The 232291-nt window shown below is 48.6% G+C and overlaps 2 protein-coding genes and 1 pseudogene across 18 annotated transcripts; 2 read left to right on the top strand and 1 right to left on the bottom strand.

The window, feature by feature from the left end:
• The first annotated feature begins 22053 nt into the window (after positions 1 to 22053).
• LOC111173263 (retinal rod rhodopsin-sensitive cGMP 3',5'-cyclic phosphodiesterase subunit delta pseudogene) lies at positions 22054 to 22808 on the top strand (annotated as a pseudogene).
• An 8194-nt stretch (positions 22809 to 31002) lies between these two features.
• On the top strand, positions 31003 to 152597 carry SPTB (spectrin beta, erythrocytic). The gene is made up of 36 exons (XM_089907839.1): positions 31003 to 31218; positions 86599 to 86797; positions 104455 to 104606; positions 105880 to 106053; positions 107043 to 107134; positions 107533 to 107613; positions 107911 to 108026; positions 108399 to 108511; positions 109336 to 109523; positions 111316 to 111433; positions 112525 to 112683; positions 113608 to 113910; positions 114852 to 115002; positions 115613 to 116480; positions 117541 to 117678; positions 122307 to 123063; positions 123521 to 123723; positions 123814 to 123904; positions 125386 to 125532; positions 126902 to 127165; positions 127546 to 127752; positions 128194 to 128283; positions 131840 to 132118; positions 132684 to 132814; positions 133763 to 133967; positions 134248 to 134622; positions 136004 to 136248; positions 137353 to 137491; positions 137957 to 138041; positions 138834 to 139030; positions 139342 to 139391; positions 139898 to 139976; positions 149399 to 149694; positions 151729 to 151902; positions 152119 to 152161; positions 152309 to 152597. The coding sequence occupies exons 2-36, from the start codon at positions 86650 to 86652 to the stop codon at positions 152474 to 152476; spliced, it is 7026 nt and encodes a 2341-aa protein (XP_089763965.1). The 5' UTR covers positions 31003 to 31218; positions 86599 to 86649; the 3' UTR covers positions 152477 to 152597.
• A 2283-nt stretch (positions 152598 to 154880) lies between these two features.
• Positions 154881 to 199633, bottom strand: PLEKHG3 (pleckstrin homology and RhoGEF domain containing G3). Of its 17 annotated transcripts, none has more exons than XM_089907832.1 (19): positions 199375 to 199633; positions 172752 to 173132; positions 171495 to 171592; positions 170238 to 170307; positions 169919 to 169965; positions 169660 to 169810; positions 169438 to 169569; positions 169032 to 169214; positions 168728 to 168892; positions 168381 to 168467; positions 168126 to 168159; positions 167686 to 167778; positions 165101 to 165190; positions 164606 to 164644; positions 164146 to 164165; positions 163467 to 163691; positions 162586 to 162699; positions 159047 to 160439; positions 154881 to 158630 (listed from the first exon to the last, which is right to left on the bottom strand). In XM_089907832.1, exons 2-19 carry the CDS (start codon positions 173091 to 173093, stop codon positions 157861 to 157863), a joined length of 4053 nt encoding a protein of 1350 aa, XP_089763958.1. In that variant the 5' UTR covers positions 173094 to 173132; positions 199375 to 199633; the 3' UTR covers positions 154881 to 157860. The 17 variants fall into 17 exon arrangements, with proteins under 17 accessions (XP_089763958.1, XP_089763960.1, XP_089763959.1 ...); XM_089907834.1 differs by lacking the exon at positions 199375 to 199633 and adding an exon at positions 198676 to 198736; XM_089907833.1 differs by lacking the exon at positions 199375 to 199633 and adding an exon at positions 195010 to 195117.
• Between the last annotated feature and the right edge of the window lie 32658 nt (positions 199634 to 232291).

The following is a 232291-nucleotide window of genomic DNA, read 5'->3' as shown; positions in this document are numbered from 1 at the left end:
GAACTCTGGCCATAAGCACTAGGTTGTAGAAGAGAGGATATTAAATTAGGAAGAGGGGATTGGTAATGACTAATAGCCTGCCCAATGTGTGAATCTGTGTCTAGCTGAATTGGGTAATATGAGACTGTGTACTTTGACTAATTTGTACAAGGTGGTTTGTGTGCACTTGAAAAGACTGAGGGAACATGTTGGAGAGGACACCGTGGGGGAAGAATTGTGCTAGGGAGGGAAACCACAGGAGATGGGGAGAGAGCAAAAAGCCTCCTCCAGGAAGTTAGAAAGAGCTAGATAGGCTCCTCCAGTCTTAGAAAGTTACCTAAAGGCACAAAGAGGCAGGAGCCTTCTCTGTAAGTGCTACTTTGGGTTCATACCTAATCAACAATTCTCAACCCTATTGCTGGTTCCTTGTACTTTTTTCTCTTGACAAAATCATCTTTGAGAATTAATGAGAAAGTATATACCAAAGTCTGAGAGAACTGAGGCATATATTTTTTAAAATTTTATTTATTTTTGGCTGCACTGGGTCTTCACTGCTGCGCGCAGGCTTTTTCTAGTTGCAGGGAGTGGAGGCTACTCTTCACTGCGGTGCGCGTGCTTCTCATGTGGTGGCTTTTCTTGTTGCAGAGCACTGGCTCTGGCACGCGGGCTCAGTAGTTGTGGCACACGGGCTTAGTTGCTCTGCGGCATGAGGGATCTTCCCAGACCAGGGCTCGAGCCTGTGTCCCCTGAATTGGCAGGCGGATTCTTCACCACTGCACCACGAGGCAAGTCCTGTGAGGCATATTATTAAACAACTATGTAAGACAGTGCCAAGAATGTAATAGAATCAATCTCATGTCACTTTAAAATCTCTGAGATTCCCTATTGCCTTCAGGATAAAGACCAAGTTCCTTACTACAACATTCAAAACCTTTTAAAATTTGGTCCCAGTCTACTTCTCTCACTTCATGTCCTGCTACTTCCCACATCTCCTTTTGCTGTCCATTCTTTGTCATCACACATTTCCTATTTGTAGCCTCCCCCAACTTTGTTTTTTTTTTTTGCCACACCTGTGGGATCCTAACCAGGGATCTAACCCGGGCCCCCACCATTGGAAGCTCAGAGTCCTAACCACTGGACCACCAAGGAATTATCTCCCCAAACTTCTCATGGCCCTACCGTACCAAATTCTTCCAAGTCTCCTTTCGAGCTTTTTGTGTGCTGCTCCCTCTGCCCAGAATGGCCCTTTCTCTGCCTGTTGAAGTTATATTCAGTCTCTCAGACATGGTTCAAACATCACCTCTTCCAAGACTGGCTATTAGTTTCCTATAATCACACTTAATTCATTCTTCTATTATAGAAGGCACAGTCACCACTTGACTCTGAGCTTCTTGAGAATGATGCCTGTTTCCCAGCTCCTAGCATTATGCCTGACAGATAGTGGGTACTCAGTAATGTTTTTTGATTGGTTGCAAAAGCTGAACACACAGTTTCACCCATCCTACCACCTTACTCCCAATTTCATGGCCCAAAGCAGCCACCATTTCACCTGTCTCATTTAGACTTCACTGTGTTCACTCCGGGTCATTTGCTTTCAAAGATTTTAAAAACAAATTTTTTTTTTAGGAGAAGGAGTTTTGGTTCAAAAAGAAAATTTAATCCAATATCCTCTTCTTCAATTACTCACCAAGAATTTATTGCTAAGTCATATATACATGCTGTGCCCACCAAAAGGAAGATTCTGCCTAAGGAACAGATGCCTCAACAAAGAGAACAAACTACCCTAATATCATTCAATTTAACACCTCATTGCTCTCTAGGAAATGATCTGTAAATTTAGAGTTCAGTTTGTCACCTCATTCCTAGAGATTTAACAATGTCTTTTCTGACTTCAATTGATTCTATACACTACTTTTTCTTTTGTGGGTGATTTGATCCATAATGGTTTGTTGATTTGGGTTGGAGGGAGTAGGTGACTCTCCTACCAATGTGGTTTCTTTGTCCTTTCTCACCAATTCAGTTAATACTTGAGATGCTTACATCAAAGAATCTTCCATCACAAAATTTTACATGGTGCTCAAAATGTAAATACACCTGGAAGAAGTAATATTATAACATTAAAGCTCAGGGATTCAATTTGATTCAATTCATGTAATGTTTGGCGTGCCCGTTCCCTACCTGCCTTCAAGCAGCTTACAATCTGGGGGGAAAGAAATCCCAATTCTAACAATATAGTGTAATAATTGCTCTTAGGGTTGCTATTGGGACCCAGAGAAAGGGCAAGCATTTCAACATGGGAGAAGCTGGAGTGAGAAGGGACACAGTGTCAGCAAAGATTTTCCAGAAGAGTTGATATTTCATCAGACTTAAGCACTGGTGGACATTAGTGGCTGTTGGGCAGGGTGTTCTCTAGATGGGGGAACAACATGTGCAAAGATACAGAGGAATGGGAAAACAAGTTTGGAAGGCTGGTGTATAAAGTAGGTAACATTCAAGTGAAGGATAAAGTTTTAACCCTTAAGTCAGGGGCGGCTGACTTTATAATTATGCATAACACAGCCTTGGTGGAAGTTAACATGTAATAAAAAAATTCTTTTTCTTATTTCTTGGCCGTGTTCCGTGGCATGCGGGATCTTAGTTCCCTGACCACGGATCAAACCCTCGCCCCCTGCAGTGGAAGTGTGGAGTCTTAACCACTGGCCCGCCAGGGAAGTCCCTGTATTGAATTTTTAAATTGCTTACCATTTTTCCTAATATATATCAGCATCACGTTTTCCACCAAAGTGGTTGTGTGAAGACATACATATGTGGATTCACATCCTAGCTCTGCCTCTTATTAGCCCTGTCACATTGAGCAAGGTACTTAACTTCTCTGTGCCTTTTTCCTCATTTGCAAACTGGGAATACATCTACCTCATCTAGTTGCTGAGTGAATTAAAGGAGATAATCTACTTAGCACAGGGTCTGATATATGTACTAAGTATTCAATACATGTTAGCTATATTGATGAAAATGAGTCCAGAGAATCTAATAAAGATATAAGAGCAAGTGGGTAGTAATCAAGGTATCATAATTAACTGAAGCCCCAGAGAACCCCAAAGGTAGAAGGACTCTCAAGAAGTTATCTAATATAGAACTCTGCATCTAAGAAGATCAATGCTTAAATCAACAGTATTGGGCCCTGCCTGGTATCAAAGGCCCTAAATATATCTGAGGAAAGATGGTGTGGGAGAATAGAATAAATAAAATCTCAAGCAGAAAGAGGGGAATGAGAGAGAAAGGGAAAAGGAAGCCAAATGATTGGACAAAGGGGATGAGAAATACATTTCAGTAGCACATCTGCCATTAGCTGCCTATTTCTGGCTTAAATTTTCCAAAACAGATGGTGACTCTATTTGAGATAATGAAATGAAAGGTTTGGGAACTCTAAGAGGTAATATATTCAATACTCCCAGAGAGGTCTAGGTATAAAAATATCCTAAGTAGAAGGAAGAAGGGCATCTCTGGGAATATTTGGGAGTCATCTTTTCCAAAGAGCTCTTCCTCGAACTCTGGAGAACATTTAGAGACTCCTGAGATAGATTACTATGTTTATTAAGACCAATGATGTCAGGAGGGGCTGAGAGATTGCTACCTGATAGAAGGGGAAATGCTAGGACAAAGGCGTACAGATGAAATCTCTCTGAGAACCAAATTTTAGAAAAGTAATCCAGGGCAAACTTCCTTGCATTATTCCGTGTAAAAACAGATAAATGCTGCCTGACGCTGGTCACCTACTTGGCAGGAGGCATTTTAGTAAGCCCCAAACCATCAGTAGTTTGAATGAAATGGCTTTCCTTCCAGGAACTTTTCAATGTGCCCCCATACCCCCATGTGATTTTTTTTTTTTTTTTTTTTTTTGCGGTATGCGGGCCTCTCACTGTTGTGGCCTCTCCCGTTGCGGAGCACAGGCTCCGGACGCGCAGGCTCAGCGGCCATGGCTCACGGGCACAGCCACTCCGCGGCATGTGGGATCTTCCCGGACCGGGGCACGAACCCGCGTCCCCTGCATCGGCAGGCGGACTCTCAACCACTGCGCCACCATGGAAGCCCTCCTCCATGTGATTTGGACTTGATGCTCTTTGGTAATATGACTCTCCATTACATATTTACTCCTGAGAGATGATTCTGTCCTAATTATTTCTTTCCCACATGTCTTTCATTTTTCAGTTTGTGTTTTAGTTTACTTTTGGAGCCTAAGCTATCATGACTGCCTGCTGCCTTTTTCTGTTCTTAGGCCTTCTTCCTTTTCCTCCTTTGGTTATTGGTAGTTTAGCAGGGATGATGCTAAACGGGAGGCAGATGTTAATTAAGCAAAGCAAGTCAAGCAAATCAAAACTTCCAAATATTTGGTTTCAGGTTAGTTAGTCACAGCAGCATCTTCTTAGATGTGGTTTTACTTTGATGTGAGTTATATAAAGCCTTTGGTTGGAGCTGTCAGCTTTCTTCTGTGTGGCGTCATGACAGAGCAATGGAAAGAGGATGCTGTCAAGATAGAGGGCAAGGACATTCCTAAGTAACAGGCAACAAGGCAGAATCGTATGACAGAGGCCACGACCTAACCCTCACCAAAATCTTGAGGAAATTTTCCGATGTAAATATATCTTTCTAGGGTCACAGAGAATTTTGTCTTCCTGCCAGAATCATAATTGGATGAATTTATAGCTTTTGTCAGTTCACTCCTAGCCCAAGTTTCACTGCTAAATAACAGTGAAGACATCATCATGATGAACAAACAATTTTTAGAGTATATTATATGTGAGACACTGGCCAGGCACCAGGTGAACACAGAGGGAGAATACGTGATTTTTACTCAGAGGATTTACTGTCTTGAGGAGATAAGGCATGTACACTTAAATACATACATTCACTTTAACAAACAAAGAAACAAAACCTTCCAGACGACACATACTGAGTGCCGAATGAGTAATATATAAGTAGCTGATCATATGCCTCAGCTTGTCCCAGTTTATGCCTGTTGTTCCAGAGTAATTATGTCCCCTGTAACTCTCAAACATCACAGTTTAGATGGTAAATTAAATTGTGTATAGACCAGTGGTCTAAGAACTAAGGGGAGGGAGTCATTATCTATGGCTAAGGAACTTGGTGGGGAGTTCATGGAACTGGCAGAACCTGAGCTGGGCCTTGAAGGAAGAGTTAGGGCAGAGGCAAGAAGAGAGCGTTCTACAGGAGAATACCAAGAACAAAGGTACCACCATGGATGTGGGAATAAAGACAGCCATGGCCTAGATTCCGGGAATACCATTCACATTATGTTTCTGTGAATGGTGCTCTCTGGGTTGTGCAAGTGTTGGCTCTAAGGATATGTCTTATTTGGGAAGCAATTGGAAGATTGCTGTAGTTGGAGAAGGGAATTTGTGTAGAGGATTTGTGTGAGGTAAGAATAGAAGCAAACAAAACACAGAGTGTGGAGAATATTAAATGCTAGATCAAGAAATTTAAGTTTTATCCTGTGGTGGGTTGGAACTTAACTGAAGAGTTTTGAGCAGGAAATAATACCTACAACAAAATGGTTTTGGAAGATTAATATTCCCAAGTAACGTGTTCAGTGTACTGAAAGGAGAAGAAAGAAGAAGAACTTGTTTCAGAAGTGTTGGAAACACCCAAGAGAGACATGATAAGAGTATATAGTGGCGGCAGTAGAAAGGAATATGAGGAGACGGATTTGAGAGAGTTTGCAAAGACAGGATTGATAGTGTGTTGGTAACTGGGTAATGATGCAAGGAGAGGGAACAATCAAGAGTGACTCAAGATTTAGAACCTGAGTACTGAGAAAATGATAGGATCATTGATGAATGTGGCAGAGTTGAGAGAAGTTAGCTTTTTGGGGAGATAGAGGAGCTCTCCTCCAGACATGATGAGTTTGAGATATCCATTTGGAAATGTCCAACAGGAAGTATTAGATTGGAACTGAGATAGATAGTGACGGCTAGAGATATGGATTTAGGAACCCTGTGGAGTGTTGAATAATTGAATGAAAAAGTTTTCTCCTTCAAGATCAGAAATAGCAGACAGCCCAAATTATCACTTGGGTTGCAATTATACTTTGTAGAGTAGGAAGGAATACAACTTGTCAAGATTGCAGAATAGAGATCCCAGAGGTGGAAGGAAACAGAACAGTGTGTAGTCAAGAGGACCAAAGGAAAAGAAAGTTTCAAGCTTGAGAGGTTGATTTACAGAACCAAATGTTGGTCAAGGAGGAGGTCAAGGAGGACTAAGACTGAGAAAATTCATAGTTTTTGATGGTGAGGATGGTTCTTTGGAGTTTATGATTTGATAGTAATTGTGGAAATGGGCTCCATGTTATAAGGGTTAAGGCATGAGAGATGATGATTCAAGGGACATAATAAATGAAGGCTGATCTTGTGAGAAATTTGGCAGTAAAGGGAGGAAATAAATATGACAAAAATTCAAGGATAAGCCCGGATTAAGGAAGGATTTTTTAAAAGAATACGATAAGGAATTTATGTTCTGTGTTAGACTGTAGATAGCACTTTATTTGCTTAGAATAAATTCTGATTTTTAAAAACTGCTCATAGTACCTTTCTTCCTCTGAATTCCAAGAAAGAAGCTTACTAGAGCAAGGGAGGAAGAAAATATAGATAGGAAGAGAACTGGTAAGAATTCAACAGTTAGTCATCAACAGGTGATGAAAATGGACCTAATCTCTTCCACATAGATGGGGCGCCTTTCTTTTCAGGCAGAAACTATATGTATCTGTAGCTGGGGCAGACATTTAAGTTAGGAGAGGATAGCTCTAAAACACCAAGGAGATTTGTTTTGTTTTGTTTTTTGGGAGGTTCTCTAAATCCCCCAATCAACCCCCAGTTAAAAACCTTCAGTGGCCTACAAATTTCACAGCCTGACATCCATCCTGCTTTCTACTTCCTCGGCCACCATCCTAGGTCCACAATACTTCTCACCTTGACTGCTATAATAACCTGTCTCTGTCTCTCCACTCCAGCTTTCCTAAGCACCGCTGCCAGATTAATTTCCTAAAGCACAGTTCTGATCCTATCTGTGCCTTGCTTAAAAGCCTTCAACAAATTCCCATTGTCAACTGAATTAGGTACAGGCTCCTCACCCTGGCTTTTAAAGCCAGCCACAGTATGGCATTGCCTTACCCTTTCTGTCTTAATATTCACAATTTCCTTATATTCGAATTGATTTACAGCCATGAAAAAGAGGGACTCACTTTGTCTTTCTATCTGGAGTGGCCACGTAAATTTCTCTGTGAAAACAACAGGGGCTTCCCACAGAGAGGAAGGTACAAGAAGGTGTGGGGTCATTTTCCATGTCCTGTTCAATGTGATCTTGCTATCTGAACCCTTCCCCCAAAATATTGTGTTTGTAATTTGTATAGGGCATTTACCAGAGTCTGCATTACATTAGAGTCATTTGTGTGCTTTTCCTATCTCCACCCTACGGGAGTGAATGCAGTCCGAGGACAAAAGTCATATGTCCTCATCTTTGATCCTCTCCAGGGTCTAGTACTATGCCTTGCACTTGGGGCATTCAATACATTAAAAAAAAAATTCCCTGACTGTACTGAAAAGAGGTCATGGACCCTTAAATAACTCTGCCTTTGCCCACCACCTCTCAGCATGTCCTTACCTGATGCCATGAAGATGCAAATGTTTTTATTTTTCATGTAGCAGCTGCATGTCCTTTACATGGCTATCATGACATTATATGTTGAATTATAAATAAATTATAAAGATTATAATTATTAATTATAAACAGAGGAACTTCCTATTGTTTAACCTAGTGTGTACGTCACGTTCAACTTAAGGATTTATGTACATAGCTCTTGATAAATGTTTTAAAATAATAATTTTAATGATAAATCCATTTGCAGAGGGTTGTTTTATAAATCATGTTCTTGTTTAAAATTGAGGTATAATTGACATATAACATTCTATCAGTTTCAGGTGTATAACAATGTTTTGATATTTGCATATCACATAAACATATTTACAAATATCATATATATTGATATATATTTGTATAACAATATTTGTATATATTGTGAAATGATCACCACTATAAGTCTAGTTAAAATCTGTCACCATAAATAGTTACCAAATTGTTTATTTTTTTATTTATGTATTTAACATCTTTACTGGAGTATAATTGCTTTACAATGGTGTGTTAGTTATATCAGCTATACATATCCCCATATCTCCTCCCTCTTGCATCTCCCTCCCATCCTCCCTATCCCACCCCTCTAGGTGTTCACAATGCACCGAGCTTATCTCCCTGTGCTATGCGGCTTCTTCCCACTAGCTATCTATTTTACATTTGGTAGTGTATATATGTCCTTGCCACTCTCTCACTTTGTCCCAGCTTACCCTTCCCCCTCCCCATGTCCTCAAGTCCATTCTCTACGTCTGCATCTTTACTCCTGTCCTGCCCTTAGGTTCTTCAGAACTGTTTTTTTTTTTTAATTCCATATATATGTGTTAGCATATGGTATTTGTTTTTCTCTTTCTGACTTACTTCACTCTGTATGACAGACTCTAGGTCCATCCACCTCACTACAAATAACTCAATTTTGTTTCTTTTTATGGCTGAGTAATATTCCATTGTACATATGTGCCACATCTTCTTTATCCATTCATCTGTTGATGGACACTTAGGTTGCTTCCATGTCCTGGCTATTATAAATAGAGCTGCAATGAACATTGTGGTACATGACTCTTTTTGAATTATGGTTTTCTCAGGGTATATGCCCAGTAGTGGGATTGCTGGGTCGTATGGTAGTTCTATTTTTAGTTTTTTAAGGAACCTCCATACTGTTCTCCATAGTGGCTGTATCAATTTACATTCCTACCAACAGTGCAAGAGGGTTCCCTCTTCTCCACACCCTCTCCAGCATTTATTGTTTGTAGATTTTTTGACGATGGCCATTCTGACTGGTGTGAGGTGATACCTCATTGTAGTTTTGATTTGCATTTCTCTAATGATTAGTGATGTTGAGCATTCTTTCATGTGTTTGTTGCCAGTCTGTATATCTTCTTTGGAGAAATGTCTATTTAGGTCTTCTGCCCAGTTTTGGATTGGGTTGTTTGTTTTTCTGATATTGAGCTGCATGAGCTGCTTGTAAATTTTGGAGATTAATCCTTTGTCAGTTGTTTCATTTGCAAATATTTTCTCGCATTCTGAGGGTTGTCTTTTGGTTTTGTTTATGGTTTCCTTTGCTGTGCAAAAGCTTTGAAGTTTCATTAGGTCCCATTTGTTTATTTTTGCTTTTATTTCCATTTCTCTAGGAGGTGACTCAAAAAGGATCTTGTGATTTATGTCATAGAGTGTTCTGCCTATGTTTTCCTCTAAGAGTTTGATAGTGTCTGGCCTTACATTTAGGTCTTTCATCCGTTTTGAGTTTATTTTTGTGTATGGTGTTAAGGAGTGTTCTAATTTCATTCTTTTACATGTAGCTGTCCAGTTTTCCCAGCACCACTTATTGAAGAGGCGGTATTTTCTCCATTGTATATCCTTGCTTCCTTTGTCATAGATTAGTTGACCATGGGTGCGTGGGTTTATCTCTGGGCTTTCTATCCTGTTCCATTGATCTATCTTTCTGGTTTTGTGCCAGTACCATACTGTCTTGATTACTGTAGTTTTGTAGTATAGTCTGAAGTCAGGGAGCCTGATTCCTCCAGCTCCATTTTTCTTTCTCAAGATTGCTTTGGCTATTCAGGGTCTTTTGTGTTTCCATACAAATTGTGAAATATTATGTTCTAGTTCTGTGAAAAATGCCATTGGTAGTTTGATGTGGATTGCATTGAATCTATAGATTGCTTTGGGTAGTATAGTCATTTTCACAATGTTGATTCTCCCAATCCAAGAACATGGTATATCTCTCCATCAGTTTGTATCATCTTTAATTACTTTCATCAATGTCTTACAGTTTTCTGCATACAGGTCCTTTGTCTCCTTAGGTAGGTTTATTCCTAGGTATTTTATTCTTTTGTTACAATGGTAGATGGGAGTGTTTCCTTAATTTCTCTTTCAGATTTTTCATCATTAGTGTATAGGAATGCAAGAGATTTCTGTGCATTAATTTTGTATCCTGCTACTTTACCAAATTCATTGATTAGCTCTAGTAGTTTTCTGGTAGCATCTTTAGGATTCTCTATGTATAGTATCATGTCATCTGCAAACAGTGATAGCTTTACTTCTTCTTTTCTGATTTGGATTCCTTTTATTTCTTTTTCTTCTCTGATTGCTGTGGCTAAAACTTCCAAAACTATGTTGAGTAATAGCGGTGAAAGTGGACAACCTTGTCTTGTTCCTGATCTTAGAGGCAGTGCTTTCCGTTTTTCACAACTGAGAATGATGTTGGCTGTGGGTTTGTCATATATGGCCTTTATTATGTTGAGGTAATTTCCCTCTACGCTTACCTTCTGGAGGGTTTTTATCATAAATGGGTGTTGAATTTTGTCGAAAGCTTTTTCTGCGTCTATTGAGACAATCATATGGTTTTTCTCCTTCAGTTTTTTAACATGGTGTATTACAATGATTGATTTGTGTATATTGAAGAATCCTTGCATTCCTGGGGTAAACCTCACTTGATCATGGTGTATGATCCTTTTAATGTGCTGCTGGATTCTGTTTGCTAGTATTTTGTTGAGAATTTTTGCATCTATGTTCATCAGTGATATTGGCCTGTAGTTTTCTTTCTTTGTGACATCTTTGTCTGGTTTTGGTATCAGGGTGATGGTGGCCTCATAGAATGAGTTTGGGAGTGTTCCTCCCTCTGCTATATTTTGGAAGAGTTTGAGAAGGATAGGTGTTAGCTCTTCTCTAAATGTTTGATAGAATTCGTCTGTGAATCCATCTGGTCCTAGGCTTTTGTTTGTTGGAAGATTTTTTTTTTTTTGTGCAGTACACGGGCCTCTCACTGCTGTGGCCTCTTCCATTGTGGAGCACAGGCTCCGGACGTGCAGGCTCAGCAGCCATGGCTTACAGGCCCAGCCGCTCTGTGGCACGTGGGATCTTCCCAGGTTGGGGCACGAACCTGTGTCTCCTGCATCGGCAGGCGGACTCTCAACCACTGCGCCACCAGGGAAGGCCCCTGTTGGAAGATTTTTAATTACAGTTTCAATTTCAGTGCTTGTGATTGGTCTGTTTATATTTTCCATTTCTTCCTGGTTCAATCTTGGAAGGTTGTGCTTTTCTAAGGATTTGTCCATTTCTTCCAGGTTGTCCATTTTATTGGCATATAGTTGCTTGTAGTAATCTCTCATGATCTTCTGTATTTCTGCTGTGTCAATTGTTACTTCTCCCTTTACATTTCTTATTCTATTGATTTGAGTCTTCTCCCTTTTTTTCTTGATGAGTCTGGCTAATGGTTTATCAATTTTGCTTATCTTCTCAAAGAACCAGATTTAGTTTTATTGATCTTTGCTATTGTTTCCTTCATTTCTTTTTCATTTATTTCTGATCTGATCTTTATGATTTCTTTCCTTCTGCTAACTTTGGGTTTTTTTTTGTTTTTGTTTCTCTTATTGCTTTAGGTGTAAGGTTAGGTGGTTTACTTGAGATGTTTCTTGTTTCTCGAGGTAGGATTGTATTGCTATAAACTTCCCTTTTAGAAGTGCTTTTGCTGCATCCTATAGGTTTTGGGTCGTCATGTTTTCATTGTCATTTGTTTCTAGGTATTTTTTGATTTCCTCTTTGACTTCTTCAGTGATCTCTTGGTTATTTAGTAGTGTATTGTTTAGCCTCCATGTGTTTGTATTTTTTACAGATTTTTTTCCTGTAATTGATATCTAGTCTCATAGCGTTGTGGTTAGAAAAGACACTTGATATGATTTCAATTTTCTTAAATTTACCAAGGCTTGATTTGTGACCCAAGATATGATCTATCCTGGAGAATGTTCCATGAGCACTTGAGAAGAAAGTGTATTCTGTTGTTTTTGGATGGAATGTCCTATAAATATCAATTAAGTCCATCTTGTTTAATGTATCATTTAAAGCTTGTGTTTCCTTATTTATTAATTTTTGGATGATCTGTCCATTTGTGAAAGTGGGGGGGTTAAAGTCCCCTACTATGATTGTGTTACTGTCGATTTCCCCTTTTATGGCTGTTAGCATTTGCTTTATGTATTGTGCATATTGCCTATGTTCTGTGCATATATATTTATAATTGTTACATCTTCTTCTTGATTGATTCCTTGATCATTATATAGTGTCCTTCTTTGTCTCTGGTAATAGTCTTTATTTTAAAGTCTATTTTGTCTGATATGAGAATTGCTACTCCAGCTTTCTTTTGATTTCCATTTGCATGGAATATCTTTTTTCATCCCCTCACTTTCAGTCTGTATGTGCCCCTAGGTCTGAAGTGGGTTCTCTTATAGACAGCATACATACGGGTCTTCTTCTTGTATCCATTCAGCCAGTCTATGTCTTTTGGTTGGAGCATTTAATACATTTACATTTAAGATAGTTATCAATATGTATGTTCCTATTACCATTTTCTTAATTGTTTTGGGTTTGTTTTTGTAGGTCTTTTCCTTCTCTTGTGTTTCCTGCCTAGAGAAGTTCCCTTAGCATTTGTTGTAAAGCTGGTTTGGGGGTGCTGAATTCTCTTAGCTTTTGCTTATCTGTAAAGCTTTTGATTTCTCTGTTGAATCTGAATGAGATCCTTGCTGGGTAGAGTATTCTTGGTTGTAGGTTTTTCCATTTCATCACTGTAAATATGTCCTATCCCTCCCTTCTGGCTTGCAGAGTTTCTGCTGATGGATCAGCTGTTAATGTTATGGGGATTCCCATGTTATTTGTTGCTTTTCCCTTGCTTCTTTTAATATGTTTTCTTTGTATTTAATTTTTGATAGTTTGATTAATGTGTGTCTTGGCATGTTTCTCCTTGAATTTATCCTGTATGGGACTCTCTGCACTTCCTGGACTTGATTATCTATTTCCTTTCTCATATTAGGGAAGTTTTCAACTACAACCTCTTCAAATATTTTCTCAGACCCTTTCCTTTTCTCTTCTTCTGGGACCCCTATAATTCGAATGTTGGTGCGTTTAATGTTGTCCCAGAGGTCTCTGAGGCTGTCCTCAATTCTTTTCATTCTTTTATTATTCTGCTCTGTGGTAGTTATTTCCACTATTTTATCTTCCAAGTCACTTATCCGTTCTTCTGCCTCAGTTATTCTGCTATTGATTCCTTCTAGAGAATTTAAAATTTCATTTATTGTGTTGCTCATCATTGTTTGTTTGCTCTTTAGTTCTTCTAGGTCCTTGTTAAACGTTTCTTGTATTTTCTCCATTCTGTTTCCAAGATTTTGGATCATCTTTACTATCATTACTCTGAATTATTTTTCAGGTAGACTGCCTATTTCCTCTTCATTTGTTTGGTCTGGTGGGTTTTTACCTTGCTTCTTCATCTGCTGTATGTTTCTTTGTCTTCTCATTTTGCTTAACTTACTGTGTTTGGGTCTCCTTTTCGCAGGCTGCAGGTTCGTAGTTCCCGTTGTTTTTGGTGTCTGCCCTCAGTGGGTAAGGTTGGTTTAGTGTGTTGTGTAGGCTTCCTGGTGGAGGGGACTGGTGCCTGTGTTCTGGTGGATGAGGCTGGATCTTGTCTTTCTGTTGGGCAGGATCATGTCCGTTGGTGTGTTTTGGGGTGTCTGTGACCTTATTATGATTTTAGGCAGCCTCTCTGCTAATGGGTGGGGTTGTGTTCCTGTCTCGCTAGTTGTTTGGCTTAGGGTGTCCAGCACTGTAGCTTGCTGGTCATTGAGTGCAGCTGGGTCTTAGCGTTGAGATGGAAATCTCTGGGAGAACTTTCACTGTTTGATATTATGGAGAGCCAGGAGGTCTCTGGTGGACCAATGTCCTGAACTTGGCTCTCCCACCTCAGAGGCACAGGCCTGACACCTGGCCGGAGCACCAAGACACTGTCAGCCACATGGCCAGATACTTGGGGAGTTTCTTGCCTTTTGGGAAGTCTGAGGTCTTCTGCCAGTGTTCAGTAGGTGTTCTGTAGGAGTTGTTCCACATGTAGATGTATTTCTGATATATTTGTGGGGAGGAAGGTGATCTCCACGTCCTACTCCTCCACCATCTTGAAGGTCTCCCCCAAATGTTTTTCTTGTGATGAGAACTTTTATGATCTACTCTCAGGCCTTCCCTGGTGGCACACTGATTAAGAATCCGCCTGCCAATGCAGGGGACACGGGTTTGAGCCCTGGTCCGGGGTGATCCCACATGACGAGGAGCAACTAAGCCTGTGTGCCACAACTACTGAGCCCATGTGCCACAACTACTGAAGCCTGCGCGCCTAGAGCCAATGCTCTGCAACAAGAGAAGCCACCGCAATGAGAAGCCTACACACCTCAACGAAGAGTAGCCCCCACTTGCCACAACTAGAGAAAGCCCACACACAACAATGAAGACCCAATGCAGCCAAAAGTAAAATAAAAATTAAAAAAGATCTACTCTCTTAGCAACTTTCAAATATGCAAAACAGTATTATTAACTATAGTCACCATGCTGTACATTATATTCCCAGGACTTATTTACTTTATAACTGAAAGTTTGTACTTTTTTTTTTTTTTTGGTTTTTTTTTTTTGTTTTTGCGGTACGCAGGCTTCTTGCTGTTGTGGCCTCTCCCGTTGCAGAGCACAGGCTCCGGACGTGCAGGCTCAGCGGCCATGGCTCACGGGCCTAGCCGCTCCGCGGCATGTGGGATCTTCCCGGACCGGGGCACAAACCCGTGTCCCCTGCATCAGCAGGCAGACTCTCAACCACTGCGCCACCAGGGAAGCCCAAGTTTGTACCTTTTGATCACGTTCACCCACTTGTCCCACCCCCTACCTCCGCCTCTGGCAGCCAATTTGTTCTCTGTATCTATGATCTTGTTTTTTCTGTTTCTCTGTTTTAAGATTCCACATATGAGATCATACAGTAGTTATCTTCTTTGTCTCACTTATTTCACTTAGCATAATGTCGTCAAGGTCCATCCATATCGTCACAAATGGATTTCATTCTTTTTATGTCTGAAAAATATTCCACATTTCTTTTTTTTTTTTTTTTTTGCGATACGCAGGCCTCTCACTGTTGTGGTCTCTCCCGTTGCAGAGCACAGGCTCCGGACGTGCAGGCTCAGCGGCCATGGCTCACGGGCCTAGCCACTCCACGGCATGTGGGGTCTTCCCGGACCGGGGCATGAACCCGTGTCCCCTGCATCGGCAGGCGGACTCTCAACCACTGTGCCACCAGGGAAGCCCTCCACATTTCTTTATCCATTCATCCATTGATGGACACTGTTATGTTGTTTCCACATCTTGGCTATTGTGCATGGGAGTGCAAATATCTTTTTGAGTTAGTGTTTTCATTTTCTTTGGATAAATATCCAGTGGTACTAAAAAGCAAAATTGCTGGATCATATGGTAGTTCTATTTTTAACTTTTTGAAGAATCTTCATACTGTTTTTCATATGGCTACACCAATTTACATTCCCACCAACAGAGCACAAGTGTTCTCTTTTCTCTACATCCTCACCAACACTTGTTATTTCTTGTCTTTTTGCTAATAACCATTGTAACAGATGTGAGTGATATCTCATTGTGGCTTTGAATTGCATTTTTCTGATAATTGGTGATGTTGAGCATCTTTTCATGTTCGTGTTGGCCATCGGTATGTCTAGGGTTTTTAGACTAGGATGGAACTGTATGTAAAATTATGTATAAAAATGTTCATTTTTCTCTGGGGAGAGGGTCCATAGCTTCCATCAGATACTCACAGGTGTCTATTACAGAGAAAAGAGTAAGAACCATTTTTATGAATTAATATATCTATGGAAATGTTTTTACTTTGTCCCTATTCATTTCTTACAAAAGAATTTTTTTAAGTATCAGTAGTTGTTCTACAGACAATAGAACCAACACAGATAGAATCACTTAGAATAATTCCTAATGCTTCTTCCAAACCTCTACTGTCCTCACTTATGCTAAGTGTCTTGCTTTGGCTGGATTGAAGTACTGAATAATGCAGTCCCAGACATGGTGTACAAGGACCTCACCATCTGTCACAGACATCTTCCTCTCCTCTCCTTTTAGTATTAGGAGGCTTCTGCTGTTTTCACAAGGAATTTTTACTCTGGCACACACTATCAAAGTTCCCAAATGATCCCTTTTTTCTCATGCCAACACTTCTGGCTCATCCCGCAGTTTTGGTTAAGAGTTTAAGGGGAATAAAACCTCTTCTAACAGGGCCAATCTCAACACGAGATCATTAGCTTTTTCTGATGAACTTTAGAAAAAGGAAGTGGAAAGTAAACATTGAGCTTATTATTAAAAACCTGCTTCTTTAATTTTTTGCAAAAGCTATCTCTCTCTTGCTGATTATTAATGACTTTTTTTCTGTATCTTTCTCCTTTCTCTCTTATTTACTTTGGGATTCAATTCCCCCCAGTGACTTAATTTAGTCATGTTCTCATTAGTGCAACTTCTACTCCAGCAGATTTCCTGGGCTTTCACATCAGTGCATTTCCATATGATAAACTCCATTAACAACTCTGAACGTTCAGGAATAAGGAAGCAGTCATTCAGTACCATGGGCTCTACCTCATTTGCCCCTATCTTCTGATCCAACTTTCTTGGCTATCTTGGAGCTTCTTCATCAGATAATTCCATCAGCAGAAAATTAGGGCTGAGCTGTGGCAACAAAACTGTTGGCTGAACAGACTCATTTCCTAGCAAGTACTGTCCATATATGTCATTGTTATCAGTAAAAAAAATATTTTTAGACCCAAGGAAGACATAATCCCTTAGAATGTTTTTTAAGCCATTTTTCAAATCGTGGTATAGATTTGTCCTGATATGCTCATCTTTTTCTTCCAATCTCCAAGGCTTCTCCAGACATGATTAGGAGTATAGCATCATCTGGGTTATGGAATCAAAAAACTAAATGAGCCACAATAGACTATTTAATCTGACATTCTAAGTAATGTTTATCAACCTATACTGTATGTTGGTAGCAACTGGGGAGTCTTAAAAAAATTGACACTTGGGTCTCATCACCGAAGGTTCTGATTTAATTGGTTGGGGGTGGGGTTTAGGCAGTGCAGATCTTTAAAAGCTAATATAGTGACAGGCAAAGTTGAGGACCAGCCGTCTAAAGTAATCAACAGGACCAACACAATCAGCTTCAATCAATGAAGCCAAAATAGTGCTATCTGCATGATGTCATAATTCTATTTTAAGACAGTAGAGGGCAGAGTTGACAAATTTATATAGAGATAAACTGTCTTAGGAAATAGCAATTAGTAATGTAATATTTAGGTAATCCAAAGTAAACATTGTGGTCATCTTTTGTCACAAAGCTTTCACTTACTGCTAAAGACAGATTACTTTTTGTATGTTGGAATTTACTGGGAAGCCCCTTACAGATGCGTGATCAATAGTGTTATTACATAATTTGTGCATTTTTGAGAGTGCAAAGTAACACTATTAATGATTCTGCCAGGACAAGTGTAAACCACGATTGACTTAAGTAAGGTGGGACATATGGTCACCCTATGGTCACCACGTCTTCTGTGGGATCCAGGAGAAGAGCTAGAATCTGAACATGGCTTTACGAATTAAAGTAACCAGTAGCAATTATGTACTTAAGCTGATTATTACAGTCTTCAGTATTATTTGTATGTATGTTCATCTATCACTGTTTAGGCACCTTGGGCAATTGAAAAGAAACTAAAGACGTGCTTTTAGGTATCAGGAATTATACAGTCTGCTTGGGAAGAGAAGATTAATACCTCAAGCTGCTTTGGTAAATAAAATGCAAGAACGTCCTCAAAAATTCTTTCAGTATCAAGGTGATGGTGGCCTCATAGAATGAGTTTGGGAGTGTTCCTCCCTCTGCTATATTTTGGAAGAGTTTGAGAAGGATAGCTGGTTAGCTCTTCTCTAAATGTTTGATAGAATTCGCCTGTGAAGCCATCTGGTCCTGGGCTTTTGTTTGTTGGAAGATTTTTAATCACAGTTTCAATTTCAGTGCTTGTGATTGGTCTGTTCATATTTTCTATTTCTTCCTGATTCAGTCTTGGCAGGTTGTGCATTTCTGAGAATTTGTCCATTTCTTCCAGGTTGTCCATTTTATTGGCATAGAGTTGCTTGTAGTAATCGCTCATGATCTTTTGTATTTCTGCAGTGTCAGTTGTTACTTCTCCTTTTTCATTTCTAATTCTATTGATTTGAGTCTGCTCCCTTTTTTTCTTGATGAGTCTGGCTAATGGTTTATCAATTTTGTTTATCTTCTCAAAGAACCAGGTGGAGAGATATACCATGTTCTTGGATTGGAAGAATCAACATTGTGAAAATGACTCTACTACCCAAAGCAATCTACAGATTCAGTGCAATCCATATCAAACTACCAATGGCATTTTTCACAGAACTAGAACAAAAAATTTCACAATTTGTATGGAAACACAAGAGACCCCGAATAGCCAAAGCAATCTTGAGAACAAAAAACGGAGCTGGAGGAATCAGGCTCCCTGACTTCAGACTATACTACAAATCTACAGTAATCAAGACAGTATGGTACTGGAACAAAACCAGAAAGATAGATCAATGGAACAGGATAGAAAACCCAGAGATAAACCCACGCACATATGGTCACCTTATCTTTGATAAAGGAGGCAGAAATGTACAGTGGAGAAAGGACAGCCTCTTCAATAAGTGGTGCTGGGAAAACTGGACAGCTACATGTAAAAGTATGAGATTAGATCACTCCCTAACACCATACACAAAAATAAGCTCAAAATGGATTAAAGACCTAAATGTAAAGCCAGAAACTACCAAACTCTTATAGGAAGACATAGGCAGAACACTATGACATAAATCACAACAAGATCCTTTTTGACCCACCTCCTAGAGAAATGGAAATAAAAACAAAAATAAACAAATGGGACCTAATGAAACTTCAAAGCTTTTGCACAGCAAAGGAAACCATAAACAAGACCAAAAGACAACCCTCAGAATGGGAGAAAATATTTGCAAATGAAACAACTGACAAAGGATTAATCTCCAAAATTTATAAGCAGCTCATGCAGCTCAATATCAGAAAAACAAACAACCCAATCCAAAACTGGGCAGAAGACCTAAATAGACATTTCTCCAAAGAAGGTATACAGACTGCCAACAAACACATGAAAGAATGCTCAACATCATTAATCATTAGAGAAATGCAAATCAAAACTACAATGAGATATCATCTCACACCAGTCAGAATGGCCACCATCCAAAAATCTAGAAACAATAAATGCTGGAGAGGGTGTGGAGAAAAGGGAACACTCTTGCACTGCTGGTGGGAATGTGAATTGGTACAGCCACTATGGAGAACAGTATGGAGATTCCTTAAAAAACTACAAATAGAACTACCATATGACCCAGCAATCCCACTACTGGGCATATACCCTGATAAAACCATAATTCAAAAAGAGTCATGTACCAAAATGTTCATTGCAGCTCTATTTACAATAGCCCGGAGATGGAAGCAACCTAAGTGTCCATCATCGGATGAATGGATAAAGAAGATGTGGCACATATATACAATGGAATATTACTCAGCCATAGAAAGAAACAAAATTGAGCTATTTGTAATGAGGTGGATAGACCTAGAGTCTGTCATACAGAGTGAAGTAAGTCAGAAAGAGGAAGACAAATACTGTATGCTAACACATATATATGGAATTTAAGAAAAAAAAATGTCATGAAGAACCTAGGGGCAAGACAGGAATAAAGACACAGACCTACTAGAGAATGGACTTGAGGATATGGGGAGGGGGAAGGGTAAGCTGTGACAAAGCAAGAGAGAGGCATGGACATATATACACTACCAAACGTAAGGTAGATAGCTAGTGGGAAGCAGCCGCATAGCACAGGGAGATCAGCTCCGTGCTTTGTGACCGCCTGGAGGGGTGGGATAGGGAGGGTGGGAGGGAGGGAGATGCAAGAGGGAAAAGATATGGGAACATATGTATATGTATAATTGATTCACTTTGTTATAAAGCAGAAACTAACACACCATTGCAAAGCAATTATACTCCAATAAAGATGTAAAAAAAAAAAAAATTCTTTCAGGGTGACTTCCCGGCAGTCCAGTTGTTAAGACTTAGCGCTTCCACTGCAGGGGGCATGGATTTGATCCCTGGTGTAGGAACTAAGATCCCACATGTGCAGCAAAAAGAAAAAAAAATCTAATCTGATTAGGACTTAAAAAAAATTCTTTCAAGAAGCAGAATATGATAAATAAAAGAAATAATAAATACATTCATAAAAAATACTATCCTTAATTCTATATAGGCTGTCTTTGACTTAAGGTGATTCCACTTACAGTTTCCCACCATGGTCCCTACATACCTCTAGAACTTACAGCAGGCAAAGACCAGTTGACTTCCTGAGCTGCTTGTGGTCTGAACCTTAGAAACTGTCTTCCTTGTGAGCGTAGCTCCTCTCAGGTGCCCCCTCTAGCTTCTGGATAGTTAAGCTATACAGCCATTGACCCCAAATTGAATCAAGGAATTTAATTTTAGCACAGAAGACACGATGCAATTGGTGGCAAGCAAATAACATGGAACTAATAAATTCAAGTTGGCAAGAGAAGGATCCCTCAAGTAGGGTGCATTAGAAGTGTAGCTCTTGGTGAGAGCCTCCTACTGGGTGTGGCAGCCACACCTCACACTTTTTGAATGACAACTTCAGTGTTGACCTGTATTTAATTTATGGTCTCCCACAAGATTTTGTTTTCCTACCTGTTTTCTACTTGGGTCAAAACTGTTAGTTACCATTTTCTATTTAGGAAGCTTATTCTTCCTCCTTTGCTGACTCAGTATGTATGAATCCCTCTTTGATTTAATCTTTCTAATAATTCTGCATTTTTTCAAAGTTGAGCGAAAATTGATAAATATCAAGATTGATTAGGCAACCTTAAGAAACTCAAATAAAGCACGAGTAGTAAAGAACACAAAGTTATGGGATTAATCTTGTCATAAGACGGTTAGCCTTGGATTGGGCCAGTCTGATGGCTTGATAAATCTTCCCCTTGTGCGTGGGATGGACTGGTAAGGGAGGGAGCATGGGTCAGGCAAATCCGCCTCCAACACGTGATGACTGAGATGATGGAGAAAAACAGATCAGCTGTGCCCAATTTGTGTAACAAGGGCTGTTTTTTACCTTCATGGCACACATTTATTTCATTATCTGAGTTGTTGATGAAAATATTCAGGCGTTGTTTTTTTTTGGTTGGTTTGTTTGTTTTTGCGGTACATGGGCCTCCCACTGCTGTGGCCTCTCCCGTTGCGGAGCACAGGCTCCGGACGGACGCGCAGGCTCAGCGGCCATGGCTCACGGGCCCAGCCGCTCCGCGGCACGTGGGATCCTCCCAGACCGGGGCACGATCCTGTGTCCCCTGCATCGGCAGGCGGACTCTCAACCACTGCGCCACCAGGGAAGCCCTCAGGTACTGTTTTCCTTTAGTTCACTGCTGTTTTGTCCTTGCCCTGGCCCTCTTCTCTACCAAAACTTGCTCGTAGGAAAGGAATTAATATTTGCTGCTTATATTTAACTATATTTCCCCCAAAATGAAATAACTTTGTTGCTTATTATGAAAATGTTCTATATGTATAAATACCCAAACATCATAGAAAAATAGAGAAGGAAGTAAGAATTACTCTTAATCCCACCATCTAGAAATAACTTGAGATTTTTAGGAGTATCCTTCCTTATATAAAATGCTTTATTCCTTAGTCAAATGGAAATTATTTGATGGCTACTTTTAAAAAAAACAACAGTATGTCATGACGTCTTTATCAATAAATATAAAACCATATCATCACTTAACTGGCTACATAGAATTTATACGTGTGTGTATACCCACTATACTTGATTTCATCAGTTCCATTGTGATGAACGTTGAACTAATTTCCAATTTTTCCTTTTAAAGAACATTATTGTAACGAACGTCTAGTATGTTCTTGCTGTTAAGTGTAAAATAATAGAAAGCTAGGAAGGAGAAGGGATCAGGAGCCGGAACTGAGGGGAAAGAGGCCGGTCCGAGTCTGGACCCTGCCGCTGCTCGCCCGAGGTCTGCAGGCCGGGATGCGGCTCAGTCCTTAGCTCCTGGGCACAGTCTACGAGGCTCCACCGGGCCAGCGTGGGAGAGCCGCAGGCGGCGGCCGCCGCATCATGTCAACCAAGGGCGAGCGGGCCAGGGAGATCCTGAGGGGCTTCAAACTAAATTGGATGAACCTTCAGGATGCTGAGACAGGGAAGATACTCTGGCAAGGAACAGAAGACCTGTCAGGCCCTGGAGTGGAGCATGAAGCCCGTGTTCCCAAGAAAATCCTCGAGTGCAAGGCAGTGTCTCGAGAATTGAACTTCTCTTCAGCGGAGCAAATGGAAAAATTCCGCCTGGAACAAAAAGTTTACTTCAAAGGGCAATGCCTAGAAGAATGGTTCTTTGAGTTTGGCTCTGTGATCCCTAACTCCACAAACACCTGGCAATCCCTGATAGAGGCAGTGCCCAAGTCCCAGATGATGCCAGCCAGCGTGCTAACTGGAAATGTTATCATAGAGACAAAGTTTTTTGACGACAATCTTCTTGTAAGCACATCCAGAGTGAGACTTTTCTACGTTTGAGAGAAGAATATGTGTGCATTTCAAGAATTCATTTTTTTAGGGGGAAGGAGGAAACTGTTTACTTTTTTCCTCTATACATTTGATTTTTGACACTTCCACCCCTAATTCCCTCTATGGCAAAACCCACCTGCGGCCACCAGGGGACCAGCTCTGTGTAGGTACCAGATGGCTTTTTTCTCTCAAGCCACCATCTTCAATTGACCAGATTAAACTCCCAATCCCAGGCCAGGGCAGAGGGCATGCCTCAACTCCTTCTTGGAGTAGACACGGGGACAAACACATGCCACAAGCTGTTCCCATCACCCTCCCTGCCTCCTTCTTGGGCCCTGAAGGCAACACATCTTCCTTTGGCCCCTGGTTTTGGGAAAATTCAAGTTCCTGACCCACGTTTAGTTTTTTCCTACCATTTCTATTTCATACATTCTCATACATTTAACTTGTAAAATAGACTGTGATATTATTGTTACATAGTGAATTAAAACATATGAATTAAAATAATAAAAAAAATAATAGAAAGCTAGAGCTGAAAGAGTCCTTAGAGACTAGCTAGTTCAATGCCATCATTTTGTGGAAGAAAAACAAAGGCATAGAGAGGATAAAGGGGAGTAGGAGCCAGGTCTTTTGACTTTACATCTATTAATCTTTTCAGTCTACCCCACTACCATCTTCCTAAAAAATTGCTTGGCTATTAAAATGCCACTAAGTGGCACTGACTTTTTTTTACTCCAGTAGCCAAAAGCCTGTGCCTTAAAACTTAACTCTTCCCAGGGTTATTTGCATTTTAATATTGGTTGTTAGTTATGCAATTAGTTAAAAGATTTATATATATATATAATATATAAAATCTTTAGAATGAGGTCAGGGAATACCTCAAGTACTTGAAATCGTATGTGGCAAGCTCCTACTTCAATTTCTGGCATATTTGGTAGACGTGAGGAGTGGGAGTTGAGAAATAGGTTTAGGCAGTAGTTGGGGTCTGTAACAGAATACTGATGCTCACTCACAGCTTTGAAACACTTCCAAAAGAAGGGTCTAAAGCTTTGGCTTATTTCAGTTTCTGCTATGGAAGGTCCAGAGCTAGATGCTTAATTAAGTGTATTTTGATGATAAAGATGATGATGGAGTAGAACTAGCAGCACTGAGTTGTTACTTGTACACACTCAGCATAATTGGGGGCTAAATTCTTGATCTAATTATTGACTTAAAAAATTAGTCTATAATGTAGATCATCTACATTAAATATCATGGGGTCTGTTAATTTAAAAACCCATGAGAGGGACTTCCCTGGTGGCACAGTGGTTAAGAATCCGCCTGCCAATGCAGAGGACACGGGTTCGAGCCCTGGTCTGGGAAGATCCCACATGCCACATAGCAACTAAACCCTCCTGCCACAACTACTGAGCCCGCACACCACAACTACTGAAGCCCACGCCCCTAGAGCCCATGTACCACAACAAAGACAAGCCACTGCAATGAGAAGCCCGTGCACCACAATGAAGAGTAGCCCCCGTTGTTGCAACTAGAGGAAGTCCGCACGCAGCAACGAAGACCCAACGCAGCCAAAAATAATTAATTTATATAAAAAAATAAAACCCCACAAGATACTGCTTCCTAGATAAATAACTCTTTCATAAGGAAGGGATTTGGAGTTCTATGTGATTTTTGGACAATTACTTGAACTCTGAGTTTCTTGGTTTCTTTATCTGGCAATAAGGATAATGATAGCAATTTACTTCATGAAATTGAATAAAAATGATTATATGGCATTTGGCAAAAAGAAAATGATAAATCTTTTAAAAATAAAATTTGCCATACACAGAGGAAAATGAAGAATGGTGTTTTTGATAAGAACCAGTTACTCTACAGAATAAATCATGTTTGAATCTCTTGTAGTCTTTAAAGCATTCAAGAAATATTCAACAGAAGTTGAGCAGCTGCAGAAATATCCCACAGAATAGAAAATGAGATGAATTTGCAGAGGTAATGGAATCTTTCATTGCAGTATCTTTCCAAACTTTATTGAAAATTTCCCAAAGGTTTTGGTTAATACTATGAAAAAAAATTGTAAGTTTGGAAACTGCTAACAAATTAAAGCAATTAACGAGATCATTTATGCTGGCAATAATTATCACATAAACACAAAATTGCTTAATTGGTTGAATTGTTAGCACTCTAGCTGTCATTCCTTGTTAACAAACTCGAGTTTTAAATTATATTTTCTCTCCTTGATTTGAGTTCCTGGCTTGATAAATATTTATAAAAGAAGAGAACAAAGGTTTCAGGTTTAGGCACTTTTGATTATTCACATATAGACAATCCACTCTGTGGAGTACTCAAGACAGAGTGTTAATGGCAACACCAACTCACTGCTTGTAATGCTTTTTGATCCACCTTCCTACGTTCTTAATCCTACGTGCTCAAGGCTTTGGCATACTGGAGCGTGGGGTTTGGAGTCGGGCCACTGCCCCAGGATGAAGTCTGAAAACGGCACTGAGAGGGTGGAGCAAACAGAGACAAAGTCCACAGAGCTGAACCATCACTATTGTATTTGCTGTACCTCATTATGAATGAAACATTGGAAGACGGCAGGTGAACTTGATAGTGGGTGTGAACATAAAACCTACTTAATTGACTTCATTTCTCATCCACAGACAGTAAGTTATGTATGAATGTGCCAAGGTGGCCGAGGAGCTGGTGAAATTCAGACACGAATATTGCCAATTATGTCTCCGGGAATGTGAATTTATTTAAATAAATTTACTCAAACATAAATAGGAAAGTGATTCTCCTGAAAAAAATCACAAATATATATTTTTAAGCCAACTAGAAATGACTTTCAATTACCTACTTCTTTGGTTGGCCTCCAGAACTGCAACTCCCTTTTAGTTTGCATGATTTATTTGTTCATTAATTCACTTATTAACTCACTTACTCGTCAGGCCTTTATTAAGTACATCTTGTGTGTCAGGGGCTGCGCTAAGTGCTGGGAAACTTAAAACTGTATCCCGAAAGCAACAGGGAGCCATTGGATGATTTAAAGTAGTGGAGTGACATGATCAGATTTCTTTTTTAGAAAGTGTACTTTGGCTACTATGTGGAGGAAGAATTGAAGGAGAGTGAAACTGGAGAATGGGACAGCAGTTAGGAGATTTATAAGAAGCAATTCATGTGAGAAAAGATGAGGCCTGGGTTATGGACTGAATTGTGGCCTGCCCTCCAAATTCATATGTTAAAATGCTAGCCCCAAGTACCTCGGAAAGTGACCAGATTTGGAGAGAGAGCCTTTAAAGAGGTAATTAAGGTAAAATGAAATCATGTGGCTGGCCCTAATCCAATATGACTAGTGTCTTCACAAGCGGAGATTAGGACACAGACACACAAAGGAAAGACCATGTGAAGACAGAGGGAAAATATGGCCACCTATAAGCCAAAGAGAGGGGCCTCAGAAGAAACAACCCTGCCGGTAACTTGATCTCGGGACTTCTAGCCTCCAGAATTGTGAGAAAACTAATTTTGTTGTTTAAGTCACCCAGTCTGTGGTATTTGTCATGGAAGCCCACGCAAACTAATACAGCCTGAACAAGGCAACTGCAGCAGAACATAAGCGCCTCCAGACACCAGTTTATCATCACACCCCAGTATAAGCCTGCTATTACATCTGCACGAGCTCACATCTCTTAGGTAATGGAAAATCTAATCCTGGAAAGCTCAGGCACAGCTATAGAAGGAAAGATGCCCATTTATTCCAAAGCCTGGTTAGTGCTTCCATGCACTGGTGGATGACAGGATGTAAGTCTTGCTCTTCTGCTCCTTTCCATTATCGGTGGATGGAAATTTGAAATTGATGTCACTTGCTCCCTTATAGGGAGGTCAGTTTGGTATTTACACACTCACTGCCAGTTTTCAGATTCCTTGCAAGGACCATTCTGTTTGAGGCATCTGAAGGTGAAGTTTATTCCTTTGTCCTCAATGCCTCTATATTGTAAATGGTGGGCTTTTCAAATGGGTCCTCCTGCTGCTTTGTCTTTGGAAGTTGTGGAGACTGTGGTTCCCCTAGATGTTCCCAGAAATGGAACTGAAATTTCAGTTTAGTTTTATGAAATGCATCTCTTGGTGACAAGGTAAAGATGAAGGGAACTAATGTTTTTTGAGCTCTAGGCACTATTTCAAAGTTTTCTGTTCATAACCATGAGTTCTCGATTTTTCCATTGTTAGCAGACATTTGAATGAGGGGAGCATTGGGTAGGGCTGGGTTTATTTGGTTTGGTATCTCTGTTTTTAAGTAGCTTTCTGATACATGTTCATTTCTACATCACAGTAGTCTTAGAATTTCAAACAAATAACTGGTTCTGTGATTCAGTAAAAATAGTTTGTAGGATTAATTTAATTCAAGGCACAGGAAGCTAGTCTAGTCTCTATTTTTGGTTTATGATTTAATTTTTTCAAGTTCTTGGGTCTTAGAATCAAATCATAAGCTTTAAACTGTACATAAAACTGTAAACTGTATTTTAAAATCTTTATCCTGCTTTAAACTGCTTCTATTGAATCTGAAAATGCATATTTTTCTTCAACTCTGAGAAATTTTATTCTACTTTCTCCTTATTATCATCTCATCTGCTCTCTCTTTTCTCTCCTTTGGTAACTTCTATTGGAACAGATATTGGAACTTGAGGATCTCACCTCCATGACTTTCAACCATTCTCACAAACTTTCCATCTCCTTGTTTTTTGCCCTGTGTTTGGGGAGAATTTCTGTTTCCACTAATCTGCTCTTAACTTGATCAGTTCTGCTCATCAGCTAATGAATATTAAACTTCAGAAACTACTTTTTAAATCTCTACGTTTTCTCACTGATTATTTTTCTTGGATACAATATCCTTTCAAATCTTGCTGAATAAAATTTAAATTTATTTAAATTTTATCTTCTGTTTTCTTTATTAACTTAGTTTCCTCTGATATTACTTCTTTGTTAGTTGTGTTTGGTGCTTTTCTTTCATGGTATTGGTTCCCCTCTGCTGACAAAATCTTTGGCGATTTTGATTGTCCAATCATCTTTTATTTGAGGATCGGCTTGCCTGTCTGTTCTGTTAATCATAGCCTGTCTTCAGGAACTGTGAAGGAAGGACACAACATGCTATCCAGAGAGAGTGAAAGTTCCCTATTACTTCTAGCGGTCAGTGTATACTTGGGCTCTGCCCCTCTGGTCCCGGGATCCCCACTAACTTTATCCCACAGGCAAACATTTGGTACTTAAGGCCAGCAGGGGTGGGGACTCCTCAATGAATTATTCTATCCTAGGTTCCCCACCCCCCACCTCCTCTTGTATCCTTTGACTCTTGCTTGGAATTTCCCTAAACTATTCCTTCTCCTGAACCTGTTTTGATTTCCTCTAACTTTGTTTTTCTCTAGATCAGGTCCTGCCTCTCTCTTCTATATTTCAGGATTTCCTAAAAATTCCTGGAAAATTGATCACATTTTTTTCTTATTTCCCTGTGCTGTTAGATTTTATTCTCTTTAAGACATATCTTTTTATGAGATTTAGGATGGAAGAGAAGGTAAATGCATGGGCTCAACCCACCATCTTGACCCAATCTCTACTTATTATTTTCTTTACTAGCTCTAATTAATTATCAGATAATACAAGCTCAATGTGAAAAATTCAGAGAATATAGAAATAGAAAATGAAAGTTCCTTCTTGTGTCAGATTCCTCTAATGTCCTGACTTATATCCACTTCTCACCTATTGATTTTAGCTGGAGCTGGGTTGACAGTTCTGTGAGGGCTTCCTCTCACTTCCTGGTTAAGTAGAAGCCCCAGTTCCTGGCTGACAGCATCTAGTTTCAAATGCACACCTTCTCTCTGGCCCTAGAACTGCAGATTGCCAGTTAGGAGCTTGCTTGGTAACTTGGAAGTGTGGGCTGTCAACATGGAATAGGAGGTTAGGGGGGCAGTCCCTTGACCACCCAGGATGAGGACCAATCTCCCACCTTTCTGATAGACAATTCAGGGAGGCTTTATGAACTCTTCTCAGGAAGTCCCTGCAGAATTAATCCCTGCTGCCCACAGCAATGACTTCAAATATGAACCCTTATATGAGCTTTTCCTTCTTACCTATTTCACTCTCCCCAGTTTCTCATTCCCACTCCCTGGGATCTGCCATTTTCCTCCCTCCTTATTTGACAATACCCTTTTCCTCTGTACTTCTAAACTTCCTCTCTCCCTCAGTCCTAATTTATCATTTCACTGTAACTCAATTAGCTGTAAAGCATGTGGGGATGCTGTCAGGATAACAGGCTCCGTAGCAAATGAGGTTGTATTGAATTATTTAGATTTCAGCTAAAGTGGAAATAACTAAAGCAGCTGAACAGGTTTGTAAAAATCCTGGGGTAAGCTGTCCACTGATTTGGTGCTTTTACCGTATTAATTTTTTCTCGTCGTTGAAAATTATAAATTTTAAGGCTACAAAGAAATATATGTGTACAACTCTTCAATTCAGAGCCCTAAAGCTAAGGAATTGTCTGTTTCATGTAGTATATAATTATGTAGCTGCAGAGCTGCAATTCTAGGGAATCATGAATTTATTTAATAAGTTTATCCACACAAGCCTTTTTAAAAACACAAATACATAATTTCTCTCCATTTTTTTATTTCAAAAATAGAACAAAGATTTCTACTTGAGATATATGATAGTCTCAGCCTTTGAAGTTGGCCTGTTTTTCTTGAGTTTTCCTTGCCAGAATTTGGTTCTTAATTTTTAAATGAAAAAGACCTTGTTATTTCTAACTCAGTAAAAAAACAAATGGATTCTTAAATGCTATCAGAAAGGGGGAAGGGTGGCTCACTGCTAATCTAATGGGTTGACCACAAATATTCTTCTATTATCTTCCCTCTATTACTAGTGTGTCTTGGGAAATGGAGCTTAATAAGGGCCCAGACAACAAGGTGGTGGTGTGGAGAGTTCTGTGGCTTTGTAACATCTGTGGAGTTTGCGCCACTTAGCACATCTCAATGTCTAAATGCCCACTCTCAAAAGAGGTGTGACTGCAGCAGGAAGTGAAGTATCTTTGCATATGTTCAATATATAAACTAAGCACGCACATCTGGCACTTAAACACCCTTTTCCTGGCGAATCCTGGAAAGCAGCATAATTATACTCCCAAGCAAATAACTCAGGTGTAAGACTGTTTCGTTGTTAAGAACACCAGGCATGACCAAAGTTAAAACTCTTTTCTCATCTTTGCGCTTTAAATCTCCACTGTCATCTCCAAAACACCTGAGATTACCTGGGCTGATGTCTGGTGAGAAATTGTCTCAGCACGGCTGATGGAGGAAGAGATGAAAGCTGCAGCAAGGTGTACCACCAAGCCTTACTGAACAATGACCTTGTATAGTAAGAAAGTCAAGAAAGTGGACAGCCTTGCAAGCTGCCACTTCTGTGTCTCTCTCCCGAGGTGACTCGGAGATGCTTTGTTTTTCCTCTCTGGCACCATCGGTTCTAGTGTTTTCTCTGGCCTACAGCATCCCACCCCACCCAGCGTGCGGAAGCGTCCGCTCGCCTGGAAACCGGGTCTGGCCAGGAGGTGTCGGTGGGCTGGGGTGGCAGCTTGCCTGTTGATTACAGTCCCTGTAACGTGCGAGCCATGGGACTGCGGGCTGCGCCCCGCCAGCATTGCCCGGTCCGCCTGGACCACACCAGGTTTGCAAACAGAAACGGAGACACCGAGCCCTCAGGCTGGGGGCGCGGGTCTCGGGCCCAGTGGCCACCCGAGCCCTCCCAGCGTCTGTTCTTACTACCATCCAGGAGAAGCCCCGGAGGACGCTTTCTAACACAGCAGCCCCCGGGAACAATCTGTCCCTCCCAAATCCGCCGCAGCGGGGGCGCACTGCCGGGGCGCCAGCTTTGCCTACCCTACGGCCTAAGCGTGTCTTTTAATATATTTTAAAAACCTGACTGTATACAGTGGGGACACAGGGCGGGAAAGACTGGAGGGCTCATGTTCGTGGCCAGACTCGCCGCTCTGGGCGAACGAATTAGGCCGGAGCTGCAAAGCCAAATCCTTTCCCCGCGGCAGGGGGCTCGGGGTAGCGCGCGGTGAGGGGCGGTGAGCAGCTATGGGGGCGCTGCGGCCGGCTCTGGCCTCTGGCGGCTCGGGCTCATGCAGTCCGGAGGGGGGCGGAGGCCGGCCCGGGGAGCCGGGCGGAGGCCGGGCAGGTGGCCCCGGGCTTGGAGGCTGATTGGCAGGTGCGGGAGTGGGTGGGGAAGGCGGGGGCTGGGCCTGGCTCTGCGGGAGGCTGCGGCCCCGCCTCCCCGCCCCCGCCGCGGGACTATCTGGTCCCGGCAGCAGCGATGTCCCCCGGCAGGAATGTCCCTCCTCAGATAATGTTATTTATATCTCTGGGCGGGTCCGCGGCTCGGCAGCACCAGGCGCCCGGCGGCCGCTGTGCCAGGAGCCCTGCGCTGCCCTCCTCCCCCTGCGCCGCCGCCGCTGCCACCCCCGGGCTCGGGGTGGCCGCCGCTACAGCCCCAGCGCAGGTGAGTCCCGGGAGGGCCCGGCGGCCAGAGGGAGCTGGGTGCGGATGCGCGAGGCAGGGGCGCGCGGCGCGAGCGCAGCGGAGGCGCTGGGCCCCGGGGGCGCGTGACGCACGGGGCCCAGGGGACCGGGTGGGGACCCAGCCCTGGGTGCCGGGCGTAGAGCCCGTGGGAGGCCCTGGCGGCTGCGGCAGCTATCGCCCCGGGGCGCGGGAATCCTCGTGGGTTTCGGCGGCGCTTGGCAAGCTGGGCGCTTGCTTTGGAGAGCCGGATCCTGGAGCGTCGCCCGGGGGCTCTGGGAGGGCGGTGAGGGGGGTGCGTGTTCTGGTCCCGGGCTGCCTCCTCCAGGACCCCGGCGTGGGGACGAAGGGGGTTCTGCCTCAAGCCTGTCGGACCTCCGCGCTGCCCTCTCTGCCGGGTTCCTCAGCCCTGGGGCCGCTCAGATTCTCTTCTGGGGAACTTGTCTGCGCGCTCCCCGGCAGCCCAGCGCCCAGGCAGGGAGGGCAGGGCGGCGGAGGGGCCGGGTCCCCGAGCGTTGGGAACGACGCGGAGAGTGGCCGGGTGCAGCCCCAAGAAGGAGAGATCAGCGTGCCCCAAGCCACCCTCCAAGGACCCCCACACTTCCTCTCCCAAAGAGTTCCGCTTCTCCAAGCTGCTACGGTCCACTCTACTCTCCCTTGCCTCACGGGCTCCTCTTTCTACGACAACTTGGCCCTGAGAAATAGCAGAAAGTGGGAGAAATAACAGGAGCTTTAAAACAATCCCCAACTCCCACCAATTCGCCCAGACGTCCAAAGGTGGGGAAGTAGCGGCAGGCTTGAGTACCGTTTCCGTGACAACGAGCCCCAGGTAGGGTCTTGATTTACAGCCTATTAATATCCAAACCACTATTTTCAGTGAGGAATTAGAGGCACCAGGAGTTAATAGTAACACGCTTAAATCACTGAAGGAAAATGAAAAGAAACTACAGTTTTGTATGCATCAGATGGTGGAGGGGGGTTGGTGGGTGGTGGATATATAGTGACAGTGTTTTTGCACCCAGAACTCCTGTGAGGAGAGGCTAGGCTGTCACTTCCAGGTAGCAGGCAGCCTTGCAAAGTCCACAGCCTTGAGTTAGTCACGATCTATACTTGAATTCCTAAGGAAAGTGATTCAGGCGGCTCTTGAATGAGAGGAGTGTGCAAATCAAAAATTTAGGCACCTCTGTACTATCCACTAACCGATTCTTAATTTCAAAGATGGTACCAAATTTTACTCTAGAATTCCTTCTTTGACCACCCTCTGATCCTATGACCTAGGACAGGTCATTTCCTATTCCAGTATCAGACTTTAACTCTTTTGCTAGGAGCCGTGGGTTCCAGAGTGTCTTGGGAAACTCTTTTTTGGAAGTGCAAAATGTTTAAGTGTACTGAATGCTCAATACCCAACACAGCTAGACTTGTACTTGCCCAGAGGCTGTGGGCTAGTTAGAAAAAGGAATATTAGGCTCACACTGAAGAAGAGCCCACCAGCGTTGAAGCTAACTGACTCCTCAGAAGTGGGTCATTTATACAGAACTTTATCAAATCCTAGCCTAAAGTACAGCTGAAAGACATAAGCCCTACATTACAAACACGTGGCCTTTAGACCCCCTTAGCTGTTGCCCTTCTCTTTATCGGTGGTCCAGTCACAATGATTGGGGATGAGCCAGTCCTGTTAATCCCAAATTCTCAGAAGACAGTCTGCTCATGGAATTGAAAGCACCCCAAACCTCCCAGGCATCCAGGGATGGGCCTTGTAGCACAGGCGTATCAAGTTTTCCTGAGTGGCTTGCCCAGCTGAGAGCTGGGATACCACTTTTTGCTCTGGTCATTGCTTCTCCCAAGTGTTCTGAAGGTGTCTTTTAGCAAAATACCTGCTAGATGGTTAGCTTCGGAGTAGGTAAAGGTGTGGCAGGAGGCAGACTCTCCTATATGACAAACTAAAAATGACTATTTTAGGCAAACTAGCTGTGAATGAAAGTTTTGAACTAGAGTCAGAATCTGATGGTTCTGCCACAGTTCTGGAAACAGGCTTGTTTTTGGTAAATAAAAATAACAGTAGCTTTCTTTCTTTTTTTTTTTTTTTTTCTGTCTTTTACATACCAGTGCCTAGCCCGGTGCCTGGCTGGTGGTGCATACTCAGTTAATCTTTGTTGAATGAATGAGGGAACGAGTAAATGAATGCTCAGTGTTTTCTTTATATTGTCCTATTCAGTTGTCACAATAACTCTTCAAGGTAGCTCATATAATCAACATTTTACAAGTGAGGAAACAGGTTCAAGGAGATTAAGTAATTTCCCTCACATCACTCAGTTGATGAGAGGTGAGGCTGGGATTCAAAGTCACCTGTTCAGTTCCACCCTCTTTTAAGGTTCAGAAGTCAGCAGGGGATATAGAAGTATAAATTGGAAAGTTTGGTTATAGGATTGTCTCTTAGCTTCACAATCTTTCACTCTCAAGGCCTCAGGTAATAATTCTGCCTATATCAAAGAAGCTTTAAAAATATTGCTAAAGGTATTGGACACTTCCTTGCTCAGAGGTATTTACCCATGCCCATTATGTGCAGGTCATTGTTTCAAGGACAGAACTGTAATTTTGGCAGTAGTCAAAGCATGGATTTTTTGAAAACAGATTTTCTTTTCAGTCGTGGAATTGGCCAGGAGGGCTTGATGATGCATGGGGACAGCGTGATAGGACGGAGGATGACTATAAAAAATTCATGAGGCAAACGTTATTGAACTGGGAAGGGACCTTGGAAGTCATTGAGTCTAGACTTCTATTTGCGTAGCTACTTGCTTAAAGGTGAGACCTAGCTGTAATTTACCTGGTCAATTATGTGCAGTGGTGGTGCGTGCCTTCCATGCTTCTCACCATTCTAGACCATTTCTTTCCTGTCTCTCTCTCAAGGCCAGTATTGGGTTTATTTCCTGAAGTTCTGCCTAATATTAAACCACTGACATTTTCTTTCCTTTGAGGGAGATTGTGAGAGGATATATTTTAATATCCAATACTTTCATCCTAGTGAAATCTTAAAAAGGTATTGGAGAGAGGAGAGAAGACATCAGGAGTATTCAACTCTAAACTCTTCCATAACCTCCCCATTGCCTGTTAGGTGTACAGATGTATGCATTTTTACACAACAGGTATCTTGAGACAATACAGATTTTAAGACAAATAATTATGTAGCATTTCTGGAGCAATGGAGAAGGAAAAGACTTTAGGGAATTATTGGGACTGTCAAATACCTGTTTTAATCTAAGCCCAGTCACTAAATTGCTCTTGAAGTATATTATTCCAAGTTTCAAATTCAAAAGCAAAATTATACTCTCCTTTCAAGACCTGAAATGGTAGGAAACATAACCAGTGGGAAGTTTAAAGTGATATAAAGTACATTTTTTCATAATTTTTTTAAATAAAAAAATAATTAAAAAAATTAATAACCTTGACCTGCAGATTAACAATTATCAATTGACTTGGGAAGATCAAGAATGAAAATAACTGCTGTGTGGGCTGATGAGAAATCTGACTTTGGAATGAGGACTGGCAGGGAGGTTCAGGGATACTGGGTTCTGAAATCACGTGGCTATATCCCTAGTTGAAAATTACTGTGGAAAGAAGTATTTTACCTCAAACGTAGTTTATATTGACTCAGTGTTTTACAGACCGCTGTTTGGTTGCTCCTCTACTTTAGATAAGAAATCTGGGGAGGAAGAGTAAATGCGGTGGTCTGTGTGCTAAGATCATCACGGAGCATTTGCCGGGTTATCACAGAGAGACGGTTTTTCCTCTGACAACCCCAGAGGTGAGGATCACCTGTTTTTAGAGATGGAGATGGTGATCGAGGGAAGGTGTCGGAGGCAGTCAGGAGAGCTCACTGTCAGGTCTGGCTCCACTCACTGAATTGTCAACTCCCCTTGGTAAATATTTAGAAAATCTCATAGCATATTTCCCTTTGTTGCTGTGCTTATTTCTTAACTCACAGTCAAGCAATCCACGTTCTTCCATTTTCATCTAGCCTTAGCTGACTATCAAACCACCAGGGGATTCGCAGCCTTCCAGCTCACACAGTCTTCGAGGTAGTCGTAGACAGAAAATGCTTCTTCAGTGGATTGCTAGCTAGCTTATGACATTCCCAGGCCTCCTTTTCATCTTTCTCTTTCCTTCTCCTGATGGCTGGAGATATTACAAAGCCGTTGTGTCTTCGTACCTCAGCGAGGCCTTTTCAGGCCGTGCCATAATGTTTAATTTCTACATTATACCCATGGAGACCTGGCCAAGAGTATAATTACAAGGGCAATTAAAATCCAGACATATATCATGTTAGCAGTGGGGGCAAAAGTGGGGCTTCCTTTCTTCCTTTCATTTTAATGCTGTAAATTTAGCAACTGAAAAGGTACAGGGCTAGGAAAAAAAAAATAGAGTTTGCATTGAACTGGGATCATCAGATCATCCAGGATATTTATGAAAAGAATAACAGGGCACCTTGACAGCTAAAGAACAATGATTGCTTTGAATTATAGTCAATTCAAGAGTTTCCTCCAGGGGCTTCTCTGGTAGCACAGTGGTTAAGAATCCACCTTAACCAATGCAGGGGACACGGGTTCGAGCCCTGGTCCGGGAAGATCCCACATGCCGTGGAGCAACTAAGCCAGTGTGCCACAGCTACTGAGCCTGCTCTCTAGAGCCCGCGAGCCACAACTACTGAGCCCGCCTGCCACAACTACTGAAGCCCACGCACCTAGAGCCCGTGCTCTGCAACAAGGGAAGCTGCCGCAATGAGAAGCCAGCACACCACAGCGAAGAGTAGCCCCCGCTCGCAGCAACTAGAGAAAGCCCACGTGCAGCAACAAAGACCCAACTCAGCCATAAATAAATAAATAAAAGAGTTTCCTCCAGCATGAAAGGGAGAAACTTGGATAATCCTGAAAATGAATAAGTTGAAAACCATTTCCATTTATACCAGACTTAAATATGGGTGTGTCTCACTAGAGAATTCAAAGCACCTCAAATAAAATTAAGCACACCTTAAACACATAACTTATGAGGACTGGAAAGAGGCCATTAGCTTCATTCTGTCCCTCTGCTCAGTTCTTGCCTCTTTCTAGAAGCCTCCTAGGAGTCTTCAATCAGCTTCATCTTCCAGAATATTTCCTCAGGGGTAAAAGAGTAAGAAAAGGCCTTTCATAACACTTACTCCAAGCCATAAGTCATAGGGAGCTAGAGCTGGAGAGGCCTGAGAGAGCCATATTCAGAAAGAACAGACACTGGCCACCTACTGTATGCATTACCCTGTTATATGTTGAGGACACACAACATCCGATGGAGACCCACTGGTCCGGTGGGAGAAAGGACTTGCAAACAAGCAGTGATTCAGGGCACCCTGATTTTTCTCAGGGCGCCTGAGAAAAAGCCCACCGGGGGAAGCATCTGATTCAGGCTGGAGAGTGTCTAGGATTTTCCTGATGGAAGAAGGGAGGATGGGTGAAGGTGGGGCCCTAGACACATAGCCTGGCATAGACGTGCAATAGATCATGATTAGATTAGGGAATGAGGAGTAGTTCTCTGTGGTTGGAGTACAGGCCACAGCACAGGAATGGGCTGAAGGTGTGACCCTAAAAATGGTTTGGGTTCAGTTTGTGAAGAAGTTTGAACCATTGAAGGTTCAAGATGAAATCAGTGAATGTTTTGAGCAGGGGAGGGACCTGATCAGATCCTTGTTTAGACAAAGCTCACCAGCAAAAGAGAAGGGAATGTGAACTAGAGATCAGCCAGTACAAGTTGATGACCACACATGATGTATGGTCCACTTAGTTTTCAGGAGGCCTTTGTAAGTGCATCATCTCATTTTATTCTACAATGACCATGTGAAGAAACAGGGAACATGTCATCATTCCTGCTTTATAGTCAAAGAAACAGGATCAGAAACATACAATGATTTGCCCAAGGTCCCTGAATTTGTAGTAGAACTTGACTTTGACCCAGTTTCCTAGTTCCAAGGCTGGGGCTTTGTCTAGACCTTCTCCATGGAATAATTGAATATTCTGGGCCTTCTGGGTGAGACAGTGATTGCTTGCTTTCTTCAGCAGAATTTTCAGTCTAAGTTCATTGGTCCTGGAAAAAGAGAGGAGGAAAGTTGTTACCGTATTTACTCTTTAGCCACAAAACCTTAAGGATGGCCCTCCAGCCTGTACATAGATGGTGTTGCAAAGTATGACTTAATGTCAAGCATACATGTGGATTCCCAGCATGCTGTAGACAAGCAATGGACTTATATGGCTGTCAGTTGATGTTTTGGGTTTTTCATTCTCTTACCCCAAATTTACTGGGCATTGTTATGCATATGCCTCATTTGGGGCTTCAAAAACCTCTTTTTGTCCAGTGATCTTGGGTGCCTTGATTTGTGCTTACTTCAGTCTTCAACAAATATTTATTGAGCTCTCATTTATTTGCCAGGCATATTCTAGGCCTAGGGGATATAGCAGTGAAGATGGTAAAAAAAAAAAGTCTGACATCATGGAGCACATTCTAGTTGGGTGAGGCGGGTACTAAACAACGACAAATGACAGATGAGTATCTATCATACTTTCAGGTGATATAAAGAAAAAATAGTGCAAAGGGAAAGAGAGGGAGGTGGTTCTAGAAGCTGATGTAGGATGGCTGGGAAAGGCCTCTCTGATGAGTTTTCATTTGACTAGAGACACAAATGAAGTGAGGTGGGGGAACAGGGACGTTTGGGGGAAGAGATTCAGGTTGAGTGAATCTCTCAACCTGAATTGGTTGAGATGAAGGCCCAAAGATGGGGTCGCTGCTGTGTCCAAGGAGTGGGCAGGAAGCCAGTGTGACTGGCGTGTTGGGAGCCAGCGGGGAGCACAGGATGTGATGTTGGGGAGGAAACTGGGTCTGGATCATGCAGGCTTTGAGGCCAGGTGACAACTTTGGGTCTTAGCCATATGACAGGAAGTCACAGGAAGTTGTGGGCAGGGGAGTGACTTCTTCAGATTGGCATTTTAGGAGGATCTTTCTGGCTGTCCTGTGGAAGATTGATTGTATGGGACAAGAGTAGAAGCAGGGAGTGGAATGAAAGCTACTGTAAGTGGTCCAGGTAGAGATGGTGGACCAGGGTGAGGGTGGTAGGTTTGGTGACATGCAGCTGGCTTCTGGATAAATCTTTAAGGTAGAGTTGATGGAACTTGGATATAGAAGATGGGAGAAAAAGAATAAGTCAAGGATGATTCAACTGGTTTTGCTCTGAGCTACTAGAAGGATGAAAAAGCCACTTACTGAGATGGGGAAATGTCTTATCAAATACACTGTGGGCTACTATTTTTGATTTTTGTTTTCATTGGGGAGTTCATTTGGAATAGACTCAGGCAGATACACCAAAAAGGTGTTTTATTATGAGTGGCTCATCTGTTTGTTTTGAGGTAAAGCCTCAGATGTGGAGTTAGTTCTCTGTGCTTTGTACCATTACTTTTAGGTCATTCTCACAACATCTCACTATATGTGATAGAGATTAAGATATGGTACAGGGCTTCCCTAGTGGTGCAGTGGTTGAGAGTCCGCCTGCCAATGCAGGGGACGCGGGTTTGTCCCCGGTCCGGGAAGATCCCACATGCCGTGGAGCGGCTGTGCCCGTGAGCCATGGCCGCTGAGCCTGCGCGTCCGTCCGGAGCCTGTGCTCCGCAACGGGAGAGGCCACAACAGTGAGAGGCCTGCGTACCGCAAAAAAAAAAAAGATATGGTACAAACAAGATTGAGATACATGTCAATTTTTGTAATTAGAAATGTCTTGAATTTGCTGATTAGAGCCCACTTTTTAACACTATCTGGTTGTCATTTTTAAAAGAACTTTTAAAATTATAAAATGAATTCATGCACATGGTTGAGAAGTGTATCCACATTGTACAAGGTACACAATGAAAAGTCAAAGTCTTCCTTCCCCTACCTCCAGTCCTACTCCTAAAAAGTTACCGATGTCAGCAGTTTCCTGTGTATCCTTCAAGAAAAATTCAGTGCATCTATAAGCATATGGCCTGACACATTTTAAAGTCCTAACTTTAACCTAACAAAAGCATGTGTTTGGTTTCATTTTTTGCGACTCAGTGGCCCTCAGGTATATACTTCAATGGGCTGGAATCCAACTTTCTACCAATTAAGGGTCTCCCTCTCCAAAGCCACCGCACATGGGAACATCGTGTTCATCACGCCCCTTCTCATGCCCCTTCTCAGAAACCTACAGTGGTTCCTCTGTGGGTAGAGGCGGAAATCCAAACTCAGAAAATGACTTTTTAAAAGCTATTGTAATCTGGCTCCCATCTCTTTCTACCCTTCTCTCTTACCACTTCCCATCACAAACCCACTACTTGAACCAGGGTCATCTGCTTCTACTTACTGAGTCCTGAACATTTCTCCCAGAGTCTTTTGCATCAGTCTTACTGGAACACTCCAGCCCCCAGTCATCTCTCCCTTCTCCAAGTTTGTTAAAGGGCTAGTTACAAATACTACTTAATTGAACATAATCATAGACTTCTTTTATTGTCATTTAACTTTTCTTGTGTCTGTTATTTGTTCAACTAGACAGCTCTTAAGAGCAAGAACTGATTTAAGAATTGCAGTCACAGGTCTTACATAAAGCTCGGCCTAATGCTTTTGCACATAGAAGTTCAACTAGTAATTTTTGGAATGTGCACTTTGACAGTCATTCCCTAGCGGGGTGATGCTGTTACGCGGGGATTATTTTAATTAAAACTTGTCAGATGATGGCTGCCAAAAAGGCCACCTTCTTAGTGGTTTACAAAGATGTCCATTCCCAGGGAATGGTAACTGGACGCTGCTCCTTTGGATAAAGAACTTTCTGATACGCCTGGCCTCAGTCTCTTGTCCCTTCCTCAGATGGCATTGCATCTAAATGTCAGAAACGGGGTGTTTTTATTTGCCTCTAAGTGATGAAGAACAGGCATTTAATGAGCATGGCAACCATTCGAGTTTTAAAAATTGTTTTAAATTATGATAAGTATATGTAACATAAAAGTTTCCTTTTTAACTATTTGAAGTGCTCAGTTCAGTGGCATAAGTATGTGCTCATTGTTGTGTAGCCACATCATCACTGCCATGTCCAGAACATTTTTTTCTTTTTTTTTTTGCAGTACGCGGGCCTCTCACTGTTGTGGCCTCTCCCGTTGCGGAGCACAGGCTCCGGACGCGCAGGCTCAGCGGCCATGGCTCACGGGCGCAGCCGCTCCGCGGCATGTGGGATCTTCCCAGACCGGGGCACGAACCCGTGTCCCCTGCATCGGCAGGCGGACTCTCAACCACTGCACCACCAGGGAAGCCCCAGAACATTTTTCATCTTCCAAAACTCAAACTCTGTGCCCACTGGGCACTAACTCCCACTAACACTCCACAACACCTGGCAACCCCCACTCTACTTTCTGTCTCTATGTATCTGACCACTCTAGGTACCTCAGATAAGCAGAATCATATCATATTTGTCTTTAGTGACTGGCTTATTTCACTTAGCATAATGTTTTCAAGGTTCGTCCACGTTGTAGCATGTGTCAGAATTTCCTTCCTTGTTAAGGCTGGATAATATTCCATTGTATGTATTTTTCACATTTTGTTTATCCGTTCATCCACTGATGGGCACCTGGGCTGCTTCCACTCTTGGCTGTTGTGAATAATGATGCTATGAACGTGGATATACAAACATCTCTTCAACATCCTGCTTTCACTTCCTTTGGGTATATACTCAGAAGGATACTCCATTATATGGCTGGATCTGTCTATTTTTGACTTTTTGAGAAACCAAACCATGCAATTTAAAAATTTCTCCCTGATATTTTTTGTTTTCAAAGGGAAGGGCAAAATCTATTAACATCCTCACCTTGGGGACCAAACTGAACTTGAAAATTGTTCCTTTGAGAACACTATCTTGAGGGGGTAGTTTGTCATCAAAGTTCTTGAATTTGTCCCTGTGTTAGTAACCTATTTTTAAACGGTAGACTTTTAGAGGACAGGCAGGAGATGTTTAATTTGCTTGTAGAACATGTAGCCCAAACTCAGGTGGGAAGAGTGTAAATATTACATGATGATTATTTCAGCCAAAATAACTCCTTGAGCTGGATGACAAGAGTTTGGGTTGCTTCCAGTTCCTTTTCTCTTGCTGTTTGCCCTTGGGCAAAGAACCTTCTTTTTCTGACTTTTTCAGGTGTGTGTGTGTGTGTGTGTGTGTGTGTGTGTGTGTGAGAGAGAGAGAGAGATGGCACCTTAATATTTATTATTATCCTTAAAATTTCTTCACAGATTTCCTTGTAATGACTGTTACTTCATCTTTGTAGCCTGGCCTGACAGCCCTTCTCCTTCTCCAGGTCCTGGGGTAGCACCGAGTGCTTCCTCCTGAATATTTTTGAGCACTTTCTCATTCCTTTGTTACAACAAGGATCATCTTGTTTTGCAATTGTCCACTTGCCTTCTAAACCTTTAGGCTATGCTTCTTGTGATGGGGAACTGGGTCTTACTCTTTTTTTTTTTTTTAATTAATATTCCCAGCACCTAGAGTCACGCTTGGTACGTAGAGGGGAGTGGCTCAAAAATAGTTATTGATTAAAAAAGTAAAGACTAAATGAAACATTATTATAATAATTGCACAATTAGAATAATGAGTTATTATAATAAGTCAACATTTATTTTGTGATGGCTCTATGCTGAGAGCTTTTATATGTATTTGTTATTTCTATTATCCTAATTAGAGAGATAAAAAAATCAGGCTTAGAGAAGTTTAATTACCCCAAATTACATACCTAGAAGATCAAAGCTGGACTTGAACCCTGGTGTATATTCTAGAGTACTTGCTTGGACTCACCACGCCTACCATATTTGGCTGGACATCAATATTCCACAGCTCTCAATTCTAAGAGTTTCTTTTGTTCTTTTATCCTGCATCTTTACTGATCTGAAATTAGAGAGGTAATTATTTGTATACCTTTATATGTTGCTTTATATTTTCAATGATTTAACCTAATAGGCTTGAATCCCCTGATTAGCTGTTAATAAATAATTGATGTTCTGAATCCTATTTCCGAAACAGTTCTCTGACATCTAAGGATGAAGGTGCTAATGAGTACTGTACAATATACCCACTGTCATAAGGCAGCTCCCCATATCGCTGTACTAAAACTGCTTTCAAAGGGGTCTGATACCGTCAAATGTGATGGCCTCCATCTAGACCCAAGTCGCAGGTTCCCTGCAATATTTGACTATTAACCACTCTTGCTTTGAAACTATGCCCTCCCTTGGCTTCCTTTTTCTCCTCCCAGCTTGCTTATTCTTGCTTCTTTCTGCTTTTTTTGTTCCTTCCTCGCTACCAGTTTTTAATTGTTGAGGTTGCCAATGCATCTAAATCCTTATCTCTAGCCCCAGTCTCCCGTCTCAGTTCCAGGCTGCTTTAGAGCTGTGTACTAGCTGTCTTCATTTGGTTGTAACAAGAGGTCTCAGACTCACCATGTAGCAATAGGACCTCTTGGCCCCCTTCTTCACCCCCAAACCTGCTCTTCTGCCCTTTCTTACAGCTAGGTTCATGTTGTCACCACCCTCCCAATCAAGAATCTCAGCAACTTTTGTGGTTATTCTTCTTTTCACACTTCCACATCCTGTTGGCTGCCGGCTCCTATACATTTTTTCTCTAAGAATGTCAAGTTAGTTCCTTTCTTTCAATTTCCACTGTCCCTATTCGTATCCTATGTTTGAATAACTGGCCTTCGGTCTCTATCTTTCTAACCCATCTTACTCCCGATCTCAGAATTATTTTTAAAAACATGAGTCTGACTGAGTCATTCAACTGCTTTAAAACCCTTTAATCATTCCCCGTTGCCCCCAAATAAACTTTAAACAGGTAGGAAGGGACCTTCACAACCTGTTCCAACCTCCTTTCCAGGCTTCATTCTCTCTCTGTTTACCCCACATTGGATGCTTATGACTGTTTAAACTTGGGGTGCGTTCTCATGCCTCCATGACTTTGCTTCTGTTGTTTTCTAGGGCTGGAATATCTTTTTACCTTTCCTCAGCCGTGAACTCTTACACAAATGTCCCTAAAGGCCCTGATCAAACATAACTGCTTTGATGCTTTCCCTCTTCCCTAACCCAGGAAGACACTACACTCTCCTCTGAGCTCTTACGCTGTCACTTTTCACGTGGTACCCTGGCTGGCCGTATACAGGCGTGACTCTCCTTCAGATTATGAGTTCCTCGAAGAAGGGACATTTGTCTCGTGCCCACGGGGGAGCTGGTGCCTAACTCAGGGTCTGGCTCATGGGCGGTGCTCAAGAAGTGTTGGTTGAATTGGGTGATAGGGGAAGTTTCAAGAATATTCAACACTGAAAATAATCCCCCACATTCTGACCTATAGACAATTATGAAGAAGGGTTAATGGGAGACACACGCTGTTGACGGGTTTGGGGTAGGGAGTGGAGAGGCATGCTTTAGACCTGAGGAGGCTATCTTCCCACCTCTGTATTCCCCAATTGCTTTCCGTTTAGCAGAGGGGAAAGTAACTGCCGACTTTTAACGTACATCATCAGAATATGTCTAGTGCTAGAAAAATTTAGTTATTCATCGAGAATACGGTCACTCCCACCTCATTTTTCAGTGAACGTTTGAGGCTGACCCTCAGAATGCAGCTATGAAAGGCTCTTTGAGTGCGTGTTGTCAGAGCAATATACACGAGATTTGCTTTATAATAGTGAAGAGTTAGAAAAACATTTCAGAAAAAAAGACCCTCAAATTCCTGTAGAGAGGTTTTATGTTTTTCTAGGTGCATTTAACCTTTTTTGTTTGTTTGTTTGTGCTCAAGGCATGTCAAAATAGAGACTACCTTGTCAACTATTACAGCGCTTGTTTCTCGGTGTGCTCTGCCCTGCTTTTTGCCTTACCCGGACAAGATGCGAGTCTCACCAGCGGCTGGGCTCCCCAGCATACTGCTGGCTCAGGCCTTTGAGAGTGTTTTGTTTCTTTCAACAAAACCCTCTGTCATGGACACACTCCCACTGCAATCCAACCGCTCTCTTCTTTTGCTGTGTTCTGTGCCCAGTGGTTGATAGGAGCTGGGTTTTAGCTTCCAAAGGCAGTGAGCAGGGCTGCTAGGCCTTTATAAACATGTGCAGGGGTTCTGAGATGAACTGATAAACGGAAGGCCCTCAAAAGGCTGTGGACGGATGTGCCCGGTAAAAAGAGGGGCAGAGGACAAAGTTAGGTCTCCCGCGGGGGACCTGAGGGGAAAGAAACAAAGGAGGGGACTCAGGCAAGATAACTGAAGGCCCCAGAGGGTCCTGAGGGGCATAAGGAGGCCAGTGATGAGCACGCAGCAGTCAGCAAACTTGATCCAGAGGTGACATTGAGCGTGGGGTCAACTAATAGCAGCTTCTAGAAGGTCTAGATAGAATGCCATGGATGCCAGTGGTCACTATCCCATCTCAAGGATTCCTAGTTGCCATTGTAAAGATTACCAGCAGGCTGACTACTGGTTAAGTGGCCTGGCTGCATGCTTTTTGAGTGAACAAGCCTTTTTATTTTATTTTCAGGAGTGTTTTACTTTGTATTATGTTAGCTGTGGTCTGGTCTCTGTTTTCCCATTTAAAATCTAGGCTATTGCTGGTGGGGTCAGTGTCTCAGGCTCTTCCTTTCTCTGCAAGGTGGATGTTACATTCTGTACGTGCTTTCTGCAACTGTTGGGAATCTCGATGCCCAGACATTTAAAATCTGAAGCAGGAGAGTCCCTCACGGTGGAAAGTTATCAGAAGAATGGATGTGTTTACAGGCACAGAGAGTGAGACCCTGTGTTAGAACCAAAGCACACTGCTCTGGGGTAGGAAGTAGGTACCCTCTGCAAGGCAGGGACCCAACACCCGTGAGGACAAACGAGGTCACTTGCATTCAAAGCTGTGTGAAACCACTTTGCCAGGAGACTGGAAAAATACTCGACCAGCAGCAGGTCGTTGGGTGAGCTGGTGGGTGCGGAGTAGAGCAGGTAAGTCAGTACCGTGCCCTCAGTGTAGCAACTCCATCGGCAGCCCCGGTTTAGCTGCTCTCACTGCTTCTGACCCAGAAAACGCTCAGAAAATGACTGCAGTGAAACACATCTTCAAGGTGAAGCTTTCAGTCCTGGTGGGGGAGGGATGCGGAGTTGATCCCAAGGGTTCAATACTTACCTCGTAAATGTGCTGGGAGTGAGCTTTGTTTATGCTCTGACCCAGCGGAAGTCACTTTACATCTCGCCCTGTTTCCACCAGCAACGAGTGCCTTCTGCTTGTTTTGCATAAGCCTTGCACCTCCTCTGCGGAAGAGGCAGGGAATGAAGTGGGAGCTATAAAACTCCTGGCGTCATAAATCTTTGCAAAAACAGCAGTCTAGTGAGCAGCGTATTTGGCTGGCAAGTAATCATCACAGTCTATACTTGGTTTCTCTGCCTGTGAAATGGTGGGAATGCTTTCTCGTTGAAATGTAAAGGAGGTCAAAATGAAATAGCGTATGCATTTTCCTTTTTAAAAACCTGATGCTTAAAGCATCAAAACAACTCAAAGAGAGATGTCCTATGGGTAAAAGGTACTCTCTGAGCACCTTGCAGACATCATCTTATAACCTAGAAATTTTCTCTGAAGAGTATCTGGTTCAACTCGCCTTTTTATTTTGAACCAATAAGGGAGATCCGCAGAGGGGAGCTGATTTGCCTAACGTTGCAAAGTTAGTTAGTTGCAGGGCCCCAGGTAGAACCTGGGGCTCTTGATCTATGGCCCAGTCCTACCTCTCTCTCTGCCTCTCCCCCTCACATGTATATATATATATATATGTTGTGGTTGCTTTTTGTACTATACTACAACTTGCCCTTTTCATTTAATGATGAGACACTTGGGATGTCTATCTATATCAGATTATTAGATTGCCCTCTTTCATTCTTTTTTTTTTTTTTTTTTTGTCTGCGTTGGGTCTTCGTTGCTGCACGCGGGCTTTCTCTAGTTGCAGGACCGGGGGCTACTCTTCGCTGTGGTGCGCGGGCTTCTCATTGCGGTGGCTTCTCTTGTTGCAGAGCACAGGCTTTAGGTGCGCAGGCTTCAGTAGTTGTGGCACGCGGGTTCAGTAGTTGTGGCTCGAGAGCTCTAGAGCTCAGGCTCAGTAGTTGTGGTGCACGGGCTTAGTTGCTCCGCGGCATGTGGGATCTTCCCGGACCAGGGATCAAACCCGTGTCCCCTGCATTGGCGGGCGGATTCTTAACCACTGTGCCACCAGGGAAGCCCCCTATTTCATTCTTAACAGGTGTATAGTATCTTATGCTCCTTCTGTTTCTCCGTGTTGACTTTAATATGTACAAGCAGCACCATGGAGTTTGAATCTTTTTTTTATAATTAATTTTTATTAGAGTACAGTTGCTTTACAATGCTGTTAGTTTCTACTGCAGAGCAAAGTGAATCAGCTATATGTATGCATATATCCCCTCTTTTTTGGACTTCCTTCCCATTTAGGTCACCAAAGAGCACTAAGCAGAGTTCCCTGAGCTATACAGTAGGTCTCATTAGTTTGGAGTTTGAATTCCTGTTACTGATGTAAGAATATTTTATATTAGCATCCGGGGAGGGGAGAACAACTTCTGTCAAGGTCAGATGGTTTGAGAAATCTGAGACCTTGCTTCTGTTTCCTGCTGCTACTTACTTGTGGGCCCCTGTCATATGCCAGGTGCCACGCTTGGGACTTTAAATGCTTTAACTCATTTAATTCTCACAACAGTCCATTGAGTTAGATATAATTCCTATTTTACTGATGAGCGGGTTGAGGCTAGTCAAGCCAGATTTGCTTAAGGTCACACAGTCAATCAAGTGCCAGGCTCCAGATTTGAGCCCAGATTTGCTTGACTCCAAAACCTTTCTCTTTGTCTGAAATCTAGGACACTAGGAAGAACGGTTATGATGGGTTTAAAGCTCAGCATTTTTCATATCTTCCAAGTTTTGTTGGTATAGACCCAGCTAAGGGTCCACTACACACACCAGCAATGATATGGAGGACCAAGTAGCAGTGGAGCAGAGAGAGAGTGATGTGAGGAGGAGGGACAAGAGGTGGCTGCACTTCAGGGCACATTATTGTCTGTTATGTGCTAGGCTGTGCGGGAAACACAGAGGGATTGACTGAGACACAGCTCTCCACTCTTGGGAAGCTTCTGGTTTGGCAATGGGAAAGACTCCTGTGGGACTGACTGTATCACAAACTGCCCCAGGGACTCCAGGAAGCTAAGGTTGGTTTGGGCCAGGGGTCCTGGGAATGCAGACTTCACTGAGCAGCAGCCATCTGAACTGATCCTGGAGACAAGTGCAAGGTTCCCACTGGCCGAGTAGGGGAGAGGGCATTCCATAGAGCAAATGGGGGCACGTGCGACACAGGAGCCTGGTGTGGCTACAGCAGAGGATGAGTGGGAGGATGTAGTGACCGAGGGGCCCAACAGTTAGGATGGGGCTAGATTGTAGCAGCCTTGAATGCCATGTAAAGAGCTTGCAGTTTATATTTTAGGTCCTGGGGGCACGGTCCAAATATTTGAACAGGGGCGTGATGTGCTGTCAGCTTGTGTTTTAGGACATCCTGCAGAAATGTAACGAAGGGCTCAAGAGGGTCGAAACCAGGGCAGTGGGAATGGAAGGGAAGAGGTGAATCCAAGAGATGCTGTGAAGTCCAAGTATCTGGACTTTATGTGTGAGGTCAGACCCATTGTCGATTTTTGTGGGCCCTGCCACATAAAGGACCAAACGTATTAAAATTTACCAGTATCCAGATGCAACTAGAGATTATCATACTAAGCGAAGTAAGTCAGAAAGAGAAAGACAAATACCATGTGATATCACTTATATGTGGAATCTAAAATATGGCACAAATGAACTTATCTACAAGACAGAAACAGACTCATAGACATAGAGAACAGACTTGTGGTTGTCAAGGAGGAGTGGGGAGGGAGAGGGATGGACTGGGAGTTTGGGGTTGGTAGATGCAAACTATTATATTTAGAACGGATAAACAACAAGGTCCTAATGTATAGCACGGGGAACTATATTCAATATCCTGTGATAAACTGTAATGGAAAAGAATATGAAAAAAATGTCTATATGTGTATAACTGAGTCACTTTGCTGTACAGCAGAGCTTGGCACAATGTCGTAAATCAACTATACTTCAATTAAAAAATAAAATAAAATAAAAAATTACCAGTATCGTATTTTAAATATAATGTTTTGCTGTCAAAAATATTTGAAGGGATTTTGGGGGGGTTATATTAGGTTTTTTTTTTAAAATTGGAGTATAGTTGATGTATAATGTTGTGTTAGCTTCAGATAAAAAGCACAGAGACTCAGTTATACATATATATGTGTGTGTATATATATATATTCTTTTTCAGATTCTTTTCACTTACAGGTTATTATACAATATTGCATATAGTTCCCTGTGCTATACAGTAGGTCCTTATTGGTTATCTATTTTATATATAGTAGTGTGTATATTCATCCCTCCCCCTCTTGGAGTTATTCTTAATTTTGATTTTACAGTGTTAATTTTATACTTTGGCACCAGTCAGTTTTTTTCAAGTCTTAGAGTATATTCGCCAGTCCTTAAAATTCAGTGGCACTAAGGTGGGGGGGAAGGGGAGCTGTTGAATACGACTTAGCATTTTCTAGCTCAGGTGTCTGGGATGTTTGTGTTACTAATTTACTGAGATTTAAGTCTTAAAAGAAGGAGGAGCTCTGAGGGTGGGGAGGAGGTACAAAGCAAGAGTTCAGTTGACCACATAGAGTGGGAAGTGTTGGCGGCATGTTTCGGTGGAGCTGCTGCAGTGAATCTGGAGACCAGGAGGCGCTGGGGTTGGGAGTGTTGATGTGACAGCCCTCAGTCAGCACAGGAAGGGAGAGGATCACATGAGGGAAGAGAATAGACTTTAACTTTGGGTAATGCCCACATTTAAGGGATGCGCAGAGGAAGAGGACCTAGAGAATGTGATTGCCGTGTAACAACATACTGAGGACGAAGAACCAAGGGAATCCAAAGCCATCCAAATCCAGCTTCAAGAATAGGATGGTTAATAGTGTCTGATGCTGGAGAGGGATTACAGGAAAGGCTAGGAGGACGCCGTTAGCCTGTAAGAGGCTCAAGTGACCTTCAAGAAAGTAGTTTTAGTGGAGGGTCCCATTCAATCATCCGGAGTTAGAGTGAAGCCATGGTGAGGAGGAGAAGGCAGTGAATGCAGACTGCTTTTCTGAGAACGTGATAGAAAATGGGTGGGTTGAGAAAGGTCAAAGGAAGTTTGGCGGGACATGATTTTTGGGCTGAGAGGGTAAGGAGCCCTTGGAAAGGAAGCTGGACTGAGAAAGGATTGGTGGATGGTGGAAGTCTCTGGGAGGCTGGAAAGCACCGAGTAGTAGGGTAGCCGACCAGCCCAGTCACACCTGTGCCCTGACATTGATGCAATTCTGCATACGAGGCACCATGATGGGTATTCCAGGGGCATCCCACCCTTCAGTGAGGCTGTGAGGTGACTCTAGGCTCCTCAAGAACAGGGACGTTATGTTGACTGCCTGCTCTCTCTACCTTGATAGTGCCTGGCACAGCACGACGCATCAGTGCGTATTTGTCAGCGCTCTGGTGGACTTAGCGTTCCTGTCCCACAGCATCCTGAAGCAGGTCCGTCCCTTCTCTTTTCTCATGTTCTACCGTGGGACGTATGATGTAGGTACGGCTCATGTAAGTTTGGAAGCTTGGTTATAAAGCAAACATTCTCACATTCACACTTTACACCTACCTGCGTGCCTCTCCCCTTTTCTCAGTTCCCTGCCATCTCAGGTCCTGTCTCGAAAATGCGGACAAGTAAGTTTGTACTGGGACTCCTTCTGTGCCTCTCAGTGCTGAATTCTGGGGCACCGGGACTTTCTGTAGAAGCCGGGAAAGAATATATGATGATCCTTTAGGGGAAACAAAGGGGCTCATTCAATGAGTTGGTGAAAGATGAGTCTCCTTTGTTGATGGAGATAAGAGAGGATCTGGTTTCCTGAAAGCTCTCTGGGTGTGAATGCGCTTTCTTTGCTTGGTTCATGTCACTGGGGGATTTCCCTGATGGCCAATGAACAAGAGAGATCTTTGCTAGGAAGCGCTCCTGCCACCCCAAACTCTATTTTGCGGAAAGGCAGAAACCCAAGGATCAGGCCACATTTGCTGTAATTCTCTCAGATTCTAAGAGTATGAAGAGTTTTATTCAATGGGAAGAGCCTGACTTATGTTTTGGCAATTTTACACTTCCTGGTTGAGATGAGCTGGGAGACTTAACTTCTTTTCAGGATCACTTAATTTTTTTTCCTTTCTGTTTACAATTATAATACAGAGTTTTACTAATGTAAAGTATTGCAGAAATACAGACCATAGCAAATGAAAGCTCCTCACCATCCACTTTCCTTATCCCCTAGATAATCATTCACTACAATTTGATGCATATTCTGCCAACATTTTTTATACCTATGCTAATAAGGTATATGGTTGCACTTTATTTTTACAGAAAAGGATTCCTATTATGGATACTATACTATTTGACCGTTTACACTGTTTTACTCACCAGTACACAAGGTCGTCTTTCCACACATGTACACCTGTAGGTTTTCCCCATTCAAAATGGTTCCATTGTATGGAGAAACCGTACTTATTTAACCAATTTTTAAGTGATGCCAAATTAGGTTGTCTTAATTTTTGTGTGTTTTCCTTTTGTTTTGGCTCTAACCAATAATATGGAGCTAGTTTTAAACTGCTGGGAATGGATGGCCTGTTTAAACTAGAGGGGCTAGAAAAATGAGGCCAAGTTTAGTGGGGATGTATAAGGCTGTCTCCTTGATTCCCTCCATTCTCAAAGTAGGGCAAGACCTCTCCTGCAGCCCAGGGGAGTCTCCTGTCCCTTCTCCCAGGCAGGACCCAGGCACAGACTTTTTGTTATGAAACGTACTTAGACCAAATCACACTGCCATTTTGTTTTGCTTCTCCCCTTTCCTTCCTTCCTCTCTCCCTCACGCCTTCCTTCCTCTTTTTAACTCGGTGTCCAGTTGCAGCGTCCCCCCTAGTTCTCCTCTATTCCAGTCACCCATGAATGTCCGGGCTCTGCATGCCTTCCTCTCCCACAGCGGGCCTCCCACCATTCCTGACTTTGATCTTGTTTTATGCCCTGCTAGTGTTTCCAGTTTCTCTAGACGGTGCCCTTGTTAGTGTCTGCTGGCTTCCCCTGTAGCCTCATATGCAAAATATTTTAAATCTACTGTTCCCCAAGTCACTTGGCCTACCCTTTAAAGGATTTAAATACAGATCAAGCTTAACACAACTGCCCCTTTGCCCCATGTGCCTGGTACTCATCCTCACCCTCTGTTCGCTGTACTGTGAATAGTAAATTTCCATTCCTCGTGAGGTGACTTCATTTCTAGTGGAAACTCCTGCCCTGGGTTGTGGCAGAGCGAGTACATTCTTTGGCTATGGTCTGACCTGGCTTCGAATCCAGGTTTTAACACTTACCTCAGCAGGTAATTTAATCTTTTTGATCTTCATTTTCCTCTTCAGTAAAATGGGGAATAATGATACCCACCTTGCAGAGCAGATAGGGTTGCACTATGGACTGGATAAAAATGTGTGTCAGATGTCTGGCACGTGGTAGGTGAGCAAAAATGATAGCTACTATTGTTATTATAGCTTGGTTTCTCTTTAGCGAATTTAATTTTTAGTGAATCTCATTGTGTGTTATAACGGGTCAAAGAACCAATGCATCCAAGGTCTTACTAGAAACAGATCCTATAGTGATGTAAAATTTTGAACATAAATATTTTTGCCAGTATTCTTGGCAATAGTAAATAAAATAATTAACAAAATAAAAATTTAGGACAAGAATTTAGATATCTCTTTGAAGTTCCTTGTGCTAGAAATCATTTGTCTTTCCCAGAGAATGGCTGTCTCCATTTATCCCAAATGGTTCCCAGAATCTGGAATTTTTTTTTTTTTCCCCTCTGAGGTCCAGCAACTTGAGTTAAGGGATGCTCTTTGTGGTTTAATCATTGCCACAAAAGTGCATAAAGAGTTTCTTAGCAAAGACTTTGCCAGTTCATTTGGGGGTTTGTCATAGATTAAGAATGGCAGTGGTTTTCTGGTACCCTCAGAAATTGGCTTACTCTAGTTGCTTGCAGAAGGCAAGCTGCATTTTTGGGTTTCATACTCAGCATTCTAGAGTCACTTGGTCTGGAGTCTATTCTTCATCTACTGGTTTCTGGTGCTAATCCCCCAAGGTGAAGCACTGGACCACAAGGACAAATGGTAAGGAAATTAAAACACAGACTCAAATTTTCTTCGAGTTCCCAAGGAAAACCAAGCACTTTGTTCCCTGCACACAGAGGTAGTGAACTGGTCCAAGGTTCCATAGCAGATCAGTAGGAATTACAAGCTTGCTTTTTATCTCTTGTGCCAGCAAGGCTTCTGGCCTCTGCCACACTTGGGGTGAGTTGTCCCTCCCCTCATGCCCACTAAGGAACAAATTTTGAGGACTCCTGTTCTTTAGGCAGAGCCCATCTCTTCTGAGGTGTTTGGAACTCCTGTATGGACAGGCATTCCACAAAGCCTGGGAACCTTGCATTGCCCTGAATGGAGGGATTAGAAAACGCAAACTATTCTCTCTGTAAAGTTTGTTCCTGCCAGTCCTTTTGGGGCAGGTTGGCTAGTACAGTCTCTTTCTTTTCAAATGGAAGAAGGCTCTGTGAGTAAGAGAAATGACTTGCCCAGAGCATCCAACAGTTGCCGTCAGCAGGACTGAATTTCCCCATCAAAACCTGGCACTTCTTGCTCCCTCACTGAACCTGGCTGAGACTTGAGGGGCGTCCTGCTGAGCTCGCTGAGCAGTGGGCTCAGAGGCAGGTCTGCGGAGCTGACACGGTTGGTCTGATGCAGAGGGAAAGAACTTGGCGGTGGGGTCCTCCGTCCCTCCCTCCCTCCCACCGGATCTTTCCTCTTAGGTGGCAGTTGCGGAGAGTCCTGGGGAGGAGGCCCAGGGAGGGCTCCTGGCCTGACCTTGTAACCTGAGCTTCATGAAGCTCCTGTCTCTGGAGGTGAGCTGCCTTGTAAAACAACAGCAGGCCTGTCTGCTTCTGAAGCAAGGTGCCTGGAGAGACAGCCTCCTGGGCTTTCCTGCCTTTTGCCTGCTAAAGCCAGTGGAAGCTATGGACCTGGCATTAGCATATTGCCTTTTCTTCCCTCCCCTGAACCAGGCAAGGAGGCTCTGAAGCCAGCTGGGCTGTGTGTGTCCTTGCCATCTGCCAGGCCTCACTCCTCGGGCCAGAGCCTGGGCTTCGGCCAGGGCTTCCACAGCTCTGCCCAGCATCCAGCCCTGCGAGCCTCTTGGTGGCACTGCACAGGTGTCACGCTGGGGTCCCGCTCCAGCCCTGTGGGGCAGGGTGGCTGGGAGAAGATGGGAAGAGGTGAGGCAGGGGTGGGGAAGGAGGGGTTCCTGAGTTTTCTCCTCTGCTGGGTTCACTCACCACAGTCCCTTGGTTGCTTGCTCTGTTGTGTGTGTGTGTGTGTGTGTGTGTGTTTTGGGTTTCGTGGTCCCAGTGACTACAAGATGAATTGTGTGCAAGATCCAAGTTTGGAGGCCGCTTACTAAGAAGGGCTTACATTTTCTCTTCAGCCAGTTTCGTTGTGTCGGAGCATAAGGGGCGATGATGTCTTGTGATACCGGTCCTTGTGATGATGAAGTACTTTAACACAATCTCTTTCTCTCTTTTTCATCTCCCTGAACTATAAAGAATAACTTTTTAGGGGGTTGTTTTCATATTTCATAAAGAATAGTGTTTGCGGGAGGTGGGTCAGGGTCTCTGTGTCAGTGCACCCTTATTGAACCACCCAGACTTTTCTCCTGGGCACTCCCTTGACGGTCGTTCAGTCTGTCGATCAGTCTGTCTGTCTCTCACATATTCTCTCCTTCTCTTATTGCTTTTTCCAAGCTGCTGCTGCAGCTTTTTTGTTTGATTCATTGCTCCTCAAAGCGTTCCGCTGGTTGGAAAGCCCTTTGCCCGGTTAGTGGCTCATTGGGGCCACCCTTCTCTTCCACGGAGCACATTGATTCCAGGAATCCCTGCTGTCACTTGACCACAGAGTGGTGGTGAGAGGCGCCTGCTTTCTGGCGAGTTGCCGTCAGGGAAGGACCGGGGCCCCAAGGATGATCTCACGCAGGCGCCACTTCCTGAAAGGGGTGATCACGGAGCCAGGCCCATCTAAGGAACGTCAGCAGACCTTCTCAGCCAGCCTCTCTCTGTGCACAGAAAGCTCATTTGTAGGAAAGTTTCTGGGGTGTGGTAGCTCTATTATTTTGTTCACCAGGAAATGATACCAAGTTTCTCAGTTTTCTCCTTAATGAAGGGCAGAACCTTGGCCTGGAATAGGGATTGAGTCTCCCAGCATCCTGGAGGATGGGATGGGTGGGGGGGGGGCGGGGGCGGGTAATTTGAAGAGCTTTCCTCTCACCCATGTGGCTTTCTGGGCCTGGGCGAGCTAGTGGGAATCCTACAAAATCAGCTGAGGCCTAAGTGATATAGCGAGTCCAGAGTTGGACTCTGTGGTGGAAGAAGAAAAAGCAGTATCCAATCAAGAGTCTGGAAAGTTTTGGCCCAATGATAAGTGCTAAAGTTTGCACTGGGGGAGATCCCAAGCTCTTCTGAGTCGTCAACCCTTCCCTCTCTCTTGCTGTTTTCCTAGAGCCTCTAGACACACCCAGGTTTCTCTCATTGGATAACCTGTCCTTTGGCCCTGCATCTCTGTCTGCCCACCCTCAAAACTACATACCCTCCCTCTACAAACATTTCGAAGGAATGCACTATACTCATGATTTTGCTGTCATTTTTTCCAGTCCCCACTTTCCTGGACTCCCATCCCCATGACTTTACAGAAACTATTCTTACTGCGGTCACCAGTTGTGTACCCCAAGGAAGGAGTTCCCCAGGGCCCATCCTCAGCTTCCATTCTGGACACCTGTACTGTCTTTGGGGATAATCTTGCCCACTTTCGGTGTTTCTGCTGCTACCTGTTTATTGCTGATGATTCTAAAATAACTCCAGCCCAGACAATTTCCCTAGGACTTGAACACCCAGCCTCAGGTTACGTGTTTCCACTGGACGTCTCACAGGATGTCTGAGACTCCTACTGCAGGTGTTGCACAAGCCCTTTCCCCATTTGTTGTCTAAGTCTTATTTGTCCCATAACTACCAATGTGAGGGCCACTTGCTCGGAGAAGCCATCCCACGTTTCCCCAGGCTAGGTGAGGCTTCCCTGTCAACCTTTGCCTAGTACTCTGCACTTACCTCTGCAGCATTCTGCAATTTGTAAATTATAAATTAATTATTTGTAAGAATTCATTGGCTATTTGCCTCCTCTACTGGACTGAAAGCACCATGAGGCAGAAAGCCTCTCTATCTTGTTTCATTATCGCATATCCAATACCTAACACCATGGCTAACACAGAATAAGGGCTTGATACGTATTTCTTTCTTATTTATTTATTTTTTGGCTTATTTATTTATTATTGGGTCTTTGTTGCTGTGTGCAGGCTTTCTCTAGTTGCGGTGAGCGGGGTCTACTCTTCGTTGTGGTGCGCGGGCTTCTCATTGCGGTGGCTTCTCTTGCTTTGTGGAGCACGGGCTCTAGGTGAGGGAGCTTCAGTAGTTGCAACACGTGGGCTCAGTAGTTGTGGCACATGGGCTTAGTTGCTCTGCGGCATGTGGGATCTCCCCCGACCAGGGCTGGAACCCGTGTCCCCTGCATTGGCAGGCGGATTCTTAACCACTGCACCCCCAGGGAAGCCCCTTGATACGTATTTCTGACCCACTGAAATCTTCACTCCTTGCCCTAAACTTCCTCTTCCTCTTGTGATCACCCTCCTGCTTGATAGACCCACTCTCCACTTAGTCTTTCAAGGTGGAGGAGTCATTCTTGACTCTTTGCTTCTTCTAACTTGTGGTTTCCACTCACCCATCAATATCCTAAATAGCTTTGTAACCTGACCTCTCCTCAGCACCTTGACTACCAAAACCCTAGTTCTTGACCCAAGGCATCTCTTGTCTCAACTGCTGCAGTTAACATCCTAATCACTTTCCCTGCCTGTAATCTTGTCTCTGTCCCTTTAAATCGATCCCTCCATGCACCTACCAAAGGGATCTTTCTAGAAGGCAAATCTAGCCATTCCATCCACTTAGAACCCTTTATTGACTCCCCCCCCCCCCCCCCCCCCGTTACTCAAGTTCCTTAGCATGGCAATAAAGGCCTACAGTGATAGGGCCCTTGTCTGTCTCTCATTCTTCACCAGGCTCCTGGCGGTTTCCCATCAACTCCAGGCTGTTTCTTACTGCCCTCACGCATGGAGTATGTCTTCCTCTTTCTTGGAATGCCTTTGCCTGCCATGCATGACGCTTCTCCATCTCCCTCAACTGTACCTGGATAACTCCTGTTCCTCCTTAAGGATTCAGCTCTGATCCCTACCCACCCACCCTTGCAGAGGCCTCCTGTACGCTTCTACTGTGCTCCCATAAAGCCTTGGGTATTTCTCTCTCTCCACATTTTATTAAGACCTAGCCTGTTTTTATGACTGTCTCACATACTCATCTACCAGCTCCTGGGGGCAAAAACCAGGTGTTAATCATCTTTGTAACCTCCATGCCTAGCAAATTGCCTGGCACATAGCATGCCTTTTAAAGAATGAATGAGCTCAAAACAATGGGATTGAGGAACAGACTACTACTACTACTGTTAATAGGTATTTTTTTACACTCTTTCTAGGTGCCAAGCATTGTTCTAGGTATTTTACGTATTTGAAGTCCTTAATCTTTACAACCACCTCATATAGTAGATAATGATAGTATCCTCATTTTATAGATGAAGAAACCAAAGCACAGAGAGGTTAAGTTATTTTGTCCACGGTTACACAGCTAATAAGTGGCAGAGCTGGAATTTGAATTCCTGTAGTCTGCTCCAGAGCCCTGGCTCTTAAATCCTGTCCTTGTACTGCCTTTCCACTAGCAGAGATAACATCCATGGACTTTTTAAAACTATGCATCTAACTTGTTGTGTTGCTTGGTGAGTCTGATATGGGTCTCTATCCTTGGAGGGTAAAAAAGAATCCAAAAGGGGCTGACAGGGCAATTAATGGGTCTCTATGAGCATTTCTATGAGAAGTGGGTTATTACCATGGAAGTAGTGTCAGGTTAATGAATAGTATGACAGGTAGGTAGACAGGAATCAGACCAGATTGGGCCAGCTTAGACCCACGTTTAACACTTCTATCTCTCATGTCTCAAAGACCACCTTCAACACTCTGGTGCTCTGTCACCCTGTGGAGTGAGGTTGGGGACACATTAAACTCTGCATGGTCAGTACTGCAGAGCAGAGTCTGACAAGAGGAAAGGAAAGGAGGAGAGAGAGAAAGAATGATGGCATCATTGGGAAAGGAGTCATGGAGAGTAGGGAAAGCTGAGGTTCCCATAAGATAAATTCATTTGCTTCACGGTTCTCACACAGACAGGCAACTTAAAGAATGAGAAGAAAATACGAATTGCTGGTGTTCTACCTGTTTGGCTTCCCCCCCAAATTGGAACCTACGTTTAGGGGAGGGGATGCAAGTGCCTTAGCCCAGGTGACAGTGCGGGTCTGGGCTTGTGAGCGGGCCCTGGGTGAGGGGCCTGCAACCTGACGGAGTTTGCCAATGTGTCTATTTTGGTTATTTGGGGGAAATTAAGGGAAAAGTGGGCCTTTTTAAAAATAAAACTGAGGTGGAATCAATTAGTTCTAAAATCCTGCTGGAAAGCTCCAAGGTGGGATTGGAAAGAAATCATCCACAGGTATATGTGGCCAGGGTCTGGGGCGGCCTTTATCTTGTCACACATCCTTTGCCCTGCCCTCTTCACAGGTGAGAAAGCAGGAGTCGGCAAACTTTTTCTGTAAATGGCAAAATTTTTCTGTAAACATTTTTTACTTTGGGGGCCACATAAGTCTCTGTTGCATACTTTTGTTTGTTTTACAATCCTTTAAAAATGTACAATCTACTCAGTTCATGCGCTGTACAAAAACAGGCTGAGGCTGTCATTGGATTTCTCCTGCCTAGCGCGTAACCCAGCCGTAGCTTCAGGCTCTGCCACGGGCAGAGTGAGTGCCCCAGAGATCCCAGGATATGCTAAATAAACTTTGTCTTTGAGTAGTGAACCCTCATGGCACGAGACGGGTTAATACTCTACACCAGGGGTCTGCAAACTCCACACCGTGGGTCCAATCTAGAACTCAGTCAGGGGTTTCTGGTTATTGGTGAAGGTGTGCAGGAGGGTGTTGACCACAAAGCCCCTCTTCCAGGACCCCTGATGACAAGGGCAACAGAGGTGAGTTTTGGTTAAGGAAAAGGGCAAATGTCTGACTCTACTCTGAGGGTGACTTCGTACTAGGAATGGCCCTCATCTTAATGACTATGATGGGAATCCCTGACATTGGAGCTGGAGAAGGACCTGAAATGAGGAAGGTTCCATTCAGTAGCCAACAATGCAAAATGTTCTGCTCTTAGAGAGGAGATGCACAAATACTGCTCTGTCAAGATTGAGTTAGGTTTAAGTGTCCAAGTTTTAATAAAATGGGGCCCAAAATTCCAATTATATTGTTGCCATTGTCCTTATCTTTTTTCAAGGGACTAAGGTAATTTAAATATTGCTGTGACACTCATTCGTCACTTATAGAGTAGATTTTTAGAATTATTGAGAATGAATAGAGTAACAGGGCTAACCCACCTTTTGCCTAATCCCCCACTCAATGGATGGGGTAACTTTGGTTTCTGTAGTTTTCTTTTTCATGTCAATCTTTGGGTCCATGGCCAACTTATTTGAAGCCGGTAAGAGATATGTATTTGGAATTCAGATTTCTTTTTTATTTTTCTCCTTCTTCCCCTTCCTCTTCTTCTTGCCCTTCCCCTTCCCCTCTCCTTCTCCTCCTCTTTGTTCTTCTTTTTTTTTTTTTTTACGAGCTATAACCAAGGACTCAATCATGTGGGAAGAAGTATGGTAGAGCCCTTAAGAGCATGGGTTTAGAATTAACCTGGAATTCAGAATTTAGATTTAGAAACATTATACCGTGTGTGGGGTGGCATCCTATAATTGAGCATGTTATTTTGGCAGCAAAGCTTATATTTACATGAAAGCAGATAAATAAAGAATATAAATTAGCTGACTTCAGGGCAGATTTTGCCATCAGATGAATGACAAAATTCTTTCTGCTTTCAGAGCTTTTTGAATTTCAGAATTGTTGTGGATGAGGGATTATGATGCGTGTGATGTCTCTTAAGTAAGACTGGAAGCTTTGGGAGTGTAGGGGGTGTGTCCTGGCATGGTGCATGTACATGGTAGGTACTCATTAAAAGTCAGTTGATTTTCTTATTACCATAAGCATAATGATGTAAGTCAAGAGTGTTATGCTGCTGTTAAACAACCAGCCCTTATTTATTTTTCTAATTTCAAAATGTATTTTCAAAAATGTTGGAATTCCCCTATAAGCTGTAACTAAACTGAAAGCTGCCCTGGGGGATCATAGATTGAAAAGTGGTAAAGTAAAAGCAATTGGACTCTGCGTGTTGGTGGGTGAGTTGGTGATAGATTGGCTAATTTGTGGAGGTGTCTTGCAGTTTCGTAATTCAGTAACTATAATATGCACAAGAATCGGCTTATTAATAGCATTGATGAAAACTGAATATCAGAGAAGGCTTATTGGGCTGTGGCCTTAACTACTTATCTAAACCATGAACTGAAAATGACTGTGATGTACTAACAATACTGAAAAGTTTTCAACAACAGGAGAGGAGCAATGAGGTCATACGCTCAGAACATCTGGCCAGCTCTTCACACAGGGCTGAGTCTCGTTGGGGAGCTCCTAGTGAGAGAAAAATGGGGGGGAATTGGAGTGGGTATTAATGAGAGCAAAGAAAATGTACGTGATTTTTAAGGCTCTTCAGTTAAAGGTGGAAGGGATTTAGATCATGATATTAGAAAGCAAGCTGAGTGAGAGTGACTTTTCTTTGAATGTGTGTCTATAATCAGATTTCTGTCTCTGTATTGAAGGTAAAATAGGAACCATCATTCGGTTGTTTTTTTTTTTTTAAAGGTAGATTTAAATGGTAGTAAAAGAATTAAAGCAAAGCATAAAACTTATAAATGTGATGGCTGTGAAGCATTAGAAGAGATCATCAAAAAGCATCATGGATGCCTCTATTCTCAGAGCATATTTAAGGGTGGCCTTACTATCTTGATCAGGATCAGTATGAGGACACAGATGAGAGGGATGACAGCACTTTACAGGGAAAGGCGTGTGTGGTCACCTGGTCAGAAATTAGGGAGGAAGTGGAGGTGTAGGTTTATGTGGAGCGCCTCCTTTTGTCTCACCCACTGACAGGGTGGTGTTGAGGGAAATGGGCAGCTTCTTTTCTTTTTTTTCACTTTTTTATAATTGAAGTGTAGTTGATTTACAATGTTGTGTTAGTTTCTATGGTTTATTAAGGATATTGAATATAGTTCTCTGTGCTATACAGTAAGACCTTGTTGTTTATCTATTCTATATATAGTAGTTTGTATTTGCTAATCCCAAACTCCTGATTTGTCCCTCCCCCACCCCCTTTCCCCTTTGATAACCATAAGTTTGTTTTCTATGTCAGTGAGTCTGTTTCTGTTTCGTAGATTAGTTCATTTGTATCATATTTTAGATACCACATGTAAGCGATATCACATGGTATTTGTCTTTGTCTGACTTACTTCACTTAGTGTGATAATCTCTAGGTCCATCCATGTTGCTGCAAATGGCATTATTCCATTCTTTTTTATGGCTGAGTAATATTCCATTGGATGTATGTACCACGTCTTCTTTATCCGTTCATCTGTCGATGGACGTTTAGGTTGTTTCCGTGTCTTGGCTGTTGTAAATAGTGCAAAGCAGCTTCTTTTCAAGAGCTGGTCTGTGCTGGCCAACACAGCGGCAAACGGTGGATGCCTTGTTATGCATGATCTCCACGGTGAATTTCAAGTGGTTCTAGACTCTGGCTGGAAAAGGAAGGGAATATACTGGTAAGCATTTCCCAACAGCTGGCGCGGTGTCGCATGGTAGGAAATGCTCTCTCTTCAGACTCTGAGTCCTGCTGCTGTTTTAACTTAGGAGCCCAGTGGTTCCTCCCAGCCCAGGATTTACACTTCTGAGTTGATGTTCTGATTCAAAGCCAGTGCGGCTTGAAGGAGCCAAGCCGCTCTGTCAAGGTAACTGAAGGGTAGATGAATGGGCTTTTCCCTCTCATCCACCCATCCCCCAATGCCCACTGGCCCCAGCTTGGAAAAGTCTCCCTAGATGCCCACGTGAGGGTTGTCTTAGCCTGAGCTCTGGTCTATACTTGGAAGAGAGCTGTCTGCAGATATGTTCTGCCCATTCTCCTTCATCCGGATAGACCACACCTTCTTATGTGGCCAGGATTTTGGCCTTTGATGTTTTTTGGGAGAAGACCAGCAGCCGTGTTGGGCTCTCTGAACAGGTCTGTTGAATCATTGTTTTCTAGTGAAATTCTATTTCACTTTCCTGGGGCTCTGAGGACTAAATGCCTATCCAAAAAGTAACTAGGCTTGATGCTGCAAAGCTTGTGGGAAACTGGGGAAATCACACCTTGAGGTGATTCTACACATAGACAAGTGGCTTTTATGGCTGTTAAGACATATGGCGAAGAGGAGCTGCTGATGGATGATGCGCTCCTGGTAGCTGAATGGCCTGCTGCAGACCCCCCTGGATCTTGATAGCCATGCTTTCCACGAGTGCTTCTACACACACACATACACGCACTTCCTCTGCCCAGAGGCTGTGGCCAGAGCTCCTGATGTCCTCTTTCACCTTATCAACAAAACTTGAGCAGATTGGAATTTGATTGTTGAGATGACTTCTTTCTTGCTGTCAGCCGTCAAGAATGTGAAGGATCAGTGAGACAAAGGCCTTTTCCGGCAGATAATTAGACCCAGTTTAAACATACAGTTCTATCACCTCCTTGTCATTGTCTTATTGTAAGGAGATCATGAGTTCTTTGAAGGCAGGAGACACTGTCTTTCTTTCCCCACAGTAAGCTGTCATGAGCCCTGCAGGTGCTCAATAAATATTAATTGAATTAATCAACTGCCACAACACAGGTGCACACATTTCTCTCCTTTGTGCTTTCATTCTGCTACAAATACAACGTGTGCATTCAGCAACCCTAGGAGCATGGGTTCCCCCCGGCCCTGTATCTGCACGGGCTTTCTGCCGCTGGGCATCATCTAGACCCCTGTAGCCAAACATGTTCTACAAAGCGTGAGGCCCCGCCAGTCCTTTTACACACAGCTCGAGTAATACATACACCAGCTTTGAGGGTCTTTACAACTCCCCCTTTTCTCTCCCACCCCCAATGTTTCCTGACCCTTCAAAGGGTTTTAAGGAGAATGAGGTCTACCCCCTACTCCACTTCTGGGACAGAGTTTTTAATTACTGTGTAGGCTTTTGTTCTGTTGTTGAGATCAGGCTTCTCAGTGTAGGGAGAAGGGAATTCCAGTCATCCTGATGCATTATAATCAAATTACTTACCACAAGTCAGGAGTAACAGTTCTCTGCTTTCATTTTGATCACAGCAGGTGATACAGGAACGAAGCATCTCACATTTCACTAGGTGCTTTAGGCTGTGGCTGCAACAGTGCTTTCCAGTGGTGGTTTCTTTTAAGAACCATGCAGCTAGTAAACATTTTATCTCAACTCCATGATCTACCAACTTTATGCATAAAATGTAGTCTGTATTTTAAAAAAATCAATATTGGCCCCAAATACCTGACCACGAAATATACTTAACAAATAACAAGTACACGTTGAAAACCAAAATGATAAACTTTAAAAAGAGTCAAAAATAATTTGACTCAGAAATGAAGGGAGTAGATGAGGCTGTCGCTGAGTCATTATTTCCCAATGTTGGAGACACACATGGGACCCCCTGACCCCTGAAAAGTGATATTTTCATATTGTCAAAGGCTGTTACCTCTTGGCAAGTCTGATGCTGGATGATCCTGCTGTCTGGTGAAACTAGTCATAAAAGGAACAGAGGACAACCTTCTTCTCATCTCTAGAATCCTATAGTTTGGTAAAACTTTCAGTTTGAGAGCACAACACAATGCTCAGAAAATATTTGTGGAACAAATGAATCATTCAGAGAGCCGCAAGTTTTGTTCTTCTCATTTCCTAGTTGATGGGGAAGAGGAGAGTGGCAGGTATTTTGTAATAGGTTGGCAGTTTCCAAAGACACATGGCCACTTGTGCCCTGTAGTGGATATCTGTTCTGTATTTGCGAGCTTTATGCACATGTTCACAATATATGTACCAACAAGTATACAGAGTTATTGATGTTTGGCAGGCTAAACAGCTACTTCTGTTCAAAGGCAAACGCTTGTCATGTGGATATTTTCTGATAAGGATGCCCACATGCAGTGGGTGTAGCAAACTGTGTAGCCGCGAAGAGAGATAAGTCAGGAGAGCAGGCCAGTTCTGCAAAGCCCAGATAATGGGCCAAGGCTTAGAGGAGTTCATTTTATAAAAGCAGCCCTGGGCTGGTTTGGATACGGACTACTTTGGATCTTTCGTCTTCCAGTAGTTTTGCATGTCTGTCCGTCCCTCTGTCTCTCTCTTGAACAAGGGAGTATAATATGTAGAGAGAACAATAGCTCAAGGACTCTGGACTTCTGGGTCTCATTTCTGGTGGGGTTAGTGACCTGAAATGCTCAGGCCTTTAGAAACAGCAGCGTACTCGCCATCTCTACAGTGGCATGCTGTGGTCACAGAGGAAACAGGAGCCAGACAGATTTCTAAACACCAAGGGAAGTCTTAGAGCAGGTGGGATCCCTGGAATGTGGTTTGAATGTATTTTGGTAATGTTTGTATATTTTGGGTAGAAATGGGATGCAGCATCTGGGAGGAGAATAGTAAATCTGACTTATACACATAGGAAGTGTTTATGGGGAGCCCTAGCATCATCTTCACGTTTCTTTTCAACTGAAGCCCTGCTAAGTGTTAATATGGATTACTGGACTGTTAACACAGTTAAAACTTATCATTAGCAGCAATTCATCCAAAAGTTATGCTGTCAGACCAGGTGTAGGTTGGACTTCGCCCCTTGCTTCTCACGGTAGTGTGACCTGGGGACGTTCCTAAACTTCTGTAAGCTTCACTTTCTTCCTTTATAAGATGGAGAAAGTGAAAAGCACTCACAGCTCATTTCATTATCAATACACTCCTGTGTATGCCAGGCACTTAGTATATGCGTCCCACGTGCTGAGTCCTCGCTGAATACGCTTGTCCTATTTTTGTTATTGTTGCTGTTCTGTGATGATATTCTACAGACGTTTGTTGTTGGAGATGCACATTTCTATTGTGTGTTGGGACCTGTTCCCTTCACGTGAGTAGCCAGAGGTCTGGCTGCCTGAAGTGCAGGGAAAGGGTTTGGATGGGAATAGATGTGGACAGTTCACAACTGAGGGCATTCATGCACTGGTAATCAAGGGTAACTGTAAAAATAAAGGAAGTTCGGGTCTTCTAGCCCATCCTTTTTACACGGGGACTTCTGCTAAGCAGCTCTTGGGAGGCACAGCTGTCACACATTCGCGTGAGGACGGCCTACTCAGCTTAGGGGCACCATTTTGAGGACGGATAGACTGCTGCTGTTGCCTCTCCACCGCAACCTGTTTTGTTGGATCTTCTAAAGGCCTGGAGTACAGCACTTTTATAATTAAAAACAATCTACTAAAACATATTAGGTTGGCTACAAGGAAATACATCCAATTAATAGTGGTCCCGCCTAGGCTGTTCTGGTTTAGTAAGCTGGTTGCTGGTGGTAGTAGAATGGTTCAGGCCAAGGCACAGGAGCTGATGCTAAGAGAGGAAGGTTAATGTTCATGCTCCCCAAGCCTGCTGACTGACCTGGGGTGGGGAAGCTGCCAAGGTGAGGCAGGCATCGTTCCCCTCTATGCAAACCCACTCTTCTCTCAGAGCTCAGCTCTTCGGGCTGGTTTGACAGCTGATGGCCTTTATCCAGAGAAGGCAGCTTGCGCAAGCCAGAAACCTGTACTGACTCTCAACAGAATGTCACTCCCATCCCTTTTTCTAGCGTGAGAAGTAGGGATTGTGATGGAATGAGGGCATTGTGATGGGGCCATGACCAAGTAGAAATGAGAAAGTAAGGAAGTTACTGCTGGGTTTGTTGTGAAGAATTGTGGCAAATATTCAAGCACTGATTTTATTTTCCCCCAATGGACTAAAGACATCTTTCTCCTTTCATTGGAGGGAAAGAGGGGGTGTCACATGACAGATCTTGAGTGGCGACAGCATGGCTGCTCTGCATCCTTCCCGTAGCATCTCTTCTGTAGATGAGTCTCTGACAGCATGGGAGATGGTTGCTTCCTCATGTCTGCTCCTGGCACCATAAAAACCTCAAGAAGTGCAAAAGTATAGACAGCTTGTTTTTTTTTTTTTTTTTTTTTTTTTTTTGCGGTACGCGGGCCTCTCACTGTTGTGGCCTCTCCCATTGCAGAGCACAGGCTCCGGACGCGCAGGCTCAGCGACCATGGCTCACGGGCCCAGCCGCTCCGCGGCATGTGGGATCTTCCCGGACCGGGGCACGAACCCATGTCCCCTGCACCAGCAGGTGGACCCTCAACCACTGCGCCACCAGGGAAGCCCTAGACAGCTTGTTTTAATCAGAAATCTGTCATCCAACATTTAGAGGACAGATTCCCAAAAAGGGAGAGATGGCCAGTCCCTGAGTAGATGCTGTGTAAACACTGGATAACATTTCTGATGACTAAAGAAACCCTCAACTTCTGCATATCCCCAGCTTTTAAGTGCCATAAACAGAGGAGGGGGGAAGAATAGTTGCTGTTTTATTACTGGAGAAACTGAGGTACAAAGAGGGGCAACAGTTCATTCTTCTGAGTTGTGGGAGCAGCCACAGACCTGGTGCAATATTTAGTGGCCCACACGTATTCAGGGCTGCACTCCGTGCCGGGCATTCTGTGAAGGACTCTTAAATACATCATCTTATCTGATCCAAACATCAGTGCTGTGAGGTGATGACTGGTTCTTTTTATATATATCATATCACACTATACAGATACTTTGTTTTTTTAATTTATTTATTTTTGGCTGCATTGGGTCTTTGTTGCTGCATGCGGGCTTTCTGTAGTTGCAGCGAGCGGGGGCTACTCTTCATTGCGGTGCAGAGGCTTCTCATTGCGGTGGCTTCTCTTGTTGCGGAGCATGGGCTCTAGGTGCGTGGGCTTCAGTAGTTGTGGCTCGTGGGCTCTAGAGCGCAGGCTCAGTAGTTGTGGCGCATGGGCTTAGTCGCTCCGCAGCACGTGGGATCGTCCCGGACCAGGGATTGAACCTGTGTCCCCTGCGTTGGCAGGCGGATTCTTAACACAGGGCCACCAGGGAAGCCCCGGTGATGACTATTAACTCCACCTTATATATAGATGAAGAAACGGAGGCTTAAAGAGTTTAAAGAAATGGCCCAAGGCCACACAGCTAGTGAGTGGCTAAGGCCAGAGTCACCCCGGGGCTGTCTAACTCCAGATGCCCCCAACCACTGCGTGGCACTGCCTGGTTCATGTCCCCAGGTCAAAGTCGCCTTAGTCTACTATTTCTGGCACTAAATCTCTGGTTCCTTCTGGAAGCCTTTGCTGAATGGTCGACTATTGCTACCATGTACTTGAGAATGTCGAGGCATGGCAAGCTTTCTGGAGTTGCCTGCAGACTGTTTTAGCGATGATCACTCACTTCTTCTCCACACTCTTCAGATGACCTACTGTGGCTTACGTGTCCACCACCCTGGCCACACACACACGCCTCCCTGGGAACGGCAGGCACTTGGCACCTCTGGCTGCCCTGGCCCCGGCCAAGCTATTTGGTGTCAGGCCTCTTTAAGAGAGGAATGTGGTAGCAGTTCCTTTGCAAGCAGCTCAGTCTGATTACAGGGTGAGGCTCTGACATGCTGTCCAGTTCTGGGTAGCCCATTTCCAGTGCTCAGAACCAGGGGTACCCTGGCCTCGGGTGCTTTCAGGTGATAACATTTGCTGCACTCTTTAATAGATAGGCAGAGAGTGTTATCAAACTGTGGCACCTTGGAAAACCTGCAGAAACCCTCCTCTGGTTCCACGCATTGGGGTTTCCCTTCTTCTGAAAATAGATGTGTGTTGTGTTAAAGAGGGACCCTAAAAATAGAGTGTGGCTTCAGTGAAGAGCTGGGGGGTTAAACACAGACATTTCCCTTCTGACACTGCCACTTGTTTGTCCTGGGAAAGTTACCCCACCTTGCTTTCCTATCCTCTCGGTGTCTGCGATGACTCTGGGGGAAAAGGTGCTTGGAGATCCTCAGAGGAAATGTGGGTCTGATGCCTGCTAGAGACCCAGTGTATTTGTGTTCTGCAATCTCAGGGTTGGATTAACTGTGACCCTAAAGGGCCTCTTGGCCTCCCAATGTAGATCATCTTTCTTTCCTGTTGCCTTTCTTGATGTTCTTGTTGCCTGGTGTTGAGCTGAATGTGGACGAATCTGTCCCAGATGATTTAAAAACTGTTTATAGGCACCCTGCTCCTTTGATCTCTCATTCCTCCCTGCATAGGGCTCAGGTCAGGCAGGGCTATGATCACAGTGGTTAAGGGCAGGGGCTCTGAGCCTGACTGCCTGAGGTTGAATCCTGACTCCATCACTTACTGGCCAATGGATGGGGCAAGTCACCGAACTCTCTAAGCCTCAGTGTCCTCACCTTTAAAATGGGGATAATAAGAGCTATACACAAACGGATCGGGCTTCCCTGGTGACACAGTGGTTGAGAGTCCGCCTGCCGATGCAGGGGACACGGGTTCTTGCCCTGGTCCGGGAAGATCCCACATGCCGCAGAGCGGCTGGGCCCATGAGCCATGGCTGCTGAGCCTGCGGGTCTGGAGCCTGTGCTCCACAACAGGAGAGGCCACAACAGTGAGAGGCCCGCGTACCACACACACAAAAAAAACAACGGACCTAAGTAAGCTTAAAATCTTTTGCACAGCAAAAGAAACCATTGACAAAACAAAAAGGCAACCTACTGAATGGGAGAAAATTTTGCAAGTGACATGACTGGTAAGGGATTAATATCCAACATATATAAACAGCTCATACAACTCAACATACAAAAAGCAAACAACTCAATTAAAAATTGGGCAGTAGACCTGAATAGACATTTTTCCAAAGAGGACATGCAGATGGCCAACAGGCACATGAAAAGATGCTCAACGTTGCTAATCATCAGGGAAATGCAAATCAAAACCACAGTGAGACATCACCTCACACCTGTCAGAATGGCCATCATCAAAAAACACAAGTAACAAATGTTGGTGAGGATGTGGAGAAAAGGGAACCCTCCTACACTGTTGCTGGGAGTGTAAATTGGTACAGCCACTGTGGAATACAGTATAGATGTTTCTCAAAAAACTAAAAATATGACCCAGCAATTCCACTCCTGGGTATATATCCAAAAGAAATAAAAACACTAATTTGAAAAGATACATGTACCCCAATGTTCATAGCAGCATTATTTACAGTTGCCAAAATGTAGGCAACCTAGGTGTCCATCAGCAGGTGAATGGGTAAAGAAGGTGTGGTGTGTATACACAATAGAGTACTACTCAGCCATGAAAAATGAATGGAATTGTGCCATTTGCAACAACATGGATGGCCTTGGAGGGTATTGTGCTAAGTGAAGTAAGTCGGACAGAGAATGACAAATACTGTATGATATCACTTATATGTGGAATCTTAAAAATACAGCAAACTAGTGAATATAACAAAAAAGAAGCAGACACAGAGATAGAGGGCAAACTAGTGGTTACCAGTGGGAAGAGGGAAGGGGGAGGGGCAATATAGGGGTAGGGAAGTGAGAGGTACAAACTATTAGGTATAAAATAAACTACAAGGATATATTGTACAACACGGGGAATATAGCCAATATTTTATAATAACTATAAATGGAGTATAACCTTTAAAAACTGTGAATCACTATATTGTATACCTGTAACTTATATAATATTGTATACCAACTATGCTTCAATCAGAAAAAGGAGTGGCTGCCTCAAAGGGTTGTTCTGAGGATTTCATGTGATGGTGTTTATAAGGTGCAGCGTGCCATAAATTCTCAGTAAATATTTTTGATGACAACTGCTTAATAGCTGGAGAAATTTACTCCCTAGTATCCAGATGAGAAAACTAGAACTCAGAAAGGAGAAAGAAGTTTCTCCAGTTTTGCCAATGAGAAATGTTTGAATAACCTGCATGACTGTAAGATCCTTGAGGACAGGGACCATCTCATTATGAACACATATATAGTATCCGTTCAAGAAATATTTGGTTAAATTAATTTCTGCTCATAATGGCACTGTCTCATTATTTTTTTAAGTTAGCAATGAACAAAAAGGATTGAGATAGCAGCAGCAAAATGTAGAAGCCATTTACATCTCCGTGGTATTGTTTCTTCCCCAGAGAAATGTGATCGCTAGCCTAGTGGTTGGCATGTAGACAGGCTCCAGAGCAAGGAGCTCAATGTGTGCCAGATAAACTCTCACACGCGTGAAGGAATGACGGATAAGAGGCTCAGCCAGATAAGGCATGTGAACAGGTGTCCTCCTTCAGGTCACAAGAAAGCTTCTTGGAATAGCTTCAGAGTTCTTTGGGGGAGCTGATCCCCTCCAAGAGTAATTTGCCCTATAAGGTCTGGGGTCGCGTCTTAAATAATTTCAGGGTTACGTATATGACCATGCATTCGAAGCAGTCCATATTATCCTTGTAACTTTCAAGGCTTTTGGGTTTTTTAGTATTTATAAAAGATACTTTGAGACTTTTAAACCTTGAGTTTAAATGAATGCCACAGAAAGCCTCCCCTCTGCTGGCTCTCATTCCACATGCAGGAAAGACTCAAATAAGCATTTTAGCCTTGTAGGGTGTTCTCAGGGGCCAGAACGGCTAGAAGTAACCCATTCTATTGGAGAGATCCGAAGGTGGAAATGGCACCGTTAGCAGTCACTCTTGATATCATGAGAAGGAAGAGCTTTTCTTCTAGATGGGTGTACCATCTGGGAACAGAGAGTGAACCGAACTCTCAGAAGACCTGAGTTTAAGCCTTAGCTTTGCCACCCAAGTGTTGGGCAAGGAACTTGATCTCAAAGTCTTAGTTTGTTTAACTGAAACTGCGATTAATAGTATCTCCCCCACTCCTACCCTGTCTCCCAGGTTGTTAGAAGGATCAAAGATAAATTATGTGAGAAAGCTTTCTGATAAACACTGTTTACCTGGACAATAAAATCACCACTTCCTGTCAACAGCACCCAACTCAAATGGCATCTCTTCCGTGAAGCCTTCCCTGGTTTCTCCAACATTCAGTATTCTCTCCTGTTTCTGAATTCCTGTGATATTTTATTTATGTCTCTCTCTTCACACTTACCTAATTCTATCTTGTTGTATCATTACTTATATCCACGTCTTAGGCAACCTGAGGGCAGAATCTCCTCCATTATAGTACCTTGCTGGAGAAAACCCTCTCATTATTTTAAAATAAATTGTAATAATTATTCTATATCACTATTGTGAAAGCAGTTCATAACAATGCACCTGTACATAGTAGATACTCAATAAGTATTTGTTTTTAGTCTTTTTATTTATGTTTATGTTTTTAGTTTCAGTATTTTGTTTTTAAATTTATTGAGGAATAATTTACATACAGTAAAATTTACACTTTTCAGTGTACGTTATTATAGGTGTTGACAAATACACACGGTGGTATAACCACCACCACAATCACCCTCCAAAATTCCCTCATGCCCCTTTGTTGTCAGCCCCTTTCTTCAACCCTAACCATTGTCAACCACGGGTTTGTTTTCTGTCCTTATAGGTTTGCCTTTTCCAAAACTTCATGTAAACTGAATCATACAGTATGCAGCTTTTTGTGTAAAGCTTCTTTCACTTAGCATAATGCATTTGTGATTCATTCATGTTGTGTCTAATTTATCAGTTCTTTTCTTCATCACTGAGTAGTATTTCATTGCGTGGAGGTACCACAGTTGGTTTATCCATTCACCAGTTAATAAACAGGTTGTTTCTAATTTGGGGTCATTATGAGTAAAGCTGCTATACACATTTACATTTTGTGTGAACCTAAGTTTTTAGTTCTCTAGGGTAAAGATACCCAGGAGTAGGATTGCTGGGTCATATGGTAAACGCATGTTTAATTTTGTAAGAAACTGCCGAATTCTTTTCCAGAGTGGCTGTACTATTTTGCATTCCCACCAGCAATGTTTGAGAGTTCTAGTTGCTCTGCATCCTGACCAGCACTTGTCAGTTTTTTTAAAAGCCATTCTAATAGGCACGTAGTGATATCTTATTGTAGTTTTAATTTGCATTTCCCTAATGATGAATGAAATTGAGCTCTTCATGTGCTTATTTGCCATCTGCGTATCTTTTGATGAAACATCTGTATAAAATTTTTGCTCGGGCTTCCCTGGTGGTACAGTGGTTAAGAATCCGCCTGCCAATGCAGGGGACACGGGTTCAAGCCCTGGTCCAGGAAGATCCCACATGCCGCGGAGCAACTAAGCCCGTGCACCACAACTACTGAGCCTGCACTCTAGAGCCTGCGAGCCACAACTACTGAGCCCCTGTGCCACAACTACTGAAGCCCGCATGCCTAGAGCCTGTGCTCTGCAACAAGAGAAGCCACCACAATGAGAAGCCCGCACACTGCAACGAAGAGTAGCCCCCTCTCACTGCAACTAGAGAAAGCCCGCGCACAGCAACAAAGACCCAACACAGCCAAAGATAAATAAATAAATTTATTTAAAAAAAAAAAAAAAAGCTTTTGCTCATTTTTAATTGAGGCTTTTTTAAATTAATGAGTTTTTTCCTTTTTTAAAAAATTAATGAGTTTTGAGGGTTCTTTATATATTCTAGATATAAGTCCTTTATCAGACAAGTGTTTTACAAGTATTTTCTCCCAGTCTGTAGCTTGTATTTTAAATATCTTTCAAAGAGCAGACCTTTTTATTTTTGGTGGTCAGATTAATCAGTTTTTTCTTTTATAATACTCAGTCTTCTATGGATCATGCTTTTGGTGCTGTATCTAAAATATTTTGCTTAACCCAACTTTACAAAGATTTTCTTCTGTTTTTTTTTCCTAGAAGTTTCAGGTTTTACATTTAGGTCTATAATCCATTTTAGCTTAAATTCTGTATGTGGTGTAAGGTATAGGTAGAGGTTCACTTTATTTTTCATTTGATGTCTAGCTGTGCAGTACCCATTTGTTGAAAAAACCTACCCTTTCTCTGTTACATTGTTTTTGCATCTTTGACAATAATTGTTTGACTATATATATATATGTCAGTCTATTTCTGGACTTTAGTCCATTGATCTGTGTGTCTGTCCTTTTGCCATACTATGCTATCATGATGGCTGTAGCTTTGTGGTAAGTCTTGAAATCAGGTAATGTGAATCCTCCAGTTTTGTTCTTTTTACAAAATGGTTTTGCTATTCTATTTTCTTTGTATTTTAATAGAAAATTTAGAATCAACTTGTTGATTTCTAAAAAAAAAAAAAAAGCCCTGTGGGTGTTTTGATTGGCATTGCACTGAACTTGTAGATCAGTTTCAGGAAAATTGACATCTTAATAATATTGAATCTTCCATTCCATGGGCATGGTATATCTCTCCATTTATTAGACTTTCAAATTCTTTCATCAGTGTTTTGTAGTTTTCAGCCTACTGATCTTGCACATATTTTGTTCTATTTATATCTAAATATTTCATGAGTTTTGCGGGGGGTGCTTTGTTTAATAAAAAATTGTTGAATTAATGAATAAACAGTGCCAACCTACTTGTGAATGCTTGTCTTGATTCTGTAGTCAGATACAGGGTACTAGAATAATGTTGGAAAATTCATCAAAGTCCTTGGTTATGGTCAGGCCAGCAGTGAGGCTAAGAGGTCTGAGTGTAACTCTAGAAGGCAGGAAATAGGGCCTCATTCTGCACCCTTCTTGCCACATTCTTTAACTTTGGACAGTTCCTTCTCCCACCCAGGGTTTACCTCCTAGCACAGGTTGCACATAAGTTAAGGCTATACTTTTCAGGGGCTCTCTAGGCAAAGTTGGCTTTCCCTGTAGGTGCCATACACAGTTCCCTCCCTCACACAATTTGAACATGCTGAGTAACCTGTCTGACCAACCATTTCTCACCTATTTGTCTGGTTTGGGTCCTACACTGTCTCTTTCATATCCATCCTTTGAATAAGGTGATCTATTTCTGTAAGGTGCTTATTAAGATGTGTTCCCTGGGAGAGATACTCTGCCCCTTGGGAAAGTAGATACATCCGTTTCATCCAATTAACATGTACTAAAATTGAGTCCCTGCAATGTGCAGAGACCTCTGAGGTGAAAATGGCATCCTTCCCTTTGAGGAGTTGACTATGATAGGGAATTAGGTTGTCAAAGTCAGTTTTGTTTTGAAGTAAGGATGGAAGTAGGTCTGAAGGAGGAGTTCCACTTGGGTCATTCAACTCAGTGGAGGAACCTGGCATCAAGGGAGGTTGAGAGAGCTTGGATGCTTGAGGCAGGGGTGAAAGGGAAAGACATTTGCAGAAGGGGCAATGGGGTAATGACAGTAGACTCCTTCTACTGTGTGCTTTCCTTTTTGCTGTGAGAGTGTGTGTACTGAGCAGACCCACAAACTTGATACTAAGAAATACTGCATTTTCTTTGTAAATAACTATACCTTGGGGTTATAGGGTACTCTATGGTTTATACATCATTTTCATATAGCTTCCTATAATCTGTACACAGCTTTATGTGTGTGGTAAGTGGTGGGTGTGTTGATTTCGGTATCCTAACTGCTCTAATAAGGAACTGTCAAATAAATTTTATGTCTGGCTCACATCATAGATGAGTCAATGGGTATAAATTGAGGGGGAGACTTCGTTCCCCACAGTCATCCAGGAAATCAGGTTCCTCTCATCTTGGCCCTTTAGGTCCTAGGAGTTTAGGGGAAAGAATGAGGAATTATGGGGAAGATTTTTATGGCTAAGGCCTCGAAGTGGTGTCCCTTGTGCTCATTCAATCACACAGCCACACCTAACCAGAGGGGTGACTGGAAGATGCCTGCAAGCTGCGTGTAAAAAGAGTAGAACTCGGACATTGGTAGGCCCTATCCTGTGCCGTGGAAGCACAGGGTATTTCCCTCATTTTACAGGTGGAGAAACTGAGGTACAGAGTGATTGAGTGACTTATAGAAGAGCACACGACTACTAAGTTAAGTACAGGAGTTAGGATTTCAACCCAGGTCTGCTGTTTTGATAGAACAGGGACAATAATACTAATAGCAATAATAACAGGAATAATATCTAATAGTTTGTGAGTATAGGTGTGTGTTAAACGGGGCAATGTATATAACGCTCTTAGTAAATTCCAGGTTCCCTTCCTAGCCTTGGGCTTTGCTCACAGTTGTGTAAAGAGCCAAGTCTTTTTCCTGAGGACCGTGGGCGGCAGAGTGACTGCATGAGCCAGCAGCTGGTGCGTCCCCATCAGCAGAGTCCAGGGAAGGAGGCTGAAATGGATTCTAGTGGCCGAGGGGTGCTCTCTGAGCAGACTGGGAGGTTGTGCACAGGCGGACCGGCTCTGCCAAACCTGGAAAGGCTGCGTTTGCCTTTGCTGCGAGACTGGAGCCTTGCAGGCAGCTTCCTGTATGTGTCCAGAGGACAGCCCCACTGCGCCGGGCTCATGCCCTGGCCAAAGGTGGGAAAATCCTCCAGCCAGCGCCCGTCCCCTCAGGAGTCCTTGTGGGCCTGAGCAACTTTTAAAAGATTAATTTTAACTGAATTATTTTAAAAGCTCTAACATGAATGAATGCTGAATTGGCACCCATAACATATATTATTTATAGTTTCAACTTTTAAAATAGATCTCTTTGTGTAGCAGAGCTGTACAGATAGAAACCATTCTATGAGTGATGTTTCTGTGACACAAGAAAGAATATATAAAAGACTTCTCAGCTAAGTGGAGTGGGGCTTCCCTGTCTAGAAGAGTTCTGGGTGAGAACGGCTGCTTTCATCAATGTTTCTGGTGAGAAAATTGAGGTGTGGGTTGAGTCGGAGCTGCTCTGAAAGGTTTCAAGATTGGTTTGTAGGCGTTGGGCCCTGTTGCCACTGCCTGTTCTTTTGCCACCACAGTCCAGCAAAAGAGGAAGAGACGGCGGCAATGTGAGATTGAGGCACAAGGGCAACAGTGACACTGTCAGGGCATCGATGACCAGCCTGCATCCACAGCACTCCTGCTACGGGCCATGTTTCAAGCCCCTTCACCACCTTGACCTCCAAATTGGCCTCCAAATAGTGTGTCCTCTGCAGGAGCTGCTCTTGTCCTCTTCAGGGCAGTACTCTGCATTTCTCAGTTCTCACCCATTTGTTCAGTATTTTTTATCCCCATTTCGTGTACCTGGCATTATGCTGGGCAATTGGGACAAAAAAAATGATTAAGGATGTCCCTGGCTTCAAGTAGCTTATGGACTATTGAGAAAGACAGAAAAATAGATTATTCTCCTATATTGTGGCTAAGTGCTTTGATGACAATGAGCACTGAGTGTGATGGGAGCCTGGAAGAAGTGCTCCCACCTCCCACTGCTGCAGGGGATGGGGGTGAAGATGGGGAGCTTTCTCGAAGAAAGCAAAGGCTAAGACGAGTTCTGAAGGATAAGAAATTATTCTGAAAAAGAGGGAGTGTGTTCCAGGCTTAGGGAACAGCATGTGCAAAGAGCGTGTCCAGAGAGAGCTGGGGACCTGAATAGAGTTCGTTATGGCTGGAAAGTAGGGTTGCGGAAGTAGGGAGGGTTGGATAGAATAGTGTTCAGGGAGGGGATAGATCACAAAGGGCTCTGACTCTGATTTATGATGGATTTTAAACTTTCTTCTGAGATAGAGAGGAGCTATTAAAGTATGGAAGTGACCTCATATTTATATTCTAAGATGATCTTTCTGGCCACAGTGTAGAGGATAGGTCAGGATGGTAGGCAAAAGAGCAAATATGGGTGCAAAGAAATCAGCAGGAAGCCACTAGACTTGAGATGACAGTGGTGAGAAGTGAAGGGGAGCAGTGGAGACAAAGAAGAATGGAGATTTGAGAGATATTGAGGAGACTGAGTTGATGAGATACTGGGTTCTATCACCCCAGGTTTGGGTTTGGGCCATTGGGATATTAGTGGACTAGGAACATGGCAGGAAGGACTGGGACTGGGTTGGTGATAGAGTCAACTGGGAATAATGCTGAGTGTGAGAGGCCTGTGGGCCTTCCAGATGGATGTTCAGAAGGCAGTTGGATGTGATGGATGGGAGTTGCAGAGAGGTCATGCAAGGTGAAGGTCACGAAGTCATTCACGTGAGGTGGTCATTCAGGTCATGGGAGTGCAGGAGATTGTCTAGAAACAGCGAGTAGACAGAGGAAGAATGGAAGGGGCCCAGGACAGAACTCTGGGGAACATCACCATTCAAGGGACAGGTAGAGGAAGAGTAGCCCCCAGAGCAGGCCAAGGAGAAAGGCCAGAGAGTTAAAGGAGAACAAGGAGCATGTCCTGGAAGACAAAGGAAGTGGTTTCAGGAAATTTTGGAATGGCTAACAGAGCTTAAGGCTTCTGAGAAGTCAAGATAAGACCTGAAAAGCATCTGTTGTTTTAAGGAACAAGGAAGGGAGCTGTCAGTGAATAGCTTCAAGAATAGTTCAAGAATAGCCTCATGAACTAATAGGGAAGCCAGCTTTCAGTGCAGTAAGGAGTGAGTTGTTATGGGATGAGGAAGTTCTCATGAATATAGTTAAATACACTGTATCTATTTTTACTTTAGGAGCAGAGGCCTCATCATACCTCTCAGTTCATCGTCATCACTTTCTAGGCAGGGCATCTCCCCTGGTTGGTTGGTTGGTTGGTTTCCTTTTATCTCCATTTCCCTTTTCCATTTCCCTAAGTCCACCTAGAGACAACCATTTTCATGTGTTTAAGAGTTTTTCTTTTGTTTATATCCTTATAATATGTATACTGTTTTATGTGCATATGTTTTGAAATTATTCAGTGGTGTGTTATAGATCTCATTCTGTTTCTTTATTTTCTCCACTATTTTTTAAGATCCTCCAGTGCTGCCATGTGTCCTGCATGTGTCCATTCACCACATTTTACTGTCCATCTCCCAGTGATGGACACACAGGTTATCTTCACCTCCCCACCACCACAGTCAATGCTGCAGTGAACTTCCTTGCATATGTCCCCTTTTTGACTTGTGTGAGAATTTCTTTGGTCTGTATGCCTACGAACAGGGTTGTAGATACGTAACCTGCCTGAGAACTGCAGACTGCCTTCCAGAATGGCTGGGCCACTCCGCACTCCCACCAGTAGTACACAAGGTATCTGTGCTGCACACCACCGTCTACACCTCGTGTTACCCAGCTTGATAATGTTTGCCTCTGGTGTCTCCTTATTTTAATCAGCACTTGTTGGTTAGCTAATGAACTTGAGTATCTCTTTTTAGGGTCTTAACCTTTTGGATTTCCTCTTCTGTAAATCACCTGTTCTTATTCTTGGCAACTTTGTCAAGAAATTTGGCTTTGAAAGGGAGGAAAGAGAGGACGGAAAGGAGGAGTTTTACTTAAGATGAGAAAGACTTGAACATATTAAAATGAAGATGGAAGGGAGAAGAAGCTAAAGATTCATCTTCTTCCCAGGATTGGAAGGATGGCCTGAAGGAAGGGTAGTGAGGATCTGGCCCCACCCAGCAATAAACATGAGACTGGGGGAGGGAGCAGGACTGAGGAGGGAGAGTCGGTGCACAGACCATCAGCAGCTTTCCCTGAGCCCACCGTGACTGCCCCCTCCACTTGCTGGTCATAGAAGCAGTGGAGGATCCATGGAGCTGAATAGGAGGGGTAAGGTGACCTCCTTCCTATTCTAGGAAAACGTTATATTGTGTTTCTAAATGTTTGAAAGTTATATTTGTTTTAAATTGCAAGGAGAGGTGCCTGAATTTCAGCATACGGGATGTGGCACAAATAAAGTTGTAGAGGCACATGGTACAAAGGTGGGGGGTGCAGGACACGTGGACCCTCTTGGTTGGAGCAGAGATGGCATAAGAGAGAGTATGAGCTCAGCACCAACTGGTGTAGGACCCTGGATTAGACTGTGCGTTAGAGAGTTGCTGAAAGCTATGGAGTAGAGGCGAGTCATTATGAGGAGGGCTGTGTAGGATGGATTGAAGAGGCCCAAAACAGACAAAGTTGGACCATTACCCAAGTCCAGGCGGGAAACGGTAAGGCCCTGGAGTGAAGTGGAAGCCTTAGAACATAAAGGAGCGATGGATGGAAGACACTTTACAGAGGCTTAATGACTGGCCGTGGTGATGAATCAATATTGAATAAGTGCTCAATGCACATAAGTGGGCTATGTGAATGAGTACTGCATGGATCAAGGAATAAGGTGGGATAGAGGCTCCAGAGTTTGAGCTTAGGTCTCTAGGAGGAGGAGAATATTTACTGAGCACCTGTATGTCCCAAGCACAGTGCTAGGCACTGGAATACAATAATGAATAAGACAGGCTTGCAGCTGCCTGCAAGGAACCTCTACAGTCTAGGCAGGGAGAGGCAAAAACAAAAGTAAACCAACAGATGTATGAGTAATTGCAATTATGATGAGGGCTATGAAGGGGTCAAGCAAAGTGCCCAGACTGAGGATGACAAAGGACTTAGCTTAGATGTGGTACTTGGGGAGGACTTCCACAGGAAGTGATACCTAAGAGGAGACTTGAGGAAGGAGGAGGAGCCAGACATGCAAAGATGCTCCAGGAAGTGTTCCAGGCCAAGGGCACAGTGTGCACAAGAGCCGGGGTGGGGTGAGGAGGGGGCGGCCTGGGGCGTGGATGCTGGTTGAGAACTGAAAGGAGACTTGCAGGATGCACGTAGGGCATGTGGTGAAGGATGAGCTTGGACTGGGAGGAAGAAGCCAGACCATACTAGGCGCTAGGGCCATGGTAACATAACCTCAAAGCGATGATCACACCTAACATAATTGACTATAATTCCTGGTCATTATCCACTATTGAGTCTATAATTCAGATACCACTGGTTGTCTAAAAAATGTGTTTTGGTGTTGTTTGATTCAAATTCCAAACAAAATACATGTTACATTCGCTATTATATCTCCTAAGTCTCTTTTCATCTACAGCAGTCCCTACCCTCTGCCTCTTTTTCAGTCTGTTTGTTTTGATGCCGTTGACTTGTTGAAAAAGTGGAGTCGGTTGTCTGCAAAAAGACCCGCCTTCCAGGTCTGCCTCTTTGCTTTCTCATGTTGTCATTTAACTTGTCTATCCATCTCCTATAATTCCTGTAAATGGGAACTTAGCTCTACAGGCTCGATCAGATTGAGGTTCAACTTTTTTGGCAAGAATGTCATAGGCCATGATGTCCTTCATATTGCATCATATCTGGAGACACACAGTATTTCATTGTCTTATTGTTAGTGATGCTACAACTCATCAGTGAATTCAGGTGTTGGGAACTTGATTCCATTGTATAATTCTCCATCAATCTGTTATCTAATGGTTTTATTTTTTGATTATCTTTTCTGAATCAATTGTTTCATGAGAAATATCTCACCTTTTATTTCAAATTAATTATTTCAACCTATTTTTTTAGAATTTCTTTTATTGAAGTATAGTTGATTTTACAATGTTGTGTTAGTTTCTGGTGTACAGCGAAGTGATTCCATTATGCATACACATTCTTTTTCCTATTCTTGTCCATATGGTTTATTACAGGATATTGAATACAGTTCTCTGTGCTGTACAGTAGGACCTTGTTGTTTATCTATTTTATATATAGTAGTTTGTATTTGCTAATCCCAAACTCTTAATTTACCCCTCCCCCACCCCTTTCCCCTTTGATAACCATAAGTTTGTTTTCTATGTCAGTGAGTCTGTTTCTGTTTTGTAGGTAAGTTCATTTGTGTCATATTTTAGACTCCACATATAAGTGATATCATATATTTGTCTTTCTCTGTCTAACTTACTTCACTTAGTATGATAATCTCTAGGTCCATCCATGTTGCTGCAAATGGCATTATTTCATTCTTTTTTATGGCTGGGTAATATTCCATTGTATATATGTACCACATCTTCTTTATCCATTCATCTGTCGATGGACAGTTAGGCTGTTTCCATGCCTTGGCTATTGTGAATAGTGCATGCATCTTTTTGAATTATAGCTTTGTCCGGATATATGCCCAGGAGTGGGATTGCTGGATCATATGGCAACTCTATTTTTAGTATTTTGAGGAACTTTCATACTGTTCTCCATAGTGGCTGCACCAATTTACATTCCCAGCAGCAGTGCAGGAAGATTCCCTTTTCTCCACACGCTCTCCAGCATTTGTTATTTGTAGACTTTTTAATGATGGCCATTCTGACCGGTGTGAGGTGATACCTCACTGTAGTTTTGATTTGCATTTCTCTAATAATTAGTGATGTTGAGCATCTTTTCATGCGCCTGTTGGCCATCTGTATGTCTTCTTTGGAGAAATGTCTATTTAGGTCTTTTGTCCATTTTTTGATTGGGTTGTTTGTTCTTTTGTTGTTGAGTTGTATGAGCTGTTTGTATATTTTGAAAATTAAGCCCTTGTCAGTTGCATCATTTGCAGATATTTTCTCCCAGTTCATAGGTGTTTCAGCCTATTCTTGACCACTTCGAATGTTGAGGCCACACTACCTCCCTGTGCAGTTTTCATCAGAGAAGAGAGAGGTAACTGTGGGTGTTCTAGAAAAGTCTTCTTGGAAGAACAGGAATTGGGCATTCAGCTTTTCAATTCAACTATCATAGAATTACTACTTATTTTGGGGGAGGAGGCCAGCGACTATCTTGAAAGAAATGAGTCAGGAGGGATAAGAAGTAGGACTGGATTGTAATAGCTTTCTGTACGTGTAGCTATGGAGCCCAAGAATCCCAATAGAAGATAATCTTTGAAAATTACATATATTAAGAGGACCATCTCTCCCCTCTCCTTTAATCATTCCCAGTGGACATTTGCCTCTGTGTTGGACGTGAGGTGCTGATAGGTGGTGTTAAGATAGAAGGCTGATGGGCCAATCCCTATATCAGAGCTGAGCAGCACCTGTTCCCCATTCAAATCCCTGTAAGAACTGTCGGGGCCATGATCCCTCCCCTCCTCCCCCATCCAAGCAGCTGCAGCATGACCGAAGCCATTTCTTAGTAGTAGATTTTTCCATGATGAGGGCAGACGAGTTGTGACATGTGGGCCTGAAGTCCCTGCCTGGTGACAGAAACTGGAGCAGAAGGATTAAAATGACCAAACAGCAGTGGACTAGAATGACCAGGATGTTGCAAATGTACAGGCATCCTTGATGGTGGCAACCATGGATAGGAATCTTGAGACTTTAAGAACCCCCAAACCGCACCCTCCTAATGATGGACTGGAAGCCAGGCTGGGTCAGAATGGGAACGGTAGAGTGTGGGGAAGCAGAATGTGCTCTGGGGAGAAGCAGCAGCTTGGCCCAGGCACTGCTGGTGATGTCCATCTGCTGGAAAGTTCACCCACAGGTGGTATGCTTGCCCGGGCCTCATTGTCACCCTATGGTCCTGAAGCGCCCCTACTCTGCTGTGCTGGGAGCCGTGTGCTTAGTCTTAGCCGTAATGAGACTGAGCCGTAATTTCTAGGTGGAGACGTCTGCTAGACGGATGGAGGTGCCAGGCTGGAGATGGGGGATGGGGAGGAAGTTGGGGCTGGCTATAGATTTAGAGTACCCTGCACTGGGCAGCTCACTGGTTGTCCTGATGTTTTAGTGAGTGTTTAACTATTCTTTAAGGTGGCTGTGAATATGCAATGAGATTATGATCAAAGGGAGTAGAAGAACGTTCTGTTTTGGTAAAAGCATTGGCAGAAAATTTCCAGGGAAACTTTAGGATTTAATCTTTTGACCTGGGTTGCCATAGTACCAAAACATGTTAAAAGCAGGTTTGGGGTAGCATAAAGGGGCAGAACAAAATAGGAAGCAAGTGAGGGGGTCAAACCTTACAACTAAAGAGAAAATAAAGATAGAGAAGGTCTAAATTCTCGGTTTAAGGAAGACTGTATTTAAGCTATTGCAGTAGCCTGCACCGGTGACCCTGCTAAGGAAACACAGCATCAGCCTGTATTTCCCCCATTTCTCACTCCTGGACTTTGTTGCTGCTCACGTTTGTGTGGTACAGGAAAGAGGGGATAGGGCTGGGAGGGAAAGAAAAGAACATCCGTCCTCTGCTGCTCAGCGCTATGGGAAGGGCTGAAGTGAGCTCTACCTAGGACTCTGGCAGCACCCTGCAGGCGGGGAAAGGAGCTGCCACGGCGGCCACCTCCTGGGTTCCTACCCGCCCTGGGAATTAACTGAGCATAGCACGTGGGCTTGACATTCCGAGGCCTAACACCTGATCTCAGAAGCAGACGGGGCCCTGGGCACATGAGCGAAGGGCAGAGCTGTGGGTTGCATCAGTGATGTTGTGAAATCCATTTCCCAGGCAGGCGCTCCTTCTGCAAGTGAGTGCCCTGTGCGATCACATGAGCTTTTCAGTACTGAGCTGTGGGCAAGTCTTCTAGGCACCCATCCCACTCAAAGTGTAACCTGGGGTCAGGGGGCGGCAGAAGCTCGCCGTGTGAGGCTGGGCCTCGGACTGTGCTTTTGGAGACGGGCCTGCCCCGCTACTGAACAGGCAGGTTGATGGACAGGGAAGGTGGGCTCTCCTGGGCGCGGAGTCCCACAGACCACAGAAGACCCACCTACAGTCTGACGAGGGTCTGGTGGGTTGCAAGAAGGGCTTCTAGGGGGCTTCAGGGTGAACTGGGGAGTAAATGGACATGGAACTTCTTCTTATACCTTTTTTCCTGGGTGGGCTGGCAGGGAAGAGAGGTGCAATTTGGGGCCTATTTTTAGCCATGGAATTGCTGTCTGCCATACTCATGGAGGGCCAGTCTGGCTGCATAGATGACTTATATCCTTAAAAACGTGACTGAATCACCTTGGCTCCAAGTTCCCCTCCAATATCAACTTAAATGTCATTTCCATGACCCCCCCCATTTGGTTAGGTGTCCCCACCATGTGTCCCCAGCCTATGCTGTTCTTTTCGGTCATGGTGGTTTCTTTATTGCCATGCCTTTGAAGGGCCGTTGTGACAGTTATGGGTGCCCCTGGGTTGAATTTGGCTTCAGGCATATTTTGTTTTGTTTTATTTTCCTGGAATAACCATCTGTAGCTTCCTGTTTTCTTATTTTCTTCTCTTCTGCCTCTCACACCCGATTCTCCCCTTGCCGCTGAGCACACTGGCCCAGCCCCCAGCCCCTTGGCCCTGATGGGATGCCATCTGGGCAGGCTGCTGGGGTGGGCATGGTTGGGGGAGGGGGCAGGAGGAAGAGGGCCTCTCTTTAGTTTCTGAATCTCTTTCCTTGGTGTTTGTCTTCGGGGACCTGACCCTTCTAAAAAAAAAAAAAAAGAAAAAACACCTCGCGTTGTGTGTTTAGACGCGCACGTGTGTTTTTTTTCACGTTCCGGCAGAGCCGCTGCCCGGCTGCAGCCTCCTCCGAGCTGCAGTCGCAGGCGGCACGGGCGTTTTTAAGCAGGGTGACTTGCTGTCGAGTGGCTGCTCTTCTGCTCCCGGGGCCATCAGTCTTGTCTTGAACGCCCGGTCCTGCTGGTCTGCCCGCTCAGGCTCATCTTTCTGGGGCAGACTTATTTACGGAGCCGCGGCAAAGGTAATCTCACTCCCTGGGCCCCGCGGCCTGGGCCCCTCTCAGCCACGCTTAAAAATAGCCTGAGACGAGAAGGAGAGCCAGGGTCTGGTTACCTCCTGCACGCACGATCCGATCTCACCTCGCCGTCTGCATCTGGCAGCTCGGCCCTGCTCAGGGGCCAGTGGTCAGCCTGTCAGCCCCTCCCCACTCACAGCTCCAAGCTGGTGGTGGTTTCCCTTAAGGGAAGTAGGGAAGGGTGTGGTGGAGGGGGGGAGGGGGGAGCGGGGAGCGGGGAGGGCCCTCCCAGCCACCTCTGCGGGGCCAGCCGAGTGGGACATCTCAGCCCTGGAAGCAGCGCGTCTGTGCAAGACGACAGGCTGTCAGAAGGGACGAGGGTGTGCTGGGTCCCAGGCCTGGAATCACGCGGGTACCCGGTGGGGTGATGGCTGGCTCCCCTGCCTTCCCCCACCCCGCCCCCTGCCTGCCGCATGAGTAGCAAACACCTTGGCCAAGCCCTGGAAGCCGGGGAGTGCCCTCTGACCCCGTGTGCCATGTTCGTTCCCCACCTGCTTTCGTAAAGTGGCCTCTTCCCAGTCTGGCCTCTTCCCGGCCGCCGCAGTAATTCCCGAGATGACCTTGGGGAGGCCTCATCCTAGGAGGCCTTGGTTTCCTCCCTTATGCAGTTAGGGTGGATAATTCTGGCTCCTCCTGTCTTACCGCAAAGGCCTGCGGTGGGATTGATTCATCAGATGGGGGAAAAAGAGCCTGAAGTGATTCAGTCTGAAAAATAAGGGCTCTGCGGCTGCAGTCACGCTTGGATTGGTGAACTGGCTTCACTTCTTCCTCAAGCGTGTGCCTGCTTGGGTGGTGAGTGTGTGTGCTGGACTGAGTGCGTGTGTGATGTGCATGTGTATGCACGGGCTCCGGGAGAGAGTGGCTTACCTCACAGCTCACTCGCTGTCGACACTTGTCATTTGTCTGCCTCACATCCTCCCCTACTCCCACCCCTTTTGTTCTCTTGGATAGGAAGGCTCTGGGCTCCCTGTTCTGTGTCACAGACTTGATCTTGGAGTCCTGTAAGCTCCCTGGGGAGAGGACTGAAGGGCAGATACAGGGGAGGAAGTTAAGACTGAAGGGAAGCCAGTCTTTTTCCAAAGGCCCAGGACATTGAGGACCCAGCCCGGCCTCTCTAGCCTCCTGTCCCGCTTTTCTCTCTGACCTTGCCCTCACCTCCAGTTATATCGTAAGGTTCCTAAGTTTTGCCATGCCCTTTCTTGCCTTCAGAACAGTGCACCTGCTCGTTATTCCTTTTGTTTGGACCCGTTCCTTTCCACCTATCCCTTTATAGGATGCCTCCAAGCTTCCTCTAGGAATCAGCTCAAACTCTCCTTCCCCGGATACCCAGCCTCTAGCACGAGTCCCTCACGCTCCCTCATCCTTTCCTAGTTGTGGCACAGCATCACACCTTATTGTAACTGCTTCTTCAATCCTCTGTCTTGCTGCCAGAGTAGAAGCGCCACAAGGACAGGGCCCTTCCTGTCTTACTCATAATTGCCTGGCACAGTGCCTGCCACCTCGTAGGGACTTGGCGCATCTTTGAAATAATCATGAATGAATGAGCATCGTGAATGAATGACAGGCAAGTGAGGAACCCAGTGCTCCCGATGCCCATGTTCATGGCACAGATGAACACACACAGCTCCGCTGTCGGTGGGATCCCCTCACCACTGCACACCACCATCATGCCTGGGATGCAACAGGAGAGCTTGTCCAAGCACCTGGGCGTACTTCAGAGAAAGCAAAACCAAGGGCCCAGCTTTCTGAATGTTTGCTGCAGGGAAAGAACTCGGAGGGTTCTTGGGCAGCCACTGGGAGGAGTTAACTTTCCCCAGTACAGCTGCCGGGGCTGGTGGCACCAGTGGCATCTTAAAGCTCATGCTCTCCTCTCTCCCCACTGATTCATGTTTGAGTCAGACTCAGCCAACTCCCAGCTTCTCCCCTCTCCTGCCCTGTCCCCACCTCCCCACCAGGTTGGGTCCTGGCCCCAGTCCACAGGGTGGAGCTGCTATTCCCAGCTCGTCCATGCCATGCCAGCCTCTGACTCCCAGGAGAGCCAGCCCCCTCGGTGGCCGAGGCAGCGGGCCTGCCTGCGACTGACGTCTCCACCTGCTGGCTGTCCTGACCCTCGCTGCCTGCAGCTCTCCGTCCCCGCCGCCACTGCCGCCGTTACCATTGCTGCTGCTGCTGCTGCATTATTTTATACCTGACAACCTGGAGACCCTGGGTAGGAAGCATGGCCAGGCAGAGGGCGCCGTGTGCTGCTCCCGCAGGATCTACTCCTGTTGGACGCTCCAAATAAGTTTCCCCTGAGACAAAGTCCAAGGGGGTGGGCACTAACCCTCTGACTATGTTGCTGTCCGCCCCCAGGGACCCTTCCATGAAGACTGAGGCAGGCGTAGCTGCTGAGAGCCTGCTGACATGACATCGGCCACGGAGGTTGAAAACGTGGGCAACCAGCCACCGTACAGCCGGATCAATGCGCGCTGGGATGCCCCGGACGATGAGCTGGATAATGACAACAGCTCAGCCAGGCTCTTTGAGAGGTCCCGGATCAAGGCCTTGGCAGGTACTCTTTGGGGCCGTGGCGGTTAGGGGAGCCGCTCGCCTAATCCCGAGGTTCACTGCCCTTCCCGCCTGTGGTGAATCCTCTGTGTGCGTTGGCGTGAGCCCTAGCAGAGCGGTGATGGAGACATGGCTGCGTGGCTCAGAGGCCAGGGCCCCTCGGGAGGGAGCACAGATCAGGCAGCCTTTCCTCCCACATGTCCCCCACTTCCTCCCAGGTGTGAGGTGCTGCAGGTGGGCCCTTGGCCTCAACCTCTGTCCTGAATGACCTGTGTCCAAAGTCAGAAGTAAAAGAAAGTCTGGGCGAAAGAGTGTGTGAGGGACGGGACAGCCGGGCAGGGGTGCGTGGACCTCATCATGTACCTCGATCCCCTGCCTGGTCCTGGATAGAGGAACTGTCGTCATCTTCTCTGTGGCCCCGAAAGGAAAGGGTGATTCGATAGGAAACTGAGAACAGATAACGTCTTCCCCACACTGCCTCAGAAAGGAGGATTTTCTGGACTAAACCTCTTATCAAACTGGAATTAGATATTTTTTAAATAAATTTATTTATTTTTGGCTGCGTTGGGTCTTCGTTGCTGCGCGCGGGCTTTCTCTACTTGCGGCGCACGGGCTTCTCACTATGGTGGCTTCTCTCGTGGAGCACAGGCTCTAGAGCGCAGGCTCAGTAGTTGTGGCGCAAGGGCTTAGTTGCTCCACGGCATGTGGGATCTTCCCGGAGCAGGGTTCGAACCCGTGTCCCCTGCATTGGCAGGCGGATTCTTAACCACTGCGCCACTAGGGAAGTCCCTATTAGATTTTTACTTAGCAGGTTCATAATAGATTTGTGTGTGTGTGTCTGAGAGAGAGAGGGAGAAAGAGAGAGAGAGAGGGAGAGAGAGGGGGAATCTTTAATCTCTAGTGGAAATGGCTTCTCCTCCCCCTGCTGGCTGAGATCTGTCTGATTCTTGGGATTTTTCCCCCCTCCAACCCCTGTGACCATTGCCTCCATGGAGCCCTGCCCAGGGTAGCTATGTTCTGACCCTAAGTCCTTGACCAATAAAGAGAGTTTGGGTTACATGGGGTGGTGTATGGGTCTAAACTAGGAAAGGGGTTGGATTCCTTCACCTGCTCCACCAGTGATCGGCCCAGATCAGACTCGTTTCCCCCATCATTGATTGTTCCATCTTCTGCCTTATTTGAAGGGCACAGCTTTCCCATAAGCACTCTCTGGGATGATTCTCCCACTGCCCCTCGCTCATGGCCCTCTCTGAGGTTCCTTGTGGCCCTCTCTGAGGTTCCTTCCACCTTCTCTCCCTCCACTCTGTTCCCAGGTGCCTGGGTCTCCAACTGACCTTGAGTCATGAGCAGGGCCCCTCTGAGGCCATGATGACATTTCACCCCAGGAGTGTCTGGGTTTCCCATCCCTGTAAAAGGGATGGGGTAGCTCATTCCCTTGTCACGGTGGAGAATCTTTTCAGGTCTCAGCTGTCATCCTTTTGGTCCTTGCTCTTTGCAGGAAACTCCCTTTCTTCTTCCTTCATCTCCTCCTCACCTTCCCTTACCCCACAAAATCCTTCCTTGGTTTTCCTAGGGGATGTATAATGGCACCAACCCCAATGTAATTTTAACCTCTTTAAATAACCAAACTTGGAACCCTTGCCTTTGCCAGTCTGGTGACCTTCTTTGTGTCTCATGCTGGCTGGGTCTGGCTGCAGTGGCCCTGGGATACAGCTGGAGGGAGAGCGGTACTGTGTTCCATAAAGTTTGCCAAAGAACAGCTTGAGGAGTGGGGCTGTCTTTCGTGTTTCATGGGTAACCTGTTTTTTAAGAAATCGAGGTAAATTCCATTTTAACAATTATCGATCACATTCCTACTATGTGTAAAGCTAAACCCCTACCCAGACATGAATGTGGAGAGGAGGGAAGCACAGAGTTGGATTCAACATAGTATCTGTCCCTGAGGAGTTTATGATCTATTAGGGAAATGAACAATGTTCATCATTAATTAGCATGAGTAGAATTAGAGAAGAACTGTGGGAAAGACACAATTGAATAGCAATGAGAGAACAAAGCGGGAGATGCAGGGAGCATCAGGGACTTGTCTATGGAAGAGGCGGCCCTGGGGCCGGAGATCGAAGGGTGTGTGTGGCTCTAACAGGCCGATGGGCCAACAGTTGGTCCAGTTGGTGGGTCTGTGTGGTAGCCTGGCCTGAGTGATGCGCAGCCTGGGAACTGGTGGAACTGGGTTGAGCAGGAAAGGGCCTCCATCAGCCTTGCCTGTTCCTCGCTACGAGTGTGCATCTCATCTATCAAAGCATCTGAAAGCCCCCCAGAAGGAGAGGAACCGCAGAGTGTAGAGCTGCATGCCTGGATCCTAGTCATTTAGAACATCTGGCTAACAAGTAAACATGCAAGTTTGGGGTCCGTTCAGGATTTTTTAAAACAAAGAAAACCCTAACCAGTTTACTGAATTTCCTCTCCTGAGAGCCCACTCTGAGTGACCTGTGGGAGAAACTAAAGCTTTGAGAAGGTCCAAAGTAGAGTGGTTGGGTAGGCAGAGCAGAGAAAGGGAGCGTCAGTCTCCCACACCCACCTCCCCACTGGTTTTAACTTCTTGACGTTTCTCTCTTCAGTGCCATCTTTGGGGCTGCCTTGGCAGTCTAGGCGGGGTCAGCCTTTCCAAAGAGGCTTAGGAAGCAGAGGCTGCCTTTGGTCCCTATTATTCCAGCGTGCTCTGAGGCCACTCCCCCACTCCCAGGAGTACTACGGCAAGGAAGGCGTGCAGCCCTGTATTTCTTAAAAGATGGCGGTGATCTGCTTTGTACGTATACATGGCAGCGTTGGAGATGTTGGCCCGGTCTTTCCCATCTCAAATCGAAGGTCCTGGGGTGAGGAGGAAAATGTCACAAGACCCAGATTGAGATCCTGGTTCCACTGCTAATGCTACTGCCATGGAGGACAGTTCAGTCAATCTCCTGGGTTTTTCTTTTTATAAGTTTATTTTATTTATTTTATTTTTGGCTGCGTTGGGTCTTCGTTGCTGAATGTGGACTTTCTCTAGTTGCTGCGAGCCGGGGCTACTCTTCGTTGTGGTGCGCGGGCTTCTCATTGCGGTGGCTTCTCTTGTTGGGAGCACTGGCTCTAGGCACGTGGGCTTCAGTAGTTGTGGCACAGGGGCTCAGTAGTTGTGGCTCACGGGCTCTAGAGCACAGGCTCAGTAGTTGTGGCTCACGGGCCTAGTTGTTCCGCGGCATGTGGGATCTTCCCGGACCAGGGCTCGAACCCATGTCCCCTGCATTGGCAGGTGGATTCTTAACCACTGCGCCACCAGGGAAGCCCCCAATCTCCTGTTTTACGCAAGGAAGACAGTAGTATTTTCCCAGGGTAGTTGTGAAGATCAAGTAAGATAAGGTTTATGAAAGTTATTTTATTAATAATATACTAGGTGAATGTTAGTATTTATAGGAAATCTTCTTAGGAATAGTATCTTTCTTTTTTTTTTTTTTTTTTGGCTTTGCAGCTTGTGGGATCTCAGTCCCCCCACCAGGGATCGAACCTGGGCCCTTGGCTGTGGAAGCGCTGAGTCCTAACCACTGGACCGCCAGGGAACTCCCAGGAATAGTATCTTTCTGTCCCTTCTCTTCTCCCAACTTCAGATATTCAAGTTCATCAGCTCAGTCAATGTCCCAGTGACCTTGGCCTGTTCCAGGGCCAGTTTCTTCCCTCTTAACTCCCACCCTCCTTCATCTTAGAAGGCTTGGGTTGGAAAAAAGAGCCAGGGACCAGCGAAATTAGGCTAATGCTTGCACTTCGAGCTCTTGGCTTGGTCCCCAGGGACCCAGGGGCCATGGGGATGAAGCCCACTGCTGTGCAGATCTTTCTCCAAAGGCATCCAGCCTAGACCCCAGGTGTGTGTCTGCCATCAGCTGGGTGACAGGAAGGCCCAAGAAACCAGAGGACGGTGAGGCCCTGTGAGATGCTCTTCCTAGTATGGCAGCTCCTCCTGGTCCCTCTCTGCTTAGTGACCTGTGGTTAGAAGACTTGCATTAGGTTAGCTGGACTCCATCTCTTCTGCCTCTTAAGTCATCTTCCTCTCAGCTCCAAAGGAAGCACTCCCTATTCAGCCTTTCAGACCATTCACGGCTCTTCCACCCAGGGCCGAAATAAACAAGCCATCTGGTTATTCTGCCTGGAAACTGCCACGTTGGTATACAAATACCTGACTCCTCTCCAGAATGAATTACTCTGGGTTCGAAACTGGATCAGCCTGACTAAAGTGAAAGGGGTGGTGGGTAAGAAGACACTGCAGGAGGCTCCTGGATGGGGATGGATTTGACCTTGACATGCCAAGGGGAGAGTTGGGGGCCCAGCAGGAATATTTGCAGGTAGGTCCCTGGGCAGATGTTGCGCTCAGTGTCAGCCTCTAAAGCTGACAGCGCTTCCTGAGGTTCAGCGGTGGCTAAGTCCTGAGCCTTCTTCCTGAACGGGAGGCCATTCTCTGCTTCGATGACTGCCTCTGGCCCCCTCCTACTTTTCAGACTTTCTTTGAAAGTTAGAGGAAGGGGAGCAGCTGGAAAGCCCAAGTTCCTATCCCTCCAAGAGGTTCCAGCCTTCGCGTTTCAGTAAAAAAAAAAAAAAAATCTCCCAGTGTCTCCTCGAGCCATCCTCATCGTCACTCACCCCGTTTCCTGTCCTTCACACTGGGCGCCATTAGGCAAACATTTGTGGGTCTGAATGAGGGATGAAGCACTGCAGGCTGCGGGGAATTTTCGGCCGGAACGCCTGCCCTTTGTGCCCTCTTTCCTCATCCCAGAGGAGGCCTCTGCCTGCACACACCCTCGCACCTGGTTGTGTACCCCTGTGATTTGGGTGAGGATGCTGCCTCGGGGCAGATGTGGCCACACTGGGCGGGGATGGTGGTGGTGGTGGTGGAGGGTTTGGAGGAAGGCAACAGAAAGATGCCCTGAAAAGAGAAACCTTGTGCATTAGCCTCCATCGCACATCCCCTGCCTGCCTTATGCACGCACACAGCTCAGCCTCCCCGCATCCCAAGCGCCGCCCGCTGCGTGATTTCCAGCTCACTGATGCAGACGCATCTGGAAGATTGCAGTGCAGAGAGCAGGCTGGGGCCTCCTGAGGAGGCTGTGAGGAGGGGAGGACCCGACACGTCCTTTCTCCCCTTATTTGGCTCATTGAACAATTACTAAGGGACAGACTACACAGAGCCTCCCTTTTAAGACAAAATGCACAAAATTATGTAGCCCACTCTGCTTGTGCCTTTAAATCAGAATCCAAGTCATGTTTCAAACTAGAGACGTGCTTCCTTTCCACATTCTCTCTTTGTAGCCTTCTTACGAGAAATGAGGTGAGGCCAGAGGTGAGGTTGCTTTAGGACAATTCAGAGAACGCAACAGGGCAGCGGGTGCACTGCAGGCCGTGTCCCTGTACCCTGAAGCACATGGTTGCTGCCACTCTGCACCTTGAATGTCTTCCAGACCCACTGTGCCCAGGCCCCAAGGTTAAAGTCTGCGACCGGCAGGTATTCCATCAGAGCTTTAGGACAGTGGTCCTCAGACCCTGGCACTCCCTGCCCACCGGCCTGGACCCTCCGGAAACTCCCCAGAGAGGGTGGTATGGGCTCCTTCCTGACTCTGGTGGCAAAAAGTGACGCTTAGTCTCACCCCACCTGCACCAGGATTACTCTGAGCCCAGGTGCCCCAGTTGTGTGAGAAGGGCTTTGTGTCTAAAGGGTGAATGATTTCTTTCAGAGAGCAGGATTCCATCACAGTTGTGCCAGGAGGGGTCAGCAGCTTCTTGGCAGCCTGTTAAGTTGACAGTTTCAAAAACAGCTGCTGGAGACCAAGGCATCAGGTGTGCATGGCCCAAATGTCTCTCTTAAGCTACCTATGAGAACAAAGATGGTGTCATTAACGAGAAATTTTTAAAATGTTTTCTTCTCAGATTTCAAAACATGGAGTGGAGTTCTATTTAGAGACTAGATATTGGGAAAATGTACTATTCACAGAAATATCTTTAATCGTCGGCAATCATTTTAATGTGCTGTCAGAAGAAAAAAATAATTGGCTCAGCAGCTCTTGGAGGTCAGCCATTGTAAGTTCTCCTTCTTCCCCTGAGACAGGCCACTGTGCAGAGAAACCTGCCAGTTACCTGTGTAGACCAACCTACGAGGGAGGCCAGTGTGCCACCTGCACTGTGTGGTCCGGGGCAGTTTCCCCTGCCCAGGACATAACACTTCCTCCCATTGTCCCCTCTTGATAAAAGCTGTTCCTCCTCTTTGAGAATGCTTTGCAGAACCACAGCTGTTCCCCTGTTCTGGGTGACTGCTATCTACCATCATGAAGATGCTTTATCAAATATTAATACACTGAGGTTAATAATGAGACTCTGTTCCCTCCCCATGCGGCGCAGTCTGAGTGAGCCATGTTAATAGCCTCCTCCATCTTTGGGACATTCCTATGGGCTGTCAGCTTCATTCCCAAGGGCAGGTTCTGATACCAGGCCTGGACTGTGCTTTTGGCTCCTGGGAGCAGCCAGCACTCCCTCCCTTCTCCCCCCCATGGGGTCCCCCCTGCGTGCTGCTTGGCTGAAGAGATGCCAAGAATGTCATTTTCAGAGCATCTGTGGCAATTGTTCATTTTCCCTTTTTATCATGTCACTGAGAAAGAATGACAGGGAGGCTGGTAGCAGCTTCGTCTCTGGGAGAATTTTGCCTCCAAACCCTTTGGCCTTCAGACTCTGGAAACTGGATCAACCAGGGCACCTTGTTCTACAGTCTAGTGAGAAATAGATCAGATAATCACACATGTGTCTTTGTACATATAGACATGTATGTCATGACAAATGATGATAAATGCTATTAACTGGGAACTGTGCGTTTATAACATAACCCACAGCTTATAACTCACCCAAGGATGAGTAGGGGCTTGTTTTAGTGAGAGTGTGGACTGGTGGGTGGAGACAGGAGGGGCAGACAGGAGCCACATCACAGGGGCCTTAAAGGCCATGGGTATCTTGGCCAAGCAGCAGGCAACTCAAAAGCGGTGGCTGAGGAGTTTAATGAGGGGATTATTTGCAAAGGAGTGGCAGAGTTGAAGGGTCAAAGGGTGGGAGCCTTTAGCAGGGAGAGCTATAGGCTCTCAGGACAGGGGCTGTGGCCTTTAGTAAAGGGCTGGATGGATGGCACTGCTCCCAACCCATAAAAGTGCTTTTCACAAAGAAGTGACATGGTTATGTTTAGCTTTGAAAGATCACTCTGGCCTCAATGGGGAGAACAGGTTGTGGAGAGGCTGAACAGAAGTCCAGGAAAGAGAAGGTGGCAATGAGGGTCAGCGTGGTGGCCACAGGGAGCAGAAAGTGGCCCATCCCCACCACGTCATTCTTCTGTCCTCCTACGGCTATCATGGAGTTTCCCCAGTGAGGTGACCTCGGCCAACTTACTTTTCTGCTCCTCCGGGCCTCAGTTTCCTCACCTGTAACACAAGGGGCTTGACGCGGGAGGTCTTCCCAGCTCATAGCCTGGGAAGAAGCTCCCTTGAGGTAGCGCTGACCACATGCTTTTACCCTGAACCGAGGAGCTTCGGCTCCTGGCTTTGGGGAAGGGAATTGATCCTTTTCAGTAAATCAGTGGGTTCTCCAGAAATTCACTCTGTTTCTTAAAGGCTAGGCTGAGGCTGGGTTTCTGGACCATCTTGACTTCTGCAGCCTTGCGTTCTCAGCGAGGGTCATCTCTCCATGCGGCCACCACCTGTGTGCATGACAACAGTGCTTGGTGTTTATACAGCTGCTTAGCGTTCTAGGTGCTTTTTAACCAGACGATCTCACTGACCCTTCAGCCACTCTGAAGTAGGCAAGGTATAGCTATCACCATCCCCTTTATAGATGAGGGAGGTCACGTGGCAGGAAGTGCCAGGACAAGACTGGAATCCCGGGGTGTTAAAATCAGCCCTGTGCCGTTGAGGCTACAGCACTTGAGCTTTCTTGAATGTCCCTCAGACCTGCATGATCTCCCCCTCCACACCCCACCTGATACATCGGAATGGGAAAGTTTTGCTTTCACCAGCAGCCTCTAGAGCCTCTTTGATCAAAACCCCGAACTCATTTTTACTTCTGTCTTACAGCCTCCAAATGCTGTCACCTGCCAGGGCTAGCTGACCCTTGTTCTGTGATGCTGTCCAGATCAGCTCCTATCATTTCATTTCCATAGTTCACATGTTAGTGGGGCCACGGCACCTCAAACAGACTTCTGCAGCCGCCTCCAAGCTGGTTTCCCGGGCTCCAGCCTCTCCCCTGTCCAACCCCATTTGTGCAGGGCACTTAGAATCTTTATCCTCCAACAAATTTTTAGTGAAATGTCACTTTATCTGGCTGTTCTTTTCCCAGAGTATAAAGTTCAGATTCCCTAGACTGTCCTTTGACTCCTTTGCTCTGATGCATTAACTGCTTTTCTCCCTCACCCCCAAAACATGCACCCGCATACCTACATGCACACACAAATGCACATTTGCCAGTTTCCACCAGAGGCTTTGAACAAGACCCCCTCTCCTTCCCTGCCATTCTAAAACCATTATCATTTTCAAGCCCCAGATCAAAACTAGCCTTCTTCAAAAAAATTTTTTTTAATTTAAACTGTTGTATGATAACTTCTCTTTTCCTATAATACATAAAAACTATTTTTTTAAAAACTAGGGTGATTGCTTTTGTATCTTTAAACATTTTAATACACAAGAATATATATTTAGTGTAGAAAAGATTAGAAAAGCAGGTAAAAAAGAGAAAACTAGAGACATTGTTAATATCCCATATAGATATTGTAATGCCTATGGATATGTGACTGTGCATGTATATGTATAAATATTAACATTATCTATAAACTTAGAATGTTTTTCACTGAGCAGTATATTATGCATATTTTTTCATGTCTGTAAACGTGCAGGTTATAATTTTCATGGCTGTATAGTCTTCCTTTGTATTAATGTACCCAGATCTAGTTAACCAGCATCTTAGTGTTCAACTCCAATCGCTTTTAGAGTCAGTCTTGTGTGCTTCATTCTTACACATCAAAGAGTATGTATACATTCAAATATGCATTTGCGTATGTAGTAAGCATCTTAAAGTTCTCTCTTAGAATCAACCCTAGTTGGATCTTAAATCCTTATGGGCAGGAGAACTATGTTCTTGCTGTTCACAATACCAGTGTAATGAAAGTTGATTGGTCGAAAGAAAAATTCCTCTCCAAACTAAACAGGAAGAATAGAATTTGTGCCAGCATCATCATTTATGATGTGTCCCTGAGGGTCTGCCCCATGCTAGGCTTTATAATGGATTGGCATCTGTATCATTGAGGTTTGTCACAAGTTCATGGGAGTTAAAGTATCCCTTGCTCAGGTTCCCTAAGCTCTTGACTTCCTGACATGAGAAGGAGGGAAATCCCAAGTTGTAAACCTGCAAAGGGCTCAACATTAAATGCTTGTTTCCAGGCCCAGGCTAGTGGTCCATGGCCTCCCATGGTGCCTTTTCTCCCACTTGCCTTTCTGACCACCTAGCTTTACTGATAGCTTAAAGCCATGTGCTGGTAAAAATACAGACTTGCTCAAGAAGGATACCTGTTTGATTTTCATCAGTCATTTATTCCTCGGGGTTTGAGTTTTATACCCTATTTTTCTTCATAACATCTGTCATTTCTTACTATAAAAGTAATACGTGTTCATTGCAGATATATTAGTAAACATAGATAAGCAAAAAAATGTCACCCACAGTCTTAATACCCAGCTGTAACATAGCCCAACATTAGCTTTTTCCTATGAATCTGTGCATATAGGTCTGCAATATTGGGTTCATATTATGCATGTGGTTTTATAATCTGAATTTTCCCTCAAAATGTATTATAATATCCTTTCTTGCCATTGAAAGGTCTTCTCCCACCTTCTTCATAAATAGGCTGCTATTCTCTACTTTTGAGAGCAGATTTTTAACAGAGAAAAGAGGGAGAGGCATGAAACAGTCAAGGGATTTTACAGGAAGCCATGGCAGGAATAAATAGATGGTCCTAGAACTGGGTGACTGTTTCCAAAGATAAGATATTTCAGCTTTACCATTTAGCTCAAGGACAGCCAATGGGTAAAAGGCTTTTATTTTTATAACAGCCCCACTGGGGACTTTTAATGACAAACTTCCAGGATGTCCATGACTTCAGGAAGTAGAGCAGGTACCAGAGTGGGCGGGGCCAGCAGCTACTGTGCTACTGGCAAGAATGGTGGAGGGAGGTTGAAGGAAGAACCAAGAGGAAGTCTGGAGAAGTGTAACATAAGAGAAGGAAAGAGCCTTGACCCTAAGGGGAGGTGTGCACTTTGATACCCTTGTAGGGAATATTCTAGAGGGCAAGCCCTTAGCGTGGCTGTGTGGCCGCAGTGGGGCAGAGTGTACCTCGCTGCCCTCAAGACCCACAGACCTCACTCCCAGGCTCTGTCCCAGGGCGGGGAGGGTATCACAGGAGTGTTCTCAGCTCATAAACCTTCTCCCTCTCCCTCCCACCATCTCTCGTGGGCTCAGGTGGTTGACTACGTTTATGAATTTTGTCTGGTGAAAAGTCCCTGACACAGGGGTGCACAAAGGAACTAAACTATCTTGGAGAAGGGGGTGAGAAAAAGTTTAATATTTTCTTTAGAAAAAGAAAAGTGTGGGACTTCCCTGGCGGTCCATTAGCTAGGGCTCTGCGCTTCCACTGCAAGGAACCCAGATTCAATCCCCAGTCAGTCGGGGAACTAAGATCCCGCAAGCTGTGCAGCGCAGCCAAAAAAAAAATGATGATTGTTAATATATTTCCATGTGTTCTACAAACAGATAAAGCCTTGGAAAACTGGCTCATTTAAAAAAAGGAAAAGAAAAGTGTATTTCTGTATTGAATAAGTAATATAGACACCCAGTAGGTAAAACTCAAAAGATACAAAAGGGCAAATAATAAGTTTCATTCCCATCTCAGTCCTCCAGACCCAGTTCTTTTCCCACAGCCAGTGTTACCAGTTTTTCATGTATCTTTCCAGGAATGTTTTATGCATATATTAGCAAGTGGTCTATATTGTTTTTCTCAGCTTTTTTTTTTTCACCATACATTGTCCCTGATTGTTCTTTTTTCCCCACCCAATGTATCTTTTTTTTTTTTTTTTGGGCTGCATTGGGTCTTTGTTGCTGCGCGCGAGCTTTCTCTAGTTGTGGCAAGTGGGGGCTACTCTTTGTTGCGGTGTGTGGGCTTCTCATTGCAGGGGCTTCTCTTGTTGCATAGCACAGGCTCTAGGCCCGTGGGCTTCAGTAGTTGCAGCACGTGGGCTCAGTAGTTGTGGCTTGCAGGCTGTAGAGGACAGGCTCAGTAGTTGTGGCACACGGGCTTAGTTGCTCCACAGCATATGTGATTTTCCCGGACCAGGGCTCGACCCGTGTCCCCTGCATTCTTAACGACTGCGCCACCAGGAAAGTCCCCCCACCCAATGTACCTTGAAGATTGTTTTATATTAGTACACAAGTAGCCTCCTCATTCTTTTTACAGATATAGTATTCCATTGTATGGACATATAATTTTAACTTAACCAGTCCTCTATTGGTGGACATTTAGGCTGTTTCCAATCTCCTGCTATTTCCAAAAATGCAATGAATAAACTCGTATGTAGATCATTTTGTAAATGTATGTCTATCTGAAGGATAAATTCCTAGAAGTGGAATTACTGGGTCCAAAAGTACGTATAGTTGTAATTCTGATCCGTCTTGCCAAATTGCCTTTTATACCCTCTCCAGCAACGTGTGAATGTTTTTTCCCCTGCATCCTTGCCAATGTGGTATTTTATCACACTTTTGGATCTTTGTGCATCTGATAAGTGAAACATAGCGTCTTGATGTACTTTCATTTCACTTTTGGACCTTTAGTATCAAAATTTTAAAACATGCAAGAAAGTAGAGAAAAAGTACAAAGAATCATCACCTTGATTTAACTGTTAATATTTGGCCATATTTGCTTGTCCATTTTGGGGTAGAGGTATTTTTAAAGTAAATTGAAGATTTATCATGACGTTTTACTAGAATACTTAATTTATCAAAATACTTTAGTATGAATATCTGAATAACAAGAGCATTTCCCACCTAGCTATAATTCTGTTATTACACCTAATATAATTAAGAATTCCATAATATAATTTAATACCCACTTAATATTCAAATTTTCCCAGTTGTCTCAAAGATGTCTTTTATGATTAGTTTGTTCAAACTAATTAAGGACTGTATATTAAGTTTGTGTGTATGTGTATACTTGTAATTTGTACTTCTATTATAAATAGCTTGGACAACTTTTTATACATTTAAGAGACTTTTATAATTTTTTTCTATTAACTCTTTGTTCACATTCTTAGTCCATTTTGCTATTGGATTATTGGTCTTTTCCTCATTAATCTGTACATGTTCTTTACATACTATTTAAGTTAGCCCTTTGTGATATGAGTTACAGATAATTTTCCTTGCTTGTTTGACTTTGCTTATGGTATTTTACCTCACACAGAACTTTTTTTGATGCAGTTGAACTTTGAATCTTTTATTTTATTTTATGGCTTTTGGATTTTGTTTCAGAGTTAGAAGGCCCTTCTCTACACTAACATTATAGAAAACATTCTATCATGATTGATTTTGGTATTTTTATGGTTTTATTTTTTACATTTCTATTTTTGACCACAGTGAAATTTATCCTGGAGTGTGAGATATGAATTTAACTTAATTTTTCCTGGATGGTCATCTAGTTTTGTCAACACCCTGTACCCAATAATCCATCTTTCCCCTTCATATTTGACATGCCACCTTTATCAGATATTAAATGCCTATATATACTTGGGACTATTTCTCTTCCATTGATGTGTCTATATATTCATATGCTAGTACCACACAGTTTCATCATTATAACTTTTTACTATACTTTAATATTTGTTAGAAAAAACACCTGGGAACGTGGGTTACCCTTTATTACTCTTCTTTTCTGAAACTTTCCTAGCTATTTTATTTTGTTTATTTAATAAATTTATTTTATTTATTTTTGGCTGTGTTGGGTCTTCGTTGCTGTGCACAGGCTTTCTCTAGTTGCAGCGAGTGGGGGCTACTCTTTGTTGTAGTGTGCGGGCTTTTCATTGCAGTGGCTTCTCTTGTTGTGGAGCATGGGCTCTAGGTGCGCAGGCTTCAGTAGTTGCAGCACGCAGGCTCAGTAGTTGCGGCGCACGGGCTTTGTTGCTCTGTGGCATGTGGGATCTTCTCAGACCAGGGCTCGAACCCATATCCCCTGCATTGGCAGGCAGATTCTCAACCACTGTGCCAGCAGGGAAGCCTGTTTTTGTTTATTTTTATAATAAGTTTTCTAATCATTTGTTTAGTTTCCCCCCAAATTTAAATTATATAATATAAATATTTTAAAAATAATATTAAATATATAACTTTAGGGTAAATTGACATCTTTATGATATTGAGTTTTCCTATTCAAGAATTGAGTGTGAGTTTTCCAATTGTTCAAATCTTTGGTGCGCCTTGGGAGACTTTATAGATTTATATGGATTTTACACAATTGTTTTAAAATTTTAGCTGAAATGTTTTGTCTTTTTATTATCATTGGGGGTTTTCCAAATTCCTATTTCAGGAAAGGATCCTGCCACCCCTTTAGTGTCTCCTTTTACCTCTAGGATTAAATCTAAACTTCTTAGCTTTTCCTTCAAGGCTTTCCACGTCCGATATAAAAGCTATTTTCCACATGTTTTCTTCTTACCTGTAGCTAGTCAACAACCCCTGAACAAGCTCCATCCTTTTATGCATTCCATCTTGTGGCTCCTCTCCTTCCCCTTCTGCCTGTGCAAAGTGGTTTTCTTCACAAGCCCCACCTTGAGTTTCCCAATTGGAAATGACCTCTCTCGTCTTTCGCCCCTGACCATTTATCGTATGTGCCATTTATCTGGTAACTAATCCAATATTACCTTGCGACAGCTTCTGTATTATTAAATGAACTGCTCTTTACCCCTTGTGTGGTTGCAAAACTATTTGTGGGTCTGTGTCTCGTTTCCTCAACTAGATTGTGAGGCCCTTGGGGAGAGTGAGCCTGCCTCGTGCTCCCTGCAGCATCTGGGCCCTGTAGGCAGTAACGATAGTAGCAGCAATGGTATCAGTGATAGTTAATGTTTGCCTCAAGCTTTCTTTCTGTGTGCTGGCTACTGTTTTAAGCACTTTCCATGTATGAACTCATTAGTGGGTAAACACTTGAGCTTTGCTGGGTTTATCTGACCTTAAATTAAACCTTTGAAGGGGGGACATAAAAGAAAGGGCACTTGGTCACAATATCCAGACAGTGACTCTAGCTAGCTGGTCAGAGAGGAAGGGGAGTTTTGTAGGGAAGAAGGAGGCTGACCACAGCCTAGGAAGGAAAGGGGAGAGGAACAGGCAGCAATGGAGAGGCCCCGAGCTTGATGGTTGCAGAGATGTGAGTATTTCCTGAGGTTCTGGTAGCTTTGATTCAGGCCGTGCTGGTGGACTTGCCCTCTTCCCCTTCGCTGGCAGGGTTAGGGCTCTGGAAATAAGGCCTGGCCCATGGCAGGGCCTTGCTGAGGCCTCTTTTCCACGGCAGTTCCCTGCAGGATGGCCCAGGTCTCCTGGGGACAGCAGGCCCAATGCTCAGCTGCCTCCGCGGCCTGTCCACACACTCCGGGCCTCCCACCTCTCCTGCACTCAGAAGGCTCCACTGAGTGCCTGCTGGGAGTGGATGCACTGAGCGAGCCGATGCAGAGCAGCCAGGGCTATGAGCTGATGGAAATTAATCCCCACCCCTGGGCCTTCCTCTCCTTATGACCATCATGAGCCTCGCAGAATCTTTCCCCTGTCTCAACACTGCAGACTGTTTTACGGTACTGGGGTTCCTGGGCAGTTGCACCCCAGCCTTCAAGTAAAATGCAGCCAGGAGGCCTCCTACCTGAGCTCTAAACCTGCAGCTCCAGCATTTTGGGGCCCAGGGAGCATTATTTGTGTGTTGAGAACTGGAGAGATCTAAGGGTGATTTACATCTGCACCGATGTGTGTGCCAGCCCAGCAGCCTAGAATTAAATTCCACAGCCCAGCTCTTCCTTACACTTTGCTGAGCAGGTCTCAGCACCCACATAATGAACTCTTTAGATTCTTAAAGACAAGAAAAGGAGATGGGAAGAAAGGACTTTGACTTTTTGAGACACTTACCTCTAAAGGGGCAACAAATTTCAGCCCCTTAGACAAAGCTCCACCACCGGTTGGAAGGGTTAGCCTCCTACAGCACAGATCCGGTCTCTAGGGAGAGCATCGTGGGACTGAGGCTGGCTCTGTTGAATCTAAACATGCTCCAGCATAAATGCAATTGCTTTCCGTCCAATATATCATCAGAACTTTAGTTACATTTTGCTGAAGCAGTCCTTGAAATCAGGGAAGTGGTCCAACAGAGTAAGGGGGCTTTTCCCCCTGAAACATTGCCCAGAGGCCCAGAACAAACAAGTGGCATTTTAATTTTATATTTATTACAGATTTGTATAGCCACTAGTAGTATTTTTGCTCTTCTTGGAAGTCTTATTTAGATGGCTTCCATAGAATTCTTTACATGTGACTCCAGCACTCATCATATTTATAACGGAGTTTGCGTCAAGGATGGGGGCGCCTTCCTGTCCTTGGCTGCCTCCCCCTCCACCCAGAGCCTGGCACCTAACAGCTGTACAGTGAACAATTGCTGAATGAATGAATAAGCGAATAAAGGGTCTGAGTTCCTAACACCAAAATAGCCATGAAGTAGGAAGGAATTTGATGCTGTGAGCCTCAGAAACTGCCAGGCTTATACCCTCGAGGCCATGCTGGCTGGGCTCCTCTTTTTGTCGTTATTAAGTCAGACATTTAATAATTTAAGAAGCCAACCCTTCCACAGTTTGGGCTCAGCTGAGCAGACGTTTAGCCTGTTCCCACGGCACCTACAGTTTCCCCTGGCTGGACAGCTCGGAGTCTGCCCTGGCTGTGACCAACCTGAACACACTCTCCCCAGGGACCCTCCATGCCCCCCCCGCCAGGGACCAGGCCCATGACCACATGGCCTGGTCATCTCCTGCCTAGAATCCTCCGCAAGAGTGCCCAGAAGCAGGTTGCCACAGACTGTTCACTAAAGCAAACTTCTCTTCCTGTTTCTATCTTTTCTGCCTCTCTTCTCTCTCTCTTTCACCCTGTCCCCATTCTTTCTGCTATCCCAGCCTCTGTCCTCTCTCCAGCATCTTGATCAAGCTTCCCAGCCCTAACCATATAGGTACCAGCATTTATTTTACAGTACCCTGTATATATTTTAACAGAGGTGTTAAAAGGTAGCCCAGGCCTTCCCTGGTGGCGCAGTGGTTGAGAGTCCACCTGCCGATGCAGGGGACACGGGTTCGTGCCCCGGTCCGGGAAGATCCCACATGCTGCGGAGCGGCTGGGCCCGTGAGCCATGGCCGCTGAGCCTGCGCATCCGGAGCCTGTGCTCCGCAACGGGAGAGGCCACAGCAGTGAGAGGCCCGCGTACCACACACACACACACACACACACACACACACACTCACACACACACACACACACACACACACACACACAAAAGGTAGCCCACCTGAACTGGTACAGCCTGGGCTGGAAGCTTGGTTTGGGCTGAGGCTGATTTAGGCTGGGGGTGGCATGTCAGCTTCCCGGGTCTGAAGATGGAAAATCCTGCCTGCCACTCTGCGGGAGAGAAGGAGAGCTTAGTGCCATGCACAGCCCCCAGCCCAAGCCCCCACTACCCTTCACCGTACATGGATCACACATTCCACATGATCTCACTGTTTCCATGCGCATCTCTCTCCTCCACCTGCCAGCAGCTCCTTGAGGGCAGGCAGTTTGTTCTTTTATGTATCAGCAGGCCTGGCGTAGGAGCTGAATAAACCTCTGCATGGTAAGCTACAGTGCAGCTCTGGAGACCTACTGTGTGCCAGACTCCAGGCCTTGGGGATTTAGAAGTGAACAAGACAGACAGATTTTGCTGGGCTCAAGGAGCCTGCAGTCTTGCAGGAAAGACAGACTTTCAACTAATCTGAATATGAGGAGAGAGAAATGAGAAATGCAGATGCAGGGGTCAGGGCACACAAGGAGAGACAGAACCTAGGCGAGAGGTCACAAAAGCTTCCCGGAGAAGCACTGTTTCCACTGACTCCTAAAGGATGACTAGGAGTTAGGTGAATGGGGTGAGGGGTGGAGGGTCCGAGAGAGAGCATTCTAGGCAGAGGGAATATTTGTTGGATGGGTGGACGGGTGAACCTGGCATTGAATTCTGAGCTCGCTGGCCCAGTGGTCCAGAGCATTCAGATGCGCACAGGGAAGCAGGTGACTGGATTAGGGGTGTCTTGATACTGTGGTGGTGGAAGTTACCTCTTCATTGCCCCAGTCATGGCACGTGGACCTGTGAAGCCAAAAGGCTACGCTCTGGTCAGAAATGCTCCTCAGAAGGGGGTGGAATAGATACATCGACTTCCTCTGCCAGGGATGGGGCAACTCTGGTGTTAAGGTGAAAAACCCTTCAGCCCCATGTCACATTGCAAATGGACCCTGCCAACCTCAGGCACCTCACCCAAGGCTCTTCTCCCCACCCAGATGAGCGGGAAGTCGTTCAGAAGAAAACCTTCACAAAATGGGTGAACTCGCACCTGGCGCGTGTGTCCTGCCGCATCACTGACCTCTACAAGGACCTGCGGGATGGGAGGATGCTCATCAGGCTGTTGGAAGTGCTCTCTGGAGAGATGCTGGTAAAGCCCCTTTCCCCAGGCCCTGTGGCTGGTGCTCTGTCCCCTCTTCAGGACAGACATGGTCTGGGGGCCTCTCCAGTTCTCATGGCCTTCCAAGGTTTCTCCCTGTTCTTTTGGGAGGTTTCAGTACTAATGATGTGAGGTGTCCGTGTGGCTGACTGGGTTCTCTGAACGTGTTCATCTAAATATGTCCCAGCATAAATGCCTGGCTTTCCATCTAATATATCATCAAAACTTTTGTTAATTTTGCTGAAGCATTTCAGAATTTCTTGCCTCCTTCTGGCCACTCCCACCCCTTCATGCTCCTCCCAGAAGCCATGCAGAGGTCTTGACTGTCTCCTCCTGGCATCTGGTTATCTGTGACTGGCCTGCAGTGGGCCCACCCTCAGCCTCCTTGCGCAGGCTAAGACATATCCCATTACCCAGCTGGAAAAATTTGCCTCCTTCTTGGAACGAGGAGGCAAGTGTGAAAGATATTTTCCTGTGTATCCGTCACTCTAACAAATGGAAATTTATCACAGGCCCTCTTAGTTGTAACCCACTCGGTGGTAACGTTGCCCCTGCAGGAGACCCAGATCAAGGCTCATGTTTTGCTCAGTTACTTCCATTATGACCTTGGGCCTATGAGGCAGGACCTTCTTTGCCTCATTTCCCCCATGTGTAAACCGACACCTGTACCTGATGTAGTAGCCTAAGACCTCAGGGTTTGAATGAAAGGTACCACATTCCTCAGTTGCCTTTTCAACTCCAGGCTGAAGTTGAAGAATGCCTCTTACCCCACTAGAGAGAGTTACCACTAAGAAACCTTCAGGTGATGCAGTTACTCATCAATGGTGGTCCCCTTGAGCTTTGGCTGAGGCCATTTGGGGGTGGGGAGGGAGGAGGTTGGATGGCAGAATGGACCCATTATCAGTCACCACACTAAAAGCCACTCTTATCACCAATCAGCAGTAAACAGTTCCTAGAACTGTGCCTAGCACATAGTAAGTGCTCAACGAACTACCTGTTGTGTTACTATATTTGAATGCCACTTATCACCCACTCAGAAGCCTTTGTTTAGACCCAGGAACAGTACTGATGCAGCCCACTTGCAGAGCTCTGGGTGCTCAAGAGAGGGAGCCTCTGAACTTTGCCGAAAGGATGGGGTTGAAAAGTGTCAAGGAGTGAGCATGGGAGTTGGAGTTTGGCATGGAGGGTGGATGCTGATGACCGGAGTTGGTCCAGGCGTGACCGTGAGGTTCTTCCATGCCCACGGGGCAATGCTGTCCCTCAGCCAAAGCCCACGAAGGGGAAGATGCGCATCCACTGCCTGGAGAATGTGGACAAGGCCCTGCAGTTCCTGAAGGAGCAGCGTGTGCACCTGGAGAACATGGGCTCCCACGACATCGTGGACGGCAACCACCGCCTGGTCCTGGGCCTCATCTGGACCATCATCCTCCGCTTCCAGGTGGGTTCCCGGGGGGCAGAGGGGGTGGAGGGAGCTCCCCTGGGCCAGACTGGGTTTGGGAATCTTATAAAGTGGTGAATAAGTGCGAGTGTTTGCACGTTCTGGGAGGCTAGAAGCCCGTCCTGTGGGACAATGCTTGTAGGAAGGAGAAACCATCCTGTGCATCACCAAGTTGCTGAAGCTCAGGACGAGCTGTTCAGTCAATAGCGTAGCCTTTTGAGAGAGAGGATAGAAATTAGTAGCTGGGCTGAGATCTGGCTTGGAAGACCTACTTTCATCCCCTTCCCCCGACATGTGTCACTTTTTGGTTTTTAAATAGTTTGATTCAGAAATTGCAAGAGTGTAGAAGATCTGCTTTTATGTTTTTCACTCAGAAGCTTTTCTCTTCCCACCCTGAAATTCAAGGTTGCTTATTTGTAAGGAATTTAGAAAGCATGAGGGGAGGAAAGCAGAGCCTTCCACCTGCTGGTCTGGGGACAGAAAGAACCTAGTTGGAGGAGGGAAGGGCAGGGAGAAGGAAGATAACACACAACTCCCGGCCTGAAGATCTCACCCAAGTGGTCTTGGGTGTCCAATCTCACTCTCTGAGGGTGTGTACGATGAAACGGTATTAACAGCAGAATTGGGGAGGATGAAAAGGCAAGAGGAGCTGCTATCATCAAAATACAGTACCTTCCAACGTTCATGCCGTTCCATGGCCCAGGTGGCATCGTACCTCCTGAGGAGGAATGAGGGCATCCTGCTGTTTATTCTTGGCCTCCCCTTAGAGTTTCAAGTTGGAGCGGTCTCCTCTGACGTGGAGAAGCTGACCAAGGCAGGGAAACAGGCCTCCAGGACCCGGGGCCTCAGGCTGCAGGGCAGCTGCAGGGCTGGTGACCGGATGGACGGCTACAGAGGAAGAAGGACGGAGGAGGCCTTCCAGGGAGAGCAGGGAGACTCTGGGCCAGATGCAAATCTAAGTCTTCCCTCTCTTGTTCCTGTGCCCACAGATTCAGGACATCGTTGTCCAAACTCAGGAAGGTCGTGAGACACGCTCAGCCAAGGACGCATTGCTGTTATGGTGTCAGATGAAGACAGCAGGGTATGCCCTGGGGACCAGCCACTACCACGTTCCTCACCACCCCCTGTGCCTCCCAAGCATGGCCGTCCCCAAGGGATATAGACGCCATCACCCAGAACTACATCCGTTTGGGCATAGTTGATGCAGAGTCTAACCGGACCTGATTCTTAGAGGCCCGGAATACAGGATTCTATCCCCAAATTGCCTGGGTCAGACCATGGGGTCTGTTGGGGGCGAGAGTCTCTTGGGCCCACCTGATGAGGGAGCCTCTTTGTGTGACTTAACGGCTGCCCTCTTGTTGAAGGGGCTCAAGAAGGGTCCGGTCCACTCCTCTCCTAAGGTGTTGGCCCTGGGTTCACACACTTGTAGGGACCCCAGAAGAATCTGTTTCTTAGCTCTTAATCTTTTCTTGGATGCAGCTACCCCCATGTCAATGTCACCAACTTCACCTCCAGCTGGAAGGATGGCCTAGCCTTTAATGCCCTGATCCACAAGCACCGGTAAGAGGGGGAGCGGAGCAGGAACCCCTGTGGGAGCCAGGGAGCCCTGGGGGGATTGGGACACCTTGCACTTAACATGTAGGCGTCACAGGAATGGTACAGCCGTGATGCCTTCTCCTCTCACCCTCGGCATCCTGCCTCCCTTAAATCCCCCTTCCTCACACAGCTCCCTCCTCTGTTCCACCTCCTCCTCTCACTTCTCCTGCTCAGCCACCTGCCTGCATCTGCCCAGGGGCTTTGCCCTTTTGGTGGGGATGCCATGCCCCCTGCCCTCTAACAGTCTGGCTTCGTCCCCAGGCCCGACCTGATTGACTTTGATAAGCTGAAGGACTCCAACGCCCGGCACAACCTGGAGCACGCGTTCGACGTGGCTGAGCGACAGCTGGGCATCATCCCGCTCCTCGACCCTGAAGGTGAGCCAGCGCCCACGAGACCGTCAGGGCGCCTGGAGGAGTGTGGGCCGTGCTGGGAGAGCCGTGGGCATGGTGGCCGGGCCAGGGCTCCGCTCCGGCCTGCTCTTCAGACCCAAGCTGGTTCCTGACACCTTCCCTGCCTGATTGGGGGCCCACTGTAGTCTTTCCATCCTTTTCCCCTCTTTCATTCTTTGTGGTCCTAATATGGATTTCATCCTCTCACTAAAATCACAGGCGATTCCTCTTCCACTCTTGCCTGTCACTTGGTGCCTATAGTTGAACTGCGTGCTGGAGACACAGGGAGATGAACCCCCTGAGCTTGACATTTCCAACTTCCAATTGGTCCTGAGAGCCCACCCTTTCCCCTTGCAGATGTCTTCACAGAAAACCCTGACGAGAAATCCATCATCACCTACGTGGTGGCGTTTTACCACTACTTCTCCAAGATGAAGGTGCTGGCAGTGGAGGGCAAGCGCGTTGGCAAGGTACTGAGCTGCTGTGTAACCAGAGTGTCACCATTTCCTCACTTGCCACGCACAGGTCTTGACTGAGATGCTCCCTTTCTACCCTAAGAGCTTTGTGTCTGGACCCCAGCTGTGGGAGAGGGTGCAGATCACCCCCCACCAACTTCCTCTGAAGCTAAACATTGCCAGGTTAATGGCTCCCAAGCTGAATTCCAACACAGGTTGATGGTCTGTCCCAAACAAGGTCATAGCCCGTAGCTCTGAGCCGACCTTCCACCTGCAGACCCATGTCTCGTGAGCATTCCCACAGGAACAAAACAGGCTCTTTACTTGTTAGTTTATTGTGATTTCATGCCTCTTAGGCTCCGCAGCCTACTGTACAGGGGAGCCACCCCACTGTCCGGACCCTCGTGCCGGAGTCCTTTCCCCGGCTGGGTCTTTTGCCCGTCCAGGGCAGGGACCATTTCTCATTCATCTTCGTGCACTGGTGTTTAGCAAAGACAATGCCAGGCAGCCTTCGATCCCTAGTACCCACTCTTAAATAAACAGGACCTTGGTCTCTCTGGCGGCTGGATTGGAAAGCACAGACAGCTTTCCAGTCTTTTACAGGGTTGGGGAGGGGGGAGCTGCTCCCGTTCCGAGCACAGCCAGGTCCCTCCTGACATTGCCGGCGCACTTCCAGTCCGGCCCCCTGCTCAGTGGTGGTCTTGGGCTCAGGGAACAAACCCAACGTAAACGCTCCAGGGCTCGCAAGGAGGAGGACCACCTCGATTGTGGTCCCGGTCGGCATCCTCACTGGCGTCCTCGCCCTTCTGACAAGGATGAGTCACAAGGTGATTCCTCAGGTAATTGACCACGCCATTGAGACCGAGAAGATGATTGAAAAGTACAGCGGGCTGGCCTCAGACCTGCTCACCTGGATCGAGCAGACCATCACTGTCCTGAACAGCCGCAAGTTCGCCAACTCCCTGACCGGTGTCCAGCAGCAGCTGCAGGCCTTCAGTACCTACCGCACCGTGGAGAAGCCGCCCAAGTAAGGACCTGGGCACTCGGGAGGGCGGGCATCACGGCCGAGAAACCACCTCCAGAAGGTTGGAGGGCCTGGAGAAGGAATCCGGGAGGCGGCTCCTGGAGGTTAGAGAGCTGTCCATCTGTCACCTACTTCATCCCGTTTTGTCTCCCTGCTCCCAAGCCGTCGGCCTACAGGCAGTGGGCATTGAGTAACCCCTGACTCATAGCCAAAGAAATACTTTCCCAGATCCCTGAAGGGGAGCAGCAGTGAAATCTCAGACTTCAGGGTATCTTTAAAGAATGTGCTGGAAAGTTCCTCTCTCTTCTGTGCACTGAGCTGCGGGTTTGTTCTTTGGTAATGACCTCTGCATCCACAGCCCCAGAGCTCTCCACGTGAGGCCTTGTTGATCATCAAGCACATCCTTCTTTCTCTCCCATCTGTCACTGCTCATCCATTAGCAGAGCACTCAGTCTGCCTCTCGGGACCTCTGCTTCACTCCAGCGTGTGCAGGACCTACGTGCACCTATACACATGCAAACACAACTGTGCACACGCGTGCACGCGCACACCCGCACAGACACGGGGCAGTCCAGCTCGCCCGCCCTTAGCTTGGCCAGCTCCCCAGAAACAGATTTCTAGCTCATCGGTGGTACCCTCTGCCTCGTTCCTCCCCCGCTCATTCATTCATGACTGGCACGCAGGGAAAGGCGAGACACGGAGTCTAGGATGTACTATAAACAAGTATCTGATTTCTGGCCTGACACTAACCCACTTTTAAAGTCCTAAATCCAATACAGATAACATGCCCCGTGAGTCTACCAGGCACTGCACACAGGGGTAGCATCTCCTGGCTGCGTAGACAGTGCTCAAGGCCACAGCCCTCCTGCAGGGCCTGTGAGCAGGCAGATGAATTAGGCTGGCCTCAGGGTGGGGACCTTGCTTACCAGCTGATCTTTGACTACTGCGTGATGGAGGTAGAAGTCAGTAAATACTTGGCTACGGGCAGAAATGGGAAAGTACCCAGTTACCTGGAGCTTGGACCCTGGGTTCCAGAAATCCATCCTGCTGCGGGTTCTCATCTCCTACACCTAACGTCCTCCCGGAGGCTAGCCTTTCCTCCCCTCTCAGAAGCATCTGGGCTTTTGCATTGTTGTCAGGAGAGCTGACTTATTAGTACTCAGGTGAAAGTTGCTCTCGGTGCGATATGTTCTTACGTGGATAATGCTGCTTCCACGTAAGAACATACATGGTTTTATTGACTCACTCAGCAAAAAACTGAGTAAAGAGCTAGTCAAAAGCTTTCAACTGTTTGCAGAACAGGGAAGAGTTTCTTTGTATGGATTAGTAAAACTTGATACCTATAGGAATTACCAGAGCAGTCCAGTTAGCCATTCCTCCGTGGAAGCAAATGACAGGCAGATGCTACAGTAGTTGTTTTCTCTGGTTTATGTTGCAAAGACTCAACGCCTATTAGATCTCAGCTGGCGAGTATGATAGATTGATAGATCCTTTAACAGGTAAGTAAACCTATGTAGATCCTCTTTACTTTTTTAAGAGAAATGTGTTTTGCTATCCAAGCTCCAAGATGCCAGGGTTCCATGTTCTCTTAAAAAAGAACAACTGGCTGGGACTCCCCTGGTGGTCCAGTGGTTAAGACTCCACGCTTCCAATGCAGAGGACGCGGGTTTGATCCTTGGTCGGGGAACTAAGATACCACATGCCTCATGGCTGACCAGAAAATTAGAAAAAAAAAAAAAAAAAACTGGCTGTGGGAATCTCGACACTCATCTCCCTACCTCTTTTTTCTTGACAGGTTTCAGGAGAAGGGGAATCTAGAAGTCCTACTTTTTACCATCCAGTCACGGATGAGAGCCAACAATCAGAAAGTGTACACGCCCCATGATGGGAAACTCGTGTCCGACATCAACCGGGTACAGCAACGTTTTCCATTTCACGTTGCCAGTGTGTTGATTGAGTTCCTGATAAGGGCACAGGGAATGGTCCCTGGACAGGGTTAAACCAAGCCACTTTCTGTGGTGTTAGTAATGACACACCTGGCTATTGAGGGTGCTATCTGAGCTTAGCCCTGAGAGGTCAGACTCCACCCACCAAGCATCCATTCAGCCCCCTGTTCAGGGGTGGAGGGAGGGGCAAGATAGGTGAAGGGGAGGTACTAGGTATAAAATAAATAAGATACAAGGATTTAATGCACAGCACAGGGAATATAGCCCATATTTTATAACAACTTTATATGGAGTATAATCTATAAAAATACTGAATCACTGTTATACACCTGAAACTAATACAATATTGTAGGTCAACTATACTTCAATGTAAAAAATTAAAAAAGAAAAAGAGGCAGTAGCTGCACATTTCCAGCTCAAAGCTGCCGTAAGAATGGGGATGCAGCAGGTTTGCCAGTGGGTTGAGTGAGCTCCTCATAAGGGCACATGTAATGGTCCCAGGACAGGGTTAAGCCAAGCCACTTCCTGTGGTGTTACTAACGACACACCTGGCTGTTGAGGGTGCTAAGTGTAGCCCTGAGAGGTCAGACTCTACCCACTGTCCACTGGTTCAGCCCCCTGTTCATATGCCCAGAGTCCATTTTTCAGAGCCAGTTTTATAGCCTATTCTCTATAGAACCTTGAGGTTTTTTGGAGAATATTGACTACTTTTAACAGAAGGGAAATGCCTTATGACATTTCGGAGGTTTGGAGGCCTACCACCACCTGGAAGTTCCAGTGGAATGGAGGTAGCCATTTAGCCAATAGGAATTTACTGAGCACCCACAGAGGCAAATAACACTGTACTAAACCAAGAGTCTGAGGCACATTTAGGAGAAGAGGGAACTGGGCGGTCATGACCAGTGCCCTCTGAATCTTTCATCTGCCCAGACAGGAAAGCCGAAAGGCTGTCACTGAGCTTTTATCTAGGCTCTGCCTAGATTCCTAAAATCGCTCAGTGTTGGGTGAAAGAGTCGGGACCCCCAAATCCCAAGAGCTCTCCTCTGCCCCTCGTGCAGGCCTGGGAAAGCCTGGAGGAAGCTGAGTACCGGCGGGAGCTGGCGCTGAGGGAGGAGCTCATCCGGCAGGAGAAGCTAGAGCAGTTGGCCCGGCGCTTTGACCGAAAGGCTGCCATGAGAGAGACGTGGCTCAATGAAAACCAGCGGCTTGTGGCCCAGGTAAAGGGGGCCGCACTTGGGGTTGCAGGAGAGGGGGAGCTTTCCAGAGCCCCCAGTAGACAGCAGGGCTGGAGCCCACGCTGGTCGCTCAGTGGCAGCAGCAGGATAAGCCTCTCCACAGGTCTTGCAGCCCTGCTCCCTGTGACTGGGCGGATCAAGATTCACATCTGAAAAGGAACTCTCCCAGATTGACAAAGCCTCATTTTTAGGAAAGAGCCACACAGTCCAAAAATGGCCCCAAAAGTTGTCTCACGTGAGCCAGTGGCGTCACCTAGAGCCAGAGTTCAGGCTGACATTTCAGTGGTCCTCCGGGGATGTGATGAAAGCAGTGCACCTCGTATGTGTCAGACATGCCCCTTGGACTCTGGCCTCTGGGGCTGTGTCACATTTCACTAGCTGAAAATTGACCCCAGGACTGATTCTCCATGAGAGCATCTGTTCCTTCCCACTTGGAGCTTGGAATCAAATTTCCCCTTTTATCCAGAAAGGGGAAAGCAAGCATTCTGAGAGAATTGGAGAGTGTGCATGTACCCCAGATAGCATGGGGGTAAACCATCTGTGTACAGCTGCATGGATTCCTAGTGAGAAGCCCCTTCCTGCCCAGAATCGGGCAGGTCCGCACAAGGCTGGGTGGTGAGTGCCAGCAGGTGGTGAAAGAGCTCTGTTAGTAATATTCACCCAGTGTTACCCACAAGGATGGCACAGTGAGTAAAATCACAAGCTTCTTGTAAAGGCTCTTGTGAGGCATTTAGTCTTTGGAACTTGGCTCTGATAAGATAGGCTGAAAAAGATGGCAGAAGTAACTCGTTGGGAAAGGGCTTTCCCGTCCACCAGTTGTTCCGGAGGGACCCGCTGTTTCTCTGCGTTTGGGGACCAGCCAGGGGGAGCCTGATTGAGCTGCCTGTTTTCTTCCCTGGGGGACAGGATAATTTCGGGTACGACCTGGCAGCTGTGGAGGCCGCCAAGAAGAAGCATGAGGCCATTGAGACGGACACAGCTGCCTACGAGGAGCGGGTGAGGGCCCTGGAGGACCTGGCCCAGGAGCTGGAGCGGGAGAATTACCACGACCAGAAGCGCATCACGGCCCGCAAGGACAACGTCCTGCGCCTGTGGAACTACCTGCAGGAGCTGCTGCAGTCCCGGCGCCAGAGGCTTGAGAAGACGCTGGCCCTGCAGAAGCTCTTCCAGGACATGCTGCACAGCATCGACTGGATGGACGAGATCAAGGTGGGCTCAGGCACCCCCATCCCCCGCCCCCGTGTCCACCTGGGGCTTCAGCACCCGCCCTGCAATGGGAGTGTGCTTCCATAGGCACCTCCCAGCCCCACCTCCCTGAGTCAGAGTGCAGAATCCGAGGCAGCAGAGCACCGGGCTGCATCCGCCTCTCAACGGCTTAGCTCACACTGCTCCAGCCCAGATCTTCTGTATTCCCCGTGATCAAGAAATCTGGGGTTCATGGTAGCGCAGGTGCCAACCTGCAGGGCCTAGAAGACACAGACATCCATCAGGAGCCTGGAGAATCAGGCTCTGGGTAATCACGATTTGACTCTGGTGGGAACCCAGACCTCCCGGCACAGAGCCACCAAGAAGTCTGTCTCCTCTCCCTCTACCGCAGTGGCTCTCAACTGAGGATGCACATCAGACTGACCACGGAGCTTTCTAAAAATACACATGCCCAGGCCCCAAGTAAGGGACACACATAGGAGATTGAGTGTAGGGCTTGAGCTCCTGAAAGGTGCTCCCTGAATGATTTTTTTTTTTTTTTTTTTTTGCGGTACGCCTGCCTCTCATTGTTGTGGCCTCTCCTGTTGCGGAGCACAGGCTCCAGACACGCAGGCTCAGCGGCCATGGCTCACGGGACCAACCGCTCCGCGGCATGTGGGATCCTCCCGGACTGGGGCACAAAACCATGTCCCCTGCATCGGCAGGCAGACTCTCAACCACTGCGCCACCAGGGAAGCCCTCCCTGAATGATTTTAATGGGCACCCCCAGTGGGAACTCCTGCTCTGTAGCTTCTGTCCCGCTGAGCAGCAGCCGTTTTCCAGCTGCATCTGACTCATCCTGGCCCCAACACGCCACGTACGCTCCCTTCAGAGGGGTCTTCTCCTAGCGTGTGGGTTTCTTCACCTCTCCTCGCTCCCTCTACCTTATCTGTCCTCTTTGCCAGGCTCACCTCTTGTCTGCCGAGTTCGGGAAGCACTTGTTGGAGGTCGAGGACTTGCTCCAAAAACACAAGTTGATGGAGGCTGACATCGCCATCCAAGGGGACAAAGTGAAGGCGATCACCACAGCCACTCTTCAGTTCACTGAGGAGCCAGGTGAGGCCACAGGTGTTTTCCTGTTGAGGCCTCTGGCTCAGCACTCCAGCACCCCAGCTTGGATAAATCTAGTTGTACAATTCTGCCTCTTTCATCAACTAATGGTGCAAGAAAGAAGTTTGAGGGATAGCAAAATTCTTCAGAGGGCAGGCAACTGCTTTGCCCATCTATAATCAGAAGGATTTATAAGAACCAAGAAGGCATGCTCCGTCTTTCATTCTCTCTGCTAGTTCAAGTTATGGCAGAGACAATTTAGGTTTACAGCTTCTGGTCTCAGATAGGTGACCCCCGCTGCCTCTTTGAAGAATCATCTTGAAATTTGTGCCTGGTTCTTCTTAAAAATAATTTTACATTGTGCATTTCTAGTGAGAGTTGACCCAACTTTTAACCTCTCTTATTCCTTAATTTTTTGTGGGAATTCATTAAAAAGAACTAATTAAAAGCCTGCCCTCTAAGCAACTGGGAACTGGGACCCCCTGTGTCCAATCCCAAAGCCCCAGTGAGATGGCAGGTTCTAGACGACATGGTCCTAGCCTGGCACCTGATCTGAAGGTTGCCCTTCAGATGAAGCCCTTACCCTTTTTGTCCTCCCTCCTCCCATTCCTCCCAGGGTACCAGCCTTGCGACCCCCAGGTCATCCAGGACCGTGTCAGCCACCTGGAGCAGTGCTTCGAGGAGCTGAGCAACACGGCAGCCGGACGCAAGGCCCAGCTGGAGCAGTCCAAGCGGCTCTGGAAGTTCTTCTGGGAGATGGATGAGACCGAGAGCTGGATCAAAGAGAAGGAGCAGATTTACTCCTCCCTGGACTATGGCAAGGACCTGACCAGTGTGCTCATCCTGCAGCGCAAGCACAAGGCCTTCGAGGACGAGCTGCGCGGGCTGGACGCCCACCTGGACCAGACCTTCCAGGAGGCTGAGGGCATGGTTGCACGTAAGGAGTTTGGGCACCCGCAGATCGAGGCCCAGATCAAGGAGGTGTCTGCCCAGTGGAACCAGCTGAAGGAGCTGGCTGCCTTCCGCAAGAAGAACCTCCAGGACGCTGAGAACTTCTTTCAGTTCCAGGGCGATGCGGACGATCTGAAGGCCTGGCTGCAAGATGCCCACCGGCTGCTCTCAGGAGATGTGGGGCAGGATGAAGGGGCCACACAGGCCCTGGGCAAGAAGCACAAGGACTTTCTGGAGGAGCTAGAGGAGAACCGCGTGGTGATGGAGCATCTGGAAAAGCAGGCCAAGGGGTTCCCCCAAGAGTTTCGGGATTCCCCAGATGTGACCAACCGGCTGCAGGCCCTCCGGGATCTCTACCTGCAGGTGGTGGCCCAAGCGGACATGCGTCGGCAGAGGCTGCAGGATGCCCTGGACCTGTACACGGTGTTTGGGGAGACGGATGCCTGTGAACTGTGGATGGGCGAGAAGGGGAAGTGGCTGGCCCAGATGGACATCCCAGACACGCTGGAGGACCTGGAGGTCGTGCAGCACAGGTCAGGGCCGGCCCTTCCCTCTCGCCTTCCCCTACGCGGTCTGTGCTCCTAGTGCTGGAACAGCCTCCAGATCCACAAGGGTCTCTGAGAGGCCATAGGATGCCCTTGATCACAGAGGCCAGGCACTGAGAGTCACGAGTTCTAATCTGGCTCTGTGGCGCTTGGTACTTCACCCCCTGGGACCTTCCTCAAAATAAGACAAAGGGGCTCTTTCTGGTCCAGGTGTTTGATGACTTTTCAGCTACAGCAGCCTTTGTTCAAATGAATGGTAGATGGAACCCCTGACATATAACACAGTGGAAAGTGGAGTGGTTGTGGTGAAGAGGGCGCGAGAGGCTGGATCCCACAAGCTCTAGCTTTCTTTGGCAGTCCCTAAACCACAGAACCCCGAGGGGCCACAGAGACCAGTTTGTAAATCACCAGTCTGCAAGGCCACTCTCATTTCCATTATTCCGATTCCATCAGCACTCTGGCATGCGAGGGCGTGCCCCCAGTCTGTGCGGCATCCCATCATCCTGAGTACAGAATCCAAGGAGTTGAGGAAAAGAAGTCACTCCTCAATCATGCCAAGGTGGTCCCACGCTGATGCTGGAGGGACCTGGGCTCTTATCTCAGAAGAGTCAGCTTTCATAACCACACGGTGCCCCTCCCCTCAGCAGCTCTGCCTTCTCCTACCAGGGATGGAGCACCTGGCTGGGGAGGTATCCTTCAGGTCCAGGTGTCAAGGCGGTGGAATTAGGGTCCATGAGCAGCAGCTGGGGCAGTGGAGGCATGGCAGGTAGTCTCTGTGGCGATTAACACCTCCTACACCTCATTTTCCCATAAACCTCTCTGTTTAGCCAATTGTCTTATAAGTAACCAGTTTTCTCCCAGCCTGACCCAGGAAATGCTAAACCATGAAACTGGACCCATGAACCAGAAAATAGGGTGTGTCAGCACACCTTTCTCCCCTCTTACCTGGTCAATGTATTTAGGAGGTGGAAGGAGAAAGCAAGGGCTACACGTTCTGGAGACGGGCCACTGCTGCCTTACCAATCCTCATTTTCTCTGTCCACATCAGGTTTGATATACTGGACCAGGAGATGAAGACTTTGATGGCTCAGATTGATGGCGTGAACCTTGCTGCCAACAGCCTGTTAGAGAGTAGCCACCCACGCAGTGGGGAAGTGAAGAAGTGCCAGGACCACCTGAATACCAGGTGTGGTGTGGGTAGGGCTTGGGGCTAAGGGCTTCTTTTCCCGACACCTGACAGAGCCTTGGGGGTGTGGCCCAGTAGTCAGGATGCCTGCTATGCACTGCCAGGTTTGTACCCTCAGAGCTCTTGCCTCACTCAGCCAGAGTCTCCTTCTGACACTGGAGCTTTAGCAGTAAGGAGGAGAGACCTGTGTGGTGACCAGCCCAGGGAGGGAGAGAGACCTGTTCACAGAGCTGCGAATGCTGTGCCTGGGGCGGGCATGTGCTGAGTGATGGAGTGAATGTCCTGAGTGCATCCATAGTTAGAATCAGGCCATGTGGTACTCATGTCGCATTTCCCTGGACGTTCTTAGGCAGGGAAGATTGCTTTCTGAGAGCTCTTAAGTACTGTCCATTAAAAAAAGCTCCTGCTGGCACCAAAATGTAGCATTGGTAATGAGACTGGCTTGAATGAAGAGGAGAATTAGCAGCAAGCCTTGTGCACGCTTCATGGCCAGAACAAAAAACAGGCCCTAAGGAGCCTTTGGAGAGGGGCTGCTTTCAGTACAGGGTGCAATTTCCACGAGTTCCTTGAGGACCTCTGAGGACAGAGCATGCGCCTGTGTCCTGTTTGTTACCCTGGGTCCTACACGCACAATGGGACGTGTTCGCCATCTCCCCACTACCCCGATCCCTCTCCCCACACTTGTGCCTGAGCCCTGCTCTGCCCGAGGCAACCTGGGAGGTGGGGTTAGGGAAGACTCAGCTGTAAAGAAAAGGAGCAGCACAGTCGGGGCTTAAGAGGAGGCAAGGGGTGACTTTGGAGCCACTATTATCTGAGCATCCAAAGAAAGGGACTGTAGTTCAGGAGGGTCCTCAGTAATCTGAGGTTTCTGCAGAGGAGGAGCATGCCTCCTTGTTCTTCTTTTAGGTTTGGAGGTAACGGGATGCATGTGCACGGCACACAGAAGGAGCTTGTCAGCTAGTACATCTGCTGCTTTGATGAGTTATGGTCAGAGAATGATCTTACAGACCTCTAAGCCATACACCATCCTAAGTGTAATACACCAAGATACTTATCCTCAGGTGAGAGAGAACCTGAGGTGTGAAAAGGTAAAATGGTTTTCCATGACATCTGAGTGTTGAAAGGTACCTGAGCCATGTACCCCAGACAGCCTGCATCCTGCACAAACATTCCAAGCATAGGGAGCTCGCCCCGTCCCCGTGTAGCACACCCCATTTGGGAGCAGCTCCTTTTGGGTAGAGAGTTTGATCTCATCACGAGTGGAAATCTGCCTCCTTGAAAATCGGGCTCTGCCCGTTAGAGATAACGGAACTTACCCTGATTCTTCTTCCACATGATAGCTCTTCAGGTTTTTTTGGGTGTGTGTGGTACGCGCGCCTCTCACTGTTGTGGCCTCTCCCGTTGCGGAGCACGGGCTCCAGACGCGCAGGCTCAGCGGCCATGGCTCACGGGCCCAGCCGCTCCACGGCATGTGGGATCTTCCCGGACCGGGGCACGAACTCGTGTCCCCTGCATCGGCAGGCAGACTCTCAACCACTGCGCCACCAGGGAAGCCCTCTTCAAGTACTTTTAGAGACAGTTGTCATTCTTCACCCCATCCACCGTCCTGCCTCCAAGTCGCTGCTGTTCTCTCTACAGAGTGCATCCTCCTCCAACTACATAGTCTAAATCATGCTTGTTTTTAGGCCAGTCCAGGTTCCTCTCCTTCCCAGTTTCCAGGATGAAAAAGTATCTTTCCCTCCCTCGACTGGCTTAAAGCCTCACGTTCTACCTTGTATTATAATTTTGTCCTGAAGAATTTTCTACTAGACTGTAAGCGAATGAAGAGCAGTATCTTTATATATTATCCACAGTGCTCTGAGCACCAAGCATTTTGCTGTCTGAGGTTCCCTCTGTTCAGAATATTCTTTTCCCCAATATCCACTTGCCTTAGTCCCTCGCTCAGATCTCAGCTCACGTGTCACCTTCTTGGAGCAGCCCTCACTGTCCACACCATTCCACGCCTCCTTCCCATCCAGCTCCTCTACCTCGATCCTGTTATCTTGCTTTCGTTTTTTCCATTGTACTTGTCACCACCTGATGGATTAAACACTTATTTGTCTCTGCCCACTCGAATGAGAGCACTTTGCTTTGTTTGTTGCTACATGCCCAGAGCCTTGAACGGGGCCTGACACAAGGCACTTGGTAGTTGTGTGATGTAACACAGTGAATGAGTGACCGGGGACAAAACTGAAATCTCTTCTGTCAGGCTCGGCACATATGAGTCATTCAAACACTTACTGAATGTGTGATTACCTCCCACCACATGCATTCTAGTTGACCAACATTTTCTTAACAATCTTGGGCCCAGGACCAAACCTGGACTCCTGACATGGTCTGGCCAGTGCTGCCTAGAGCAGTTCTATCAACTGCCTCCCTTTTGGAGATGGTGCAGTGGAGGGGAAGGTGGGTTTAGGAGGTAGACTAGACCCAAACCTCACCCTGTCCCCTGTGTGGGCTCTGCCTGGTGGCTGCAGTGAGGCCACACCAGGAAAAGTCTGGAAAATCGCCACGGAGCCACTTGCCCAGGGGCACCGCCAGACCCTCTCCTGTGGCTTCTGGACGGAGCCGGGAGATCTCACAGCCCTGGAGTGCCTCGCTATACTTTCACAGTGGTTTCAGACCACCTTGGAGGAAATCTTCTGCTCCTTTCCCTTGAGGTCCAGCCTCAGCAGCATCCGTGCACCAGGCACAGAACTACCCAGAGTTGAGGGACTTCACGTCTGGACTCTCCCTCCTCTCTTTCCTGGAATTCCCAATCCTTCCTCCGGGCTCTTTTTGCGCTCGCTCTCTCTCTCTCTCTCTCTCTCTCTCTCTCTCTCTCTCGGAATTCCCGATCCTTCCCGGCCCATCTCCCACCTCTGTTTGCAGGCCTGTCTTCCACCCCCAGACTAGCGGCCACGGTCACCCTGGGAACGCCCACAGTGTGCTCTGCCCATCCCATCTGCCTCCTGCCTCCACCTCCATCCCCCGGTGCTGGGACCGCAAAAATGAGCGAGCTACTTGGGGCCCCATCCTTAAATAGATCACTCCCGTGGAGGCACTGGAGGTTTGCCCATTGAAATACAGCTCAGATGACCACCATGAGATTGCTATTATCCCTCCTCACAGCTCCCTTAGTCCTCTCTGCCTGGTACGCGCTATGTACGTAGTATTTTATACTATCGTTTTTTGGTGAGTTTGTCTTAATTTCTCTCTAACCCATACACTCCGTAGAGCAAAGTCTAGCTATGACTGTATCCTCCCAAAGTCTAACATAATGCTTATACATTGTGGATATTCAAGAGAGTTAGGCTCAATTAGCGAATGTGTGTTCAGCATACTATCGTGTGCATCTAGATTACGGTGATGCAGGATGAGTAAACCTGGGTCCACGGGAGGTGTCCCTGGTGGTCTGGGCCCAGGCTAGTGGGCAGCTGTTTAGGAGAAGCTTACTGTGGGCTGCAGACCAACCCCAGGACATCTGCCCAACATCTGCACCCTCCCCAGTTTCATTCCAGACTGCACATTGAAGGCTAAGATGATGTTTTAATTATAATCCCAGCTTCTCCTTCCCCCTTCCTCTTCCTTTTCCTTCTCTTCACCAGGACTCTTTTGTTTTAGAACCATGGTGGCTTTTCTTAGGCCCTGGGCACTTGGAACTTGGTCTTAGGCATCTGTGTGTTTCCTCTGGGGAAGCTGGGACCCTGTGTCCTAAAGCATTCTTGAGGTTGATAATGGGAGGTTTCTAATTATTTTCATAACAGGTGTACCTCGGAGATATCGTGGGTTCAGGTGCAGATCACCCCAATAAAGCAAATATCAAAATAAAGAGCGTCACACAAATGTGGGGGGTTTCCCAGTGCACATAAACGTTGTTTACAGTATACTGTAGTCTGTTAAGTGTGCAAAAGCATCATGCCTAGAAAAACAACGTACATACCTTAATTTAAAATACTTTATCACTAAAAAATGCTAATCATAGGAGCTTTCAAGGAGTCATAATCTTTTTGCAATAGTAACATCAAAGATCACTGCCCACAAGTCACCATACAAATATAATAATGCAAAAGTTTGATATTGCAATAACTACCAAAAAGTAGTACAGAGACATGAAGTGAGCAAATGTTGTCGGAAAAATGCCGGGGATGGATTTTTCAGCAGAGGGTCACCACAGACCTTCAATTTGTAAAAAACAAAAACAAAAAAACCCTGTAATATCTGTGAAGCACAGTAAAGCGGAGCACGATAAAACAAGGTATGCTTGTATTTTTCAAACTCTGGGGAAACTGTACGTTTGCCTGAAATTCAACTACATATAGAGCTTACATACAGAGCATCGTGTTCCTTTACTGATGGTTGGAATAACATCACAGCTCACCTCCTGCTGATGGAAAGCTCTGATTGGCAGTTATGTTGTCTTGAGTAAAATTGGATAAACATATTTTACTCATGACAGTTTGTTGGATAGATGACTTGTTTCAGCGTGCAAGGCCTATCAGGAGAGACTCTGGAAGGGAAATCTGGTGTCCCTTCTAAATGTGGAAGGGACACCCTGTGGGAAGCGTTAAGGAAGACGGTGTCTCTGTGTCCCCCGTCTCCCTCGGCAGGTGGCAGGAATTCCAGACCATGGTGTTGGAACGGCGGGAGGCTGTGGACTCGGCCCTCCGGGTGCACAGCTACTGTGTGGATTGCGAGGAGACCAGCAAGTGGGTGATGGACAAGACAAAGGTGGTGGAGTCTACAAAGGACCTGGGCCGGGACCTGACAGGCGTCATCGCCATCCAGCGCAAGTTGTCGGGGCTGGAGCGTGACGTGGCCGCCATCCATGCCCGCGTGGGTGCCCTGCGGCAGGAGTCACAGCAGCTGATGGAGTCACACCCTGAGCTGAAGAAGGACATTGGCCAGCGGCAGGCGTATGTGGAGGAGCTGTGGCAGGCCCTGCAGCAGGCCCTGAAGAGCCAGGAGGCCTCGCTGGGGGAAGCCAGCCAGCTGCAGGCCTTCCTGCAGGACCTGGATGCCTTCCAGGCCTGGCTGTCCACGGCCCAGAAGGACGTGGCCTCCAAGGACATGCCTGAGTCCCTCCCAGAGGCCGAGCAGCTCCTGCAGCAGCATGCGGCCATCAAGGACGACATTGACAGGCACCAGAATAGCTACCAGCAGGTCAAGGCATCCGGAGAGAAGGTGATCCATGACCAGACGGACCCGGAGTACCTGCTCCTGGGCCAGCGGCTGGATGGCCTGGATAAGGGCTGGGATGCCCTGCACCGGATGTGGGAGAGCCGCAGCCATGCCCTCACCCAGTGCCTCGGCTTCCAGGAGTTCCAGAAGGATGCCAAGCAGGCTGAAGCCATCCTCAGCAACCAGGTAGGGCGAGGCATTCAGGGCCAGGGGCCAGGGGGCATCTCTCAGGGCAATAGGGAATTTATGTCGGAAGTCTGCAGCAGGGCTCAGGGACCAAATTATGCTTTTCTTGGACTCTCTCTAGCCACTAGTTCGGAGGACAGTCCTCTTCGTTCCTTATCATGTGCCCTTTCCAGCCCCGTGTCACAGACTACGTCTTGTTCTTGGGCCAGTTAGAGGCTAGTGAAGTGAATTTTTCCCTGGGTGGTTACCCTTCCATGTGGCTTTAGGCACCCTGTTGATCAGGTGCCCCCGAGTGGGGGTGGGGAACCAGACCCAGGGAGCTCCTTCCTTCCACAGCTCCAGGGGGTGCCATTCATGCTGTCACCTGCATGGTTGCACATGGTGGGCCTGCCTGGCGGGTGCCCTCCCCGCCTCCTCAGCTTGTCTTCATGCCTGTTCTGGAAACTTGCTTCAACAGGAATATACTCTGGCTCACTTGGAGCCCCCAGACTCCCTAGAAGCTGCAGAGGCCAGGATCCGGAAGTTTGAGGAATTCTTGGTGTCCATGGAGAACAACCGGGATAAGGTTTTGAGTCCTGTGGACTCTGGAAACAAGCTGGTAGCTGAAGGAAACCTCTACTCAGACAAGATCAAGGAGAAGGTGCAGCTGATTGAGGACAGGTACCCTCCACCCCTAGGGTCACGGCGCCCGGTAGGGTGCTGGTACAGCGCTCAGCACCATCGTGACTGTGGCTCTGGCTTCCCTTCCAGGCACAGGAAGAATGACGAGAAGGCCCAGGAGGCCTCAGTCCTTCTGAGAGACAACCTGGAGCTCCAGAACTTCCTGCAGAACTGCAAGGAGGTGAGGCTCCAGCCAGGCTGGCCACTTTGCAGGAGATTCCTTCTAGAAGCAGAGCGTCCTAGAGGTGGGAAGTCCTTTCTAGACTCAGGAGTCTGGATTCCATAAGTGGGGAGCTCTGGGCACTTGACAGCTTAAGTCCTTCATCCTCTAGAATCTTTGGTTCCACAATTTCTTTTTCAAATCTGTAAAGATAGCTTCTAATTTGTCAAGTCCAGGGCAGGCTTTCTCAAAAAGTGGCCTGAGGACTATCTGTATTAAGAGTCACCTAGGGCCCTGGTCAGGGTCGGCCTGAAAGTCATGTGACCTGTGCATTCATACAGGGCCCCGTGCTTACAAGGGCCCCATGTTCAGTTTAATGCTCTCCTGTTGCCATCTTGAAACTCTTTTTTTTTTTTTTTAATAGTTTTCCTTTAGCAGATTCTACTTTCAAAAAAAAAATTTGTTTTACATCTTTCTTGGAGTATAATTGCTTTACAATGGTGTGTTAGTTTCTGCTGTATAACAAAGTGAATCAGCTATATGTATACATATATCCCCATATCCCCTCCCTCTCGCACCTCCCTCCCACCCTCCCTGTCCCACCCCTCTAGCGGTCACAAAGCACTGAGAAATTCTTAATAATTTTGAATATTTCCATTTTGCACCAGGCCCTGCAAATTATGGAGCCAGTCTTGGCTCTGGTTAGATGCAGACTCCTGGGCCCCACTTGGGCCCAGATGAACCAGAACTTAGGGGGTGAAAAAGAGCAGCATTCTCAACCAACCTTCTGGTTGGAGAACTGCTGACTCAGAAGCTCCTCGCTCAGCCTGGGGAGAGCTGTACAGGAAGGTCTTTAACCTGCACTCCTAGGTCCTTCCGTGAACAGTACTTCCATGTGGAATGGGGCTTCCCCTGACTTCTTTCTTGCTTCCATCCTCATACCCCTTTCCTCTCAACCCAAATGACTTTGTTTTCACCCACCTCTGCCCTTGGTACCAACCAGGCTTGTTATGGTGCCAGGACATCTTGGAAACATCAGAGGCTCATCACAGTTCTTCCTTCATTGTTAATTATAGGATCCGCCTTGGCTTTTTCCTCAGAGAACATTTTCTCCGTGTTTATTAATGATTTCTCCCCCTACTGCCAAAGGGTTGATTTATCCATCCATTCAGTAAACACTTGTTGAGTTCCTGCAGTAGGCCAGGCCCTGTCCTCGGTCCTGGAAATGTGGAGAGAAGTATAAATATACCTGGTGTCATACTGCACACACTCTAGAGGGGAAGACACAGTAGTGCCTGTATTTTAACCCTGAGACAACGCAGGTTAAGTTTCCTGTGCTGGGAGTTAGGGATCCAGAGTTGGAGGGGAGTACTCTGCTGTGCTCACACTTCCTCCCCTTGGTCCTCTTCTTCCGCAGCCAGAGCTAGGCGGCAGTCCTGCCCTGAGCCCCTGGCCAAAGAAGGACACTCGGGGACCATTGAACCCACTTTTTCTGCCCACAGCTCACTCTCTGGATCAATGACAAGCTGCTGACATCTCAGGATGTCTCTTACGATGAAGCTCGAAACCTTCACAACAAATGGCTGAAGCACCAGGCGTTCGTGGCAGAGCTGGCTTCCCACCAGGGGTGGCTAGAGAACATTGATGCAGTGAGTAGAGCGAGCATTTGGGCTCTCTGCTCGGGATGCTTCCCTGAGCAGCGCTTCACACAGGGCATGGACACTGGCCCGCAGCTTGCTGGACGGTGTAGAGCCTGAGCGCGAAAAACGTCTCCAAATAGTAGTTAGACCTTCAGAGCTCCTGATACGCCCAGTCTTATAAAACCCGGTCAGAATGGGTGCCTCCTCTGGGTCACCTGAGTCTGGGGACAGTCCTGGACACTGAGGACACAGAGTCAGAGCCTCAGCTTTCAGTGCTAGGATGGCAGTAACCTCTGTCTGCCTTCCATCATCCACGCCAGGGCCCCGCGCTGTCCTGCCCAGGGGCAGGGGAATATGTGAGATGAGCAGAATGGGCCAGGGACTACTGACCCTCACTGTTTGGATGGGCAAACCACCAGGGAGTAGTCATTCGTACCAAGGGTCCCCCCTGTAACAAGCTTGCCCAGGGGCCCAAGTCAGAATGTGGCTGGAGTTAGATCTGGGAATAGGAAGGGAGGTACCTCTGCCCCTCCCTGCTGTGGCTATCTGGAAAAAGCGGGCCTAGGGCCACACAAGGCTGTGTCCATCGTGGCTAAGTGTGCAGGCTCCGAGCCAGGCTGTCTGACTTCTCAACCTCCCTGCGCCTCAGTTTCTTCACCTGTAAAATGAGGATAATAACGGTACCCACCCGAGGGAGTTGTGAGCATTAAAGCACTTAGAATATTACTTGGCAATTATTAGGCACTCAATAAATATTAACTATTATTAGCAAGTACGTATTCCTAGGCCCAAATCATCTGTAACCTTCCGAAAAAGATACATTTATGTGGGTGAAAACCAGACAAGGCAAACTCAGCAACTAAAAGATATCACTGAAGGTCAGTGCGCAGCTTCTGGCAAGACAATTAAGAGAGGGTGAAGGATTTCCCTGGCAGTCCAGTGGTTAGGACTCTGCCCTTTCACTGCTGAGGGCCCAGGGTCAATCCCTGGTCTAGGAGCTAAGGTCCCGCAAGCTGCGCGGCACGATAAATAAACAAACAAACAAACTCACAGAGAGGTTTCCATGGTTGTTGTACCTGGGTGGATCTTGAATCTTTTTTTTTTTAAATAACTAAAAAAAAATTTTAGTACTAGCTGGTTCTTGTCTGCAGCTCCCTATGCTACAGTCTCCCTGAGTCATTTGCCCCAGACACGCTCTCCCTGTCCCACCTTCTACTGCAAATAACTCTGGGGGTGCAGAGTCTTTCAGCCGAGCCTCACCTGAGTTCTAGGCAGATCCTTTGCCTCACTGACCTCGCCTCGGCTGGCCCTTTGCAACCACCTGGAACAAGGCGGCTCTCCAAGGTCAGAGGGTGAGCTCTCCTGCTTCCCCACACAGGAAGGAAAGCAGCTGATGGAGGAGAAGCCCCAGTTTGCGGCCCTGGTGTCCCAGAGGCTGGAAGCCTTGCACCGGCTCTGGGATGAGCTTCAGGCCACCACACAGGAGACGACCCAGCACCTCTCAGCCGCCAGGAGCTCTGACCTGCGCTCGCAGACCCAGGCCGACCTCAACAAGTGGATCAGGGCCATGGAGGACCAGCTACGGTCGGACGACCTGGGCAAGGACCTGACCAGCGTCAACAGGATGCTGGCTAAGCTGAAGGCAAGTGAGCAGGTTGTAGACTGAGGGTGTTGGAATGGAGGGGGTCTTGGAAGCAAATCTGCAACCTGAAAGGGAGTACCCTCCTGTGCCCTTAGCTGGACTGGCTTTTATCAGGTCTCCCGGTTCACAGCCCAGCTCCTACCCTTTTGCAATGGGTAAGACAGGGAGGGATCCAGACGGGGTCATAAAAGTGTGCGTGAGAAGTATAGGACAGACGCTCAGAGGGGCAAAAGATGAGGTGGGGGCAATCCAAGGAGACTTCTTAGGGGAGGCTGAGCTCAAACCAGGCCTTTGAGGATGGGTGGGATTTGCACGATGAAGTGGACGAGGGGTTGCCCAGGTGCCAAGGCTGGTGCCGACGCTGTCCCCTTGTGTCCCAGCGTGTGGAGGACCAAGTGAACGTGCGGAAGGTGGAACTGGAGGAGCTGTTTGCCCAGATGCCCTCGCTGGGAGAGGAGGCGGGGCATGAAGACTTGAGCATCGAGAAGCGGTTCCTGGACCTTCTGGAGCCCTTGGGGAGGAGGAAGAAGCAGCTGGAATCATCCAGAGCCAGGCTGCAGATCAGCCGGGACTTAGAGGATGAGACGGTGGGTGGGCCGCAGCTCCCCCCTCCCCCAGCGGCTGAGCCGGCAGCTGTCACCGGGATAGCTGGCGGCTGCCCGGGGCAGTTCTTGGTAGCAGACGTCTGGTCATCTCACCGCCTTGTCTCAGAGGGTGGTCGTGATGACTACATGAAACGTCAGTGTAAGCCAGTGCCTTTTGAATGGTAGCTCGCTCGTGGACTTTGGGGCCAGGCAGACCTGGGTTCGAGATCCAGCTACGTTGCCTTCCCTCCAAGTGACCACGAGCAAGTTATTTGGAACCTCAGTTCAAAATAGCAAAATGCCCCCATTTTACAAAACCCTGATGGGGTGTTGGGAAGAGCTGGGCAGACACAGTAAGCAGAGCTCTGTCTGGCCCGCGGTGAGTGATAGGGAACGGGTGCCTGTGATTGTCGTCAGCTGTCCCCCGCCTTCTGGTCTCCGCAGCTCTGGGTGGAGGAGAGGCTGCCTCTGGCCCAGTCGACCGACCATGGCACGAACCTGCAAACTGTGCAGCTGTTCATGAAGAAGAACCAGGTGAGTCCTGCCACCTCGTCAGTCCCACCCGCCCCACGGAGGAAGCCCCAGCCCTGATCTGCACAAGGTCCCCAGCAGCACATAAGAGATTATTGTTCTTTTTTTTTTTTTTTTAATTTATTTATTTTTGGCTGTGTTGGGTCTTCGTTGCGGTGCGCAGGCTTCTCATTGCGGTGGCTTCTCTCGTCGAGCACGGGCTCTAGGCGTGCGGGCTTCAGTAGTTGTGGCACATGGGCTTAGTTGCTCCACGGCATGTGGGATCTTCCTGGACCGGGGCTCGAACCCGTGTCCCCTGCATTGGCAGGCGGATTCTTAACCACTGCACCACCAGGGAAGCCCCAGGTTATTGTTGTTGTTGATAGCTACAGGGTCCCCAGTCTGTGTTTGTACTCTCATAGCCGAAGGAGCAGCTCTGATGATGGCAGAGAGAATTCTGGGAGGACCACAGAGTGGGGCGGAGGTGAATGGGGCCGGGGGGTCCAGGTGCTTTGGGATTTGGGGCCATTCAGACCCATCAGGGCACAGGTGCGTGCAGGACCTGGAGGCCCTGGCCTGGGGTTTCATGTGCTTTACAGCTTCTGTATTCCGTGACCTCCCTGAGAGGAGGCTCTTAGCTCCTGGCGTCTCTCCCATCACTGCCTTGTCCCTCTTCCAGGGCTAAGCTTGGCCTATTGAGTCTCCTCGGGATAAGTAGGCCCCTGTTCTCTAGACACATGAGCATACTTGTGGGGCTGCAACGCCACGAAGAAGCTGCTAAACTTGGACTCTGAGCCATTGGAGGAAACATCCGTTGGCTGTTCTGCTCTCCCAGGCTGGACTGGGAATCTCTGCAGCCCTGGTCAGAATCCTGGAAGTGAGCAGATGCACTTCCTCTGTGTCAGGGCTGCAGGGGAAGCCTGCGTCCTCCAGGAAGGCCAGCTGCATGGGGTCATGGTCTGGCCGCGTGGTCTAGCCAGTAGCTGGCCGTACCCCTGCTCTTGGGCAGAGAGTCCCTCCTGCCTGGTCTGCTCTCTGCTTCAGGAAGTGGCGGCAGCCGCAGTCTTGAGCAAGGAGCATCTAGGGACTTATCCCAGAGAAGAGCAGTGTGTCCCAGAGTGCCAGTCGGTACTGCAGCTCATTGGGGAAGGAAGGTCATGGCAGACAGTACGTCCTTCTCCCCAGATATCAGCAGCCAACATCTGCTCGCAGAACCCAGCAACTGTGCAAAGGCCTGAATGAATTATATTCAAAGACGTTCCTTAAAAGCGCCCTCGAACGCTTTGCTTCTAGTTGGCATGATCAAATCACAGAGGTTCCGGGGGCAACACGTAGGGACCTGAATTAGAAGGTGGTGGAGGCGGGGCTTCTGCTAACATCACACCCTCCAGTTAAAGTGGGGAAGACTGGTAGAAGACTATTCTCGGGGCCTCAGTTTCCTCAACTATAAATTGAGCCAACTTTAGTCCTTCCAGTACTCAAGACTTTAGCCTCAATAAGTGTTATTGCCAATGATTTTCAACTCCCCTGGCTGAAGGTTGCTATTTCAGGAGAAGGGCAAGACTAATACGGATGGGGTTCCCCTTAACAAGAAGGGAAAGATAATCTCGTGGGAGAGCATGGCTGCCCCAGTAAAGACTATTTTAGGCTAAAGCCAAAATCCCATTTTATCATTTCTTCTACTGCAGTGGTCAGTGTGCATCAGGCTCACCCGGAGGGCTTGTTAAAACACAGTTGACCAGGCTCCACCCTAGATTTACTGCATCAGACTCTGGGAGCAGAGCCTGATAATTTGCATTTCTATCAAGATCCTAGGCGATGCTGCTGCTGCTGGCCTGGAACCCCACTTTGAGAACCACCACTTTAATGGCTGTCATTGCAACTAGAACAGAACCTGCAAGGTGCCGCACGAAGGGTTCTCAACTCTGGCTGCACATTAGAATCACCTGGGGGAACCTAAAAACATATGAGTACCCAGGTCCCACCTCAGATCAATTAATAAGGACCTCTGGGGATGGGGCCCTGGCTGTGTCTGTTTTCCCCGATGATTCAACCTGCAACCAGGGTTAAAAAGCAGTGTCCTGCCTGGTCTGGCCCCTGCCTCCTCCCGAATCTCCTCCCTTATCACTTTCGCCCTCCTTCACAGTATTCTAGCTTGCCTGACCCTTTGGACCGTCCAGGCTTGCTTCCACCCCAGGGACTTTCTTGGCACTCGCTCTTCCCTCCCGCCAGCAACACTCATCCCCCAGATCTTTGTGGGGTTGCCCTCTCCTCATCATTCATGTCTTACTCAGATGTCATCTGCACAGAAAACCCTTCCTGACTCCCCCAGTTAAAGTGGCCACCACCACGCCTTGGAAGACAATCCTCATCTCAGTGGTGTCTGTTCCTCGTGGTACCTGTTATATGCATTCATTCATTTATTTACATGCTTATCATTTCCTCTTCTAGAGTGTAAGCTTTATGAGGGCAGGGGTTTTGTTTATCTTGTTCCCATATTGTCCCTAGAACCTAGAACAGGGCCTGATACATCAGAAATAATAACTGTGGGTTGAATGAATGAAGTCAGGGAAGAAGATGTTCTAAGTAAGCATACTGCACAGGAGCCTAGAAAGGAATTGCTTAAAAGGGGAGAAAGAAATACCTTTGTAGGATATAAGATCTCAGGGAAAGTGAAGAGGCAAGCGGAGCTGACATCACGGGCCGTTTGACTACCATTGCAGAGACCGTGGGAAATTGTCAGAATCGAGATTCTGAGCATCAGGTGTAAAGATGCATTTCAGCAAGTTAGGTGACTTGTGAGTATTGCTAGTTCTATGTGTTTTAAATGCTGACAGTCATAGCACAGCCTGTGTGTACTTCTCTTACCCGCCGCCCTCTAGACGGTTTTCAAGGCCATGGGAAATTGTAAAAAGGGAGGAGATGGGGGGTAAGGAGCCAAAAGCCCACATGCAAGGAGCAGCCGGGCTGGGGCCTCTAGGACCCAGAAAGCGAGTGACAACATGTCACGGCCCCCTGAAGATAAAGGTGACCCATCACCAGAGTGGGAAGAAAATGCCATCTTGGTGACCAAAGGCAGGAAATACTGAAACGGGAAAACAAAACGAAATCCTAAACTCTGACCAAGGGGCAACTGTCAACTATTGTTTTATACAGCATAAAAAAGCTGCTAAAATCAGATCTCAAAAGGCCATTTAAGAATCGTTTTCCTCTCCTCCACCACGTACAGCTAAGAAATCAAGCTCTGCTGAGACAGGAGGTGGAGGGAGCCCTCAAGAGCACATGTGGCTCCGAGAGAGCCATGTTCAAATCCCACTCTGTCACTCGCTGTCCACAGTCACCTAACTGCTGTGCGCTGGTGTCCAGTGCTAACCTCAGAAGGTCATGGTGGGGGCCAGAGGAGAATGAGGTGGCAGGCCCAGCACCGTGCTGGGCACCTGGTCACTAGCAGTCTTTATGGCCACATCTGCTCCGCTTAAGCTTCCCCAAGGGGTTCAGGGTGAGAGGTGCCAGGGTGTGACCCTGGGCTGCCCTGCACGATGGGAAGACCAGCCCCTGAGCCCTTCCCCTCTGGCCGCAGACGCTGCAGAACGAGATCCTGGGCCACGCGCCGCGGGTGGAGGATGTGCTGCACAGGGGGCAGCAGCTGGTGGCCGCGGCCGAGATCGACTGCCGAGACGTGGAGGAGTGCCTGGGGCATCTGCAGGTCTCGTGGGACACACTGCGGGAGACGGCGGCCAGGCGGCTGCAGCGCCTGCGGGACGCCAGCGAGGCGCAGCAGTACTACCTGGACGCGGGCGAGGCCGAGGCCTGGATCAGTGAGCAGGAGTTCTACGTCTTCTCCGACGAGACCCCCCAGGTCGGCTCGGGCAGGGTGCCAGGCTGGGTGTCAAGACCAGCCCAGAGGAAGAGCTGGGTGGAGGTGGGCAGTCAGTGGGGAACCTGTAAGGCCAGGTGTGTGAAGAGTGAGGGCAGGGAGAGGGTGTACGTCCTGCTTCTCAGGACGCTCCTCCTCTCAAGAACATACAGCGCACGTACTGCAGCCGGGCGCCCTGTTTGCCAGTTAGATTTGCTCTAACCCAAGGGTTCTTCACCTTTTTTATGCCATGGATTCTGTGCAGATGAACTGCTGCGGGAGTGGGTGAGAGGTGAGGGGGGGTCTCTAAAAGCTGGGGTGATACAGGAAGTTTCCATGGGGACAGAGGTTGGATCTGGGCCAGGAAGGGTGGATGTCAGACGAGAATTGAGGGTGACGAATGGAAGGTAGGGTGTGGGTGTTGCCGGGCAACGGGAGGAGAGGGGAGGGGACCGTTCTCCTATGGGTGTCCCGCGAGCCTGGCCCTCCCCCACCTCGGGCACCTCCAGGAGCTGGGCTGTAAGCTGGGCCAGGTGAGCGCGTGCCCTGACGGTCCGCTGCCTCCTAGGATGAAGAGGGCGCCATCGTGATGTTGAAGCGGCACTTACGGCAGCAACGCACTGTAGAGGAGTACGGGAGGAGCATCAAGCAGCTGGCTGGCCGGGCCCAGAGCCTGCTGTCTTCAGGCCACCCCGAGGGGTGCGTGTGCCTCCTGGGACAACTGTGCCTGTGCCTCCAGATCCCGGGCATCCGGCCAGGGGCCCCGCCAGCCAGGATCCCTTCAGGTCCAAGGCGGAGAACAGGAACAGTTTTCCCGAAAACTGTGGGTTTGAGAAAAATGCCTTCTGGCCTGCTGATTGGCCCAATTCCCTGTTATGTTGTGGTTTTGTGTAACTTCACACAGGGCTGACTGAGGCCTGGTTTGCAAAGAGATTAGGAAATGGAACAGCAAAACTACCCTCTTGGTGAACAGAGAGCTCCAGTCTTTTCAGGAGTTAGTCTTCGGCATCTTTCAGCATAGCTTAAATTTGCTTTTCTTTTTGTGGTCCAGGAGGTACCTCAGGATCTCACAGTGTCTCAGCGAAATCATTATACACCCATCTACACTGTTCAGTTGTGTGGGTTTTGCATAAATGGGAGCCCACTGGGCCAGACACCTCGGGCCACCCCCAGTCACGGCCCTGTTCTCAGTCACCTTCAGGGCACCCACAGCAGCTGCCTCAGCATCTCCCAAGGAGCCCCAGGGATCGAGCCCCTGGTATGGCATGCCCCTCCCGGAAGAGCTGAGCAGGGTCTGCTGCTGGTGGAGCCAGGCTCAGCCAGCCCACGCCTCAGCCTCCCTGGAAAATAGCGGAAGAGTTCTCCATTTGCACGTGTCTCTCTGAGCTTCCCAGAGTCAGGGGCAGGGGCGGGAGGCACCCCCTCTAGGGGAACACATTTCACTATCCCTGAAGCATCACGGTCTAAGGGATGGTTCCTTCTCTCCCCAACTCTTCCCCGTGCAAAGCCGCTCTGCCGTTTCTCTGAAGCTGTGCTCCGCCACTCGTCCCTGCCTCGGGCCTGGGGAAGAGGAGGCTGGCTCCTCTGGTCTGGCTGCTCTGGGTTCTCTGTTGCCATCTCTGAGGGCTTTCTTGTTTTGAATTCCAGGGAACAGATCATCAGACTTCAGGGGCAGGTGGACAAGCAGTACGCGGGGCTGAAGGACATGGCAGAGGAGCGCAGGCGGAAGCTGGAGAACATGTACCACCTGTTCCAGCTGAAGCGGGAGGTGGAAGACCTGGAGCAGTGGATCACAGAGAAGGAGCTGGTGGCCTCCTCCCCAGAAATGGGGCAAGACTTTGACCACGTGACTGTGAGTACCCATGGCCACCGCTTGCTTTGTCTCCCTCTAGTGCAGTAGACCTAGGAGCTGTCGTGCCAGACACATACACACATCCGCCAGGTGCAAAGTGCCGCAGAGATGCGGGCTCCCCCGGCGCGAGCTCAGGTGCCCTGGGGAAGACGTGAGAGCCCAGCTCCAGGCAGTGGCAGGTGCCGCTGGGAGAGTCGGCAGCTAGTGTGATGATACCACCGCACCCCTAAGCCCTGGTAACCGGTAACCGGTTACCGCTTTTCTGTCTACCCCCGTCCAGCTGCTCCGGGACAAGTTCCGGGACTTTGCCCGGGAGACTGGGGCGACTGGACAGGAGCGGGTTGACAACGTGAATGCCATCATTGAGCGGCTCATCGACGTGGGCCACGCAGAGGCGGCCACCATCGCCGAGTGGAAGGACGGGCTGAACGAGATGTGGGCGGACCTGCTGGAGCTCATTGACACGCGCATGCAGCTGCTGGCCGCCTCCTATGACCTGCAGCGCTACTTCTACACTGGCGCCGAGATCCTGGGCCTCATTGACGAGAAGCACCGCGAGCTGCCTGAGGATGTGGGGCTGGACGCCAGCACCGCCGAGTCCTTCCATCGCGTGCACACAGCCTTCGAGCGGGAGCTCCACCTGCTGGGTGTGCAGGTGCCTCTCACCCCTGGCCGTCCCTCCGCGCCTTCGCCATGACTAGCTTCCCTGGGGCGCAGTGTCAGCGCCTCTCCTGGCTTCTAGAGGGGAGACTTCTCGAACAGGCATCTCCTTAGAGAAGCAACAGCTCCGGGCAGGAAGCAGAGGCTTTCAGATGTTCTTTAGCTTCAGAACTAGTTCTTTAAACTGAACCTTTCCCAAAACCCGATGCAAAAATACCTTCAAATGCAATTTCTCTGGTTGTCAAAGTGTTACAGTATCATTAGTGAACATGCATGTAGCACTTTTCTAGTACCAGGTACTGTTCTAAGCAATATATATGGTCACTGAACCCTCAGCCTCCCTCTGAGGAAGGGAATAATGTTATCTGCCCTTTCTAGATGAGGAAAGCAGGCACAGAAGGGTAACTAAGTTGTCCAGAAACATGCAGCTAAGCAGTGGAGCCACAATTCAGGTCCTGGCAGTCTGGCTACAGACTCCACACCCTTAGCCACGGAGCTGTTCAGCCTTTCCCCATGGGAGCTGGTGGGGGGGCCCAAGACCAGCCTAGACTCCCTCCTCTCATCATGGGTTGCCCCCTGAGGTACCTCCACAGGCCCCTAGGGTTCTGCAGAGTTCAGCATGATGGATAGGGTGAGGGCAAGGGGCTCAGCTGTGGCGACTCACCGGGCCTCCAGTGGAGCCGGGAGAGCTGGGCCAGCTGTGCAGTCCTGCACCGACCCAGCAGGGTTTTGGGAAAGAACACCAAAGTAGGTTGGGCCCCTGGTTCACCAAGAAGGGGACAGCCTCAAGATCTGTCCTCCGGCTGGAGGTGCTTTGGGGGTACTGGAGCCCTTGTGGCAGGTACAGCCCCAACGAGGTCTCAGGAATGAGGCTTCACTGCCCTGGGGCCGGCCTCAAACAGGGGATGGCATCATGCAGAATGGTTAGGAACAGCGAGTTGAGAGCACGCCTCCAATCCCAGTTGCACCCTCTCTGAGCGTGAGTGACCTCGGGCCAGTCACTTAGCCTCCCTGTGCCTCAGTTTCCTCATCTCAAAAACAGGGATAATAATAGTACCTCTTTGACGGTGTTGTTGTAAAGATGAAGAGAGTAACAAAAAGTGTGTAGAGCAGTGCCTGGTACATAATTATTCTCATAATCATACATCAAATGGCACAGAGCCCCTCTCACTCCCAAATCCTCATCAGAGCCCAAGGGATGCTTTGGGTCAGCAGAGGTGCCAAAGCAAGGAGCCTTCTCTCCAGCACCCAGTGGGTGGATCCTGCTTCCAGCACTGTCCTCGGGAGGGAGACTGAGAGGAGGCAGACACCCTTGCCCATCCCAGGCCCAAGTCGTGTCTGCCTGGAAAACAATGTTCAGTTTTGCCCCATCACAGGTACAGCAGCTCCAGGACGTGGCCACCCGCCTGCAGACAGCGTACGCTGGAGAGAAGGCGGACACCATCCAGAACAAGGAGCAGGAGGTGTCTACTGCATGGCAGGCGCTGCTCGATGCCTGCGCGGGGCGCCGCACCCAGCTGGTGGACACAGCGGACAAATTCCGCTTCTTCAGCATGGTCCGAGACCTCCTCTCCTGGATGGACAGCATCATCCGGCAGATCGAGACCCAGGAGAAGCCCAGGTGAGGGCAGCGTCCTCAAGGCAGCCCCGCTCCCGGCCCACTTTGTCCCAGAGGCTGGCAGAGCAGGGCGCTGCTCCGAGGGTCTGCCCCGGAGGGACGTCCTGGACTGTGGGTGCGCAAGAATCCTCAAGGGGAACCTGAGGCTGGGTCCAGGGAGAATCTGAGTGGCTCAGCTGCCACCGGGAGAACCGACTATTCCAGAGTAAAGGGAATGCTGAGAGTGCCGAGAAAGACATCTGTCGTTCAGATTCTACGGTGGGGGCAGGGGCCGTGGTTGTCAGTGAACATGAGCAGTTTACACATTCAGAGCTGGGCAGGTCCAGGAGTGGTCCTGCTCTTCCCCCCAGCACGGGAATATGGGGGCCATTTCCCTAAAACTCAGGAAAGGAGCTCATTGCGCATGAGAGGTGGGGGCAGGCACGTGGGCAGTCGTCCGGGATCAGAGCTCTCTACACGCTTTGTGCCCACCTCTGTCCCTCTGCCCCTAGGGCGCCTGTCCCAGTGGTCAAGCTTTTATATTTAACATCATTATTGAGCTATAATCCACATACCATACAATTCAGCCATTTAAAATGTACCATTCAATGTTTCGCATAGTCACAGTTGTACAGCCGTCACCACAGCATGTTTAGAACATTTTCATCACCCCAAAAAGAAACCCTGTACCCCTTAGCAGTCATCACCCCCCGCTCCTCTGGCGACACTAATCTGTCCCTATATTTGCCTGTTGTAGACTTTTCATATGAGTGGATCATATAATATGTGGTCCTTTGTGACTGGTTTCTTTCACTTACCACAATCTTTCCAAGGTTCATCCATGTATCAGTACCTCATTCCTTTTTATTGCCAAATTTAACATTCCCGGGCTTTTTTTATGGTCACTGCACCCCCATCCATGTCCTGACTACTGAGCAAGGGAGGACACTAGGGCATCAGTGTTCCTGCTGGGGCTGGGCAGCTGGCAGGGGACTTCCTGGCTGTCCAGAGAGAGGGGAGAGAGTCAGACTCCCGGGCAGGTAGGGGTCCCCCTCTGATCGGGACTTGGTGTCAGATGGGCCAGAGTCACCCAGAGTTTCCTTTTTCACCAAACACCTGCCCCCGCAGGGACGTCTCCTCGGTGGAACTGCTCATGAAGTATCACAAGGGCATTCTGGCGGAGATGGAAACCCGAAGCAAGAACTTCAGCGCCTGCCTGGAGCTCGGCGAGTCCCTGCTGCAGCGGCAACACCAAGCCTCGGATGAGGTGTGAGGGGAAGGCGGGACAGAGACGGGCCCTCCCTGTCCTTGCCTCCGCTCCTGCTGGGCCAGACAGCTTCCTGGGAGGGAACCCATGGGCCGTGGTTTCTCTGAGGAGGCTTTCCTGGGGGGGACTGGGGCTGTGTGTAGGCCCGGGGATTATAGCTCCACCAAACCTATTCGAGGAACTGGCCGCTACTCTGTAGGGAGAGTGGTCTCATAACCCACCTAACCCTCACATGTGTGTGTGCTTTGGTCTTGGTGACACCCACTTCCTGGGTGAGGCCCGTGGTAACCTCAGAGAGGTTAAGTAATTTACCCAAGGCTGCACAGCTGGCAAGTGGCAGGGCCAAGACTTGAAGCCAGGTTGGTGTGACAAAGCCCAGCAGGCTGTGCAGGGCCCCTCCGCACACCACCTCAGACAGGGGGAAGGGTTACCAAAGCCTGAGCCATCTTCCCTTCCTCCCCACAGATCAGGGAGAAACTGCAGCAGGTAGTGTCCAGGAGGAAGGAGATGAAGGAGAAGTGGAAGGCCCGCCAGGAGCAGCTCCACATGTGTGAGTGCAGCCTGGGAGCCAGGGAACCTGGGGGGGCGGGCCGGGGGGAGGGGCCGGGGAGGGGTGATGGCACGACGCGGTGGATTTCCCCCCCTGCTGGAGAAGAGCCTCCACAGCACCACTCACCAGCAAAGTTCAGGGCCGAGGGCCTTGGGGGAGAAGACCCAGCAGACAGGCTGCTGGAAGCCTGCCTCTGACCAGCCAGCACCTGTTCCCTGTCCACCCTCTGCCCCACCTGTCCCCCGCCTCCTGCTTGGCCGGTGTCCCCGTAGAGCTGTGGCCTCTCCAGGGGTCAGCGTAAGGCTCTAGCGCATCCCAAAGGTTTGATCTGAGGCGTGTGGGGCACAGAAAGAACTCTGTTCTCCGCAGCTGGAAACAGGAGAGGTAGGGAAATTCCACCACCCAGGTAGGAGCTGCAAGCCACAAAGACCTGGACTCTCCCGTGGCTGCTTGTGCACGACTGTGTGAGTGAGACAGCCAGGGGCCGGGAAGGGAACACTCAAGACTGTTCTCAAAGGGCGATGTCAAAACCATTTTGTTTTAGAGTTTGTTCTAGTTCATGTGTTTTTCAAATACCGCTATCGGTGGAGATGAGGTAGGGGCCCAGCACGGGGATGGAGCAGCCTCGGGCAGCAGGTCGCCACTGAGCAGGGTGTCCACGCGGTTCAGGGACACCTGTGTGGGCCTCGGCCTGCCCGCCAGCTCCGCATCTGTCTGTGAGGGGCCCCGGGGTCCCGGCAGGATCGGACCGCTGGGTGCTAACAGACCCCTGGGCTGTGTTGTCCGTGGCAGGGCTGGAAGTGTGCCAGTTCTCTCGGGACGCCTCGGTGGCTGAAGCATGGCTGATCGCCCAGGAGCCCTACCTGGCCAGCCGGGACTTTGGACACACGGTGGACAGCGTGGAAAAGCTCATCAAGAGGCATGAGGCTTTTGAGAAATCCACGGCAGGCTGGGCAGAGCGCTTCGCCGCCCTGGAGAAGCCCACCACGGTGAGCCGGGAGGCTCGGGGCGGTGGGCAGCCACGCCTTGGGGGGGTCCTCAAGTCAAGAAGTCTTCGGCGGTTACTGGGGACCTGCGGACAGTGTAAAGGCTGAGCAAGGCGGGAGAGTGGGAAGGAAATAGGAGTGGGAGAAAGTGCTGACTTTTGAACCCCAAAGATCAAAAGGGGCTAATTCCAAAAGGAAGGAACACCAGGTGTGTCGGGTATAGGGAGCCTCTTTGGAGGAAGGTTGTCTGAGAGCAGGCTCCCCTCTGTGGCTGCTCTGACCCGACACCCACCCCCGGCCTTTACCCCCCCTAGCTTGAGCTCAAAGAACACCAGACCCCGGAGAGAACTGACGAGGAGACTGGGTGAGTGCGGGGACTTGGCTGGAGCCCTCTGCTGAGAGGGGTGGAGGAGGGAGAGGGGAAGGGTCCTTCTAATCAGAAGCCGCCCCCTGATGCCTTGACAATCCACATGTGACCTCTCACACCTGGGCCACTAGTCAGAGAAATACAGAGTGTCTGGAGCTTAAAGACAGAGAAGAGCTTTCATTCTCCCCCAGTCCTGGGTGGCCCGAAGGCCTCGTGCAGGAAGGAAATGGGTGGAGAGAAGTGGCTGCTGCACCATTGCCCCCCTGCTCTGGGAACCGGCTGAACACGTGTCCCAGAGGCCGTGCTGCACGGAGCCATGGCATTTCTGAAGCCTCTGCCTAACCTTTCAGGCTGAGGCAGATTGAGCAGCTCCTTGCTAAGTGTCTGCCAGGCTGCTGACTTGGCTTGTGTTCTCTGGGGACGGGGTGGGAAGCCAGGCCTTGGAGGTAGTCTCTGGCCTCTGAGAGGTGTTTGTTCCTAAAGCGGGACTATGTCTTCCATAGGCCGCAAGAAGAGGAAGGCGAGACAGCAGGGGAGGCTCCCCGAGGTCCCCACCGAGCAGCCACCGAGAGAACGTCCCCGGTCAGTTCCCTGTCCCATTTGTCTAGTTCCTGGGAGTCGTTGCTGCCAGAGCCCCCTCATCCCGACTAGGCTCAGCTGGGGCAGGAGGCCAGGATGGGCACACACTGCCCCTACCCCCCCAGACTCCTTCAATCAGTCTTCCTTGTTTACTTAGCTTTTCTTAATTCCTAGAATAATTCCCCTTCTCCCTTCAACCAAGAAGACTGACATGCCAGCCCACTGACATGACTCTCTTAGTTTGGTTTTATCTGGTCTAATAAATTTTATTATATAAATACATTACCATCTACATCGGGGGAACAGTTTATACAGGCAGGAATGATTCCTTTGTATACGCTGTCCTTTTACCCATTTTCCCTCTAACGCCATCCTTAACTCTACCCTCTACACCCACACACACACACAAATATACTCACAAACGGACCATTTGGTCTTCCTGCCCTGGCCATGGCATTTGAGGCAGTGAAGTGGGCATACCCACCCTCTAGCAGGTTCCTTCCTCCTAAGCAGAGCCCCTCCCCCCTTTGCACCTTCCTGGCCTGAGGCTTGTGGGTCAGTGAGTTGGAGCTAGAGCTAGCTCTGAGGCAAGAACAGACTTGACGGAGCCCTTCAGGAGTGAGGGAGAGCCCCAGGGCTTCTGGGTCACAGGCCTCCAATTTGTAGAAAAAGAGGACGCCTGGGGGAGGTGAGGGAGGGACGCAAACACTCCCACTGCCAGAGGCCTGGCAGATGGCTTCAGGACCTGGCCTGGAATAGATCCTTTAGCTAAAAGGACCCAGGAGGTCTATGCAGGAAGTCTGGGAGGCTGTGATCCAGGTTTTGGGGAAATGTGCTGGGAGCAGCTGACTGAAAAGAAAGCAAGAATCCAGCATGTGCCTTGCATGGCTTTGCCACTGCATGTCCACCACCTCTCCAGGTGCCCAGGTGAGCTTGCCTGAACCTTTAGGAGTTCTTGGTGGAAATTTCTGGTACACCAGCCACCCCAGAAAAATACACAACACTGAGCATTTCCTGTGCAGAATCCCTGTCAGGTCTATATTTCAGCTCTTCCCACCCTCTGAGAGACACACACACACACACACACACCACACTCGCACTCTGAGCTCCCTCTGACACCTCCAGCCGGCCAGAGGTGTCCTGAGCTGCACCAGCCCTTCATGTCCAGCAGAGGGCACTCCTGGGCTCCCACTGGTGGGTCTCTCCCAGGACTTCCCTCTGAAGATCCCATCGGCGCATGGGGGAGTCTCTGGTGGACTTTTTCTCAGGAACAGCCTCCACTGGAAGGAGAGAGAACTCTGGGGGCTGGCATGGACTGTGGACACGGGGGCTGGGACTGTTCCTGCCACCTGCGCTTCAGCTGTGCGTCCCTGTGTGTCTGTGCACGGTGGTGGCCTGGGTCTACGGGTTCCTTTGTGACCACCTGCGCGATCCATCCATTGTCTGTGTCGTGTACGTCTGTGCAATGTAATTACATGTGCATCAGAGCCTCCTCCATCCACCGCCTGAATGTCGCTGGATTTGGGGGGAGTATAACCTGCTTGGACCTGAGCGTCTCTGGAAGGAGGGAGTGAGCCCACATTTGAGACCCTTCCCAGAGAGCCAGCCACCCCGCCAGATGGGGAAACTGGCCTGTGCCCGGTACCAGGAAGAAACTGGATGGCGAATCAAATGAACACCAGGCCTGAGGCCTCATGGAATCAGATTTCCTGCTGCTGCTTCTTTCCGAGCCCTTTGTTGAGTTTTCACGAGGATCCATGGGACTCCGAGGGAGAGTGGGATACCCCATTGGTCTTTGATATGAGAAGAGAGGAGAATGGGTCACATACAGGGTTCAAAACCTTTCCAGAAACCTCAGGCCTCTCCCAGGAAGGCGGCTGTCCGCTGAGCCTTCTCTCTGGGGTAGGCCTGGGTCCAGTGGCTCTCCTGCTGTCCCATGTGTGGTCTGGTGTCGGTGCCCTATAGGATAGATCCGTGCTGTGTGTGGTCTGGTGTCGGTGCCCTATAGGATAGATCTGTACGCTGTGGCTTCACGTGAAACCCATCACTAGTGCATGCCGGCTTCCTGCATGGGAGTGGACCAGGCACCTGAATCCCTGAGTAGACTGCTGCACGGCACACGGTGGCCACCCTGCCAGCCCCGCCTGGTCCTCCGCTTCCCGGGTGTGTGCACGCACAGGGACTGGAGTACCATTCCACACATTCAGCGTTTCCATTGCCTCTATCACCTCTTACCTTTCCACATTAGAGCATGTTCTAATAAAAACAAAAAGAAAGAAAAAAAAACCCATTATACGGGTAAGTGTGTAAGAGTGCATGAGGCCAAGCAGAAGAAACAAGGTTTCACAAATGGCAAAATTCCTGGAGTGGAAGTCAGGACATTGGGTTCTAGTCCTTAATTGTAGAGACTTCGTGCATGATTTTAGGCAAACCCCCTAATCCTCCTGGGTCTCCCTGCCCTCATAAAGCTCTGTCTGTGGGATTACAGAAAGTCCAGAACATTCCTGTATGTGAACAATGCACCTAGATAAAGGGAGAGTTGGGAGAGATGGGTTTCCCCACTTTTGTCTCGTTCTCAACTCTGAGGAACCTGGTTCTGTGGTCAGGTGCCAGCTGGTGTGAGGCTGGAGATGAGAAAGAGATGGCAAGGGGCCAGGGTGTTTCCTGTTTGGGGACGAGAGGAAGCCAGGGTTGGACCTCTGCTCCTGCCAAGGCCAGTGCTCTGAAGGTGGTCCCCGGGCAGCGGGCTGAGCCGTCCCCCTTCCTCTCACCCCCCCCCTCCACCTTATGTGTCCCCCCCCTCCATCCTGGGTGCGGCTCTGGGGAGGGCTTGAGGGTCCTGCTAAGAGTCCTCATCTTCTAGGCTCTGAGTGCCCCAGAATCCTCAGTGTACCATTTGCGATGAGATGCTGATTGCTAAGATGCTGAGGTTGATTTCCTGGAGAAGCAGTGGTATTGCAGAGGATCCGAGTCAACCCAGGCTTAGGGGCCCCCAGCCAACGGCTGCGGAACCTCTTCTGTGCACTGTGCCTGTTTCCCGGCCGCGGGTGGGAAGGAGGCCCTGCTCTAGGAACTCTCCCAATGGGGCTGCTGTGATGACGAGAGGGATACCCCTGAGAGGGATTGGTGCTGCGAGGGGCTATGACAAGAAAGAGTCTGCCTTCGGGGTTCCCTGTTTGGGGCAGTCATGCCCCGTCTGCCTCCAAGCCTCAAGGCTACATTCCTCTGTGGTGCAGGGATTCTGGGGTTAGGCCGCTCCGGAGAGCAGCTGCCTGGGTACCTGTCATTATCAGGCCTTCATCAGGTTGTCAGGGAAAACTCTTACCCAAGTGCAGCTCACAGACGTCACTCTTCCCATGACCTTCCAAGACCGCCTGCAGCTGGCTTCCCCAAGAGGACTGGGCATCTCCTTCCAGCGTCTTAGAGGCTGACGTGGCTTCAGGGAAATAACCGGCACTTGAGAACGTGAGGGATGGTGCCCCAGGGCTGAGCAGGCACTGGGCTGCAGCAGGTCACCTTTTAGCCAGTGGCTGGCTGGCTCCAGCTGCTGTCACTCCCTTGGCAACTCCCCACAGCAGCAGCCTCCCCAGCAGGCAGCCTAGGGCTCTAATCAGAGGCCAGAGGCCTGGCTCTGACGTTCTTGGAGGGAAGGGATGTGGGTGTGGAGGCAGCAGCTGTGTTTCTTCTTGCCTGAGCGAGCTTTCCCCATCCTCCCTCCACTCCCCCTGTGAGGCTGAACTGAGCTGCTGATTCAGGCATTTTACAGTGAAGGCAAATGGTGTGTTTGTCCATAATGAGCAGACCCAGCCCGGAAAGAACGTCAGTTTTCCCGTGAACCTGGGCGTGTCTGTCTCCCCAGGATGCCTGAATCAGCGTGGCAGGGCTGTGTCTGCCTACAGTCTGGCACCGCGCCCTGGCACTCCAGGCTCCGTGGAGAAGCTGGCTCTCTAGGCTCTTTGTGGACATCTGTCCGCTGCTCGGTGCGCCCAGCTCTCTGTACTGTGGCCGGACGTGATCTTCCTGGCCCCGCTGCTCAAAGGCAACTCCTATGTTCATCTTCCAATCTGTGTTTTAGAGCATCCCCGATACTGATGAACCCAGGATGGGACTCAGTTAACATTGTAGGCATCTCAGAAATGAGGCTTGAAGCTGCCGACTGCTGGGTGTCAGATCTGGATGGGGGAGTCAGTGTCTTCTCTTTTGAGACTGTCTGAGTGGCTGGCTCAGAGTCACCAAGGCATCAAGCAGCCGCCAGCGCCTCCAGGGCAGGGAGCCCACACTGGTGGTGGGAATGGCAAAGACAGCTCCTGAGGAAGAGTCGTTTTCTCCCCCGGGGATGGCCGTGGACCAGGTCTCCCCTCCCTGTCCAAGGGGACCCTGAACACTCCCCTCTCCTTCCCCCGTCACTTTATGTGGTGGCCTTCTGCTCTGTGTCCCCTCCTGTTGTCTTCCCTGGTCCCCAGTGGTCATCTCAGACAGACAGCTGGCTCCTGGGACACAGTGCTGAGCCCCTCCGCTGCCCATCCCACTCCTCACGAGAGCCCCTCACCATCCCTGCCACCAACCCGGTGGACCCCTCGCTGCTCCAGCCTCAGCTCCTCCCATGCATGCTCTTTCCTCTGTTCAGCAACAACGTCTCTGTTCTCCCTTTAGGCATCTGTCTCTGTTCACCCTAAGTTCCCATCTCTTCATCTCTTTGGCTGCTCTCAACTCAACCATCTCTTTTTCTCCTCTTGCAAACAACTGTCTTCTGAACAACCTTCCCAACCTGTCTGCTGACAGCCTTCTCACCCAGAGGATGAGAGCCCAGACCTCAGACACTGGGGGAGGGAAAAAGTTCTCGGCTGCAGAAGTGGCCAGCTTCCCCCACCCCACCGTCTTACAGGGCTATTTGGTTGCCTAAGGTATTCAACAATAGATCTTGTCTGGCCTCAAGCCCCTCTTCTGGCCCTTTCCAAGGTGACCATGACACGACCACACTGCCTCAACCAATCAGCCACGTGTCTTACATAAGCCAGACTCATTCCCCTTTAGACCATGAGCCCCATCGGATAGGCTCTTTTCTCTGGAGCAATAGTCCCACCGTCTTCTCTTGCAGCAGGATTTAGTAGGAAGAGCACAGGGTTTGGGACCAGAGAGATTTGCATCCTCAGACTTCCACTCACTAGCTGTGTGACTGTGGGCTAGTTACTCATTTTCCCTGACCCTCAGTTTCCCTCATCTGTAAAATAGGGGCAGTGATACTTGCCTCGCAGAAAGGGTGTGAGGATACAAAAAGAGAATATGGGTAGAACACCTAGTAGGTGATTGTGTTCATTTTTCCCTTCATTTTTTTCTCACTGCAGTCCTTCATCTCTTAAGAGAAACATCCTCCATATGAATTCTAACAACCATTGCCAACACCCTCCCAAACCAATCTTCCTGGAGTGCCCTTCCCTGGAAGCACCCTACATACACACTCTAGGTTCAGTCCTTATTGTGAGGTAGGCAGGTAAGACCATTGCACGGCTAAAGTCAAAATCTCTGGGGTGCATCCTCTTGCCCTCGTTCTCACTTACCAGCATTTCCTTTAGAGAGAAGCTCCCTTGTGTTTCCTTGTTTGTTGATGTGTCTGGGTTCACTGAGCATCTTCTAGAATCTCCCAAAGACCCTGTGGTCGCACCCCTGGTTATTTTTCTCCCTGGAGCTGGAGTTAGTTGTCTGTGTGCTGTCCCCCTGCGCCACCTGCTGGCTTGGCCTGGAAGTACACCTTCAACACCTTTAGTCCAGGTAAGAAATGTACCCGTGCTGCCCCTCTTCCCTTCATCTTCTTGAACCTCCTCTGGGGAAGAGACATCTGCCTGCTTCCCCCCACCCAAGTCAGTTTCCTAACAAGGCAGGACCCTAAAAAGTCAAGCTTACAAGACTCTGCAAATACTCTGATGTGGCCATCCCCAGCCCATCAGGGGCTCAGGCCTCTCCCTGTTTGACTACAATCCTGTGGGATCCTAAAAGGCTCTATCTGTGCCCTTTCCTCCCCTGATGTTCCCACCAGCATCCAGTGCTGCCTGTCCCCTACCCTCCTCTGACATCGTGATCCCAGCAGCCAGCACACCCACCCACCTGTCACCCAGACCTTCAAATCAGAGAACAGACGCTCCATGCTTATTCCAGGCCCCATCCCTGGGCCATTCTCCCTCCTTCTGTTACACCCACTTATGGTCTAAACACTCCAGCAGCCCCAACCTGACGCCCAGAGTTTCTTCCAAGTAGCTGGATCCTCTTTTTTTCAGTGTCCCCCAGCTCCTCTGAGTGATTGCTCTAGGCTGGGTTACCTCTCAGCAGAGTAGGTGTAATCTCTGCACCTTCCTGATGACCCAAGGGCTAAAGCAGCTGGCCTTCTGCCTTATATCACGGAGGATCATCTTAGCTATCCAGGGCCTTTTGGCAGAACCTACCTGTCCCTACAGCCAACGAGTAGCATCCCCTTCTGGTGCTCTGCTGTCCACAGATCTCTCTGCCTGTCGGGCAAGGCACAATCTCTATCAGAGCATGATATGGTTCCAGGGGCAGCAGGAAAACTGCCCCTCAACCCCCAGCTCTCTTACAAGATGGTGCAAAGCATATTGACCCCTGGGGCCTATAAAAGGAGGGCCCTTTTGCCCAAACCACGCCCCCATCTTTCTCCTGTGTGTCCCCTCCCCTAACCCAGGAGGGAGAGAAGCCCTGCCAGCCCTGGGCCTGGGAGGAGCAGCTGCCACCAGACCCCTCCACCTCCCACCCTCATTCTCGACTCCTTCTCCTCAGGCCTTGGCCTTCAGGGGAGAGGGGAGAGGGTGTGTTTTAAATTGTCTCCACATGAACAGTCAAGAGAACAGAAGAAATCTTTGCATACATTGGAAAACCCCCATTTCCCAAAGCCCACCCATGACCTGGCCATTTAACTTTTGGTCACACTGGCCGTGGCCTCTGACTGGCCCTGCCAGGGAACATGGGTCAGGCATCCATTAGGAAGAAACAGAAGAAAGGTGAGATTAAATTGGGAGGCAGTCCTGGAAAAATCATCTCTATTTTCAGAGGAGAGTTCCCGAAAGGAAGGAGCATGGAAATGAAAAGTATAGGAAGAAAATATGGACACACAGGGCTCTAGTAAAACCAGTCCCAGGAGGGAAGAGGCTGGGTGAGAGGGGTGAGCATGGTTGTGAGGGTCTGCTGGGTTTTCCTCCCAGTATCTGCCACACATCTTCCCTGAGGCCCCCAGAGCAGGTGTGGGGAGGGCCTGGCCCATCACCGGGAGGAACAGCACAGCCAGCTGGAGAGATAGAGGATGAAAGGCTTCACTACCTCCCCAACAGTTATGCCCAAGTCAGAGGGTTGGCCTGACTGGGTCCATAGAAGGACCCCAAACGCAGGCTCCCAAATCCAACCCTGCCACTCCTGCCCTTCCTCCCTGCTGGAGGAGGATCCAAGCAGGGCTTTAGAGCCTTCAGATCCTTGTGGTCAATTCTGGCTCATTGCTGACAAAGATATAAATACTGCCAGATGCATAAAGATGGGCATGGCCCAGCCACAACTCTCAAGAGACTCTAAGACAGGAAAAGATGAGAGCCCTACAGATGTGGTAAAAACTCAGGCCTGTCCAATTCTGGAGTGCATGCTCTTAATTGCCTCTGGTATCTATTAGCTGTGTGACCTTGGGTAAGTCACTTAACCTCTCTGAGCACAGGTTTTCTCATAGATTGAAGGTGTTAGACTAGGGTGGTGTTTTCAAACTTTTCCAGCCATATTATCCTTTCTTTAAATGAAATCTTAGGGAGCCCCAACCTGTTTATTGAACAGCCCTAATCTGATGGGATACAGCCATGACCAGCTTTACCTTTCTTCCAACCACTGCCTTCAGACATCTCCGTTGAGCCTCCGCTTCCCATTCCTTAGTGCCAGCTCAGGCAGACCTTGGTCACTTTTAGCTGTTAAAAAGTCTAACCAGTCTGTTTCAGTTTGAAGCTTCAATCTGATGTCCAGTATGGTGCCCATATCTCTCATTCTCCATTTCTCTATTTTGGCTTCGACCCAAGGTCTGAAGGACCCACGATGGGGAGCACAGGGTCTGCTGTTTCCTGGCTCCTCCCCAACACTCTCCTGGGTCTCCATCTTCAGTTGGGACAGGGAGTAGAAAAGGGGGAGTGTCTCTTTACTGCCTGGGTTGGCTCTGGTCCTCTTGGGCTGTCAGTGCCCTTGGTCCTTCAGGTGTCCAGATACCACCTGCTTGGGGGCCTACAAGACCCTTCCCACGTGCTGCTGTAAGGTCTCCAGCAGTCAGGCCTTTGAGACAGGGTTCTGGCCAGATGTCTCAAGCTAGGGTGGCCTTCCTTGGTGCTGGGCACATAGGAGACCCACCCATTCTTGCCCCAGCCGGCATTCTTGTGCTGCACTCGGAGGCTGGCTGCCCCTTGCTGCCGCAATCTGTCCTGCCCTCTCTCCTGGTGCAGTGGCACAAAGGCCTCTGCATAAGGGTGTACCCAGCTGGGGAATAAGAGGTCTGCTTCCCCTTCTCATGGGCACCTGACATACCAGCACGTGGCTCCACTGGAGGCCCCTCCCTTGGCTTGGGCAGGGGCTGGGAGGATCCTGTCCTCTACGGGGAGGAGCAGGGAGGTAAAAGCCGTGGACTTTCCCTGGAGCAGTGACTCCTTACCCCTGCAGCACATTCTCTAAGTGCATGAAAAGCTGATTAAGAAATTCCAGTGTGCTGACCCCACTCCAGGCTAGTTAACTCAGCATCCTGAGGATGGGTCCCGGCATCCTTTGTTAACGCTCCCGAGGTGATTGTAAAAGGCAGCCAGGGTTAGGAACCACTGCCCTACTCCAACAAATCCCCACCAAATGACGGAGGCAGGACCTGGGGAGCAGGTCACGGTCCTGCACCATGACCCAGGAAGGTCTGGGTCTCCCTTTAGAAGGTGGTGGGGGAGGCTTAGGGCCTGGTGCCCTTAGCTTTGGGGTTTTAGACACAAGTGGAAAGTAACAGAAGGATTCCCATACAACATCCTACCACAAATGTTCTTCTGTCCTGTCTTAGCAGCAGAACCCTTTCTTCATTTGAAGTCTTGCCAGAGCCCCACGGATGACTCAGTAGGAGCTGGAGTATCTGTCTGAAGCAGGGGTGGGCCCTAGAGCCGGGCAGCATCGGAAACCCCATGGATGAGCCCCTTCAGCTCACTCTAAGAACCGTCTGTTCCTATGTTATATTGGAGAGGGGGAGAGTGAGAATGGAGCCAGGGACAGGGGCACAGGCTAGGGAAGCAGGCCAGGTGGAAACCCACAGCAGGTTGAGGGAGGGCCAGGGTGGGCCAGGAAGGGCACAGGAGAGAGGAACCAGACTCAGGTGGGGCCTGCTGACCTCCCAGTTCTGCCGAGAGTAGCCACCCCTGGCTCTGAACCCCCAGCAAGGTGTGCTCCTCCCATATGCCCCTGAGCAGGGGGAAGAAGAGAGGCAGTGGCCCCAGGACCTGCAGCCGCCACTGCCACCAGGGCCGCACAAGGAAGGGCAGGAGGAGAAATCCAGCACAGATGAGAGGCCCACCACAGAGCCCCTCTTTAAGGTCCTGGACACGCCTCTGAGCGAGGGTGAAGAGCCTACAACGCTGCCGGCCCAGGTGGACCACGGGCACAGTGTGCAGATGGAGGGCTACTTGGGCCGCAAGCATGACCTGGAGGGGCCCAACAAGAAGGCGTCCAACAGGTGTGTGGGGGAGGGCCATGGGGTAGGAGGGGTGGGCAGCTCCCAGGGACTTCAACAGAGCAACACGGGTATGCTTGTGGGCGAGGGTGCCCTCTGCCTCTAGTCTGAGAGCTCCTGGGCATTCTCTGGGACAGCCCGGGGGCTGCTTGGCATGATGGGAAAAGCCTGTCTTCCGTTGTGGTCCTGAGTTCAAATCCTTTGACCTGGTACTAGTTACTCAGCCTCTCACTCGTAAAATGGGGGTGACGGGGGCAGCCTGCCTCCTCAGTGCAGGTGCCATGCCTGGCGCAGAGCAGGAACTCGGTGAATGCTAGCTGTTATTATCCCAGGGCGGGGTAACAGGTAGGCCTTAGCACTAACAACACATCCTTGACCAAGTCCCACTTTTTACCCAATCTGGGCCCCAGTTTCCCCAGCTATAAAATAGGAGAGGAGAAAGAGTTGCTATGGTTCCTCCTAGCAACCGTATGACTCTGAGGAATTCATTCAGAGGCTGTGTCGTTTCCTGACCCTGAGGCAGTCATGTCCTTGGGTGTGGTCTACCCAGGGATGCCTAGACCCAAAGTCTCTGGAGGCTCCTGCCTTCAGGTAGCAGTCCAGGGTCCCAGAGAAACAAGGCAGCATCAAGAGGTTAAAGCCAGCCACATTCCCAGGGCCCACTGGCAGCATACAGAGAAAGCCTAGCCTGGGGGACGTGCCAAAGTTAATTCAAATTCCAAAAATCAACTGGGGGGCCCAGCCAACCTGAAGAGGTTTATTGCTTATATGGAAAGCCTGCAGGGAAAGGGAAACTAGCATTTATAAAGTACCTACTGTGTGCCAGGCATTATGTTAGGACTGATAATAGCTTCTCAAACCTCCTATGATATTGTGGTTTCCATTCTCCAGATGGAGAAACAGTCTCAGAGAGGTTAAATCATTTGTCCATTTACTCCAAGACCAGCTCCTCCTTTGCAACTGCCTTACTTGGGCTACAAGCTCCGAGAAGGTGGTGAGGGCCAAAGGAAAGATCCCTGAGCTGGTGTCAGAAATCTGGGCTTTGTGGAATGGCTCTGCAGCCAGCTTTGTACAGGTCAGGTTCTCTCTTTGACCTTCCAGTCCTTCCTCCCTACGTGCCCTGCTAGTTCTCCACTTTTCTGCCTTCAAAAGGGAGGGAGGAGGAAAGGAGGAAGAGGAGGAAGAAAAGCTTAATGTTTCTCAGTACTCATTACTGTGAAACGGCAACATGTTCCCCATTTGTCAGGGAAGGAGCTCAGGTGAGCCCACACATGAGCCCATAAGCCTGCTGTTCTCACCAAACATTTCAGCTGAGATGAGCCTTGATTTACACCAATACATTTCTTTAAAAAGTGCTAGTACAGGATACCAGGCATTATCATCAACAAAACAAAATATCACTACCAGCAAAACAAAACCCTGCTCTGTTCACGTTACAGTTCTGTAGTGAGACTCAAATATGCTGGTGGCTATGGAAATGCTTTGAAAAGTTGTTTATACTATTGGTCTTAGACTCAATCATTCTACTTCTAGAAATATATCTCAAGGTAAGATCAGAGTTACAGGCAAGGATGTTTATCATACTGCTATTTAAATCGTGGATAAAATTTCCAGTATTAAAAGGTCCATCAATAAAGAGATTATTTATATATGTGATAGGATACCATATAACTATTCAAAATTATTTTCAAGAAATATTTGAGAATTCAAGTATTTGAGGATGGGGAAATACTCATGATATAGTGTTAAACTTAAAAGCAGGACATAAAATTGAATATACAGTATTGTCCAATTTTAGCTATATATGTGGACAGAGAAAAGACTAGAAGGAAATACATCAAATGTTAACAATCGTTAACTTCTGGTAGTGGAATTACCTGCAGATAATTTTTATTTGCAATTTTTTAAACAGTAAAATGTATTACTATTGATCAGGGTAAAACTGGTATAATTCAGAAAAATGGTAAAGCTATGGGAACTGATTATAGAGATGCTGTATCAGGACTGTAGGTGACCTGCCTCTCTGTACCCTCACAGGTCCTGGAACAACCTGTACTGTGTGCTCAGGAATAGCGAGCTGACTTTCTACAAGGATGCCAAGAACCTGGCCCTGGGGGTGCCCTACCATGGGGAGGAGCCCCTGGCCCTGAGACATGCCATCTGTGAGATTGCTGCCAGCTACAAGAAGAAGAAGCACGTCTTCAAGCTGAGGTGAGGCCCCGCCTGTCCACTACCCCTTCCCTGGTTTGGCATAAGTGGCTGGACAGGGGCCCACTCTTTGGGACCAGCTTCAGACCTGAGCTGCCCTTCAGGGATTTTTCAAGTCAGAGAGGCTGGTGGTCCTGATTTTTGCTGTCACGGGAAAGCTCAGGGGGCTGGGGGATCAGATACAGAGGTGGCCACGCAGGAAACCCTCTGTCCCCCTAGGCTGAGCAATGGCAGCGAGTGGCTTTTCCACGGCAAGGATGAGGTAAGTGCAGGGTTGCCTCGCCCAGACCCCCACCAACAAAGGGGCAGGTGGAAGGGACGCATGCCACTTAACCTCAAGGCTCACTCAGGAGGGGTTGTCCTAGAGGCACCCCGTCCTTTGCGGGGCCCTGACCCTCCTGCCCTGTAGGAGGAGATGTTGTCCTGGCTGCAGGGCGTGAGCACCGCCATCAACGAGTCCCAGAGCATCCGTGTCAAGGCACAGAGCCTGCCCCTACCCTCCATCACCGGCCCCGACGCCAGCCTCGGCAAGAAAGACAAGGAGAAGAGATTCAGCTTCTTCCCCAAAAAGAAGTAGCCTCTCGGGCACCCCGCGGGTGAAGCCAGTGCGTCGGGCCCAGCGACGAGCGGGGACGAGCGCTTCCCTCCTCAGACGGGTCTTCCTGCTGCCCACGGCCTGGCCGCCGCTGCCTGCCGCCTGCCTGCCCTGAGTCGCCGGCCGGGCCCCAGGCCCCGGGCCCCGCTGCACTGCAATAGCTGCCTTCGCGCCACCGCCCGGCCCGGCCCGGCCCACGCCTGCCTCCGCGCCCTCTGCCCGCAGCCCCGGCGCCCCGCACACGGCGAGCGCGGGCTCCAGGGACGGAGCTCCCAGCTCCGCCGGCCCTCGGGGCCTCCGGGGCTGGGGTCAGGAGATGGTTTTCGAGGCCCACGCCCTCCTCTCCCCGCCCCCCTCCCGGGCTGAGGGGTGCCAGCCCGTCCCCCCCCCAAACATAAGCTGGAGAAGAAGGCTGATGGGGTTCCTCAGACGCTGCCCACTCCCAAAGCAAGTCTTGCTTGGGGTCACCTCCTGCTAAGTCGCAGCCAGGGAAAGGGAAGGGGAAAGGGAAGAGGACACCGGAAATGCCTGACCTGCCCCGTAGGGGCGTGAGGAAGGAGGCTTCAGGTAGCTCTGGGCCAGGGGCTACTGGGGACTGACGGGACACGACGGCCTCCTCCCCGCTGGGCTTCCTCCGAGCGGGGACTCTCACCTCAGGGGCCACCGCATCCCCTCCTCGCTCCTCCTCCCACCGAAAGTGGGGGGCACCCTGCAAGATCGATGGGTCCTAAGTGCAAAGGGGCTCCCGCGGCCTCCAGCAGCCCTTGCTGCCACCCCCGATGGTGGCAGGGAGGACCAGGAAGCTCTCAAGCCAGCCCTCTTTTAAAACTACAGTTGCAGTTTAGGGCTCAGCCCAGAAGGAGGTAGATAGGTCTCCACACTGCCTAAGGCGCTGCCTCTCCACCCTGGGGTCCTCCTGCACTCCCAGCAGCTGCCAAACCAGCAACATCCCACTCGGACCCAGGGCCCTGCAGGGAGACAGCACAGGTCCCCAGGTACAAGATGGACACGGCAATGCCTGGAGTAGAGTATCCCAAAGCCCAATATCCCATGTGTTCTGTCTGCAGCTGGTACCACCTGACGGTGCTGGCTGGACCGACAGCAAATTTCATGACCCGTCACCCTGGGGCGGCAAATGTGGCCACACCTGGGTATTTATTACGACCCACGTAACAAACCCAGACGGCTGGACAAATGCTGGGGCCAAAGCCATTAAGGTGTGGCGGGCACCCTTGCTTAGCTCCTCTGGAAGGTCCTGGCCTTGAGTCAGGGGGCCACATGGGTATCTACCCCACAATCCCAAGCACAGCCAAAAGGGGCCCTGCAACCTCTATCCCCAGGGATAGCTTTCCCTGTGCTGCTGAGGTCAGACTTCCAGATGGAAGAGACCACTAGTTCCACAGGGATTTTTCTCCGCCACTCTCTGAAAGCAATACAGCTCCAGCCCAGCATCTTAACTGGGGTTAGGTCCAAAGGAGGGGTTAAGTTGCAGGCAGCAGGCATTTCCCCTGGGTAGACCAGAAAGGTCCCTGGGGCCAGCAGTTACTGTTTCCATCACCTTCCCCATGGGAAGGAGCCTTAGACACACTGAGATGATCCCCCGGAAGCGGGTGAAGCTCAGGCAGAAATCACAGGCATAGGCATCCAGAGTCACTAGGCCTTCCCAGGAGCCCTTAGTGCTCGAGATCAATACCACCATGTCAAGGGAAGGCGATTTCAGCAGACGAGAACCACAGGAGGGACGTTCTCTGCTGGAGCCTGACAGGTGGTCCCACCTCTGGAGCCAGGGTCTTCATTTGGCCTCTATGCGCCTAACCCTATGGCTCTCTGTGCATCCACAGGGGACCTAATCTATACCACCCACCAGCCTCCTTCGATACCTAGGGAAACCAAGGCAGGAGGCAATGAGGTGATGACACTCACCTGGCAATAAAGAAGGCCTCTGGTGCATCTGAGGGCATGTCCTGCTCCAGGGCAGATAGCGGCAAGAGTCTCCCTCAACTGTTCCCATGGGCCAGTCTTCAGAGCGCCAAGAGACTAGGGGCCACCCTCTCCCCTCCACGTGTGCCAAAGCAGCACCTGAAGTGAAGAATTTCAGCAAGCAACTGGACAGTCCCAAGAATGAAAGGGCCTCCAGGAAAAGCTAGGATTTCACCGCCCCTGGGCCCCCAGACTAGGCAAGGGCAGCAGCCGGCTGCACGTGACCCACCATCTACTGCCAGCTCCCCACGCATCCCTCCCCCACATCACACAGGCCCCGAGACATGCAACTCACCGGACTGAGGCTGCAGGGGCCCAGCTCTGGGACTCTGTGCCACATGGGGGCTAAGCTCCTGGTGCCCTGGCAAGGTTTCTTTTTTCCCTCCTTACATTTTCTATTTTGTAGTTCTTTTTTTTTTTTTTTTTTTGCGGTACGCGGGCCTCTCACCGTTGTGGCCTCTCCCGCTGCGGAGCACAGGCTCCGGACGCGCAGGCTCAGGGGCCATAGCTCACGGGCCCAGCCGCTCAGCGGCATGTGGGTGGGATCTTCCCGGACCGGGGCACGAACCCGTGTCCCCTGCATCGGCAGGCGGACTGTCAACCACTGCGCCACCAGGGGAGCCCTGTAGTTCTTTTCTTTAACAGTATCCCCAAACAGCTCCAGTCTACACCAGCAAACCAGGATTCCTCCCCAGGGCAGTTTAGAGGAAGCTCCTTCTGGGCATAGTCAGGTGGTCCTCCTTCCCTCTCTCCTTCCCCTTTGTCCCCTGGTCTCAACTGACTGTGGCTGAGGGAGGTAAGGAGGGTCCTCGAGCTTCCTCCCCTCCACTAGCACCCATAACAGGAGGTCTGGGGTGGGGGCGTCGGGGGGGGGGAGGGCTCGGCTTCCCCGCCACCCCACTCCTTCTTCCTGCCTATCAGAGAGCAAAGAGAGTCCCCAAGGCTGGCCCTGGATCACCCTCCTCCCTTCAATAGGAGGGGGCAGAGATCCAGAGGACCCCATGGCTCGGTCCCTTGGACAAGTAAGCTCAGGGAGGATGCAAGGGAGGAGGTGGCTGCAGAGGACTGCCACCCTGCTGGGCACAGACCACGCAATCTGGGGCTGGCCCTGAGGCCGGCTGGGCCTTGTTCTCCACCTGCTCAAATGTGCTTCCACCAACCAGAGAAAACCCATTTACTAGTTTTTCTAATAAATCAATAATGCTCCATATTTCCGTTTCTTATTTGACTCACCTATTTCCCTTTGAACTGGACCAAAGGGGGCTAGTGGATTGAGCAAGGCAGAATCTGTGAACACAGCACCGCCGTGGAGACAAGAGGCACAGCCAGACCCTGGCCCGTCCTTGGAGTCTTATGGGAACAACTCTGCTGGCACCTACGTTCTGTGCTTCACTTGAGACCCTGAGAAAAGCTCGCTTATTCATGCATTCAACCATCTTGAGGGCCTGCTGCAGGCCTTTCCCCATGGAGCTCAGGACAGAGATCTGAAAATCAGAATCCACACACCTGGGGTTCATCTCCGGAGGCGCAGTTTCAATTGGTCTGGGTGGGTGAAACCTAGACATCAGCATTTTTCAAAAAGTTCCCTCCCCTGATGATTCCAGTGGGCAGCCAGTAAGAACCACTGAGCTGGTCCAGGGTTCCCAGGTATAACCTAGAGGGCTGTGTAAGGATCACCTGGGGAAGGTGCTGACTACTACTCCCCAGGCCTCACCTCCTGAAGAGTGTGAGTCAGAGGATTTGAGAAGCAACAACTCATCCATCTTGTTTAATTTACAGAGGAGGAAAAAGCATGAGTTTAGGTGACCCGGCTAGTTAAACGCAGGGCTGGATCTCCTGATTCTCACTCTAGTGTGTGGCTACGCATCACCATCAGAGACTTGTCTAGTAGAAGCCAGCTCTCTCAGCGACTGTGCAAGTGCCCACAGACCATTCTGACCAGCTGGCAGAACATGGGCCAGCCCTGCTCTGCTTCTGCTCAGGAAAGGCCTCCACTTGCCTCTGATACTCCCTTGGCCTCATTAGACTCAGCAGACCCATCTTCAGGCTGAGTCCGTCCTCCCAGGTCAGAAGACCTGCAGGACAGCTCTACCACCTGGCCCTGCAGCCCCACTCCTCCCAGGCCCCAGCCAGAAGAAACAGGGCGAAACAAGGCTGGTCCACCAAGGAAAAAAAAGGCAGAAAACCCAGTCAGAAGTAGGGGGCATACCTACGCCTTTTGAATCAAAGACACTTTTGAGAGTAAGATGAAGAATGAGGCTCCATCCCAGAAAAAATGCATCTGTACCCCTCACCCAATACTGCCAGACACTTCAGATATTTCTAGGCTCCAAGTTGAGAATCCTTGCCCCCTAGGATGTCTCCTGGGAACTAGCAAGGGAGAGAAGAATAAAAGGCACCAGATGTGGAAATACCTGCCTGTTAGAAAAATGTTCCACCCCCACCCCACCCCTTTCAGTCCAACTTTGGCACCTGGGGAAAAGAGCTAAAGGCTGGCACAGTGCCCCCTGACCTTACCCCAGACAGGACGCCAGGCTGTGGGTAGACAGAAGCCCGTGGGAACAGAAGCAGCAGAACAAGTCCCCTCCCACACATCCTGCTGCCCCAGCCTCTCCTGCCAGCACCTGGGGCCTTGTGCTTGGTGAGCACCTGTGAAAGCAACACGCCCACGTCCCGCTTCCCCTGAGACAGGCCTGGGCACGAGCGCCTCTCCCCAGCCCGGCCAGACACCAGTAAGGAGACCACTCAACAGGTTGGCTGGTCAGCAGTGGTTATTACACCGTTGGCAAATAACAAAATGTGTGTACATTAGTGACAACCACGGGGCCAGCAGGGCAACCCACAGAAGTACCTGAACAGAGTCCACGACATTCTTCCCAGGAGGGAAATCAACAACAGAACACACACTCACACACACACACGCGCGCGAGCACACCAACATACCACAGGGTAGAAAGCAATAAATTATGGGCCTCGTTCCTGCCCGGCTCCTAAGAAAAGGCACAGTTAAAGAACAAAGCCTCCCCAGGCCACACTCCTGTGTGTCCCCTGGGTGGGCCCTCAGTCTGGCAGCGGCCAGGCAACACTGGAGGCCTGAGCAGGGCTCGCTCTCCCTGGGAAGAAATGAGCTTAACTATCTGGCCTCTTACTAGAGAAGAACTATATACAAGGGAAGTGGCCACACTGGCCTCGGAGGGCAAAGGGGCTCGCAAGTCACTGGCGCGCCCGCGGCAGGTGAAGGCCCTTGCCCGGTGCCCCAGGGCGCTCTCCCAGGGGCAGCCTTTCTGAGGGCCCCGGGTGAGCACGGTGAGCCCAGGCTGTGATCGAGGATGCCACCGTTCCTCCCCGTCCCTTGGCACAGCTGCTCCCTCCCCCAGGACTCAGTGTCAACCTGTGGAGTTCAAGGCCTGGAATTTCTCCCGCAGGCTCCTCACTCTGCCCTGCTGGCTTGGGTCTGCCAGGTCCCTGGGACCCTCTTCTTTAGGCCGATACTCTGCACACTCCTGGAACTCCGGGCCCTGCCCCGCCTGGGCTGCTGGTGAGCTCGGTCCCCGCCCGCTGGCTGCCTCCAGTCCCGCGTTGGGGTCGGACAGGGGCCCCTTCTCCATGATGACCATCCGCCGGCTGTCCTCCAGTGTGAGGTCTGCGGTGACATACAGGGCCTCCCCTCCACCCAGCGCGCTTGGGGATGACCCCGCCAGAGGCTGAGGCTGGACGACCCCTGGGCCTGCCGGAGCCCTCCTGGCGTTCAGGCTGCAGCAGCGGCCCACCTTCCCCGACAGGGGCGGCTGCGGCTGCATCATGTTCTCCGGCAGCGAGTGGCTCCGGTTGACGGGCAGGTTGCGCGGCCGGCTGCCCTTGGCCTGGAGCGCCTCGTCCTGGGAGGCGTATTTGGAGCAGAGCTCTCGGACGTCGGGCCAGTTGAAAGTCTCGGTGTCCAAGGGGCTGAGGGGGCTTCGGGGGATGTGCCAGGCCCCAGGCGAGGTGGTCCTCGGGCTGGTGGCCGAGGGGCTGAAGGAGGAACGCCGCGGCGATACCTCCCTGGCAGAGCCGGACTTGGGCGGGCTGTGTTCCTGGGCCGTGGGCTGCTCGTGGTTGAAGAGAGACAGCACTGGTTTCCTCTTACCTGTGAGGAGACAGCGAGCCGCCTGAACCCCTGTGCAGGAGGGAGCAAGAGGACATGAGGGCTCTGGACTGACCTCAACTCCCCTTCCAGGCGAGGCTGGTTGCTGGGGGTTTGCGTGTGATGGGAGAGAAACCTCACTGACCATCCACGGCGCCCTTACCGAAGGGAAATGGGAAGAATGAAGAAAAGGGGGTGGGGTGGGGTCAGGGGTCAAAGGAAGAGACGAGAGCTTCTGCTCTCCTGGAAAACAGAGGCCCGTGGCCACAGGCCCTCTGCTCCACAGAAGGAGCTTGGCCTTGAGTGTTAGACCCGCTCCAGGACTCGCCCCAGCCCTCTTTTTGGTAGAGGTCCTTTAGGGGGTCACTTTCCCAGAATCCAGCTGGCTCCTAAAAGGTGCTTCCATCCCAGGCTTGCAGGCAGGGCCCTCTGCCCCACCCCCTTCATACCTCTGCCAGCAGATGGTGCTCCAGCCTCCGGCTGCAGGTGGGGGGTGGTAGCAGCCACCTTTTCCCACGGCTGCGGTGGCCTGGCCGTCACCGACTTGCTCTTGATCCGGAGGCTGTACTGGCGAGCCAGCTGGTAGACCTTGCTCTTGACTCGCTCGCTCACGTGGCTGTCCATCACGTGGGAGAGCTGCAGGATGCGGGGGTGTAGCGGGGTCACCAGCTCCCCCTGGGTGCCGCTGCTCAGCTCCTTCACCAGCTCCTTCAGCTCCCGGGCCAGGTGGGCCGGGCTGGGGGGCTCAGTGGGGGAGGCACGCTCCGGCGAGGCAGCAGCCGACTCCTCAGTGATGGCCCCCAGCTCACGGTCCTCCAGGATGAAGAGGGGCTCGTGCAGGTCAAAGCTATTGGCCTGGCCTTGGCCTGGTCCCTTCCCAGGGCTGCCCTCAGGAGACTCCACTTCCTCCCAGATCTTCACAATTTCCGAAGACGGGCGGAACTCAGCATCTGTGATGGGAGCTGGGTCCCCAGCACGAGCCTGGCCTGGTCCTGGGTAGTCGAAGAGGGCCCACGAGGCTGCCCGCGAACCCACCTGTCTCTTATGCCCCAGCGCAGCCACTGGCTCCGAGTCTGGCCTGGGAAGGCTGTTGATTCTGGAGACTGAGTTTCTCACCAATCCTTTGGGGATGAAGGAGAGGCTCTCCCGGCGCCGGACACTGAAGCCTGCATCGTGGTGCTCTGCACTTTCATAGTAGCTCTTGATTTTGTCCAACAACAGCCGGTCTCGGGAAGAAAGCTTCGATTCCTTCGTGCAGGAAGGCCTGTCTGGCTCCGCTGGGCAGCCTGGGCTCTGGGTCTCTGTCCCGTTGACAGAAGGGTCGCTCTCTGCGGCCACCCCCATACTGATGTCCGCTTCTGGAGGGAGCTGAGAGCCCAGGGGGTCTGTGGTGCTCCCACGTCGGGCCAGGCCCTTCTCACTGTCCTCTAGGCTGACCACACTGCTGCTCCGGCTGGTCAGCCTCGGGGTCCCGAAGCCGCTGGACTTGCCGTCCTCCAGCGCCAGGCTGCTCCGCCGAGAGAAGCTGCTGACGAACCGCTCGGCAATGACGCTGGCCTGGTCCAGCACAGAGGGAGGCAGGAGGCTCTCGGGCTCGTGGGCGGCCCCCACCTCCTCCTCCTCGTCCTCACTGCTCAGGACCTTAGGGTCCTCGGTGCTCTCGGCCACCATGAAGTCCACCATGTCACCCGGGGGGTCCAGTCCCAGCAGCAGCTGGTGGGTGTCAAGCTGTATTTCTAGGACTTCTGGAGCCTCTGTGTCTGAGGGCATCTCCTCGGTCCTGGGACCTTCCATGGCAGCAGACACCTCCTGCTCTGTCCCAGACTCAGGGTCTGGCTCAACCTGGGAGAGCATAAAGAGCTCATATGAGCCAAAAACCTCCCTCATGTGACCCGGGGGGATGTGGGGACAGCACAGCCTGCTCAAAGCCTAGTGAGAGGGGCTGCGGTTTAGGACTGCAGGCAATCAGAATGAGCATGACTCAGGAGTGGGCAGCAGGTCCTTAGGGAGAGGATGTCCCTTAGTCACCCTGCAACTGGGGTGCTGGGCCCACATTCTCAAACCCAAGAAAAATTCTAGGAATACAGATGGGGTAAAGTGGTGGCACCTCTCAGTGGCAGCCTGCCTGGAAAGTACACGGACAAGGTGGGAACATGCAGCATGGGGTCAGAGCCACGGCACCAGGACTCCCCTGCCTGAGGGGAGGCGGCTCCCTCAAGCCCCAGTAGTTCCCCACATGGGGGTTGTTCTGGGTTGAAACCCGGGCCTAAACAACTTCCCTGAGGGGCCAGGGTCTCCCGTGTGGATCAGGATCCAGAGGGCAGTAGGACCACGTGCTGGAATCCTGTCAGAGGGTAAAGGCGGGGATGTGGCTCCTGCCAGCCAGCCTCCGCCCCTGTGCAGGACTCTGCATGTGCGCAGCGGATGGCAAGGAAGGAAGCAAAGTTGGCAGCTCTCTCTTGACCACCTTGAAGGTCATTTGAATCATAAAACCAGCCAGTACAGGCAGCTTTCCAGAGGAATCTTTAGGGAGAACACAGGATAACACTCTATAGCCTGAGGAATCAGACCCGATTCCAATCGTTCTAGTCTAGAACCTGCACAGTGGGACCCAGGAGCCAGGCCTGTAATGTCCAACACAATGGCTGCCAACCACACGTGACTCCTGAGCATCTGAAATGTAGCCAGTCCACGCTGCAAAAACCTCATACCAAAAGAGTGCAGCATACCTCATTAACAGCTTTTTAACACACTACATGTTGACATGATAGTAGTTTGGAAAAACTGGGTTAAATAATTCTTTAATGTGACTATTAGAATATTTAAAAGTACACATGAGGGGACTTCCCTGGTGGCGCAGTGGTTAGGAATCTGCCTGCCAATGCAGGGAACATGGGTTCCAGCCCTGGTCCAGGAAGATCCCACATGCTGCAGAGCAACTAAGCCCGTGGGCCACAACTACTGAGCCTGCGCTCTAGAGCCCAGGAGCCACAACTACTGAAGCCCGCGCACCTAGAGCCCGGGAGCCACAACTCCTGAAGTCCGTGCACCTAGAGCCCGTGCTCTGCAACAAGAGAAGCCACCGCTATGAGAGGCCCACGCACCGCAACGAAGAGTAGCCCCTGCTCGCCACAACTAGAGAAAGCCCACGCACAGCAACGAAGACCCAACGCAGCCAAAATAAATAAATAAATTTTTTAAATAAATAAAAATTTTATAAATAAATAAAATTACACGAGGCTCACATTCTATTGTCACCGGACAGCACCATTCTGAACTCTTTTCCAATGTCACCCAGGCTTCTCAATGTCCTGGCTGTGAGGCCCACCCCAGGGTCTAAGCCTCATGAACTTTTCCTTGGAACTCTGCGAGAGCAAAGGACTCCATTCCACATAACCCCCAGATATCGTGGGGTGGCGGGAAAAAGAGTGCAGGCTTCTGGGTCACAGACCCAAGGCTAATCTGAGCTCTGTCCCTTAGTAGCTGCGCAATGCCAGGCACGTCAACCTAACCTGAGTCTTGTTCTCCCTGGTAGAGCTGGCTCAGGAAACAGAAGGAAGAAACAAAACATCAGGCACGCAGGAAGTGCCCAGTAGATATTGACACCTTACTCCTTTGCCAGGTGGGACAGGCATGATTTAAGTGTCTGGCACACTAGCAGGGCAGGACTTTATGCTCTATGCAAGGAGCCCTGGCCAAGGGGACCTATAATCTGGTCACTTCCAATAACTGTGCCCCTTGGCCAGAGACTGCATCTGCCCAAAGGAAGAGGCACCTTTTCTAATTCAGAGTAAGAGGCTGTCGGTCACCAAGCCGCATGCCCACAGGCCAGACAGGCTTCCTGAGGGCCCGAGAGTCCTAGGGAGTGGCATCCCCTGTCCCCGTGGGCCCAACGGGACAGCCCATGCCTGAAAGCCCCATCTGCAGAGCTGGAGATCTGGGCTCAGGCGCCTCTGCACTACCCCGCTTCCGCCTGCTGGCCCCTCACCTCCGGCAGGGAAGACACAGACTCAAAGCTCAGGCACTTCTCAGCGGTGGTTGGAGATCGGCTGCTGGGCCTTCGGCAGCTCTTGGGGTCTTCGGGCTCCCTGCGCCCCTTCCCCTGCAGCAAGCAGAGGGTAGTCGTCAGCTCCCAGGACAACGGGGAGCTGGTCCCTTCTGCATCCCAACCCTGGCAGCATCTCCTGAGCCCCAAAGGGGCTGGGCTGCGTTGAGATCCAGTGTTGGACCTGAGCCATTCCAGAGTCAGCCTGAACTGCCAGGTCTGGGGACTCAGAAATCCCTGCCAGGGGCTTCCCTGGTGGCGCAGTGGTTGGGAGTCTGCCTGCCGATGCAGGGGACACGGGTTCGTGCCCCGGTCCGGGAGGATCCCACATGCCACAGAGCGGCTGGGCCCGTGAGCCATGGCCGCTGAGCCTGCGCTCCGCAACGGGAGAGGCCACAGCAGTGAGAGGCCTTCGTACCGCCAAAAAAAAAAAAAAAAAAAAAAAGAAATCCCTGCCAGGCATGCGGCTCCCTGTGTGCTGGCCTCTCCCCCTCCCCCCACCACGCCCCATTAGTCATGCCCATTGAGTAGCATGCTGGTTAGCACCCAGTGCTGGAACAACGAATGCCAGGGGCTCACCAGGGCGTGACAGTGAGCAAGGTGTTAAGAAGTGCTGATGGCAGGAAGGAAGGAACAAGGACGGAGGGATGAGAAGGGCAGGGGAGGAGACTCTTGGACGGGCATGCGCGTGCCAGGGGGCATGCAAGGAGGAGGGGGAGATCGAAGAGACACCTCACCATAGCGCCCCGGGAGAAAAGTAAAGCGTTGGCCCGATAGTGCCAGCAGTGGAGGGCGGCCAGCAGGGAGCTGGCAAAGTCGGCTACCTGCTCCGCCACTGCCAGGCTCTCCTCCTCCTCCTCCTCCTCGCCTGGGGGCTCTGGCCCAGCCCCCTGCTCGCGGCCTTCATGCCCTGCCAGGTCCTCCAGGGAGACCTGAAAGGCCTGTTCTTCCTCCTCCTCTTCCCGGGCAGCCCCTTCAGCCTCCGACTGCAGGCCCCGAGCACAGGGGGGCTGTTCAAAGTCCAGGAGCATGCCAACACTGCCCGCATGCTGTTCAGAGCACAAGGCCCCCTCGTGACAGGCCTCAGGGCAGCCCCCCTCCTCCTGCAGCAGCTGGGGCTGGGGAGGCTTCACAGAGAAAGCCACATCTAGACCCCCCCACCCCTGGTCTCCACTAGGCTCCCACGTGAAGCAGGGGGTTCTCGAGGTGGGAAGCTGGGACTGGGGTCTGCTCAGGAACTCAGGATCCAGAGAGGCCTGCCTGCCCCAGGGAGAGGGCAAAATGAGAGGATCCCGGCCGGGCCGGCCACCACCAGGGTGCCACTCCAGGAAAAGGGTACAGAAGGGTCCCCTGGGCAAGGGCCACGGCTTATTCATCTCCGTGACCCTCATGACAGAGCCTGGCGCACAGTAGGTGCTCGACAGGTGTTTGTTGAGTGAAGGAAGATGATGGGGGCTGACCTGGGCTGTCCCCCAAGGCTGTCCCGTGTGCCCCTGGCCTTACCTTCATTCCTGCTGCTCTGGCTGCTCCGCCACCACCGGGTCCCGGCACAGCGGCGAGGGGGAGGGGGAGCGGAGATCAGTAACCCGGAGAAAGAGCCCCCTCACAGAGGCCTGAGGCCCAGAGCCCCCGGGCGAGAGCGCGTCAGGGGCTCTGCTCCCAGAACCTTCACCAGGTCTCCCGGGCTTTCAAAGGAATGACTGACAGACCGGGAGCCGGGGGTGCAGAATGGCACGGTCACTCGCTCCTGCTGTCACCCAAGGGCAGAGAGACAGGGTGCAAGGTGTGCAGGGGGAACCCGGACAGCAAGGGGTGAGGCCCACTTCCAGGGCAGAACGAGGCAGAATCCCCTCTGAACTGTCCGCAACGCCCACACCCTGCTGGTCGCCAGCTTCACCCTCCCACCCCCGCCCTAGAGCGCACCTTAAAGGAGGTGGTGCCTGTCCACCCCTCACTCACTCACCTTTCTCGCTGTGTTGCCTGAGCAGATGTCTGGATGGCTCTGATGAGGAAAGCGAACGGGCAGTCAGAGCAGGCCTGAAGCAGCCCGGCCTGGCCCTGGTCCCACGCTCGCTCGCAGCGCCACACCCCCATCATCAGCTCAAAGTCCACTCCAGTGGGGCCCCCACAGCCTGAGGGCCTGAAGGAGGCTGCCCTCGCGACCAGCCCACAGGGAGACAGGGCCCAGGCCGCTGCCCCCACCTGCCTGGGGACTCTGCTGTGACCCACAGCCAAGAAGCAGCCCCGCCCCCCATCCTTGCGTTAGCACACAGCCCGGGGCCCTCAGCTCCAGGGCCACAGCCCCCTGCTGCCCCCTTCAGGATGACAAGCCTCTCTTGAGGGCCCTGGCTCCACCACAAGCCCCACCTTCCTTCCCTGCACGGAGCACATCAGCGCCTTAGCTACACCCAACGCCAAGCCCCTTCACAGCACCCCAGCTGGAAAGCAGAGGTCGCACCCGACTTTCTATGGCCCTTAAGGCCTGGCACCGTGAAGCCTCGCTGCCTGCTGGGGAGTGTTGCCCGGTTGTACACGAGCTGACCAGGCTCTGAGGACAGAATACAAAACACATCCATTAGGCTGATGGTGTCAGCACCTCGCAACCCACCTTTTCTGGGGACAGACCTGAGATAGGGAGGCATGTCTCAAGGAACCTGTCTACAGAACCTTGCCCTTAGCTCATATTGCCCTTGTCGAACTGGCATTCAGTGGGAGGCCCACTATAAACTTGGAGCCACAAGGAAAGTCTACTGAGGTCTCTCAGCTGTTCCTGGACAGGAGAGCAGACTGAAGAACTTTTTTCTAAATGTGCATGGGCACACACATACCTACACTCTATCTGCACCGAGGTAAGTAGATATCCAATTGTTTTTAGAGTGAGAAATACAAAATGCTCTTCTCTTTCATTTTAAAACTTGTAATCAAGAATATTTAATAAGCGGACTTCCCTGGTGGCACAGTGGTTAAGAATCCGCCTGCCAATGTAGGGGACACGGGTTCGAGCCCTCGTCCGGGAAGACCTCACATGCCAAGGAGCAACTAAGCCCGTGCACCACAGCTACTGAGCCCACGTGCCTAGAGCCCGTGCTCTGCAACGAGAAGCCATGAAAAGCCCGCGCACCACAACGAAGAGTAGCCCCCGCTCGCCACAACTAGAGAAAGCCCGTGTGCAGCAACAAAGACCCAACGCAGCCAATAAATAAATAAATAAATAAAAGAATATTTAATAAGTGACAAATGATGACAACGCCACCTTACTTATCCACACAGTGTACTTATCTGTCCATCCCAGCTCTCTGGAAGCAGGAAGCAGAAAAGGTCCAGAGGCAGTCAGAGTAGATGGCTGAGAGCAGGCCCTAAAGCACTTCCACTGGCCTGTATCCTACCTCTCATCCACTCACTGGCCTGCTTTTACACACGCTTCCCGCACATTAAATAGATTAATTTCTAACAGAAGAGGGAAGAAGGAAGGGCTACTAAAGAAAAGCATGCCAAGACTGATAAGGAGAACTCTTCAGTGTAAAGATGGACACAACACCTCAATGCCAGCTGTCTCTATGGCAACCCACAGCCCCGCCTCCCCCCAAGGCCCCAGAATATGGAGCTGTTCACACGCCACAAAGATGCTGCTACACCGACCTCAGAAAGGGAAAAGTTCGACTGTGTGGGCCTCCTCTATTTTATAAGGCTCAAGCGTATGAAGCATGTTTTAGAAAGATGTCTGTTTCATAACAATTAAAACTAAAACATGAAAACAAACAAAACCCAACTCTTAGCGTTTACAGGCTAAAATCTCAGCCTTGTGGAAACTTGAGCTCTGAAACGGATCATTTCCTGAGTGCCTTGCTTGCTGCAGTTTGGAAGCTGACGTTATGACAGGTAGTGTTACTATTACCACCATCACCACAGTCACTTACTGACTACCTCCACGTGTCAGAAGCTTCCAGTTCAAAGCTATGGCAAGTTAAGGGGGAATGTTGGACAGAAGAATTATAGGAGAAGAAAGGAAAGGGGGGAATTCCCTGGCAGTCCAGGGGTTAGGACTCCGTGCTTTCACTGCCAAGGGCCTGGGTTTGATCCCTGGTCGGGGAACTAAGATCCTGCAAGCCAATTTGGGGCTTTTAACACACAGCACCGTAGAACTTTTGCAACCATGGCAAGTTTCCCTAGGGTTCGAGATCCATCAGCAGCAATACCAAACAAAACAAAAACACAAAAGCATTCCAAAGACCGCTCAGCTCCACCCTCCAGAAGACCAAAGCCCGTACATCAATCCACACAGCTGCTCAGAGGACCCGTGAGTCATGCTAATCAAACCCAACTCACTGTGGGGATCCCAGTCAGGACATATCTCCCATCACTCCTGAATCTTTCTCTCTAGGGGTCTCTGAGATGGTTCTCACCCCAACTCCCACCTCATGCGTAAGTTTGACAAGTGCCTGGCCGAAGCCAAATCCATCCCTGGGCCTCGACTGAAGGCGAGGGTAAAAACCGAGGCAGAAAACACACACATTCACCACTACAAGAGCCGAGAATAAAAATCAAGGTTTTCTCTTTTCAACAGACGATTCACTCCAATACCTCCAAGTACACAGCAGCAAGCCGTCATGAAAGAAAACCCAGGAAAGCAGAACTTTTCCCTGAGACCCAAAGTAAATATTTCCTGTCTGGATTTGGTGCCACTTGAAATCTAACTCATTTTCCCCACATCCTGCCTCTGCTCTGTTCCAGAACTGGGCTGGGGACCATCCATGACGTCTGAGCGTTACTCTGGCTGACTCCCAGTATTCTAAGGTTTTGATCGCAGAGGAGCTAAGAAGGGGGGCCTTGGAAAAGGAGGGCTGTCCAGCCCTGGGTGGGCAGGAAGGGCCCAGAGGGGCCTGGTGGAAGGCAGGATGCTACAGACACACCCCTTTACCCTCCTTCCTGCCCTTCCCAGGATTTCCGGAGGGTGAGAGCCAGCCCCAGATGCTGCTGCAGAAGGTTCCCCGCATGCTCAAGCGTCCTGGAAAGAAGCCTCTGCCCGCACAGCCCCTGCCTTACCAGACTGCCGGCGCCCCTGGTGCACATGGGTGGACGCCTCATCCTGGGAGGCCTTCTTCAGGCGCTCTGGGCTGTGGCGGTACCGATTGGGATCTGCACCCAAGAGAGACAACCAGGCCTTTGGGATACCATCAGCCTTGGCGTGGACTCTGCCCGTTCCTGACCACAACTCTGCTGCCCAGCCAAGCTCCAGGGGCCACAAGACTCCAGAGCTCCCCCCTCTTCCATCTTCCGTCCTCTTCCATCCAGGAGCACGAGGCACAGAGTCCCAGCCACCAGCAGCACTGAGCCCTAGTCTTGCAGTAGACCCCCAGTCCTGACAGAAGGAGCCTCCCCACCCTCCCTGCTCTCTGGAATGTAAGTATCAGGCAAAGCTTCCTCAGGTCTGACCTAGAGATGTGCACCATTAGGGACAAGGCAGGCAGAAAGGGTACACTTACAATAGGAATCCATTTCCAAGATAGCTTCTTTGGCCTGGAAGGGAAAGGAAACCCACCTCGTTGCTACCTTGGTACGTGCCGTTTTCTCCCTCGGCCCAAAGACTTACTCTTGCTGCACCGAGGACCGTGGCATCTGCGGAACCGATCCCCACTGTCCAGTGGGGCCAACGTCCAGAAGGTGAGGCCCCAGTGGACCCCGGAGCTGGTTCTGAGGGACCCTCTCCCTGTACCCCATCAGGAGCCCTGGGAACTCACCTTCTGGGGGATGGTGGTATGGTGGTTCTCCAGGATGAGCCTCTTGATGTGGTGAGTCCAGCTCCGTTTCTCCTCCACAGTTTTGGCCTGGGAGGACCCGAGGGAGAGGGTGCGGGGGTTATCATGACAGGCCTGAAGCCATCCAGCGTGCGCTGGGCTTCTGCCGAGGAGGGCAGAGGCCAAAGAGGGCCTGTGCTGGGGGCTCTGTGAGGTTACCTTGACTCCTCAGCACAAGCCTGAGAGGTGCCCACAACGACCTCTCCCTTCCAGAGGGAGGCTCTGAGGCTCGCGCCGCAGCGCGAGGGGGCGGGTTCTGTGCCCAGCCCGCGCCCCAGCCCGCCCCTCACCTGGATGTTGTACTGCTGTTTGCTGTGCTTGTAGTGTGTGACGGTGAAGCACGGGGATTCTCTGGTGCTCTCAATCAGCATCAGGGAGGAGCACTGGGGCAGAGGGAGAGGGCAGTCAAGCACGAGGCGGGGAGCTGACCTGGGGCCCCAGCCCCTCAAGACCATCTGGGGAGGCAGGGAGAGTAATCTTTAAGGGTGGAGCTGCGTCCACACCAACCCGGGGCCCGGTGAAGGCGACACGGAGTGGAGCCCGGCCGTCAGGACGGTGGGAAGGGGGCAGAGGAGATGGCGGTGGCCTCGTTACCGGGATGTGACCCTTGTAGACAAAGTGATCTCCCCGCTTCTTGGTGATGAGCAGTGCTTTGTCAAAGAGGAAAAAGGTCTTCTCGTTGCGCACACGGTGCACGCGGAATGTGCCCTCCAGGACGAGCTCCCCGTAGGTGGTCAGGTCTGGCCCCTTCCAGTTGATGAGCAGAGACTGAATCTCCTGCAGCAGCGAATCCCCGACCCCCAGGGTCAGGGTGCTCGAGACCCTGCTGGGAACCACACAGGGCCCCAGGAGCCACCGCCTGGGTTCTGCAGAGACATGCTGCACCAAGGGCTCCCCCCAGAGAAGCCCATCCTCCCCGACACCACCCTTCAGCTCGCATTCCCTCTTCCAAACCCCGCCCCACCCCTGCCTGTCCCTCTAGCTACCGGCCCCAGAGCACCTGGAGCCGGACTGCGTGCTCATGTCTCCTCTTCATGTCGTTGATGTACCAGGCCACGCAAGTCATGGTGTCAATGGCATCCTCTACCACCTCAAAGCCGTCCTCTTCTTCATCAAAATGTTTGGCGATTTCCTGTGCGGGAGACAGGGGCTTAGGCAGCCCAGACTCAAGGGCCCTGCCCCTCCCTCAGGCCCTGTGTACTCGGGGGCACCCTGGGGTTACCTGGAGTAGCAGGTGGTACTTGAGGATGCGCTGGACTGGCTTTAGGAGGTAGGAGCCCAAGGGCAGTGAGTGCTGCAGCAGCTCCTGCCGGTCCCGAAAGAACTTGGCCTGCTGCTTGTCCTGCATGCACTCAGTGAGGGCGGCCACTGAGCTGGGAGTGGAGGAAGGGGCCGTCACCAGGGGAAGGCCTGCGTGGGGAGGTGGGGTGCTCTGGACTCGCCAAATGGCTCTGCTTCCCCTCTCCACCCTAATTACTCACTTGGGGTAGTTGTTGCAATACTGGGTGTAGATATCAAACTCTTGGCTCTAAAGAAAGACCAAAATTAGTAATTTCAGGGAGCCTCCCGTTTGACTATAAACCTGGGTGTATCAAACACATGCCCCTGGCCCCCAGAGCACACCCTCCCCGAGCATCTGCAGATCCACCTCTGTACCCATCTGTCTCGGACATGCCATCCACCCAGCAGCCCCTGGCTCCACCCCAAATGCCTTCCTGTCTGAGGCCGGGCACTCAGCACTTCCCCTGGAGAGAGGCCCCCAGCAAGGCAGGATGGAGGCAAGGACCCCGCCCTTCTTACCCTTTCCACAAAGCAGCTGGCCACAGCCACCGGGTCACTATTGCAGCTGTCCAGGTCTCTGAGTAGCTGGCTGGGTAAGGGCAGAATGGTCATCAGACACCGGACCGCTCGCAGCCTCCAGTCACCACTACACTCCCTCCCCACCCTCCTGGTGCCCACACACACGCCAGCCCTGGTGTCAGCGAGCCCTGCCCGGGGCAGCCAACACAGAAAGTATCCAGCACCACTGCAAAGGTGGGGGACAAAAAAGAGCCATGCGTTCCACAAGCAGGAGAGGGAGAAGGGACACCAGTACCCACCTTGGGAGGGGACACAGCTCCTCTGCAGGCAGGGGTCAAACACACAAAAGCAGACATTAAAGGGGGAAGGAGAGAGGGGGAACTCGCAAAGAAACCAAGGCCCCCAGTTCAGAAGGATGCAGGAAAGGGGAGAGACAGGGTGAGTCTCCCAGCACTGCTTGTTCTTAAATGGGGGCTCTAGAGGAAACCCCAATGCTCCCCCTGCCTTCCCCTCCTGTGCTCCTCTTTGCCCAACCCCCCCCACCCCACCCCCCCGCCTAAGTCTCGCCTCCGTCTGCCCTCCCAGCTTGACCAGCAGGAAGTCCCTCTGCCCATCTTAATGTGCCTGGGGTAAGGTTCCTCCTGTCCTATCAATGCTGTCCCCACAAGCTCTGCTCCTCCGGACCAGTGCCCTCTCTCTGGAGAGTCTGGGGGCCCCGGGAGCCACTCATGTGTGATCTTCGTGGAGCCCCTTTGCCCTGAAGCAGCCCCTCGCCAGGCCTCGCTCGGCCTCCCTCATCCCGCTTTGCCTGGCTTGTGTGTTCCCCTAATGGGTCAGATCACCTCCAGGGAGCCCCGACTTCCCACGGAATCAGTGGGAAGGTGGAGGAGAAACGAAGAGATCTGCACTGGGCGACCAAGATGAGAGGGACAAAGGGGCCACGAACGGACAGGGGAGAGCGCATCACGTGCAAGGGTTCAGCAGTCCCCTGAGGGGTGCTGGCCCAGGCTGGACCCAACATGAACACAGCCTCAAATAAGCACATCAGCCCCAGGGCACACGGTCCCACAGGCCCCCTCTCCTGCAGGGAGCTAACTATACCACTGTACAGGGATGGACCACCCTTCCCCACCCTCAGAGATCAGACCCTGGCCCACGTGTCACAGCCCACGAGACCAGGGACATCCGGGGCTCCTCCCTAGGCCCTGAGATGGGCCTCACAGGCAGAACATGGTGCATGTCAGGCCCGCTCCATACCTGTTCAGTGCGTAGATGCTTTCTATGTTCCCAAAAAGGGCACTGACTTGCTCCGGGTTCAGCAGCCCAGGCGTGTCAATGATCTTCAAGAGGTAGTCCTGCGTGGAGTGAGGCGTCAGGGCCCAGCCCCCCAGGCATGATCCTGTCCCTTCCCGTCTTCCCTCTTCTCCCCCAGCCACACCTCATTTCTGTACTGCATGTTACAGCTATGACACAATTTCACAGACATCACCTACTGTACTGGGTGATGTAATATCCACTTGGGACCTCAGAATGTGACCTTATTTGGAAATAGGGTCTTTGCAGATGTAACGATTAAGGACCTTGAGATGATACCATACTGGATTTAGGGTGGGCCCTAAATTCAGTGACTGGTGTCCTTATAAGAGGACACAGAGAGACACAGAGAAGGCCATGTGAAGACGGAGGTGGAAACTGGGGTGATACATCTGCAGGCCAAGGAACACCAAGGGTTGCCAGCAACCTCCGGGAGCTAGGAGAGCCCTGGCACGCACTCCCCCCCTCAGAGCTTCCGGAAGGAACCAACCCTGCCAGCATCTTGATTTTTGACTTCTGGCCTCATAAACTAGGACAGGATAAACTAATGGGCCTTAAGCCCCAATTTGTGGTTGTCTGCTAGGCAGGCCTAGGAAATGAATACACCTCCCTCCGAAGGGCAGAGAGCTCCCTCACACGGTCACCTCGCCCAGTGTGCCTCCCAGTGTGAAGCACCCGTACATGGCCCTGCGAGGCCCTGCATCTTCAATTTATGGATGAGGAACCTGAGGCTGGGCGCTGTGCGGGTGGTTTACGCAGGTGCCCAAGACCCCGTAAGCAGGAAACAACAGGGCAGGAATCTGGGCGCGGGCCGGGTGGGGTCCAGAGCCAGTTTCTTCACTGCGGTTCAGTCTCAGCTAGGCACAGTTGTCCCCGCTCCCTATCAGGGGTGCCTACGCCCCGAGCATCTGCAGGAAGTTCTGCTGGCCCAAGCTACTGATCGGACCCCAAGTCATAAGGCAGCGTGAGCCGCCAGTGGCTTCCCGGGGCCAGAGCCGTGAGGCCTCCCCACTACTCCATGGGAAGCAGCTCCTGGAGACAAACATGTCAGGGACGACTTTCCTTCCCTGGGTGGAAGTAGGTTTATGCGCGAGAGCTGGGCCACCCGAAGCCAGAGGCCAGCCCCAGCCCCAGAGGAGAGGGGGATCCCCTCCCAACCTTAGCTCCAAAGCCCCGCGGGGGGCGAGGGGTGAGCCTCACCTCTACGATGCTGCGCAGGTCCTGCACGTACGTGCGCTCCGTTTCCACGATTTCCCGCACTACTCGACCCACGTAGCTGAGCTTGTGCGCAGGCGCCACCGACGCCCGGCTGCTGAAAGGGGACAGGGAGCCCCTCATGCTCAGCCAGCTGCCGGAGTTGTTGTTGGGGAGACGCCGGCCGCGCGGGGAGCCGGCCCCGTTCTCGGCCGAAGCGTCGGAGCCGCTGGGCTCCTCCATGGCCCCGCGGCTGTCACGGGAGGAGCCTGACGAGGAAGTGGTGGAGGTCAGGCTCACGGGCCGCTCCTGGCTGCCATCTTGGTGGAGCGAGGCAGAGACGGGCATCCTTGCATTGCTGCCTGGTGGGGGCGCTCCAGGGAGGTTCTGGGCGGGACAGACAAAGGGCAAACCTCTGGAATCCTTGCAGAAACAGAAAGTAAAAGGGTGGCTGCCAGGGGCTGGGGGAGGAGGGAATGGGGAGTTACTGTTCAATGGATACAGAGTTTCAGTTTTGCAAGATAATCAAAGTTCTACGGATGGCTGGAGGCGATGGATGCACAACAATGGGAATGTACTTAATACCTCTGAACACTTAAAAATGAGAATTTTATGTTATGTGTATTTTACCACAATTATAAAAGCAACAGCTCGGAATCTCAAGGAGGCCCCTGCCTTCAGACTGTATGAGCATGTGCAAGGATGCCCAAGTGACATTCCTGCCTGACTGCAACAGCTTCACCTCCGTCTTTCCCACGGTGGACCACATCCAGTAACAATAAAGGGCTCAGAAAGCTGAGGCCCCAGAAAAGCAGAGAGGGCATCTCTGCCAGAGCAACGGTCCGGGATGCCTTGTGATGGAATCCGAAGCCCAGTGCCTCTGCTCCAGCAAAGTACCGAGCTTCCCAGAGCCTCAGCTTCGGCCGTGCCCCCGAAGATGCAGTGACCTGCTGGATGTACAGCTCTGAGCCTGATGCCCAGCACAGAGCAACGGCTCCATAAACCATCAAAACAGTGATAATAATGGCAGTTGTCAAAAAGCACTTCCCAAGTGTCCACCTGTCAAGGATCCGGCTCTTAACAATCGATGTGCCAGAGGGTAAGATGCTCCCCTGGATCGCAGAATCTCTGGGGCCACCAGGGGCTTCACCATGAACCTGAAACCTTCTGGATACTGACGGAGAAGGCAGAGGAGATGATACAAAGGCTGAACCCACATTACCCCCCTGCCCCCAGCTCCAGCCCCCTGTACAGGTCCCTGACTCACCTTGGCTCCAGGGGCACAGGAAATTCCCCAGGGCTGAGCCACCGGTGAGTCTCCCTAAGTTCCCTTCAGCACAGCTAGATCTAGATCAGGGCAGCACAGCAAGCAGGAAACTGTTCCCAGGTGAGGCAAACATAGCCTCAGGTGGACTTTATTCCCTAAGCAGATGGTGTGGCTCACAGGCAGGCCAGCCTGGAGCAGCAAGTCTGTGGAGGTGGGGTGGTGGCTGTGGGCTTTGGGAAGGTCAAGGACACTCCAGCCCCATCCCAGAGCACCAGAGCTCACCAACACCACTTTCCAGAATGTTCATTTGATTTCTGTTTCCATAGGAAAAATGTTCTAGAGCATCCCTCTCACCTCTACTGCCCCAAAGACTTCCACCTCTAGTTCTAAGGATCAGAAGCTACTAGATCACAGGCTAGAGCTATGAGGAGAAGGGTCTAGAAGGTACCATCGCTCTGGCAGTCTTGAATTTGCCCCCTGGTTTTCTGTGCCTGTGCCCCAACCTGGAACCAGTGTCCCTACCTGTGCCAGCGCCCTTGGGCTCTGGCTTTGGCACATGTTCTCTCTGCCTGGCCATTACTTCCCTCCCCATCCACCCCACGCCATACGGCCCCCCCAACCTGTGTCACTTATACCAACCCTTGGGTCTCAGAAGCCACCCCCATACATCCCCAGAAACCAAACCTGGGGGCCCCTTCTATGTACTCTTACAGCACCCCAGGGGTACCCCTATTGTAGCACTCTCTGTGTGAGACCCCCTGCCCTAGGCTGTAAGTGACCTAAGGGCAGGGGCCTTAAAAGGTGATCTGTCAAGTGGATAATGTACTACTACTGAGCTAAAGTCAGGAGCATTGAGACCTGTTTGCCATGCACTAGCCCAGCAAGGACCCTCTCAAGCACAGCAATTTCTCACTGCATGTCTCAGCTGGGGGACGGGGTCACCTCCGAGGTGCTCTATGGGAGCCTCTCATTTTGCAAGTGAGGACACAGTGGCAGCACTGGGGCCAGTCCAGAGTGCTCCCTCCCTCCAGGTGCAATGAAAGGATTAATTAACAGGATCATCTTGGTGAAACTGAGCATCTCAGGAGAGCCCCTTGGGAAATGCAGCACCACTGCTTTTTCCTACCTCCTCAAAAGAGCCTTTAAGATTAACCAGCTAGTCATTTCTACCCACCTGTGGCGTGTCATTTCAGCACAAAGAGAGACAAAGACCCAAACTCCGCCCCAGCCCTTAACCCCAGCCCTGTGGGACTCTGGTGTCCTTCAAGTCACGTGCAACTGTCAGGCACACCACAGCCCCTCCACCCCTTCTCCCCCTCAGCCCCCCAGGCCTGTCAATCCCAACTACAACAATGGGGTAGGGACTTACGACCTAAGACCTTTCCCAGATCAAACCTGGGATCAGTCAGCCCCTATGGGGATGCTAAACGGAAAAGGCCCAAGTCCCTAATGGATTTCACAGCTGGTCAGGTCACGGCCTTAAAGTGAAGGATTAGTCACAGCCACACACACACACCCCACACACACACACTCTCAGGGAGATTTATCTCTAAAGGGTACCTTCTGAGGGTCACTCTTTAGGGGCCCCGTTGCCACAGGGTGCAACATAAGCACACTTCAAAAGCCCAGGAACTAAAACATCTTTTCTATTTGGAGAACTTTTCTCTGGTTGCACACAGACATCTGCCTGCAAACCAATATCATGTTTTCAAAGTAGTGCCCATGCCCAAATCCTCCTGGGGTTAAAAGAAAGCATAATGACTAACAGCTAAAAATGTTCCAAGTGCTGTAGACATTAACAAGACCTTTTTATCTCATAACATTTCTATGAGGTCAGTACTATTATTATCCCCATTTTACAGATGCAGAAACTGAGGCCACAGAAGAAGCACGCGGTAGAGCCTGGATTTGGACTCAGGCACTCAGGCTTCAGTGTGCATGCTCTCCTGCCCCTGCCCGCTGCTGGCTGCCTCCCTGATGGATTTCACACCAGCTAGAACCACAGCAAAGGATTAGTCACAGCCCTGGATGCCAAGGCTTTGCCTCAGCGTAAGCCACGGGGGACATATTAAGACATAAAGGTCAGGGCTTTTAACAGGACATTTCACTTACCCCACAAAGGCCAATGGAGGTTAAAAAAAAAAAAAGAGAGAGAGAGTTAAGATTCCTTAAGGCTATTTCTAGACCTCCTACTATGTGACATTTGCCCATTTACCCTTTCCTTGGAACAACGTAGAAAAATACAGATTCCAGGTCAAAGGACTACAGGTCATGGAGAGGGGAAGAAGCACGAGGGCATAGGGATCGGACTGTAACTGCTCGGATGATAAGAGAAGCCCTACAGTGACCAGGAGACCTAGGATCATGAGGCTCTCTCTCTCTCTCTCTGTCTCTCTCTCTCTGTCTCTCTCTCTCTCTCTCTCTCTCTCTCTCTCTCTGGAAAAGAACACAGAGACCCAGAAAGGGAGGGATGAACAGCAAATGGGGAAGTGAGAGCAGACAAGGCAGAGTCCAAATGGGACTGTTAGCAGACACCATTAGATAGAGAGGGAAAAGGGACATCACACCTAATGTGAGTGCACTCTGGTCCTAAAAGCCCAATCCAACCATTACTGTGTGTGTAGTTCAGGCTCCCACAGAGACGGCGGAAGCACCCGCCCACGTGTTCCTGGGCGGAGGCAATCTTTCCTTCCTCTCCACGGAGCATCACCCCATATGGTAAGATTCACCCCAAAGCCAAGATTAGAACTCAGGTCTTCAAACTCATCTTGGAAGACACTGTCCGCTGGGGCAGTGCGCGCCGAGAGAAAGTTAACAGACAGCAGTCAGATGTCCACGCCCACCCCGTTCCGTCACACTAGTCTCCAGTTCCCTAAGTCGCTCCGCAGTAACCTCTTCCATCTTTCAACACAAATCAATCCAGTCAATCATCAGTCAGTGAGTCAGTCTTCTAGAAAACTCTATCTCCCACACCTGGGAAGCTCTCTTTGAAAGGGTCCTGTAAGACCTTTCTGATGGTCCCAATAAGCTGCTCAAACACGCACCTTTAAGGGTCGGGGCACAGGAGAGGAAGGGAGATCAGTTTCCTTCTTTTTTTTTCAATAACTTTTTCTAAGTTTAATCCACACCCTTCCTCCACCCACACCTCTCCAGGTTATTGGCTCCACCAACGGGGACCTTCCCTGAACATCCCCGGGCAAGAACGCAAGCAGGCTGCAGCAGGCCCCTTGGATTCCCAGCACAGCTGACCGGGGCCAAGTCCCACATCCTCCTCCGCCCCGCGAGGCCTCAGCACCGTGCCCCCGATCTGACCTAGCCTCCTGCCTCCAAACAAAAAAAATCCAAACCCCACCATAGCCCCCATGTTCTGTCTTCAGGCCTCTTGTCACTAAGGCAGTAGGACCCTGCTCCCTGAGCTCACCCCCAGCTTCAGAAAGAACGGTCCCAGAGCGGAACTCACCTGGAACCTTCGGAGAACCTCTGCTTCTCTGGTCCTAGGGAGTCCCCCGGACTCAGCAACACTCCCTTCCGGCCCTCCCTCGGGGGCTAGTGGGCTGAGAAGGCAGGAGACCGGGAGGAGGCTGTGCAGGCCGGCGCTCTGGAGACGCCCCAGAAAACATTTTGGTTTGGAGAGGCTGGGTCCAGGTGCGGAGGCGGCTGACGTCATCCTTTCACCTACCCCGCTTTGCCCCACACCCGAGAGGCGGAGCGCCACACCTGCTCTGGAGGCGGGCGGGGACCGAGAGAGGGGTCTCCCCCAAAGGCAGCTGCTCCAAAGTCCAGGGAATCACCGGGTACCGGCAAGCGGGCCAAGTCCTTCCCTGCTCGGGGGGCTGCACGCTGCGTGGCCCTCCTTCCTGACCTTCTTTCATCTCCCAACTACCGACACCTGCTAGATAGTCCAAAGGCTCTCCAAACAGGGGCAGCCACAGGCCTCTGGCTTTCCCCCTAACCCCTCAACTGCACTGTCAGGATCTGCTCAGAGAGCGTACCAGAAGGAAGCAACAGAGAAAAGCTACAGCTTTTCCAGACAAACAAGGCGGGAGCAATGTGAACTTTCACAGAGATCTCACCCTGAGATCCTGAGCCCAGCTGTGCTCTACACACACACACACACACACACACACACAGAGACACACATGCATCCAGCTCAGCACCACTCCAGACACACTGCTGCCCAGCGCTGTCCCCACAGAAGCTGGGCTCTCTGGGGTCTGTTCCTACGGCTCCCCCGGCCAGCAGATGGTGAGTAGAGCTGGCTGAGGTCATACCAGCTGAGGACACCTCTCACCACGCCATCGAGGCTTTCCTGGGGATGGGGAGGATCCCTGAGAGGGTCTGGCCTTTGCCCCTCTCCTTCTGACCCTCCTGTCCCTCCCCAGAGACTCAGGGGCCCTAAGCACCCTAAGGGAGGGCAAGGGAAGGCTCCCTAGGGACTGACTGTGTTCAATGTGAGCAACGTGACTGCCACAGAGGCTGTGCGAAGTGTGACCAGGGTTTCTGGGCCACCCAAACCCAGGCCAGCTGGCTCAAATTCATTTTCCCTCGTGAATTCCTTTTCCCACCACCCAGGAATAGCAGGGGCCACCAAGTGTGGCTGAGCCAGCTGCTAGGAAGGAAAGGCTCTGGTTGCCAATGGAGCCTTCCCACCTGAATTCTGGGAGGGGGTCTGAACACACAGACTGAAGTCCAAAAAACTCCCTCAGCCTAGCCTTGGAAGGAAAGGAAAGCCCCTGGCATCTCGTTTCAGTGGGAGGACCACTCACCCACACCTCACTGTCCCCACCACCCACAAGCTCAACAGCTGCTCATGTTGCTTCTCAAACCTGGAAGGTGTCCTAGACATTCTCTCCCTACACAAATTTGGTCAAATCATCTCCCTCAGAAAGGCCTCCCCAACCATCACCAACCCATCCAACACACACACTATTGCAGACTGAATAATGCTTCTCCCCCAAGAATATGCACATCCTAATTCCTGGATATAAGGAGCCTATGCACGTTACCTTATATGACAAATGAGACTTTGCAGATGTGATCAAGTTAAGGATCTTGAGATGGGGAAGATTGTCCTAGATTACATGGGTAGGTCTGATGTAATCACAAGGGTCCTTATGAGAGGGAGGCAGCAGGAGTCAGAAGCTGATGTGACAGCAAAAGCAGAGGGACAGAGAGTGAGAGGTTGGTAGATGCTAGGCTGCTGGCTTTGTAGATGGAGAAAAGGGACCCCAAGTCAAAGGATCTAGGCATCCTCAGGAAGCTGGAAAGGACAAGAGAACAAATTTTCCCCTGGAACCTCCAGAAGGCACATAGCCATGCAGACCCAGACTGACGTCTGACCTCTAGAACTATAAGATAATAAACGTGTGCTGTTTTAAGCCACTAAGTTTGCAGTTTGTTACAGCAGCCATGGGACACTAATACACATGCACTTCTTTGAACTCTAATGAGCCTGAGTATCACATAAAGCACTGGTCCTTGGGGGCTCTTATGTGCAAGTTTTCCTTCCAGACTAGATAATAAAACCCAGTGGGCTGGGCCTTCTTTCACCCCCAGAAGGCAATGCACACACTAGATGCTCAATAAATTCCTACGGGATTGTGCCTAGAGCACTTCACCACTCCCACAGTCAGGTGAAAGATAAACACTAGTCAAAGTCAAGACCTGAGCCAGTTCCTCCTAGTCTAATGAGTTTCCACATTAGTCACTGCCAGCAAGTTTCCGATCCACCAAGAGGCACGCAGGAGCAGTGACTGCTCGTTCACCCCAGCAGTCCCGTACCCTAGGCCCCAGACAAGGGACTGGAGCAGGGGTACAGCTGCCCTGCCATGCCACATATTAAATGACCAGCCACAAAAACTGGGAGAAGGGGAAAGTGGCCAAGGGACCACTTTACAGTTTGGAGAAGGGACTACAATAAAATGGCCCTACAGATACCCCAGGAAAAGCAGTCCACCAGGAGGTTTCACAGAAACACGTACCGAAGGCAAATGAGAATAATTACTGTTGATTAGAAATTGCTTTTGCTCTCAGCCAGGGTAGGTCAGCTTGCTCCCAGCACAACTTGTAACTAAGAAGGAAAACGACACAGACAGAATGTCCCCAGAAGATGGAGGAGCTAAAGACTGTGCTAGAAATCAGACACCTCCAGTGTTCCCAGAGACCCTACCTCTCTCATCTCTAGGTCAAAAAGGCTCACAGGACCACCCCTCCTTATCAGCAAAATTCAGGGACCCAACGCTAAAAATTAGCCATCTAGTTGCCCCCCTATGCCCACTGTAGGGGCTGCTTGTTTGGAGTCCTCTCGGCTTGAACCACACTTTCAAGAGTTGCAGCATTTACTATTGCAACAGGTTCAAAGGCACTGGAGAATCTCAGCTGGAAGCAAGTGGGAACAGAGGGGCCCACTAGATCTGAGTTGTCAGAAGAGCAGGAGAGAATGAGCAAGTACGTGAGTACGTGGGAGTCCAGAGCAGAGGTTAAATGCACTAAACGGATTCACAGGCATTGCAGTCAGGCAGACGTGGTTTGAACCTCGGCTCCTCCGTTTTGCTGGCTGTGTGTGGCCTTGGGCAGGTCACTTGACCCGACCAAGCTTCAAGTTCCTCACCTGTAAAATGAGCACAGCAGTACTACCAACCTCACTGGTCTCCAAGATTGAGATGATACAAGTAGAGCGATTTGTACAACTGACACACAGTAAACCCTCCATAAATGGTAGCAATGAGGACGATGGATGAATTACTATTTGCTCCACAGCACCAGGACAAGAGATTTTTCTGATGTGCGCCTAGAAAAGTTGACCTACATCTCAAATCAATAGTAAAGATATGGGTTAAACCTGGTGAACCAGCATGACCTAACCCTCCCCTCCCCACTCACCCCACCAATCATCCATCATCTATGATCCCAACATACATTCGGACCATGATATTATAAGGGCAAACATAAAGCAATTCGGCTGGAAAGGAAAAAGTCTGATATCTATGCCCCACAGAAGGTCAAACCAGAAGATGAAGTATGAATGAGTCACAGTCCTTTGCTGTAGCAGGCAGGGCACATTCCTCAGGGTTCCACAGGTAGAGACCGGCATGTTCAGCTAGGAGAGGAACAAAGCCATGGGGCACAACAGGCCTGAGGAGGAACAGAATTGAAGGTGATGTGAGGCGGCAAAAGCACAAAGAAGTGATCAGTAGAAACCATCCTTGACACTGGTCCTTGGGTTTTAAAGAAAAAACACAATCCATCTCCAGGGTGGACATATGGGAGAGCCATAAGGTACTGGGGAAAGCCCCGTTTCCTAAGTCACAGGGAATATCAAAGAGGGGAAAGCCGCAGAATGTGTATGAACAGCCCTGGGACTCCAGCCAGCACAGCTCAAAACCAGTGCTAGCTCTGCTCCTAACTCGCTGGACGACAGGGAGCAGGGCAGTGAGCCACCTGTGCCACAGGGTCTACCGCTCATTTAGGGATTAACACTGCTGGCCCGTCCCAAGTCATGAGCTTCAGAATTCACTGAACCATATATTCAAGCATCTACTTTGCACAAGGACATTGCAGCCTTGTGGGTGACACAAAGATGAATCACCCACAGAGCCCACTCCCAAGAGCTGATATTCTACCAGGAGAAAGGAGACAAGCACATCAATAACAAAAGAAAGCAGGGACTTCCCTGCTGGTCCAGTGGTTAAGACTCCGTGCTTCCACTGCAGGGGGCACGCGTTCGATCAACGGTTGGAGAACTAAGATCCCACATAATAATAACAAAAGGAAGTAGAGGGTGGTGTTGGAGCCACGTGGGAGGTCAAGACAGCCTCCAGTCTGGGAATCACTCAACACTTCCAAGCATGATGCTAGGCCCTAGGGATATTGAAAGGAGTAAGACACTGCCCCTCTGTCTTTGAGGAAGAGAATTCTAGAAGGAAACATAGATCTGGGGAATTCCCTGGCAGTCCAGTGGTTAGGACTCTGCACTCTCACGGCCCAGGTTCAATCCCTGGTCAGGGAACTAAAATCCCACAAGCCACACAGTACCAAAAAAAGTAATAATAATAATAACAAAATCATAATTTAAAAAATAGTTATATCAACAGATTATCCGCAAAGCAGTGCCTCAAGTGCTGGTACGGGAGTACACGTAAACTCTGCTGACAGAAGCGGGAGTAGCAAATGCGGCCTGGGGGACCCGGCAGCTTTAAAGGGGGTGAGGTTTTAGCTGAGTCTTGACTGATGAGTAAGCTTCTGCCAGGTGAAGAACAGCTCTCAGGGCATCTGGTGCAAGGGTGGCAGCATGGGACAGTGGAGTCCCGAAAGGACCTGGACCGCTCGAGGATCTGGGGCGTCTGGCAGCAAGTGGCGAGGCTGGAAGGCAGGCCGAGGACAGACCGAAGGAACTGTGGGGAAGGGCACACCCAGGCCAGGCCTGGAAGAACCATCACCGAGACTCCAGGAGACAAGGCGTGAGAAACTGCCCTAAAAAGGTACAGACCGCCAGGTGGGGCTATGGCCTCAGGGATCTATACAGCCAGAGTGTTCATGAAGAATCCCGAGGCCCAAGAAGGTGCTGACTGTTTACAGAGAGCTTCAAGGAGGAAAGAGACAGTCAGGGAACATATGCTAGAAAGAAGTATGACACCTATCCCAACCCCTGTGAAGGGGGAAGAAACGAGGCCTGCAATAAATGTGGAGATATGAACCTACACATAAATGCAATGCTCCTAAAAGCAGGGGGAGAACACCAAGTCTAGGAACTGAGATACCAGGGCTTAACCAGAAGGGAATCTCCCACTGTGATTCTAGAACAGCAGCTCCCAGCTGGCCTGGGGGAGCAGTCAGTGTACATCTTACCACCTGAGGGTTTTTCCCTTCCCCAAAGTCTCACTTTCCCTCCCCAAGCAAATTAGAATTAGGGAGGCTCCCCCAAACGCACCTTGGTCTCCAATTCCAAGCAAGAGCACCCAGACCCGGAAAAGTGCGTAAATGTGAGCAGCCCCCTTTTAATGAACTGCTACCATCAGTCATGCACCCTGATCCTCCCTGGCCCTCGGGCACAACAGCAAGAGAAGAGCTCCGACCAACACCTCCTCTTTGCCCTGGATGCTGACCTTGGGCCTGGCACCCGACCCAGACATGTTAGGAAAGTGGATTTTCCAAGTCAGAGCTTGTAGTCTCACACAAGGTCAATTCTCAAAGGCAGCCAGCCCTTTGGAGAGCAGGGCCTCCTGCACCACCCTGTCCCCCAGGGATCCCTATCCCACTGCAGGAGAGAGGGAGAGGAGAGGGCCCCTCTCCACCCCACAGCACCTGCCCCCACCCCCCAGGTCCCTGCCTTCCCTTCTAAGGGGCCTCAACCAGGGAGGCCCGAGAAAACTCATCCAACCAGTTCCCTGGTGGGAGGAGAGCAGCCTTCTCCCTCAGCTGAGAGGTTACACAGACCAGACTTCAGACAGCGGGGGCAGCTGTCTCCAAACCCCCGATTCTGGGACAAGCGGGTATACACATGGCATGGAGTGGCATGGCCCAGGCAGCAGAGTCCTGCTCCTGGAAAATCAAGGCCTTGACTCAGGGTTGAAAGTCAAGCCAAAGCAGAGTGGCAATCTGCCCCCTGACCTCCCTGCTCCTGCAGCCCAGAGCTCTGCAAGTGGTGGGCACCGCCCCGGCCTGGGCACCAGGGAAAAGACAGGGTGGGTGGGGAAGAACTTCCTTTCACCTGCTCCTCTGCCACACCTTGATTTTATCCAAAATAACCACCCTCTGTGGATTCTGAGAAAAGGAAACTTCAGGAAGAAATGGGAGATCAACTCTGCTTTTCCCAGTACGTGCTGGGTCCCTCTAGGAACAGCCCCGTTCTCTCATCACACAACTCCGAGTGTTCAGAGATCAGAAGCCCCTCCGAAGCCCCTCGCAGAACCACTTGCAATCGCCTCTAAGAGGAACACAGGATTATCTTGCTCTTACCTGGCCTCGATGGACAAATGCACTGGAAGAAGCCAGGACAGGATTAAAAAGAGACCAACTCTCCTACACCCATCCTTAGTTTCTGAAGCCCCAAGGGAGACATTTACCTTTTGCCCCAAAGCCTGTGGCCAGCCAGATTTTTCACAAGACAGTTTGGCAAGACTTGGAGGCCTGGAGTTGGGATAGTCCTGGTCATGCCCCACTCACACCCCCTGGCCTGGCCCAGCCCGGCACCTACCGCTTTTCTCAAAAGGGCTCCCATCCGAGCACCAGGAGAGCCGCGTGGGGCCGGGGAGCTCCATTCTCCCTAAGCAACAGCAGCCAAGCAGTTAACAGGCTTGGGGCGAGCAGAGAGCTGCCACCAACAGCCTTGGGAATTAAAGTGCCCGCCGCCTCCTGCAAAACCTCTTCAATAAACGTCCTATTCAGAATCGGTTGCGCGTGTGGGTCATACTTTCTGCATTTCTTTCATTCCTGACTCCTGGGGGGCCCCTAACAGAGGAAATGGAGCTTCCCACCCCAACTCAGCAGGTCCCTGGCTGGGTGAGGACCCAGGTCACAGCCGGGCAGGTGAGAGCCGCCAGCCGCTGAGGACATGCAAATATCTATAGCAATTAAAGTCAGGGGACATTAACTGCAGGAAGTCAAATACTGAAGACACTTGAACAAAGCCAGATCATTCAGCAGCACAACAATGACCCATTTATGCAGCTCCTCCCTCACCCCAGGACCTCAGAGCCTGAGGATATTAACCCTTACAACAGCCAGGGGCAGAGGGGAGGGGCGGCAGGCAAGGATTGGGCATTATTTCCCTGTTTTACAGATCAGGAAACTGAGGCACAAGTGGCTCCCAAGGTGCCGGACTGGAATAATATCTACTAGCATTTTATTAGGGTGTAGCAGGCATTGTGCTAATAAACACATTCTCTAGGAACTCTCCTTACCATAACCATGAGGCAGAGCCATTTACTCACTCACCGAAAGCTGTGCAGCAAGGCAAGTGGGAAAGCCAGGGTTTGCTGGAATTCCAGTGCTTGTCACCATTCCCCAACCCCAAAACCAATGGGGCCAAGAGATACAGCCAAAGACGAATGGAAAGGTGCCATCCTTGGCCCACATCATGGGAACGCCCACAGGCACTTTCTGCCCTTTTACAAGTAACACCACGCTCAGACCAAGTTCCTACAGCATGGGGCAACCTCAGAAGGAGGCCAAAATGGAGTCACCTGGGAATTCGTAACTTGCCCACAGATCCCTCCAGAAACCACTTATGTGACGGCATGTGACCCAGGGGCCAGCACGCAGATTGCCTTCTCTACCTAAAGCTCATAGCAGGAGCGCTAATCTACACAGCAGACTCACTGAGTGGGCAAGCGTCCTAACCTATTTTCTGTGTGTGATGTCTTCTTAACTCAATCACAACCTCCTAAAGGTAAGGACCAGATCTTCCCAGGGTTTTGTGCATTTTCTTCCCCCAGGGCTTCTGGCACTCAAATCCCTACTACTGATTTTAGCAGCTGTGGAACTCATGCCAGAAGAAGGCTGAAGCACACAGGATGGATTGTATTTTCTGGGCTCTTATAATGGGAGAAGAAGACATCTCCAGTGGAGGTCCAGAAAAAGGTTTGGGGATGAAGAGGCAAGCTGTTCACCTCTGCTGCCTGGTCACACTCAGCCCAGCTGAAAGTTGCAGCATCGGGGCTCAGATGACTTCCATCTAAAAACAGGACTACTCAAACTCACCCAAATTTATGGACAGTATAAACCACATGCCAGCTGCTGGGGACGTAGCAGTGAATAAGACAAATCCTTACTGGGGACTTCCCCAGCAGTCCAGTGGTTAAGACTCTGGTGCTTCCAATGCAGAGGGCACGGGTTCAATTCCTGGTTAGGGAACTAGGATCCCACATGCCACGTGGGGTGGCCAAAAAAAAAAAGACAAATCCTTACGATCATGGAGCTTACATTCCAATATGGAGGAAGGTCACAAAAGATAGACAAATAGCTAATATATTTCTGAATAGCGATGCGTTAACAGTGATAAGATAAAACAGAAGAAAGGCAGTAGGACTGGGGGGGGTGGAGACATTTAGGGAGGCCTGGGAAGGCTCTGAAAAGGTGACTCTTAGGCAGAGACCTGTATGACAGGAAGCAGCCAGACATGCAAAGTTCCTCTGCCAGTCTTTTCCTCTACCCCACCTCAGCCACTCACCCACACATTTGATATGTCCTAGACCTCATCATCACAGTAAGTGCAGACTTCCAAAGTACCTTGCTTTTATGCATCCCACTCTTTGCAACCCAATGAAGAGGAGATCAGTATAAAAATTACAAACCACACAATAAAACAAACCATGACAAGCGAGTCAGAAGATGGAAAAAACTGGTACTCCAAAAGCTGGAAATAAAAGAAAAATCTGAAAAGGACTTTGAAAAAGTACTGAATGGAAATAAAATACAGTTGACCTTTGAACAACACGGGGCTTAGGGGCACCAACCCCTCACACAGTAGAAAATCCGCATATAACTTTACAGTCAGCCCTCTGTATCCACAGTTCTGCATCCGCAGATTCAACAAGCTGCAGATTGTGTAGTATTGTAGTACATACTTATTGAAAAAGATCCACATATAAGTGGACCCACGCAGTTGAAACCCAGATTTTTCACGGGTGAATTGTATACAACATTGATATTTCAAACCCAATAGGTACGTTCAACAGAAAATCAAATACAGCTAAAGAAAGAATTAGTGAAATGGAAAAAAAAACTGAAGAAATTATCCTGAAGTAGATGCAAAGAATAAGAAAATATAAACATTAAGAGACAGAGGTCCAAAAAAAAAAAAAACAAAGAGACAGAGGTCCATAGAGTTCTATAGGAAGAAAAAGGAAAGAATAGGGGAGAGGCAATTTTCAAAGACAGAATGTATATGAATTTTCCAGAACTGAACATAAAACATTTGTCCTCATATTGAAAGCACGACTAAGTTAAATGTAAAAGAAGTTCACATTTAGACACATCATCCGTAGTATAAACGCAGAACATCAAAGACAAAAAAGAACTTCTTAAAGGATTATAAGGAAATACCATGAACAACTCTATGCCAATGAATTAGATAAGTTAGATGAAATTCCTAGACAAATCCTTAGAATGACATAAGCCAATGACTGACTCAGGAAGAAACAGAAAATCTGAAGAGACCTGTTAATAAGAGACTGAATTAATAATTTTTAAACTTCCAATAAAGAAAAGCTCAGGACTAGATGGCTTCACTAGTGAATTTACCAAACATTTAAAGAATTAATAGCAATTCTTCACAAACTCCTCCAAAAAACAGTAGAGAAAGGGACACTTAACCCATTCTATGAGGCCTGTTATCAAGACCAAACAAGATATCACAAGAAAAAAAACCAGCTACAGTCCAACATCCCTTATAAGTGTGGCTGTAAAAATCCTCAACAAAATACTAACAAACTGAATCCAGCAACATATAAAAAGGAACATACACTATGACCATGTGAATTTATCCCAGAAATACAAGATTGGGTTAACATCCAAAAATCAATTAATATAATTTTAAATATTAATAGAATAAAATATAAAAACCACCTGATCACCTCAGTAGACCCAGAAAAAACATTTGACAAAATCTGACACCCTTCCATGATAAAAACACCACACAAACTAGGAACAGAAGGGAACATCCCCAGTCTTACAAAGAACATCTACAAAAAACCGCACAGGTGTTTCATCTTAATGGAGAAAGAAGGAATGCTTTCCCCCTAAGATTAGGAATAAGACAAGAATGTCCCCTCATGATACTTCTATTCAACACTGTACTGGATTCTAGCCATGAAAATTAGGCAAGAAAAAGAAATAAAAGACATTCAGATTGAAAAAAAAGAAGTAAAACTATCTCTATTCACAAATGACATGATCTTATATATAGCAAATCCTAAGGAATCCACTAACAAAATGATTAGAACTAATGAAAGAGTCCAGTAAGATGGCAGGATACAAGATCAATACACAAAAAATCATTTGTACTCCTATATACTAGTAGTGCACAATCCAAAAAAATGCAATTAAGGGGAATTCCCTGGCAGTCCAGTAGTTGGGACTCCACGCTTTCACTGCCAAGGGAGCAGGTTCAATCCCTGTTGGGGAACTAGGATCCTGCAAACTGCATGGTACAGCCCACCCCACCCCCCAAATGCAGTTAAGAAACAAAACAATCCCATTTATAACATCAGCAAAAGCATTAAAAACTTTGGAATATATTTAACAAAAGGAGTGTTAAGACTTGTATACTGGAAACTATTGAAAGAAACTAAAGACCTGAATAAATGGAAGGACATCCCATGTTCATGGATCAGAACACTTAACATTCTTAAAGTTAGCAAAATTGACCTACAGACTCAATCCAATCTCTTTCAAAATTCTAGTTGGTATTTTTGTAGAAATTGACAAGCTAATCATAAAATTTGTATGGAAAAGCAAGGGAGCCAGAAAAACAATCTTGAAAAAGAACAAAGTTGGAAGACTCACAGTTCCCAATTTCAAAACCGACTACAGGGCTTCTCTGGTGGCGCAGTGGTTGAGAGTCCGCCTGCCGATGCAGGGGACACGGGTTCGTGCCCCGGTCCGGGAAGATCCCACATGCCGCGGAGCGGCTGGGCCTGTGAGCCATGGCCGCTGAGCCTGCGCATCCAGAGCCTGTGCTCCGCAATGGGAGAGGCCACAACAGTGAAAGGTCCGCGTAACACACACACACACACACAAAAAGACTACAAAGCTATAATTACCAAGGCATAAAGATACACATATAGATTAATGCAACAGAATTGAGAGTACAGAAATAAAACCTCACATTTACAGTCAATTGATTTTCATTAAGGGTACCAAAACCATTCAATAGGAAAACAATCGTCTTTTCAACAAATGGTGCTAGGACAACTGTATATTCACATGCAAAAGAATGAATTTGGATATCTAGTTCATACCATACACAAAAATTAAGTCAAAATGAATCATAGACCTGAATATAAGAGCTAAAACTATAAAATTCTTAGAAGAAAATATAGGGGTAAATTTTTGTGAACTTGGGTGAGCAATGGTTTCTCAGATACAATAGCAAAAGCACAAGCAACAAAACAAAACAAAAATAGATAATTGGACTTCATCAAAATTTAAAACTTGTGTTTCAAAGGGCACTATAAAGAAAGTGGACTAGATCATTTCACAATGTATACAAATATTGATTGAATCATTAAGTTGTACACCTGAAACCAATAATGACATATCAATTACACCTCGATTTTTTTAAATTTTTAAATTAAAATTTTTAAAAGAGAGAAAAAGGAAAGTGAAAAGACAAACCACAGAATGGGAGAAAATATTTGTAAATCTGATAATAGACTTGTATCCAGACTATATAAAGAACCCTTACAACTCAACAATAAAAAAAAAAATTTTTTTAACGGGCAAAAATTTGAATAGATATTTCTCCAAAAAACATATACAAATGGCCAATAAGCACAAGAAAAGATGCTCAATATATTAATCATTAGGGAAATGCAAACCAAGACCACAACTAAATCTACTTCCTACTCACTCTAGGATGGTTAAAATTAAAACCATGTTCAATAACAAGTAATGGTGAGGATGAGGAGAAATTAGAACCCTTGCTCATTGCTGGTAAGAATGTACAATAGGGCTTCCCTGGTGGCGCAGTGGTTGAGAGTCCGCCTGCCAATGCAGGGGACACGGGTTCGTGCCCCGGCCCGGGAAGATCCCACATGCCTCAGAGCGGCTGGGCCCGTGAGCCATGGCTGAGCCTGTGCTCCGCAAAGGGAGAGGCCACAACAGTGAGAGGCTGGCATACCGCAAAAAAAAAAAAAAAAAAAAAAAAAAAAAAGAATGTAAAATAGTGTAGCCTATTTGGAAAACAATTTAGCAATTCCTCAAAAAGTTAACTCGTAAATAATCATCTCCCCATAGGTCATATAGAAGCTAGGGGATCTATATGCTGCGTACAAAAAGTTGTACACAACTGTTCATAGCAGCATTATTTATAATACCAAAAAATGGAAACAGCTAGAATGTCCATCAACTGATGAATGGATAAACAAAATGTAGTATACCCATACAATGGAATATTATTTGGCAATAAAAAAGAATGAAGAACTGATAACATGCCATGACACGGATGACTCGAAAACATTACATTAAATGAAAAAGGCTAGTCAATAGAACTACATATTGTATGAACTCATTACGTAAAATGTCCAGAATAGGCAAATCTAGAGAGATAAAAGTAGATTAGTGATTGCCTGGGGCTAGGGGATGGAGGAAATAGGAAATGATTACTAAAGATACAAGGCTTCTTTTAGGGGTAATAAAAATGGTTTAAGATTACATAGTGGAGAGAATTCCCTGGTGGTCCAGGGGTTAGGACTCCGAGCTCTCACCCAGGTTTGATCCCCGGTTGGGGAACGAGGATCCCACAAGCCAAGCAACAGGGCCCCCCGGCCAAAAAAAAAAAAAAAAAAAAGATGCGGGGATAGCGGGGGTGGTTGCACAACTCTGAATATATACTAAAAACCACTCTACATGGGTGAATTTAAGATATGTGAAATATATCTCAATAAAGTTATCAATCAAATCTTAACAGTAACAAGTCAGCAGGAAAAGCATAGACTGTTCAATAACTAGTACTGGAAAAATTGGCTATTGCTCTGGAAAAAATAAAATCAGTTCCATCTTACAGGGTTGAGTGGTTCTCAACCTTGGCTGGACATAAAAGTCACCTGGGGCATTTCATAGCCACGCCTAGGCTCCACCCTGAGATATTTTAATTTTATTGGTCTGATCTGAAATGAGGCTCAGACAATCGTACTTTCTTAAAAAGCTCCTCATGAGGCTTTACTATGTAGCCAGAGTTGAGAACCATTGTCACATAGAAGAAATACATTCCAGGTGAATTTAAAATGTAAGTGTGGAAGCAAAATTTAAAAAGAAAATAGACTAAGTATGTTTCTGTAAAATCAGAGTAGGAAAAGATTTCTTGAATAAGATGCAGAAAGTATGAAGAAAAGACTGGCAAATCTGGCCACATTAAAATTAAAACTTCCCTATGAAAAATGACATTAATAAAGTTAAGACAATCCAGAGCTATATGTAATGAATATAACCTACAAAAGATTATTTATTATCATTTATTTAGCATACCTACATATATATATATATATATATATATATATATATATACTTTTTAACTCCTAAAAATCAACAAGAAAAAGAAAATGGCAATTAAAACTCTGAAAAAGTACCAAGAACCTCTAACTTGTCACAGGGTGGGGAGTTGGGAGCAAGGGAACAGATGTTGGAGACTTTTCACTGTATTACCTTTCAAGGTTTGAATCATATGGATACATTACCTGGTTAAAAATTATTTTTTTAACGTAAAGGGCAAAGCCTCACAGAATAATAAACATGGCTAGCCAATAAACATGAAAAGTGCTCATCCCTATCTTTAATCAAAAGCGCTTATTTAAAAAAACAATTTATAAATTAATTTTAAAATACCGTTTTACATCTACCAGATTGCAAGAACACAATCCCATGTTTCTGGTAAGAACAATCTCATGTTTCTGGTAAGAACATAAATTGGTTACAAATCACTCAGGGACATTATTTGACCGTATCTTGAAAAGCAAAATTTATAACCCAGTAATCCCACCACTGGTACATATGGTAGAGAAGACTGGCACATGGATGATAAATACAGTTATTACTTATAGTGGTGAGAAAATGGAATCAACCTAAATGTCTGTCCATAAGGGAATTGTAATATGCAATAGAAACCATATAATAGTTCACCGAATAAACTAGATTTAAATATTTCAACATGGGTAAATCTAGACAACAATGTTCATTCAACATGATGCTATACAAGTCAAAATTAAAACGACATGAAACTATAAATTACTTACAGACAACAGTAAAAAGTATAAAAACATTCATAGAAATGATAAACACCATATTCAAGAGAATGTTACTTCTGGGGCGGGAGGGAGGGAAGAGAAAGCTATCAGGAAGAAAAAGAAAGCTTCAGTTGCATCTGTAACATTCTATCTCTATAATAAATGAGAAGTAAATAGGATAAAATTACCATTTGCCAGATCTGGATGGTGGGAACATGGGGGTAGGGGTTCCTACACAGGGGCGGGCCCCGCCACCCTGGAGACAGACTGGAACAACCAGCACCGAGACTGCACAGCACAGCATCTTTCAGCAGCATCCAGAACCAAAACAAAGGAACAAAAGCTCCTGACGGAAAGAGGCCTGGGATTTTTGAAATTGCAGCTCCTCCCTATCATTTTCTGGCCTCAGCAAGTGTTGTGTGGCACCCAGGTAGGTGCTTAAAATGTAAATGTATTAAAGGCGTTCTTGTTTCCACTGAGGCAAGCGTCCTTTAGGATAACTGGCAGTCTGCTATGGGTGGAGCTGAATTAAGTTTGGGCCCATTCTGGCTCCACAGTAACACAGTAAAACCTTGACTAGCCGGAACCCCTGCAGAGAGAGTTGTCCAAGAGCCATGTTTTCAAGAGTGTGCCCGGTTTCCAAACAGTCTGGGGTAGAGTTCAGTGCACGTGCTCCAGAGTCATTTAGAAGTTCAGACCTCATCCCTGCCAAGTCTTAGCTGAGAGAACTCAGAAAAGTTACCTACCTTGTGTGGGTGGGCTCAGTTTCCTTATCTGTAGTTGAGGGCACCACCACTTATTTTTTGCCTTGTTGAGAGGACTAGTGATATTACCTAAGTGTCAACACTTTTAAAACTTTTAGTCTATCTGACTGGGACATCTTTTAAAAACATGTTACACGCTTCCTTCCCTGCCTTCCTAAACAGTCAAGGGAATATCATTTAACCTTTTCTTGATGACTCAGGGTCACAATTACCAGCAAAGCATCAATTATCAAAATAATGATCCCTCCAAGGGCCAAGGCGTGCCAAGCCATTCCCCCTAAATAAATGACCCCCGGCTCTTATGCTCGTGCTTGCTTTGCATAGTGTCTTGATCTCTGTCCACTCTCAGTGTCAACTCTCAGTTGCACTGTGGTCATTTTTCCTCTCTATGCTGGTCTCTTTACTCTCTCCTTTGCTGCTTTCCTTTCAGTTGTGGGCTTGGAAATAGGATGACACAACTCCTATATAAGAGTTAAACAGGGCTTCCCTGGTGGCACAGTGGTTAAGAATCCACTCGTCAAGGCAGGGGACACAGGTTCGGGCCCTGGTCCGGGAAGATCCCACATGCCACGGAGCAACTAAGCCCGTGCGCCACAACTACTGAGCCCACGCGCCACAGGTACTGAAGCCCATGCGCCTAGCGCCCATGCTCCACAACGAGAAGCCACCGCAATGAGAAGCCCGCGCACCACAACGAAGAGTAGCCCCCACTCACCGCAACTAGAGAAAGCCCGTGCTCAGCAACAAAGATCCAAGGCAGCCAAAAATAAATAAATAAAATAAATTTATTTTTTTTAAAAAAAGAGTTAAACAGGGTCTTAGGGAGCTGGTGTGAAAAAAATGCAGGAACTTGAGTCCTGGCTGATCTGGAGACCTTCTTGGCTCCATGCAGATAAGCAAGGCTACTGGGTGGCCATGTCCTGAATAGGGTAGGAGAGGTGTTATGGGAAATTATAGGACATATTATGGGATGAACTATATTCTAGACTATAAGCACACCCTACCATCCACTTTGGACACAACATTCATGGGGGCAAACTCTCAGCAGGCCCAGGAGGACTGGTCCCAGTGACCCCAGGCACCCTTTCACTTGCCCAGGCTGGAGGAATACAGAGCTGCCTGCCCCTGTGCCAGAGCAGCTGACCACAGGTTCAACTTCTTAGAATGTTATACTCTATCCTAGATACTTCCAGACAGGATTAGAACATTTGTGAAGAGCATGAAAATTTCTCTAATTCCTAAAGGTTCATCACACAGTAGGGTTTTACTTATTCAACAAATATTTATTGAATCCTACTATGCATCAAGCACTGGGGATGTAGCAACGCACAGGATAGAGACCACAAGAATACTGGTTCTCTTTTCCTTTCAATAAACACTTGACATCTATCAGTCAAGAACCTCTGATTTATGTGCACAGACACACACACACACACAGTCTTGTGGCCTGGAGAGTAAAGGATATGACTTTTTAAGAGCTTCCAGTACCTGTAGAACCCATCTTCCCTCCCGAGATCCCATTACCATAGTGAAATAGACTTCACTCCTGTAGCATCCCTCTCTCCAGTCTCAGCCAAACTCCAGCAACAATCAGAGCAACCCCTAGTACCCTCAAACTCTATCTCCCAAAAGGCTACATGCACAGTTACCATTGTGCCCATCTGTACCTCATTCAGGTCCTGTGGTTGGCCCAGAGTCTGCTCAGCACGAAACAGAATTTGAGAGTCCTTAAAAATCCACTCCTTGAGCTTAAGCCAGGAGGGCTCCCTCCCCAAAGGCCAGCAAGAGAACTATAAAAAGCCCCATTCTCCCTTGGCTGGCATTCCCAGATGGCAACAGCCCACCAAGGGCTAGGCTTGACCCCCACCACTGACTTCTTCCTCTAACTCCATGGAACAAAAACTGGAGCAGATGAGATCACGGAGCCCAGATTGCCCTCAGGGTGGGACCCCAGCACAAGCTCATCATGCCCTGTTGATTACACTTTACACTGTTCTCCATGCAATGTGGGAACAAAGATGACTCAGAGTCCCTGCCTTCAGAGAGCTGCTAATCAAAATAAGAACAGAGCAGAGACCCTGTTGACAAAGCCAGCCTTTATCCCAGACAGCCAGCACCCAGAGGGATGCCGGCATCTCTGGATGTACCTCCTCCTTCTGATCACAGGTTCCTTGACCCTACCCAGTTTTCATTCCCCTCTGACTTGAGGTCACCCAACATCATAAAAATGCCTGAGGCTGTTTGGACCTTCCCAACCACTTCCTCTGAAGCCATATTATATCTAGCTTTACCTGGTTTCCTCCAGGCACCAGGAAGCTCCTTCACCACAGGGCCCGCTCGGCTGTCCAGCTCCTGCTGGATGGTGACAGGGCTCTTAGAGGGAGTGGTCTGGCTGATCACCACTCCCCCAGGACACGCCCTCCACCACCCACCCCTGCTTCCTGAGCCAGGGCCAGGCCCCCAGGAAACCGCTCACCGCAGCTTTTGACCGCAGGCTTTGAGAACAGGTCCCTCCCTTTAAGGTCCTGGTTCCAGCAGAGAGGGGAAGAGACTCCTCAGAATGCCTGGGTGGAAGCAGTGCAGAGCTGAGCAGAGTCCAGCCAGACTCTGAGCACTCATAGTGCCTGTCCATTCTGTTACTCTGGTCCATGGTGGACACAAAATTCTGGTCCATGGTGGACACTTCTTGAAACTTTTTCTGGGGCTGCCTCTAGGCCTTCATCAGAATCCTCTTGCACCTTTGCAGGCTCTCCTAAAACAGCTCCACCCATCTGCCCAGCTTTCCCCTGCCCCTCCCTCATTTTCACCATCCCTTTCTCTCCCTCTCTGAGCGTAATTTATCTACAGGACGTTGGGGGAGGGGCAGATAGTCTTCCCAGCTGTGAGACAGAGAGGCCAGGAACGAAGGTGTGATTCATCAGGGCTGCTCGGAAGCAAGGGGAATTCCAGAGCAAGGGAGAAGAATCAGGGCTGCCCCCAGTTCACCCTGTCAGCAGGGAAAGCAGCACACACACCTGGGAGGCCCACATCCTCAACCCCCGAAAATCTAGGACATGGCTGAAAAGTCCCACCAACTAGAAAGTCTGCACTAACTAGGGTTTCGATTTTCACCTGCCTCTAATTCCCCACTTGCCTAATTCTTCAAACGGAAAGCTTTTCATTTAGCAATGGCATTAAATATCTTGGGCTACCCCTGCAGAATTTGGTTGGAGAAATAACAAAATAAAAGACTATCACTTACTGATGACCTTTATAGGTTCTGCTAAGCCTTTAACACACGTTAGCTCATTGTTCAGTCTCACAAAACTGTATGTGGTAGGTATGATGACTAACTCCATTTTACTGGTGAGAAACACAGGCTCAAAGGAGTTTAGCACCGCAGGGCTAGTAAGCTGTCAAGCCCTGCAGTGAGTTGCATGAACTGGGTTACAAGAAAAGGAAACCAGAGGGGCTTCCCTGGTGGCCCAGTGGTTGAGAGTCCGCCTGCCGATGCAGGGGACATGGGTTCGTGCCCCGGTCCGGTAAGATCCCACATGCCGCGGAGCGGCTAGGCCCGTGAGCCATGGCCACTGAGCCTGTGCGTCCGGAGCCTGTGCTCCGCAATGGGAGAGGCCATAAGAGTGAGAGGCCCGCGTACCGCGGAAAAAAAAAAAAAAGAAAAGGAAACCAGAGACGAAGGGAAACTCCTCCTTCAGGTATTATCAAATAGCCCTTCCTCGGGATGCGCCCCAGGCCACCCCATCTAAAATGCCATCTCACCCCCTCCATGACAATTCACATCCACCTTCCCTATCATGTGGCTCTGCTTATCATTAACTTGCTTTCCACTATCTGTCTTGCTTATTGACAGCTCCCCCCACCAGAAGCCAGCTCCATGAAGTCAATGACTATCATATATTTTGTTCATTGCTGTGTCCTCTGCGTCCAGCATTCATATATAGTAGATGCCAAAAAAACTGTTGAATGAATGAATGAATCCTTTAAAATAGAACTAAGAAGTGTGAGTGTAGGAAGAAAAAGAGCATGATCCATCCATTATGGGGAGGAAAGATGAGAAAAGATGGTGAGAGAATCTGGCCAGGGGCAAGTTGGGGTCTCCAGATGGGACCTACAAGAGGAAATGAAGGTCTGCCAGGTCCCCTGTGGACTCCAGTAAAGCCTTCCTGCTGGCAGTAGTGATTTCCAGCTGCCAGGGCCCCAACCTGAGGGCTTCTGCTGGGGAGGGCGGGCTTGCAACCCTGAAACAAAGGCCTATGGACATGCAGCTGGCCAGAGAGGCAGGACTGAGCAGCGGCCTGGGCCAGAGTGGCAGCCTGGGATGGGGAGAGGGGGGCAAATGAGGAGCTGAAGACAGCCCTCAGTGCAGCTGCAAAGGCAGCACCCTCCCAATGCCCAGAGTCCCCTCAACCCTCAACACAACAGGGAATAGCTAGTTGGTCTCCCGATTAACCCTCCAAAGTCAGTGCTCAGCCTGGGCTTGTAGCAACCCCCAGACTTGGAACCAGAGCCTTCACAAGGTTTTGAGAGGAGAATGGAGGTGAAGGGGCAAGCCATACATCTGGAACACAGCTCCTTTTCCCCTCCTGCCCTGGCCATCCCTCAGGCCATGGCCTTTGGTCACCTCCAGGGTAAACACAGTGACCCTGGGAGAGCTGTGGATTTGGTAAGGCAAATGTTTACCCTGGAGCTATTACAGGCCAGGGGTGTAAACATCCAGCATTGGCTCCTGGTATCTACCGTCTCCTTGTGGCACACATGGGACGTATCCAGTAAATTGTAAAGCTCTTGAGGGCCCCTCCTAGCCACAGTGAGCCCCTCATTTTGTATAGGAGTTTATGCAGCACTTTCCACGTATGTGGCTTCCTTTGATCCTTACCACAGCCTCTGTGAAGAAAAGCAGGCAAGTCCCCAACTCTACTCATGTGGAAACTGAGTCAGAAAAAAGTATGTGACTTGCTCAGGTCACGTTGGGAAAAGCATGGATTAGACCACGAGGAAATCTGAGTTCTGGTCCCTGTTTGGCCAACAGGAGCCAGGCTCCAGTCACGTCACATCTCTGGGCTCTGCTGCCTGCATGTGTAAATGGCCTAGGCACATGGGAGGTGCCTTCCAGCCCAAATGACTCTAGAAACCTGATGCCATATACAGTAGAGCCAGGACTAAAGCGGAGGCAAAATCCTGTGCTGGGCTCCCATGCCAGTGCTCTTCCCACTCTCCTCAGTGTGCCACTTCTAATAAAATGCAGTAGAAAAGCCCAAGGCAGCTCTTAAGCAAACCACTTCCTCTGCTTCTAGGACTTGGTTTACCCCACGCAGACTCCCTATCCCATCCCCAGAGCAAGACATCCAGGGATCTAAGGGGTTGCCCAGCCTTCTGGGAAGGGAGTGGGGGCAGCAGAGACAGAGGAGTATTAACAGCAGGAGATGAGATGAGGCATCCCAGGCCCACAGGGAAGAGGGTGAACAACAGAGGGAAGGGGTACACCTTTTTTGGGTTCTTACTCCCTAGGTTTTCTGCTGGAAATGGTTAGGGTGAAGTCATTCCCAGCTACGTCACTCAGGATTCCATTCCCAGTCCAGCAAAGGCAGGCTAGAAAGGCACTTGCCTTAAGGGAGGCCGGCAATGTGCTCAGTGGGGAGCCCTCAGGGCTGTCATTACTCTCCCTCATTATTTCTTTGAGCAAGGTTGGTGTGACTGAGCTGCGTGCAGAGGCAGGGCTGAGGAGACTCTGGGAACCCCCAGTCCAGGGTTCCCTGTAGGACGATGCAATCCGGATCGCCTCCTGGGGGCCCCAGAACAGGAGACAGGCAAGTGACTTCCGAGGGTGAAACTCTTACAGTGGCCGCTATAACACCGCCCCACCCCAGGCCACACCCCTCCAGCCTCCCACCATTACGTTTCCCACTCCGTTCTTTCTTTTGTTTTAAAAAGCAGCTCCAAAGAGTAAAAGTAGCTACCTAAAAACGTCTTGAAATTTTCGAGTTTGCACGCCTCCTCCTAGCGTTCCAAACCAAAGGGCTGCGAATAAGGAGAAAATCAACCAAACCGGTTTTGGGAGTGGGTGAGGTCGAGGGAGGCAGCGGCAGGCAGTGGCTTCTGTGCTTTCGGCTCCCCGACACCCCATTGCTGGCACCCACTCTAATCCCTCCAGGACGCATGAGATTCCCAGAGCGAGTACTGTGTGACACCAACCCGGAACAGGCTGCTGGCGCCTTTGGGCTCCCGGGACCAGAGGCTTGGGTCCTTCCCCAGAAGAGTCCACCCCTCCCGGGCCCACAGTCCGAGGCAAGGACCAGCCCTCGGGCAAAAGAGCGCGCAGTGGGCGCGGGTGGGCGCCGCCTCGAGGGCTTCCCGGGTTTCAAACTGCGCCTCTTGGGAGTCACGGGGCGCATTCGCTCCTTTCGTTTCCGGGGTGGGGGCTAAAGGACAGAAAAATGTCTCCTTGCACAAGCCTCCTGCGCTCCAGCCCTCGGCCTGGAGGGTCGCCCTGGGAGGAGCCCACGCGGCCCCGGGCCCCTCTCTGCCGCGCCGAGTCCTCACCCCGCAGGGGGCTGGGGCGGGTGCCCGGGAGGGCAAGGGCTTCAAAACCACTCCGGGCACTGCCGCTCGGCCCGCTGCGCCCGCAGAGGACGCGGGGAGAACCGACGGACACTCACCGAGCAGCGGCCGCCCGGCTGGATCCAGAACGCACGGCGCGCGAAGCCACCCAGGTGCCGCCGCAACGCGGGCGCGAGTTTGAATGTCGCTCCGGGAAGGGGCCGAGGCTGCCGGCCGCTCCCGCCCACGGCCAGCCCCTTGGCGGCCGGGGCGCGGCCAGCTGCTAGCGCGGCCCCCGGGGACCCCAGCCCGCGCGCGCCTTCCAGCGCCCGGCAGGAAGTCGGGGCCGAGCAGAGCGGCAGCAGCCGCGGGAGGGGACAGGGAGGGCGGACCAGGAATTTTTCCAGTGGGTGGAGACTCGGGCCAGCGACTGGAATCCCGCGATTGGCGGCTCGGCGGGGGACGGGGGCAACCTCGCGGCGCTGCGAGCTGGAACCCGGGGTAAAGGCTGCGGCGGCGGGAGGGGGGCTTGCGCGCCGCTAATGATTAACGCCCGCGGGTGGGGCGAGCGCGCGGCCCCGGCGGTGTCCTCCCGGCCGAACGCTAGCCGACCCCGAGCAACCTAGATGCGCTAAGACACAAAGACGCACGGGGTGGGGGGGGGGGGACACACAGTGGTGTCACAGACCTGATATCACTGCCTCCCAAGAGGTCACCGGACGGCCAAAACAGCCCCCATTGTACGGACAGGAAAGGGGGCTTCCAAGTGAGTCCTTAGTTGGGATCGGACTTGGGAGTCCTGATCCTACCAGAGCAGGTCACCTCGGCTCTTCTGAGCCAGAAACTCACGTCTTGAATTCCTCACCGAAATTCGGTTCCCGTGACCCTTTACAGATATAAATCCAAACCTCCGAGAAGCTGACAAGAAAGAGATGAAGAAGCCGATAACTTGGAGGGAGTCCACCACGAGACTGTTAGGTGGGAAAAGCAAGAGGCAGAAACCCGTGTAAATAAAGGACCCATTTTGGTAAAACGAAGAGAACCTGTCTCCTGTTTTTATGTCTGTATGTAATCACGTGGGCATCGAAAGGTGCACACCTGGAAAGTGAGGGGCTGAGGACGCGACAGGGACACTCAATAAGGATCGGCTGCGTTTTGAGCAAGAGCATAAACTTTAAAACCCGAAGTAATTCATCAATAAATGTGCTGAAAAAAAGATGCTGTCCCAGCACAGGACTGGGGAAGAGAAGCCCAGAATGGGAGGAGGGATGGGACACTGACATCAGAACCACTGGGTATACTTGACATCCAGTAGAGGTAAGTGTGTCTAGTAAACGCCTAATATTCACGTTTAAAAACAAAATAAGCAAAAAAAAAAAAGCCAAAAAGGAAAAGAAAAAAAGTTACTCCAGGCAAATGCAAGCCCTAGGTGATTTACAGGGAGGGGAGGGGCGTGCGCGGAAGGAAATGGCTTTCAGGTGACTTTGAAACTGGATCATGGCGGAGGGTGGGGTGAAGACAGCGGGGCTCCCCTGGCTACCCGCGGCGGGGGAAAGTGGTAGGCGCTGGGCCGGATCGGCCCGGGAAGCTAGACGCACATTCCTCAGAGAGGGAGGGTCGCACATTCCTCAGGGAGGGAGAGCCTCCTCCAACCTAGCAGAGCACTGCCCTCGCCGACTGCGAAGGTGAAAGAGATTGCGAAGGCGGGTGCGGGGTGGAGGGGGTCGGAGGTAAACAGCAGCCACGGGCTCTGCCAGATACAGCCCGCCAGGCTCCGGACTGGGGGGTGCGGAAAGTGAGAAGCCCCAGTCTCCTCCTGCCTTCCAGAGACAGTTCAGCCTCAGGCTTCTGCCTTTCTTTAATCCTGCTTTCTTCTCTGATCACCCAAATCCTATCAATCCCTTCCTGCCCATCTCAAATTCCAGCTTCCAAAGAAGGCCTCTGATTTAACTAAGCCATCGGTGAGCAGCACCCCTCAGCCAGGGCAGGTAATCGCGTTACTGACAGTAATAGTAACTAATTTAGTGAATGCTTACCATTTGTAGGGCTCCTGCTATGCTATTTACAAACATTGTCTCCCTCCATCCTCACCTCCGCCTTGTGAGCTAGTGTTAACGGAAATCAGGTTCATCTGCTTGCCGCTGGAAAGCCAATACTCCAGAGACAAGTGTTGGTTGGAAAGGAAATGTTGCTTTATTCAAGAGGCTGGCAACCTGGGGAGATGGCACGCTCCTGCACAAAAACCAACGCTAGAGATTCTGCTTGCCCAGGAAAGTTTTTAAAGGGAGAATCATCAGGGGAGGGGGTCAGATTCTTTCTTACCTTCCACTGTGTGCAGACTTTCTTCTGATTGGTTGGTGATGAGGTAACAGGGCAGTGTTCCAGGAATCTTGTGCTCAGCCTGAAGTTACCATCCTCCACCTGGATGGGGGCCTTAGTTCCTGCAGAAGAACTCAAAAATATTGTTATGTGTGTTCCTTGAGTTGGAAACCAGACTCTGCCCCATGGCTGCACTATTGTTTCTTGAATGCTCCTCCTGTGTTTCTGCACTCCCTTCCCTGATCAGCAGCTCTTTCAATCTGCCCTTTGGAACTCAAGGAAGATCCAGGACGCTGCATGAAGCCTATTTCCTGCAAACAAGAAATGGAGAACACGGAAAGGATTTGTACCCAGGAGGGCCCCACAGGGTCTTGCTCCGTTTCCCTAGTAAGTATCCTTATCCCCATTTTACAGATGGGATAACTGAGGATAAGAAGGATCTAGCCACTTGGCCAAGATCACATAACCAGAAAAAGCCGAACCTGACAAGGTCCCAGATAGGCCCAACATTTGAGGGCTTACTATGTGCTGGCCATTATTCCAAGTCCTTTATATGAACAATTGCAGTCACAGAAGAAGAAAATGAGGCAAAGTCACACAGCTAGTGTATGGTAGATCTCAGATTCATAATAGGGGAATGCTTCTCTTCACCATTATCTATTCTGCTTTCTTTTTGACACTTGTTATTCAGTTCACGGCTTGATTATAATATCTTGATCTGTTTCTACTTGTTTTAACGTATATCTTATTTCCTAAAAAGAGTGTAATCTTTCCTTGTGGCAGAAGTCATATAGGATGTACTCAGCAGAGCAATGCTGAACTCAAATGAAATAACCCAAACAGTTTGTGAGAAATTACACCATCTCACTCCTAAGAATAAAACTCTGTCTGGGCCCAGGAGCTCTAGACCGAAGCCACTCCACAGTGCAGAGCCTCTCCTTCCGCCCTTTGCTTTAGCGGCCTCACCCTCTCTTCTATTAAGTCATTTATTGTTATAATAACACCTTGTGCCTCAGTAATGTCTTTAATCCAAGATCTCAAAAGTATTCTAACTCATCTTCAAAGTGCCCCCACTGAGTTGGGGAGATGGACAAATTTTCCCCCATTTTATGGGTGAGAAAACCAAGACAACACAGAGCTGAAATGACTCACTATGGAAATCAATGGCAGGGTTTCTTCTCCCGGCCCTTCCCCTCCTCCTTCCGAACTCTGGGCTGCCAACATTTGCATGAAAATTTCAAATCCCAGAGACAAAGGCCATTGAGTTTTCACAATAAAGGACATTTCCAAACTGTCATCTCAGCTGCTCTATTGTGGTAGACCTCAGGAGAGGGAGGGGAATGTAAACACGGTGAAGGTCCCCTGGGGCTCTGTGCTTCCAGCCCAGAGAAGGAGCGAGAGCTAGCTGGCTGGGTGGGGAATGAAATCCCAAACTTGGAGGAAATCCCTGTCAAAGGCAACCACAAAGTCAACCTGTAAACCACCGCCAAACTTAGAGGTCTCAAAGCTTCCAGAGTTTCAAGGTGCATTTTATTTTCTTTTATTTTTTATTTATTTATTTTTTTTGCGGTACGCGGGCCTCTCACTGTTGTGGCCTCTCCCGTTGCGGAGCACAGGCTCCGGACGCGCAGGCTCAGCGGCCATGGCTCACGGGCCCAGCCGCTCCACGACATGTGGGATTTTCCCGGACCAGGGCCCGAACCCGTGTCCCCTGCATCGGCAGGCGGACTCTCAACCACTGCGCCACCAGGGAAGCCTCACGGTGCATTTTAGCAACACTTCCCAAAGTGTGAGTCACAAGCCACAACAACAACAAAACAGATAAATTGGACATCAGCAAAACATAAAATTGTTATGCCTCAAAGGACATCAAGAAAGTGAAAAACTGCGAAGGATGGGAGAAAGATTTTGCAATCATGTATCTGATAAAAGACTGCATCTAGAATATGTAAAGAATTCCTACAACTCAATAATAAAAAGGCAAATAGCCCCAATTGTAAAATGGGCAAAGGACCTAAACAGACATTTCTCCAAAGAAGATATACAAATGGCCAATAAGCACATGAAAAGATAATGTCATTAGCCATCATGGAAATGCAAATCAGAAAAACAGTGAAATATCACTTCATACTTTTTAGGATAGCTAAAATCAAAAGCACATAATAATAAGTGTTAAGGAAGATGTGGAGAAATTAGAATTCTTATACACTGTTTGTGAATGTAAAATGGTGCAGCCACTTTGGAAAACAGTCGGGCAGTTCCTCAAAAGGTTAAACTTGGAGTTACCATATGACCCAACAATTCTACTCCTTAGGTATATACCCAAGAGGAATGAAGACATCTGTCCACACAAAACCTTGTGCACAAATGTTCATAGCAGCATTATTCATAATATCCAAAAGGTAGAAACAACCCAAATGTCCATCAACTGATGAATGGATAAACGAAATGTATATCCATACAATGGAACATTATTCAGTCATAAAAATGAATGGGGGCTTCCCTGGTGGCGCAGTGGTTGAGAGTCTGCCTGCCAGTGCAGGGGACACGGGTTCGAGCCATGGTCTGGGAGGATCCCACATGCCGCGGAGCAGCTGGGCCCGTGAGCCACAACTACTGAGCCTGCACGTCTGGAGCCTGTGCTCCGCAACGCAACAAGAGAGGCCGCGACAGTGAGAGGCCCGCGCACCGCGATGAAGAGTGGCCCCCGCTTGCCGCAACTAGAGAAAGCCCTCGCACAGAAACGAAGACCCAACACAGCCAAAAGTAAAATTAAATAAATAAATAAAAGAAATGCATTTCCATTAAAATAAATAAATACTAAAAATATTTAATATACTAAGAATCATTGAATTGTATACTTTAAATGGGTGAATTATGTGGTATATGAAATATATCTCACTAAATTTGTTAATTCTTTTTTACATGTGCCATTAATACATGTTCCAGAGTTACCCAGGCTCCCTATAATCAAAACCTATCAGAATCCTACCAGAATCTTCGGCGGGCAGGACCCAACTCTGCATTTCCCCAGAGCCCACTGAATGAAGTTCACTGTGCCTTACAAGACAGTGATTCAAAGCCATGTGGCCCCCAGGCTTCCTGAAATGAGTCGAATGGAGAGTCTGTAACTAACTCTGAAAGGGCAGTGGCCTGGGCAAGGGGCAGTGGGGGGATGGGAGTTGCTTCCTGAAGTTCTTTATCAATAACTTCTTTCCCTCAGTCTGGACTCCTTAAGTGTCAGAAAAATCTGACATCGGAAAGGGGAAGAAAGTATGGGGCAAGGGAGAGGAAGGCTTGTCCCCGCCTTACTACATTCAGGCTCGTAACCACTGCTGTGGGGAGCTCTCGAAGGGAATGAGCTGTTTATTTGAGTTTGTGTCTGCAAGAGAAACATTTGCCAATCACCTGTGGTGTTTCAAGAACCCTGGAGTGCAGGTGAACCATTTCTGGAGATCACTTATGTTCACCTTTGTTATCAGTAGACAAAGGAGCTGTAAGTCAGCATTTACAACACCTGAGACCTGAGAGCTGGAACTAAGACATCAGCCTTTGATGAACTGGGGGTGATTTATACACAGACTTGCTATTCCTTCTCTGTCCCAAAGGCCAGAAGTTTTTCTATTTGCATCACATCACTACCTGTAGGTGAATGAAGTGTAAACATGGAAGTCAAGCTTTACCCAGTCAAATGTTAAAGTGAAAGATTTTCTGAGGTGGATTAAGAAACTATTAGCTGAGATGGTGTTTTGAGTTGTCTGAGTACTTCCATTTATCAATGTGGTTAATGTCCTAGAAGACTTGCCACTTCTACCTGAGATTTTTCAGACCTGGGTGTTCATAAAAATCACCTGGAAAGTTTCCGACTCAGAAACAGACCCAAGGAATCTGCATTTTTTTAACAAGCAAGTGAGTCAGATGCAAGAGAGATCCATTGACCACACTTTAAAAAACATTGGTCTGAATTCTGCTTTGTGTCTTTTCCCCTCCCGGTGCTTCCTCTTCCTCCCCTGAAACACAGGACTCAAGATAAAAACCCTGCAATCCCTCCCTGTGCTCCAAATATAAAAGGGTATGGCTTTTAAGACTTCATGATGTTGGAATAAATCAGGCTATTATATTTAATCAGATGAAAGAGTTCCACCTTGATTCCATGTGAAATGCTTAATCTTCAACACCTTGGTGACAAGCAGGGCGGGGCGCACCCACCAAGTACTATACTGTAACTTTCAGAAAGCAAATTAATAAGAACTTGATTAGGAGGTCATTGCCCAGTTACTCGCAGATGGAGGCAGTTCTTCCTGACTGTAATTTTGGTTGTTGATGTTTTCCTCCTAGACAGGGCCTTATGGGTTCCCTGGCTTCTCCGTCTTATCCAAAGAGGACAGAGCAGCTGTGCCAAGGCAACAGTGGAGCCCAGATCTGCATACCCTTCCTCTGGTTTCTGTGCCAGACCATACAGGAAACATGGGTTATTTATAACCAGATTAGGACAAATGGGACCAGGTCCACCTAGTTTCCTAAACCACCGGCATCTCCTCCAGAGGCAATGAAGAATCGACCCAAGGGTGGATGGAATAACTTTGTTTCTCCACCTGAGCAGTGACCAGGCTCCCAGACCCCACTTGGTCCTATCCTAGTATTGGCTGCCAGGCACTCCCATCAGAATCTCAGATCCCTTCATAAGCAGTGCTTTGTGGAGGTCAGCCTTGCCTGCTCTCTTTTTTACTTTCCTGCTATATAACTGCCTTCCTATCAGTCTTAAAGGATTTCCAGGGTTTTTTCCAATCCTGAAAATCTTGGATTCTACTATCTTAAGGAACCCCATACTGGATCATTCAGCTACAACAAGCTCTCTTTTCCCTTCACCTCCAAGCTTGTCTAGGGAGAGAAACCTGGCTTCATAACTCCTGATTCTATGATCCAAATACCCTTATCTCAGGCCTGTGGGTGTCCTCAGCCTGTGGTTGTTATGGGAATAACATAATGCCAGGTGTAGTCAACCATCCTTTGAGGATTGCCCAACAACCCTTTGAGGCAGGTAATAGTTCTCTCCCATTTTACAGATGAGAACATTGAGGCTCAGAGAGGTCAAGTCCCAGGTCCCAGGTCATGTGGTCCTTAATGGCAGACCTAGGACATATTCCCAGGCCCCTCTGTCCTAAACTCATCCTCTTAACCACCATCAGGCTACCAAATACACCACCCCAGCTCCCAAGGAGTCACTAGACCCAAGCAGAGAAGGTGGAAGCAACTTAAGCAAATTAAACCCAAGATAAGAAATGCAGACTTCCCTGGTGGCACAGTGATTAAGAATCTGCCTGCCAATGCAGGGCACACGGGTTTGAGCCCTGGTCTGGGAAGACCTCACATGCTGCGGAGCAACTAATCCCGTGCTCCACAACTACTGAAGCCCGCGCACCTAGAGCCGGTCCTCCGCAACAGGAGAAGCCACAGCAATGAGAAGCCCGCGCACCACAACGAAGACTAGCCCCTGCTCGCTGCAACTAGAGAAAGCCCGTGTGCAACAACGAACACCGAACACAGACATAAATAAATAAATAAATAAATAAATTTATAAAATTAAAAAGAAAAAAAGAAAGAAATGCCCCCACCCTGTTTTGCCCAACCAAAGCAGTATGAATTGCCTTACAATTCACCAGAAAGCCTCTAGACTCATAAGTGAGTTACAGACTTGTTCCAGGGGCTGGGAAATTGAACGATGGGAGGAAAAGGAGGAATGCATTCAGGGTCATAAAGCAGAGGTAGGGGGCAGGGGGGGAGGCAAAAAGTCTCTAAATACTTGTGACGTGACGTCTCAAGCTAGCCGGCTATAAAAGGTGAGGCAGGGCCTTTGCCTGGCAACCACAGACTTTTAAGCCCTAATCATAGCTCTGCTGCCTGTTCCCAAGGAATGGTCCCGCTGCTAAAACGCCAGAACATCCTGTCCTGTCTGCCCCGGAGAGAGACAGAGGGAGGAAAACTGAGTTTTACCAAGTGCTGCTGAAGGGAGTGGAGAGTTCGTCTCCTTCCTGCTGGGCTCAGTGACTCCTGCAGAATTGACCCCAGAACTTTTCTCAGCCCCAGCTGTCCTGCATGCCACCCCTCCTCACTAAATCTCACAGGTCCTACTACAGTGCTCTCCTTCCCCCGGCTCACCTGCATCCCTGTGGCCCCAGGGAAGGGTACCTTCCCAGACATCCAGACCAAGAATGAGGGCTTTGCAGTCCCTCTGGAAGCAGGATGGTTAAGAGCAACTGACTTTGGGGTCAACAGACCTGAATGCTAACTCTGCTTCTTAGGCGAGCCATGTAACCTCTCTGCGCCTTAGTTTCCTCATCTGAAAACAGAGTGAGTAGTAGTTCCTGTCTCATGGGGTGTTACTCAGGAATAAGTGAGAAAATATCTGTAAGGTACTTAGCACAGTTCCTAGTCTACAGAAAGGGGTAACTAATAATGTTATTTTTATTTCTGCTTCTAGGTGTTAGGTTCCCAAGCCCCACACCTCAATATCCTACTTTCCCTAATGCCACATCATGTCAAAGAATCTTACAACTGGAAGAGACCCTAGAAGTCACCTAATATAAGTATTTTCTCCTCTAGGAAATTCTCGCACATATATATCTCTAAGAATGAGATAATATCAGTAAAGTACTTAGCATGTGCCTGGGATATAATAAATGCTTGGTAAATGTTTGGGTTTGTGAGAGTTAATTTTATGTGTCAACTTGACTAGATCACAGGATGCCCAGACATCTGGTTAAATGTTGTTTTTGGTTACCTGTGAGGATATTTCCAGAAGAGATTAACATCTGAACTGGTGGACCGAGTAAAGTGTGTTGCCCTCCCCAATGTGGGGCCTGCATAGAACAAAAAAGTGAAGGAAGTTTGAATTCTCTCTCTGCCTGACTGCTGACCTAGGACATTGATCTTCTCCTGTCCTCGGCACTCCTGGGTCTTAGGCCTTCAGACTTGGACTGGAACCTACAGCACTGGTGCTCTGGCTCTCAGGCCTTCCAACCACACCACCAGCTTTCCTGGGTCTCCAGCTTGGAGATGGCAGATCATGGGATTTCTCAGCCTCCATAATCGCATAAGCCAACACCTTATATTAAATCTTTTCATGTATATGTCCATCTCCATCCTATTGGTTCTGTTTGTGTGGAGTACCCTGACTAATACAGATTTTGTTGTTGTTTATTTGTTTGTGTAGGTAGGTATTTACTGAGTATCCACTCATCTATCCATCCATCCAATAGTCACTTATTCGGTGTCCTGGTTCCTGGGAGATGTACACTTAGAATAAGATATAGCATTGCCCCAGGAGGGAAATGTATAACCAAATCAAAAAGAGGAAGAGGGCTTCCCTGGTGGCGCAGTGGTTGAGAGTCCACCTGCCGATGCAGGGGACACGGGTTCCCGCAAAAAAAAAAAAAAAAAAAGAGGAAGAGCCAGAAAACAATTAGAGAACAGTTGAGGGCCTAACTGTGCAGTATTTTCTATGCTCTCAGATGTGACTATTATCACACCTGAAGGGAGGAAAGAGATTCCCTCCCTTTTTAGGAATGACTCAGAATGCATATATTCAAATAGTGTTAGCTTTCAAAGAATGAGGATATATGCTTACGTTAGAGATCTTCTCATCACTCAAAAGACCTTTAAATTATTATATTAGCTTCAGTGTTGAAAAATCCCGGGCTTTAAAGGTTGGGGTAGGATGTTTGGGATATAGTCAAATGCCATTTGGACCTAGGTCTGGTGGAAAATATAGTCTCCAGCTGCATTAAAATAGATCCAGAATGAGGAATGACTATGGAGTGAAAACACTGGTTTCTCCCACGTGGCTCCTGCCCCATCTCTGAAGACATTTCCAAAGAGGAGCTGATTCTGACCTGAGCCTTTTCCCACCCCACACCCACCCTTCTAGCCTACACTCCTCCCCCGGGAAGTTCAGAGGAATCTGAGGCACAGGGACATTTCTCTTCTCCACTCTCCCAGGGGACCTAGGAGACTTTCCCTGGAAGGTCTCAGCCATCAGCAAAGATCTACATTCTCACCTCTTCTCCATTCTCTTCCTCTGTTCCTCCTTTTCTTTTATCCCCACTCACTCTAGCTTTGCTAGAGGAATGTAACCCACTGTCATCCTGGACACAAGTGGAGTTTATTTCCCACTGAGGAGAGCTGCATACAGACCGGACTCTTGTGGCTCTCACAATTGTATCCACAAGTTTCTAATCCACAAATATTCACTGAGGTGCAATTATGTGCCAGGCCTTATGCTGGATCCTGTCAGGGACACAAAAGCATCAGACCCATCTCTGACTTTGACCAGGTGAGAGAGAATGACAAACTGTAAACATATAACAGTAAAATCTTTAAAGTACCATTCTAGACAATGAAAGCAGACATTAGTATAAGACGGTTCACGGTTCTTTGATAATGACAATTAATACTAGAAGTCAGAGGGTAGAGGCTGAGGTGGTCAGGGAAGGCTTCTTAGAAGACGTGGGCTCTAATAAGGTCTTCGGAGATAAGGAGGACTGTGGGAAGCTGAAGAGGAAAGGAAATATCAAGGGCAGAAGACAGTGCTGGGAAGCAAAGCCTACGGTCAAGATTGGTCTGTGTGTGACCCTGGTGTATGTGTGACCCACCTCTGGTTCATTTGTTATTTCAGTCTTGTCATTCCTCGCAGGTGTCATGGCGAGGACCTGACCTTGGTCTTCCAGCAGATGCAGGTGCTTCCTCCTCCCAAATATTTGGACCTAATGACTCTGTATTAGGTAGGTGGTTTGTTTTTTTTTTTTTTTGGTTGCAAGTGACAGAGACTCAACACAAGCTAACTCCAGTAGAAAATAGTCTTTTATGTTGTCTTCAGCTTTAATTGTCTCTTATTAACTGGAAAGTCCAGGTATGGAAGTACATTAGTTTGCAAAATATCGAGGCACAGTTGGCTCTAATAATATTGCAGGGCTCTGTTGTCTCTCCCTTTTCCTACTCTACTGGTATCCACTTCACAGGTTGGCTCTCATTGGGAGGCAGGAAACCTGGCTGCTAGCAACCCAAGATCCATATTCTCTGAGCTTATCAACCCCAGTGGAACGAGAGGAAGTATTCCCTCCTAGGCCTCTTCTTGGCCTCTTGTCAGGGTCCCTGACAAAGCAGGTAGAAGAGGTTCACTGATGGAGTCCCAAACCTGGCTGTCATGTGGGGAATATGTGGTGCTGAGGGGTGGATCTGAAAGGCAAAAAGGACAACCTTGGACAGATATGGGGAAGAAGGCAATGCTGTGTTGCATTATTCTGGAAAAACCTCATCCCCTATTACTTCCCAGATAGACACATGCCCCCACTTCCTTCCAACCCTAATGGCCAGACTCTTTTCACAGGGAGACAAATGGTTAATTGCCAGGAGAGCTCGCCTACAGACAACAGCTATCTATCAGAGGACACTGCAGCAGGGTTAGTAACTGGATAAACACCCAAGGAGGTGTGGTGTTTTAGGAAAGAGATCTGGATCAGAAGACCAGGTTAGTCAGGAACACCCTCATACCCTGGAAAATTCATGAAAAGGATTTGGTGGCGAGTAGAACAGAATCCCTGCTGCAGGCCAGAACTCACTTAAAGGGTTTGGGTGGCAGCTTTCAGGACTGTAGGTGCCACACTCAGGAAGAGTAAGATTTCAGAGCCCAAGGCTGCCTTGGACTCAATACTGAGTGGGGGACTGAGGGCATTTCCATGCTGCCCATTCTCTGCTTTTAAATTCTCAATAGGCAACATTCTCTGGGGGCCCCAGCTTAAGGAAGCAGCAGCTCCCAATCACTCCAGATCAGAATCAGAGAGGAGAAAAGAGAGGAGGCTTAGTGCAGCCTGTCAACAGAGCTTTCTGTGATGATGGAAATGTTTTATGTCTAGAGTGTCCATCACGATAGCCACTGGCAATGTGGCTAATGCAACTGAGGAACTGAATTTTTAATTTTATTTAATTGAAATGAATTTGAATTTCAATAGCCACATGTGGCTAGAGGCTACGTATTAGACCAGAAGACTTAGAGAACATCCTTCCTTCACCCACCTCCAGGGCTTGGAAGAGAAGAGGCAGGATAAATTGGAAGAGAACATCCCAATCAACGATCTACGTCAGGAAAAGCAGATGGTGTAGAATGGGAAACAGGGAAGACCCCTTGTGTCACCTTCTTTCCTAGACACAGACATCAGCTGCGTGAACTCTTGCACCTGTCACCCAGCCTCCCCGTCAGGGAGCCACTGCTTCGGAAAAGGACCTCACAAAAGGTCATCTGAGGCTACCAGGTGGCCCCAACACCGCAGTCCACTGAGGAAGGAAATTACTTCCACGCCTCCCAGTAGCCCCATAGGGAACTCCCTGCCTCCACCCCATGATTTTGGAGACCCCGTACCCCACACCCCACACACTTCTCCCACTGTAGGAAGTATCTCATGCCCTGCCGAGGACCCCAGCTCACACGTCCATTAATGGCCAGGTCCCTGCGGGATTTCAGTTCCACACGTGTTGACTGAGTGCCTCCCAAATCATCAGAGAAAAAGCTGAACTTAAATAATTTCCTGTCCAAGAGCAATCTGTCACCTAACACAGTGGGAAACCATCCAAGCTAGCCAGCACTAGTGACATGGCTCCACCCACAGCCTCCAGTCCAGAAAGGGATCTGCTCTCCCAGGACGGTCAAGGGACTAGGTGAATGGGTCCTGATAATAACCCAGGAGAGCCCTCAACCAGCCCTGCAAAGTTACATCAAGACACAGGCCTAAGACTCAAAGAAAAAAAGTGAGCTTGTGGGAAAGTAAGATAATTAATCAAATGCTTTTGCATTGAACTCAGATCACAGCTGCTCACAGGCACCAGAAGACAGACTAGGGCACTGGGTAGATATGGGTGGGGCTGGGAGAACACCAACAGTGAGAAGTACTGTAGAGGTGGATGGGTGGCAAACAGGACTCTGTGCCAGGCTGATGCCAACTTGGCTCCTTTCCATGTACCTTTCATGCCATTCATGCTTCCTCTAGCTTATAGACCATCTCAAGAAGTCGAGCTCTGACCAACTCCTTAGCTGTCAGGAGAGTGAAGGCAGGAACCCAAGAGTGCATGCCCTGGGCTTGCTCTAGTCCAAGAGGGACTTAAACAATTTATGGGTCTTCTCTGACCATAGTTTCTGCATCTAGTTGGGGTATCCTCTTTTAGAAATAAATCAAGCTCACACATCCATCCATGTTCATTGCAGCGTTATCTGCAATATCTAAAAGGTGGAAGCAACTCAAGGGTTCATCCACAGATGATAGATGAAGAAAATGTGATACACACATACAATGGAATATTAGTCAGCCTTAAAAATGAGGGAAACCCCGTCACATATTACAGCATGGATGAAATTTGAGGACATTATGCTAAGTGAAATAAGACAAATATTGTATGATTTCACTTATATGAGATATCTGAAGTAGTCAAGTTCATAAAAACAGAAAAAATGGTGGTTGCTGGGGGTTGGGGGGAGGGGAAATGGGGAGCTGTTGTACAATAGGTATAGAGTTTCAGTTTCACAAGAGGAAAGTGTTCTAGAGGTCTGTTGCACAACAACGTGAATATAATTAACACTATTGAGCTGTAAACTTAAAAATGGTTAAGATGGTAGGTTTTGCCATGTGTTTCTACCACAATCAAAAATTTACAATTATTAATTAATTAAGCTTTTCCTATATTCTCTTATCATTCATTATCATCATCATTCATGCCCTTTACAGAAAAGGTGGAAAATTGAGAAAGAATTTCTTGTAAGTTTTGTGAAAGTAAAACCTGCACATCATTTTAATGTGGTATGATAGGGGTTATAGGGAATAGTGACACTTCCCTGCCCTACTCTGGTCTTCCTTTCCAGAGACAGCTGGCTTTACACTTCTCTGCTTTTAGATGGGCATCACCCTATCACCAAGGAATTTGTTGCTCAACTTTGATTCTCAACCTCAGATGTCTCTGACTACTGCCTAAGAAAGATGAGGATTTAGCCCACTACCCAACCGCCACCCTTCTCCCCAATCCTCTTGTTTTTAGTCATGACAATTTTCAGTTATTCTACCGGTTATCTTTGTAACTTTAAACAATGTACTTAAAGCTCACTTGATTGCTGGTCGGGTCCATTTTCAATAGTCTCCTAGCTCCTTAAAATGAGTTTACTAGGGCCCTTACCTATCTTTCCACCAAGATGTCCCCTTCCACCTCCAACGTATGTCACTTGTACTCCTATGCACCGCAACGAAAGATCCCGCATGCCTCAACAAAGAGATCCCATGTGCCACAACTAAGACCTTATGCAGCCAAAAAATAAAGAAAATAAATTAATTTTTTAAAAAAAGACTTTTTGGTTGTAGAAATGAGAGCCTGTGAAAGAGGAGTGACCCACGTGCCAGGAAAAGTAGCCTTTATCGTCCATTTGACAATATTTGCTGTGTTAATGGATACACTCACACCTGTGGGAAATGATGTCTGTACAAGATTCTTCACTGCAGGTTTGTTTGAAATAGGAAAAGGTTGGAAACAACCTAAACGTCTCGTCCATTGAGAACTGGTTAAATAAATGATGGTACCTCCACATAATGTAATTCAATGCAGCCATAAAACAATGGGGAAGCCCTTTATGTACTGATATGGAACATTCTCCAAGATATATTGTTAAGTGAGAAAAGTGAGGTCCAGAACAATGATTCTGTGGTTATGTGGAAGGAGGCTAAGTGGTTCGGAAATAGGATGAGAGGGGGACTTTGATGTATATCCTTTTCTGCCTTTTGAATTTTGAATCATGTGACTTACTTATTTTTAAATGTAAATACAACTGAATTTTGAAATAAATAATAACAAATGCTTCTTTTATGCCAGGCTATATCTTTCTAATTCATTTTCTAGTTTTAGCACAACTCTGTGAAATGCAGACCATTATCCCCACTTTCCAAATAAGAAAATTGAGACTCAGAGAAATAAGTACCTCAGTCCACACAGCCGTGAAATGGTGGAGCTGGGATTTAACCCAAAAGTCAAGCAGATTTCTAGGTTTGATCTGAAGGCTGAACCTCTCTTTCTGTCTCAGTTTTCTTTCTTCCAGTAAGACCAGTGGGTGCTTTATCCCAGGGGACCCATTTATAAGCAGCCACTAAGGAACCAACTCAAGGAAGCCCCTGCTCAGGGCGTAGCAGAGCCCTTAGCAGGGAGGTTCTAGGAGAATGTATGAGGCCGTGTATGTACGTGAGTGTGTGAGTGTGTGTGAGAGAAAGTACAGGTGTGTGTGAATGTGTGGGCATATGTGAAGATGTGCATGTATGTGAGTATGCAAGCCTGTGTGAGAGTGTGTGTGCACATGTGGGTAAGTGTGTCTGGGTGGGTGTGAACATGTGTGAGCTTGTGTGGGTGGGTGTGAGCATGTGGGTGGGTGTGAGCATGTGCGTGTATAACTGTGCAAAGCGTGTGTGAGTGTGTTCACTGTGGCCTGGGAGGCCTGACAGGAGGAAACCAATCACGGAGGGGGGTGAGACACTGAGGAGACAGAAAATGGAACAGGAGCCTCCATGGGACGTGGGAGGAGGGGAGGACTAGGGTTGAAGGCTGGGGCGGCCGGGGGAGAGCTCGGGGAGGAGTTCGGGGAGAAGGCTCATGGGCTAGAAGAGCCCCTGCAGGCCAAAAGTCTGCAGAGACAGCATTCCCCGGGCCAGGGGCCCAGGAAGCACCTACCCCCAGCTGGGGCCTCCCCTTGCCCCACCTATACCTTATGAGTGGGGGCTTCTTACCTGAGACCCAGCAGGAACAGGAACTAACCAGGTGGGAAAACTTGGGTGGAGGTGGAGGTACAGATGGAAGAATTCACATCACAGCTCGCAAGCTGGCCAGCTGCCTCCCTCTGCCCTCGGTGCTCCATAAATAATCGCTTCTGGGCCAAATGCTAGAGCTCAGAGATGGGCCCCTGCCTCTGCCCCTCGGCTACAGGGACACTGGAAGCCAAGGGAAGGGAGGCGAAGGGGGATGAGTCTGGGAGGGGTTGGTGAGGAAATGGGGGATGTTTTCAGAACAGATCTGCTGGACTCAGAAGGCTGAGTGTCTGCACTGCTGGCTGTCTCCTGTCCATCCTGCTGCGGCACCTGGCGCCCTCCATGCCGTGCCTTGGCTTGATGTGCCCCTCTCTCCATGGGATCCAGATATTAACGTGGTAGTCCAGCCACTGTTCTATCAACTGAAAAAAAATGCAGTCCTCAACTTTTAGGTGGTACATTTTCTTTAGTCGACATGACAATTGCCACCTGTGTGTGTGTGTGTGTGTGTGTGTGTGTATGTGTACACCGTGTGAGCAAGGTGAAAGTGGCCCTAGAAAGAGGCTTCTCTTGCCCATGGAGCTGAGGGAAGCATTACCTCCTCTGAAGAAAGTCTGAGCCACCAAGGTACTGAGCAGGGAAAGATACTGTTATGAGTTGAATTGTGTCCTACCAAAAGATATTGAAGTCCTAACCCCCTATACCTGTGAATGTGACTTTATTTGGAAACAAGGTCTTTTTTTTTTTTTTTAAATTATTTATTTATTTTTGGCTGCGTTGCGTCTTCGTTGTTATGCACGGGCTTTCTCTAGTTGTGGCAAGCGGGGACTACTCTTCGTTGCAGTGTGTGGGCTTCTGATTGCAGTGGCTTCTCTTGTTGTGGAGCACAGGCTCTAGGCGCACGGGCTTCAGTAGCTGCAGCACTTGGGCTCAGCAGTTGTGGCTCGCAGGCTGTAGAGCGCAGGCTCAGTAGTTGTGGCGCATGGGCTTAGTTGCTCCACAGCAGGTGGGATCTTCCCGGACCAGGGCTGAACCCGTGTCCCCTGCATTGGCAGGCAGATTCTTAACCACTGCGCCACCAGGGAAGCCCTGGAAACAAGGTCTTTGCAGATGGTCAAATAAAAATGATGTCATTAAGGTGGGCCCTAACCTAACACAACTGGTGTCCTAACAATAAAGAAAATTTGGATGCAGAGACAGACACACACACGAGGAGGACACCAGGTGAAGATAAAGGTAGGTATTGGGCTGATGCATCTCCAAGCCACGGAGCACCAGAGGTTGCCAGCAAGCCACCAGGAGCTGGGGGAGAGGAGGGGAGCAGAGTCTCCCTCACAGCCCTCAGAAGGAGCCAACCCTATCGGTGCCTTGATCTCCGACTTCTAGCCTCCACAACTGTGAGACAATAAATGTCCGTTGTTCTAGGCCACCTAGTTTTTGGAGCCCTGGGAAACAAATCCAGGCACTGTAACAATGGTCTATTGCTCGTGCTTGAACTCAGGGCTGAGCTTCATTCCCAGGGGCACCACATACTAGCTTTGCCACCTTGGGCAAGTCACTCCAGTCCCCTGAGCCTCCTGTTCTCACACTTCACGTGGGACTGGAAAGAGCACAGCCTCCCAGGGCTGTCATGAGGATATGGGTTTGGCCCCGTGCCTGGCACGTGTTGATGGCTTAGTAAACTGTGGCTGCTACTGCTATTAAGAACACACTTGTTTTCGGGGTCTTTGTCAAAATTCCTGATGACAGAGTGATCTCCAACCTGCATAAAGTGCAAACATGCGAAGCCAGAAAAGGAAAACAGAAGAGAAAGTCACATTTGTGGGGGCCTGTGGTACCAGGCACGATGCTATGTGCTTTCCCAGAAGTAAGAGCATCACAGACTTGGGAGTGTGAGACATAGTCTGGCAAAGGATCTACGGGAGGGGATGGAGGGCAAGGGACAAGTCTGATCTGGGAGGCAAGGCAGGAGCCTCAAGAGGAAGGGACTCCCCAGGCCCTGAGTGCCCCGCGCCCCCTCCCTGGAGCCTCTGGCCAGCTGGCTGGCGTGGGGAGGCGCCTGGTGGGGGATGTACAGACCACAAACATCACCCCAGCGGGGCCCGAGTCACCCGACCGCAATAATACGCCTTTCTGCCCTGGCGGAGAGAGAGGGCATTGTGTGTGCCGGCTGCGGCCTGAGACCTGAGACCATCTCGCCCCTCAGAAAGGCGGGATTGTCTAGGGCAACCTCCGTGGCCCAGGGCAGCCGGCCTGCACGTCACAACAAACCCAGAGCAAGTGAAGGGACAGCCACTGTCTAAGGACAGGGAGCCTTTGAGACTCCAGGCTTTGAGACCCCAAAGAGCCAGGAGAGAGAAGGAAGCAGGAGCTTTGGGACAACCTGGATAATTCAGAGCTAAGGGATCATTTCAAAGGCCCCAGGATAGAGCATCCCCAAATCTACATTACATCCAGAACAACTGTCAGGAAAATCAGTGGTTTAAGAGCAAGTGTGTGGGGTCAGTGTCTGGGTTCAAATTCCAACTGGGACGTTTTCTGGCTGAGTGACTTGGAGCAAAATTATAGATGAGGCATAGCTTCCCTCACTCCAGAGACAAGGGGTTGTAAAGATTAAATGGATTGATGTCTGGTTCCTTGGTAAGCACTCAAGAAATATCAGCTATTACAATGATTATTAATCTATATTGTTCCAAATGAGATCAGAAGTGCAAAACGCTTAGCACAGAGCCTGGTACCTAGTACAGAGATGCTTAATTAATGCTAGCCCATGCTCTGCATCCCTGACTTCTCTGCATCCCCAGTTTTCGAGGGCTGGCAGGGTGGCCTCTTTTCTTTGGAGACATCCTTACTCCAGCAGCAAAAGTGTTCAGGGAACCTGCTTAGAATCGCTCTGGGCAAATGATCCTATTCACTTCCTTCCCAGGGGTGGGCCCCAGCCAGCCTGCAGGCAGCTTCTCTTCTGCAGGTGGGACCCCACAGCCAAGTGCTGAGAGGCTGCCCTCCTTCGCCTCCCTCTGCTTTGCGTCCCGGTGAATCCGTCTCCTGTGTTCTGCCTGAGCCTCCCCCTGGCCCAGTTCTCGGCCATTATCTTTCCTCTACCTTGCATCCAGGCATCCGGAAGAGCCAACACTCTCACCTCCATCAGCAACTGAACAAGCTTCCAAAGGCTCAGCCAGCCAGGCGTGGTGCTCCCCGACTCACGGCTCAGGACCCTCCCTGCAGGAATTTCCAGGGAAAGTGCCTCCTGGGCTTGTGCCCAGTTCTGACTGAGGCCCGGCTGAGGGCCCCTCCTCACCCCTCCCCCACAGACACACAGGGCTTTCTAGTCCCATTATGCCATGGAAACTATGCACACGGCCTGCCCCGTTCACATGGCCTTGGAAGAAAAAAATAACAGAGTCTTCTCCGTCTGCCAATACCCACAGTCCTAGCAGGCCTGAACTACCAAAGCAGGCCTCTCATGTGAAACAGGTCCCTGCAAAAATCTCAGGAGGACTTGTCTGGGGGTGCCCTTGAGTCACGCCCCTTCCCCCAGCCCACAGCCATCTGCCTCTCTCCTCAGAGATCTGGAGAGCTCGTTGGCCAGGGATAAGTGGCCTTATATGGCTGTTTCCTCCTTTTATTTATTTATTTATTTGGCTGCGTTGGGTCTTAGTTGTGGCTCGCAGGACTTTCATTGCTGTGCGCGGGGCTCTCTAGTTGTGGCGTGCAGGCGCTAGAGCGCACAGGCTTAGTTGCCCCACAGCCTGTGAGATCTTAGTTCCCCGACCAGGGATCGAACCCTTGTTCCCTCATTGGAAGGCGGATTCTTAACCACTAGACCACCAGGGAAGTCCCCTCCTTCTCAGAACAAATCTCATCTCCTTCTCCAGTATCTTCCTGAGACCTGAGAGCCCTATTCTGATTCTTCTCCTGCCTGCTCCCTCCCTGTGGGATGGAGACAACAGGACATGTCCATTCAGAGTCCCACCCCAGCACACTTTCTAGACCTCTGGTAGCCGCTAGCCACGTGTGGCAATTTAAAAGTTACTTGATGACAATTTTTCAATTGGAAACTTCCGTTCCTGGGACTTCCCTGGTGGCGCAGTGGTTAAGAATCCGCCTGCCAATGCAGGGGACATGGGTTCCAGCCCTGGTCTGGGAAGATCCCACATGCCGCAGAGCAACTAAGCCCATGCGCCACAACTACTGAACCTGCGCTCTAGAGACTGTGAGCCACAACTACTCAGCCCGTGCGCCACAACTACCGAAGCCCGTGCACCTAGAGCCTATGCTCCGCAGCAAGAGAAGCCACCACAATAGGAAGCCCGCACACCGCAACGAAGAGTAGTCCCCGCTCAGCACAACTAGAGAGAAAGCCAGCGCACAGCAACAAAGACCCAACGCAGTCATAAATAAATAAATAAATATTTAAAGATAAATACATAAATTAAAAAAAAATTTTTTTAAATAAATAATTCCGTTCCTCAGGTGCACTAGCCACATTTCAAGTGCTCAGTTGCCACCCGAGCTAGTGACTGCCGTATTGGACGGTACAGATACAGAGCATTTCCAACTTCACAGAATGTTCTATTTTATAGCACTGCTCTGTACCAGGCTCTGGAATCCCCTGGTCCAAAGGCCGCCAGCCCCAGTCTCCCAATTTATTCCTCTCCGCTTGCCCCCCTGGTAATCATAGTTTGTTTTCTACGTCTGTAACTCTATTTCTGTTTTGTAAATAAGTCCTTTGTACCATTTTTTTAGATTCCACATAAAGGCGGTACCATATGATATTTGTCTTTCTCTGTCTGACATACTTCACTCAGTATGACAATCTCTAGGTCCACACTACTATACATAAAGTAAGTAACTAATAAGAACCTACTGTATAGCACAGGGAACTCTACTCAATACTGTGTAATGGCGTATAGGGGAAAACAATCTAAAAAAGAGTGGATATGTGTATATATGTAGCTGATTCACTTTGCTGTGCACCTGAAACTAACACAACATTGTAAATCAACTATTCTGTAATAAAAATTTTAAAAAAAAAGGCCACCAGCCAACTTGGGCGTGTGATGACGTCTTCCCTGGGTCTGGCCTCCCTAGAGCAGATGCCACCACCAGTGTGCACACCCCTAGCTGCAAGGGTGGCTGACAAGGGACTGTGGATGGAGCTGGAACTTGTGAGCTGAAGAGTCACCTGCGTGCTCATGAAGCCTCTCAAGGTGCAGGAAGAGCTGAGGTAGGAAGGAGGGGTGGGGGGGGACGTGAGGGCCAGACTGGCTCTCCCTGTGTGGCCACATTCCCACGCAGGATCCAAGGATGCCAGGAACTCTAACTTCAAAGCTGGCCTTCTGGGTCTGGTCGTTATGAAGGAATACCTTTCCAGGTGAAAGATAGAGCACATTTTATTTAACTGTTAAACTTTTAAAATCTTAACTTTATTGAGAGGTAATTCCCATACTATACAAATCACCCATTGAAAGTGTACAATTCAATGGTTTTTAGTAGCTTCACAGATGTGTGCAGCCTTCACCACAATCATTTTTAGACATTTTCATTATCTCAAAAAGAAACTTTGTATCTTTTAGGTACCCACCCCCTCCCCCAACTGTTAAATGTTTAATATGTAGGCATATGGCAGGTGCCCTCCACTGGCCTGCAAACGTGAGAGTAGGTTATCCCTTTCTCACCTCTATGGTCAGCTCCCTGAGGACAGAGGCCAGATGTGACACCTGTGTGCCCCACCTCCGCACCATACCTGCCACACAATAGGGCCCGAAATATTTGCTGTCTTCCTTGTTATTGTTACAATGCTTTTCTGTGAGCATGAGAGAAGTCCAGTTATCACAGGCAGGATGGGGAGGGGTCTGGAAATCATGTTATGTGAGGAACCATGAGGGTGTTGAGCCTGGAGAAGCTGTGGGGTTGGAGTGGGTAGAATAACTGCTCAAACCAACCATCACACAGAAGAGAGACTAGGAGCATTGGGTCAAAATTCCAGAAGCCACATTTCTAGCCAGCGGCAGGCTGAGCCATGGCATGTGCAGGTGGAATGGGAGTGAGCGCTCTGTCACAGAGCACATTCACGCAGGGCCTGGAAGACCACCTGCCTGGGGTGCCATAGCACGGCCTCCTGCTTCAGATAAGTCAAGAGCAGGCCCAAAAGAGTTCTACGGTCTCTTCCGTTTCTGGGATGCTGGGCCTGGAACTATCACAGGGCGGAGGGATTTCTGAGACACACAGAAGCCGTACCTGCAGACCTTTGCTGTCTTTGTTTTCAACTTCCCAGCAGCAGCAGCAGGATTCAGTCTCCTTCTCTTCTGAGTTCAGGTTCTAGTCCCTGTCCCACCGGCCTCCCTCCACCGCCTCCAGGGCTGCGACTGGAGCCTGGGGCTGAGCTTCCCTGTCAGGGCCTAGGGCTGTGTCCGCAGGGGAAAGGGGACTGGGTTGGCACTCAGAGTTGAGAGTCTAGCAGGTGAGCTGAGACTAATAAACCCAAGAGACAACAGGTACAAACAGGTCTCAGGGAGGTTTCGGAAGCTGGGGCCCAGGCCGCAGAACTGAACAAAGCACCTGTGTGGAGCTGGGCAGGAGACCACACTGTCCTGACCTGGGAGCAGGGACTTCGGCCCAAGACTGGGCTTGCACCTGTTGTGGTGGGGATGCAGGAGAGCAGACTCCCTATATCTGGGCCGGGGGTTCACATACGGAGACTCCAGTGACCAAGAGAAAGAATCACTTGTCACTGGCTCAGCAGAGAAAAGGGAGGGCTTGGTTCTTCCAGATTTATCATGAGCTGATACAGGGTGGACTGAAGAGCATGGCCAAGGTCCTGTGCACCCGCAGACGGAGGCACAGCCCGGGATCCCTCTGGGTGTGCGAGGAGGAAGGAGCTGCTCCCACGTATTAAATGCCAGGCACCAGGTCCAGCGTTTTCACCAGCTTGCACTTACCTGGTGCTTACTATGTGCCAGGTACTGGCAAGCACCCCATGGGTCCCAACGACCCACAAAGAGAGGAAACTGAGTCACAGAGAGGACAGTCACCTGTCAGAGGTCACACACCTTGCAAGGGTGGAGCCAGAGTTCCAACCCAGGTGCTCTGGCTCTAGGGCTCGGCTTCACCCACTCTGCTGGCTGCTGCCCAAGGGCCTCTTTTCCATTCCCATGACAACCATGGGGAGAACTAGCATGACCTCTATTTTCACAAGCATAAAAGCTGAGGTGCAGAGCAGTTAAGTGGCTTGTCCTAAGTCATGCCATAAGTAACCCCCAGATTCAAGCTTCCACCTGGGCTCAAAGAGCCCACACTCTATCACCCCCACTGTCTCTGGGAGGAAACAAGGTGAGGGTTATAAGGCTGTTTTTTTGTTGTTTTTTTTTAAACCATAAAATTCAGACTCTTTTTAAAGAAATAAAGCAAAAAAAAAAAAATCCGTGTGATGATGGTAGTGTAACAGGCTAGATAAATTGTCTGGGCCTCAAACAAGTCAGTAGTGAACAAGTGAGGACCGTATTTAAACTTCTTCCACAGCATCGTCATCGTAACCTCAGGCGCCAGCTGCTCATGCTGGTAGTGTGTACGTCGCTCCAACTGCACAGGTGAGAGTAACGAGGGTTTTACAAAAACCCTTGGTGGGATTGACCCCTTTTCTTGCTCGAGAATAAGTTATACCAGGCCCTGAGTTAATTTTTTGCTTCTGCTGTCTTCTCACCAACCCCTACCCACAGCCTGCTGTGTCTAGAGGCCCTGCAAAATAGTAAGAAAATTCAGTTCTCGGATTCAAAGGACCAGGTCTGGTTATGTTATCAGTGAGCTGTGTGAGGTCAACCTGGTGACTTCACCTCTCTGAGAATCATCTGGAAAATACAAACATCGAACCTAGTGACCTTCAAGGTCTCTTCCCACTCCAGGGCTGATGCTCAATGTTATTCATTCATTCAACTAGCTTGGGCCAGACACCAATGCGACATGCTGGAGAAATAAAGATTACTATAACCCATCACTGGCCCCAAGGAGTTCACAGCCTAGCGCTGTGATACAATTCTGTGTGACAAGTGTCCTAAGAGAGGCAAGTTGGTACCATGATGATTGAAAGCATAGAGTTCTTGCTTGGGGTAAACAGAAAGTCTTCAAGGAGAAGGAAATCTTTGAGCTGAATGTTGCATGATAAGAAGGTGGGAAGAGACGTTCCTGCCAGAGGGAACAGCGTGTGCAAAGTCACACAGGTGACCAGCATGGCATAGCCAGTCCACTTCAAGCTGTTTGGTGTGGCTGGAAAAGAGGTTGTGTACTTAACAGAAGGAGATGAGTCTTGAGAGATGGGCAGGGGCCATGTGATATAGGCATGGGGAACCACAGAAGTGTTTTAAGTGGAGGCATGACACGGTCTGATATGTATTGGGAAAGCATGCCAGTGGCAAGAAGGATGGGTAGAGGAAAGCAAGTAAACAAGTCTGGGCATAGAAAGATCGATCAGAATCCTTCCAACAATCCAGGTGAGAAACACAAGGGCCTGAACGTCAGCAGTAGCGGTGGGGATGGGAGCAAGGACAGAAACAGCCATTCTTCCAGTTGAAGGAGGAAGAAGGTACAGTGACAGACTGGATGTGAAACAAAGGGTCTAGGAGTCTCAATCTCCGACTTGGGTGTCTGGGTAGATTAGAAACACAGAAGGAGGAACAGGCTTGGGGAAAAACAGAAGGAGGTGACTTTGGGAAAGATAACTAAGTGTGTGTTGTTTACCTGAGTGGATGAGAATTCCCCCATTTTTAGAAAATGTGTATCATTTAAAACACCATCCCTTGGGACATCGCTGGTGGTCCAGTGGTTAAGAATGCGCCTTCCAATGCAGGGGATGTGGGCTTGATCCCTGGTGGGGGAAATAAGATCCCACATGCCATGGGGCAGCTAAGCCTGCGTGCTCTGGAGCACTTGCACCACAACTAGAGAGAAGCCCACGCGCTGCAACGAAGATCCCACGTGCCGCAACTAAGACCCAACACAGCCAAATAAATAAATAAATAAATATTAATTGATTAATTAATTAAAAAAAAAAGCACTGTCCCTTAACATGCCGGCAAAAACACTCCCTTGGTGGGAATTCCCTGGCGGTCCAGTGGTTAGGACTCAGCTCTTTCACTGCGAAGGGCGTAGGTTCAATCCCTGGTTAGGGAACTAAGATCCCGAAAGATGTGCATCATGGCTAAAAAAAACATCCTCCCTTGGAAATGACTACCTTGTTCCTAAAATCCTACAGTAATGGAGGTACTGTTTTTGAAACATTTTCCAAGGCACTTTCCTTATGAGTGAGCAAAATTCTCTCACTGCACCATGGGGCTTACGGTCCTAGGGAAGGAGAAAGGTGGATACCGTCTAGAACAAAACCCAGAGGGCAGGGAAGAAGGAAGATACAACGAAAAGAAGTCCCTGAAAAACAGAAAGAGGAAGTACAAAGCCTTCTGGTGCTTGGAGGGGAAGCAGGAGGGATGAGAGGCCAGAAGCCCGTGCTCTTTGACCCTTGTCAAACCTTGGTGCCGGCGTGGAGAACAGTAGAAAACCTCCACAGAGGTTGAGAACAGGCCAGAAACACAAAAGATTTATGCCTCGCTCCTCCACTGGAGCCCTGGGGCAGTCACCCACGTCCCATAGGGTGTGGCCCTATGTCCATCTAGGGCAGCTCCAATGTAGCAGAGATGACTGCATAACATGTTCAGTCCGGGAGAGGGACTTTAGATGTCTCCTGCCCCCCACCCTGCCTTACCCCAATTCCCCTTAGCTTGAGTGTGTGAGAAACCCGGAAGCTCCTAAGGCTGCTAGGGAATGCAGAGGAGCTTGAGAGTTGGGATCCTGTGGACCTGCCTTGGGAAATGGAAAACATGCAGAGACATCGAACAGGTGCAGGTTTGTATGCACAGAACCAGCAGAACTGAGACAGGACCCATGAGCCGGGTGAAGCAGCAGGCCCCGGCAGCCAGGACCTCAACCATGGATGTCAGCAGAACTGGTGGGTGAAGGGCATCTCTGTAGAGGTCACTGAAGACCAGAGCACAACACAGGGTCCAGCACCCAGACCAGTCACCCTCTCCATTGTCCCAGAGTTACACACAGAGTGGGGACAGATCGGGGAGGGGCAGGAGGGGGGTACACCTGGAGAGCAGGTAATAGTCCAGGCAGGGACTGGACTGAATATTTATCCAAAAGTGGCTGAACTAATTTAACAAAATTAATTTAAAGTGGAAGAGGGGGCTTCCCTGGTGGCACAGTGGTTAAGAATCTGCCTGCCAATGCAAGCGACACGAGTTTGAGCCCTGGCCTGGGGAAGATCCCACATGCTGCGGAGCAGCTAAGCCCGTGTGCCACAACTACTGAGCCTGCGCTCTAGAGCCTGCGAGCCACAACTACTGAGCCCGCGTGCCACAACTACTGAAGCCTGCTCACCTAGAGCCCTTGCTCTAGAACAAGAGAAGACACCGCAATGAGAAGCCTGCGCACCACAACGAAGAGTAGCCCCCGCTCGCCGCAACTAGAGAAAGTCCGCGCACAGCAACGAAGACCCAATGCAGCCAAAAATAAATAAATAAAAAAGAAAAAAAAAAACCCAACACACATACCCTTTTTTTTTTTTTTAAATAGTCATCTTGGGGTCTTCTTATTTATTTATTTTTATTTTATTTATTTTTGGCTGTGTTGGGTCTTCGTTTCTATGCGAGGGCTTTCTCTAGTTGTGGCAAGTGGGGGACACTCTTCATCGCCACGCGCGGGCCTCTCACTATCGTGGCCTCTCTTGTTGCGGAGCACAAGCTCGAGACGCGCAGGCTCAGTAGTTGTGGCTCATGGGCCCAGCCGCTCCGCGTCATGTGGGATCTTCCCAGACCAGGGCTCGAACCCGTGTCCCCTGCATTAGCAGACAGATTCTCAACCACTGTGCCACCAGGGAAGCCGCACACATACCCTCTTTAAAAAATAAATAAATAAAATAAAGTGGAAGAGACTCGTTTTCCTTTAACTGGCAAGTTTAAATTCTCCCACCTAATATTAATGGGAATAAGAGTTTGTGAAGAAGCTTATATTGGTTCTAAGAAATAAAGAGCCTAAATTGTTCTCTTTTTTTAATGTGGCTGAGTTGTAATATATAATTTTTGACACCTCCCCCAGCTTATTTATTTATTTATTTTCTTTCTGTTTTTTTTTTTCTTTGCAGTATGCGGGCCTCTCACTGTTGTGGCCTCTCCTGTTGCGGAGCACAGGCCCCAGACGCGCAGGCTCAGCAGCCATGGCTCACGGGCCCAGCCGCTCCGCGGCATGTGGGATCTTCCCAGACCGGGGAACGAACTCGTGTCCCCTGCATCGGCAGGCAGACTCTCAACTACTGCGCCACCAGGGAAGCCCCCCAGCTTATTTTTAAGTCAGGTTTATGAGGCACAATTTATATACATACAGTTCTGTCAACGGGAATGGATATTTAATGTCCTAATCCTGTTGGTTCTCTTTGCTTTTCTTTCCAAGGTCTTCCTTTTTGCCTGTTGGGTCATAGAAGCCCTCTTTTCTGATCCCTCCCCACCCACCATTTTTTTTCCTCCTCACTGGCTGACCCTGCCTGCCCTAGCAGCCTGGGTATCTGGGGAATCTACACACCCTGGCCTCACTCCCTTTGAGTTGCAAGCAGCCCCCTTCTCAAGCTTTCTCCTCTTCTTTTCATCCTCTGTCCTTTGTCACCTTGGTTTCTGTGACCAGGCTATCTCGTGATCTTTTTTGCCACAGACACAGCCTTGCTGCCCAGCAACCTCTCAGCATCATTTGGTTGATTGGTTTGGGGTTTGTTGACAGTTGGGGTTTTTCTCTCTCAGTGAGGAAGAAGCAAGAAACCTCAACACTGCAATTTCCTTCTCACCTCATAGCAATGGCGACAGATTCTGAGTCTCCAGGGCAGGGACGGTGTCTTTACATGACCTGGTGAGTGTTGCCTTCACAGTGGTGAAAAAATAGGGAGGTGAAAAGGTAAGACAGGAGGGAACAGCATTTGTACTTAGGCCCAGGGCTCAGTTTGCCTGACAAGGAAGGACCTCAGAGGTGTTTCTCTTCCCGCCTGTGTCAGACATTTGCAAGCTGACTGCATCTCAAAGGAGCTACACACTCCTTCTTCCCCCTCTACGAGCCTTTGCAAAGTGTCATGGAGCAGGGAGGGAGTTCCCTCCCAGTGTCTCAAGCAGGGAGGGAACTTGCTGTTTGGGGGTGGGTGAGGGAAGTATATGGGAGAGTATGTGCCAGAAGAGAGTATGGCTGTGGGATGCTGGCTCTCTCCCTGCAGGACAACTCTTCCTTGATGTCACTGACACCTTGACCTGACTCAGGGGCCAGCCAGAGGGAGCCCAGGCTGCAGTCAAACTTTCTGACGAAACTGGTGTCATCAGGGGTGGGGACGCAGTGTCTGTGTTTATTCAATTCCCTTCATGGTCAAGTGACTTGGAATTCAGCTCTGTAGTCAGACTACCCAAGAGGCTTTGAAATGGGCAGAAGACCTAAATAGACATTTCTCCAAAGAAAAAATACAGATGGCCAATAGGCACATGAAAATATGCTCAACATTGCTAATTATTAGAGAAATGCAAATCAAAACTACAATGAGATATCACCTCACACCAGTCAGAATAGCCATTGTCAAAACGTCTACAAGTAATAAATGCTGGAGAGGATGTGGAGAAAAAGGAACCCACCTGCCCTGTTGGTAGCAATATAAATTGGTGCAGCCACTATAGAAAATAGTATGGAGGTTCCTTAAAAAACTAAAAACAGAGTTACCGTGTGATCCAGCAACCCCATTCCTCGGCATATATCCAGAGAAAACTCTAATTCAAAAAGGTACATGCACCCCAATGTTCATAGCAGCGCTATTTACAATAGCCAAGACATGGAAGCAACTTAAATGTCCATCAACAGATGAATGGATAAAGAAGATGTGGTACATATATGCAATGGAATATTACTCAGCCATAAAAAAGAATGAAATGATGCCATTTGCAGCAACATGGATGGACCTGGAGATTATCATACTAAGTGAAGTCAGTCAGACAGCGAAAGACAAATACCATGTGATATCACTTATATGTGGAATCTAAAAAAAATGATACAAGTGAACTTATTTACAAAACAGAAATAGATTCACAGACATAGAAAACAAACTTAAGGTATCAAAGGGGAAAGAAGTGGGAGAGAGATAAATTAGGAGCTTGAGATTAACAGATATACACTACTATATATAAAATAGATAAGCAACAAGATCCTACTGTATAGCACAGGGGACTATATTCAATATTTTATAATAACCTATAATGGAAAAGAATCTGAAAAATAATATATACATAAAACTGAATCACTTTGCTGTACACCTGAAACAAACACAACATTGTAAATCAACTATACTTCAATTAAAAAAGAAAAAAAGGGGACTTCCCTGGTGGTTCAGTGGTTAAGACTCCGCATTCCCAATTCAGGTGGCCCGGGTTCGATCCCTGGTCAGGGAACTAGATCCTGCATGCCGCAACTAAAAGATCCCACATGCCACAACTAAAAGACCCCGCATGCCGCAACGAATATCTTGCACGTGGTAAGGAAAATCTCACATGCCACAACTAAGACCCAGCGCAGCCAAGTACATAAATAAATATTTTAAAAAAGAAAAGAAAAAAAGAGGATTTGAGGAAGTTACCTAATGTCCCAGTACCTCAGTTTCTCCATTTGTAAAATGTGGTGGTCACAGGAACGAACCCCCCTGAGCTGAAGCAGAACGAGAGAATCCATATGCACTTGGCACATAAAATGGTAGCTGCTATGATCATTATTATTGTTATTTCCAATTAGGCACTAAGGATCCTGAAATCTCAGGATGAAGCTAAAAAGGAGAGAATCCCCAAGTCTCAGGGTAAGGAAACTTACTGACACCCTCAACAAAATCAAACTCAGATCCACTAAGGTGGGTGGTAGAGGAAAAATTCTCACGGGGGTGTAGAAGGGATGCAGCTTTCCTTGCCCGTGGTGGGCCCAGTGAGATCAGGGAGAAATCTCTGGGAGAAGGTGAATATTGGGGGACAGAAACAAGAGAGCCAGCCACCCTTCCTATGCAGACAGTGTCCATGTCCCTGCTTGGAGGAAGTGGGTTTGATTTTATTGAGGAAGCCAACACGTTTCCTTCTGTCCAGTGTGGCCTCTGTGTTGTTCATATTATTGGTTTCCAGGATGTGAAAATGTCATCCTAGGACAGAGCCTGGAAAAGAATGGACTGAATGCCTCCTTAGAGAGCTTTAGCCAACTATCGAAGAAAGTGGGTTTCACCTTCCCTTCAGACTCAAAAATCATATGCTGGTAAGAAAGCAGAAGTAACAGTTGAGGTAATAATGAAAGCAAACTTTTTTTAGCAATTGCGATATAAAGCTCACAACAATCTTATTGAGAGGGTATTATTATTATTCTTATTTTACAAAACAGGAAACTGAGGCTTGATGAATTTGAATAGCCTGCTGTGGTTACAAAGACAGTAGATGGCTGACCACTGGGTGTAAACTTGGGTCTGGTCTTTTGTTTTTTGTGTTTTTTCTTCTTCTTTTTGTGCTTTAGTGAGATATAATTGACAAATAACACTGGAAATTTAAGGTGTTCAATGAATTATTTGATATTCATATATATAATGAAATAATTACCACAATAAGGTTAGTTAATGCATCCATCACCTCACATAGTTCCCGTGTGTGTGTGTGTGTGTGTGTGTGCGTGTGTGTGTTGAGAACATTTAAGATCTACTCTCTTGGCAAATTTCAAATACACGGTACAGTATTGTGAATTGTAGTCATGGTGTAGTACGTTAGATCCATGAACTTGAGTCTGTTTGAATTCAGAGCCTGAGTTCCTACCAGTATTCTGTCTCTTAGAGGACTCTAGATCACACTTCAATCTAGTGAGAAAAGCATGTGTACGATCTGCTTCCTTTCTAAACACCTTTGGGTATTTTTACTTTCTCCTTAAAGTTCTGAGACATCTCTAGGCTCAGCCCCAAAGAACAAGTGGCTCGTTTCTGCCCCCTAGAGGACACAGCCTACACCATAGAAAATAAAGGCAAGAAGGCAGTGGGTAGAAAGTGTGCTCAAAATCCTGACAGGTCCGGACCTGCAGGAAACATATCTAAAAAGAGCACCATTTAGTCCATGAAAAGTTGGTGATAATAGACTGGAAACTTTCTGGATCAGCAGTGAGAACAGGGCAAGGGCAAGACCTGCAGTCAGATTGGAGTCATTTTTAACATGTGCCCCCAGGTAATTCTTATTCTCACAAATATGCATATAATTTATTCATCCTAAAAGGGGTTGAAGACCTCCCCCCATCCACAGTCCACTGTTACTTTAGCAGGTGGCAGACCTCAAGGGGCTCGAGGCTGGGTCCCTGTCATGGTCAGTTACATCAATTCTCAGGCCCTGGGCTTCCTAATGTAGAAAGTGGCCCACCTTCTAAATCATGTGGGAGCCAGGAGACCCAGGTTGTGCTTGCAGAAAGGGTGTGCTTTACTTAATTTTCCAGACCTGTTTCCCTCTGAGGAACAGGAGAGGGTGAATAGTCATCGAGCTTCCTTCCTGCTGCAAGACTCCTGAATCTCTTTCTGTCTCTGTTGAGAGGAAACCTTGGGTGAGCTGCTTAGGAGGCTGGTCTCCACAGGGCGCAGACACCTCTTCCTGCTCACAACTCTTCCCAGAGAGGCTTGTGGTCTCCCTCCTCCCGAGGTTCAGAGCTTCGTGTGTCCTTGTTGTTTGAATTCACAGCCACGCTGCAGGATCCTCCTTTTCACTGCCCTGTGGGGTGTAAAGTTGGCTCTCTGTTCACACAAAGGCCCTGGAGAACATAAAGTTGGTTTGGAAAAGGAAAGTTCTCTAGAAACCCAGAAATAGAGCTTCTGAGATCCTGACCTCTGGAGTGAGACGGACCAGTCTTCATACCCTAGCTCTGCTACTCATTAGCTGTGTGATTTGGGGCAAGTTGCTTAGCCATTCTACCCTTGGTTTCCTCATCTGTAAAATGGGCATGAGAATAGTACCGATATCATTGGATTGTGGTGAAGATAAAAAGAGATGATGCCATGACAAGTGTTTGATTCATACCTGGTACGTGATAGGTGTTCTGGAATGTTCCCTGACCGCCACAACTGGGGAATGGCAAGGTAGTTCACAACTGGTACCCCACACAGAGATTTAGCATCCAAGCGACTCCTTCAGGGAGCTTGCCCTCTTCAATGATCCGAAATGCCATGTGTCCCCTCACTGTTTTTTTTGGGGGGGGTGGCGGGCATGCCACACGGCTTGTGGGATCTTAGTTCCCTGACCAGAGATCAAATCCGGGCCCCAGCAGTGAAAGCGCCGAGTTCTAACCATTGGATCACCAGGGAATTCCAACCCCCGCCCCGCCACCCTGTTTAAAGATGTTCTAATGAAGCCAAATTCCCTTTCCCAAATTTCTCCAGGTGAGTCCCCAGTGGGTCCTTGGGCTCACAGTGCCACTACCAAGTCACTGGCGGCTGTGGCCATCTGGGTTTGAGGCTTCAGGAAAAGAGATGCATGAGGAGTCCAGAGTAGACTGAGGCCTCAAACATGTCCTTCACAGGAGCCAGGTCAACAAGTGAGACCTAGAGGGGCTGAAGTGTGACCCTGCTTGACACTTGGTTGTTTATAGTTGGAAAATGAATAATTATTGCCTTTGCCCTTGTAATAAGCTACTGCTTTTGACTAAAATTAAACAAAAATAAAATCCACAAAATCCCAGGCACTGCAGGGCAGCAGCAAACAAGCATATGGAATTGACCAGAAAGAATACTAAGGTCTCAAGAGCAAACTGCATATTGACTGAAGAGAAAGGTCGTAATAAGAACTGG

This window comes from Delphinapterus leucas, chromosome 2, assembly GCF_059928025.1.
Source record: "Delphinapterus leucas isolate spDelLeu-1000000601 "Yukka" chromosome 2, BTC_Dleu_Yukka2, whole genome shotgun sequence".
In the NCBI taxonomy this organism is placed as follows: domain Eukaryota; kingdom Metazoa; phylum Chordata; class Mammalia; order Artiodactyla; family Monodontidae; genus Delphinapterus; species Delphinapterus leucas.
The sequence above is the reverse complement of the archived record's forward strand: the minus strand, read 5'-3'. Positions and strand labels throughout refer to the sequence as shown.

What these genes read in the sequence shown, in the direction of transcription:
- SPTB (XM_089907839.1), top strand. Translation starts at nt 86,650, where the DNA reads ATGACATCGGCCACGGAGGTTGAAAACGTGGGCAACCAGCCACCGTAC. An exon ending in TCTCCGACGAGACCCCCCAG is followed by an intron (nt 132,119 to 132,683) that starts GTCGGCTCGGGC and finishes GCTGCCTCCTAG; the next exon opens with GATGAAGAGGGCGCCATCGT. An exon ending in GAGACCCAGGAGAAGCCCAG is followed by an intron (nt 136,249 to 137,352) that starts GTGAGGGCAGCG and finishes CTGCCCCCGCAG; the next exon opens with GGACGTCTCCTCGGTGGAAC.
- PLEKHG3 (XM_089907823.1), bottom strand. Translation starts at nt 177,679, where the DNA reads ATGACGTCAGCCGCCTCCGCACCTGGACCCAGCCTCTCCAAACCAAAA. An exon ending in CCAGCTGCTTTGTGGAAAGG is followed by an intron (nt 169,966 to 170,237) that starts GTAAGAAGGGCG and finishes GTCTTTCTTTAG; the next exon opens with AGCCAAGAGTTTGATATCTA. An exon ending in CTTGGAAATGGATTCCTATT is followed by an intron (nt 167,779 to 168,125) that starts GTAAGTGTACCC and finishes TCTTGGGTGCAG; the next exon opens with ATCCCAATCGGTACCGCCAC.